Genomic DNA, 251,287 nt, shown 5'->3' on the forward strand with positions numbered 1-251,287 from the left:
CGTCATCGGGCATCAAGGCAGGATACACCCTGGAGTGCCAACCCATCACAGGGCTGTGTGTGTAGTTGTGTTTAAATAACAATATGTTTAAAGACATCTCCATTTTCTTTAGTAAATTCTGTAAAATTTCCAGTAGATTCTCACAATACTGATGGAGTTTTGAGACATCTTAGCTAATGCACTTCTTTCAGGAAATGTATGATTGCATTTAGAGGTTTTATTAGATGTGTTGTTTTATATTATCTCATGTTAACTGTCTACATCGCATTAGCAATGAAGGTTCAACTATTTATAAATTAAAATCCTGCCAAAACAGAACTATTTATTTAGGCCATGTGAGCTCGCTGTGTACATTTACATTTATGGTATTTGCCAGATGCCTTTATCCAGAACTTTAGCAGTGAATATGTCAATACTGGTTCACTAGGTCACAGACTAAGAACAACATCAGTCTAAAAACTCTCTTGGGAGGAAATACAACAAAAAGAGCACCCTGACCCGCAGTACTAGAGGATCTGAGGAAGCGTGCAGTGCAGGGTGTGATAAGAGCTTCGAGGTAAGTGGGTGCTGGTCCGGTTTTGGTTTGTAGGCAAGAATCAGTGTGTTAAATTTGATGAGCTACCAGTGGAGGGAGCACAGCACTGGGGAGGTGTGGGAGAACTTTGGCTGAGTAGTGTTATGCATGGATTTAATGACTTTTTTTCTCTCATGAATTGGAACCAAAACTGAATTTGAGACAATTAATTTCCTAATAATCTGTATGTATAAATATTGAAATTCTATACTAATATACATTTATGTGTTTATTTTCCTGGAAAAAAAAAAGACATCCGATTTCCAAGAGTAGTTCATTGAATATTAGCTTATAATTTGTATTCTTTTTGCAGTTTTCCAAATAGTACACAAATCAGTCTTGCCTTCAGTGGAATTCAGTTAACATATGATTGGATATTCACTTAAACGTGCTCAGATACGGTCAAAAGTTTCACACCTTACCCTTATAGTGACAAAATTCTTTGCAGATTTTGTCTATTTGAACTTGACATGGTACAGAAGTCAAAATAAGAAACGAATATCTTAAAATAATGTTGGGAATAAAATGGTCACAAAGAGTTGTTCTGGGTTTCGGTAAATGTATTGACATATTTCCACAATATGTATCCCAGAATCCATTAACATTCTACTACACTGATGCAGCATATGCATACAGCGGCACAATGTTATAGTACATCGTGTGGCAGCTGCCCATAAAACACATGGACATGGAGTTTCGTTCATGAATTAAAATTACACCTCACACATGCTCATTCCGCTAGTTCCTAACTTATTCATATTGTGCATTTAGCATTTAGTCAGTTCCAGCCTTCAAAGCCAATTCCCTAGGTTTTAGCTCTCTGTTATCAAAAGTGTGTTTAAGACAGCGGGCCCACAAAGGCCTCTCTCTGGCCTACATTTGCAGACAATTAACATTATTCATTCCCATTATTGTCTGTTTACATGTACAGGTGAATGATGGTGGTTTCTATTTAAGTGGTGATATTCTGACACCCTTTGATCATCATTTAAGATGGGTGGTCCCAATTCGGTGGTCCCAGTAAACCTGCTAAATCACTGATGGTAGTCATTAATATGCTGCACTGATACAAGAAAACGCTTTATTGATATGCTGTATGCACTGATTTTTAATGCTAAACCATACAAGGCAAATAAACGACACCTTATTACACCACATTATTCCTTTAATAAGTAAAATAAAGCCCACATGCGGCAATGTGAGCCTTAATGAACATGGTTGGGTCGTTCAGTAGGATCTACATTTAGGAACATACCAAATAAATGATTCACTTATAGAAATATTTTGTTAATATTTAAACAAATATGAATGCTAACTTATTAATGTTAATTATAATTTCTGGGTCAACTGCTGCTAGTTAAGGGAACTTCAGTGTAAAGTTCTAATACAGTTTAATAATATATATTATCTGACAGTTCAGTAGCTATCTATCTGTCTCTTTTGTGTTCTCTCTCTATGGTCATGAATAACGAAGGTTTTAAATGTATGCAACAAAACATAAAAAAGGGGATCTGGGTAAGTACCGTTAAGTAGAATGTAATCAAAGTTGCTTCAACATTTACAATTTTGTTTGTATAATCCTATTCTGGTTATTATTTTTCATTTTTGTCACATATCTATCACCCATTCTACTGGTCATCAGGAACATTAGCGTAAATCATCCCACAATGCTATCCATAGTCATTCCTTCTACTACAACAAGTCGTTCCTTCTAACTCAACAAGGAAGATCCATCACCTAAAACCCCAAACCATCCACCATCTTCAAAACATGCCGCAAACACAAACACAGGGCCTTGTCAATCCTCACTGCCTTTCTCTGAGTGACTACTCTGTCAAACACTCGACAGCTACCACATAAAAGCCTTTCAAGTGAAAGGATAGATTGCCCACAACATGGGCTATGATGCTTGAGGCTGAGCTATAGATCTGCAAATGTTTATGCTGTATGACATTTTGTGAGGTTTGAAGAGGCCTGAGGTCTAAAAGGTCACTGAATAAGTAAAACGTATTTGAAGATGTATGGAGCCTCAGCAAGAATTTACACCCAAAGGTTCTACAGTGCACATGGGCTGTCTGCTTGCATAAGGATAAACACTAGACATGACATATGTACAGTCTATGACAAAATATTAGCAAAATATGATTTCAAAGAAAAGGCCAAGGGATTTTTTTTTTCCCGTACTCACAGCTATGTAACATCTCTATTAGTGCTGGTGGCAATTACACATTTTCTTTATATGCTAATGAAGCTGTAGATTTAGTTGAGCTTGCAATAGTCAAACCAACCCCCAGAGACAGACAGACAGAGAGAGAGAGAGAGAGAGAGAGAGAGAGAGAGAGAGAGAGAGAGAGAGAGAGAGAGTACTCTGTATGCATTATGTCCACATTGACGTGTCAAGTGTTAGATTAACTGCCCCCTCAAGTTCCTTTTATTTCCCTGTTCCGGGGCAACGCTCATTTACATAAACAGATAATCCCTGATAAAAATTTCCATTAGACAAAGGTGAAATGGATCAATTTCCTCTGCCAAGATAAATCTTACGTTTTACACCGACAGGGTCATTACCCAGGCCACATTTCAGAAATAATGTATTTAAAAATCAGCCGATAGCAGCCATTTCCAGCTTTCCAATTACTTTTAAGAAAAGCTTATTCTGTGGACAATAAAGCACATTACGGCACAATATGATACAGTCCATAAAGATCATGGTGTTTGATGAGAGGTTAGAGAGAGCTCAGCATATTCAGCGGGGGGTGTCACAACCTCACCGTTATCACCAAAGCGTCTCCATGCAAATGTCCTTTTACACCCAGTCCAAATAGATTAACTGTCCTGTTAAAAAATAAACAGTTTTTATCCCTTTCTCTCATTTTTCCCACCTCCACTCGCCGTCCTTTTCAGGGATGATGAAAGGTTGTGGATTGACAGGGCCTGCAAGGTGATGCCACAGTGACGGAGAGAAGGAGAGAATGAAAATCTCATTAGTTCTCCCCTTCTAGCCTAGTTCACCCATTCACAGATCCCCCAGCCCTGACCTTGAGAAAGCACCACGCATCAAGGCGGACTTCTCCTTTCCCTTGTTTTCTAGCCTAAGGTAAGTCCCTTGTGCTGTCTTGGGTTTCTCTGAGAGCTGAACGTTCTTTAGAGAATTATAGTACTGGAGCCAGGTGCAAATATTGTCGAGGAGATCACTGTATTTGGACAAGAATGTCTCATAGCCAAATTGAATGGTGGAGTGTGTGGATTTAAACAGGTAACATTTATATTTTTTAATCTGTTCAGATGCTTTTAGCTCGAAAGCTGCAGTTATAACAGTGTACAGAGTAATAAAAGTGCTGGAAGGCTTACATTTCTACTAGAGGACCAGAAACAAATCCAAGAAGCAGCTGCCCATGATGTATAAAAATTAATAAGTTAATTATGTAGACATAATACTTCATTACAAAATGACAGCGGTTCATTCAGCAGTCAGCATTTCGCACCATAAAGAAAAGAAGATTTCAATATTTTAGAAGATTGTACAACTCTGTAATCACTTGTTTTATATAAGTTATAGTCTCTACCATGTGGATAAATCAGGCGCTCAAACCAAGAAGACAATATGCTTATATAGTTCTTCATTAAAATTAACAATGATTGTGTCATGAATATCACTCATTCAACTAGTTGTACCGATGGTCTTATACAGGCTGTACTTTAAAAGTCCTTGCAAAAAGTCTTGCAAAAGTCCTGTAAGTGCTGATACATCAACATGACACAAAAAAATGTAGATTTATAGGTTCAGGTTTAATGGCCGACTCTCTCCTTGTCTATCGGTCTTTTTTTTTGTCAGGTTTTTAATCCATCAGTCACTTTTGTCTTTTTATATCGTAATTAATATATTAATTTTTTGGGGGGGTGATCCCCATTCGACAATATCTTTACAATATTTATTAGTTTGAAAAACATATTTTAAGAGTGCAAAGGAAAGTGTGCAAGTATGTGAAGAGAGTAGAGGTGACAGAAGGAGCTGGTAACAGAAAGAGTTGTTATAGTACCATCTAGTGGATAACACACATTATGTACATCCTATTAACAAATAACAATAGGGCAAACAATATATATGCCTGGATAGATAGACAGAGAGACAGACAATGCTGTAAATTCTAAATTGACCTAAATACACAGTTATAATTAAAAAAAAAGCTTATTTTAACAAGCATTAACTGTCATTATTATTAAGATATTTATAGGAAAATAGTTTATAGACATTTATAACACTTGTTCATGGATGAATCGTTAAAAAGAAGGTCTTATGACACAAATTTCATGCCTGGCTTTACTTTTAAATGTAAGGAGTTATTGCTAGTGTTTGCTGTCCAGATTTACAAATAAGAATAATTATCAAATTATTATCATTATATGTCATCCAACCCTGAAGAATCGAAGACGTTTAGACCTTTCAATATAGCCCTGATTACATCTTACGCATGACTTGTAGACCCTTCATCTGCAGTAGGTTATATTTTATACTTCCATTACTACCCAGTCCTTACAAACCTCCTGTGCTTATCCAGGGGAAAAAGCAGATAATGGCTGCAGAGTGACATCTACAGGACAGATGACAGAACATGTCCTCATCCTCCTCTCTGCTTATAGTTATTTCAGTACATATTTTCCCATGAACACCACTATTTATCAGTCATATTTATAATGTGATTAAAAAATATATATATTGTGTATAATGTTTTTAAAGCTGTGTTTACATCATGCTACCGATTGCGTAATATTGTGTTTTATTTATGGGTGCCTTTCAAGACACTTATATTACAATGCAAAGAAAACATCTACTGTTCACTGAGATTTATTTGCTTCTAATTTGGAAAATAGGACCAGCTACATTTATTAGAAAACTCTGTGTCTATGTGTCTAGTGTCAAATGTGTTATTAATGTTATTACTACTAATACTCTAGTGCCAAGTATACTACTAATATTTTAATAGTAAATATACTTCTAATACTCTATTGCAAATTATGCTATTAATAGTTTAGCTCTAAATTTGCTACTAATACTCTAGTACTCTTACTACTAATACCTATGGACTTATTACACTACTAATACCTTAGTGCCACTTACACCTCTAATATTCTAGAGCTAGATATATTACTAATACTCTAGCACTTATTATACTACTAATATTCTAGTACTTATTATACTTCTAGTACTCTCGTACTCATTATATGACTAATACTTTAGTACTTACTATAATACTAATGCTCCAGCACTGATTATACTACTAAAACTTTACTGTCCATTATACCACTAATGCTCTAGAGCTAGTTATACTACTAATACTCTAGTACTCATTATATTACTAATACTTTAGTACTGTTTATACCCCTAATATTTTTGTGCCAGTTATACCACTAATATTCTAGAGCTAGTTATACAGTACTACTAATACTCTGGTGCCGATTATACTACTGACCCGTGTTAATTGAGGCAAGTTCTCGCTGCATAGTGCTAACTATTGGTCATAATCTTCCTGCTTCCTGGTTCTGAAAATTTAGTGACCATACATCTTGGTGGAAGGAAAAACAGGAATTTCGGTCTAAACAATATTATGAAGATTTTGGAAATCTGTACTGAATGTCTGTTGAATCACTGTGATCAAATAATGACCAATAAAATGCAGACTGAAGGACCTCACACACACTTCATTTTAAACTTAAATAAAACTTAGAATAATATTAGCTATAAAGTAACCATAAAGATCATTTTTACTTGCCTGAGGATTTCTCAGGGAATTAGATCATCCATTTTCAACTAGTTTCTGTGTTTTGGGATAAGATTACACATCCACTAAGAATCAAAGCAAAAAGAAAATTCATTCATTCTTTAATTCATAAAACATGTTTTATGATGGTTGTTGTTTTTAGGAATCTGCCGCTGAAGAGGAAATCCACACTGGATGGGACCCAAATTTCATCAAATCAGTTCAGATGGTATTTTACTGTCCTATTGTCACAGAGATTATAAAAAAATAAATAAATAAATAAAAATAAGCCAAAAAAACTGCCTTTGTTATTTTGCATCAAGACTATTGTTTGACCTCCTGCTGCTATGCTAGGCTAAGAAAGCAGCGTCAGAGCAGAACATATCCTCCAGCTCCTGATCTGCCCTAACGTGTCAGCCGTCCCAAAAATAAACCTGTGACCAGACTCCAGACACCAAACAAACAAAAGCATTCAGATCGAGTAAACAGCAAGCCAAGCTACTCGCGCCTTGAAGCCTCTCTCTGTCCTCCATATCGTAGCGATCAGACAGTAGGGAATGGGATCGGCCATGACACCCATCCTATTGGAGCGTCTCATGACGATGAGCCAGACTTCGGAACAAGTTGCAATGAAACCGTTGACACAACCTTTGCGCAAACTGAGGCTCGGCCACAGCAGATGTCTCATGGCGGAGATTATAAATAAAGCTGACGAGAGTTTGGGGGGATGGTGGTGGCTACTGCCAGGCTGGACAGCTTTTTTTGTGGTGTTTCTCAGCATGACTTTATGCTGCTCTCTGCTGTGTCTGGAGGTGGCCTTGCAGAGGTTGCTGTCATGACATGGAGGGATTCCTTATCATAATCAGAACCAAAGGATTTTTACAAAGTAGCTTGGACTAAAAGGGTAAATGTCGGAGGGGGGTATAATGTATCAGGATGTAGCGTTCATGAATAAAGTTTAGCTGAGAAACAAGTAGCTTTTTAATTGACAGGACTAGTTTTAACTTTTAAACAATTACGCGTAAACCATTTTATCTGGTTATCTATTTGTGATGTACCAAATACAAATATATTATCTGGAATTAATATATTCAAATAGAGATATAAATAGACACACATGGTTGTTGTTGTGTTTTTACAGGGGTACTGCTTGAGAGAAGATGTATACTTATATGAGGGTCAGGTATGAAGTTCACAGGACCAAGAAAGACCAAATTCATTCACAGTATGCACTTGTTCATCCTTAGGGTGTTTTACACACCTATAGGATCATTTCTGGACAATCGCTAGGATTTCGGATCACTAGATTACAGTACTGTAAATTAGGCCAATTAAATTATTGTGTTTACATTAAGAGAAATAGAGTCAATTCGAATTGTTAGAAAATAGTTCAGGAAGGTACAAAAACTGTATGAGTAGGATTACATCTGTAGATGTAAAACTGTGATCAGGTATAGACTTGAGTGATGTAGCTTAAGCTTAATTCACAAACCATGCTTCCTCTACCTCTAGGGTTTTCCAGTGTTTCTTTTAAACCCTCTGATTCAGGACACATCCACAATATATGGATATAAACTGATAGAGCTAGTGGTATTGTGTATACCTGCTTGCATGCATGGTGTTATGTTGTTATGATGGCGTCATGAGGTGATTAATAATAGTATACTAGATCATTATCATGTACAGTTTCCACTAGAAGGTTAGCTGTTCTCTTTGAGTTCTCAATCATGATTTGAAACTGTTAACCACACCGACATGTTTCTAGACTGATCCTCAGGCCAAAGACACTGGAAGAAAAATTGTGATAGCACTCTGTAGCTGCCATGATGGAACTGCCTGAGTTGGGCAAATTGTCTTGGCAGAGCATTTGACAGCCTGTTGAAGAGCAATGTGCTGAAAGGTGAATTAGGAGTGTTAATGAAGAACACACTCCCACTTGAGAAGGCAATTATCTTGGGTGTAAAAGCTGAGGGAAGGCTATGTGTGATTTTGCCTATGAGGTGGATCATAGGCACTTCCACCTGAGACATTTGTGGAATAAATATATCTTGGTAGAAACCTGTGTTGACTGAAGACTCTCAATTCAGAGGTTTGTAATCGCACGAGACAGGGGTGATGGGGTGATACTGTCCTGTGTGTTGCTTGTTACTAGTTATAACCACCTTTGTGGAAAAGAACATACAGGATATTTCTTTCGATGTTTATGTTTTATGCTGTGGGTACAGTGTAGTTCAGACTGAAAGTATCCCTCAATGCTTTCTAGGACAGATTTCAGGCATACACAAATATCTCCCTGTACAATTTGCACAATAGCACTCAAACCCTTCACCACAGTGAAGGATTCTACTTCTTTTACATATAATATATGTCCAAAAAAATGTTGTAAACTATGTCTTAATGAATCTCACACTGTGCATAGGGCACTGTCATGCTGGAACAGGTCTGTGCCTCTTAATGCAAAAGCATACAAAGACATTCTAGACACTTGTGTATTGTCAGATGTCCACATACTTTTGGCTATATGGTGTAACCATTAGAGTGACTGTGAATCTTTATTCTTTGGGATCTTGGGCAGGAGATGGGAATACAGGACACCAGTCCATTAGAGTCACTAAGCACACACACTCTCACCTTGCTTGGAAGGAAACTGAAAGCAAGAAGAAATCTCATGATGACACTCACTCTAGTCTTTTAAGAAGCTTACTCCAGTCATATAAGAAGCTTACTGCTTTCCCCTAAGGACTTTACTTGAGAAAATCAAATCACAAATTCATTAAATCTAGAGCATATTTGCTGATAATTGCTTGTGATACTGTTGCAGGGCCTTAACTGAAAAATTCCCTGGAATAATCAGATGCACCATTTCGGTGGGAATTGTGTAGAAAGGACCGTTAAACCTGAGCACAGGACAGGTTTTATATCTGTATTTGGTGTGCAGTTCTTGCCAGTTGGCAATATAACATCACGAAATGTATTTGATTTATGTATTGTGTTTATTTGTTCTGTCCCAGAGCGTTGAGAACATTGTTGAGCATGCGGATAGACATCCAAAAGAAGCAGAGAAAACTTGCACCACAGTAGAGTGTGAAGTCATTAAGTGGTAAGCAATTGTTTCATGTCAGTTAACAAAAGATAAATTGGTCCTGTTCTGGCCCTTTTCCTGCCGCAATTAAAAGAATAGTACAGAAAAAGGTTTTTTTTGTCTGTGAGAGCCAAATTTATGACCATCTCCCTGTGGTAGGAAGTTATGCAATACAAGTACTGTAATGTTCCACCTAAATGCAATTTTTGTATATTTTTCTTGGCTTGGTTATTTGGACATTTTAAGAACTTTCAACTACTCACATTTTACTGTTTTTGCACTATATTTGAACGTAGCTTTTTAAACAAAACCTTATTAGGCTGTAGAGTGAAATCAAAGAATGTGAAATAAAGGAACTTTCACTACAACATTAAGGTTTTTTGCTAGCTGGTCAAAGGAAAGCCACATTCATTAATGTACGGGTTGCTTGTGCAGTATACTTATCACAGTCATTTATTCATCATAAAGCAATGGCTTTATCCTGGTACGAGTTGGTTTAAATTGAATCATTTGTTTATATTTTGCTGTTTGTTAAAATATCACAGGCAGATATGATCAAGAACTGGCTAAAATAAATTGTCCCTAGTGGTGAATGCTGTGTATGCATCATGACCTATGATGAACTGGCATCCCATCCAGGATGTACTTCCACCCTTCATGCTGAGCACTTCAGGAACAGGCTGCTGATCCACAGGATGTTACTGCAGCTGAGTGAGAAACTATATAGACATGAACTAATCATTAATGGCTAAGCATTAATGCCAATTAGTCATGTTAGCTGTTTATCTGGAACTTTCACAACCTTCAATGTAATATCCCTGCTTTAGAATATGAGAGGTAATGAGCAAGAACTGAAATACAATCATAAATAGATTATAGTCAATTATAGTTTATTATAAATAAATAATTATCAATTATATTTGATTATACATGTATTATTATTATTATTTTTATTATTATTATTATTATTATTATTATTATTATTAAAATCTACAAAATACAGATTGTATTTTACAATTGTAGACCGTAGACCTACCCCGCATTTGGAGCACATATTTATCAGAGGCTACTAAATCTATCATCACAGTTTCAGTGGTATGGTCAAATGTTGGAACACTCTATTAAGAATTCAGTAATCCACATCATATGGTATCACATTTTATTGTTAGAAGAGCCATAGCAAACTATGTCTTCATGGTTTTGTGCACGGGGCATTGTCATGCTATAACATGTTTAAGCTTCTTAGATACAGTGAAGGAGAATTGCTGTTAAAGACATCTTATACAATTGTGGGCTTCCAGCATTGTGGCAACAGTTTAAGGAAGCCACACTGATCCGGCATAACATTATGAGCACTGAGAGGTTTAGTGAATAACACTGATTATCCCCTCATCATGGCCCCTGTTAGTGGGTGGGATAAATTAGGCAGCAAGTGAACATTTTGTCCTCAGTGTTGATGTGTTAGAAGCAGGAAAAATGGGCAAGTGTAAGGAATTGAGTGAGTTTGACAAGGGCCAAAATGTGACGGCTACACGACTGGATCAGAGCATCTCCAAATCTGCAGCTCTTGTGGGGTGTTCCCAGTCTGCAGTGGTCAGTATCTATCAAAAGTGGTCCAAGGAAAGAAAAGTGGTGAACGGGTGACAGGGTCATGAGTGACCAAGGCTCATTGATGCACGTGGGAAGCGAAGGCTGGCCCGTGTGATCCGATCCATCAGACCAGCTACTGTTGCTCAAACTGCTGAAGACGTTAATGCTGGTTCTGATAAAAAAGGTGTCAGAATACACAGTGCATGACAGGATCAGGGTTGTTTTGGCAGCAAAAGGACGACCAACACAATATTAAGCAGGTGGTCACCGTGTATATAGGTGTGATGGCCAGGTGTCCGCATACTTTTGCACATGTATGATGTTGAAGCCATTGGTGTTCACTATTCCAGCTCCCAGAATAGTGGAGGTAATTATAACAGCAAATGAGGGACTAGATCTGATACGAGATGTTCAGCAAGCACATATGGGTGTGATAGTCACGTGTCCACAAACATTTGGTCATAAAAAAATAATAATAATAATAACAGTTTACTTTATGCACAAAAAAAAATGAAATTATAGAGCAGTTGTGTTCATTCATTCAGTGTATTCTGTGTATAGTCACATCCAGGTCAGTGGTTTAGCCTGCTCTACTCTCCCACAGCTGAGTTAGCTCTTTAGCTAGCGACTTCACAGCTGAATTGCGGGCAATGTTCAGATTAGCTACCGGTAAGGGTAGGGGTTAGGTCGGTATTAATGAGCTACGCGCTGATATTTACACATGGACTTGCTTGGTACAAACATTTAGATAATTCAGTGGTAAGTAAACAAATGATAAAAAGCGAGCATGTTTTGTTTTCTGTCAACAAAAACCTTGCCCTCCTCAAATGCTAGCTCTCGCTAATTAGCAAGCTAGTACAGCGGTTTACTGGTTATAGTGTTGGATTAACCCTGTAAACTGAGTGTTTACCTTAGACAATAGATAAACTCGTGTTTGTGTTTATTTCCTAAAAATGTTAAGACACACTAGCGTTAGCTCACTTAGCATTACAAGACACTAGCCGTAAATGAGAAGGAGGATTTTATTGATGCCTTAGCAAACACGACATATCTGGTCTGGGTTTTAATGTTAGTTATAACCATTAACCATTCCGGGTTTGTGAGTAGTTGTTATCCTGTTAAGTCAGAGCACTATAAATAAATAAATGCTCGGTAGGGATTGTACCTAGTTATGCTAGCTCTACGTTAACTAGCTGTCTACGTCTAAATCATATGGACTGTCTAATCTAAACTTAAACATGTGTTCCAGCTCCATGTAGAGTAACCGTGTTTATACAAGATGCCTTCGGCGAAAGTGCTGAAGAATACCCAGTACATAGAGCTGGGCAGTTATCAGTACTGGCCTGTCCTTGTGCCCAGAGGAATCAGACTGTACACTTATGAGCAAGTACCAGGCTTTCTGAGGGAAAATCCATACATCACTGACGGCTACAGAGCTTACCTCACCTCTAGGCTGTGTATTAAAAGGTAAGTGATCAGATACTGCTCTATATTATGTGTCCATGTATTTATTCATTCATTTTGAGGGCCAGGGTGGTGTTAGATCATTCACGACTAAAGGGAAATGTAGTGTAGGCACTTCCCAGCTTGTTATGAGTGGAAACTTGAGAGCCTGGAAGAACACACACACAAGGAGAACATGGAATAACACTGATGATCTCCTCATCATGGCCCCTGTTAGTGGGTGGGATATATTAGGCAGCAAGTCCTCAAAGTTGATGTGTTAGAAGCAGGAAAAATGGGCAAGCGTGATTGACGACTGGATTTCCAAAACGCCGGCTCTTGTGGGGTGTTCCCGGTCTGCAGTGGTCAGTATCTATCAAAAGTGGTCCAAGGAAGGTAAAAGTGGTAAACGGGTGACAGGGTCATGGCTCATTGACGCATGTGGGAAGCGAAGGCTGGCCCGTGAGATCCGATCCATCAGACCAGCTACTGTTGCTCAAATTGCTGAAGAAGTTAATGCTGGATCTGATAGAAAGATGTCAGAAGAACTGCACAGTGAAAGGAGAACATGGACGTAACCTGAGCTCCAGAGCTGTGAGTACGGACAGTGTCGCTTCGATTTAGGCAGTACCTCAAATATGATGAATAATATTTCAAGTCACACACCCTAAAGAAATAAGTTGAACAGAGAAGGTAACACAGACATGACCCCCATCTTCTGAAATAATTTATACGTTATTTTTTTTATACAAAGTTTAAACATCAAGTAATACCTTCTAGAGAGTTTTACCACCATTATAATTTTTTGTCTACCTTCAGCACCGCTTTTTAGGACATACATATGTGTTATATTTAATAGATGACTTACAAGGAGCATCAAAAATAACACGTAGGAGAGATTATTGTGAGGGACCTCCAGCCAATCTCAGTTGTAGAAGACTGGTTTTATTGTATTCGTCAATAATCTTGATCCACATTATCAAAACCCTAGTGTCAAACAGTTGCAAAATGTATGCTGGCTGTAAAGGCAAAGTCATGGCAAAATTGCAACATGCAAACCATGTGATCATGACGGACATGTCGACCTCAAGGTCCACAGAAACATATTTGACTGCACTGTCATTTTATTGACAACTGGCAGTTGCACAGAACATAGCTGACAATATTAGTGTGGAGCTGAAAAGAATGCACTATATTGCCAAAAGTTTTGGAACACCCCTCCAAATCATTGAATTCAGGGGTTGGGCTTGACCCATTAGATCCAGTGAAAGGAAATCTTAATGCTTCAGCATACCAAGACATTTTAGACAACTTTGGGAACAGTTTAGGGATGGCCCGTTCCTGTTTCACCAGTGCACAAAGCAAGATCCATTAAGTTTGGGGTTGAGGAACTTGACTGACCTGCACAGAGTCCTGACCTCAACCTCATAGAACACCTTTGGGATGAATTTGAGCGGAGACTGCGAGCCAGGTCAAAACTGGGATGTCTGCCTTTACATGCACATGAATGTAATATGGTGTTGGCCCGCCCTTTGCAGCTAGGAGTTTAGGAGTGTGTTTATTGGCATTTTTGACCATTCCTCTAGAAGTGCATTTGTGAGGTCAGGCACTGATGTTGGACGAAAAGGCCTGACTCGCAGTCTCCGTGCTAATTCATTTTGTCCCAAAACGTTTGGCAATATAGTGTTTCTGAATAAAAGGACAAATCAGAAGTCACCTGCAATTATCACAGACACTGATGCTACAATGGGCATGGTTTCTGCACTGCATAAGTGCGGCATATTTTGACCACAGTTTCAACTTGTGGTCAAAGATGCACTCTATATGCATTCATAAACCACAGAGAAGCTGGAACAGATACAAAAGCAACTGAAGGCGGCAGAACATAAACTGATCCATTCAGCGGAGACCAGATGGAATTCAGTTTTCTACACGTTGAAGAGGTTACATGAACAAAAGGAAGCAGTTACCACAGCCCTCTGTGTGTTTGGGAAGAGTGACGTACGCTCTACAAAGAGCTGTCTGTTATTCACCTGGTCCCTGTTATGAGACCTTTTAAATGGACACCATGCACTCTATCAGCTGAAAAACATTCTTCTGTCTCAAAGGTCATTCCCTTTGTGTCACTGCTTCTTACAGCATCAGTTGTCAGTGAGCGTCAAGGTTGTACAGGATGTCCACATTAGAGTTAAGTTTTGCACCACCTCTAGAAGCATCCTAAAGATCTGTGTTAAACTCTCATTAGTGACCCCTCCAACTACCCCATATTCCTATTGCTTCAGACAGAGCTAATGGAGATGTTCAGAGTTTGACAACAAAGCCACAACATCAATCCACAAGCACTGGTACAATAATTGAAATGTTGGTCTATGGAAAGGAAACAGTAATTTCCTGCAACATGATTTTTGTATTATGTAACGTATCTGTAATATCGGTAACACAATCTGTACAATTTGCAGCCCAATTTCGCTGTTGCTAACAAAAATGTATGGTTATGGGGTGAAATTAGGGGTCTTTAAAAAGTGACTTGTGGATGATTTAGTGTCATTTCGACAGTGGACAGTGTTCTGGCTATGTCACTGAATCTTGGTGTTGGAGCGCTGCTATGACGCTCATTCAGAAAACACCAACTGGAGCATGGCAAAATATGCAAAACTACTAATAACAACTAAAATATTCACAGCATAAACTTGGTTGGTAAATTAGGTTGGTAATCATATCGAATCTGATCATTAGTGTTTAAAGGTTTTAAACCCTGCTACCAAAACTCTGTATTGGATTGGTGTGTATATATAAATAAACAGGTCGGCAAACTAGTGCTGGTGAGGTACATACACTGACCAGGCATAACATTATGACTGCCTCCCTAATATCGTGTTGGTCCGACTTTTGCTGCCAAAACAGTCCTGAACCTTCAAGGTATGGACTCCACTATATCCCTGAAGGTGTGCTGTGGTATCTGGCACCAAGATGTTAGCAGCAGGTGCTTTGAGTCCTGTACATTGAGTTGGGGCCACCATGGGATACTAGGAAAACTTAAAGGATACTTTTGACAGATACTGACCACTGCAGACCGGGAACACCCCACGAGAGCTGCAGTTTTGGAGATGCTCTGATCCAGTCATCTAGCCATCACAATTCGGCCCTTCATCAAACTCACTCAAATCCTTATTCTTGCCCATTTTTTTTGCTTCTAACACATCAAAATGTTCACTTGCTGCCTGATATATCCCACCCACTAACAGGTCCCATGATAATATAAGATATAAGATAAGATAGACTCCAAAAGGAAATTCTTGATGAGGAGATCATCAGTGTTATTCACTTTACCTGTTAGTAGTCAATGTTATGCCTGATTAGTGTAAATGGCTTGACCCTGTCCAAATTAAATGTGCAGTTTTGCAGCTTCCTCCAGCTGTACTGACAATCCTGTTCTCTTTCTAGTCTTTTCATCCTTTCCAATGAGACTGTGAACATCTGGAGTCACCTGCTGGGGTTTTTCCTGTTCTTCTCACTGGGAGTTTATGACATGGTAGCTGTGCTGCCTATGATCGGAGCCTCCAGGGAGGATTACGTCATCTACTCTATAAGCCTCTTCTGCTACCAGGTGTGATTTATTATCTTGTTTACATTCACTCTGTGATCAATACATTTAGAAGTATTTCCTAAAACAGCAAAGAGTAATTTTTCTGCAATAATGGCTATAATATAATATAATATAATATAATATAATATAATATAATATAATATAATATAATATAATATAATATAATATAATATAATATAATATAATATAATATAATATAATATAATATAATATAATATAATACGTTTAATTCAAGTATCTCAGAATTTCTACTTTCAGTATGTCAAGTATGTTATGGCCAAGTAGCACAACATTTTGTTTTCAATTTATCACCTTTTGAAGTCGGCTAATCTAATGCCTGTATTTGTTAGCGTGCCACACTTCTATTTTCAGTTGTCGAGATGCCTCCTAGTTTGGCAGTTACACTCTCAGGCATAAGGATGTAGCTTAGAGACTCTGCTAATTCCCAGAACATACACTTTGAACATCATGCCAGAATAATCAGAGGGAGAAAGAAAAAAAAAAAAAAACCCATCAGTATGCGTATGCTAGGTAGGCTTAAGATAATCGCATAATTGAATGACCTCAGAAAATGCAGAACTGTGGGCGAACCATATTGAAGTGAATATCACAATTGGGTGGGCGCTTGTTTGAAAACATGAAATTGGCCTGTTGAATATCTTTATTTTTATAAGTGGCCTGCATGGGCATAAACATGGGCTCTGGTTTGTTTAGGTGTGCATGCTGTGCTCAGTGGGATATCACCTGTTCTGCTGTCATCGCTCGGAAAAAACCAGCCGGCGCTGGATGGCACTGGACTATGCGGGGATTTCTATCGGAACGTTGGGATGCTACGTACCAGGTGTCTTCTACGCCTTCTACTGCAATAACGTACGTATCATAATGTACACTACCAGTCAAAAGTTTGGACACATCTTCTAATTCCATGGTCTTTCCTGATGTTTATTTCTTTCTACATTGTAAAACAATGCTGAAGGCGGCCGAAATACACAATAATGTCCTTTGAACAGTTGATATTGAGATATGTCTGCTACTGATGCTCTGTAAAGCCTTCATAACGGCTCTAATCTGAGGTGCTGTTAATTGGTGATTTCTGAGGCTGGTCACTCTAAATGAACTTCTCCTCTGCAGCAGAGGTCAGTTTTGGTCTTGCTTTACTGGGATGGTCTTCATGTGAGCCAGTTTCATCATGGTGCTTGATGGGTTTTGCAAATGCACTTGACAATACTGTTCTTGCAAGAACTATTCCAGAACACCTGACCTTCGTGTCTTAAAATAACAACTGACTGTTGTTTGTTGTCGTTACATATGGATTACTTAAGTCCATGTGTGTTATTTCATAGTTTTGAAATCTCCAGTATTGTTCTAGAATGTACAAAATAAATCCCTAAACAAAAAACACTGAATTAAAAGGTGTGTCCAAACTTTTGACTGGTAGTGTGTATGTAATGTATGTATGTATGTATATATAATATACTTTTTTTTTTTTGCAGCCCTGATTATCATCACTTACACTATGACTTGTCTCATTGACAGTTTATTGTTCAAGTCCCTTTGACTCTTGAGCAAGTCACTTAACCCTTTACAGGCTCAGCTATTTTTTTAAGCATTGCATGCCGCTTTACCTGCAAGTCAAAATGTAATCAGATGAATTTCTCTTCATTGTCTAACCGGCCTGCAAACAGGGTGCTACTGCGAAGTTCCTTTCAGTCATTAGCATTTAGCTGGAATCCAATTCACACAGAAGTAAACTGTCCCATGTGAGTGACATGAAAAGATGAGTGTTTACACTGTGCCTGCGGTGTGTGTGCGTATGTGTGTGTATGTGGGGTGAGATTCAGACTGGGGTAGATTAATTAGTTGGCCTGAGAAGCATCGTCCCAAAGCGGTGTGGTAGCAGATGGTCGGCCTGCTTTTGTTGTGGGCATACGGTACCTGTGCAACAGATACAGAGCAAAAGTTCACACGTTTGTGTAGAAAAACACGCGTGTGTGATGCTGTATACGGTTTTTACGTTTCGCAATGGTTTCTCACAGCTAAGTTTACAGCAGAGCAATAGTGTAAACGTAGTGGTTGTATAGATGATGTGTGTAATATCTGCTATGTTAGTCGCATTAAATTCTTCTTTCGAGTTTCTCCTATAAAGTACTACTTGACTAAACAGATTTGGCTGTGAACAGAGTATCCTTTGTCTCGAGCAAGCGACGAGCAGAGCTTTTAGAGAAACTTGGATCTTGAACATCCTGAGCAGGCTGCTCACTCTCGTCCTCCCACCCCCCAACTCCCACTTGCTCTTTGCGGTGGGCCGCGCGATTGGCCACGCCGCTCTGCACGCGCACACACACGGCACACTCCCTCCCCCCACATATTGGAAGTGCTGGCTTATTGTGCCCCAGAATGCGGCGGAAATCTGCTCCAGCCCAAAGCAGATGGCCATGTTCGAGGACCCGCTCTGTCACTCCTGTTCCCCACCATATGACATTCACACACGTGGGTGAGCCATCTCCACTCTACCCCTGCCAAGTGTTTAGCTCTGCTTTTTGGGTGACTACTCAATCAGCCAAGTCCCCCAAGAGAAAGAGAGACTGTTCTCTCTCTCCCTCTCTAGCATTTTCTCACAATCATTTTCTCTCTCCGGCAATCAAGGAAGTTTATTTAGGCTGTAGTCCTGTGCTGTACGTCCAAAAGGAAGTTTATTCAGGCCTGGATGGATGGAAACGTTCTTATTAAATTAGTTGAACTTCTAATGGAAGTAATTTAGCATTAACAGCCTAATATGCTCGTTTGCCATGGCGTAGGTGTCCGTAACGGTCAGCAGTTTGGACAGTGTTCTGTTCAACACATTTAGTGTTCACCCAGTAACATGGTCCTTGAAATGCTGTAAGACATTTGATTCTTTGCCACTGTGTGTCTATACTGTACAGTAGTCCTGTGTGTGGTCTGTTTGTCATTTGTTTATTTATTTTTCCCCATTTTCTGTTTCTCTCATGTTTTTCAGTACTGGCGGCAGGTGTATTTGGTTATGGTTCTGGCAATGACACTAGCGGAGTTTTTTGCCCAGATACACCCCCTTTACTTGACAAAGAAGTGGCAGAAGCTGCGCTCAGTCATCTTCTGCTCTGTAGTGGCCTACGGCCTCATCCCTACCATCCACTGGATCTGGCTTAGTGGAGGTTTCAGCTCAGAAATAGTGCAGGTACGTGTAAGCAGTAGCAGCAGCAGGGGTGCCAATACTTTCTGAATTTCTTTATTGACATTCTAGAATTTACTTACAAGGAATTTTTTTATCAAGAGTTTTCCTGACTACACAGCATTTCATTAATAATATATAATTCATGTTTTTGTTTTCCAGGACTTTATTCCCAGAGTGCTTGTAATGTATTTGCTTGCTGTAGTTGCCTTCATCTTTTATGTCTCTAAAGTTCCAGAGCGCTACTTTCCAGGTGAGAGACATTTATTTATTGAGAAGTTAAATAGTTTGTAAAGTTCAATAATTTGAGATGTGGTAGCTTAGTGGTTAAGGTGTTAGATTACTGATCAGAAGGTTGTGAGTTTGAATCCCAGGTCCATCAAGCTGCCACTGCTGGGCCCCTGAGCAAGGCCCCTTAACCCTGAATTGCTCAGTTGTATAAAATGAGATAAAAATGTAAGAAATGTAAATGTTACCACCCCGAATTTCATAATCTTCTTAACACATCCCAAAATTCCTTTAACCACAGCAATGTCCTCAAGATTACAACGTTTTATTTTGTTAATGAACATCATGTAGTTTTTAGCTGTTTATTTTCAGCTACTGTATAAAGTCTCCTGTGTTGGTGTTAATAAGATCAGTTGAAAAAAGTGCAAACTCCCTTGTGTCCTTCGGGTGGCAGAAAACTTCCTGACTGCTAGAGACTTGTTACGAAATATTAAATAAATTTCTGTTAGAGAAAATGCTGTGACATTCAGCAAAAAGTGCACTGTGATGATGAGTGGGATAATATTGGTCAGCTATCTACAATCTACAAATGATCTGTTTTTAAGCTTTCTATCTGAGCTTACAGAGGACACGAGGCCAAAGTTACAACACAAGCTTGAACCGAGGACAGTGATATTTGACAGACTGTGATGTTTTATTTCCTGCAGGTCAGCTGAACTACATCGGCTCCAGCCACCAGATCTGGCACGTATTGGTGGTGCTCATGTTTCACTGGTGGCATCAGTCTGCACTGTCTATCACTAACTACAGACACACACACCCCTGCCCTGTCTACCTCCAGCACGCTTAGGGCAGAACGATCAGCTCTGAGAAAGCACTAGAACTGGAATATAAAATCACAAGAGAGGGACTTTGTTTAACGCACAGCTTTTTGCCAAGTGATTGTATTTCAGGTGAGCTTAATTATCACTCCATTGCTAAAAAGCTAAATCATGACTACAGGCCATTTTGATCACTATGAGGGTATAATGGTGAATCTGGAATGGGTTACGTTTCTTTTGTAAATCTAGTAGAAGTGCCTAGGGATTACATCCGATGTGCTTCAGATTTAAAGTGCGGCACAGGACCATGCACTACTGTAGACGACGAGATAGGAAGTACTTTTACAAAAAGACAACCATGTTTCATGCCTGTGTTCATCAGTAAAGGTATATCTGGGTCATTATGAATGACCGTAGGTGATGAGCTTATGCTTTTCAACAGTACTTTTATCATAGATGATGAGTCTGTTCCTCGAACAGAGGGGAACGTACAGGAATTTCTTCGGCAGCAAACTACCCAGTGGTATTTTAAATATCACACCAAAGATATGATGGAAGACTAGAAACAATTATTGAAAAATAATAAAATCTGTTAGGATTTACATTTGGAAAAGTCGAACCTTTATCATTTACTTAATTTTATTTGTAAAACCTGACTGTGAGACTCGAGAACATTTTAATGCAATGCAAAGTGTATGTTACATGAGGTTCATTGTAGCACTAAAATGCTGTGGTACAAAAATATTTCTGTCTTTTTTTTTTAAAGAGTGACAAGCTATAATAGACACTGGGACCTCAATTTTTTTTAAAAAATAGATTTTTCTTTTGTATTAATAAGCCGTCTGCCTTTTTACTGCAGAAATGTACTATTACAGCTTTGTAAATGTACCTTTTCCCCCCAATATTTGTTGTACTTTTAAAAAACTGTTTGTTTCTGTATTATAATGTACTTTTTCAGTAGGCATTAATAATAATAATAGTGCAAAATCCGGCGTAATTTATTTTCAGTGTATTGTTGAGACTCCTGTGATAGGTTCATTCTCAGAATAATAGCACAAGATTTGCTTTTTATATTGCGATTTCCTTTCTGAGGTCTTTTACTCAACCCTGCTGTCTTCAAAAGAATAGTTTTCGGAAAATTTACATTTTGGGCGAAGAGCTTAAGAAGGAGAGAGAATGATTTAAAGAGGAACAAAGATCGGATATAAGAACGAGAAATAAGAATTCAGTATTTTATTGCATTGTTAGAGAGCAGTGTAGCAAGACGAATCAAATAAGAAAAAATAAAAAGACAGTAAATATTGCAATGCTAGTTGATCAATTGATAAAAGAAGCTAAAAAAAATGTGGCTGTAGTCAGTGATGGTTTCCCAAGTGCTAGAAAAGTCTTTGTCCCATTTTTCTGTACTGCAAAACACCCTTTTTTTTCTCTCTTCATTTCCAGTTAAATTATGTTTAGATGCTTTTGTGTTAGTTGAATTTCTGAACAAAAGAACAAAAATACATTCAAAAAGTACAAACTACATGTCTTTTCCCTTTTTGACGAGGCCTGTCTGTGATTGTAGGTCGATTCCAAAAGTATGTATGTGTGCAGGACTGACATTCTGCTTGTTATTGGGTTCAGTATAACATCAGGCTTAATGTCTCTATCGTGTAAAACTTCACAATGAAACCCATCCCAGTCCAGGATTCTTTCAATGTTTTCTTGGGAAACTCTTTTTAAACAATGGCAACCATTTAAATGCACTTAAAAATGGTGCACTATGCATAGAGAATGGTACTGAAACGAAGAATGAAGAAGGCCTACACAGAAATGATTCCGTTAACACAAAGGCACCAAAAAACGGCCGTTTGTGCATTTGAGGTACAATAAAGCAGGGTGGAGCAATACCCATATAAGGCAATATGGTGTGAAACTGACCCATCAGGTAGGAAGCAACAACCTACACGAGGACCATTGATAATTTGGTGGTCTGTGATTGAGCACGCATGTAGATTTAATTCATTGCTAAATCTGGGCTCTAATAATAATAACATAATAATAAGGATATCGTCACCTTTTTGCTAATGTTTTCTTGGAGAACATTATGCAGCATAAACAGCTTCTCAGCAATCAGGTAATGCAAAAAAAAATCTTTAGAAAAAATCAATCCATACACAGATTCAAGTCAAGTTCAGGAAAAAAAAAAAAAAAAAAAAAGTTACTCCAATGTCAAGTTAGGTGTTAATAGTTTAAAAAGCTGTAAATCTGGATTTCAACCAAAACAAAGGCCTGTGATCTGTTGGGCCACAGCCCGAGATCGCACCACACAGCTGCCATCTGTTAGGTAAATTTCAAAGAGTCTTTTTGACTTTGCATAATGTAGCAGCATTTGTGCAAGTGCACTCTGCGTGTGCCGGAAGACAAGACATTTACTGCTTTGAGGGAAACGGTGCAGCTCCAAAGGGGTCAAAATCCATTGGTGGCGGCTGCTGAGGCCTGCTATGGACCACCATTTCGGTGAAGGGCACAGCCCCAAAGTCATCCATCTTGTTCCCATCGAACGCTGCCTGCAGAGAGCCAGTCCGAGATCTGCTATTGGTTGAGCTGACATCGCTTTTGTTGTCCCCCATGCCTGGGTGCTGTCCATGCCGAACACCGTCTTGTGGATGGAAAGGCTTGGCGCCAAAGGGATCCAACATAGCATCTTCAGAAGGCAAAGATGCCCCTTTCTCTTTCACTTCTCCCATGCTGATGCTGATGTTCTCTTTGGAGGCACTAAGGAACTCATTGCTACTTTGCGAATCCCTTCTTCCCACTTTCTTGTGCCGCCGTGCACGCTCTGGGGTACGGAAGCTGGGCTTGTTGCTTTTCCGGCCACTTGTTGGGGTACTGTGGTGGCGCTTTCCATTACCACTGCTGGCCTCCTGTTTGGTGCGCCTCTGGCGGGAGGAGAGTTTCTGAAGGCTTCGCTGCTTTAGTTTCTGTTGCTGTGGGCTTTGGGCCTCCTCAGAAGGCACTGGGCCAAAAATGTCTTCCTGGCTTCTGGAGATGGGCATGGTGTGGCTGGGTTGGAAGGGCAAGAAGCCAAAAACATCTACACTTGCTGGAGAGATTGGGGGTGTCTGTCCAGTGGGAGCATCACTGCTCCTGCTCGACTTGGAAAGATTCCTGTTAAAGGGAGCTTTGGTGAACACATCAAACTCTTCTGTGGTATTTTCCTGACTTGCCTGTCTGAAAGGGGCCTTTGCGAAGACATCTATGCTCTCTGGTGGCGTTCTGGGCTGACTACCACCGATGAAGGGCACTGCGCCAAATACGTCCACTTCACTTGCACTGGTCGTGGCAACACTGGGCGAGTCCGGAGGGGTGATTAGATTGGTTCCAGGTTCGCCTCTTGCACTTTCCTTAGAAACTTTGTCTCCTGGCAGTCTCTTGGTAGTAACTTTTGCTTTCCTCTGGTCACATTCAGAGTCAGAGCTGTGCTTGTCCTCCTCTTCCTCAACTTCTTCCTCAGAGTCCATAAGCAGTGGCCTCTGGCCAAGGTTCTCAGGCTCAGTGTCTTCAGGCTCACTGTTGAGGCCTTCTTCTTCCTCCCCCTCTTCATCTTCACTGCTTTTGGGTGAGGGAGGATCTGACTCAAAGTCACTCTCTGACTCTTCCCCTGTTTTATGAGGCAGTGAGCCAGAGGAGCTGGTTTTTTTCACAGGCTTTTGTTCCCTAGTAACTGGCGGCTGGACATCATCATCTTCATGAGCAGATAGTACATCAGGGGCAACTCCAGAGGCAGAACCAGATTCTGTGTTTTGTTGCTCTGTTTGAAGACCAGGTCCTGATAGAGACAAGACAGAAAAGAAAATAGATCATATGTAAATTCTATTCAATTTCACACATGGCACACAGAAATCTGGATAGATCTGAAGAGAAATCTAGATTAATAAGAATAAGAAAGCATGAAGCAAAGCTGCCTGAGATGACCTTTGGAGGAAACCTTGTGGAACCCATCCCCTTTTGTGTTCAATATAAGCTTGGCAAAAATGAGTACTTTTCATCTTCTAAATGTGGGACATGGGCCATGTCTTTATATGAAAGCAGGTCTAAACAAAACAACAACCAAAGCAACTATTAGATATCAAGTCAACAATCTGCAAAAATGATGCTTTTTAATTCCATGTCAAAATCTCTTCATTCATATTGCATTGTTTTACACCAACTAGCCAGGGCATTAAAACCACTGACAGATGAAGTGAATAACATTGTTACAATGGCACCTGTGAACAGAGGTCAAAGTCAACACAAGCATAAGGAACTGATGCTCTGGGCTGGAATTCCTTGGGTTCTGGCATTCATGTGGAGGTCACTTTGACACACAAACATTACTGCAGACCAAATCCACTTGTACATGGCAGCAGTATTTCCCTATTGGTATACCCTAACACCTTTTCTTCTTTCTGACATTTGATAACATTAACTGTAAGTCTTGACCTGTATCTTTCTGATTTTATGCATTGTACTCCTGCCACATGATTGGATAACTACATAACTAAGCAGATGTTCCTATTAAAATGCACAGTGAATGCATATATAATGTCACAAATATTGTAAATCCTCATATACGGTGCTCACACACACAACTACTGAGCCATTTTGTACCACTTCTTTCTCATTTCTGCTCCTCAGTATAGCTGGTCAGAGCCATACCTCATGCTGTGCAGGCAGATCTGCAAATCTGTTACCGACTAAACTCTCCAAACTGGCAAGACTAGACAAAGGGTTAGCCAAACATAGTGTTATCTGTGAGTAAGTTTAGAAAGGGGGGTGAGCTAGAGGGGATAAAGTGAAAAAGTAATAGCGAGGGTAAAATTTTATTTTATTTTAAAGAACAGTTGGTGTTAAGGCATGGCAGACGTCGAATACAACATCTGCTTAACCTGCACTGCTGAGATTACAACCTTTTTATTACAGTGAAATTTCCAGAACACAGGTACCTCAAGGGCTGGGCAAGTTTAATCACATGAAATCTAAAGCTGAACATTTATTGCGCGATGTTCTTTTGCAGGGACATAAGATTACACTACGATGACCACCCGTGTATTACACGTGGCTGTTTATCCGAGGTCAGCAGATGCTCAACTGTTGTCTGTGCCCATGTTATATGAAAATAAATAATTAATAATGGAGTCAGACCTTGCTTTCATCGGACATGTGCATGTACACTGAAGTGCCTCTATATACCTGTGGATTGTAAACTGTATTTATATATTTAGACTGGCTAATGGAGATTATTTATATAACTACAAAAAAAATATTATATATATATATATATATATATATATATATATATATATATATATATATATATATATATATATATATATATATATATATATATATATATCCTGTTCATACTTGTATGATCTTATTTTCAACCCTTGGTAAGCAATAAAACATGGTGGGGCATGCACTAATTGGAAAATAATTAGTGACTTGGTCGCTGGATATGAACTCTTGCCACCCTGAAAGTTTTAAACCAATAATAGCATGTCCCAAAAATGTTTTATTCCTCTTATACCACAGCGGTTTATTTTCCACAACTGAATTTATTAACTGTGGAAACATACAGTTTAACTGATTATACTTATATTTAACATTGCTATAATGCCCACAAACATTCACACTCACTCTCCAGGATCTGCTTTCTCTCCCTCTTAGCAAAAAAAAAAGATTATGGTTAAATTACTGCTAGTGAAATTTACTGTTAAAAGGGCTGACCCAGAAGAATCCTTCCGTAAATGCTAAATAAACATTTCAGAGAAAGCTGAAATCATCATATCAGTGCTAAGGCGTTGATCTAAACCGGTTTTAAAACATCCCTGTGAATGTGCTGCTATAGAATTTACCAAAGAGACATGAACTTATTAGGACGAGCACATGAAAATAAATCTAACAATCCAGATCTGCAAATTCAACAGTGCTGTGGCATAAATGTCCAGCATTATTTATATACATATATATTATTCATGTTATATACTGTGAGAGATAAAGACAGCCATGCTCATCCTAGGACAAACATCTCGATTATGTGGTATAGAGTTCAGACCAGAAGACACCGGAATCTTTATAACAAAATCAACAAAAGTGCATATTGCTTTTGGATAGATTTTTATTCATCATTAGCAGTTTGTAAAGAAATACATCGTTATACATTATGATACATGAGCATTTACATTTCTGTCTTATAAGAACAGAACACTCTGAACATCTTATTCAACTATGCTTTATATATATATATATATATATATATATATATATATATATATATATATATATATATATATATATATATATATATATATATATATATATATATATATGAAAAGCCTATTGACCTATATTTCTGCTATAGTTTTATAAATATTTGGCCTAGGAAGCATCTCGGACTCCCAAAAGCACCACAGCACATTAACCTTAGATGGCAGAATGGGTGCGTTACATTAATTCCACCATCATGACTGTTGGTGTGCTACAACAATTTAAGGAATTATAGCCACTCTGTACCAACAAAAATCGTCTAACACTGGAAGCTGAGTGGCTACAATAAACTAAACCCTTAGGCTAATCTACACCCTTATTTTCAGAGACAACATGAGGATATATCGATCAGCGTTAACACCTAGTAATGGAGGAAGTCTACAAAACAGCCCTTTTACAATCTAAAGTTCCGTTTTAACTAACCATGGCCACGTACCTTTTTTGTTCTTATGTGCATGCATGTATCTAAGTGTAAACTATGGCTCAGAACTGATGGTTGTTTTTACCAACTTTCAAAATGGAGTTCCACTGAACCAAGAGGTCTCTGAGAATGGCTGTCTTTATCTAATACAACATCAGATAGTAGACAGGCAATTAATAAAACTAAAATGTACCTGTCATGTTCTGATGCTGGTCAGAACTGAAGTAAACAATGAGATGAATGAAGAATAATTATAAAAATAAAAAAACATAAGAAAATCAAGAACATGGACTGTCTAAATTTTCATCAACTTACCTTTGGTTAAACAAAAGACAAAGCGAAGAGGTGATGTGTGTACTAGTTTCTGCACACAGCTTATATCTAGCATGGGTTTTCAAATACAGAATCCCTGAAACGATTTAATCCAAGAGTAACCTTAATCTGTGCTCAGAAAACCAGCCACTGTAAGCTTATTAATTACTACATCTTTGTAAGTCAAAAAATTAAATAAATACGGGACGCTTACCAGCCACTTTATCAGGAACTCATTCATGCAATTATCTAATCAGCCAATCGTGAGGCAGCAGCACAATGCAGATTCAGGTCATGCGCATGTTCACATCAGATATCAGAATAGGGAAAATGTGACTGGGACCGTAGCATGATTGTGAAGGTCATCCAGCACCAACAAACTGCTTATCAGGGATTTTCTCACACAACCATCTTTAGTCACTAGTCACAGATCTACACAGATTTCAAGCCAACAAGAAGGCTATATTAACATAAATAATAACAGAGGAAAAGCATGTCGGCTGAACCTTGGGACAGACGGATTACAACAGATGATGGACCACATCTGATTCCACGCCCCTGTAGCCATATATTCCTGTACTTGGCTTACACGAACAGTGTGGTCTTCTACTACTGTATCATCATCTCCATGATCTTATGCTGCTGGTACATGATTGGCTGACAACTGCATGAATGTGCAGGTTTTCCTATTGAAGTGGTCGGTAAGTGAATGTTTGTGTGTATACACCAATTTAGCAGATTAGGTATTCCCCCTATGCAGTAATTAATAAAACACCACCTCAGTATTTGGTCACACTAGTGAGAAATTTTGTCCTTTGTTGAATGAGAAAGCAGCAATGAAATATAGTATGTGTATGATTTGTTGGGTTTTTTTTGTTATTGTAACAAAAAGTCCATACATTCTCAGACACAGCCTGGTTCTATGGCACAAAGTAACAAGTGAACAAGAAAAAGTGAATGCACACAAACATAGGCTACATTAGCAATGCATCACATTCAGAGACGGGGAGGAAAAAAAAAAAAGAAAAGAAAAGAAAAGAAAATTAAGGACTGTGCACATTTAGATCCTACACAGATCCAACAGTCCTCTGATTATGTTTCTAAACTCATCCTAACTTAATGAATCTGCCAGCGTTCCATAAATTGGCAACGCAAAGTATCTTCACAGTTAAAAAAAAAAAAAAAAAAAGAAAAAAAAAAAAAAAGGGATAAGGCTCAATGAGGGAATCAAAGCCAATTTTAACACTGGAGAGAAACTTGTGATTAACTCCATGCAAAATTGGCATGTTAAGGACAAGTAAACACAGTGGCTATGAAGATCCCTGGAAATGTTTCATTAAGTGAGATCCATGAGTGTGTACCTGAGAAATCCTGGCTTTCGCCACAATTATCAACATGAAGTTAAAAAAAAAAAAAAATGTTACTAATTGAGACACAAAATATGTAGCTTTTAATATAAGTGAAAAACAGTTTGCTCAAGAATTAAGAGGACTATTCTTTCATGCCAAACTGATGCAATTTAGTGTAAAATTGCCAAAATGAATGAATCCAACATTTTTATTAGCAGCACTTTATATTAGTGAATTCTAATGAATCTAGTCGCACTTCACCATCATATAAAGTTACTTGTGGCTGAAAAATTTATGCTTTCCCAAAACACGCTCCTTTTAACTTCTCGGTAATAAAAATGAGATTTTAAACCTACGTCCTACACACAGATTATAGGCCCATGATATTCTGCTTCAATAAAATTCGGACACTTTTGGTACACAGCTAAATTGTTTAGTGATGTTTTTTTTTTGTTAACGATAATTAAGTATTTTGTCCTATAACAGTAAAGTGCAGAAGCCTTCCCAACAAATGTTATAAAGGCAAAGGCAAGCTAAAAAAAAAAAAGCATGGAGGCAGTACACTGCCCATTGGCTTCAGTTTAAAACAAATAGAGCATGGTCCTTTTTCTGTAGAACACACACACAAAAAAAAAAAATATTGGTACTACAAACCGTGATGCTGTCTGCGCCTCAGAGTATAAAAAGAGATGTCTATAGTGTACACATTTTTGCAGTCTGCGAAGGCTATTCCTATTGCTATTTAACATTTTCCTACATATCATGCCTATCGGGGCCTGGCGTGCTTATCTTACTCATCAACCCATCTCTGTACTTTAGGGACTTCCGATCTCGCCTCACTCCAGGGTCCGGGAGTGACTTGGTGTAAATCCGGAGAGTAGGAGCAGAAAGGTGCAGTGGTAAGTTGAGGAGACGGACAGCATATAAGCAGAACGGGACAATAAGAGGGTCAGAGTCTTTATTTGGGGCATAGCCGCTAAAACTTGCCTGCGTTGGCCACAAAGGGCACAGAGCCGAACGGGTCCTCTGGCAGCAGCGTTGTGCCACCAGCCTGCAAGCTTGCCGCTTTCTCCACTTGTTTATCTGCTGGAGAGGAACAGAGAGCGTTATTTACAGCACAGGACAAACAATGAAACAAAATGATTCAAAGAACAATGAGTAACAGATGACAAATCAGGAAGACAAGGAGGAACAAAATGTGCGCTAAACCAATGCAGATATGAAAAAATAATAAACTGTAGTGAAAATACAGCCTATATAGCCTTTCACAGATCCTTTGTCTATCCTAAACAATCTTGTATATGCTTATATAGACAAGTGATTTGTGAAAGAACTATACTGAAAGTGCCACTTTTCTTGAGCAATATTGCAATTTATTCCAATGGTAAAATGCATAGCTCTTATGTACACCGAAAATAAGATTAGTTTGTAACACTTGCTTGCTCTAAGAAGGTCAAACTCTCTATCCAATAGCTCCTCTTCAGTGAGCTTAGAGAAGTTGTCCTCTCCGAACGGGTTCCAGCGAGACATGTCAGGAGGGTTACTGACAAGTTGAAGAGACGGACTGACCAACTCTGAACTAGGCACGGTCATTCTGCAATCAACAAGCAGAGAAAAATCATTTATTTACCAAAACCTTGGTACAGATAAAGGACAGTGGTGGAAGCAGGTGAAGGCTCTACCTGCTGTTGCTGAAAGGAGCATCCACAGGTGAAGGTCCAGCAGGGTTGTAGGTGTTCAGTGATGCATGAAACTCTAGTGGGGAAAAGTAGGGGACTTGCTGTGTTGGCACACACTGCTGTTGGCCAGCAAATGCCTGCTGATACTGATGGATCTGTTATTGAGGAAAAAGAGGGCCGTAATATGAGCATAATGGACTATAATGGCAGAGATGGGAATGTGGGACTCTGTTTGACCTACTGAGGACGCACAGATGCACACAAACACACTGACAAGGACAGTGTAAGATGCACTTTAAAGTGGTAATCAGTCACATTTTCTTCCAATACTCTTTTTTATTCCAAATCAGTCTTTTTCCATTACTTTTTTAAATACTCTTAAATCTTAAACAGCCCACAAATCACAAATGCATGGTGTCAAAAAGAAAAAGTAGACCAGTCACTTTTTTTTTCCCGACTCAAAGTGACCGTTCAGGACATGAAGACACTGAGAGTGTGATAGATAACCGCTTAGATTTCCCCACAGTGTAATTGCTTCATATGTTACGATTTAACACAGAGAATCGGTCGATTTCACCCCCCATTCAATCCCCTGATGGCTTTGCATGGAGCAGATTGCAGCTGAAATTAAACAGATGGTAACCATTCGGTGGAAAATGAGCTAAAAATTGTGCCGCCTTAACATTATGTATTTAGAGGAAGCCTGGTTGCGTCGCCTTCGTGTTTAGCGTAAATACGTTTCTGGAGGAATTACTGATGGATGCGACCGACTGGCATCTACTTGGACTCAGCAACCGTTTGGCACAAAGAGCTTTTGCATGGCGTACAGACGGCCAAATTAGTATTCGAGGCAGAGCGGTGCCATCCAACTGGACTTTTCTTAAGTGAATAATATCTGCATACATTCACATGTTGGTGTTTCAACTCAGTGCATGGCTCATGACGGTGCTCTACAGAGAGGTACTGAACTCCAGTCATCCACAACCATGCATTGATTTTAAACAGACGCTTTAGAAAAAAAGACTGATTATATTATTAAGAATATTAGATTAGTTTATGTTATATAGTGGCTTTTTCTTTTAAAAGGAGTGAATGAATGTCTCATGCTGCTTTGTGAATGTGTGAGTACTTACCAGAGCTGCATAATGCTGCTGCTGCTGCGGTTGATACATGGACTGCTGCATCAGCATCTGTTGGTGAAGCATATGCTGCTGTTGCTGCATGGCCTGATACTGCTAAGAGAGACGACCAAAGGAAGCACAAAGACATTTTAAATATTCCTCTTTAAGGAAAGTCTTATACAGCTATGAATTAATATTTATGCATTAGAGTATTTAGAGAAATCAGGTACTGAATTCCAATTACTTAAATCTTAAGTAATCTGAAAACTAGTTACAGCAGTCACAAAAACTTCTACTACACAAATCTCTTGACCTTAATTACCGACACTAACGTGGGAATAACAAAAGCACGTTGTTTCTATAAATAAAAAGCGGAACCTACCAGGGTTAGGCCCTGTTTAGCTAATTCTGAACACATGTCCTGGTCACAACCGGACGAGAAGAGAAAACTGCTTTTGAGCAGTCGTAAAACAGATGTGTTAGGCCATCTATCCCATTAAGAGAGTAATACACAATTAACCAGCTGACCACCTGCTGTGCTCCCCAGTACAGTCTGTCTGGTCTTCATTCAAACACACGGCCCATACTGCCATCTGTCTGTGTGTGACTGAAATAACTAAAACTAGAACTCTGCCAGAGTCAATAATCCCACACTAAATCAATTAACATGGGGGGCATTCCACGAAGCAAGCTAATAAAATGAAAACTTATCTGAAATAGCCTTGCCTAACAGTCAACTCTTAGGTACAGTCTGTTTCCACTAATTCAAGACAGAATGTACTAATCGAAGTTCAATGGGGTAATACAGAATAACCAAACCACCGGTTGTGATTCTCTTCGACTAATGAAGCAACAATTTTCACCTTTAGATGAAATGAACTGGGTAGTTGGTCAATCTGTGGCAGTATTATATTATAGGACTGTTAATGCATGCAAATAATACATATTTTATGCCTAGTAACCTCAAACATATTTGTGCAGATACAGTGTATGAAAAAAGTAGTTCTTATAACATAGTCTATCATTTAGGGTTCATGTATAACTGAAAGTTATGGAAAAAATAATAAACTTTTGTTTCTGTTATATACAATGACAAACTAAAACAAAAAATGAAATAATCAAGCATCAACGATCTCTATTGTACTTTTCCATCCATTTATGAGCTAAATATATGGTTAAAAGAATCACATTACAAAAAGATAAGTGTAATATTGCACGGAGGGAATAATTTGTGCATTGGAGACAATGTGATGCTAGAACATTTCCGGGGCCCTTCGTTCCAGTGAAGGTAAATTGCTTTGCTACAGAATACAGACATGACAAGTACTCTTGTGGCAACAGTTTGGTGAAGAACCACATATAAGTGTAATTGTTCAATGTTCACCTACTTTTTTGCCATATAGTGTATATAGAAAAATACTTGCAGAAGCATGTAACTGAAAATACAGAAGAAGAATTATGGCATGATTCAGGTTACACTGTATGGACTGTGCACTGGCACTCTCAAAAACGGACAAACGATTTAGTACCGTTGCCTTTCCCTGGCGTTTTTGTTAATTTCCTGATAAAAACATATTACTAAAGTCAAAATAATGAATACAGATCAAGTCTACTGCCTTCGTCAACTGAAATAAAGAGGATCGTACGGGATCAGAAACCATAAAATCTCTAATTTACATTCATATACTACACTTAACAGGCATTTACAAAGAAAATAGCTATATAGTGTATGACATGTATATGGTATTTTTGTCTATACACACTTGCTAAAAAGTGCTTTAAAAATGTCCGTTTATCAACAGTATCATTCTGAAAGTTATACTGTATAGACACATATGCTATATTTACAAATAATAAGAACTAGTTGGTGATTAGCACACTCTGCAGATATGGCCATGTGTGAAAAATCACAGATCATAACATATATTTTGAATAATTGCCAGAGAAATTAAGAGAGAGTTTTCCATGTATTCTGGTATACCGTATGGAACACAAGCTTATTTATAATCTTGATGTTGCTTTCCATGCTAAAAATAAGTGCACTCGTGTTGTTTAGTTGCAAGATCAGGAGCATGTCTGCTAATGATTCCAAAATGCAAACTTGTACAGAAGTTTAGAAGGTTGTTGGACTTAAGGTTGTTAAATGTAATACTCAGAACTGCAGACCGATTTAGATCAGTTATGCTGCATTTGTAGACAAGACTGTATTAGAACAGTCTGTTATACTGTATGAAATAACTGTATTAGCTAGCCCAACAAGCAAGTGAATGGTCCAGAAAAAGCTAAAAAATTGGTAGATAAATTTAAAAGTACAAAGAGCCATTTTACAAACAAGGTAAGGAAAACTGTGGGTATCGCCCTATATATCCTGATAATGTCTTTGACGTAGCATATGGTGGTTAACATTTTAGCCGTGAACTCTGGTGTCCCCTTTATGCACTTCAGTAAAATGTCATGACTGCTTTCTTTATTTTCGACATGCTATAAATAGAACACTGATGTGCTTTTAAAGTTATAATATATTAGTTACATGCTGAACTCCTCAGTATTTAAGTACTAACAGTAGTTCTTATCAATGTTCAGGTTGATCCTCAGTTGTATGTAGTTTAGTTTCTAGTCAGATTCAGGAACATAAGCAGTCGACACCTATTATACCTTCTAGCAACTACTATAAGCCTATGGTCCAGACATGTAATCGGCTTGTCTTGGGTCCCCAGGCTACTGCTTTGTCCTGCCCTGCAATACCGTGTTATACCAACAAAAACCCTTGATGATTACCTGAATGTACTGCATCTGCTGTGGACTGACTTGTTGCTGCTGGTGCAGGTTGTGTTGTTGTTGTTGTTGTTGATGATGGAATTGTTGGAGTCTGAGGTCCCCAGGCTGCAGCTGCTGTAACACTCGATTGTGCTGATTGCTGCTCTGCATCTGCACAGCTGCTTGCTGCCCGTTTCCTTGGGCTAATGCAGGCACAGACAACAACACACAAATTGTGAATCCAATGCTAAATATTGTCCTTAATTCACCTGCTGTGAAAAAATATGGAACTCTAGTATACAGTGGAACAATATGGACCGAGTACGGGTACTGGACAAAAGAATAAAGACGTACGTTTCTGGCCGTTGCTGACTGTTCCGGGTGGGGCGCTCATTTTCACAGGAGTTACAGAGTTGGGCAGTGGCAGTACATTGCTGTTGGCTGCTTTTGGCCTTTGCCTTGGAGCAATGGAGGTTTCCGTAGGGCCAACAGAATCTGTTATTCTGAAGAAAAGAATAATCATACACAAACTCAGCACAAAACAGATGATAAAACAAGCACTTCTGGCATTTAACAGAACTACAGAATCTCTGTGTTTTTGTCTTGAGTTCCAAACTATTTTGGAACAAAATGCACATAATTCATTAAGATAAAATTATAGTGTACTTTTTTGAATACCTGGCTTTTGTCTGGCTCTTCTTAGCAGCGATGTCACTGGCCGTTAGTGGCTCTGGCAGTGAGGTGGGAATGGGGGAATTCTGCACAACAGAACCCAAATATTTACCAAGTCATTACATAAAGCAATCATGAAATTCTGAATATAATGTCTGTATAGTGTAAATGACAGAACCCACAAATAGATTTGGCACTGGACACTCCCTTCCAGCTAGTCTAAAGGCAAAGTAAGAGACTTGATAGATGTCTGGTCTTTTCTCTGGATCAGGCTCCAACATGTATCCTACAATTGTCAGAAACAAAACACCACCATTTAGAAAGAGCTGACGACTGTATCTGCTCTGTTTGTTTTTACTTTTGCATTGATCTCATATTTTGAAAAATATTACATTTTACAATTTTATATATTATCTGTATCTAGCTTAAGTAAACATGAATGGAAGGATTTGTGAATGAATTTTTACCATAAAAAAACTACAATGTAAGATAACTACCAGGAGATGGCAGTGCAACAAAAGCAAATGTCTAACTGAAGGCTGATCCCCATCACTGGAACATCTGTTTTAATGCAGAACCTTCAATTTGCCAGATGTGGAATTAATGAGTTGCAGATCAGCAGATCTGCATGAACAGATATAGTTTGATGGACAGTGCAAGGAACTTACTGATTAAACAGTGCAGTTTGGAAGAAAACTTTGAGCTATCTGGAACGCTGAAGATTCCATCACATATGGCGACCTGACTCTCCCCAAATGGAAGTGTGAAGAAACACAGCTTGTACAACAAGCATCCAAGTGCCTAAGAGAGGTAGAGAAAGTGAAATGTAAACTCATTCATAATTGCACCAAAACAAACAAGGGAGCAAACATCAAACTGCACACTGATCGCCATGTAAGGAAACAAACAAGCTCCCGTCAACATTGTGGATGCACTTGTACACAATTCTTTCTATTTTTAACACAAGACAACAACTGTCAGGAAACACTAACACATTTCCTCTACTTATCTATGCCTGCTTTGACATGACTAACATAAAGCTGAGGTAGTGAAAAGGTCATTCTTGTATATTTTTCTCACTGTGCATCTGCTAAAGGTGGAAAAACAAGCTCTCTGCCTCACATCTTTCTTTTTCTAGTTGAAGCAGGAAATGCCCTTTCCTTCTATGCCTTTTCTTCTATCAACATCACAGGACAGTACCCTTTGCTTAGGTACTGCGTATATCCTCAGTTTCATGAATTAATACTTTTTATCAGGCATGGGATTAATTTTTTGGTATCAATTCCAAACACACAGCTTGAAATGGCTAATTACAGACATTCTGCAGAGGATGTTTTAGAATAAACAACATGGTCTGCAGTAAACAGCACTACAGGTGCTAAGAGAACAGTATTTTATAAACATAAACAAACTAGGGAATACACTAAGGCAAATTGTTGCACCTCACACTGGTAAACTTTAAAGACTCCTCCTATGCATTTTAGCAAAATCTATTTTTTCCCCATGACACCAGAGGTAAACATAAAATGAAGCAATCCTTTCGATCAAATCCCTCCCCCTAGTGCATACGTAATTTCTGAAGGAAACCGGTTTGACTTCTGGGTTCGTGTTGCCTGCCTAACCAAACCAGATCGTCAGCATAACAGTCAGTTTAAGCAAGCCACTTACACCAAAGACCAGGCGGGGGGAAGGGTGTGTGTGTGTGTATGTGTATATGGATGTGTGTATATGGATGTGTGTACATGTACCTACCCAGATATCAGCCTTGGTTGTGATGGCTTTCCCTTGGTACAAGTTAATCATCTCTGGGGCTCGATACGACAGGGTTGTGTACCTGCACACAAAGAGGAGGGGATCAAAGGTTCTTCTCCACCAGGACAGCTAGTCCTGATAAATTACATAACTTTCACTCTCAGGGAAATATGGTTATGAATCATTGAGACGTTAGTGATGTTTTGTTTCTGGAAATTTAGGGATTTTCGCAAGAATTGACATCATAAACTCAGGATATTTCTTAACCAGTTTAAAACCTGATTGCCTCAGCCAGGAGGTTCAGAGATGGTCACTTTCAACAAGAAGATAAACGAGACAAACATGCTTAGAAATCAACGATGAGACCCTTGAAGAAACTCAAAATCAACGTTTTTCTATTTCCATCTAAGTTAGAACACTACTGAAAACATGTGGACTGAATTGAAATGAAAGATAAGACTTAAAAACACAAAAATTCAGGTGTTCTGTATGGAGTGTAGCGTCCCAGCCATGTTAGGCATTACAGCATGAGACTTTGCGTTATCTTCTCCAGGGTAGGAGGAGCATTAATGGTAAGAGTGCTGATCATTTTCAAACCCGTGTTTTGTAGGAAATATGGCACTATTAAAAAAATGCATTTGCCTTACTACTATGTCTGGGCTCAAAATATCACATTCTGCATGCATGTGTATGTATTTATTCTTTTTTTTTTTTATGTATTTATTTTCATGACAGGTGCCAGTAATTCATAAGGCACTGTATTTGCATATGCCACAATATTATGATTATTGTGCATTACATCAGATATAAATGTAATGCATTTTGCAGAAAAAGAAACTATTTCTATTAAGGAAGCCACCCTGAGAAACAAACAACTTGAACGCTGAAAAGTATTTCAATTTGATTCAATATACAGTTGCTCCTCATGACTAAAATGACGAATCGAGAAGAAACGAAAAGAAAATTATGAATCATTACGAGTCTGATTGCTCACACGTTGCATTAATCACTTCAGCATTTTCACATGCTATCTCACGATCATGGGCTTACCTCTTAATCTCGTCCTCCACAGCAGTCACGCCATCCTTGAGTGGGTGCAACACTTTGTGGGTGGCACTTCCAAAATCACACAACACGTAGTTCCCTTGGTCATTCAAGAGGATATTTTCCACCTGCGTGAAGACAAGTGTTTAAGAAGTACTGAGAACCGCCACTACTCATGACAGACAAGAGTGCAGGACTAAAGGTGACTGGCAACTTTGGCAAGTTCCCGCAGCAGTCTGCCAGAATATGTCCTTGAGCTTGTCAGGCTGAGCTTAACACGCCTGTCATGCCTGGGTTTCCCTAAAATTTGTTGCTAATAACATTAGCAGGAGAGAATAATTGTCTTGGGAAATGAGGCCTGGTGTGAGTTAGAACTGATACCGGTCAGTGCATTCATTTTTATCTTTTTGACTTTCCTTCCCTCCCTGTTTATGTATAATTACACACAGAGCAGGGCAAGATGCCAAGAGAAGTAGTGAAACAAGGAAAAAAGAAAAGGGTGGACAAAATTAGAGAGCACAGGCTGAAGCAGAGATGCGTACGGATGGACTAAAGTCCTGACATTTTGTTAACTATACATTTCTTTTAAATATTAATGTTTCACATAATAAACTCAAAACAATCTCCATTTATTTTGACAGAAAGAGCCGAACATTTCAAACATAAAAACAGAGACATACAACTACCAGTGCGAGACAGGGGAAGAAGATCTCGCATTCCAGAGATTTCACTATACACGATTGTCAGCCATTCCAGATTCAGATAGTCTCGTATGTTGTTTTATATGAGGGGGGAAACAGGACTGCTTTTTATAGTCTAAGTGATCGCTTGTAGTAGCGTACACCAATCTTCACATGCAGATTTAAAACTTGATTTTGACAGCTAAACCCACTAATTTCTGACTTAACAACTCGTGCTGATTAGTACCTTCAGGTCCCTGTGGATGATTGCTGTTTTGCACTGGTGCAGTCTGGCCACAGCCTCACAAGTGTCACAGAAGATGGTGAGAACTTCGGCCTCCGTGAAGCCACCGTTCAGCCTCTGGTTCATCTGTTTCACTACCTGACCCGCTGGGCAGGAAGAGCAGGACTATTGTCAGTTTAGGCAGTGACGAGTATTATTTTTAAGAATTAGTTTACCTCACAGCATTGTTTAACAGACAAAAAACAGCAATTATTAGCTTAAACCAGTAAACCAGCCACTAAAGCATTATAAGAGGGCTTAAAAATCTTGAGCTTACTGTCTATCAGTTAGTTAATAAACAGATTGCTTCTAGTTTAGCATTTGCAAATGATACCGTGCAAATTTCTAACAGGAAGTGCATGAGTAAAACAATATGGAATCTGAGAAGCAGCCCATAACACACATTCTACATCTAAAATACGAGCATGAATAATACTCAGTGTACAATTTATATATGTTCATCCCTAATAGTGGGAAATGTACTTAAAATGAGTCATGAAGCAGGGTAATATACTTTATGATTGATTAGATATTTAGCAGAGGCATCCTGACCTTTACAGTACTCCATAAGGATGAGAACCTCCCACACACTGTCTCCTACTGTGTTGATGGTGGAGTCCAGGTAGCTCACTATGTTCTTATGGCCTGACAGCTCTTTCTGTTTAGACGAACAAAACAGGTGAAGTTAGAAAAAATAAATATAAAGGAAGCCCAATAAAAAACAACAGGAGTTCAGGTAGGCTGAGGTGAGCGACAGAGGAAATAAATCTTGCCCAAGCGTTTGTTTTAATGTTTAATAAAAATGATCGAATAAAAAATGAATCCAATCAGCTTCTTGTAAGTAGCACTGGAGTTCATGGTTGTTGCAGAAGGACCAATGATCATCTTAGATAAGGCTGCCATGACTATAACAATGGTCATAGATAAAGAACATCTCGTATTGCATACAGAGATGAAATAATGAAACAGCATGCTTCAGTCATTAAGTGCAGGAGATCACGGTTACATTCAAGAACCAGATTTGGTCATTCTTAAAGGCTATTCATAAAGTATGCACTGAAAAATTTCATGGTGTTGTTCAGGAGATGTGCAGCTTACCATAATCGTAACCTCTCGCTTAAAGATGTTCAGATCAGGAACATTATTCACATACATTCTCTTCAGGGCACATCGTACTCCACTGAGGGTGCGTGCCAGGAACACCATGGAGAAACCCCCTAGGGACATGGAACACACACACACACACACACACACACACACACACACACACACACACACAGAAAACAAACGCAAGTGTAAGCTATTAGAAATACTAGTCACAGCAGTACACAAAGTGTAGCCCAGATGCTGTACAGGCTGTCCTGGGAGAAGCATCTTACATACCATGCTCTAGTCAGTCATAGACAAATAAAAAGTGTCATTACTGAGGACAGATCGTTTCCACGCTTCGACGTAACGTCCACTCCATTAGCCATGCTAAAATTTCATTACCTACTCCACACTCAGGAAAAAAAAACACCTCTAATCAAGAACAAGGCACAAGAGATGTCAAGTTGACTCCGGGACACTATACGTCTAATTCCTGAGCCAGTCTTCACCAATTTCTTTAACTATAAAGCATGAATAGGGTCTCTTTTAAATACTTATTAGGAGGACAGGAGTCTATCTGAGAATTTAGTAGGACCGGTGGTCAATCCATTATGGAATAAAAGAACAAACTTATTACAGAAAAATAATCAAATGACAAAATATTGATGTGTAAAATCTGTGGGGAAGTTTTATTTCCTCATTTCACAGGTTACAAGAGTAACATTAGCTAGTGCGTGTATTGGCCACCATTATCCAAACTAGCTATCTAGCAAATAGTCTACACAATAGCTAGGTAAAGCTCCTAACACTTTAGAGATCCCATACACTTTATACCCGAAGTCATGTAATGCCTGACCATCACACGCATATGTAACAGAGTTTGGTTGCCCCTTTGCTGTTATAAAAACCTCCATTCTAACCTCCATTTAGCTACAAGAGCATTAGTGAGGTCAGGCACAGATGTTGTGTGAGAAGGCCTGGGGGTTAGTCAGAGTTTCAGGTCATCCCAAAGATATTCAGTGGGGTTGAGGTCAGGGCTCTGTGCAGGACACTTGAGCTTTTAATCTATAACCGTGGCAATGCTATGTCTTCATGGAACTTGTTTTGCTTAGGTCTCTTAGTTACAGTGAAGACAAACTGTAATGCTTTAGCATACAAGGACATCCTACCCAATTGTGTGCTTACAGTTTTGTGGCAAAAGTTTGGGGAAGAACCACATATGGGTGTAAAGGTCAGGTGTCCAGTTACCTTTTAAGAGGCAGTCAGAATGCTGACATCCATTAAAAGTTTTTCTCAGCGTATATGGCTTATTTGGGGGCGGGGGGTTCTTTATGCTTATTGACATGAAAGCAGCTCTGCTCAGTGCCTAATTTTAAGTTTATGAGCATGTTAACAACTGCAAGCATTAAGTGGGTTCAATTCACAACATAAAAAAAAAGGAAAAGCAGGACAGGGCATCCCCTGAGAAAGGAGGGAAGAAGAAAAAAAGAAAAACCAGAGCTTCTTGCCACCATCTGAAGTGTGAAGCTTTCACACAGAGAGCCCAGTGATGCCAGTAACAGGCAAACGGTGGCAAAAGGAGCCATGCCTCCACAAGGTCTGGCCCATTCGAGGAGGGATGAATGAACCGTAGCAGCATCTGACCTGCCAGCCATTTCTCATTAACGCCAAGCTGAGTCACACTGTGAGACCCACAAAGCAGAGCCTACAATGGTTTGCTTGTTGCCTAACAAACTCTCTTAGCTGACCTGAATAGGGAACGTATTTTGATTGAGAGCCAGTCAAACAGACCTGGGAAAAATGGGGACCCACAATGCTGCTTTTTCACGATATCGAATGGTGTCCGTGATCAGGTTAAAATAGGGGTCTGATATAAAGCGGACATGGGATTATGGAATTATCTACGGGGAAGGCCATCACTTTGTAGTTCAGCACAGAAGCTGTTGTAGTGGAAAACGTATGGCTAATCATAAATTTGGAGCAACCAATTAGCAACCTGCCACACTCTAGTAAATCAAAAATAAGGAAGTGATACATTTTTTAATGAGATAAACATAACAGAAACAATCAGATTTGAGCACTGCTGTGCATGCAAGGCTTGACTAAACAAAGCTAGCTTTGCTAGATGGTCTTCATGCACAAATTCAATTTGTTGTGCCTTTAAACTTGTGCCCCATTTACAGAAACTGCATATATAATTATGTTAGCCTTTTGATAATGTAGAGGCCACAGCAACACAAGCCAAACTGCTCTGCACATTTGTATCATTACCCCTCAGGAGATATACTTATCTCTGCATGCTACAGTGAGCAGCTAATCAACTCACTGAGAGAGTGCAGATACAACAGAGAGAGAGAGAGAGAGAGAGAGAGAGTGTCTAGCACCCAGGCTAGGCAGTTACTCTGCAAAGTTTTGCTCTGCAGTAAAAGGGTCTCCATCTTGCACTGCAAACAGAAATGTGTCAGAGGTGACAGAGCAGGCAGAGGAGAGCACGCTCACAGCTGCATGTTCATTATTCTCTCCAAACGCCGTGCCTTGGTTTCGGCCGTATCTGTACACACAGCACTGACCGTGTTAGTGGAGTCTATGTTGCACTCTGTTTTGGACTAATGTGTGAAAGCATCACTAGATATCACATCTTAAAATAATCCTTTAGATCGGCGTGTCATTCACTCAGGCAGACAGAAGAGTCCACTCTGAAGATTGCATTAAGTTATTACTGATCATAACTAGACTAGACAAGAAAGCAGCACTTGACGAGAAAGTGCCAGAAGAGGAAACTCTCCAAACCATATAAGGGAAATGTTTTCTAGAAAAGGAAGTCACCAACTTTAGGAATTTACAAGAGACCTGGGCATACCCATAAAAGCAATTTACAGGAATAAAAAGAGAAAAACCAGGACCTGAAATCACATGAAGTGTCTCGTGAAAGTAGATTTGCTTTGATCCAAAAGCAGGATGTTCACAGTGTTGTTGCCCAGCTAAAAGCACCAACAGCCTTGGCCTTGACCTAGATTGGAAGAAGGTTTAGTGATGTGTAACCAGGTGAGAAGCACTGTAGGTTCGTCAGTAATGCTTGCAGAAGTGAAGCTGTATCAGCTGTAACTAAGCTGTTTGTTTCTCAAGTCGGTCTCATTCTAAGTAATTATATTAACCACATCTGCATGTGCCGTGTTGTGCACCAGTGGAAATACTTATTGAATTCTTGCACAGCAAAGTAGCCCTGATAAACAAGCCATCCTTCTAATTTCACAATTTAAGCCTCGGTTCATGTTTTTCAAGAGTGGAGATATTCCATCAGTGGAAGGCTAGCCTGGCTTTATCTGTCTGGCAAACATGGATGAGGGAAGATAAGATGAATCAAAGAAATGTTTGTTTTTTTTTTTGTTTTGCTCTTCTCCAAAGTCAGACAATAGGATAGTACATTTCGTACAGGACCTCATAAAAGAAATACTAAGATACAGCGATATTTTTTGTAGATTTTAAAGCGGACACGTTTCTTGACGACATTTCATATCGTCATGTCTAAAACTTCCATCACTGTTTCCATTTAATCATTATTTAAGTAGCAGGGCATATAAAGTGTAATAAAGGACAGTGTGAGGTCAAAGAGTGCGGGAGAACAGAATAAAAGATACACAAGACAACGGAGTCAGCAAAAATGGACTATAAACTGTACACTACTAGACAGTGTAGCAGCAATTAAGAATATCAAAAACCTTGATAGACAGTGAGTGTGAGTGCTGTGTGTGGTCTTGTTTTGTTCCTACTCTGTCAAGACACATTTGTGTTTGTCTAGCTCGGCTTATCGTCAGGCTATAATAATTGCGGATCTAGACAACGTAGTGGGGAATAAAATCTCTTTTTCTACAGCATAGGTAAAAAATAAAATAAAATAAAAACTGCAGTAAGTCAACTGTTTAATTTGTCTTCACAAAAAAGGTCTTGCGAAACTGTTGCACATGCATCTGTGATTTCCAAACTTCTTTTGTTTACCTTTCACAGATTTACTCTTTGCTTTGCTTAGCGTGGTGTCCAGGATACTTCGTCAAATACATAATAACGTCAGCTGAAGTTCAATGCTTCAATTCATACATGGAGCCACAACCTTTAATTAGTGTGCAGAGTAATCTTTTCATTTTTTACTGCGACTCATTTCATCCTGTATACATTATTCAGTCACTGGATCCTGGTGCATCGTTTCCGTGTTTTGCCAATAAATGAATACCGTTCCATGAAGCTCTCTATGTGCTGTTCTTGAGCTAATCTGAAGGCCACACGAAGATTGGAGGTCTGTAGCTATTGACTCTCAACTTCTGCACTCAGCATGTGATGACCCTGCTCTTTGATTTTACGTGGCCTACCACTTTGTGGGCGAGTTGCTGTTGTTCCCAATTGCTACCACTTACAGCTGACTGTGGAATATTTAGTAGTGAGGGGAAATTTCATGAATGGACTATCGCGGTACCATGCTTGAATTCACTGAGTTCCTGAGAGCGACCCATTCTTTCACGAATATTTGAAGAAGCAGTCGGCATGCCTAGCTGCTTGATGGAAGTGATTGGAACTCCTGTATTCAATGATTTGGAGGGGTGTCCCAAAACCTTTGCCAATATAATGCATGTGCACAATCTCTGTATTGCACTGTGTACAATTTATTTGTCTTACAATACTGCAGCTTTCTGTGGTTAAATTGAGTAAGTTATAATGCTTTAATGAGCTTTTAAAGTTCTTTTCAGTGGTTAATTTTATCACAAACACAAAAGCATCACAGGCTGTGTTAAAGAAAAGTAAAACATTTTGCTTCTGTTGGTTCTGTGATCAGATCCTTGGTGCCCACATTTATCTGTCAAGCAGCTATCTGAGCTGTGGAAATGATCCAAACGCACATCCCTACACAGCTTCTACCAACAAATAAATAACATGGCATGTCTTTCTGTAGGTGACCTTCTCTTACCGGTGGTTAAGTCAACAACAATAAAAGGCTGTTGGTAGTTGTTTAGATTATTATTCATCGATTTATTTAACCCAGATTCTCAGTTCTTTATGCTCACTTACTTTGCTGTGATTTTCGAAGCACAAAAATCATGCAAAAAAATTTTCGATGCACAAAAATCATGCAAAAAAATTTCAAAATCCGACCTGAAGTCAAAATTTATCAGATGAGGTTACTGAGAAAATGTAAAATCATAACACTCTCCTAATGACCAGAGCACGATTTCAGCTCTTTTTTGCCCACACATGAAATTTTTGTTTGTGTTTAGGTTTGATTAGTTACATGCAGTGTGAAACACAAACAAATGACCCAGAAGTGGACAGAAACAACATACTTCATTTTGTCAGACAGTCAATGGACTAACAGGTGAGGAAACACTGACATATTTTCCACAGGACAATTTTACTTCCTCGGTAGATCCAGAATGACCGTAAAGTGTTTGTGAATTATGGAAACTTCTGACTGTGCTCTACTTTGTAAACTAAAGAGACCATTGAGAGACAAGAACTCAAACTTCTTGTTATAGCAGGACAATTCACTAAAACTCAGAGGCTTTATACTATGCCTGGAAAATCCCACTCCCAGCTTCCACCATTCCACAGTCCAACTCCCCTCCCACACACACACACACACACACACACACACACACACACAGCTGTCACGTGTCTGTCTATGGTCCCACAGGTGAGGAGTCTTGGGACAACAGGTGGCTTAAGAAAGCCAGGGCATTTTCAGTCCCAGTGGCGCTGCTCACCCGTGGATGGAGTCCATATGCTCCAGGGTCAAGTTCTCTGTAAATCACTGTGCTGTGAATTTTCTTCCCACTCTTCTAAAGCTCTTTCTGTAGACAAAGCACCACATGCTTCATTAACTCTCTCAGAAAAGGGGAGGGTGAGGAGTAGAGAATTGATTTGAGAGAGGGCTTACTGTCGTAGGACAATGAGGGCAAATTACTATTTGTGTGATAAAACAGTAAATAAGACAGCCACCCTAGGGACTCTGCTCCCTGCTAGTGCTCTCTGTACACAAAGACATATCAAATGACTTCATGTTTGTGTAGATTAGACTCCTTAACTTCATCACCACAGTAACAAAAACCAGGATTCCCAAAGTACAGTAAATTATAACAGCACAGAGGTCGACAAATCATACACAGATTGTGTGTACAAGCTATTAATGTTTTTAATTCATAGTTGCCCTATTGCTTTATTGAATTTCATTTTCATTCAGTATGCAGCAGTTTGTGAACTTAATTCGCTTCCCGGTTATACAACGAACCCCAGTACTGAAACTACACGGATCAGGCATAACATTATGACCACTTACAGGCGCCGTGAATAACACTGATGATCTCCTCATCATGGCACCTGTTAGTGGGTGGGATATATTAGGCAGCAAGTGAACATTTTGTCCTCAAAGTTGATGTGTTTGAAGCAGGAAAAATGGACAAGCGTAAGGATTTTTGAGCGAGTTTGACAAAGGCTTAAATTGTGATGGCTAGACGACTGGATCAGAGCATCTCCAAAACTGCAGCTCTTGTGGGGTGTTCCCGGTCTGCAGTGGTCAGTATCTATCAAAAGTGGTCCAAGGAAGGAACACTGATGAACCGGAGACAGGGTCATGGGCGGCCAAGGTTCAATGATGCATGTGGGGAGTGAAGGCTGGCCCATGTGGTTCGATCCAACTAGGTTTTTACCAGGTGAACTAGCTAGTATGCACGGTTTACGGAGTAAGCAGCTATATACATATATATAAACAAAAAAGTACAGCGTTAACCTCACGGTTAAACATATATAGAAAAAAATGATACAAACCAGAATAATATCTTTTACAGAACACCAGAACATTGGCCAACAACGTTTTACTTGGGGTGTAAACCTCATCTGCTTGAAGATCATAAACCCATTCATTTCCTTCAGTCTGTAATAAGGTACTAACTAGAGACGCACTGTACAGTATGTTTTTGCCTAGTTGCTACAGTTTCCTGGCAACTAAAACCTGGTCTGGGGAACACATTGGAGTTTTTACCTATCTGGTAGGCCAGTTAAGAATACAGTTATATTTTATCCACACTGAGAGCAGTAAAAAAATATTTCACACTCATCTCACTGTTGCCCTTGTGTGTGTGTGTGTGTGTGTCTGTATCACATCATATAGGACCTTGTGCCGAAGCATATGACGGTCTCTGAGGATAATATAGTTAAACAATAAAACTCCTCACCCGACCCACTAATGTATCCTTGAAGCCCAGCAACCCAGAAGAGTGCTGACTTTCTAGCAGCCTCATTAACAGTCAGCACAATTGTGCATAACGAGGTAGCATTAGCTTGTTAAGTGAGAGACAGATGCTGAGACTTTATAAAGAACTTGAGAGATCCTGCCCATGAGATCTGATGCTAGAGAAGCCATTCTTGCAAAACAGGGCTTACAATTATGAAGATTTTCTGTCCTAGGTCTAACAGCAAGACGAGTACATTATAATTATAATTATTATACCAACTTCATCAGTTACACTTTGCACATAAAGTACTGGAAAAATGCAGCTGCCCTCATTCCAGCAATAATGTCCTGAATCCACCTTCAGGTTTTGATTGCTGGGTGTGGGTTTTCCTGGCTTTATGGGTAATGCAGCACTGGAGCACCTGCAGGACTAAACCTGGAGTGTTTTGCCAGGCAGGTTTAAGGCTGAGCTTCACATGAGGCCTGGCAGCAGAAGAACCAGGTTTTGTAGTTGACCAAAACACCACATTCAGAATCAGACTTTCCTTTCTGAAAGATTTTACAGTATGTGATTTCTAACACTGCTTTGCCATGAAGCCTGAACCTGGCTAACTATTTCAACCCAGCAAATTAGTTCTTCTACTCCGAATAGAATCCAAAATTTTAATCGCCAACATCCATGAATGCTACAATAAAAGAAACCCCATGCCTAAGATAAAGATACACATGGATCTCACCCTCTCTCTCTCTCTCTCTCTCTCTCTGACCCATGATATCATCAGTCATACTGGATGGGCTCCTTGCACTGTGCTCCCCTCCCTGCCTCTAGGGTTTTGGTGAAACTACTCCTACAGACATTTGCAGTTGCATTACTAATGACCTCAGACTATTTAAAGATGACTAGAATTCTTCACATCACTGACAAAAAAAAATCATCTGTTGTGTGGCAAATGTTATGGTATAAATGCCTTGTTGTAGGGACATTACAGTCAGGTTTGAGCTGAGACAACTCTATACACCCATGCGGAAGCAGAAAAGCATCTCAGAAGACCTTGAGGTGGATGGGCTACAACATCAGAAAGACCGGAAGACCAAATCAAGTTTAGGAATAGGAATCTGAGGCTACAGTGGGCACAGGATCACAGAAACAGGACAGGTAAGAAAATAAGACCAGGCCAATTGCTACTACTACCAAATCCTGACTGATGCACTACATACAAAGACTGGGGTACCATCTGGATGAAGGTAGAACAATTTTACTGGACAGAGTTATCAGTATACACAGATCGGCAAAACCAAGCAAGCAAACAAAAAAAAAAAGGTCACTAGCAAGTCTCAAATCGTGCCTGTACATCCTCCACATGTTCATTTCTCTTACTCTGCATTAATCGACTTAACGATCTATCTAGGTAGCTAACTATCTAACCAGTTTGGAGCCTAGTCGAACAGAATTTAAGGAACCACAACATGGACCTGGTGTACACGGAATCTTTTCCTTGCCTAGTGGGCTAGTTAATACTAATAAATGTTATGACCACATCTCATTTGCATTTACTTCCCATTAACACTTCCCAAATATTTTGTGTTTCCGTAAACACCGGCAGCTTTCCACAGCAGCTGATTATGAGGAAACTGTGAATGTCAGCATGTTTAATGTTCTTATTTGCAGCAGGGTAAAACATACATGAAGCACAGATGTGAAATGATGAAATGATCATGCTTGGAAAATGTAGGTAAGTGTCTAGCTGTCTGTAAGTAAGGTGTCCACTCAATAACAACAAAATGGCTAACCCCTGGAGAGAACGCAGGCTGGCAGTTTCCATATCTCCATAGGAATGCCTCGCGAGACAGAAAAAAGGCCCCATCGAGCCTTCCTGAAGGATCTTCCTTAAGTGAGGTAATCGCCTTCGACATGCGGCTCTCTCTGCAGCAGATGTCAACACTACGTGCTACACAACACTGAACAGACCCTTTTTATGCAAGTTTCCCATCGCAGGTCTTCACAGCCGACCATTTAATATAGATTTAAAAAATTATTGTACAACATGAAATTTAACATCTATTCCCTGTTTTTCCCCTAATAAGAATGGGACATAAATTCTATTAATATTCTGCTATACATATATTGGTATTATTAATAATATCAGAAATCTATACATGTACACAATATTGTACAGTACAGTAAAGTCTTGGGAAGGGTATTTGTCTTCTGCATCATGTTTCCTGTATTAAAAAAAGCATATTTTATATTTTGCAGAGCAACGTACTAAGTAATAGGCCACTTTTCAAATAAAACCATAATGGAGACACGGCATGTCTGGTGAGGGAAAAGAAGCCAGGGTGATCGCCAAAAGTCTGCAGAAGGACTGTGGCAGGTTCACCAAGAAGCCTGGAAAAACTTACTACCTAATTTTCTTATAAAACTGCATGAGGGTGTACCTAAGACCACTGATCCAATTTAAAAACCAAACTATGGTCACTCCAAATATTGTCCTGGTCTTGTCGAATATTACTAACTGCTCTTTACGGTCACATTCTTATACATTTCATTTTCACTTCACATGAACATAAGCCTCATGTAGGTTACTGTATATTCCTGCATGAATTTTTTTATAGTTTTTGTGTGGAATAATAAATATATAATCTAGCTCAATATCAGTGACTACAATCTTAATGACGGACGAATTAATATCCGAATGTAAACGCAGTAGTTTAATGATGGGTAAATTAAATTTCTTAGTATGTCAAGTCAACAGAGATACAAACCCGTGCATATTTATTTACTAATTATTTCATTTATTTATGGTTTTAAGAATGATGTATGATACACAAGTTTCTAATAATACCTCATCTCACTATGTAATCTGTCATGACCTGATTTATCAGATTCACTTTATACAAGCGCCGACCTAAACATGATGATGATGAAGAAGGGGGGGAAAAAAAATCCCTGCAACTTTCGCTCATGCATCATTCCCCACCGTGTGGGTAAGCCATCCATCTTGCGCTGACAGGCGAGTTAAAGTGATCCCACCTACCACTCACAAATATCTGCTAAAGAACACTGTTTAATCTGTTTCCCATATGTGCAAAAGTTACACCACAATGATGCTCACAAATTTATCTGCCTGAATACTTGTCGATGCTAAAAATAGTCACGCTCACTTTTGGTGTACACTTGAGAGATTCTGCACGTACTGATGGCTCCCCTGACAGCACAGCGGGATGACTGTCATCCTTCTGGAAATTTACAGCCACTTTGTTGGGAGAATTTGCCTCTGATATTTCTCAGAAGATTCATGTGTACATGAGAACGTTCTTTGACGGAGCTGGTGAAAAGTGAAGTGAAGCTATTGAAGCAAAAATAAACACTTGAAGGGAGCGAGTAGCATTCGGATACAAAAGCAAACCAAATGAATGTGAAAGTACCTCCTTTTCTGCAGTGCAGATAACACACACTAGTAATGCAATGCATTAGCACTGCATTAGTTAAAAGAAGAACATAATAGAAATTTGTCCCACCGGGACAAAAATAGCAAAATAGCCTAATTACTCACATGGTCATGACTGAGGGCTGTAACATGATAACTTAATCAGGAGCGCATGACTATTATCCATAACTTCCTCAAAACCTGGCACAACATTCTCCTTCGCTAAATCTTCTTTAAAATCAAATAAGAGGGATGATAAAGTGCTTTAATCCTCCTTTAATCCTACGCCAAGCAGAGCTAAGCTGAAAAATAGCTGCAAGGCTCCTAAATATAACGTCAGATATTTATCATTTCTAATATATCTTTCGAGGCAGAAGAACTGTATTTTAAAGAAACACCTGCTCATTCATGCAATTATCAAATAAATCCATCTGTAGTGCAATAACCTCATCCAGATAAAGGCCATGTTAATCTTCACACCAGACATGAGAATAAACTGTAATGTCAGTGACTTTAATCGTAGCATGGTAGCTGGCACCAGACGGGCTGGTTTGTTTATTTCAGAAATTGCTGATCTCCTGTGAACATTTTCTAAAGTCTACACAGAATGGTGTGGAAAAAATAAAAATAAATGGTTCAGCATAAATGCCCTGTTGATGAGCAAGCTCAGAGGTGATGGTCAGACTGGTTCGAGCTGACAGGAAGTCTACAGAAACTCAGATATTCACTCTTTAAAACTGTGGTGAGAAGAAAAGCATGTCTGAACACAAAACATGTCAAAGCTTGAGGCACACTACAGCAGCAGAAGACGTCAGGTTTCACTCCTGTCAGCCAAGAACAGGAAACTGTACAGTGCACACACTGAAATTAAACAGATGAAGACTGGGACAGACCTGGCAATGTTTTTTGCAAACCACTGTTGCAAAAATCAATTATAACTCAGTTACAGGAAACAAGTAAACTGTTATTAATAACATTTAACAACACTGTCAGACATTCCCTGCTTATTTTCTCAAGATTATGAATCTTAGAGGAGATTAGGTCACTTAATTTAGATTAAAAAAAATGTTACAGTAAATATCGTGTACCACATGTTTACCAACCAACCAAAACAAACTTCAAACATGCATTAAACACTATCGCTCCAGTATCTGTTAGAGAGACAGGAACCTTGGTAACTCAGACATGGGTTTTTACATAAAACCCCCGACAATGTATCTGTTCCCCATTGCTGGGAAAATTTGTCTCTGAGGAGGTGACTGGCTAGCTGAGAGTTCATTTTCTTTCCTTTTTTTTCACAAGTTGAAACCATGTCAGTAACAGCTAGCATCAAGACCCTCCAGAGCATCTGTTTAGCATCACTGTCGAACTCGGGCATGGTAAGGTCATGTGAACAACCTGCATAACCGCACTGCAGAGGTCCGAGCTACAGACCTAATGATAAAGTTGCCTAAGCAACAGCAAAAAAAAAAAAAAAAAAAATCTCTGGACACTATAGCAGCAGTGATATGCAGATCTAAGCGCTTTCCAAAATGTCAACGTAAATAAAACCCAGCAAGAGAGTGATCACTAATGTCTGGCACTGACTTGGTGACGAAACAGTTCAATCATTAGTTCTATTCACTCTAATAACAAGAGACAGCTGTGCTGTTTGTACTACACTGATGTTTAGACCTACAGCAAGAGAAGTTAGCTGTATTTAACAAAACTGTCAGAGGGGAAAAACGATCATGATCATATGTTCTTTCTTCCCACTCTGTTCTTTCTCCTAATGTTTTGTTTACATCTAGAAAGGATATGTTGGCAAAGTTAGTCTCTTTAGAGTTTAAATGTTTAGGCTGGGTCAAAACCTAGGTTAACATTTACACACAGAATATCTCAGCATTAAGTTTACATACACACATTCATCCATCTATAAGAGGGAGCGAGAAAGAAAAAAATGACTTAACACATGCATCTTTCAAGATTTTGAGAAGTCACTGATCTTCTTTCATATACATGAACGCACAGATGCCCATGGATAGTGGGCAAAGTTTACCATCCCTCACACCCTCAGAGCATGGGCAATTATGTTCCCTTGGCTCCTAATCACTGATGGCATCGAGATTTCTGTCAGATGACTTCCTGTATAGGTTTAGCATATACCAGGCATTTGACTTGCAGCACTACTCTCCGAGATGCTGTTTTTTCAAATTTACCAACAACTTCTGCCCAATCAGATTAGATAATTAGTGGGGCAGTGGTGTCAAGTGGTTAAGGCTCTGGGTTGTTGATCGGAGGATCCGGGGTTCAAGCCCCAGCACCACCAAGCTCCACTGTTAGGCAACTGAGCAAGGCCCTTAACCCTCACTACTCCAGGGGTGCTGTATCATAGCTGCCCCTGCGCTCTGACCCCAACCTCCAAGGATAGGATATGTGAAGAAAAGAATTCCACTGTGCTGTAATAGTAAAGGCTTCATGCCCTCAGTTCTTCTTCCTAATTCAATAGTATTATGGCGTAATAATAACAACAACGTTAAAGCTACAACTGCTATTACTACTAAAAATGAAACAATAATAAATACAGCATTAACAGAAATAATTACATTTTTTCATCAAAATACTTCAGAGTGGTTTACCTTCTAGCTGCCTTCATCAGATCTATGCACTGAAGTTGACATCCTGAAACTGGCTTCCTCAGAAAAACCCTGAAATTTAGTGGCATACCATCCTCCTGTGGTTAATGTGCATTGTTCAGAAAAAGAAGCAGGCCAGGTCAGATTCTAGAAATAGAGGGAAATGAATGCTTTCTGAACTTATCCAGCGTGAGAGAATCTCAGTTAGACAAAAAGAATTAGGTCTGCTAGGTTATGTTGTCTATGCTAGGCATGATACCTTGAGAATACAAGTGCTTTGACAGGTAATCACTTAAGAAAACCTTCTGAGCTGACGCACAGGGCGAGGTACCGACAGTACCACTTGCAGGGACTTGAATGACCCATTTTCTCAACAGAGGGAGTGTATTCGTGTGTTAATCACTGCAAATCCAAGATTTTCAGTGCAAACAAGCAACAACCTTGCCTGGTGTCTCACACTGTCAATTTTCAGGAGAAACTGCAGTACTGGTCTCAATAGGGTGAAGGCAAATTTCAAAGAACAACCACAAAGAGCTTTAAATAGAAATGATGAGAAATCGTTCACAATACAGTCTCACATAGCTTGTTCATTTAAAACAGTTATATTTCCATATCTTCGGCACTAATCTGCTGAGACATTAAGCGGTCTGCACATTACAGCCTGCATACGCTTCCCCAACTTCCTTTACATCTTATCTTATTTGACAGATACCACAAACTGTGATGTTGCCTGACAACTGGCTGAACAAGAAAACGACACATAACGATTTCCATTAATTACAATATGAACTTAAGCAAATAATACAACTGTAATAAATCTTACAAGTTTCCTTAAAAGTAAATATATTTATAGCAATGGCTGATTCCGACTCACATCAACATGAGGTATCACTGTTAAAGTAATAACCTGAGGGCTATTCTTTGGGACATTTTTAAAGAAACTGGGAGGCGAGCACAGTCCCAGATCCAGTTTGGCACAATCGAAACAGCCCCAAATACTCAGGAACTGTCAGAGGAAAGATTACATCTTTTTCTTTTATTTAGATCCCCAATCAGGAAGCCAAAGGTCACCGTGGCCAAGAAAAGCTCCCTGAGATGAGCACTTGCGGAAACACATAGCAAATTTGTCCTCTTTTAGGTGATGAATAGTGTGAGAGCACAGAACCTTCTTTAGGATTACAGCAGCACTATAAAACTACAAGTACAAGTCAGATTATCCACTGAAGTGACAGACCTTTCGAATATGTGGATCCATGCCTGACCACAGAAAGTGAGTCACAAGTGCTAAAATCTCCAAGCTAAAGATCACACTGTGAGTACAGAGTCTGAGAAAAATAAATGTAATAACATTAAACTCTGGCTTATTTCAGTTATCAGTTATTATCCAAGTAGTTCCAGTGAGTAAGCTGTACTGCGTTTTAATAAGACTAAAATGCTAATGAGCATGAAAATGGCTGTGCTATCTGGGTGGCCAGGATGGCGTACCCTCTCCCCTGTTAATCACAGTGACACCAGCCCATCATGGCCGTCTGTGAGCTCACGCATGCAGTTGCTGCTTTCCTCAAAGTGTGTTATGCAGCCCTGCTATGCAGCATGAGCAGCCATGGTTGGCTAGCTTCAAACGTATTGGAGGAAGCACATGATAGCTTTCACCTTCCAGGATTGGAAGCAGTTGTATGACAGGAGGGGGGAAAAAAAAAAAAAAAGACCAATCAATCACAATGATATTTAGTGAGTGTGCATTACATTTTGGTACTTTCCTTTCTTGTAAACACAATCAAAAAAATTGATTACAGTACTTTATTGATCATTTAAAAACTGGTAATATCACTTTCTGTTCACTCACACAGGCCTACAGGCAGTAATGAGCCAGGTGTGCAAACAGAACTTGAGCCAGATGTTTCAGTCCATAAACTGCAGCACGAATGTCAGTTATCACGCTGCTGAAAACCACCACCTCACACACACACACACTGTTACTCATCGGGAAGCGTGATAAGAAAGCTGGTGTTACTATGAGCTTGTTGATGTAGACGCTCTTCTCCTTGTCTCCTTCACGCAGTCACTGAGAAGGGGAAAAACTCAAGGTCAGCTGAATAATGCTGCACTATCCTCCCTGCTGCGAAATTCACCACTGACCAAAAATGGCCCCCTGCTTTATCTCTCCTGACAGTGGAGACAAACATGTTTGTTTTAAGACACCACCAGCATTGTGCTTTTGTGCACATCCCCAAACTGCACACTCAGATAATTAGGCCTCTCCCTGCCGTTGCATAATCTCTTGGAAGAGAAAAACAGTTTAGAACTATATACAACAGCTATACAAACACATTTGGATCACAATGCCTTGTGGCAGCTTTAAGAGAAAGATTTAGTAACCAAACCACAATGAACTGAAGGAATGTCATCATTGCAAAAGCATATAATTCTGAAGATTTACTTACAGGTGGATACAAACCTAAATGTCATGATCTCTGCTTAAGCTCATAAGAGCTGGAATTACAAATGAGTCTAAAATGCTTCATTAGGCTACAAAACAAAAGCTGTGTCATGGTTTGCTCTCACACAAACACTTAACATTTAAATGCTAACCCACACGTTACAAACATCTAAAGTTGAAGTCATCCGCTCAGAGCAGAGGTGTGATCATATACCAGCAAGATTTACTCTTACACACGAGTGACAGGAAGCTGGATTTCAGTATTGTTATGAATAACTAGACAAGAAAAGAATTAGAATTAACATATCTGATTTGATCTGTAAACAGATTGTTTAACAAGTCATCCATCATGAAGACCCTCTCATGGCTTTAATCCTGACTACCAGAAACACTTCGATTATGAATATCCACTATACAACTTCCAGTGAACAAGCTGTTACTATAGAAACAATAATATAATTATAGTCGATTAAGGTCATTAAAATAAACCTGTGGTTTTAATTACTCCAAATTAGAAAATTAATCGACACCTTCTGATCGATTAGCACTAAACGTCGAATCCCATCCTGCTTTTTTCTGTGCACTTGTAATCAGATACTCTGAACTGCTTATTATATCCATGTCCGTTACCATTTCAACCTTAAAATAACAATTGAGGGCATGATGACCAAACTAGAAGCAAAAACAGTGAGGTTTGGTGGGCAAACACAAAGGAAGTGATCTCCATCACGGCACAGCGTGCTGCATTGTACCAGCATTCTTTTATAAGCTGCTAGAACAAGACAAAAGCGCACACAATCCTCCCATTCATCTCCAGTGTGGCGTGCAGATAATGTAGATTGCAGCTTTGACAGGGCAACATTACCAAGCATTCATAATTAACGGCTGCACTAACTGGAAAAGTTATCTGAACTCTGTGGGATGTACCTGGTTTAAATGGGAGATGAGGAAAATCTAAACATGTCTGATTGCATTAAAGTGAAGTGACTTATACAAAGTTTCACAACTTCTCTGACGAGTCCATGATCGGAAACAAAGATGAGGTCACTGCAGTTACACCAATATCAAAATTTACCAACTGATCAAATGCACGTTTTCTGCACCGCTTGGCATACTGCTGTGTTCAAAAATAGATGTAATTCAGAGATACACATCTCTGGACCAAATGTACATCACTAAGCTAAATCTAGTCTAAAACAAACGTCACGCTTCAGCTCCAAATCGTCCAGCAAACTTGACTTGCGTCAGTGTGATGCTGACCACTGTTTTCCAAATGACTAGTGCTCTGTACAACATAAATGCCACATCCCTGTGTACAAAATGAAGTACTTTGTATTCAACGCTGCGTGATTGACCTCTGCGTTCGCAAAGCTCTGACTGCCCGGATGTATCGGAGGTGGATAAATCACTCCCCTGTACACCAAGACAAGCTGTGTACAAGCTTTTCGTTTAAGTATCTGTGGTTGCTGGTTCTGTAGGCAGTTCATGTAGTGATAACTAGCATGTAATAAGCTGAAAGAGGATAGACAGACAAACAGACAGACAGACACACACTTTATTCATCCCAAAGGGAAATTCATAGCTTCCAGCAGTATCCACAAACCCAGGTAATAGATAAAATAGGAATATTAAAATACCCAAATTAGGGTACAAAACTAAAACAAAAATATGTCAAATAACAAAAAACACTACACCCAACTGACTCACGAAACAAATTCACATTTGATGCACAGAAATATTATAACACCTCTATACTGTACCTACAACACGCTCACCGGCTATGCTACCAGTCATCTGAACAATTTTTACAAGCTGGATACATTAGCGTGCACAAATGTCAGACTATTTGTTTAGAATCAGGAACACGCAGGTATTTGAAAACAATTGTGAAAAAATTTCAGAGTAAAGTCATCTCATAACCATCCTGTATGCAGTCACGTCAAACACTGAGTAAAAAAAGATTCTAGTTTGATATATATTTAGACATAAATATATATTTAGATTTCAAAATATATCCAACTGCCTAATATTGTGTTGGTCCCCCTTTTACTGCCAAAACAGCCCTGACCCGTCATGCACTGTGTATTCTGACACCTTTCTATCAGAACCAGCATTAACAGCAATGTGAGCAACAGTAGCTCGTCTGTTGGACCGGATCACACGGGCCAGCCTTCGTTCCCCACGTGCATCAATGAGCCTTGGTCGCCCATGACCCTGTCGCTGGTTCACCTCTGTTCCTTCCTTGTACCACTTTTGACAGATACTGACCACTGCAGACCGGGAACACCCCACAAGAGCTGCAGTTTTGGAGATGCTCTGATCCAGTCGTCTAGCCATCACAATTTGGCCCTTGTCAAACTCGCTCAAATCCTTACGCGTGTCCATTTTTCCTGCTTCTAACACATCAACTTTGAGGACAAAATGTTCACTTGCTGCCTAATATATCCAACCTACTAACAGGTGCCATGATGAGGAGATAATCAGTGTTATTCACCTCAACTCTCACTGCTTATAATGTTATGCCCGATCGGTGTATGACATGAGGATGAAAACTGAACAGCTCAGAGCCTAAACATTTGCTGTCAAGACTCTAGGAGAGAAATAGGACTACGGCGTCTTGTTGGTTTTGTTTAGTCCACTTTCTCACTATGGATTAATACATAACTTAAGATGCTGACTTTTGGCAGCTGTATGTTCACAAAATAGGCATTTTCTTGTTTTTTTAATTCATGTGAAAACATTAATTCCTGCATGGAAACGGCTTTTCCAAATCATGTAAACTGGCTAGAGAGATATACGAGTTGTGAAATCCCCACAAAATATTTAAAACACAGTAGACATTCTCTGCCATGTTAATCAGCCATGAACAAATAAATTCAGCTCTAATGGCCATTTGGCTCGGACATCCCTCGAGTACGCAAAGGAGGAAGGAATCAGAAAAAAAAAAAGGAACTTGTGAGACTCGGTCCAACGCCACAGATGTTTGTGTGGCTCAAACTCTGTGCTGGCAAAGAAATTTCACAATTCTGTGCAGTCAGCAAGTTTCACAGTGTTGGGACCCTTTAGCTGGAAAGACAAAATGACATTTTGCAGAAAAGAAAGCTCTGCTGCTTGCATTACATGAAATATAAGACAAGGGCTGGATCTAAGTGAAAGAACATCTGACTCAAAGCCTCACAGTCTCAACAAGCTATATGTAAGAGATCATAAGTCTGTGGTCAATCATTTTTATACCATAAATCAAAGACCCTCACTTATATCAACCTTGGAAAAATACAGCTGTATGAAGACACAGAGGAGAACATAATCACTTTAAGTTAGACATTAAAATGTCCATATTATCTTATTTTTTGTTACTCACAGCTGTATAAACGGCTTTAAGATGCACACTATTGAGATTATGTATAAAAAAATACACTAGTACATCAGACATATATCTACTAACATCTTGCTGATATACGGTTTCCCCCAAAGGTCATGTGACATCTTAAATATGTTAGGCTTGTACAGGCAGTGAGACACTTTGCAAGTCAATTTCAGTTCATATGTCATATCCAGAACCCCTTAAGAGCTGGGAGCACATGACTACAAGGAAAACTACTTCTGTTTTAAACCAAACAAAACAAAGCAAATAAAAAAAAAATCCCACACACAAAATGTGCAAAAGATGGATCTCATGATAAGTCATCTCTGATTTGCTTTCGGTTCAGGATTCACAGGAAAAAAAAAGAAAAACCATACCGCACTTCTTGCTGCTGAAACAGGGGAATTTGACTAGTGTATGTTGGGAGATTTGACTGCATGATTCATGACGAAGGCCAAGCAGCTGACGTGCGTAGGATTGCAACAACAGGATGGCCACATGCTAGGAAGACCGAGGTCAAGGTTCACCCTCGGGGATACTGAACTTTATCCATGGTATTTCTATATTTATAATCATTTTAGTGAGCTTGGATTGGAGATATCCTGACAATTCCAAACTTTAAACTTGGGGAAATTCGATAATACAATGCTATAAATAAAAAGAGGTCCCCTGTGGGGTCTCTTTAACATCTTAATCTGAGACATTAGCCTGAAAAAAAAATGGTGTGGTGTTCCTAGCCCTCCTGATGTAAAAGTACAGCTGTATACTTAAATCATGAAGTCCAAACATGTAATGTCTGAGCATTTTCACTTGTGCATTCCAGGATATTCATACTTATTGATATATTTTCCTGCTGGAGGCATCTCATCATGTGTAGTTTTGTGCTTAAAGCTGTTTTGTGACAAAGGTACAGCAGACCTAGACGACTATATTGGACAAAAGTCCAGCAGACCTAGACGACTATATTGGACAAAAGTCCAGCAGTACTAGGCGAGTATATTGGACAAAAGTCCAGCAGTACTAGGCGAGTATATTGGACAAAAGTCCAGCAGTACTAGGCGAGTATATTGGACAAAAGTCCAGCAGTACTAGGCGAGTATATTGGACAAAAGTCCAGCAGTACTAGGCGAGTATATTGGACAAAAGTCCAGCAGTACTAGGCGAGTATATTGGACAAAAGTCCAGCAGTACTAGGCGAGTATATTGGACAAAAGTCCAGCAGTACTAGGCGAGTATATTGGACAAACGTCCAGCAGTACTAGGCGAGTATATTGGACAAACGTCCAGCAGTACTAGGCGAGTATATTGGACAAAAGTCCAGCAGTACTAGGCGAGTATATTGGACAAAAGTCCAGCAGTACTAGGCGAGTATATTGGACAAAAGTCCAGCAGTACTAGGCGAGTATATTGGACAAAAGTCCAGCAGTACTAGGCGAGTATATTGGACAAAAGTCCAGCAGTACTAGGCGAGTATATTGGACAAAAGTCCAGCAGTACTAGATCTAATCATGTACCTTAATCATATTCCTCTGTTCTCTCCATTATCTACCCTACACAGGGTCACCAGGAACCCGGAGTCTCTCCCAGGGGATTCTAGGTACAAGGTTAGGGACACCCTGCTCAAGGTACCAACCCAATATTGGGCACAATCACACCCATTCACACACTACAGATAACTCCGAGATGCCCATCAGCTTCAAATTCATGTCTTTAAACTGGCGGAGCACCCAAAGAGAGAAAACTCCAAACTCCACACAGACCGGAGGCAGGAATCGAACATTTAACCTCCCCCCAGAGGTGCGGGGCAAATGTTCTAACCACGCATCATGTTCCTCTCTAACTTATTCCTATTCAAATAAGTAACTGCGCAAAATGTTCCCATCAAGCGGACAAGAATTTGTACCTGGATAGTTCATTTCTTCTCCAGAGAATGCATGACCCACATAAGTTTTCACTGTATTTAGTAAATGAATCGTTTAGAGCGGGTGTGGAAAACATATGTCTGGATATTCATAACAGACTAAAGTGTTAAGAAGAACACGATCAATTAAACAGACAGAGCTGTCAAGGAGGAAGGAGCTGCCAAAGAGGATTAAGATGGTAGATAAACCTAATAAAGAGAGCTGTCAGGTGGAGCACAGGGAGCAGGCCACCGGTCCACACCTCGGGCTACAGGGATGTTCGGGTTGTGAAGCAGATGGCTGAAGAGAGTTTGCATTCACAGCTGATTAAAAATTCATGCAAGCAAAAAAACCGAGGTGTTGAACAATAAAATCTGACAAGTTAGAGACTTGTCTCATTACCTTCTGCAATGAGCTCGTCCACCGTGACCTGGTATCTCCCGATAGCGAAGACTTTCCCGATGAAGTTGCTGCCGCCGCTACCGGAACCGGAGCCCGAACCACCTCCCAGTCCTCCGCTCTCCGACTTCGGCATGCGCGAAAACTTCTTCATTCTTGCTTCTATCTCGCAAATAGTCCTCCCCAAACGTAAACCAGCAGTTCGCCGCTTCTATCTACTCATCACCACCTCCTTTTTTCCTTTTCTTTCTTGTCCTTCGAGCTCCGCGAGAAGTCACTTGAACACCATGGTACACTTCCTCCAGCGGCTCAATAATCCCACCAACGGTCGGCTACGCTCCTAACGTAGCTCACGTCGTTACCGTACCGCTTGCTTACGCTAATTAGGACTCCGACAGCAGATTGTTAGCCACCCACGGATTAATATTAGTTTAGACCTCTCGGCTCAGTAACACCAAATAGACAGTTCTTCATCCCCAGAACAAATTGCGCGAACAAAAAAAATCCTCAGCTTAGTCTGAGGAGAACCCTGAAGTGGGTGTGTGGCCACTAGGCTAGGCGAGCTAATGTTAGCCAAGTGTTCTCCAGAGTGCAGAAAACGCCTCCCCACTTCCCCTTTCGGAGTTAGCTCCTTAGCGTGCTAGCCGGCGCGCTACTCCGAGAAAAATATATATATATGCCCTTTTAGAAGGACAGCTCGTCTCATAAAGTCGACATTACAGAGTCCGGACCCGCGGCTGGGGCCGAGTTTGGCGACGAACGCCGGTTATTTCGACCATAACCAGGCTTTCCGCACACGCCTCGACTAAAGAAAACTCTGGTGACTGAGTGAAAGTGGGAGGTTTTGTTGTTGCCCAGCACGCGCCAACCAAACTCCGGTGTGCGTGCGCGAGACGTGCTATTGTAATGATTGGTGTGCGAACACACGCTCCGGTTTCTGATGGGACGCCGCGGCTGACCGTCTGCCTGATCAGAGCCTCTTTTTCTCCCCCCCAGTTTGGTTGAGGAAGATTTTGGGGAACAACAACGTGAGGCAAAGCTGGCCCCCGGTTCTGTATCAGGCGGGCCGGGCGTGAGTCATCTATATCAGGGATCCTCTAACTTTTCCAGCAGTAAAATCGTCCACAAGCACCACATTACGATCTGACCACTGGGCAGATGTGATGTTAAGAACAAGAGCATAACTATGCATTTTTCATATTAATTCAAGAGCTACACTTATCTAAGCATATTTGCATCACTTCCGGGTTTTATATTAAAGTCAATGCATTAGATTAAGCTCTACTTATTTCCTATAAGCTTTCTACTATGATAATCTGATACTGGTTAACAATATGTTCATGCAAAATAAATAAAAATACCACCTGGATATACATCACAGACCCTGCTTTGAGAACCATGGCTCTGTCTGATCAACCCCACTGCACAATATCTAGCTCACAAACACGACTGTGATCCATTAAACAAAGGACGTTTTCAGTACTTGGTTCCCCTTTGGGTTTTGTTTTGTATTTTTTATTATTTTTTAGATCCATTCTGGAAACATTATATTTTTGGTTAATAAATACTGACTGCTCTTATGTAGCATTTCTGTAACCACAATTTATTATTATCTCTTTGTAAACTCAAACCAACATTCATTTACATGAAGTTCTCAAGGTTTGATAAAAAAGGTCGCTTTTTGGTTTTATTTTATTTTTTCTAATTACGAAGCAACGCCCTGAGAATGTTCCTGTAATGTTCTCTTAAAGGAAGTTCACCAAAGGTTGCTTTTAGTTGTTTTGTTGTTCAGTTTTAAGCAGAAGCTACCGTTCGGGGAATGTTCCTGTAATCGCCTCGAAAATAAGTTCTCAAAGGTTTATTTTGGGTTTGATTTTTTTTTGCACACAAGCAGAAATTTCCTGGTCCTGTCAAGATAAACATTTATATAGAAATTGCAATATATCTATAGGCCACTCTTTAGAATATTTTGCCAATCATAAGGGAACGAGTCACGTTTTGGAGAAGTTAGTGGAACGTTCTCTGAAGTACAATGACCAACGAAAAGCAAAAACCGAAAAGAAATATTTCTAGAATGTTCTGGAAAAAACAATAACAGTTAGTCGTGAAAGTTCCATCTAATATTGTTGTACTCAAGTTTTCCTTATTTGTAATATATTTAACTCCTAGTTTTGTTCATACACCTATACAAATGAGAACCATTGGTTAAAGAACCTGTATAACCAGCACAATCTCCCCCACTATATAACTACCACAAACCCTTTTCTGCATGTTCTAAGCATCTTCATTTGAAGTTCCCAAAGTGCATTAACCTGCCTGTACAACTTTGCAGTCTGTATATTGCGTATTTATTTTCTAGATCTATGCGTATATAGTACATCCGACAACCAGTGTACGTGTTTTTTCACATTGAGGCAAACAGGAAGGCAGATTTTTTTTTGTTCACTTGAACATTTAGACAAGTCAGGCCTGATTCCACATCAAGGAACACCAGCCCTTAAAGCGGAAGCAGTATTCATTCTTGCAGAATAAGGTTACCAGTTCTGGCTCATTGGTACAGAGATTGCATAATCGAGGAGGCTGGTCACGTGATTATGACAATTCTTTTCAGCAGAACTTACTCTGTAATAAATGTCCTGTGAAGGAAAACACCAGACTGCATGTTACCCCAGAGTCTGAGAACATGCTGCCCCCTGCTGGTGAATCATGACCTGTAGGCTATATAAACACAAAGCAGGTGAGGATTTTTGTACTAATAATCAACCACTATATAGCATAGTTTATAGTTTTCATATTTTTATCCATTATACTTATTGACTTGTCACTTTAATTGAATCAGCTGAAGTATGACCACATTTAAATCTAATTGCAATCCTAATAAATTAGTAATAGCTAATATGAGATGGGATATTTCCGATAATTTCAGAGAGTTTGGGCTGAATAATAGTGAATAGTGGTTTCAGTGCATTAGGCATTAAGCAGTCACATGAGCTCTGGGATGACTGATGACCTTTACCTTTTAAAGACTACACATATAGTCTAATAAGGGATATCTACAACATAAAGACCTCCCATGTTATTATTGTTATTTTAGAAAAGCACTTGGTTTTATTTTATCTTTAAAAAAACTCACCCACACATACTTAATGGATTAGAGAAATGATGTCGTGTCTCTACCTAAGATTAGGTATGTACTCATTAAGAGGATCGGAAAAATATTCCTTTAAGATGTGGCACCCTTCCATTGAATATGTATTGACCATTTTAAATAATGCCCTATTATTGATTTTTTTAAAATAACACCTTTAATTCCTATCTGAATTCATTGAGAGCATGAACACTACTCTAGGGCTTTGCTGGCAAGGGTTGGGGGTTTGTTAAATGCTATTTATATTGGAAAAATCAATAAAAAATATTAAAAGCAAAAAGCTCATGATCTAAAAGAGAGAGTGATCTAGTCATCTAAACTGTTCTAAAATAAATTTAGGTTTGCATAGTTGCAAACATCCCAGTTTAAAAAAAAAAAGAAGCAGCGTAGAATTACTAAACGCAAAAGTAAAGCAAATACACACTCGGTGGAAATGAAAGTGAATTAATCTCCTCTCCATGATGAGATTGAGAAAAAGAGAAAGATGCTTGTGCATTAGAGTGGAATTCACAGCCCTGGTAAAAAGGTTGAGTGGGCAGAGAAAAGTGGCCTCTTGACAAAATCTAGTGAGAGTAGGAGACCATTGTACTAATGTGCCAGGGTTGCCAGGTTGCTTCGCTTTTGAACTGGTTCCTCAGGTTGAAAAATTTTTCTTTGTCTTCAGCTTTGAGGTTGGCCAGATTTCATATCAATTTTAATTCAATTTGTATTGTATATAATACACTTTTGTAGCAAGTTCACAATCCTGATGACTCACAAGACTCTTCATATTTATTATTTACTGCCAGTGTGTACATGTGTACTGTACAGTAATGTAAATACTGATCTAAATAGAATTTCCCTCATGGGATTAATAAAATCTGTCTATCTATCTATCTATCTATCTATCTATCTATCTATCTATCTATCTATCTATCTATCTATCTATCTATCTATCTATCTATCTATCTATCTATCTATCTATCTATCTTCAAAGCTGATAAGAGACAAATCCCAAAAGATCACTGTCATTGAGCCACTTTGTCTGTCTATCTATCTATCTATCTATCTATCTATCTATCTATCTATCTATCTATCTATCTATCTATCTATCTATCTATCTATCTATCTTCAAAGCTGATAAGAGACAAATCCCAAAAGATCACTGTCATTGAGCCACTTTGTCTGTCTATCTATCTATCTATCTATCTATCTATCTATCTATCTATCTATCTATCTATCTATCTATCTATCTATCTATCTATCTATCTATCTATCTATCTATCTTCAAAGCTGATAAGAGACAAATCCCAAAAGATCACTGTCATTGAGCCACTTTGTCTATCTATCTATCTATCTATCTATCTATCTATCTATCTATCTATCTATCTATCTATCTATCTATCTATCTATCTATCTATCTATCTATCTATCTTCAAAGCTGATAAGAGACAAATCCCAAAAGATCACTGTCATTGAGCCACTTTGTCTGTCTATCTATCTATCTATCTATCTATCTATCTATCTATCTATCTATCTATCTATCTATCTATCTATCTATCTATCTATCTATCTATCTATCTATCTATCTATCTATCTATCTATCTATCTATCTTCGAAGCTGATAAGAGTCAAATCCCAAAAGATCACTGTCACTGCAGCCACTTATGCAACCTACAAATGTCTTCTTTCGTATGTAATCATTTCTGAATCGATTTAAAAATATTTTGCACTTTCAAATGATAAATCAACTGTGATGTAAAAATCACAGTGAAGTCAATTTCACTTGAAAGTTGTAACAACACCAAATGTGGAAACAATCTAAGGGGGTGAATACTCATGCAAGACTCTGCTTAACTATTTTTGCTGCTTTTACCTTACCTCTTAACTATGTATGTAATTAGTTACTTACTTAGGTTTTTTTTTCTAATGAGCTGGTTCTCAAAGGACACTGGCAACTTGGTGAAGTAGAATTTATAAGCCTTCTGACATTTACGATATTCACTAGAAAATATTGTCCACGTCATGGAACCAAGGTGCAACACATAGCTGCAGGTGAGTTCCTTTATTAGGATCTCAGCCAGGAGTCACAGAAGTGTCCAGACCTCACATGGTTATAAGAGATATATGGGTATGTATGGAGATATATATGGATGCCATGTCTTTGGTTTCTATTAATAATTTGCTTCTTAGATTCTTAAATAACAATCACAATGACCTTATTGAAGAAATCTCAGAGCTGAGCATGTCTTATAGTTTTTCTCAGATTAATACTTTGTCCCAGACATGTTTTGATACATTGGGGTTCAGGATGCTGTTTGTGTAGATCTATTTGAACAAACTCTGGCACATTAGTTACACAGTGTGTGTGTTCGTTCCTATACTTTTGAAAAATGTAATTATGTCTCTTATCTCAAACTATTTCACACTATGTCACTTCTGCAACTGCATTTTTCATCCGTAAAGATTTTTTAAAAAATTGTTTTATTATATTTATATAATTCATAAAAATTATTTTTAAAGAATGCACACTTAACAGCATAGCTAGCATTCCTGACAAAATAATTTCCCTTTATAAACCTCCTCCTTCCTTTGTGCTTATTCGTGTATTCGGGCCACACCACTGTTATCTTCATTCTCCTATTATTCAATTATTAAACGAGACCTACTTCCTGATGAAAGCGGTGTGAAATCCACCATCAGACTATAAAAGGGACCACAGTCATTAAATTCATTCCTCAGAAATGCACACAAAACTCCCACAGCCTAGAGCAGACAAAGAAGGGAAAAGAGAAAAAGAGCTAAGAGATGATAAATAAGTCATCCTGAATCATTTTTCATCTTTTTTATTACTAAAAAGGCACATAGTACAGGCATTACATCAAGAGCGTCATTATTTTTTTCCTCACAAATCATAGCACCATACATTTTCTTTACTGCTTGATAGGCACTGGCGTTCTGCAAAACAGACAAATTGAAATAAAAATAATGTGCTGCATTTCGACTGCAGACTGTCTCACATGAGCACCATGGGATATGTAACGAAATCATAAAAACACAACACTGGAAAACATTTGTGCAGCACGGTACATTGAATGTGCCATACGTATGAGCATAAGATAATATTAATATTAATATTAATAATAATAAATGAGACAATATGGCAATCATCTCGTGTCACTGGATACTGATGGAGCTTGTGTGTGCAGTACAGTAAAAGAAATCCACAGGCTTTAAAAAATACAGCATAGAGAGAGAGACTGTAAAACATTGTATATTAGCACAAAACACTCAGGTTACAGTGTTTAAACAAAAAGAAAACAAACAGCTTGCAAAAGTAATCGTCGATAACACGATATGTAATAATGGTGTCGTATTTGGATTCAGACTCAAAAATCGCACTTGGTAAAAATTCAACGTGGCACAATGGTGATCGAACTATAACAAAAATCAGTTACGAGAGATGACTATGTCATCGTGTAATTGCACTTTAGAAAGGTATTTACATCTTTTCCTAATTCTGGACGGCTAGGACATAGCCTGTGCTTTAATACTTTCATCCCGATTTTACTGAAATGGGTGAATAAAAAACATAAAGGCATTTAAATAAAGTGATGATGTGGCTGAGCTACCACTGATTGCTGTATCAGTAACAAGGATACAGATGTCGCAACAAAAAAAAAAAAAACCCGACAACGACTTTTTAGAAAAGTATAAATGCAAACTGAAAATCGGACTGAGATCAGAGCGAGATCATTCAATATGATGATGTAACTTCCTGAGGTAGCTCAGTTGAGAGATCCTTTACACTGCATAGCTGGCAAACAGACCTTTTCCCTTGTCCCCCCTCTCAGGGTCGTATAAAAATACTCATCTTGTACAACAACGTCTCTCTATTATTACAGACAGTAATAGAAAATAGTTGTTTTTACAGTGTCTCATTAAATACTCTAGTTTCCGTTCTTCAGACCTCAGTACCGTCATTAAGGTTGTTGTGAAGTTTGACCTCCAGGTTGACCTGCTTGACCTTGACCCCGCTGACCTTCCAGGTGTCGGCGCTCTGGCTGAGAAGGTTTACGTTGCACTTGCCGTTCTTTAGGTTCTTCTCGAGCCGCTCGACCTCCACTTTGGTGTTCAGCGGATACTCTTCCGTGTTTGGGTTCTTCATGGCCTTCCTTTTGTCCACTTTTCGGCACCTCCTGAACAGGAAACAGGAAGCCAGGACCAGCGCGATGAGCAGAAAGAGGGCCACGACACCTCCCCCGACCGAGCCGCTCGTGTGCGAGTCGAACGTGGCCGAGGGTTCGAGCTCGAGCTTCAGTGCCTTCATGTTGGTTCCGTTCTTCACTTGCTCACCCTCGTTGTCGTAGATAAGCGACTCATCCAGCACAGACTGCTCGCTAAGGTCACGTTTTAGTGCTAAGCTGACAGAACGACGCACTCTGGGGCTGGAGATTGACTCTGGACCAATGACATAGATGACCTGGAGGTACCACTGATGTCCTGCTTCCACCTGGTGAAAAGGAAATCTCTTATCAAAACATCACACACTCTCTAAACACTGGAATGTTTTTATCAATTGAAAAAAATCTACTAAATGAACCACATATTAATATTTATCACTAACATGCGATCTTCAGTGGTGTTCAACATGTCTACATGTTTCCTACATTACCCACAATGCTGTTTGACTGCACGTTGATAGTGGAGCCAGTGAGATATGTGCTGCATGTGACTACAAGTCAAACCTTTTCCATCCTTCAACTAGGACAACCCAAAGAAAACACCTCCACAACTTGAATATTACTTCTCAGGAACATGGGATGATGTCAAATCAACATTTCTATGCACAGAATCAGCAGTAAACAAAGTGGCACTGATTAATTTTGATAAATTATAACCTCTATCCGAATCAATTAACACACTGACACATTTGATTGTTCAATCCATAACACTGGCTCTAAAGTCAAGAATAATATTTCTCCTTCTGAGGTCATTCGAATGCAGCATTTATTTGTCTCATTTCTGCCTAAAGAAAACCAAGCAGCAGAGCTTTAGTCCTTCAGTCTATTCGGCGCTTTCATTCGTCAGCCATCAACACTATTGTAGATCTCCAAATGGCCAAGCTTTGAGTCTAAAGTTGGATTTCATGTTTATGTGACATTAAGCATCACTGGAAAATGGTGAAAAATGGAGCTCTTGCCACAGTTTGTTTTTTAGGAATTACACCCTTCATATAATCACTCCTGTTAATCTTCACTGTAACGATGACAGGCAACTTCCCTTTGTGACATCAGAGCAGCTAATAACCACCAATTCCCCAGGGTAATAATGAAAATACGGCAATACCCGCTAACAAATTAGCATCAGAAACACTAAGCACCTCACAAATATTTCAGGGTTCCGTGGTGCTTTAACTAGCTTCTTACTTCCACTTGACCATTGAATATAGCCAAAAATCGCAAAATATGCAAACAACTGATGGAAGGAATTTTCAGAAAGTCAAACTGTGCATTACAGCATTAAAACAAAGAGCTGAATTGCACTGAGGCACTGAATGCTCACACAATCCCAATGATGACAAACAGCAATGCTGCATCAACACCAGGACAAGACTTGATATCTGTTGATTGTAGATGATTTAGATGTGTGCTTTGGGTTTAGAAGACAAACACAATAGTTCCTTACGACCCAAACTGAGCTGTAGATCCCCATGGACATGAAGTTAAGACTTCTCTCTTTAGAGAAGCTGACAAATTGAGGCAAATGGCTGCAGGGCAAAACTCTCATACTTAGAAATATTTCCACTGACCTTATAGAGGGCATCAACCTTCATGGTGAAGCCATCCACACCAGGCATTGTGCTTATGGACTGCAGCTCGGGGACGTCTGATGCAAAGCTGGCTTCAAATGGAACATCGTGGAAGTAGCGGTCACATACATCAGGCTGCTTTCGATCCTATGAGAAAAAAAGAAACCTTCTGACTCTACTCTGATTCTGGTACTTTCCATGAAAGGGATTCAATACAGAAATATCTTCCTGTCAATTCTTTCTGCCTGTCATTAAATGAATCATTAAACCACATTGTGGCTGAAATCGTAAACCTTACTGGTCAAAATGTGTTGTTTCATTTTCTACAACTGCAGCTCTGGCAATAGTGCTGACCTGAATGCAAATCGCAGGTTGATATTCATGCAAATGTTCTAATATGTTATTCTTTCTATAGTAACAACTCATTCATAGGGGACTTGTACAGCAGACCAGCCAGATAATTAAATCTTAAAATAAACAGAATCAATTATGAGTTGCTATTTAACTGAAATATTATATAATCATGAGTATCATGAAGTTTTCTTTAAGGAGACTTTTTAGCATTTTTTAAGTAATTCAGAAAGTTTGCTGCCACAGAAAACTTTTCAGGACAGAGGAACTTTTCCTTATAGTCAAGCAAGAGGAAAAAGGTAAGCTGGTGAGGGAATGACTATATGTCTATAGCTCCTACAAGTTCTACAACATTAAATGTAACTATAAATGAATAAGAATCATGTGTTATTCTTTAATCAATTAGAATTTTAAACACTATCAGATCACTATGGTATAAGGATATCCATCTATTCATCCAGCCATCCACCCACCCACCCACCCACCCATCCAACCATCCAGCCACCTAACCATCCAAACACCCACCCACCAACTACAATGCTTATGCTGCTGGGTTGTGGAGAACCCTGGAGCCTATCTCAGAGACCTGGGAAACAAGGCAGGATACACCCTGTACAGGATGGCAGTCTATCACAGGGCACAATCACACACACACACACACACACACACTCACACACCCATTCAAACACTATGGACAGTTTATAGATTCCAATCAGCCTACAATGCATAAGGTGTGAGGCAAAATGCTAACCATCAAGCCACCATGCCCCCCTGGTATAAGGATATTTTAAATCTATTTTAAAAAATATATAATGTGTTGATATTATAAATCATGGCTCCTGAGAACTAAAATAAACATTTCCTACACTTTCTGTCTTTCCATTCACTGTTGTTTAAGTGTGCAAAAACAGGAAAGTTTAAGAAAAGGTGTAAAAAGGATGGTGTCCACGTTGGTGGTAATTAACAATGAACGCTAATATCTCTTATAGCTGCTTTAACAGAAAATACAAAAAAACGACGTAAAATAACAACAGACTACCACAAATTAGTGTTCAACTATCACTTTAAAGCAATAAAACATACCAATAATCGAAATTAAATGTAACTGTAGACATCAGCGACATCTAAGAAGTCACTATTTACGCTTCTACCTGCAAACTGAACTGTAATCTAAAATAAACTTTCTGCCAAACAGCTCATGTAACACATAACAACAGTGAGTAAAAAGAAACACCCAGACATTATTAACAGAGTGCAGAGTCATGTACGGACGTACCAGGAGCAGGAAGCGGTGTTTGAGGTGCTTGTTAGGTTGGATACACCCATATTGAGGCCCTTCGTTGTACAAAGTTCCCGTAGGGTCGAAGAAAGGAACGTAGCCATCACGTCCTGTACACAGATAAACCTTCTCCAACTGCAGCTTGTAGGCCGAGTTCAGATTCTGTTCAGGATTCCACATCACCCTGCCGTACAGAGTCTGGCCTACAGAACACAATACAATGATATGCATTTAATGTAGCTGTTACTGCAGTTATAATATATTGTTTGCTTATAATTAGTACATTGCAAATTATCTCAATGTATAATTTAAATATTGTCTGAGCATCAGTTACGTCAATCTTGATTAATCAGATATCAGCTCAGGAGACAACTTCCTCTAGTGAAAAAATCTTATTAAAGAGTGAACAAAAGGAGATTTATGTTGAATCAAATTGCCGATATACCGATGTTGCAATGTATCCAATATAATATTTATTAACTATCATATAACTATTTTTGGGATATGCTACAATACACAACCTGAAAGTACAAATTTAATTCACTGTATATGTTTTATAAGTTGCACAAGATGATCCTCTTCTCTTGATTTGCTGTCAACCTCTGTATTTAAACTAAACTTTATTACAGCGTTATTAGCAATAATAATAATAATAATAATAATAATAATAATAATAATAATAATAAACCTATTCTAGAGTTGATACTGGTAAAACAGTCATCCCTTTTTTCTTTCTTTTAAACCTATCATTCTCACATATCAAAAAGAAATAGAATAAAACAATTCTGGTCAGAAATGAATGAAAATATAATCTAGAGTGAGAAAAAAAAAAGATTCACTTTAAAAGCCTCAAGAGGATAAGAAAAGTTTACCCATTGAAAATGCTCCCTTGTAGTCCATCTCGGCCATGGACATGTCTGTGGTTGCAGGATCCATCATGAACACCTTCTCATTGTTGCACAGCTGGAACTCGGTGTTGAGAGAGTAAACCACAGGAACAGGACGATTCGTCTGCTGGAACGCGATGGGCAGCAGGAACCTGTTGCAGAAGTTGCAAAGCCATAGACATTAATGCCACCACTTAGTTATTTCAAAAGCAGTCAAAACAGGTTGAAGCAAAAGAACGCACTTCTCAGGAGCGTGGGCTGTGCAAGAGAGAGGCTTATCTCCAGGATCAATCCATGGCTGAGTGGGCTGCACCGTGCAGGGAATTAAGAAGACTGTGTATTCCCCAGAATAGTCCTTCCTGAAACACACATCATCAGTACATCATCAGCTTCAGGAAGCTGGCAAGACAAGTGTGACTTTAAAATATCTGGACGTGTGTTCGGGACCTGCTGTAGGAGCTAGTGGCTCTCCATAGCTGATAGGGCGAGTCAAAGGTCTGTGCGCTCCAAACGAGCTGCAGATCAAACTCAATGCCTCCGAGGTGATCCGGTGCCATCAGGTGAGATTTGTGTCCAGGGAGAGTGTGATGATCTGGAACAAACTGACCTACAGGACACAGATGCATTCAGTATTGTAGCTGATTCAAAAACATCAAAAGTTGAAATAAAAAGGTTTACTTGAGACTTGAAACCTCAGGGACCTCTGCTTCTTTTCACCCATTTTAACCCAGGTTAATGTCTTTTTAACCTATGTATAATTTATCCTATATACACTCAATATATTAAAATGGGTGAAAAGAAGCATACTGCTGAATTGTGAAGCTTTTTGGCACATTAAGTCATAGACATGTGTGACAAGACAGAATGTAAAGCATACAAAATATATACAAATGCATACTACACGTTCAGTAAATAAAGGTGTTAACACACCCCTGAATTTAGCATGTGTTTTAAACTCGATCACTAGCCGTCCATCTTCTTTGATGAAGATCCTGATGATCTGCAGTCTGGCTGAGAGCACGCTGTCTGTCTGAATGCCTGGAAGAAGAACATTTACATCAGTCTCTGTCAGATGATTATGGACTAATAAGTACATTGCATTATATAGAGCAGAATAACTATATCGTTATAAATTGGGCCTGGTTGAGATAAGCTCCGTCCCTGGATGAAGTCTATATTAAAGTGGACACTGGAGTGTTTATGAAAATTACACACCTGTCCTCCACAGCACTGTATCATAGAAGAAAGAGAACTCCATCTCTGTGTGGTGCTCCAGGGAGGCCCAGCCTCGAGGCGCTGTCACGTAGATGTAGGACACATAGAGAGGAACCTGCACTGTTAGAAAAGACTGTGCCGAGTCTCTCACCTGTCAAAACAAACAGAAAAGCACAAGAGACATTTATATAAAGCCAGACTGACCACAAGCAAATTCGTCTCAGTATAGTCATGTCAGGAGACCTGCTGTATGAGATTGAATGTAAATGGAGAACTCTTTCACACAGGGCCTACAAACATAACAACAGCCAACAGTGTTCAAGCATCACATACTCTCATGTGTGGTCCCTCTGTGCGAGAAAGAATTGTCTTTCTGTTTTGCATATGTTTTAACCTGAGGCAAAGATATAAATATATAAAGGTATTCTACGTAGAGGTATGTATCACATGTATTGATTTGGCATTTGGACAGCAAATTTAGACACCTCTTTCACTTGTCATTTGTTATGTGCTGAAATATATGAAGGATAATGGAGTGAAAAATCTACTGTGTATAAAAGTAAGATGTGTATGGAGTTCATAACTGAACATGTTTTTTTATGTGGCTAACCTGGAAGTCAGCAGTGACCGATCCCCCACATACGTCGATAAGTTCGGTCATATCATAGTAAGCATCGAAAGTCCAGATGCAGCTCTTCAGATTGAGATGCTTGTACAGCTGGATGGTTCTGGGTTCACGGATGTTGGGGTTAAACTGGTAGGGACGATCGTAGCCGGGACCCAAAGATATGCTATCATAGGACACATCATCCAGGAAACCAGTTTCTAGAAGGCAGAAAAGTTGAATAAGCATCTCACCAAAACATAAACGTAAGGTCAAGAGCATATGGATTATGTAATATTTAAATGTCTATGATGACAGCAAGAGTTTGATAGAATGCCTTTTGGATAGATATCGCTGCAGGAGAAGCTGCTTACCAGAGATGCCTTGCAGGTCTTTAAGGGTAACAAGGTTGGAGCAAATGTGTTGCTGGCGGTAAATGGACTCAGAGAGCAGGAAGTGCAGATTGTGTAGTGGCATAGTGGACACCAGAGGTAACATTCCATCCTGATGAGGGATCTGAACGGAGATGTGAATCCTGTAGGGCAGATCAAATTTGAGATTTATAAATGCATGCAAATGAGAAATTATACAACAGATTTCTTGAGTTTTTTGGTTGCTTTTGCATGAATTCAAAGAGATATACTCTATAAAATATTCTATTTTTTATATATATATATATATATATATATATTATATATATATATATATATATATATTATATATATGTATTACCAGTTCAGAGTAAGAGAAGAAGGAACACAGCAGCAAAAAAATATATATATATATACTTATTCTGACACTTCCCTTTAATTTGGTATCATAATTATGCTAATATCATAGCAATATCATTTTCAAGCAAAAGGCTCAAAAACAGGCCATGATTTGAAAAGGTTAATGCTTCTGAGTCATTTTTGTTAAAGTTGTCCTTTATTTACTCACCTGTTAGGATGCTCTTTGTGTTTGACATCCAGGTATTTTAGTGTGGCAATAAAGGACTGGGCTTGGAAGCCACGGGCGGTTCCGGTGGTCACCGGGGTGTGGCATATAGAGCCTTCAGTTCCAATAGTGACGATGTTGCTCCTTAGTGGTGTACCCAGATGCCCAGCCTTATCCCGGGCCTGAGCCACACAGCGCACATGGAAGCGCCGGCTAAAGTAGATACTGTCCAGGACCTGTGTGGTAAGTAATCATAAAAAACATTTTATACTTTTATACTCCACATGAAATTCAAGTAATTTAAATATTATTTGCAAACGCCAAAAAAAGAAATAGTGGAATACATCAGAAATGTCTCACAGCATAGTCAATCTGATAGAATGGCCAATCAATTTAAAACAATCATGTGCTTCTGTAGATGGAGATCACTTTAAAAAAATCAATCTGAGGACAAACCATGTGGTTGATGGTTGTATAGGGTGTGTTGTCTGTGACCGTCTCAAACGGAGACCTGGATCCACTGCTGTCTGTGGGTGCTGCCACCTCCCAGCTGAAGTGAATGGAGGTCTGGTTGATGCCGGCCTCCTCGCAGCGCTCTCTCATTACTGAGTACTTAGGATAATGGGGGTCACAAGGGGTCACGCAGACCAGAGGGTAACCTGGAGATGGAGACTTCTTACTGTTCTCCTTGGTCACCTCTTGGACATAGTCGTAGTCCGAGAGCGAGACTACCTGCATGAGATTGAGAATAAAATGATTTCAGCATCTTTTAACATATCATTTTAAATTTTGGAACATTATCTCGAATTGGTGGTATTCTACACTGGGAACTGGGAATGACACAGGGAGAGAAACAAGGAGGTACAATTCACTGAAAATGTGAAAGATCACAGACCGGAACAAGACACCGGTCCAATTTCAATACAATCAAATGCTTCTGAAACCCAAATCCAAACTTACAATTGGAGGAGCAGGAAGGATTAGACTTCCTGCAGCTTCCTGATCAAGAATAGTGACTGTTGCCATGGTAACCTCTCCAAGTACAGCTTCGACTGGGTCGTCAGGGCCGAGAACCAGCGAGAAAGATTCATGCCACTCCCTTTCCTCGTTGGACAAGATCTCAACCTTGAAGAGAATGTGGTCCACACCTAGAAAACAATCAAAGGAAGACGTTTAAAGGTCACAAGGTGCTTTGTGATTACAAACTGAAGGCACTGAAAAAATGGATTTCAATGTTAACTAACCAGGGCTAAACTTGAGAACGCGACTCTTTGGGTTATAGTCTACTCCGGACTGCGCTGATCCGTCCCTGGTGCTGCAGCGGATCTTGGAGGTGCGGTCCAAGTCTCCTTTCCTGATGACTTTAATATTCAGGACCTCAATGCCGTCTGGACCGGGAGGCTCTCGCACTTGATAAGAAGCTTGTTCAAACTCAATCGTTGGTGCTGTTATGTAACACGATAAAAATTATTCAACACCTTCTGACCGATCAGATTGGATTATTCAACAGCTCAGTGGTATCCAATAAAAAATATCACAAATTTTTATCAGACAGCATTATACCAATACAGTTACTTCATGTTGCATCATGCCGCAATAATGTGCGTGAACAGACATCATCAGTGTTTTTGTTAAACAGTTAAACCTGAAAACACCAGCTGATGCGGCTGATAGCGAATAAGCTCAATAACGAGGATCAATGAACCTGATCTGACTTGTATTAAGGTCTCATTAAAAAACACGTTAAGCTTGATCCGAAATATTTGACGCTGACGATGATAATCTCTGTCAGTTTGGAAATGATCAAATGTCTGGAGAAAAAAACAAACAAAAAAATACTAACTGCTATGGGAAACCTTACCATCCTCATCGTTAGTGATGGTCACAGTGACAATGTCATTGACCCCGATCATGGCTCCGCTCCAGTGATCCCCCTGTGGTGTGCCTAAGTGGACCTGAAACTCTTCCTCGGGTTCAAATACGGAGTCGTCGTTGATGTGTACTGTGCAATTCTTCACCTGTAAATTGAAAGGTCCAAGTTTAGTGCATTACAGGGCAAACATATCCACAACAAGCTGTATCCAGAATCATATTTCTTTTATATTAAATAATATCTATAATACGAAGTACAATACTTCTACATTAATAGTCATGCCTTTGTTTTAGGTCTGTAATTAAATCTGATTTTTCAATACAGATGCATACAATTACTTTACGAACTAAACACGGAATACAGAATCATTTTCCAAAATGTGTATCATTGAGATCACATGCATTCTTGAGTAGGTGAAAGCGGGAGAGAACAGCACCTTCTCTCCTTTGAGGAAAACCACACGAGAGACATCTGCATTCCTCCTCTCCTCAAAGTCATCCATCACCATGGCAGACATGGTGCGTGTGAAACACCGAACTGAAGATTTGTAAGACAGATCGCCCGTCCTGATGATGGGGATGTGCAGGACTCCTTCTTTCTCCTTGACCGTATATGCTACCTTCTCAAACTGCATACTGGGAACTGGAAAAAAAATCATAAGTGTAGGATTTATTACACAACTCTTCTTCCCGGAGGCCAATAAATGGAATTTGCAGCCGTTTTGTTGTGTCATTGTCAATGTCACACTCCACAGTTATGGTTAATATGAAGTTCAGACACTCAGGGCTTTAATAATTTGTAGGGTTAAAGTATTTCTGTTTTTTCCTAGCCTACTAGGGGCAATGTTTTCATAGAAAAGTTCCTAAAAAAGAAAAATGGTTTGTATTTTTCACACAAATGTTTCAAATTAAATGATGATATCAAGCCCATTTCTGCTCTCCGAGATGCCCCAAGTGCTAAAATTTTAAGGTTTTATCTTCAACCACTGACGATCTGTGTAAGGTTATCCCAGCAGAGTTAGAAATATCCCACACTAAAAGCCAACAGTGTCCTGACTCATTTTCTAACAGTCTTGAGGCGATAAAATAATTCACTTTTTTATACTGATTGAAAATGTCTGATAAGTCCACCGAAGTGTACTGGCAAACAAGTGATAAAGACAATACCATGGAACGTGCATGATTAATAATTCTACATACGATCTTGCGTGCTGTCGACAATATAAACCGAAGCCTCGTGAGGTTCTGTGAGAACAGCGCCATGAGGAGAGCTGAGGAAGACGATGAAAGACTCCTTTCCTTCGATGGTGGGGTTCTGGATGTCATCCATGATGGTCAAACTACAAGTCTGGGGGAAATAAATACATGATTTAAGTGTTCCATCAGTGCATACATTAGCAGCGTAAAAATTCTTTGCAGAATACCTCTTCAGTCTTGCCAGGCTTGAAGTCGACTTTTTTCGAGCTGGGGATGTAGTCCACTCCGGGAGTGGCAGAGTCCTGGTCAGCTGGACGGGTAGCGCACCACACTGACGCCACAGAGGAAAGATCACTGCCCTGACGCAACACCGGGATCTCGATCGTGCCTACAAGAAGTACAGCAATTTGTAAAATTATCCGCTATGTCTACTGGATATGAGGATATAAAGTGTATCGTTGAGAGAAATAAACAAGAAATGGATAGAAACTAAGGCTAAAACTACCAATTAGCAACAACTAATCTGCTAATTGGAAAAATAAATATTTCAGCCATGAATTTTTTAATTTAATTTCACTACAAAATCAAGCAAGTCAAAGCACCGTGATTAGGAGTTTTAGATGGTCAAAACCTAAAAAAAACTACAGACCTGCGTCCTCACTGAAGCTGAAAGATGCGTTGCCCAGGAACACGGTTGAGGCGTCGTTGGGGCCGTCGATGATTACTTTTGCCACCGTGATGTCCCCCATTCGGGCGTTATCAGAGGCATCCGACAACACCAGCTCAAACTCCTCAGACAGCTCGTACTCACTGTCGTCGATCAGCGTGACATCACAGGTAGACATGCTGACCCCAGGGCCCAGCACCACACGGTTCTCTGAGCTCATGCTGCGACTCTTATAGTCAGATCCTGACTCCAGAGCGTGGAGGCTGCTGCCTCGTGCTGACCTGGGAATGGTGTAGCAAAGAGCCGACACGGTGCTGCTGGTGTCACCTGACGAAAAGTGGAGGAAGGTACATGATTCAGATTATGACATGTAGAGTAATATAGTGAGAGCATATGTGTTTAAATTGATTAGCACTGTGACATAAGCGGCATATTGAAATGAGCTAAAAATCAAGCTGCTGAACATATTCACAGAACATATAGCAGATCTCATGAAACAGACATGAAAAATTTTTATTTTCCTACACTTACTATTTAATATTCTATCAATAAACCTAATAAACTAATAAACTATTTTATAAACAGACTAATAAAATATTTTAGTACAGGTCTAGCTGTCTTATCTCTGAAATACTTAAATTAGTAAAATAAAACTACTAATAAAACTAATGAAATATAGCTGTTGAATTTATTTTTAAAAAATGTGTGATGCATATTAATAATTTAAAATAAAAATGAATGAATCAACTCTTAAATAAAAAGTTACATCAAATATTCGTGTAACTGAACCTTTATGGTCCCTCTTAATTTTTAATTTTAATTAAATTTTAATTTTAATAATAAGAGCATAAACTGTTTGTCTACTAGATGCAACAACAAATCCACACACCAGTGTTCTGTAGTGTGTTCATAGATACTAATATACACAGATCAGCCATAACATTATAACCACCGGCCTAATATTGTGTTGGTCCCCCTTTGGCTGCCAAAACAGCCCTGACCCGTCGAGGCATGGACTCCACTAAATCCCTGATGGTGTACTGTGGTATCTGGCACCAAGCAGCAGATCCTTTAAATCCTCAAAGTTGCAACTTACAGGACTCAAAGGATACTTACAGGATACTTTTGATAGATACTGACCACTGCAGACCAGGAACACCCCACAAGAGCTGCAGTTTTGGAGATGCCCTGATCCAGTCGTCTAGCCATCACAATTTGGAACTCGCTCAAATCCTTACTCTTGCCCATTTTTCCTGCTTCTAACACATCAACGTTGAGGACAAAATGTTCACTTGCTGCCTAATATATCCCACCTACTAACAGGTGCCATGATGAGGAGATCATCAGTGTTATTCACTTCACCTCTCAGTGGTCATAATGTTATGGCTGATAAACTATATACTCACATCAGACCCTTGTTTGTCTGTTTTGGCATTTTAGATATTATGAGCAAAATCAAATCATAGAGTATAAGTATAATTATGCACCTTTTCTCTCAATGGGAACGAAGATGAAGCCGTTGCTCTCGTTGATGTGGTAAGATTTTTTGTCAAACTGCAGGGTGGGCTCATCCTCGGTGTCATTAATGTTCACTTTGGCCCGGGTCACCTGACCCAGCAGAGCGTACACGGGCATGCTCAGCTCCACTGTGAAGCTCTCGATGTTTTCAAACACCTCGTCATTGTTGATCACGATGGTACACACTTTGGTGTCCTCGCGCTCGTCGAACTGAACCTGAAGAATCGGGGTGAATAAAATATCTTTCCTTAGAGAGAATGTATTTCTATCTCAAAAAACAAATCTGATGCTTTACTGAGGCAAGAATCATCATCAATTAGATGATGTTATCAACTGGGGAATAAAAATGGATCATTTTTGGGTCACATCTGGGTCATTAAATGAGAATCAGATTGTCTGTGCATGAGGTTAAGGTTGTACCTGTCCTGCATGCTCCACGTAGTCATGTTTGCCAGGCTGAGAGCCAGCGGTGGACGTGGAAGTGGCGGTTCCCTGCTCGGTGCGGCACAGCACAATGGCATACTGGTTGAGATTTCCTGTCCTCTTTACCGTCACTGCCACAGTGCCGGCCTTCTCACTCACGTTATAGCTGCACATATTATTCATTGTTGATAATTATTACATAATCCCTAATAATGCCTCATTCAGCTCTAATAAGTAATTCCTTCATACTTACTTACTTGTAATGCATGTGACACTATTTTCATAATCCCATGTGGTCTATTGCACAACTTTATAACTAATAAAGACCAATTATCAATTACACAGCATTATATAAGTACACAAATTACAGTCAATTAAATAGTTTGAGAATTCTTCCTTGTTATAAGTAAGTTCCATGGCACTTTTTATTTAGAAAAATGCATTTTTGGAATGAGATATGCAAATAAAAATCAACTATTTAGTTACGGAAATGACAAAGACACGCATATCTTAGCAAAATACAAATTCCAAGTGAAATATGTGTGTCCTTGTGCTTTTTATTGGGGATGTTTTGAAGCAATTAGCGATGTTCTGTGTCTGTGTGAGTGTCTATAATTAATCTGAACGTTTGTAACATTAAGGTTTTATATTGTTCATAAGCAGTTGCTTTATAATTATTCACAGATCATTATTAACTCTAAAGTTTATCCAGGACAGCAAACGGCATTATAATGAATATGAAACATGATTATAGTTATGGAGGAATTATTTATCGCCCAAAATTTAGTGCCTATAAAACTTACAGAGTTTTATAAGGCATAATTAGAGTTTATAATAATGGAAAGTAACCATTTTAATCAGACTTATAGTTATTTATAAATATAGGCTTCACAGAAAGCAATAATAGTTTCAGATTACAGAAGAATCCATGTTTTGAGGTCTGGATTAATGTCCACCTGCTATGCTCGAAGCTGATGAGGGACCACTGAATGTGGAACACGTTGTCACTGACGATGTTGGGCTTGCTGTCTTTCACCAGGAACTTGAAGTTGTCCATGGTCTCCTGGACGCCATCATCGTTTAGAACATAGCGGATGAGTCCGAGGTTGACATCAGCTATAGGGACAAAACCCAAAACATTATATCGACTCCAGAGATATAAATTAAATTTGTTAAGCTGATAATCAGTAAAAAAAAAACCCAACAGAAATCATTTCATACGGAATAAAAAAAAAACATATTCATGGAGTCTGATACAATGGTATTGTAAGTGTGAGTGTTACCTTGTGTAAAAGAGGTAATGGGGACTCCGGGTTTCAGCTTGCTCTCCACATAACCATGTTTGGGTCCGGCTGTGATCTCATAAGTCAGCTGACCATCGTCTGTGTCTGGATCGATGGTGAGGAGCTCCTTCTTTGAGATCAGGTTTGTTGCCTAGAACCCATTTAGAACCATGTCAAAATATATAACTGATCACAGAGATCGGTATCAAAGAGCAGAACCAGAAACCGTTTGAAAGTAATGGTTATGTTCCATACAGCCAACTGGGGGCAGCAGAGTGCCATTATTTACCAAGTCTAATTATCTACAATATATCACTGAGTGCAAAAGTTTGCACCCCCATAGCTTTTGGGTGCTAATTTATGGTCAGAAACATGATTCCAAGAATTTAAAATGCAACGTGGTTGCATAATACAGTAGTATAAAATATTATTTAAAAGAATAATAGTTTAAAGAGAATAACTAACACATTTGTCAGCAAGAATGGGGGCGAATATTGAAAGTGAGAGGCTGCAAAGAGGATATGAAATAGATTCATGGCAGTTATAAAGGCAAAGAGTCGGGAAACAAGTTAGAGAATATTTAAATCACATTCAGGAGGGAAAATGTGTTGAAGGGAAAATCTTACCATACACATTTCTTTTTTCACTCGTGTTCATCTGTGATGACTAACACACCAACACTAATTTATTAAAGGGTTAGGGTCTTAAAATCTTGATATCACCCCCAAAAAATGCGCAAAATCATAGAGCTATGGAGGATTATAGCAGGACTTGTCAATTCTGCACAACTGCCTCAGTAAATCTGCAGTCTGGGGCAGCCAGACCTTAAGGTAGATTACTGCGAGGTGTCAGTGAGAGTGGCTTTAATTGTGATTTACTACAGCCCGAAAGCCATTTCAAGACCGGCGATTGTGTTCATAAAATAATATCACTAAAGGTCAGGAATGACATTTGCAGGGGCTTGCCATTTTCGAGAAAAATCCTATAATTTAGTAAGATTTTATAATGGAAAAGTCTATTGAATTTGTGTTTTAGTATTGAAAAATAATTTAGATACTAGCTCACTCAGTTCTCATTATCAGAAATCTTAAATCATCAGAAAGCATAAATTACTTTATAATATAAAATTATATTTATTGCCATAAGTTTACTGCCATAATTTACTAAAGGAAATAAATTAATCTTTTCCGTGTTAACAGAATCTAAACTTTTCATTTGACAGCAAGTCAAAGCGTGGTCAAGTGGTTTGTTCAAGTGGTCAAGAAATATTATGTTTTTTATTTTTATTTTTTATGGATTGCCTGTCTTTAGTTTCTTGAAGTTTCTTCATATCTTACCCTATTGTCCATGTACTCCAGCCACTGCAGGCCCAGGTTAGTGACGATGCGAGGCGTTCCATCATCAACAGGTAGGATGTCAATCTTAAACTTCTGAGGTGCAGCAGTAACAACCTAAAAGAGCAAAACCTCAAATTATAATTCTTAACTATTTACCCTAATTATTATCCACAATATTATTTGCATTGTTACTCTTGCTGTAAACACTGACAGTGCTAATGAGAACCTAAATACATGTTATATACTAGTGTCCTTCACATCATGAAACACACAGCCTTATTCTGAGATTAAATGCAGGGCTGCGATTTTGTCAGTCTATGAAAAAAAGGTGTTTTTATTTCACCATCAGCTTTAGTGACAACATTTCAACATGGGCCACAGCGAGAAAAGTTACTGCTGAGAGGTAGACGTGAAGCAATTATGAGAGCGTGTGAGAACAAAAGTAGAAAGCAGCATCCAGCCAATTATAAAATAACGTTCTAAATATAGAAGCATAGTTTTTCATCAAACTCATGCAGACTCAAACAAGAAAAAGCCATTCAAGGAAATATACTGAGCTTTAAAAAAGGACTCACCTCTTTTCCACCTTCTTCTATGATGAAGAACATGTTAGTGCCGTCACCGACAGTAAAAGTAAAGCGGTCTTTCAGAGAGTTGCTGCCGTCGTGATGGTAGCTGATGCGGTTCTGATAAACGTCGTCCATGGTGAAGGTGTTGGTTTGCCGGTAGTGCTGACCGTTGCTGGTGCGCTCGATGGTGCCGTGACGAGGAGCCTGAACGATGGTAAACGTGATCAGGTCCTCCTACGAGTAAAAGTAAGACAGGAGACGAAGAAGGTACAATTAGTATAATATGTTTTCTTTTTTGGCACCTTTATTAAAACATTTTAGATTTCAAGAGATTAGATAACCTAGATCATTTTGACCAGTTTGAAGAAATTGTCCCTTAAATTTGTTGGCTGAAAAAAGTAGAAGTGATTTAAAGTAGAATACAGAATGTGAAAAGACTGTGTACATTGCTGGATTTTGTCTCTTTTTGTCTGCTTTACCTCTGTGTCTGCATCAGTGGCCTTGAGCTCAAACTCAGTGATGGTTTTCCTCACTCCCTCCTGCACCCTCATCCCTGACATGGCCAACACAGGCAGTGAGTCGTCCACTGGCCGGATGGTGATGTAGAACGTCTGTGAGATCTGTAGCACACACATGAGACACATCAACACCATCTTATGTATTGATGGTTCTAATTATTTACCCATATATATTTAAAATACGTGTATAAAAATATTTTATATATAAGTCTGTATAAAGTTGCTGAACAGGAGAGACATCAAACGATCTGAAATTCAAACACAGAAACATTTTACGGCATTTGGCAGACATCCTTAACCTTTACATTTCGCTTTTTACGATTGAGCATTTGAGGGTTAAGGACCTTGCTCAAGGGCACAGGAGTAACTTGGCACTGATGGGATTTGAATTTGTGACCTTACAAGCAGTAGCCTAACATTTTAAACACTGAGCCACCACTTTCCTGAAGTGCATATGGATAATAATAGTTTCCATGCATCCAGTGTTTCCGCTAACGAGGAGGAGCTTCTTCCAGCAGTCCATTGAGACCTTCAACCAGGACAATACATTTATACAACTGAGGGTTAAGGGCCGTGCTCAGGGGCCCAGGAGCGGTGCCTTGGTGGTCCTGGGATTCAAAGTCACAGCCTTCCAATCAGTAGTCCACCACTGAGCTCCCACATCCCTAATACTTAGAACTTGAACATTCCTTCTCAGCATACACTATTTCTACTGGCCTTTTTTGCACAGTATATATTGCACTACATATACAGTGGAACCTGGGAATATGAATGCCGTCCCTTACGAAATTTTGCAAGAAATTTGCATCGGCATACAAAGCATTATCGGCATACGAACAAACTGAACTGAACTGGATGCTAAGTTGCGCATACAAAACTGTTTGCATCATTGAAAAAAGCCAAGCCAAGCGAGTTTACGAGTTCTACAGATTTTCTTTCAGTCAGAGAAAGCTGTTTTGAAAGAGTCAACCCACAACACCAACGTTACCTCCGGCATGGGTTCAAAAGTTACGTGACCTTTTGGCCGTTTTTTTGCTGACAGATTGGTGACGTGGGTGATCTGTTCTATTTTTAGCCCATGCTTGGTGGCACGACTTCCTGTGAGGACCCTTGACATGGAATGCTTGGCTTGGGTCAGTTCTATGTAAGCAGCCATACAGTTTACATACGCTTCGTATTGGTCATATTTTTGGGTGGCTGGAACGGATTATCTGCATTTACATTATTCCTTACAGAAAAATTAGTTTCACAATACAGATTTTCAACTTAAGAACTCGCCTCCAGAACGAATTAAATTCGTATGCTGAGATTCCGTTGTAATTGCACTCATCATCACATCATGTCACATCTGCACTACTCACAACTCACAGTGGCCATACTGTTCTATCACCAATCAGCATTAATATATACAGTTTCATATTTTTTCATATACTCTCTTCCCATTCCTAGCTGTATCCTGTATAGTAAATTCTATTTTTACTGTAATTTTACTTAAATTTACATTGACAGCAAAATCTCTATCAATGAATACCTCAACACTGGTTCACTAGGTCACACATTTAGGATACCATCAGCCTGAAAATTGTGTTGGGAGGAATTATGGCACATTCAAATAAATTAAAATAAACAAGGAAAAATAAGCTCTAGTGTTTCAGGAAGAGGTAGGTACTATTTCTACTCTTAATTTAATTAATTTATTTTTATTGATTATACTTTCTGACACTTCATAGTTGTGACAAATAAAATTTGAATCTTTTTCTTCGTCGTAAATTTTTTGGTGGTATAACAACTGCTTTAAAAATAGACTGATGTCTCTTTCAGCTGAAGGCACAACACAACTAAAAATACCACCAACGTCTCTTCAAAACTTTGCTTATGCTCCTAGTAAACAGTGAGACATCATGTAAGTGCTTTCATCTCAAGAGTTTCCCAGCTCCCACTAGACTTCCGATCCACCTCCTAAGGGAGAGAGTTTTATGCCTTAAATCATTCTGTGTGATAATTTCCAAATGTACACTGATATCTTTTCCAAATCAAAGGTTCATTTAAGCACTGTTGCTCAAATATGTACCGCTGTACAATCCTCATTAACAACCCCAAATGAATACTTAATCAGCAAGAAGCTCTCAGAGAGGTCATTACAGGTTTGTCATGCTTTGCTAAGCTCTCTCTGGATACATTTTGAGTCACCCTGTAATAAGTCCAGTTGGTCACATAAAGTGTGGTGATTTTATATAATGCATTTACTAAGCCTTAAAACCATCCATCCATCATCTATACCCGCTTATTCCTAATTAGGGGCCACATATAGACAGACAACCACACACTCACTCCTAGAGGCAATTTAGAATTACCAATCGACTTGATGTACATGTCTTTAGACTGTGGGAGGAAACTGGAGTACCCAGAGTAAACCCACGCAGACACAGGGAGAACATGCAAAATCTACACAGAAAGGCCCCTGCCTGTTCGAACCCAGGATCTTCTTGCTGTGAAGCAACAGCACTAACCACTAAGCCACCGTGCTGCCCAGCCTTAAAACCATGTTTCTTAAACATAGTAAAGTGTTAAATAATGAATAAGACAGTGCATAAAAACATGCTTTATATTTTAGTCCTGTCTTTTAATTTCGGAGAGAGGTTCATCATTTTAAAAACACTGGGCTTTAAATGAAATGTATGTTTTCTGATCTATAATTGGACTAAAAGTGATGCCTATGTTTTGTTGCCTGCATGCAAAAAAAAGATGTTCCATATTATTGACCACAGATCTACAAGAAATTGATTTTATTGGCTTGATTGAAGAAAATCATAAGGATAATAAATGTACTTATTATACTTACCAACTTTAAACCCTGCAGTGATAAAGGTTTATACTGAGGATTTTTATACTGTATACAAAACTAACACATGCACATAAAAGACAAAAATCGGCTGCAAATTTCCACGGCTCGGATCGGAGAAGCTGTTTACAAGACAATCCTAGCTATAGCTTGGGTTTATGGAAGGCTTATGGAGGGAAAATAACCTTTATTGAAAAGGCTATATGCACATCCTGTTTAAGAGTTTCGAAATTTTCTGTGCAAAAGCAGAAACTCAACATGACTCCTGGACTGATACCATCCTTATAGTGAAGTATGGTGGTGGTAGCATCATGTTTTGGATGTATTGTTATGCATTTCATCAGCAGGGACAGGAAATAAAATAGAAAAATAAATTGTGTGTTTTTTGCAAAAAAGGTAAATATTATAATGAATGTTTAAGTCCATAAAAATGGGAAGATTCTTACACTTTAGCACTTCTTTAGGCACGAATGCAAACTAACAGAGAGAAAACAAGCACCTGTACAAATGAACTGTGGCAGTGATGACAGAAATGGGGGGGGGGATTAGATCCTAATTGAACCCATTTCTAACTCATTGAGATTCGGCTCATTTGCGATCAAAAGCTCTAATAGGGTGTGCCGATCCTGTACTTCTGTACTACAGACAGCTCCATGCTTGAATGTGCTCTCTTTCTCTCTCTCTCTTTCTCCCCCTCTCTCTCTGTCTTTTTCTCTCTCTCTCCCCCTCTCTCTGAAGTGGCACTTCCTTTTGCAGAGGAGAGCTTTCCACTTGAGCAGTCTCAGCTGATTGCTTCTCTGGCTTTGTGTTAATCTCTTTCAGTAGTTTGTGTGTGTTTGAGCATGTCGGCCGCTCATTAGCATGTGTGTTTGTGTGTTTATGTTTGTGCCGTGTGTATGTGTGTGTGTGTGTGTGTGTACCTCATTAGCCCCATCCGATACGGTGAATGTTAAGTCGTCTGAGTGTTTCTCTTCTTCACTGGTGTGGACATACTGCACGTTGCGTGAGGCCAGGTCGGCCTGAGTGAACGTGCTGATGCGCTTGCCTGAAACATCAGAGTCAATGTTCATCTCATAATGAAGAACTACAGAACTTTAGGGAGGTTCATCTGTCATCTTACCTCAGCAAAAAAATCCGACCGGAAATTATTCGATTATCTAGCTTAGAAGTTTTGTAGAAGCATTGAATATCATGAATTCTTTCATTCAGTTATTGACATGAGATGTAAAATAACTACATTTGACTACTTAGACATCAAATGTTTTGTGTTTTACCTCAATTAACGATATATATTGCCATGAAAAATAGACTATAGAAATATTCATTGTGAATTAAAGATCTTGACTGAAATACTACCTCACATGCTTCATTCAAAGCTCAAGATTTTTTAAAATATGTAATCAAATCCAAACTATTTGTACAAATACGACAACCAGATATCTTTTTTCAAGGATAGCCTCACTGGCTCTTCATGCATTAAAGTCACCTTAATGAAGCTTAATATCATGAAAAATGAATAAATGCCATTCCATGCAAAAATGAATGACGGTCTTATGTTTGGAGGTCTTTTGATTGTGTGCAAATAAATTCTGAATGCTAACTCAACCCTAAACTGTAACACTCAGAATTGAAATAATAATCTGACACCATGTTGGTGGGAAAAAAAAATACTAACTTGTAATTTCTGTTTAAAAATTGTGTTAGATATGTTTAACTCTGGACAATCTGAATTAAGCCAAGCACCCAACTTTACACAATAACTAAACTTTTACTGAAGTTTAAAATTCTACCCTTTTTCACCTTTGGGTGAAGTGAGAGAGGAGACAGATGTACTTTTATGCAAACAAGGTTTTTTTTCCTCCCATATGATAATCTTAGTAAGACCGGGAACTCATTACCAAGCCAAGAGATTTCTAAAAGAATTTATCAAAACACTTTACATCTTTAAAACATTTTTTCCAGCTGCTAAGATAAGTTTTCACACTGGCTCACTGTGTGGGCATAAAATAATGAGTATATATTTATTATTTATATATATAAAAAAAATAAAATATATAACAGAAAGAACCAATGTTTTTGTATACTACATATATATATATATATATATATATATATATATACATAGCTCCAAGCATCAGATATATTTGAAATATTATACAGTATATGTATTTATAGTTTTTCACACTGTCTCACTGTGTGGGCATAAAATAATGAGTATATATTTATTATTTATATATATATATAAAATATAACAGAAAGAACCAATGTTTTGTATACTAGATATATATATATATATATATATATATATATCTCCAAGCATCAGATATATTTGAAATATTATACAGTATATGTATCTCACATCTCAGAAAACGCAACTATTTGAAAATGCTTGCATATTTTGAGGTTTACAGATCTCTTCAAGTATCATTTAGGAATAAGAGGATGTAATATTCCATAGTGCTTAAAGTCTGAATGCCTCATAATAAAAGCAGGCCTTCTAATTTATGGCATATCAAAACCAGCTAATAAGTATTTCTCTCAATCAAACAATCAATCAATCAATCAATCAGTAAAGACAAATACTTATTGGGTTAAAATGTAAACAATTGCAGTGACTACTGCATGGCCACCTACTGTACAATTGATGCATGTGATGGTGTGTATACCTGGGTTGGTGGAAAGTTCCAGATGGCCCAGTAGAGTCTGTTTAGTGATACGATAAACAAGTTCTCCAGGCTCACTGTCCTGGTCTGTGGAGGACAGCTGCAGAGTCGTGATCTTCTTCACAGAGTTTTCATCCAGCACCAAACCCTTATTCACAACTACAGCCGGAGGAAGTCTGTCCTCTAAGTGAAATAAAAGAATGTCAAGATTTTTATATTTTTCATTATAAAATCTAATGTTTCAGTCATCTAAAAAAAACAAAACAACTTAAAATGACTACCTACCGAGAACAGTGATGAAGAAAGACTCATCTATCACTTTGTTGCCCTCTGGATCTTCAAGGTTAAATTTAAAAGAAAAGCTGCCTCCACTCTCTCCTTTTTCATGGATATACTCCACAAAGCCTGACGTAAGAAAGACAAAATACAGTCATATGGCCTTGGAGGACTTGGTTTCCAGATGATTGTTTTGAAGTTATAATTTAGAATACGTTTCTAATAAAACATTTTCCAGCTTATAGTTTTTTTCGATAATTAGAACAATTGTAATATTTATACAAGGCTCTCCAACTCTTGGTTTCTACCATTGGTGACATTTTAGCCTTTTATATTTAAACCTCAACTATAAGAACTATATAATAATTCTGATAATATCCTATAGGTTCAAGTAGCCCATAAATAATGTTCACAAGTCCATGTAAGTGGAAATTTCAGACATAAGACATTATATGGCTTAAGTTATTAGAAGAGTTTATATAATAAATACATCCAAATTAAATGTATTTGTTCTGATGGGTTTGAACTGACCAGTCAATTTCAGCTCACAGGACATATTCCAATACTTCTGACTCTGAGGTGTTTTCTTTTGTGTGATTATCTGTTCACTAACTCAAAGCTGAGTCACTGATACACAGGTACTTATATGCAAACTTTAATATTATGAAAACCACCACTGCATTATAATATATAACCAACTTTATACGTTTTGGTTTTTAAATAAAATGATTAGAAATGAACTAAAAAACGACAACAGTACCCAGTTTTATCATTTTTAATTTAGCCTGTTCACTGCTGCCTTTCAATAAATATTAAATATTATAAGCCACTTGTTTCAGGTTTTAACCCCTCAGCAAATCCCAAGATTCATCATTGGCTTAGATTCCTGACTCTTTTTCTAGTAGATTCAATATTATTTAATATTGTCATAGTCAATAATAATAAGCCACAGTGCACTTTAGAAAAAATGGTTGGATTTCCAGCAGTGGGTTTTCCATTCGAAGACCAGTTTAGGAAACTAACGACCCTTAACTATCCACCTTTTGTAAGTGTAGCCACTAAATACTATAATACGCTTAGAGATGATTAAGTGAATATCAATTCAGTTGAAAAATTTTCATTAACTGTGGTCGGATGCTACATTTATGACATGTTCCTGTGGTTCTGACTCATATTCTGCTTGAAGAAAAGGGAGAAACCTTTGTTGATGTCGTCCTGTGTGAAGCTCCTGACCGGTCCTTTGGCAGAGATCTGGACTTTGTTTCTGCCTTTGTGAAGCTGCAGTGTGCCCACACTCAGATCTTTAGTCAGAGTGAACTTAAGCTTCAGGTTGTCTGAATCGATATCTGTGCCTTTCAGGTGCTGCTCTGTGATCTTCGATGAATAACCTGGCGGAAAAGCAATACAGACAGATTTACAAAATCGTACCATAATTCAGAAATGACCATTTTAGTCATACAGGATTTCATCAAACACAAGCTGTAGTTTGAGGAAACAATAATATCAGAATCATATTGGTTCTGGGAGGTAACTGTTGAAGAAAATGATTGGCATCCGACGAATGCAGAGAGTTGACTGATAATACAAACTGATAGGTCATGATGCATTTACTGTATTTAGGAGAATTGTAATAATTTAGGAGAAGAAGAACTGAGGGCCTTTATTATCGCCAAGCATACATTACAGCACAGTGGAATTCTTTCCTTTTAGGAGGTTAGGGTTAGAGTGGAGGGGCAGAGGCTGGAGCAGGGAGGGTTAAAGGCCTCAGTGGTAGCTTGTTGGTGCTGGGGCTTGAACCCCAAACCTCCGATCGACAATCCTGAAACTTGAACCACTATAATGTTTTGTATGATAATGTATTGTAACAGAATACTGTAGTACTGTAATTTGATTTTCAACTGTTATTGTATGTTATTTTACAGAAGAAAAGCTCTTATTACTCTCCGCACTGCTCCCTCCGATCTACAAGCACACCCACCATCTATCAGGGTAAGAGGTAGGTATACGCCAAGACTCTTTTATTTTCTGACACCAGAGGCAGAATGAACTTCTCCTTGATGTCCGTACAGCTGAGTCGCTGGCCGTCTTCAAACGATGAATGACGAGCTAACTCTTTCTGAAATTCTTATACAAGCTCTTAAACTAGTTCTAATTCTTAAACTAGCTCTCTGTTTTCCCTATTTGTTTGTTTAAAAAACCTCCCATCACAGTTTTTAGGCTGATGGTATCCTAAGTCTGTGACTTATTGAGCCTTTGATAGAGACTTCAAAACACTTTTGTACATTGCTCTGGATAATTGCGTCTATTATTTGAGTTTGAACGGCTGAATAGCAAAAAAAATACAGAAAATGATCTAAATTTTATTTTAAATAGATGTATTTTATTTGCATGTGTATTAACAAGCTGCAAATATTTATAGGACAGAATACTGGCTACTGACAATGGTCCAGATTTCCCACATCAGTGCATTCCCATTCTGTAATCAACTGAATTAATGTTGGGGGAAATTATTGAAAATGTTGATTCTCATTACAAATAATATACAGATTGCAAAGAAAAGTATAATGATCTTCTTCACATCCTAAAAAATGTGACTCCAATGGCCATCCACTCTACACTGATCAGGCGTAACATCATGACCACTGAGAGGTGCCGTGAATAACACTGATGATCTCCTCATCATGGCACCTGTTAGTGGGTGGGATATATTAGGCAGCAGGTGAACATTTTGTCCTCAAAGTTGATGTTAGAAGCAGGAAAAATGGGCAAGCGTAAGGATTTGAGCGAGTTTGATGAAGGGCCAAATTGTGATGGCTAGACGACTGGATCAGAGCATCTCCAAAACTGCAGCTCTTGTGGGGTGTTCCCGGTCTGCAGTGGTCAGTATCTATCAAAAGTATCCTTTAGGTCTTGAGAGGCTTTTAGACCTGTAAGTGCCATTTAAGTCATGTAAGTTACAGGACTTACAGGGCAAAGTATCTGCTGCTAACATCTTGGTGCCAGATACCACAGCACACCTTCAGGGATCTAGTGGAGTCCATGCCTCAATGGGTCAGGGCTGTTTTGACAGCAACATTAGGCGGGTGGTCATAATGTTATGCCTCATTGGTTTATATCTCATCAGTCAGTGCAGCATGACCTCATACTGACCTGCTGCGATCTGAAGGCCTCTGTTAATCGTGACTCTTGGTCCTTCACTCTTTTTAACATCCATGCTGAACTCCAGGCGGCCCGTCTCCGTGTGCACTCCATCCGTTACAGAGAAGTGAATCTCGTCAGTCACTGATCCATGTGAGTCTGGAGTGTACACCAGCAGCTCATCTAGAATGTCCTGGTAGGTGAATGTGGAACCCTGATGGAGCACCTTACCAGTCTCTAGTGGCTGTGAGTAGAATTGTCGCCTGCGTAGCTTACCTGTAACGACGGTAAAAGAGTGTTGAAAGAGTGTGAAATTGCCTGCAAATGAAAATAATGTATATACACAGAAGTGCTGACATAGAAGGCAAGAAAATTCTAGCAGGCGAAGAGAAATAACTGAACTGAACCATAACACCCCTAGTGTATATCGGCTGGATGAGACGTCTTTATGCTAAGAGAATAAATAATAAACAGAACATCCTGGCCTGCATTTTTTTCATCCAAGGGTTTACAAAACCATGGCTCGCAAATTCACTTTGATGGAGTGGGACAGGAAATGAAAGCAACCGCTACCAGAAGCAAATTTTGTGTCTTTCACATCCTTTCCTCTTCAGTGAATTGGCTATAATGCTGACTGAATTTTATTCTTGTTTGGTCTGACCTCCGCTTTAGATGGAAAAGTTTTCAGGCAGTTTTAGAAACAAATCAAATGTTTTTCCTGTCATTTCTCTTTACACACTCAAACGCAACGGTGTTTGAAATAAGACCACAGTCCTACACAAAAATCGCCAGACGTCAAAATTCTAAAATGCGACGACTAAACACACATTTACAGAAAATTAAACATGGAAAACTAAAAATAAATACACATTTACGGAACATTCTATCACAATATTTTCATCAGTACAGCCAAATGTAACACAATTTCCTTTATCCACATAATACAATAAAGCCAGGGTTTTCATCTCTCCTTGTAGGCCTTTGTGATTAATTAATTAATCGATTAATTGACTAATTGGTTTGTTCGTTTGTTTGTTTATTTTGAGGGGGCACAGATCCTTTCCTGCATTATTTTGGGCATAATTCCACTATATTATATCCTGCAATTTCTCAGGAATGACTCCTAATACTGACTTATGAAAAGAGGAAAAGTAATAATGGTGACCTTTCATTGCCTCACCAGTCAAATTTCACGGTCTGTTTTAAAGGCATACAGCAAAGGAAACAAAAAGATATTAACAGTATGCTTCTGCAAAGACTCTAATACAGTATCTTCCTGAAAATATGTTTTACTATATCCACTTAATAGACAGAGAGCACAAAATGAACAAACAAACCCCACAGCAGAAAAAGAGTCTATATAACCTAAAAAGATATGAGAGAAGACAGCCAAAAAAAATAAAAAGAGTAAGAAAAAAAAGAAAGAAACAGACCGTAGGAAGGCTTTTTGATGATAGTAAGCACAATCTCATTCTCTGGGGTATCTAGATCCAACACACTGAGGGAGGAATTGGTGATGACGACGCCTGTGTTCTCCTCCACATGGATGCTGTTTACAGAGATAACTGGGACTCGGTCTTCCTTAGTTTGCTGCAATTTTGGAAATGGAAATTTAATTGCAAAGCTCATTAAATGAAACTCCACTTTCCAGCTTCAAAATTTGAGAGTGTGATTTAACTAATGTGTCCAATAAACATGGATATGATGTGCACTGAACAAAACTAAATGATACCTGGATATCAATGGTAACATCAAAAGCTTCTGTCTGGCTGGAGCCATCACTGATGTAAAAGCTAAAGACGTCTTGGTGGACGTTTGCTTGGTGGACATTTTGAACATAGAAGATGTGGTCTGAGATGAGGTCCTCAATTGTGAACGGGACATCGGGGTTGATTATACGAGCTTCACCAACCGAACCAGCTGTGGACAAACAAGGCATGGACACAGTCAAAACACAAAACTGAAAACTGACCGCAGTTTATGACCTCATGAGTTTACATTGATTTAAATCAAAATCTAGCACACAATAAGGACACATAAATTGAAAAAATGCTCAACAAAAATACAACCAAAGAAATCGGACAGTTGGATACAGCAAAACAAAAAAAAAAGTCAAGGAGGGTGGCCCTGTGATGGACTGGCGACCTGTCCAGGGTGTACCCCTGCCTTTTGCCCTATGTGTGCTGGGATAGACTCCAGCAGACCCCCGTGACCCTAATTAGGAATAAGCGGGTATAGACAATGGATGGATGGATGGAAGTCAAGGAAGTAAGACAAAACAGATGTTTAACACTGTAAAACCAAGAATCACCAGACAGCACTCCTTCTCGGCACAAGATGAAAAATGAGCTTCCTTTCAAGCTCTGGGAAAAAAAAAAGAAAGCCTTCATGATACAGTAGCCTTTCATGCTTCATGATTCATACTTCCTTCAGTTCCCTTTCAGCTCGGAATAAAAATGACCACGTTCTCCTCCATTTTAGTACCATTATTTTTTGGAACATTGTGAATGAGAACACTATTCATGAACAAATTGGTGAAGCTCAGTTTTCAGACAGCGCTCAAACAAACTGCAGTGAATGTGTAATGAATGTTTTCGCTTCGATTTGCGAAGGAATTTTCACAGTTTAACAAAAGAAGCTTTACAGAAACTCAGATCCAAACTCCTAATGGGCGAGTCGAGGATAAGGGTGGTGAAAATAAAACTCAGCAAAACTGTTATGCTGAGAGAAAGCAAAAGACAAAAAGAGGAACTCAGACTCTGGGTAGTGAAGATCCTGGCTAAGGAGATGTGGTGAATTCTAACCCTGCTGTCATGGAGAGATAATCAAGGGCACTGGTTAGGGACTGGGCAAGGTGATGGGCCCAGGGCCCAGTATTCTAGTGACCCATAGAAAAAAAATCATCTGTAATAAGACTATGATGGTTAGAAATTTTGGCTTCTGAATCATTTGTAGCTTATCATTAATTTAACATTTCCCCGTTTTTTTGTGAAACTGTTTCTTTATGTGTGTGTTCTCGGTGCCTGGTGCATTATATTAGCTCTGTTTAAAGTCATATAGTGCTGAAAGGAAACATACTTGTATTTAAACCCCACCTCGTTTTATATTCTCAATAAAGCCATATTTTGGAGGACTGATTAGCCACACAAGCAGATCCTTTTGTGCAGTGTCAGGGTCAGATGCGATGATATGATTGGCTGACAGTTGGACTCGGCCTCCCTCTTGGACCTGAAAAGCCAGAAAAAATTAAAAATCAATGTCCCCTTGATTTCCAAGGCAATATAGCAGCGAGTCAAGTGGAGAGAATGCTAACCTTGATACCACTGCGTACAGTGACTACAGGTGGCTGTCTCTGCACAGAGGTGATGGTAATGGTGCACATCTGGTTGTCCAGGCGGTTGTTCTCAGCATCATAGACAACGAAGTGGAAAATATCGGTGACAGGCTGATTACCGGTATCAAATGATGTGACATACCTGTTTGCACACCAAATGAATTTATCTGTGCCAACAGCTACATGTATTCAACCAGATACTAATTATTTAATTACAGCGACATTGAATACACTGTTAATTAATGGATACAATTAAATAGTTAATCAAAATATTACATACAGAATATAAATATGCATGTCTAACTATACTAGTCAGATATTCTTACTTTCTGACCAAAGCACTAGCTAATGTTTTACGTGCAGAAGAATCTTACTGCAAGTTTATTTCAGTTGCATTAAAGCCACTAATCACTAAATGTGCCAGTATCAATAAGTGTGCATATACGTTTGGATGTCATTGGGGGAAAAAAAACCCTTCTCATAGCTTTTAGCACATCACTGGAGAAATGCTTAACACAATTTTGAGCCCATTGTGCTAATTTACTGTGTATCTCCCCACATTTACATAACAGTGCTAAATATCATGAGATGGCTTAATAATACCTTTCTATTTTCACTCACTAACTGATGTGGTCTGTGACAGCAGACATTATTTCATTAGGGTACATTTGTGTTTATGCTCAAACAAATATTCATTAAAGTAACTGAGTTACACAAATACTAATGGTTTATAAGAAATATAAGCTAAAAGGTGCCAGTGAGCATTATGTTGTGTGAACAGGTTTCACATTAAGGTGTGAAAAGCACAGAAATTGCTGTATTAATGGTAGTACCGGATCTTGTGGTGGTTGATGTCCTCCATGGTGAAGGAAGAATACTCATTGAGCTCTTCATGGTCTGAGGCGGAATTAGTCTTGGTAAGGATCCCGTACATGGGCACCGAAACAAGCTGGATACGAATCTTATCATCTGAGGAGTCATTGTCCTGAAGATGTAGTTTGGAGCATAGACAGCATTAACTCTATCCTCAGTAATATATAGGAACTGCTAAAAACTGTCAAGATTAACTATATAAAACTCTTAAAAGAAAAAATACAACGTGCATCTAATAATCAAAAGATTTTTTCCACTTTATCTCACCACATAAGCCAGATGTGAGCGTCTGATGACAGTGCTGCTCTTCTCTGCCACTTCCATCGACAGCAAGGCCTTAGGGTCACGTTTCGGACCATCTCCTCTGACCTCTAAAACGGTCACCTGCACTGTGGTTGATGCCATGGACATTCCATCCGTTACAGAGAATATCATGGTGTCCTCCTCGGTGGTGAGACCAGAATGCTCATACTGAAGGACATTCCTGGTGATGTCACTGAAGGTGAAGGTGTCACCTGGACCAAAGGTTTAGGATACACGTTCTTAAATCCTAATGAACACCATCTTTTCACAGGAACTTTAATTCATGGACTTTTTTTGCCAAGGTTTTTAAAAGAATTTACACTTTTTAGAGCAAAGACTCTTCCAAACTGGATCCTCAAAGGTTCTTTAATTCGTTTAGGGCTCTTTACTTTCTAAATGATAGAGGAATATGTTGTATTGTCCAACATAGAGCCTCTTGAGAAGGAACATTTTTTCTGGGTGAACTAGAGAAGCATGGATGGTGTTTGTGAGGACCTACCGTTAATCATTTGGGTCTGAGAGCCAAAATCCACCCTCAGCAGGGTTCCATGCACTGGACCCTCCACCAGCTCAAACTCCAGCTCATCTGGTGCAGTGTCAGCATCTGTTACTGCCAACTGCTGACCACCTACAGGACAAGGAGTACCACAACCATATTAATTTTTTTTTTTTTCTCATAGGCTACTTTTTTGTCCTGAAACTAGAGAAATGGGAAAGCCTTTGACCACTGGATTCTACACCTATGGTTCCGGTTCGACTCAGGTTGATATCTAGCATGGATAATGTTGTTGTATGTGTATTTTACCGATTGGTGCTCTGCCTCCCAGGCTAACCTCCAGCACCGGGTCCAATATTTGAAAAACTGGAGGTTGCTGATGATTGGCCAACAGCAGGATTGAAAAGTCCATCTCAGGGGTGGTATGATGGCCATCAGATACTGCAACATGTAAGCCAACCGGTTAAGAAATGACCTTACACTAACAAACACAGAGAATGAGCATTCACATATTTATCTGTGCAACGGTACCACAACAGCAACAGCGTGGACATAAATAATTAACACAAAATTGTACCAGTAGCAGCCTGTAACCTGTAATAACATCCTTAACACAGGATATGGCTTATCATAATTACTATAAAGCCGGCTAGGGCAACTAAACAGGAAGCAAGGATTAACATTTATTATAGATAATATCGAAGAGACAAAGATAACAGGAACAACAAGGTTGAGTGGATAAATGAGATAGGAGAGGAGAGAACAATCAGCTAGAGTTGACTTTAACTTTGGCCCCAATTCAATTTAAAAGCAATTCATATCACTATACATCATATGAGAGAGTAAAACGTAGCAGATGTCAGGAGAGGCAATGAAAAAGGAAGAAGCCATCAGCTAGGACGATATGACAAATGGACTGTGTAATTGAGGCTTTTTTCCCCCACATCTTTCTCACAGATAACAAAACTGTCATGTGCGCTTGCAATAAAACACTAAGAAGTCTTGTGGTCTGTGTATTAAATATATGCACAAACATATGTGTTTACAGGCAATAAAATCCATTCAGCATAAAAAGATGCTCGATGGGTAGATTTTGATTGTGCAGAATAATTCTGTGATGAGATTTTAATACTGAAAGCTTAGTACTATCATGCTGATATTGCAGTAGTGGCATAGAGTTTCACTTTGTTTAGGTGAACTGCTTTCCCCTTCTTGTTCCTGAGGGGAATATAATTCAGGCACACAGACATGCAATAAAACCTACAAGCATGGCATTTGATTAGATATTTTGACTCAATTTAAATGGAATACAGGCCTGGAAACAGAAATTGGTGAGAAAGAAACTGATTCCAGCATCCAATTAAAAAATATCTCCAACACATGAACTATAAATAATCATTCCATAAGTAACTGGAGCAACAGTTTTTAAATGTAAGCCACAATTGTTAATCCGTTTAAGATCTTATTATATGTGTAGATATTACACACTATAACAAATCATTCATTAACTTCAGTAAAAAAGGAAACATTTAATTATGTAAAAGAGGAATGTAAATCTGGACCCAGTCAGGTCTTGGGTTAAAAGGAATAAGACATGTGACACACTTTCTAAAGAAGCTTTATATTTATAGTTATATATATATTTATATATATATTTAGTACTTATTGCAGCAATGTGATGTAACTTGGCATCCAATTCTCGGTCTTGATCTTTTAATACTCACATATTTTATAACTCAAGCTTGGACACAATATAACATGCCCCCCGTTAATATCACATATTTCCCCTTTAATCAAGTTCAAATCCAAACTGGTAGACACTGAGAGCCCAGGCGCGTGTTTTAGAAATATGGCTCTAAGTCATAGCTATCATATGACAATGATGGAGGCATGGCTGTTTCCTCCTGCCAGATACCGAGAGAGGCATACAGTATGATAGAAGATGGAGGGGGAGAAAGATGATGAAGGAAAAGGGAAAATAAGTCATATCCCGCAGACTGAGCACCACATATAATGACCAAGGAAGGGAAAGCTGAAGAAAGATTAGGTTACTGTGTGTGAAGGAAGGCTTGAAGGCTGGCAGAGATGAATACAATGAGCAACAGAGAGAGAGAGAGAGAGAAAGAGAGAGCGAGAGAGAGAGAGTGATAAAGAGATGAAAAGGGGAGTTGAGAAAGCTGCTGAGGCAATATACCTGTGAAATGGAAGTTCACTGACTCTGGCAGGCCTGCAGAAATGAAACACTGTGAGTAGAGTAGATGTGGAGGAACAGAACTTTCACTGCTGGTGAGGTGCACTCAAAAGTCAATAACTGTTTAAATTGCCAATAAAGCAGTGGAGAAACAGCTTAGTTTCAAAAATAGTAATGCATTATTGGTTCAGTTTGGGCTATTTTAAACATGCATTGACTTTCAAGACTGTAGTTTATCATTTTTGGGTTAGCCCCTGGATTACAAGAGAATAGAAATTCTTCAATTCATGCATTTCATCTATTTTAAAATACCTATTTGTGCCTAAAAGTGCAATGCAGTGTAGCATTAAGCATACATTGAGAAAATATACATTAGCATTTATACTGTGAAAAATAAAGCATATTTAAAAGCATGAGGGTTATGACTTGTTCGGTGATTTCTTCAATGTCCTCCTCCTCCCTCTCCTCCTCCTACTACTACCACTGATAATAATATTGATAATAATAATAATAATAATAGTCATCATCATCATCAGCAGCAGCATCATACAATAACAATAATAGCAGTAACACTAACAGTACCGTTAAGATCACTACTATTACTATCACTTCTACTACTACAGGTACTACTCTTCCTGGTACTAGTACTACAAGTACAACTATTACTACTACAACTCCTATGAGTGTCATATGCAATAACAAACTAGTTAGAAACTATTACTAGTGAAGAATTCGGAACAGTTTTGAAGTTCTGTAATTTTTCAAGTTATACTGAAATCAATTGCACAGATTATCTATCTATCTATCTATCTATCTATCTATCTATCTATCTATCTATCTATCTATCTATCTATCTATCTATCTATCTATCTATCTATCCATCCATCCATCCGTCTGTCCGTCCACCTGTCTGTCCGCCTGCCTGTCTGTCTACGTACCTACCTACCCACAGACCCAGCCACCCACTTCTCTTTCTTTCTTTTTTTCTTTCTCTTAGTTCTCTGTAAGCACCCATCTGCATATAAAAAGGGTTTTAAATAACTAGCTCATACTGGCATGTTCTCAAGGCATGCATCACAACTCATCTCTGTTCTGGCACCAATCGCTAACAGTCATCAAACTATGACTAATGACCTACCTCTTCCTGAAGAACTTAAACTTATTAAAAGCTTCAAAAAGAAACCTTGTCTATGCATTTGTTGCTAAATTACCTCCCGAGAGTTTCAGATTCATGGTATTCTTAATCCGTGACCCAGTGAACCAGTATCTATGTATTCAGCAATAAAAACTTGAAAGCACTTTTGCCAGTGGCTCTGGATAATAATGTTTACCAGATGACATAAATGTAAATGAAAATATACACGTTATATGTTCAGTTTTATCAGAAATTCAACATCAGTGACTGGGTCAGCTGGGCATAAACAGTGCTGTTTGGGTGGATATGCCATGTCTAACCCTCATATCAAAAACTAAAACAGAATCGAAGGCTAAGTCATAAGGCTCTGATATATTTGCTTTGTTTTTCCAGTGACCTACCAGTGAAGGAGTACTGGTAAAGTTCCTGCAAATGGGTCGGAGCCTGTGGTGGCCTGTAGATGATATTTCCAGCATCTACATCGGCCTGTGTAAAAAAACGGACATGAGAGTACGCCCTGTCCCGGTGCTCCAGAGTGCCTGAAAGAAACACGAAAGCATTTTAACTCGATGCTGAATCAGCATAAAAAGGATATGCAGCTTTCAAAGTAATCTAATATTATTCAATGTCTCGCTGTGGGTATTTCGGTATCAAGGTTCTTTCTTATTTCACTATCCATATTTTCTTTATCTTACTATATATTAGCCAGTGACTACGCTGATAAGTTTTGAGCTTTCCAGGGTGAGGAATGTAATTTAGACCTAAAAACAGGTCCTGGGTGATTGAAAGTTTCAAACTGACCCGTGTTTCAACCAGTTTCTAAAGTACTTATGGGAGTTTTCCTAAAACACGATGTAAAATCAACAACTGGTAAAGATTTTAAAAGTTGTATGCCTGGCTTTGTGAACACAGTTAAAGTGAAATATTTTATTTTCTATACCGAGTTACAAGATTCCGCATCAACAGTAGACCCAGCACTGCTATCTTACTGGAAGAAAAGGACTACAAGAAGTAATGAACCTTACATTAAAAGCACACTGTGAAGATATTAATTTTCAGAATACCACTGAATTTTGTCTACTGATTGTAATTCCCGAAACTTTAACACAGCTTGCTCATACGGTGTTTGTCAGAGCTATTGGTGTGAGTCATATTAAGCTATAACAGAGGTTCAGGTTACCGTGGCCTGCAGGTAGTGGTTTGGTGATGTTGTAAATCAACTTGTTGCTTGGCGTCTCTGAGTCAGTGAAGGAGAGAGCGGAGGGTGTTATCAGGGTAACGTGATCTTCCAGTGCCTACACACACACACACACACACACACACGCAATGTCCATCAACAACAGAAAATCACCCAGATAAAACACATGATGTCTGGAGATTGCTGAGATTAAGTCAGCTTTATTACACAGCTGAACAGCAGGCAGGAGGACACACACACACACACACACAAACACACACACACACACACACACAAAACACTGCACAAATAAAACATCTGCACCATAATGAATCTTAGATTTAATTTCGCTTGATCCAGCCTGGTCCAGAAGTCTGATTCCATTACCAAAAACCATTTCAGTTACGAAATGTCTGATCTAATAATTTAATTAAATGAATATCCAACATGTATTGTTTATTTCCAGTAACAATCCAGCCATGTATTTTAAATGGTAAGACGTGTCCTTCTAACACACACTGATGTCAGCTGATACTGACTCAATTATGACTCATTTTATGTGTTGTCTCTAATCCTTTCAGTACAAATTTCAGTAAAATAATATCCAACACCTTTGACTTACGCCAGTGAAGAATGATGCCTGAAAATTTGACAAAGTTTTGCTTTTCATAAATAAATTTTCAGACACCATTTTTCACTGACATAAAAGTCACAGGACTAATATTATTTCACTGAAATTTTGAAAGGATTACGATGCAGTCAGTTCTAAAGAGTGAGCAAGATTTGTATATATTCATCCTATCTATGGTACTGATATAGATATACACTGACCAGGCATAACATTATGAGCAGTGAGAGGTGAAGTGAATAACACTAATTATCTCCTCATCATGGCACCTGTTAGTGGGTGGGATATATTAGGCAGCAAGTGAACATTTTGTCCTCAAAGTTGATGTGTTAGAAGCAGGAAAACTGGACAAGCGTAAGGATTTGCGCGAGTTTGATGAAGGGCCAAATTGTGATGGCTAGACGACTGGATCAGAGCATCTCCAAAACTGCAGCTCTTGTGGGGTGTTCCCGGTCTGCAGTGGTCAGTATCTATCAAAAGTGGGCCAAGGAAGGAACAGTGGTGAACCAGCGACAGGGTCATGGACGGACAAGGCTCATTGATGCACGTGGGGAGTGAAGGCTGGCCCGTGTGATCCGATCCAACAGACGAGCTACTGTTGCTCAAACTGCTGAAGAAGTTAATGCTGGTTCTGATAGAAAGGTGTCAGAATACACAGTGCATGACCGGATCAGGGCTGTTTTGGCAGCAAAAGGGAGACCAAGGTGGTCATAATGTTATGTCTGGTCAGTGTATGGCTCTATATAGAGATATAAGAATCTTCACCTTAATCTATTAATATCAGAAAAGTGCAAAAATCGCATTCCGCAAAGTGAAGGAAATAAAATAATAATGGTTTTATAGATGTTGCTTTATTATCACTGAGTAGTAAATGCCTATATATATTTTTTTAAATCAAACTCATATTCATTTATAACTTTTACTCCTCTCCTTTGCCTTCTTTCTTCCTCTCTTGGTTCCTCCATGTGGATAAATTGTAAATAGATTATAATTATCCGTTCATTTCTAAAGTCATTGCGGATGCAAACTTTTGCACTCAGTGTAACTATATACGAGAATGTGTGCCCTGTGATGTGTCCATTACATTGATCTGAAGATCTGCTCCAGGGGTGAGATGAGGAAGACCTGGAGTCTGAGGCATCACACCGATTGTGAAGGTCTGAGCGTCTGAGCGTGTGTCTGGAAAAGCTTCAGCAGCGACCTGCGACATCATATTTTACATAAAAAACACAGTACATGAGGTGCGGGTCGTAAACACACCGCGATCATTTGCACTTCATTAACCAAAAGCTGCTTTATTAAGCACTCTTAATAATATATCTCATGTCTTCAATGTGTAACTGCACAGAAAAGGAACTTGACTTAATGAATAAATCCCTCAAGTGCCTCATTCCGCATAATATCAGTCATTTCCACATCTCTACATTTATCTCCGTTCAGACTCAGACTCAGACGCGAGATAATTTCAGTTATAAAACGCAGCTGCCTTGTTCCGACACATCAAGTATTTACTGCAGCACTTTATAGACGAACAATTTTAAACCACAGTCTGCAACACTTTTCTTGCAAGAGCACATCCTGCAAAAAAAAAAAAGAAAGGTAAGAAGTTAAATTTAATTCTAAGGAAAGAATTTATTGTTCCAAGAACGATGAGGGTCCAGCTGATATCTCAAGAACTTCTCAAGGGTGTTTAATGCGAGGGCGGGAAATAACGTTTTAATGTCTGAGTGGATTGGATTTAGTATTAAATTGGGTCATCTGGGACAAACTAATCTTTAGGGAGGGAGTTAAAAAAAGAAAAAGAAAGGGGAAAATTAGAAAGCTGGGACAGAGTGAACTCCAAATCAGGGGAAATTACAAAAGTTAAGGTGTGAAGAGACATAATGTTCTTCTGTAAGAATCGATCACGGTTCGAAATATCCAGACACACCAGAATACAAGAAGTTCGGTCATCTTGACTTTAGGAAACAATCTACTGTCATCTGCCCTTCACACAGTTGACTGAGATATTTACTGAAATTGACATATGAAATGGATTTACACTCTGGAGTGTGAGTAAAAGATTAAAGGTAGTGCTAATTTAACAGCTAAGATTTAGTATGAGTCTTTTAATTTTAATATTTTTTAAAAGCACACACGATAGTTACTTGGATATTGTTAGTATTAGTCGGTAGGCCATATTCAATCCTGTCACTTAATCAAACGTAAATACTTTTCAGTGACATCAGCCATGCTAGGTTCTTCCTAGCAAGTATTAGTATTAGTGGAAAAAGATGCAGCTTCTTATCTAGGGGAAAGTAAATAAGATCAAATATTTCACCAAAATAAAGTCAATGTAGTTATGTGATAGAAAAATATCAAGGGGAAGGTGTACAAGACAGTGGTGAGACCGGCCATGCTGTATGGTTTGGAGACTGAGGAAGAGACAGGAGTCAGAGCTGGAGCTAGCGGAGCTGAAGATGTTGAGGTTCTCTTAGGGAGTGATGAGGTTGGACAGGATTAGGAACGAGGACATCAGAGGGACAGCTCATGTTGGACAAAGTTAGGGAGGCCAGATTAAGATGGTTTGGACATGTTCAGAGGAGGGAGAGTGAGTATATCGGTTGGACATGGAGCTGCCAGGCAGGAGGCAGAGAGGAAGGCCAAAGAGGAGGTATATGGATGTAATAAATGAGGATATGAAGCTAGTGGGTGCAAGTGTTAAAGGATGCAGAAGACAGGGATAGGTGGAGAGAGATGATTCGCTGTGGTGACCCCTGAAGGGAAAAGCCAAAAGTAGAAGAAGAAAGTCAGAGTAGTTAAAAAGGTTAATGTGACTAAATGAGTTAATAGAATCCACAAAGCTAGACATTAGCATACACAGACAGAGCGGAGGAGTGTGACACAGCACGTACTGTAGCAAGTAGCATTCAGAGCACTTCTGATCATTTCTGTGTGGAACTGCCTTAGCAAATTGAGTTCACAGATTTTGACATTTTAATCTTGATTCTATCGAGATATTAGATGCAAGGGTAAGTTTTGATTTGGCTGTCATCATGGACAAGGCTTTAAAAATTAAAAATGTACAAGGACCAGCCATTTTTATTGCACCTTGTCACTGTCAGCTGAACCTGAATGATAATTAGCAAAAAAAAAAAAAAAAAATCAGGCTAAGGGCAGAAATTCTGCTCTTGAATCTTAAAATGAGATATTTCAACCATGTGTGTGTGTGTGTGTGTGTGTGTGTGTGTGTAACCTGAAACTGGAAGCTGTCTCTCTGAGTGCCTCTCCCGTAGTGACGGTACCACACAGTGCCCTCGTTGACATCTTGCTGCGTAAAAGAAGAGGTCGGTGTCGTATCTCTGCCCTCTGGAAAAGACTGCCATGACTCCACTGGACCATCAGCTGCCATGGACACCAACACAATCTCACCTACACACACACACACATGAAAGGAATTTCTAGAGTAACTGTGTACTAATACAAGTCATTAGTTCTACTACAGTTTAAACATGAACATGAATTAAATATTCCATTTATGTTCTGGTTTATACTGCATCTGTTCTCCATTAGTACATTGTGGGAGAAATACAGGTGAGTGCAAAAGACTGCATAACCTTACTTCAAAATAAAAACAAGAAATTCACGACTAGCAAAAAATAAATACACTATATTGCCAAAAGTATTCGCTCACCCATCCAGATAATCAGAATCAGGTGTTCCAATCACTTCCATGGCCACAGGTGTATAAAATCAAGCCCCTAGGCATGCAGACTGTTTTTACAAACATTTGTGAAAGAATGGGTCGCTCTCAGGAGCTCAGTGAATTCCAGCGTGGAACTGTGATAGGATGCCACCTGTGCAACAAATCCAGTCGTGAAATTTCCTCACTCCTAAATATTCCACAGTCAACTGTCAGCTGTATTATAAGAACGTGGAAGTGTTTGGGAACGACAGCAACTCAGCCACGAAGTGGTAGGCCACGTAAACTGACGGAGCGGGGACAGCAGATGCTGAGGCGCATAGTGCGAAGAGGTCACCAACTTTCTGCAGAGTCGATCGCTACAGACCTCCAAACTTCATGTGGCCTTCAGATTAGCTCAAGAACAGTGTGCAGAGAGCTTCATGGAATGGGTTTCCATGGCCGAGCAGCTGCATCCAAGCCATACATCACCAAGTGCAATGCAAAGCGTCGGATGCAGTGGTGTAAAGCACGCCGCCACTGGACTCTAGAGCAGTGGAGACGCGTTCTCTGGAGTGACGAATCGCGCTTCTCCATCTGGCAATCTGATGGACGAGTCTGGGTTTGGCGGTTGCCAGGAGAACGGTACTTGTCTGACTGCATTGTGCCAAGTGTAAAGTTTGGTGGAGGGGGGATTATGGTGTGGGGTTGTTTTTCAGGAGCTGGGCTTGGCCCCTTAGTTCCATTGAAAGGAACTCTGAATGCTTCAGCACACCAAGACATTTTGGACAATTCCATGCTCCCAACTTTGTGGGAACAGTTTGGAGCTGGCCCCTTCCTCTTCCAACATGACTGTGCACCAGTGCACAAAGCAAGGTCCATAAAGACATGGATGACAGAGTCTGGTGTGGAGGAACTTGACTGGCCTGCACAGAGTCCTGACCTCAACCCGATAGAACACCTTTGGGATGAATTAGAGCGGAGACTGAGAGCCAGGCCTTCTCGTCCAACATCAGTGTGTGACCTCACAAATGCGCTTCTGGAAGAATGGTCAAAAATTCCCATAAACACACTCCTAAACCTTGTGGACAGCCTTCCCAGAAGAGTTGAAGCTGTTATAGCTGCAAAGGGTGGACCGACGTCATATTGAACCCTATGGATTAGGAATGGGATGTCACTTAAGTTCATATGCGAGTCAAGGCAGGTGAGCGAATACTTTTGGCAATATAGTGTAGATGAATGAATGAATACATGAATGCATGATTGAATTAATTAATGAATAAATGCAATTAATGCAAAAATGAATAAATAAATAAATAAATAAATAATGTAAAAACAAACAAACAAATAATCAAATATAATAAAAAAAAAATCCAAAAATATATGTTAAAAATATTTATACTAAAATTATCTATTTTTGTTCCCATTTGCTCAATCTAGCAGTCTTTTCAGTTATTTTATTCCCCACTGTCTCTGCATATTTATTCTCTAGTGTGAAAAATTAATCGTTTCTGTTCTAGACTTGTGATTTCCAGATTTCCACTGCTTCTTAACCTGACTGCTCACAGCAAACTGCATTTTTCATATTATTACAGAGCCAAACGTTTGCCCTCAAAGGTATTGGAACACACGCTATAAATATTAAATTCCAATAGATATAGATGAGCATTTTCCTTACTCTGTTTTACTATAATACATTGACTTGATCCAAAGAAAACTGAATCATCTAAACCTGCTCTTAGGTCCAAATGGTGAGACTTTCTATATGTGAAGCAAACACAAGGGAAGCATATAGAGTTTGCTGAAGCTCTGAAAGGGAGAAGATGTAGTTAAGGTCTGCGGCGATGTGTGGTACCGTATTGGGGCTGTCCGCTGTCAGACTGGATGGTGTAGAGGATCTCAGAGTCACTGGCTCCTTTATATTCAGCTCTGAGATGTTTCTTGGACAACTGCACCATCCCTCCTTCTCTCACCCAGGTCTTAGGAATTGAGCGCATGTGAGGAGCGAGTCCGTTCTACAGAAACAAATCACAAATTCTCTTCTCATTAATTTATCCTGTGTTTAATATCAGTCACTAGCTACTTCTACAGTAAAATACTGTCATGGGATTTTTCCACAGTTTGTCACTATAGCTTTATTTAAGTTCGCCTGTCCTGGATGAACCTCATTTTCTGATTGCTTATAGCATACGAACCATTAAACATGACATTATTGTGTGCGCGCTCACATTGTTTTATGGTCATTAAGACTAATATCACCTTTCTCTAATTTGCACTTTGAAACGTAGAAGGTTTTAAAAATAAAACCTGTCCCCCCCCCAGTCTGCTGGTCAGAAAGAAAGAAAACAACAATTAAAATCGCTGAACCATGAAATAAAGTCAATGTTACCAAATGGAACATTAATGAATTGTCCTTGTCTTTAATTTTTGTAGTACCTTCTTTTCCACATAAGGTGACTTTATACTTTGCATAAAAAGCAGGTAAAAATAAAAAAAATAAAAAAATAGATTAAGAAGAGTTAAGAAGAGAGGGATTTCAAAGTAGAATGGTTTATACCACACAAATCTGTTTTGCTGTAAACACTGTGTGTGAAAGATTAAGCTGAATAAACTAAAATCATTTTTATTAAATACATCTTTCTATCAGCTGTCATTTCCACCACATCCTGATAAGATAAGTATGACATCCCTTAGATTCCAGTCCGTGTCTGTCTTCTTAGGAGCATCGAACACCTCCTTTCAGATATCATCTGTTGCTTAGAAGATAATCAAAAGCTCAGAATGATGGAGAGATGAAAGCTCACGGGAATTCCTTGGCAGCACTTCTAAAATAACTGCGCTCAAGCAGATCTGCAGCTTTCACAGTGGCTCAGGTGGGATGAGATGCTGTGCGTTTTGGAAAAAAAAAAAATCCTTCTACCACTGTGATGATCTTTTCTTAATACTGGAATTGAGAAGGCAGTATTTTTTGTGTTTGGCATTACAATTAAAGTCAAAATGTGAGGTGAAACTGACGGTGAATAGAGGATCAGAAAAGTCTAAGGATTATTCACACTTAATGTGAATGTTTCAGTTCACACCTAGGACCGATTCTCGACTTTTGTGGAGGCGGAGCTTATAATCATGCTTGCTTTTAAATAAAAACTTTTACTGGACCATATATCAAAATGGTGGGCACTAGATTCCATTTGTTGATTTTTTTGTTTGCTTTTTCCTTTAAAAAAATTTTTTTTTTCGCAGGACAACATGTGAGATACATTTTTCACAATGATCTCACATACTTACACCACAAAGTTAAGCTAATGAGCGTTCCTTTCTTATTAAAGTCTGGATTTATACGTCAATAAAGTATTCCACATCCATAGCAACTCTTTCCCCTCAATCACAAAACCTGAAACAGGAAGTAGTATGACACATTCAACCAATCACATTAATTGGCATGCAATGCTGAGAGTGAATATCTTCCTGGTTAGCAATGCTGAGAGTGAATATCTTCCTGGTTAGCAATGCTGAGAGTGAATATCTTCCTGGTTAGCAATGCTGAGAGTGAATATCTTCCTGGTTAGCAATGCTGAGAGTGAATATCTTCCTGGTTAGCAATGCTGAGAGTGAATATCTTCCTAGATAGCAATGCTGAGAGTGAATATCTTCCTGGTTAGCAATGCTGAGAGTGAATATCTTCCTAGATAGCAATGTTGAGAGTGAATATCTTCCTGGTTAGCAATGCTGAGAGTGAATATCTTCCTAGATAGCAATGCTGAGAGTGAATATCTTCCTGGTTAGCAATGCTGAGAGTGAATATCTTCCTAGATAGCAATGCTGAGAGTGAATATCTTCCTAGATAGCAATGCTGAGAGTGAATATCTTCCTGGTTAGCAATGCTGAGAGTGAATATCTTCCTGGTTAGCAATGCTGAGAGTGAATATCTTCCTAGATAGCAATGCTGAGAGTGAATATCTTCCTGGTTAGCAATGCTGAGAGTGAATATCTTCCTAGATAGCAATGCTGAGAGTGAATATCTTCCTAGATAGCAATGCTGAGAGTGAATATCTTCCTGGTTAGCAATGCTGAGAGTGAATATCTTCCTAGATAGCAATGCTGAGAGTGAATATCTTCCTGGTTAGCAATGCTGAGAGTGAATATCTTCCTAGATAGCAATGCTGAGAGTGAATATCTTCCTAGATAGCAATGCTGAGAGTGAATATCTTCCTAGATAGCAATGTTGAGAGTGAATATCTTCCTAGATAGCAATGCTGAGAGTGAATATCTTCCTAGATAGCAATGCTGAGAGTGAATATCTTCCTAGATAGCAATGCTGAGAGTGAATATCTTCCTAGATAGCAATGCTGAGAGTGAATATCTTCCTGGTTAGCAATGTTGAGAGTGAATATCTTCCTGGTTAGCAATGCTGAGAGTGAATATCTTCCTAGATAGCAATGCTGAGAGTGAATATCTTCCTGGTTAGCAATGCTGAGAGTGAATATCTTCCTAGATAGCAATGTTGAGAGTGAATATCTTCCTGGTTAGCAATGCTGAGAGTGAATATCTTCCTAGATAGCAATGCTGAGAGTGAATATCTTCCTGGTTTGCAATGCTGAGAGTGAATATCTTCCTAGATAGCAATGCTGAGAGTGAATATCTTCCTAGATAGCAATGCTGAGAGTGAATATCTTCCTAGATAGCAATGCTGAGAGTGAATATCTTCCTGGTTAGCAATGCTGAGAGTGAATATCTTCCTAGATAGCAATGCTGAGAGTGAATATCTTCCTGGTTAGCAATGCTGAGAGTGAATATCTTCCTAGATAGCAATGCTGAGAGTGAATATCTTCCTAGATAGCAATGCTGAGAGTGAATATCTTCCTAGATAGCAATGTTGAGAGTGAATATCTTCCTAGATAGCAATGCTGAGAGTGAATATCTTCCTAGATAGCAATGCTAAGAGTGAATATCTTCCTAGATAGCAATGCTGAGAGTGAATATCTTCCTAGATAGCAATGCTGAGAGTGAATATCTTCCTGGTTAGCAATGCTGAGAGTGAATATCTTCCTAGACAGCAATGCTGAGAGTGAATATCTTCCTAGATAGCAATGCTGAGAGTGAATATCTTCCTAGATAGCAATGCTGAGAGTGAATATCTTCCTAGATAGCAATGCTGAGAGTGAATATCTTCCTGGTTAGCAATGCTGAGAGTGAATATCTTCCTAGATAGCAATGTTGAGAGTGAATATCTTCCTGGTTAGCAATGCTGAGAGTGAATATCTTCCTTGTTTAAGTTTAAAAACAGCATTTGGTACTTTCCAAAAATAAAGTGTCTGATGTGAGAGTGTAAAAAGATAGTTGCCCTATCTTCAGAAGCTTGAATCCTGATGATGCCACAGCTATCTGTGCCTGAGAGCCTATGAGGCAAGCTTGGTGGACGGGACAGACCTGTCAATCTGTGAGCTCATGTATGTGGAAGAGGGCAGATAGAGTTTTCCTTTGAATTAAGGAGAAAATAGGGGATAATATACCCTTAACTACTTGTAACATAATTAAATTTAAAGATTTTGTTGAAATTGGGAGACTTCCAAGGACACAGCTGAACAAGCCACATCAACAAATAATTCCAACTCTTTCAAGAACCTTTCCAGGACCTTCGTGGCCTTAATCTTGGATTAATCACTGCTCCCAGCCAACAAAGCACCCTGCCCTGCTTCAGAAACTCCACAAGCTTTCCATTTCTTAATTGCTTTTAATTAAAAGCTTTCTACTTTTTCTTTCTTTTTTCCCCTTCATTGTGAACAAACTGAATGAGCACCTGCTCTTGTTCCATGAGCAAAATCCTTCACATCCTGAGCTGAAGCTGCAATCAGTCACCTAACTGCTGGCCCATTGTTGTTTTATGGCTGGAGTCTCACAGCGGCTCATGATTTCATTTACCGGGTCCAGAGCTTCATTGTGTAATTTAATGCACCAGGAATAAACACCTGGGAAAGTCTTTTTTTTTTTTTAAAGAGATAATGTAGTTTTATGTAGAGGAAAGATAGTGAGAGGTAATTTGATGAATAATAAAGGGAGATCCATGAGTGAGTGTGAAGAGAAAGGCACTAAAGCCTGAAGGAACAAAAAGAAAGACAAGAGGAGACAGTGGTGCTTGGACCATGACCAAAGTGGGAAACACTCCTATCAGTCTAGACATCAGTGGGGCTGAGGGCGACACGTGTCTGGTCTTGTTCCGGAAGCTGGGAGCATCTGAACGAGTGAGAAGTGATGATAGCATTGTGTGTGTGTGTGTGTGTGTGAGTGTGTTTGGCTTGGACAAACATATGTCATCTGAGCACTACTTAATACATGACATCATCTATTATGTACCCTTCACACCTTTACAGTTAGATAAGCCTCTAAAGACACACTGACGCCACAACATAAATACTGCTGTGTGTGTTTTCTTTTTGCTAATTTTATGACGAATATATAGATTTAACATGATCAATGTACTTACCCTCATAGGGCCTTCGTAACACATTCAAAAGGCATATGATATTCAGATGCGATTTAAGTCATGTACAATGTTTAATGTACTTCCTGTGTAAGTGTCTGAGAGCTGAGTTTAGTTTTTATTAGTTAACTGTTTATATATATATATATACTTCTATATTCCCACATGACACAATTTATTTGCGTTTATTTTTCCCAAATAAGTCCATATTGTATTAACGTAATTATCTCTCTACATGTGATGCAAAAACCTTCCAGAAATCTGCCTGTGTTGTGTTCATTTAAGGCAGACTGTAGGTAAGATTTTTACGATAGAGCAGACATTGTATTACAGACTCCATCCTGAGAAATGAACAGCTTGAACGCTGTTATTTTTAGACGGTCTAAAGTAAATTTCGGCTAACAAAGAAAATCCTAGCAAGCAGAGAAACCACCAAAACCCCATTGTATATTGATCGACAAGATGGCTGAATGCTAACAGCATAAATGATAAGCACAGTGTTCTACCCTGATCCTTAACTGACCAGAGATAACAGCTTCAGCCAAATTCAATTCACAGGTTAAAGACTCTATCATGTTGATAAAGATAGAGAAAATCTCTTTCACATCCCACATCTCTACAGCTTAATGAGCTGGCGTTTCGGTTAAGCTGAGTGTATTTGTCCTTTGTCGGATTGCATTACTTTAAGAAACAGTACATTTCAGGTCTTATTGTTGCAGTGAGGAGTCAAAATCATAGGTGCAATGGTTAATCTGTGGATTCTGGCACTTCTGTAAAGTATTATACATAAGATTGCTTAGAGGAAACAAAACTGTTGCTTCATGAGTCTCTAGCATGAGTTATAGCAATGTAATAGTTACAGATTTCTAGAATTTCAGCAAATTCAATAATCAAAATAACAACTAACTGTATTTCTTTCTTTAAAAGTGAATCTAGTGGTCACAGGTGATAAGTCATAATTTTACAGCTTGATAACAACTTCCTACCCTCTGAGCAATGTTGACATGGACGAGGACATTCTGGTAGCTGTGTCCATCGTTAATCTGCAGAAGAAATCTGTCCTGCTCCCCACTGGTGCCATCGTGGCTGTACTGTATCTGCTCACGCACCAGTTCTTCCAGCTTAAAATGGGACACCTGCCCGTCTCCATGGACTCGAGTCAGACGGCCATGTTGGGGAGGCTCCAGAACCATCAGAAGAATGTCTTGAGGGTTGTCATAGTCCTCAACGTGAAGAACAGATCTAGTAAGGACAAAGGTTTCACCGGGCTCGATGTAAATGGGTTGGTTGGTTACCACTACGGGTGGCTGTGGGAGAGCAAAAAGCCATAAAATTAAAATCATTTGGGAACATTGGAAGAAATTCTATCAAGATTATTATAATACCATTAAAGGTTAAGAATATTATGTGACAAGACCTTCCAAATGAACCTCACTTGCCTCATTTGAGTTTGTCTTTAACAAGAATGATATTACCCAGTGGTGTGAAAATGACCCATTTTACCCTTTACTGCATAAATTGTATCTTAGCCAGTAAAATATCTCAAATACAGTGGAACCTTGGCATACGAATGCCCTTCCTTACAAATTTTCACCTTAAGAATTTAACTTTTGTGAGAAATTTACATCAGCATACGAAGCATTTCGGCATATGGACGAACCGGACCGAATCCTGACTAAGTTGTGCGTACGTTCAGATCTACCTGCCTACCTACCTACCTACCCACAGACCCAGCCACCCACTTCTCTTTCTTTCTTTCTTTCTTTCTTTCTTTCTTTCTTTCTTTCTTTCTTTCTTTCTTTCTTTCTGCAGCCATACAGTTCACATACACATATATATTTTTGGGTGGTTGGCATTGACGTTATTTCTTATGGAAAAATTCGTTTTGCAATACAAATTTTAACCTTAAGAACTCGCTTCTAGAACAAATTAAATTCATATGCCAAGGTTAAACTAAGCAAATTCAACCTACCTTTCTTAGGTTGTTAGAAAACAAATAGAAGAAAATTAAACCTGTTTCTAAACGTCCGCGCTGGAAATTTCACATTCTATTTGATAGCACATTCTATAAGACAATTTAAAAGAGAATAAATCAAATTCAAGCCTCTTAAAAATCTAGTAATATGTTTAATAGGATTATAAATGTTTTATAACAATCTCACAATGGGAAATATTAGATTAGCTTGATTTTCTTTATTCAAAATATCTTCACTTGCTAAGAAAACATTTATCTGTCTGTCTGTCTGTCTGTCTGTCTGTCTATCTATCTATCTATCTATCTATCTATCTATCTATCTATCTATCTATCTATCTATCTATCTATCTATCTATCTTCACACAGCATTAAAACACACTCAAGTATGAAAATAAACGCACTGGCTTTAGTTGTAGATGGTAAATAAGAGGAGGGAGGGAATGTGTGAAGGGTTTGCTAATCTCAAATGTTAGCTAGCAGGATACTAACACTGATGATCCTCTAGTTGATTGCTAATAGAAGTGTACATGGAAGCAGGTAGATTACAGGTATTAGATCTCCTTCTTGTTGTCATGTCTGTTAAATAGGAAGTTACAAATAACTTTGTCAGAAAGTTCGATCTTGTTTGATGCTAAAAGCTGTTTGGTGCTAAAAAGAAAAGAAAGAGTCTTTTGAAATGTGGTAATAAAGTTTCAATTATTAAGTGAAATAAGAACTCAAGTAGAGATCATTGTCCTTTGTTCATTCTCATTTCTTATTATTCTTATAATTACCACCCTTTAGCAGCTCTGAAGTATTTCATTTGATATGTTGAGAAGAACAATTTCAACAATTTAGTGACTCAAGTAGAGATGATTTTATGATGGTTAATTCCCATCTCTGATATTACCGCCCTTTAGCATGATGCATTAACGGATGGCAGGAGAACAAGACCTCGGAGAGATCATGGGGTTTGCTCTAAGGAGAAGCACGTTAATCTCTTTTCCTGACTGGCTTGTGCTGTGAGCCGCAAAAGACCACCCAGAAATATCCCACATTTCACAGTTAGTGACTGAAAGAAGATAAGAGGCTAATTAAAATGGCCTTAAGAGATCTGATCAAACATAAACAAAGTGAAGAAATCAGTGCGGCTTTGAAAGAGGAAGACGGAAGCTTGACTGCGAACAAACAAACAACGAGGGGTTAAAACTATAATGATGTTCTTAATCGCTAGCTGAGATCTGCTTTGAATGCTCACTGAGTTGGAATAATCTTAATAGCTCAAGCTGTGACTGAAAAACAGAACCGATTCTGCGTAACTGACTTCACAAATGAATATAAATAGCAATATAATGAGAGAATCGTCTTGACAGTCATTGAAATCGTGTGTATAAATTGTGCAGATATACAAGGTGTAACTATGCGTGGAAATTGGTTTGAATTATGCGCAAATTGTAATATTCTCTTGTCATTTATATTCATTTCATAAATGAGATGGTTCATAATGAGTCATGAAGCCAGTATGGAACATATCAACTAAATCTGCAGCAAGCAGTAAACAAGTCTACAGTTTAACACTGAGCATGTTCAGTATTTTGAGTTTAATGATATGGGAAATTATTTGAATATTAATCAAAGACAAAAAACCTTTCCTAAGTAGAACCTTCAGCAAAAAACCTTGTCGAAATTATTGGAACCCTCTATATAATATTTAGTGGACAGAATAACAGCACTGAGCCAAGACCTCTAATGTAGAAGCATGGAGACCCTTGTAAAGAGTCTTACAATCTTACAAACCTATCTATCTATCTATCTATCTATCTATCTATCTATCTATCTATCTATCTATCTATCTATCTATCTATCTATCTGTCTATCTATCTATCTGTCTATCTATCTATCTATCTATCTATCTATCTATCTATCTATCTATCTATCTATCTATCTATCTCTTTCTTTCTTTCTGTCTGTCTGTCTGTCTGTCTATCTATCTATCCTTTTTTCTTTCTTTCTTTCTTTCTTTCTTTCTTTCTTTCTTTCTTTCTTTCTTTCTGTCTGTCTATCTATCTATCTATCTATCTATCTATCTATCTATCTATCTATCTATCTATCTATCTATCTATCTATCTATCTATCTATCTATCTTTCTTTCTTTCTGCCTATCTATCTATCTATCTATCTATCTATCTATCTATCTATCTATCTATCTATCTATCTATCTGTCTGTCTGTCTGTCTGTCTGTCTGTCTGTCTGTCTGTCTTTCTATCTGTCTGTCTGTCTGTCTATCTATCTATCTATCTATCTATCTATCTATCTATCTATCTATCTATCTATCTATCTATCTATCCTTTTTTTTCTTTCCTTCTATCCTTCTATCTATCTATCTATCTATCTATCTATCTATCTATCTATCTATCTATCTATCTATCTATCTTTCTTTCTGTCTGTCTGTCTGTCTGTCTGTCTGTCTGTCTGTCTATCTATCTATCTATCCTTTTTTCTTTCTTTCTTTCTTTCTTTCTTTCTTTCTTTCTTTCTTTCTTTCTTTCTATCTATCTATCTATCTATCTATCTATCTATCTATCTATCCTTTTTTCTTTCTTTCTTTCTTTCTTTCTTTCTTTCTTTCTTTCTTTCTTTCTTTCTTTCTTTCTATCTATCTATCTATCTATCTATCTATCTATCTATCTATCTTTCTTTCTTTCTTTCTATCTATCTATCTATCTATCTATCTATCTATCTATCTATCTATCTATCTATCTATCTATCTATCTATCTATCTATCTATCTATCTGAAAACGGAAAAAGGAATGAAGCTATTGAAACATTTGACCTTGCTTGACCCTGATTGGATCAATTCATCTCCTGGTACACAACCATGATTCCATATAAATCATAAAACATGTAAGAAGAATCTCAGCTGGACAAAACCCAAAAACCACAATCCCTCCCTCACTGAGTAAAAACTGATCTCTTTGGTGTGCAATTTTTTAATAATTTAAAAAAAAAAATGATTCTGATGTTTTTGAGAGGGAAAAGAAAGTCCTTTAGAAAAATCATTATCTGTATTCTTTATTTTATTTGTCAATTTTGTCCATGTTCTTGAAGAAGCCAATACGCCCAGAGCAGACTGTATGCCACGCCATTTGCATACACACAACTGCCAAAAACTTCAGCAGAACGGGATTACATCTATTTATATGTGCATATAGATGAATATAAACAAGCAGATGATGTGTAATACTATACGCTATTTTCACATGAAAATCTCAATGTAATTTGATCCAATATATGCAAGAAAACCTAAATATATGAATTTATTTTTAATGCATTTTTCTCAGTTTTCATCTGAAAAGATAGAACAAACTAGCTGTCATGCAAATGAGCTTTTCAGTTTTAGTACAGCTTGAGTTGCCAAATGAACATTTTACAATTTGGACAAGTGTTCTCTAGGCTTTTCAAAAATCGAAACTCTCTCTCTCTCTCTCTCTCTTCTCAGAAACAGACTTGTTCACCAAATATAAGCAGTAACTCCTTCCTCAGCAAAAGATGAAATGATAAAAAAGATTCACAGTGCTCCTGGAGATGGTTCATATATTATCAATTCGGAAGGGGCAGTAATATATTTTGTGGGGTTACGGTATCTGATCCTCCAGTCCAGAGAGCTTGAGTTTCTTTATGTGTGTATGTGAGCGTGAGGTTACATGAGGTCAGACAGATGCATAGCGAGTTCTCGGGAGACTGCAGATGCAAGTGATATATTTAGGAAATGTAATCGGATGGCAGGAAGCAAGGCGTCAGAATGAGGCATAGGGAATATGGTATAATCCGAAATGAGTCAGCGAGCAACTGTAGCCAGCTCTGAGTGAAGTTTAAGAGCCATTCGATCAGTATAGGGTCCTGATCAGAGTGGGGTTAAGTTTCCATACACACTGTCAGGCACACACTCACAGAGGCAGTGTGTACTTTATTTCAGTCTGAACTCATGCAATCAAAGCACCATTACTTACCCAAGTACTTTATGTAACTGTGTGTGTGTGTGTGTGTGTGTAGGGGGGCAAGTACCTGCTGAGACACAGCCTGTAAATTAACAGTCTGTGGCTGAGAGAACAGCTGTGGATCCGCCGCTCTCAAGGTGAACTGGCCAGCCCTGAAAAAAACAGAATAAATTGTTCAACATTATAATAGAAAGAAAAAAGAATGAAAGAAAAAAAGAATGACAGATGTAAGAAAGAAAGAGAAGGAGACGAGTTTAAATGCAACCTTACTCACTAACTACTGCCTGTGATAAGTGTGTGTGCGTGTGTGCATGTGTGTTTACTGCAGTAATTAAAGCTAATGACTTCTCACACACACACACACACACACACACACACAGACACACACACTAGTCTGTGTTTCTTGTTTTATTTCGTTATCACTATTATATTAGTATATCATATCCTATTGATCAATGCATTCATGTGAAAATCAATTCTTGATTCTTTGGATTTTGACCTTCCAAGCAATTCAAAGTTATCGAAAAGGTATTTTCGCTTCTACTTTTTTATTAAGTCACACTCATGCTCTTAGGAACACTATATTATGTAAGGTATATTAAGTGGCATATTTTAGTATAATTATATTTTTATGTACATTTTCCACCCCTGCATAATAATACCACTAATCTTAGAGAGGCAATTTCACAGTGGGCTCTAGCCAAAAATCTAAATCCGTCCTCATAATGTCCTTATAAACATAAACACATAACACACACACACACACACACACACACACACATTGCTGCCAAGCTGCCACTGAACAGACCTTTAACTCTCATCCGAACAGCTTAGTTGGAAATTTCTTTGGATGAAAGCATCTGCCAAAATGACTTAAATTTAAATATGAGAGAGATCTTGTTATATAATATAACACGCATGTGTAACAAGTATGTAACATGCATGTCATAATCATTCGAATGCAATGCAGAATAAAAATATCACACATGATTTAATGAGGTTCAGAACCTGCTGGACAGACTTGCACTCACTTGGTTTGGGCTGCGGTGTGGATGAAGCGCACTGCTCTGTTTTTCACTTGTAAGAGGGTGAAGGTGTCATCCTCGTCCAGCGCTCTCTCTCGCCCGTCCTCCAGCACCATTAGCTGGCCGTTACTTGGAGGCTTTAACAGTTGCAGCAGCAAGCTCTCTGATTGGCTGTCTGAGTCTTTGACTAATAGGAGTGCAGGGTCCAGAGGGGTCACTCCACCGATAGACACCGGAAATGAGCCGTTGATATGGAGAGATGGAGGATGCGTGTTTGCTAAAAAGAAAAGATAAAGAACGAAATCAAAAATGAGACCAGAAATGTATTATATCATATACCAGAAAAACCGACTGACTAAATCAATTTTTCAGTTAATATATACACTGATCTGCCGTAACATTATGAGCACTGAAGTGAATAACACTGATTGTCTCTTCATCATGGCACCTGTTAGTGGGTGGGATATATTAGGCAGCAGGTGAACAAAGTTGATGTGTTAGAAGCAGGAAAAATGGGCAAGTGTAAAGATTTGAGCAACTTACAGGACTTCAGCACACCTTCAGGGATCTAGTGGAGACCATGCCTCGATGTGTCAGGGCAGCAAAAGTGGGACCAACACAATATTAGGAAGGTGGTCATAATGTTATGCCTGATCTGTGCTTATATATTTTTGATACACATATAGACAATAATATTGTCGACCATGTTAAAAGGTTAAAGCAGGCAAGCCCAGTCTTATCCGGAAAGGGCTGGTGTGGGTGCAGGCTTCTGTTCCAACCAAGCAGAAGCCACATCTGAGTCTACAGAAAGCTCAAGATCAACTGATTAAACAGGTGGAATCAGGTCTGGCTCCTGCTTGATTGGAATAAAAACCTGCATCTGGATTAGACAATTAACACTATAACCAAAATGATACTCTAACAGACAATAATATGTGTGGTTTGTAATAATAATAATAATAATATTTATTAAGGGTATCTTATGAAATAATTAAAATCTGAGTGTGCCAATTCAAACTACTGAGAATAGATCTTTAATATTCTTTTAATACTCAGAACTCTATACTTTCCCAGCATAAAGAAAAACACACTCAACATTATACGATATTTCAAGAGGTCACAGTGGGAAAATTCATCCCTGTACATTCGGTCATTCACCTGTGTTTACTGCTAAAGTTCACTGGAGGTAATATGGGATTGTATCTAGTTGGCTAGTTAACCTTCATGGATCCTAATGGTTTCTAAATTGTTTCTCTAATGGAAGGTAAATAAAATGCTGCCTCTTGGCTCGTCTTTTTTTCTTTTTTCTTCTTCTTCCTATGAAAGAGCGCCCTGAGTTTTAATCATATTTTAATAACAACCAGAAAATCCCTAGAAACAAGTAATCTGATGGAGTCCATTAAACTACTTTATTATGTGATATATATTTAACTGTGATGTGTCCCTAACAGAGTTTTCAGTGACGGAGTAATGCTTCCTATAGTCAGATTTAGCCAAACCTCCAAGAATAAGAGCTGAGGAAACAAAGCCTTTATTATCACAACTTATCTATTACAGCGGAATACATATCCCAGAAGTTGGGGTTAGAGCGTAGAGGCAGCTATGAAACAGCGCCCCTAGAGCAGAGACGGTAAAGGGCCTGGCTCAACTGCCCAATAGTGGAGCTTGGTGGTGCTGGGGCTTGAACCCTAATCATCCAATCAACAACCCAGAGCCTTAACCACTTGTAATTAATATACCAATATACATTTACTCCATAACAGACACGGCTAATGTTATAGTACAGTATGCAAGAACTCAGGAATAAACATTATATTCAAACTCATTAACATGAACAAGGAGTAAAATCCAGTTTTTGAGATATAGGGTATTTTCAGGGGTAATATTTGGCTGACCTTGCCTGGGTTACAGTAATATTACAAGTTTAACCACCCAGTCTAATGAAACTTTCATTCTCCAATAAGATAATTAAAGTAAAGGGCAGCATTACCTTGGCATTCTCTGGCCTTCCTGTCAGCATAGTATCCATGACCACAATCTGGAGTGCATTGTCCATTCTTGATGAACATGTTATTAGCACAAACGCGGCACTGACCCACACTCACGCACTCCACACAACCCGAAGGGCATGCTGGGAAATATTACAAAGCAAAACGTCAGGTAAGGTCATTCATGATTATAAAACATTATGAAATCCTATTGTAATATGATGTATTTTTTATGCCTAAAAGAAAAGACAGTATAATCTCGGCATATTATTTGCAGCATCTTATCAGTATAATTATTCTGTTTGGCTTGAGCTCATTAAATACAACATCAGCGGGTAAATATGTGAGTTGATTATAGCTGAATATGATTTATTAAATTGTGAATTACACACCAACACACTGTTGTGTAGCCGGATCGAGGATGTGGTGGCTGCCACAATTCAGCACGCATTGGCCGTTCAAAGAGGCATAAGGAAGTTGGCAGTGAAGACATTGTCCAGGACCTTGGCACTGTTTACAGTGATCATCACAGCCTGGGGTGGGAGAAAGACAGGGAAGCATTTACATCTTAAAGGATTATAGCAGCAATTTTTTTTTTTCAACCTAATCTAATCTACTGCATCTACAGTGTACATGTAAGGGACAGTAGACAAAAGTTGGGGAAATCAGACATCCTTATCTGTAAACATGTGTGCATGCATTCTTCAGTCAAATGTATTTGTGACCCCTGTTAGTAGATGTAGTTACATTTTCACATACACAGATCAGGCATAACTTTATGACCACCTGCCTAATATTTTTAGTGTTGGTCCCACTTTTGCTGCCAAAAACAGCCCTGACCGGTCGAGGATTGGAATCCACTAGATCCCTGAAGGTGTGCTGTGGTATCTGGCACCAAGATGATAGCAGCAGACTGGGAACACCCTACGAGAGCCACAGTTTTGGAGATGCTCTGATCCAGTCGTCTAGCCATCACAATCTAACCCTTGTCAAACTCGCTCAAATTCTTACACCTGCCCATTTTTCCTGCTTCTAACACATCAACTTTGAGAGCAAAATGTTCACTTGCTGCCTAATATATCCCACCCACTAACAGGTGCCATGATGAGGAGATCATCAGTCTTATTCAGTTCACCTCTCAGTGCTCATAATGTTATGCCTGACCGATGTATGTTAAATGTTTATTTGGGGAAATATGATTTAATAAGAGCAGTTGGAACATTATAATACTTCATTATAACATTATCATGACTTCATTTCTTTCAAAGATTTCCGAATCAACATGCCACCGTTTCCCGCTTCATATTCTGGTCCCCATTGTCCTGTCCCTCTCCAGGTCCTATCTTTGGCTTGTTACCTGACTGTGTTCACCTCCCTCGTATTAGTATAACCTGTTGTGTGCGCAAATTCTCAAGCATTATTGTTAACTTACACTGTAGATTTCAAGATGATTAAACTTAGAGACAATGCTAATTCAAAAAAAAGTCTGCTAATAAACAGTACAGTCCTTTTCAGTATGTTTCTTTCCGCTTTCTGGTTCCGACTTTTGCCTGTTTTTAACATAAATGAGAAATTGAAATAGGAATGCCTATTTAACTCTGCTTGCTTGTATTTGGACCCAGATCCGTACTCTTTGCAGATGCATTTATCCAATGTGACTTACAAATGAGGACCTGCAACCGAATCGATATATATCAAGCAGAGTACAATACAAGCGGTGCTAGCATCCAGTATTTTAATTGTGTCCTGGAGGAGCGAATTGCACAAAGTACAGGTGTCCAGAGACTTTTTTTTTTTGGAGTGGGAACAAGTAAGGGGTTAGTGAAGAGTTCACAAAAGAGTTAGGTCGTTTATAGTGATGGATTCTGCTGTCTGGATTTAGGTTGGAAGTTCATTCCACCACTGAGAGACAGTCTGTTGGGTTCTGGAAAGGGACCTCATGCATACCCAGCGGTGGTTATTAACTGATCGCAGGATGTAGGAGGGAACGTAAACCTCAAGGAGAGTTGAGGTAAAGGAGGTGCTGGACCAGACAAGGTCTTGTATGTGAGCATCAAGGTCTTGAATTAAAAAAAAAGAAAAGGCATGCTGCTGCATTATAAAGATGCAGCAAACAAAAATCATACCAAATTTAGAAAGAAATTATTTATCATTGTGATTTTGCACTTTTAGTCATCCATGCACACGTTTAAGAACAATATAAAGATCTGTTTTTAATTACTCTCTCAATTCCTTGACTTTCTTAGTGCCCTTTGCGGCATTAAGCACAATAAAAGCTTGCACACTGACATAAAAAACAGCCCAGTCTCTACTTGGCATCAAGCACTGCCATAAAAACTTGGCAGAGTGAGGTCACAGGAGCTGGCATGTACAAGCGCAGAGTCAGCTGTCTCTATTCCATAGTTACTGAAAATGAAATTAAAATGTATTCAGACAGAAATTGTGTGAAATTTATATCCATATAAAAAAGTTTATTATCTAGTCGGACACTTACTCAGGCATCTCTCGCTGTCCTGGTATGACCCTGGAGAGCAAGATGGAACACAGACTCCATTCTGCAGGACGTGACCTTCCATACACTGCAGACAATCAGTGCGGAGGGGACCCCGACATGCGTTACAGCTCCAGTCACACTCTGAGAGACACACACACACACAGAGAGACGAAACACACAGGATGAGATTGGGGAATGAAAAGGTACAGTGACAGAGGAGAAGTGGGAGACAAAGATAAAGAGACTAACATGGATGGCCCACAGTGATACTATTTGTGTGGTGAAATCCATTGGATATCTCTGTGGCTGAATTCTGACAAACAACCAAAACAAAAGTTTCTAATTCATTTCAACTTCGGGAAACCAGAAAAACGTTCCACTGAAAACATGTTTAGTAGATTTTTAAATCTTGCCTTCATAGAAAGATTACGTGTGCTTTAACAAAATCAGTCAGTCTGCATAAAAACTACAAAATTCTTGCTAGCTAAATGTGATTTAATGAGCAAGCCTGAGGTGATGGTGGTGAGGAAAAACTCCCTGAGATGATATGAGGAGGAAACCTCAAGAGGAACCAGGCTCAGAAAGGAACCTCATGCTCATTTGGGTGACACTGGACAGTAAATAATATAGATGTTGATAACCTCCTTTTTTCAACAGTTTATAGTCAGAAAAAAACCAAGGGCTCTTGAGGAACTAATAGATATAAACATGAAGAAACTTCAAGACAGACATTTGGCAATATTAACAAGTTAAGTTGCCTTTATTTGATTGTCACATATACATTACTGCACTGAGAAATTCTTTCTTCATATAGCCCATCCTTGGGGGTTGGAAACAGAGCACAGGGTCAGCCATGACACAGGGCCCCTGGAGTAGGGTGGGGTCCTTGCTCAAGGGCCCAACAGTATTAGCTTGGCAGTGCTGGGGTTTGAACCCCAAACTTCGGGGAAACAACGCAGAGCCTTAACCACTTGAGCTACCACCACTCCCTAATAACAATGGATCGCACCATGAACCCAGTCAAAAGGCCAGACTAGCAAACTCAAGAGATCTTAGCCAAAAGGCAGAGAAGCGAATGTGATGTGGCATTTTCAATCATTGCCATATATGCAACAAAATATCACTTAATTTGCTTCTTTAAGCAGCATGACTGTTTTATAACACTGTGCTTGTTAAACTGGCTCGTTATCCAGTGTCATTTTTGCTGAAAGCCTAGGCAAGATTAAAAGTGAATAAAAACCTTTCATTCAAAAATGACTATAATTTGGTAAAACATATTTACAGTTCTCTAAAAACAAAGCGTAAAAATATGTCATAGAGATAAAACCCCAATTATGGTCAAAAGTGTATTTTCAGTTTTATGTTTCCAGTTTGTTATCCATTAAATCTGAGCCAACCGCATTCATTTTTTTCTCAGAATTTCCCCTGAGACATGCTTTAGTTTGCTACTTTTGCTTATGAAAAGAGTCAACAATTCAGACACATCTAATCTCTCTTCCTGACAGCAGAAAAGGAACTCAAAGTGCCTCCATTGCTGGTGAAATTGGAACTCAGCCTTTCGTCCTTAAAGCTAAACATTTCCTCACCCTTATGCAGGGTTAAACAAATCTAAAAGCTTCCACACACATCATCCAGAATAAACGTTTCGCATCTTTTCCATCTATTTCCCGGACCTCCTTTATTTTGATATAGTATTTCGAGTATTTTATATCCTGCCTCATCATTTTCTTTTCACTTGTACATCTCTGTTTTTTCTGTAGTCTAGACTTGACCAACCAGTGTGGATTATATTCAGAGATCTCACCTGTTCAAATTAGGTTCTGTCTGATGATAGCCAAGGTAACTGCTTAGCCAACTAGTTAAGCTGCATGCTAGCTACAGTACTTAGAACGTTAGCTGTTTTCATCACTAATAGATTAGTGGTTAAGGTGTCGGACTAATGATTGGAAGGTTATGAGTTCAAATCCCAGGTCCACCAAGCTGCTACTACTGGGCCCCTGAGCAAGGCCCCTAACCCTCAGTTAAAATGAGATAAGATGTAAGTTGCTCTGGATAAGGGTATCTGCCAAATGCCATAAATTGTAATCCAATATCAGTGGAAACTGTTTTTAATTTCCAAGCAGATTCTAACTAAAAAACGATAGCGACTTCAGAGTAGAACAGGACATGTTAAAAACGCTACTGAAACACAGAGAAGGCTGTCAAGAATCCAATGTTAATCTTTTCTCTATGTTTGTTTCTGCTTCTCTCTCTCCCATCATCCCTCCCAAACATTTTTCTCTTCGTTTTACTTTTCTCTAAACCACATCCAAGTTACTTTGAACACTTCGGACAATCCGAACAGGAGAAAATCTCATTAAATCATCTCTCTCACATGAAAGGCTCGGATCAGAAAATGTTCACAAAAGACTTCCTACAAAACAGGTTGAGATATCCTGTAATGACAGAGCGGACAATCTTTTGCTCATTACATAAACAACAAAGATTTCTCAATCAAACAGCACTGTAATGGGTGGTTCAGCATTTAACAACACAGTTAGACTATCACAGGCTGTTGTAGCACAATGGGCCATTGTAGAGGAGAAGTATTTTATTAAATAATTGTGGTTGGATCATTATGTGGAATATGGATTTTGGAAGAAAATATCTAGGAAGCAAAACAATCATTATGCTCCACTGGATGACATGCTTTCTGCTACACACACGGAAATACAGTTCGAAAACTGCTTTGTCATCACTTTATTATTTATGAATACATTATTTTATAACTTGTGTGCATTCCATGCTTATTCAAAATTACTGAAAGTAGCCTTTACTTGTCACGGCACATATACATTACACAGAGCCTTATCTATCTATTTATCTTATCTATCTATCTATCTATCTATCTATCTATCTATCTATCTATCTATCTATCTATCTATCTATCTATCTATCTATCTATCTATCTATCTAGCTATCTATCTGTCTATCCGTCTGTCCGTCTATCTATCTATCTATCTATCTATCTATCTATCTATCTATCTATCTATCTATCTATCTATCTATCTATCTATCTATTTGTCCATCTGTCTGTCCGTCCGTCCGTCCGTCTATCTATCTATCTATCTATCTATCTATCTATCTATCTATCTATCTATCTATCTATCTATCTATCTATCTATCTATCTATCTATCTACACTATATTGCCAAAAGTATTTGCTCACCCATCCAAATAATCAGAATCAGGTGTTCCAATCACTTCCATGGCCACAGGTGTATAAAATCAAGCACCTAGGCATGCAGACTGTTTTTACAAACATTTGTGAAAGAATGGGTCGCTCTCAGGAGCTCAGTGAATTCCAGTGTGGAACTGTGATAGGATGCCACCTGTGCAACAAATCCAGTCGTGAAATTTCCTCGCTCCTAAATATTCCACAGTCAACTGTCAGCTGTATTATAAGAACGTGGAAGTGTTTGGGAATGACAGCAACTCAGCCACGAAGTGGTAGGCCACGTAAACTGACGGAGCGGGGTCAGCGGATGCTGAGGCGCATAGTGCGAAGAGGCGCCAACTTTCTGCAGAGTCAATCGCTACAGACCTCCAAACTTCATGTGGCCTTCAGATTAGCTCAAGAACAGTGCGCAGAGAGCTTCATGGAATGGGTTTCCATGGCCGAGCAGCTGCATCCAAGCCATACATCACCAAGTGCAATGCAAAGCGTCGGATGCAGTGGTGTAAAGCACGTCGCCACTGGACTCTAGAGCAGTGGAGACGCGTTCTCTGGAGTGACGAATCGCGCTTCTCCATCTGGCAATCTGATGGACGAGTCTGGGTTTGGCGGTTGCCAGGAGAACGGTACTTGTCTGACTGCATTGTGCCAAGTGTAAAGTTTGGTGGAGGGTGGATTATGGTGTGGGGTTGTTTTTCAGGAGCTGGTCTTGGCCCCTTAGTTCCAGTGAAAGGAACTCTGAATGCTTCAGCATACCAAGACATTTTGGACAATTCCATGCTCCCAACTTTGTGGGAACAGTTTGGAGCTGGCCCCTTCCTCTTCCAACATGACTGTGCACCAGTGACCAAAGCAAGGTCCATAAAGACATGGATGACAGAGTCTGGTGTGGATGAACTTGACTGGCCTGCACAGAGTCCTGACCTCAACCCGATAGAACACCTTTGGGATGAATTAGAGCGGAGACTGAGAGCCAGGGCTTCTCGTCCAACATCAGTGTGTGACCTCACAAATGCGCTTCTGGAAGAATGGTCAAAAATTCCCATAAACACACTCCTAAACCTTGTGGACAGCCTTCCCAGAAGAGTTGAAGCTGTTATAGCTGCAAAGGGTGGACCGACGTCATATTGAACCCTATGGATTAGGAATGGGATGTCACTTAAGTTCATATGCGACTCAAGGCAGGTGAGCGAATACTTTTGGCAATATAGTGTATCTATCTATCTATCTATCTATCTATCTATCTATCTATCTATCTATCTATCTATCTATCTATCTATCTATCCGTCCGCCCGTCTTTCCATCTATCTATCTATCTATCTATCTATCTATCTATCTATCTATCTATCTATCTATCTATCTATCTGTCTGTCCGTCCGTCTGTCCGTCTATCTATCTATCTATCTATCTATCTATCTATCTATCTATCTATCTATCTATCTATCTATCTGTCTGTCTGTCCATCCGACCGTCCGTCTTTCTATCTATCTATCTATCTATCTATCTATCTATCTATCTATCTATCTATCTATCTATCTATCTATCTATCTATCCGTCCGCCCGTCTTTCCATCTATCTATCTATCTATCTATCTATCTGTCTGTCTGTCTGTCTGTCCGTCCGTCCGTCCGTCCGCCCGTCCTTCTATCTATCTATCTGTCTGTCCGTCCGTCCGTCCGTCCGTCCATCCATCTATCTATCTATCTATCTATCTATCTATCTATCTATCTGTCTGTCTGTCTGTCTGTCTGTCTGTCTGTCCGTCCGTCCGTCCGTCCGTCCGTCCGTCCGTCTATCCGTCCGTCCGTCCGTCTATCCGTCCGTCCGTCCGTCCGTCCGTCCGTCCGTCCATCTATCTATCTATCTATCTATCTATCTATCTATCTATCTATCTATCTATCTATCTGTCTGTCTGTCTGTCTGTCCATCCGGCCGTCCGTCTTTCTATCTATCTATCTATCTATCTATCTATCTATCTATCTATCTATCTATCTATCTATCTATCTATCTATCTATCTGCTCTTATTACTTATAGTCTTATTACTTTCTACACTGAGATCATATCTAATATTCATGACTGTGAGGTGACTGTGTAATAATTTGTCTCTTCATGTCAGATTATATTATGAAGATCCTCTAACATGACCTGTGATTAAAGATAATTACTATGTCATCAGTGCCATGTCATCAGTCGGAGCTATCAGAGCTCATGCGTAAAATGGGGCTGCATAAAGAGAAATATTCTTCAATTTGAGCTTGAGGTAATAAGAATTTTTTCTCTTGTTCCTGAGCATTTTGTTTACGTTTCGTCATTGCCACCACATCCTTTGCTAATGGCTTTTACTGTAGCAGCAGCAGCAGCAATCTCTGACACTAATCAAAATATTGTGTCAGTCAGACACAAATGTAATCACCACACAATCATCTGGATAATGTCGTACTTTTCTCTTGGCCAGTATGCTAGAAAGGTGTTATGAATGCTACACAGTTTATAGACTTAGAAATTCTGAGTGGCGGTACTTGTCTACATAGGAATTGGGAATGTTCTTTAGTACTTGAAGAGTACTTGAGGAGTGGTTGAGTTCTAATTTACACGTGGAACCACGACCATGTCTTCCTGGAGATTGGTCAGTGGTACCCTACCAGGATGATTTTACGCAAATGGAAATGACCCCAAACCTCAGATCTGAAAGATTGATGGGATGATTGAAATTGCTTCATATGAGAGCATGTTGGAGAGACTGTGCGGTGAGGGAGAAATAATAATAATAATTTAAAAAAATGGAATAATTTTTGGCAGCATATGAAAATGTGGTAAATGAACTGGACTTCTCAACAATTGTTTGTTTTCCATGTGCTCTTGTTTTGTTTTTTTAAAGGTGTATAGTAGCTGGATATGTAATTGTTGTGAATGTATGTAAAAAGTGAACATTGATTAGTGGTACAGTAATCCCACAGTAAAAGGGAATTCTGCTTCCCTTTCCCCAACTGCACGCATAGCCAGCAGCCAATCACAACCGTGATTAAATGAGTGGGGCATTCTGATTGGCCAGACTTGTTCCTCCAGGCGTGCTGTATTTTGATTTTCAGCATCCCCGCTTTCCTAAACAACGCTACATGTTCTTTGTCTCTTAAGTAAATACGCTGTACAGTATTTTATATATTATTAACATTCTACTTTATTTGAACTAATGTTCATATTTTGTAATTAATAATGATATTTTTATTAATAAATTACCTTATTACAACATAAAAACAATTCACTATAAGGTTTGTTGATAGCCCGATATACCGGAAAAATCCGCAAAAAAATATTAGTTATGCTCCAAATAAAAATCTGTGATATTCCAGGACCGCAATATATGAATGAGGGGAATTACTGTATTCCATGACATGTGCACATCCAACATCCATCCATCCATTGTCTATACCCGCTTATTCCTAATTAGGGTCACGGGGGTCTTCTGGAGCCTATCCCAGCACATGTAGGGTGAAAGGCAGGGGTACACCCTGGACAGGTCGCCAGTCCATCGCAGGGCCCATCCAACATCCAAAAAATGTATTATACAGGCAGCAGTACATGATGGAAGACAGATGCCAAGTATACAGAAGGTTCTAGCTTTGTATTAGTGGTGAGATTAAATGAAATTTTTCTCTGGGTATGAGTCACAGCACTATTGATCAGAAGGACACTATTCAAATGCAAGTGCATGAAAGCTTCACACACACATCCAAGATAGCTTTATCTCTTTTATGTATTTTACATTACGACTAAACCACACAGTTGAAAATGCAAATGGATTTGAATTAACATTTTAATATGTGCTACATCATCGTGGAATTGGACATGCTCTCACCCCTGCAGGTGTGTGTGCTGGTGTTGAGGTAGTACTGCTGGGCACAGCTCTCATACTGACACTCGCCGAACAGTAGAACCTTCGCCGGGTCTCTGCAGGACGTACACACTCCTGCCATCTCACAGCTCCGACACTGGCGGTCACATGCTGTGAAATACACACACACACACACACAGAGCAGTATTATACAATAAGCTTTAATACTGGGCAACAATTAAAATATGTAATTATAAATAAATGTTTACTTACTTTGACACACTTGGTTTTCATCAGCATAGTATCCAATGGGGCATCGAGATGTGCACATACCAGACGGGGCAAGAACATCAGGGGCCGAACAGGAAGTACAAGACAGAGGTCCTTCTCCACTGCAGTCTGCACAGGATGAATGGCATTCTGGGAAATACAGACAGTATGATCAGCACTAGATTTTAAAGGTAAGGTACGATATTTCTCCGACTCTTGTTTCTGGTGATAAGTTCTGGCTGCCAGGTATAGTGTTTTCCTTATCATCCCTATCATCAGTAAGTCCCAATGTTAGCACATGCCGATACAGACTGATAGCTGTTCAGTGATGGAATGATTTCAGCAATCGTCTAGCAACTGACCTTAACTAAACACTGAGAAAATCAGATATTTAAAAAACAAAATCTGGAAATTAATGACAGATTTGTGACTAGTGTTTACAGCATGCATGAGTACAAGCAATTTCTCCAACCCTGGGGTTCATCCTAGCTCTTCCTTGTTGACAGAAATTGAGTGTTGCTGCATTAATATCCTGTCAGCTCATTTAACACCTCTGTTGCTTGTCCAGGATTCTGCCTAACTGCTCTGGATAAAAGCATCTGCCAAATAAATAACTGCAAACGTGAAAGCCAGATGCGGGCCACTCGGCTTCACTAATGAACAGGAATACCGGTGAGGAGTTCTCAACGCTGCTCTGTTCCTCGTGCAGTGTAATAGTTACGTAAGTCAGTCTGGATAATCAGTGGCATTTTCAAGGCTGAGAGACTGCTGCAGCCTGGCAACTGATAGCTTGGAGGTTTTCTTTATAGAATTTCAGTCAAATACACGCAAGAAAATGCACGCAAGGAAAATGTAGGACAAATTTATTGAAGGCTTTAGAAAACATACACCAAGCACAATGCCTTAGACTTGGCAAGGCTATATATATTCATGAGACAAGGTTGTTTCATTCAGGAATTCTTCGTATGTGCACTCTCACATTAGAGAGGAGTGCAGCTGCTTGCTGAAGACGTAGTGCCGGTTATCAGCTGAGGCGATAATGCTGTTTCAAAAAAAGCAGCAGCTATTTATTGAAAAGCTGAATCTTGATTGAGAAATAGATTGTTTCAATTACTTCTCTCAACATTTTTCAGTTTTATCTCACACTGGGTTAGGTCTAAGCTGTATTATGATGTTCCATTGCACTCCTTCAGTGTGGTACATGCTCTAATCCATCACTACTCAATTTATATTCAGTGGATCGATGTGACCACATTTCAGGATTTCTACATAGTTACAAAGTTTAGGCATCTCTGTTGCCAGTGTTTCTGTATTTGGGCCACTTTGTCAGTAGGGGTTATGTGTTTGGGCTTTTGTATGGCCAGGGTTTCTGTGTTTGTGCCTGTGAATGGCCTTTATTTCTAACTTTGGTCCTTTGTATGTTTGGAGCTCTCTGTGGCTATGCTTTCTGTTTCTTTGGGGCTCTGGGTAGCCAAGTTTATTCTATTTGGTTATCTTTCTGTTCAGCTTTTATTTTTATGGCATCTGTGTTTAGTCGCATCCTTGGCCAGCATTTGTTTGTATTTGGGCCTCTATATGGAAGAGTTTCTGTGTCTGGGCCTCTATTCAGCAGGCTTTCTCTGTATGGGCTTCTTTATAGTGAGGGCTTCAGTGTTTTGGCCTCACTATGACCAGTGTTTCTGTGTGTGCTCTTCTGTGTCCAGACTTCCTATCTTTGAGACTATGACAGTGTAATCTCAATAATTTACAGTCCTGTGCTTGCACAGTGAACAGAAGTTCTAATGTGAGTTTAAATCTCACCAGAGATACAGCAAGGTACACTTGGACCTTTGAACAGTGCTTTTCATTCTCAGTTCTGTGCTGGTTGGATTCTGCCTTACTTCGGATAAAAGCAAAACTCACTCTTGCAGGCTCCATGGTATTTGTAGTGTCCCGGTGGACAATGCTGCACACAGTGATCTCCCAGCAGCAGCATCCGAGAACCTTTACACCACAAACACACAGTCCCAGAGCCGAGCTGCAGGTCTGCTGTACACCGCTGACAGCCCTCCCGACACTCTGCAAGGGAGAAGAATGGGTACATGATTAGTACATGCTGCTTATTATTTTTTCACTTACCCATGCAAGTATCAGGTTATAGCTTTGAACTGGGGATATCTACTGAGAATCTAACCTGAATGGAAGTGTGTGTAAATAAAAAAAAATCATAGCACCATCAGTCACAGCCACAGTAAGCCATTACCATGCCCACAGAGGGTGCTCAGAGAACAAAGACAATCTTTTCATCTTTTCATACCTTCACCTTAACCCTGGTTTCTTATCTGATTAGGGGAAAGAAGGCAAGCCCTCAGCCACTGATAGCAGGAGTGTGGCTGTATTACAGTGATTCGGAATGTGTGTGTGTGTGTAAAAGAGAACAAACACATAGAAATATTAAAAGAGCTGTTCAATAAGTGTGTTTTTGTGTATGTGAGTAAGAGAGAGAGGGAGAGAGAGAGAGAGAGAGAGGGAGAGAGAGAACTGGATACTGACAGGATATAGTACAGTGCATAAATATTCGTATAAATATTTGTAGTACTACTAAAAGAATCTACATGAATACACTATGCACACAATAGACCCAAGCACATGAATGTTTTATAATTCTTTAGCATTGTTATATGATGAGAGTAAAAGGGTTGAGTGGAGGTCACTCAGAAACTGCAGGAAAGTATTTATGGCACATAAACCCTTCAGACCACATCCTTTTAAATATTAAACAGCCACCTTCTTCCTGTTGTTTACTATAATGCCAGTCTAGCAATGTCACCTTGCAACTAGATCACCTAATTAGCTTTAGAGTCACTGCCAAAACAATGCCAGACACAATATCCTCTGATCTTCTAAAAAAGACTGCTGATAATGTTTAGATTTTATGTTATTATGTTATGTGACAAAAGGTGTATAGGTATGTATATATATATATATATATACTATATTGCCAAAAGTATTTGCTCACCTGCCCTGACTCACATATGAACTTAAGTGACATCCCATTCCTAATCCATAGGGTTCAATATGACGTCGGTCCACCCTTTGCAGCTATAACAGCTTCAACTCTTCTGGGAAGGCTGTCCACAAGGTTTAGGAGTGTGTTTATGGGAATTTTTGACCATTCTTCCAGAAGCGCATTTGTGAGGTCACACACTGATGTTGGACGAGAAGCCCTGGCTCTCAGTCTCCGCTCTAATTCATCCCAAAGGTGTTCTATTGGGTTGAGGTCAGGACTCAAGTTGACTCAAGTCAAGTTCATCCACACCAGACTCTGTCATCCATGTCTTTATGGACCTTGCTTTGTGCACTGGTGCACAGTCATGTTGGAAGAGGAAGGGGCCAGCTCCAAACTGTTCCCACAAAGTTGGGAGCATGGAATTGTCCAAAATGTCTTGGTATGCTGAAGCATTCAGAGTTCCTTTCACTGGAACTAAGGGGCCAAGCCCAGCTCCTGAAAAACAACCCCACACCATAATCCCCCCTCCACCAAACTTTACACTTGGCACAATGCAGTCAGACAAGTACCGTTCTCCTGGCAACCGCCAAACCCAGACTCATCCATCAGATTGCCAGATGGAGAAGCGCGATTCGTCACTCCAGAGAATGCGTCTCCACTGCTCTAGAGTCCAGAGGCTCCGCATCCGACGCTTTGCATTGCACTTGGTGATGTATGGCTTGGATGCAGCTGCTCGGCCATGGAAACCCATTCCTTGAAGCTCTCTGCGCACTGTTCTTGAGCTAATCTGAAGACCACATGAAGTTTGGAGGTCTGTAGCGATTGACTCTGCAGAAAGTTGGCGACCTCTTCGCACTATGCGCCTCAGCATCCGCTGACCCCGCTCCGTCAGTTTACGTGGCCTACCACTTCGTGGCTGAGTTGCTGTCGTTCCCAAACACTTCCACGTTCTTATAATACAGCTGACAGTTGACTGTGGAATATTTAGGAGTGAGGAAATTTCACGACTGGATTTGTTGCACAGGTGGCATCCTATCACAGTTCCACGCTGGAATTCACTGAGCTCCTGAGAGCGACCCATTCTTTCACAAATGTTTGTAAAAACAGTCTGCATGCCTAGGTGCTTGATTTTATACACCTGTGGCCATGGAAGTGATTGGAACACCTGATTCTGATTATTTGGATGGGTGAGCGAATACTTTTGGCAATATAGTGTATATATATATATATATATATATATATACCAGGAGAGACAGAATGTCTCAATCTGAGAGAAAGGAGGCCAGAAGGTTATGAACCAGATGATTGTGGGCTTAAATCTTGGGTGTATTCTCTCTTCCTTCCATTAAAATGAATAAAATGGATTACGGATTAAAATGGATTAACAGCCGAGATCAGAACTGACAGGATGATGAAACCTTCAAAATCTCTTTTGTCCTTGTCCAGTGTCCTAAAACAGCTTTAATCCTCTTAAAGGAATACTTCAGCGCTTTTTACACTGATGTCTATCTTCTGCTCCTATAGTGTGCTTTGCACAGTAAAATTTTATGTACTGAGAAGAGAGTCAGAAACCTGTTTGCTCCACCTATAATGGACGTTTAAGGCTAGTTGTTGGGGCAGACCAAAAAATTTTCTTGTATAATTTCCACAGTTAAAGGTATTTTGTGAGAAAAGCTCAGAAATCCCCGGAATTTTGGCTTCGAGGGATGAGACCAAATTTCGGTTATCAGCAGCCTAGAGTAAACATAGAGGTGTCTCAGTTACTTATTAATCATGCATGGATGCCAGAAAGTCTTCATGAACAGGAGTTATGAGAAACCTTTTACAATATTAGTCCAATAAAACATGCACTTATGTTTCATCTAAAAAACTTTACGGTTAGTTTTACGGCACTAATTTTAGTCACGCATTTTAAATGTAAAAACAATTCAAATAAAAATTAAATCATCCTACAACTTCCTTTAGACCTCTATTAGGATTGTAATTCTTTTTTTTTTTTTGTTTCCTGTCAGGAAACCATGTTCACATATTCTGATCTGTGGTAAATGCACACAGAAACCAGAAGACACATTGCCCGAGATGGCGAGGACATGCAGAAAGCTCTGAGCTAAACGTAAAATGTCTGATCTATTATTAAAAATGTATTTATACAGCTTGTGTAAGACATTATCTTAGAATTGGAGATGAGAACATCTGATTATGAGCGAGATGAAAAGTGCCTCTCTGAAAAGTCCCACCAGGCATCCCTTAATAAATGAGCTGAGCTGAAGAGAGGTTGTGAAGCCAGAAAAAGCCCTTTTTATCTCTAACGGTGGAATAATTAAAACATGTATATATTAATCCATTTGTTTACATCCATGCAAAAGTCTTACTAGCTTAGAATGTATTAAGGAAAATGTAGCTCTTCTGAGGAACATGCTGATTATTTGCTAAATCAATGACAGCTAGCATCAGTTTCCCGGTAAAAAAGACACAATGCATTCGGATCTCATGCTAGTTAGAGGTCTCGCTGGAATTTTCCAAGATTTATCAGGAATGCAACAAACAAGACAATCCTTTGCAGAGTAGTTGATCATCTCTTTTTTGTTATTTTTTTTTTGTCTGTGTTCAGACTTGTTATCATTCCTTTTCTTTTTTCTATTTATTGTCCAATTATGATTCTCTTATTCATATCTCCATGCTTGTTGAGGCACAACCTTACACAAGACCCGAGACACAGCGACCTTTATGTGGTATCAGGAATCTTTAACCATATTGCATCAACCAAGAAAAGAGAAAAGAATGGGTTGTAAAGGAAAAGCTTTACTTCCTAATACAAAATCCTAAATACATCATCATCTCTATTATGAGCACATTATTTATGGATAAATTCGAAGGTCATGTGACAGGAACTGCATGTTTCTTTTACCTTGCTGACCTAACCAATGCAACTTTTAACTATGCGTATTATTAATATAACCTACTCACCACTACAGTAGCCCACAGCATTTAGGTACTGTCCCTCAGGGCAGCTGGTCCGGCAGTAGCCGTTATGGAGGCTGGCGTGAGGTGGGCAGACGGTGCAGTCAGCTTGAGAAGGACCAGAACACTCCTTACATGTTGGGTGGCAAGCTGAAAAAACAAGCACAACACCTTCATATATCTATTTTAACTATTATCACCATCAATTTATCTAGTTATTGAAGCAGCAGGATCCCATGCGCTCATTGACATGGCCGGGACGGTTGCTAACCCGGCCACTGAAGACTTAACTCTCAGTGCCGGACCCAAGCCTGGATAAAATGGAAAGGTTGCGTCAGGAAGGGCATCTGGCATAAAACCGTTGCCAAATCATAACATACGGACGAAATGATCCTCTGTGACGACCCCAAACAGGGAGCAGCCGAAACAACAACAACAACAACATCTAGTTTCTGCCACAAAAACAAGTCAAATTGGTGTGTCCAACACCAAGTTTAGTTCATCTTGTGACTAAACTGTATGCTAGAACTACCTTTAAAAATACACTGAATAAAATAATAATTCAATACAAATCCTACTAACATTCCATCACTCGTTCTTGAGACTGCATTAAGAATCGAGAATCTAGGATGGAGGGACGAATGCTTTCCCAACTCAAAGGCGTAAAAATAATCAGGATCGGGCCGAAGTCATGATTTGTACATAAAATGAATCAAGTTGCTTCATTACTTTAAACAATAAAATATCAACATAGTATATTAGATTAGAGATGATCAGGAACGTAATAGATAAAGGAATGAAGAGGCACAGATGTGGAAATCAAGAGGTGAAGTGGACTGAAGTGCATAAGGTTTTCCCAGAAAATAAATAAATAAATGCATAAAAAAGCCCTTCTGAGTTGTCCCAAATCCTGCATTCCAGTGTGACCTCGAGTGTGTGTCAATCATTCCTATAGTCATTAAACTTCATAGTGAACTCTCATGACCTCTGGATGGGGTGGGGTCATCCTGAAAAAGACCACTCCCTTTAGACCACTGTTCTATCATAGTATCAAAGCGATCGGTCAGAAGAACTGTGTATTGATTCGCAGTTGGGAAAAATGGACTCAGCCGTTGCCGGCGAAATGCCTCGTGGAACATAACACTGCCACGGATTTTTCTTTTAAATCACTAACGCCAAGCAAATAATTCAAAATGTGGCAGTCTGATACACAATCACCTTGGGTCGTCCAACTGAAAAGAGGTTAGCGCACTCAATTAGCCTTCCTAAATGAGCCTGATACCGAAACCATTCACTATCTAGCACTGGCTCAACATATTTAATAGTTTATCTTGAAAAGGCGGCCAACAAGGAATTATGTTGCCATTAACTTTAAGTACGTGGGATTCTTCTTGGCTTGTACTTCATCTTAAAGTGCCTGCAGCGTGGAATCCAACAGACTCTTAAACGATGTTTAAAGTGCAGAGCCAAAAAGCGATACAGGGAGCCGGATTCGCGTCAGGAATTACAGCCCATTACTGGCATGTGTTACTGAAAAGCTTTAATACACCCCCCCTGTATGTTATAATGAATCTTACTGACAAAAAAAGGCAATACTCTGCCACATATATTGCTATTAAAGCTGTCAGTGTCTTCGTAGTCATATTGATTCATGTTCATTTCTTTTCTCATAACAGAAAGTTTTCTGGGTAACTCTTAAAAAAGGTATAGGATAATTTATCTTCTAAAGCTTATTTGGAACTTGGAAGTAAGAAATGATTTTCCTAGCAAAAAAAAAAAAAAAAGTCAGAGAGAGATGACAAGGACTGTGCTTACCATGGCAGGTTCGATCCTGGACATAGAAGCCATGAGGACATTGATTGAGGCATTGTCCATTGTAGAGGACATTGGATTGAAGGCAAGAAGTACAGCTGTAGGCGTTTCCTGCTGTACAGTGTGAACATGACGCATGGCATTCTGAAAGGAAAACGAGATTCTTGTGAACAAATGCTTAAGTGTGAAGGAAACACTGCTGATTTTAGAGCAAAAGTACAAAACAGAGATTAGAACTAAACTATCACACTGGACCGAGTCGAGTGCAAAAGTTTGTATACACTTAGGACAAGATGAAGAAGACGTTTCATTTAAAGCGACACAAATTGTTACGCTTGCTTTCACAGATGTTCTTTCATTTTCACAAGCTGGTCAAATTAAATAAGAAAAAGAGAACTTTACAAAAGTACACCTGCTTTTCTGTGTGTGGTATAAAGTAAGGAATAAAACATGATGGGACTCGCTGTTACAGGAAGACAATAAATGCAGCCAGTTACTGTTGGTAATTAAGTGTGTTATTCCTACTGCAACTTTTAATTGATTAATTAATGTCAGTTTTAACAGAATGACATCTCGAGCAATCCACGCTGTTGTATATACATATACATATATATATATATATATATATATATATATATATATATATATATATATATATATATATATATATATTCTCTAGAGACTTGCATGTTCACATTACTTTCCTCAAATCAGGTCTGAAAATAGAAAGTGTCGTGACGAAATGTATTGTCTGTTCTTTCGTCTATGTGGAAGACACTCACATCTGATCACATTAAGATCTTTGATTTATTTATAAATTAATAAACTGTACAATACTGTTTTTCAGCCAAAAACTATTGAGAATGCAGACTTTTGCAGACACAAACATGCAAAAAAAAAAAGCCAGCTCTAAGCCTGGCCCATGCCCATTACTGACAATATATCACGCCATTACATAAAGGGCACTCGACAACAAGCTCTGACTCCATTTGGAAAAGTGCTTGAAGGGGAACACGATTCAGAAAAAAACAAACCCCAAAAACGGCAAACACATGCTACATCTTGTCACTGATAAACACATATCCTCTCATATGGGAGTCTCCTATTGAAAAGTCTGTTAATGTTGCTAAATACTTAAAGAAAACCTTTTGGCTTTACCAAGCGAAATGTCACATTTTCTATTCAGCCCTCACACACACACACACACAGAGTTATTCATTTTGGTGTATTATCCAACCTTTGCACAGCTCTCACTGTCAGCCAGCAGAAAGAATCTATCTATAACTGTAATTGAGTTTATGCCCTCAAGAAGAACAGCAAGCAAATTAAATACCAACCATTGTCAAACCGTGTTCTTCACACTGAGGATAGGAAGATGTAGGTAACACACTTTTCTTGCCTGATTCTGATTCATTTCTCTGCTTTGCTTCACCTATTGATCATTCTACATTTTCAGGACATTTGAACCATTGATTAAAACAAAGACGGAAAAGAAATGAAATTGATAATTCGCAGCGGCAGGAAGTGGAGATCTTTTACTCGTAACTGATTTGTAATAAATTGGAACAGAAGAAATCTGCTGGAGGACAAATAATTGAATCTCAAATGATTTCATGTGGTAATATCAGGCATGAATATTAAACTACATTTTAACCTATTGTGTGCATCATTTTGGCATTGAAAAAAAAAATATATAAATAAAAAATACATACATCATCTACGGAACTGGAAAAAGAAAGGGATTTTACTGTACACACTGGAACCTCCTCACCCTGACATCCGATCAGCCGGCACACATACACAGACAAAACAAACACTCACAAATATGTACCCCCATATATACCGCTCAGCCGGTAGCCTGGAGTACGCTCAAGATTTGTCTGAGCATGCAGGCTTAACACAAAGGATGCCATTGATGTCAAGGGGACACATCATTTGCTTAGTGAGAGCCCTGACAGTGGACACACTGATAGTAGCCCGAAGCTGAATTTCCACAACCTACAATATTGCAGTTGTTGATGTGCACCGGAGTGTGCTAAAGCCTTGTACATCACACAGACCGGTTAAGATACTAGGCAGGGAATTTATCCAGGATATCCGAGATATTATGAAAGAATTAGGAAGCTGCATGTTTGAATGGTGACATCAGGTGCCAAGTGTTTTGCTACCAGAATCCCAAACATCCTATTTCAGTCAAATCTTAGCACTGGATTTGTCATGAATTACAATAACGTTTCAGTGAGCAGTGCATTCCAGACCCTTTGTGTCTGATGGAGGTGTGTGTGTGAGAGAAAACCTTCTATGACTCTTTGGTAACTTGCACCACTCAGGTTTCTAGAACATCAGAGACTATCCTGGAAGTCTAGGCGATGCAGAAATACCCCCGGGCAAACTATTTCTCAGTGAAGAATCCTACAACCAACCTTAAGGATATCTTTTTGCTAAACAATACAATTAAAAAACTGTAGTTTTAAAGGATCAATAATGGAAAAGGTGGGTTCCATATAGTAAACAGAAGAAGCAAGGTCTTGGTTTTCTGTCCAATTTTCGGGCCTTGGGCAGGTAGATATATTGTAATACTGCACTTTGCACTAATGTTAGAAGCTGCTTCTGGCTTCAGATCATTTTAAAGATTAGAAAAACTATAACAAAAGATCTGACCCTGAAATAAGCTCTGTTCCCAGCTAGAATAAGGCTGCTTAAAAACAGTTCGTAAGGTAGGAGTAGTTTCAACAAAGATGGTAGGGAGTTTGGGTTTAGGAGGAAGGCTTGTCAACGGCAAATTGCCACGTAGATATGAAAGGAATCTACAAATTATAAACTGGGATGGAATCAGTCTACTGGAACCCCCTTTGACTCCTTTGGTCTTTCAGTGATTGCAATTCACACTGGTCCTTAGTCAGCAAAGCAGCTCTATCCTATTATTCTCCCACTTTTAGGCTCGCAGATGGAAGGAAATTTTTGTACTTTTCCTCCAAACATCCTGCTTACAGCAAGCTGTCGCCCTACAGCTCTTCACCACTAGACTTTTTGTGTCCTTTGCAATGATCTAATAGTGATGTTGAATTCCACAATCTTCAAGAAAATACAGCAATCTACCAATATAAATTCTAAAATTCTTCTATCTAGCCTTAAATTTTATGTATAACCACATAACTAAAAAGGCTCCAAGTCAAACCCTATTATGAAGCTAGAAATGTTAACCACTGAAAGACCTCTTGAGGTACTGTGCTTCAAAACGGTCCTTCATATATCTCTATATCTATATTCTCTTTATTTAAGTTTCTACCAGTGACATCCTGGAACCCATTAGAAGCCTCATTAGGAACTTAAACACAAGGAATAAGTCTGAATGACCTGTTCATAGCAAAAGATGAACTTACACATGGAAAGTGCTACTGCTATACCCTTGTATTCATCCCCCTTTTCATTGACCTTTGGTCATACCAAGCTTCTATCCACGACATCTATATCTACCCCTCTTCACCACCATTAAACCCCCCCAGCCACCAACATGACCTTCATCTGGTCTCAACTCCTAAACCGATTAACTTAATATTTATATTCGCAGTACTTCCTTGTAAGTTTTCCATTCCCATTTGAGTTTCTGCGCCATTAATTTCTCTGTACAGATATTTCTGTGAACCACCCTGAGGCAGTTTTTTCCTCTATGCAGGTTTCTAGACTACAGGGACCCATTTCTGAACCATGGTTCTCCAGCATGTGCATCCTGTCACCTTAGGTGATTAGTTACAAAGTGAAGATCGTAGGTTTCATATATCAACTGCAAACTTTTTTTCTCTCAGGAGGCCAACCACAATTAATTACATTTCAACTTCATCTAGAAACTGGAATAATAAAACAGAGCCACAATTTGGCAGTAATTCTTTTCCCAGCAGGTCTCAACCCTATGCCGGTCCAGAGAGACCGTACCTTTAATATAGCAGATTCAAAAGCCACAGAAAAGGGCTTTGACTAAACAGCAATAGTGACACACTTTCATATTAGAGCTTCTGTTGATCAATACAATTATTTAAAAGTCACTAATTTAACAAAAGCATAATAATAACAATGATCAATCTACCAAAACCTCACATGCTCCCTGTTTATTCTAACTGAGTAATCCCAGCATCCCCTGTGAGAATCATACAGGAAATGAAGGCCTTGGCTTGGTGTACTTGCCTCTGCAGATGAGATCTGAGTCGAGGTAATGCTGTGACAAACAGGACGATAAACACATGCCATTAGAAACATGTGCATTCTGAGGCTGCAGCACTTCCTCTGGCTTTACACACCGTAGACAGTCTGAGGAATCGGGACCTACACAAGCCCGACAAGATACGTGGCAACCTGCAGAGAGAGAAAGCAAGTAATAGAGAGAAAGATGGATGACCAGAAAAGAAGGAAACAAAGCAGGGGAAGTAAGAATGAGAAATGTGGTGGGAGGAAGAGAGAGAGTAATAGTGAGAAAGAAGATAGAGCAGAAAAATGGATCGGCTTCTGTAACAGACACATCTCTGCATCCTTGGCTCTTGATCTCTGGCTTAGCTCCCAGCTGGGCCACTAATATCTGTTACTTTGAATTCAGTTCATACACAACCCAGTGGCGTCATAACTTGTGTTTATGTTCGCCATCTGCACTCTGCTGTAATCTCTGCTCGAAAACTGCTCATAAAGTATCCTCAGAGTCATGACACTTTAAAAAAGAGTAGTCTGCATTGCATGCCTGGCCTTGACGATGAAGCATTTGTACTTGCAAAAAAAAAAAAAGGCAAGTTTCATAATAACTTGCAACAATGGATTACATAACATGTGCTCTGCCTGGTGACCTTGAAGGTCCACAAGGGAAATATTACTCCCTTGCGATGTATCCAAGCTCGAGTCAATACTCTGAGTGTAAAATTATTATTATTCATTGAATATCGTGTAGCCGAGGGTAGAAAATGAGCTCTTACTGTAACAGCGTCCATCTCTGTTGAACAAACCCTCTCCACACGACTCCACGCACTCGCCACGGTGCAGAAGGAGAGAGCCGGGGCATGAAGAGCACTGGGCTGCTGAGGGTCCGGAGCAGGATGCACATGAGCTGTGACACACTGAGGGACATGACAAAAATCCGTAAGAGTAGACCAAAAAGTCACACGATAATAAAATAGCCAAAAAATGCATTTTTTTAATCTGTGCTCAGTATATACCATTCTGTAATTGTGTAATAAGAAACTTTATAAATTACTTTTAGTAATTTCCAGCTCAAGGTAATCTAAAAAACAATACCCATAATGTGAAAAATGTAATAATGAAACAAAATATATCTGTGGGTGGCACTTTGAGGAAAGAAAATCTACACAGCTTGATTGCCTTTACAAGAATAACCTACACATCCACACTGATGTTACTGTGGATGCCTTTTGACTTGATACTTACATTGACAACGGCCGTGTCTGTCTTTGTAATGCTGATCCGGGCAATCGGAAACACATTTCCCATGATGCAGTGCATAGCCACTGGGGCAGCTCAAGCAGCTGGGGTTATCAGGCTTACAGGTGATGCAGGATGGGTCACATTCTACATCATAAGGCACAAATAAAGTAAGCTGATTTAAACGGAACTTGTTTATTCATATCGAGAATGGGATGGCAATGCAGAAGTAACAGAGCTAACACTTCACATTTCACAGCTTTCGAAGACAGCGTGTTTAAACAAGGTATGTTTGGCGACGTGAGCAGACAAGCGTGACATCCTTCAACACAAAACAGCAACAGCAGTTATCGAGTGAGCCGGCTGAACCTCCTCGAATTCGACAACATCCGAGCTGACGATTAGTCTTTAAGCTGACGTTCATGATTTTGTTGTCATGCCGCAGCCTGAAGCTTCTTCGCAGACCCTCCTGCATGTCTGTGCACCTACTATTTGCCACAGATGATTGAAACTAAGCCCCCTGTGGAATTCTGAGCCACTAGCAACACTAAACATATGCCTGGGTGCTTAGTGGCAGGCTACATGTTTTGTATTTTATTTTCAAAAAATCAGTGGCTTTTTTTCAGTAATAAATGTGATCTAAAAATGTTGTATACTTCGTTTTTATTATATATGGGAGGCTGTGATGGTGTTTATAAAGTTCAGATTTTAATCAGATTTATCTGAATCTTTATTTTAATTAATTATTTCCAATAACAGCAGCTCAGAGAGTATTTTCAGCTGAAATGCAAACAGCCGGTCTGTATTAATGCCTTCATTCGCATTTATCTTTTATAGTAACAGCTAATTCACAGGGGACTGTTTGGAGGATGGTTCACAAAAACAGATTGTTTCTTTAAGTGTATAATTGCTGATATGGTGAAGTTTATTTTTTTTCTGTGAGGAAATGTTTATGTAGCATTTTTGAAAGTAGTCTCCGGTGTCAGAGGTACACTCAGATGTGACTTTATTTCTTTAGACATAGGAAAGTCTTCAGTATGGAGGGTTTGGGGATTTCTCAATGACATGACAAGCTGCAGGTGTTTTGTTTTAACTTGGTTGGTGAGGGTATGAGTGTTTATAGCTGCTAGAACCGCTAATGTGAAGTAAGTTTCAGTGACATTCCACAACATTAGGCATAGCTATAAACAAATGAAAAGTACGATGTGTCTTTCATTTCATTGGGAGCCTGTGCCTATCTTAGGTGTCAACGGGCATCGAGGCAGGACACACCCTGGATGGAGTGCCAACCCATTGCAGGGCACACACACACACAACGGGCGATGTAGCGACTCCAATCAGCCTAGTAGCATGTCTTTGGACTGTGGGAGGAAACCGGAGCACCCGGAGGAAACCCACCAAGCACGGGGAGAACATGCAAACTCCTCACACACAGTGAGTGGGAGCGAGACTCGAACCCAGGACGCTGGAGGTGTGAGGTGAACGTGCTAACAGATTGTTTCCCTACAACGTGTCTTTATTTAATGAAATAAAACATTGTTAGCGTTTGCCAAATTGCTGAGAAATCAAAAAAATTGCAAACTCTGTTGATTTTTTGTTCTGTTCAGGATGCTTTAAAGAAACTGTAGATTCATAAATTTGCAATATTATGACAGAAGATTAATTCATTTCTTCAGCCAATGCTTGAAGAGACACTAAAACCTGACTATGCTCTGTTTTTTCATTTTGCTGACAGAATTAATAATACCTGTGTTGAGTCTGAAATTTGCACAATAATAAGTGAATAAGTCAGCTGTACAGTTGCTTACCATAACAGCGGCCTTGACTGATGTAGAAGCCCGGCCCACACTCTGCAACACAAAAGCCGTCCTTCAGCAGATGGGACGGGTCAGCGCATGACAGACAGTCCTGAGGACCCGCCCCTTGGCATGAGGAACAGGAGTCATGGCAACCTGCAGAGGAAAGGGTCAAATATGCCATTGAGAATCCGAGCGGCGTCTATTCAGGGATAAACTCTGTTTGATAAGCCTTGGTGAGAACTTTCAGTAGCGTGACTTAGACTACATGCCAGTGCGAATTGGAACAAAAGATGACCTTTCTGTGAAACCCAAGCTCTATAAAATGCACACAAACACACACACACACATGGCCCAATTACAGTACCTTCTTTTCACACGGACCGCATCGAACCACACAGTGAGACGTCTAGCTGATCTAATAGAGAAAGTGCTGACTAGAAGCTAAATTAGCCCAGATTTTGCCTCGATAAGGGAGATGACCTACTGAGATCTAACCTTAAATTACCTCGCTCCTAGCAGCAACTATAATCAAAAGCTTAATTGCGTTTTTCCTGATGTTGCTAGCTCTTAAATGCGTGAAAAAGAGAAATAGGATTCTCACATTTGTTATAAAAATATTAGCGAATAATTCCATCCATTTATCATACCGTTTATCCTACACAGAGTCATGAGGAGCCTGGAGTCTATATTAGGGGTCTTGAGGTACAAGGTAGGGGTCACCCTGGACACCCATCATAGGGCACCATCACACACACACACACACACACACAGACAATTTAAAGATATCAATCAATCTACAACACATGTCTTTGGAATGGGGAGGAAACCGGAGTACCTGGAGGAAACCCTTGAAATTTGGGGAGAACCTGTAAACTCCACATACACAGGATGGAGGCAGGAACTGAACCGGTAAATTGCTAATCACTAAGCCACCATGATCTCCCACATTAATTCATTAACATACAATGCTGGCAAATGGTGGTAAATGGATTAGAGGTTTAGAACAGGGTCTTTCTGTGGTTCATCAGGGTTTGAGGGGTAAAATAATTCAAAATAAATCCACATTGTATATTTATGATAGGTTTTGAGTTACCCTGCTTCTTAATTTAACAACTGTCACTTTATCTCCCACCAACTCCACACTATAAATAGTACGTGTGGGCCTATTCGAATAGGATTTTGTTTACAGTTTTCTGTTTTTTCAATCACCTTTACAAGCTACTACATGAAACTAATACATATATAGATGGCTTGTTAACACCTTGAAAAAGTTTTACAGCTACAGTTTTTTTCTCCACACTTCCTTCCTTCCTTCCTTCCTTCCTTCACTTAAAACTGAGCGCTACTATAAGATTTCTCGTTCCTACAACACTTGAGAATGCCGCGCCTGGGAATCATGTTTCATTGTGCATTGTTTACAGAGTTTCTGGCATCAGCTAGAGCTCGCAATTTGTTTTAAGTTTAAGGCCTTGTTTCACCAGCTTCACTGTGAGCCCCAGAAAAAAAGAGAAACGCAAAACTAGTACACCATAAAATATAATAGTGCTGACAGACTGGATAAATATGGTGTCACAGATGCAATTCAGAGAGAGTTATTGGCTACTAGAGATCTCTTTTACTATATATATATATTTGTGTGGTTGACCCGCCTGAGAGATTACATATAAAACACACATACGAAAATTTGGGAATCCGCAGTTTGTTCTGAAAAATGATTTTAGATTGGACAAAGCCTGGTTAGCTCTTTTTATTCATGTTTTCACAAAAAGAGTTGGTTAGGATATATAGTTGAAATTTTACTGTAAGAATTAAAATTTAGACAAATAATTAATTAATGATTAATGATTAATAATGCAAGTATAATGACAGACACATCCATTACGATCGATGAGAGCGATGAAACTCTATTACAGTCAGAGAGTAAAAGACTGTAGGAGTTAAGACATGACACAAAAGTGCATTTATCATGACTTTCTATTAGAGGAAAAATACAAAATAAAAAAAATAAAAAAATAATAATAATAAAAAGAAGAAGAAATATCCCATAATAAATAATACAATAATAATAATAATAAAAAAGGAGTAATTATAATTTTAATTAAGAAAGAAGTAGTGATTCTAATAATAATTAGGGAAAAAAATAAAATATTTTTTTTCAATAAATGTAAAATGGAATAAAAATAATTTCCAGGTGCAGTGTATATTTTTAAATTTTGGTGGATTATTGAAGGATAACAAATATAAACATATAATTAAAAAAAATAAGTTATTATAATTTTAATTAAGAAAGAAGTAGTAATTCTAATAATAATTAGGGAAAAAAATAAAATATTTTTTTTCAGTAAATGTAAAATGGAATAAAAATAATTTCCAGGTGCAGTGTATATTTTTACATTTTGGTGGATTATTGAAGCATAACAAATATAAACATATAATTTAAAAAAATAAGTTATTATAATTTTAATTAAGAAAGAATTCTAATAATAATTTGGAAAAATAATAATAATAATAATAATAATAATTTCAATAAATGTAAAATGGAATAAAAATAATTTCCAGGTGCAGTGTATATTTTTTAAATTTGCTTTAGATTTTTAAATTTTGGTGGATTATTGAAGCATAACAAATATAAACATAATTAAAATAAATAAAATAAAATAAATAAAGTGTTTAAAAAGACGTATACAATGAATATCAACGTATACTTTGAACATGTCTGGTTTAAAACGTACAGCATTTTCTACCACAAAATTCACTCGCTGCTACTGTTAACTGCTGTATCAGTGTGACTGCTGTATGAAAATGTGTGTGATGTGCCAAAAAACACTGCCAATAATGTGTGCGGTTAATGTATTTAAATGTCTTATACCGCTCCACACGGTTAGCATAAACCTGACTAATCTGTTTTGGCTTCCGAATCCTGTAAATCCTCCAGGACGAGCCTTTACATACATAATCCACTTCTGTTAGATGATTATTCAACCTCATACAAAAACTCCAACATCCTACTTTTTAGGAATATTATTCCTCATCCCTCATGTCTCTGCTTGGAGCTTCTGCATTAACGACTCACTTTCTGCCCTGAAGGTCTACACTTCCCAAATATAATTTATGTCCAGGACTCATCCCTGCTTTCTTTCCAACTTCTGAGTGACTATATTTATTGTTAAAAGTGTTATAGAAATAAAACCAAATTGAATTAAATATTACTATACTTGTTTTTCATCAGTTAATATTCAGCCGTATTAAAGCCGCTAAAATCCTCCCCCTAGGCTGGAGATTCCACAGGCATTCACTCAACTGTATATATTTTAGACAAATCCAATTTCTGGTCCGAGTTCATTACAGAGTGGAATGGACCAGCGACACCAGCTGCTGTAATTGCTTTGGATGGTCCAGTGCTCCTGTCACACACCAGTTAGCACGATCGCTATCACACGGTCCCTTCAGAATTGAAATGGCTGTGGACAGCTAGCTCGTCAGGCCTGGGATGGCTTCTATTTGAGTCCCTTGATATTCATGCGAGCTAGAGAATGATACCGTAAGAGAGAACTCAAAAAGATACCGAATCCAAGGAGCTGTGTATGGTCCACTTCTAATATTATCACAAAATATCAGCTTAATGTTTGGCAGGTTTGGTTAATATATTTTAGGGTTTAAAATTAAAAAGCATAAGCATGGAACAGTGTCTTCTAGTCCCTGCAGGACTTCAGAGAGTGTTTTGTGATCGTTGCAGCCGAAAATGATTGAATTTGCTGTGCCTTTTTTCAAAAGTCGTGATATAACTTGTTTTTATTTTTTTGGAAAATGAATTTAATTAGTGGAACTGCAAGCAGAGGATTCTTCTTTTTAACTCCTAGCAGTGAAGACACATTTATTATTTACTTTCTGTGATAGCTCTAGTCATGTTCGGTTGATTGTGCAATGTGACGATGTCACATCAAGCATCTCAGCCCAAAATCTGCAGAAAATCTGCTGCAATTTTTTGAAAAACCGCTGAGATTTGCACGAATTTCTGCAATCACAAAAATGGACTGGTCTTAGCTGGCCTTATAATAAAACTGTACATCATGTTTTGATGTTTAATTTCAATTCAATTTCAAAATTTAATATAATCAAATTTAAGTTCAATTCAATTTATGCCCAGTACATTCCAATGCAAGAGCATCAAATTCACTGAGTGAGATAATGTCCGGTCAATTCTAGACAAAATTGATGTTTCAATTTTACATGTGAGGTAAATAGAATTTCATGAACTGAATTTGACATGAATTGTTGAATTCAAACCATGCATTCAAATTTGCATTTATATTTCGGCAGATCCAGATTGACTTACATTTTTATCTCATTTTATACAGCTGGGCAACTGAGGGTTAAGGGCCTTGCTCAGAGGCCCAGCAGTGGCATCTTCTTCTGATCCTTATGAACCTTCTGATCAGTGGTTCAAAATCTTACTAAGCTAAGCTACCACAAAGCTACCACATCCCCATGTTCTAACTGTAGAACCAAATTCGGTTTCATTTCACAATCTAAACTCAACTTTAAAATTTTAATGTGCAATCTGAAGACATGTCCAGAATTCTCAGTGGTGCGAATAAGATCCCAGACATAAAAGTATAATAAAGTCATGTTTTATACAATGCTGTATATATATTTTCCTGTAAAAGGTTAAAAGAAGTGCTTCCAAAAAATATTTCAAATATCAGGGTAAAGCTTAGAGAATACAAGATGAGTATCAGTATAGTCTGATACTCGAGGTTTCAGTACTGTTTTTGGAAAAAAAAAAAGAAAAAGAAAAATTGTGCCAGCTGAAGCTGAATTGCTGAATCTGAATTCGGGAACATGAATTTGAAAATGCAACTTACTGAAACAAAACTAAATAAAAATTCATATTCTGTAATATGTGAGATTAATATCTTGTTGACATCTATAAATTGTGAAGAATTCAATGTTTTTCATTTCAGAAGCCCAGCTTTTTCATTGCCATCTACATCTAAAAGAATGTGCTGTGCATGTTGTGTCATATGTGTGGGCTTTTTCCTTTTCTTTTCTAAAGCACAGAAGATGGAAGAGCACTCACTCAGGCACTGTGTGTGGTCTTGGTATAGTCCCGTCTCGCAGGCGGCCACACACTGCCTACCGCTGAGCAGCAACGACCCACCACATGCTGTACACTCGAAGCTGTTCTCACAGGTGACACAGGATGGCTGGCAGGCTGGCAGAGGCATAAAAAGAGAGTGGGAGAGAGCAGGAGACAATAAATTAGGGCATAACACAATCGGAGACTACGCAGGAGATTAATGTGTGTGTGTTTGAGTGTGTGTCGGGGGGAAAAAAAAAGAGAAAGAATGAGTGTGAGTCACCAAAATATCCATGACAGATTGAGACAGTATTAAACCTGCTGTGACATCCTAATTAGCATTTCATTCCATTATTATTCTACACTGAAACTCGAGCCACAAGAGAAGCAGTGAAACAAAAGGACAGGACAAAAAGTGAACTGAACTGAAGTGATGACGCCAAAAGCACAAGGTCAGTCTCGGGGCACATTAGATGCCTGTCAAGTGATGTTCGATCCCACCTCTGACCTCAGAATGAAAGGGGATGTTTTTGGAAGAGAACGAACACGTTCTGGCCTGTTAGTTTTGAGTCACGCTCACATACATGCTCCTTTTACCTCAGAAGGGAAAATTATACTTCTTATCACCATTACTTTGTAGGCTCAGGGTGTGTGTTAAACGTGTGCGTTTATCTGATATATTTAAAAAACACACAACATGTGGAAAAACTGCATTAACACTTATCATGTAGGGATCGGTTTATGGATGAGAAACAACAACTATATGGCCAGCATTTATTTGATGTGTGTGTGTGTGTGTGTGTGTGAGAGAGAGAGAGAGAGAGAGAGAGAGATGAAAGGCAAAGAATGAGACAAAACATTTAGACAATCATTCTGTCTGCTCCTATGACACTGACAGGCATCATAGGAGAAAATATGGAAAAAAATATCATATACAAATAAGAGACAAACATATAAAATAATTCAGAAAGCCTAGAAAGTTATGGATAGTTCTAGAAAAGAAAAAATTCTGAAAGGGTACCTGCACAGACTCTGCCATTAGGGAAAAAACCGTGAGGACAAATGTGCACACAGTGTCCTTTCCACAGAAACGCTCCAGGGTCTTTACAGCTATTGCACTGATCCGGCGTAGTGGAGCATGTCAAACAGTCTGGATGACACTGGACCGCTGTCGACACACATGCACACACACACACACACACACACACAGACATTAACAGAACTTTTCTAGTAGTAGCAAATCAAGGCGAATAGACTCAATATGATCGTGCAGATTGTTACAGGTGTCCATGAAATCTTCAGGTATTAATGGTGCAGTCCATATATTAGTGCACATGACATAAAACTCACAGAAGTTGCTTTAATGGTTGCTAAAAATAGTGATATACTGACTACTGGCTGGAATATGCACACCTGAGATTAACAGCTGTTTGTTAATAGAGGTTTAGGTTTTTTAATATTATATGCTGAATACAAAACAAAAAACAAACTTTCTACAAAATCTGCCAGCTGATTACAGATCATCTCAAGAATAAACCACTAGACCAGAGTAGGTGCTTTGATATTTCAGCAAAAATTTGTTTTACATACACTGATCAGCCATAACATTACGACCACCTGACTAATATTGTGTTGGTCCCCCTTTGCTGCCAAAACAGCCCTGACTCGTCGAGGCATGGATTCCACTAGATCCCTGAAGGTGTGGTGTGGTATCTGGCACCAGGATGTTAGCAGCAGATCCTTTGAGTTCTGTAAGTTGTAAATAACTTATAGGACTTAAAGGATACTTTTGATAGATACTGACCACTGCAGACCGGGAACACCCCACAAGAGCTGCAGTTTTGGAGATGCTCTGATCCAGTCGTCTAGCCATCACAATTTGGCCCTTTGTCAAATTCGCTCAAATCCTTACACTTGCCCATTTTTCCTGCTTCTAACACATCGACTTTGAGAACAAAATGTTGACTTGCTGCCTAATATATCCCACCCACTAACAGGTGCCATGATGAGGAGATCATCAGTGTTATTCACGGCACCTCTCGCTGTTCATAATGTTATGGCTGATCGCCGTGTATTTCTTGTCTTATTGTGTATTCTTTTTAGTATGATGTTCTACAAATAGAAAGAAAAATAAAACTTGCAATAAACATAAATATGTGTTTACAAGTGTTTTATACTATTAATAAGCACACAAACTAAAAGCTTGTCAATGTTATGCACCACACAGTATCTGGCTAGCATGTTTATCTAAAGCTTCTGTACATTTTTCTGTAGCTCCACCTCTTTCCCTTAAATGGTGATAAAGGAAACATAGACTTTTTTTTTTCTTTCTTCACAGGTCAATTGAAGAAGTGGAAGGTGTGTCGATGATTTATTTTCAACTGGTGTATAAATCTCTGGCAATAGAGGATACCCTGCCAATTAATAATCGTATGAATTTCTTACTGCAAACACATTTGGAGATTTTCTTCTCGGCACCACTTTCTTATAAATAATAGGACTGAGTGTGTGTAGGAATGAAAGCAAGTGTAGGAATGAAAGCAAGAAGACACTTGGATGCTGAGTATAATGATCCTGCCAAGTGGAATTGTAGTGGAGGGAACCGAATATCTGGCAACGTGGGTGCATGTTCATCAGCAGCAGACGTTTACCAGCTGTTTGTAGAATAGTTATTAGGGTCTTAATAAGCTGTCTCAATGCTGTAGGTTCGGAAGTGCTGACACGATACTTTTCTGTACCGAGCTTGAATCCTACAAACTACACAGAAATTTAAAACATAGGCACATATAATGCTAATTCCCACAAACCTAATAAAAATCATTAGTGCAAATGGCTTAAAGTGAAAAATTCCCATAGAGTAGATCAACAAGACACAAAAGTTTTATGTTCTAACTTTCCCCACAAAATCCATGAGCAAGGTAAAATGTAATAGAGGTCCACACCGGTGCACAGTCACAAGCACCGAATTCATTAACCAGACTCCCAGCATGCTAGCAGGTGCTATCTATCAGACGCATGCTGCTCACTATCAAGTGTGATTAATTGGATGAATGCTGAATGCAAAGGGAGAAAAGGGCTGTTTTCTGAAGGAACTCTGTTGGGAACTAGAAATCCAATTATCTCCCCACAGTCAAGTACAAGATTCATTTGGTCTGTTGTTTTGGCTCTTGTTAGTTCTCACAGGTGCATTAACATGAAGTCACACTTCAGTGGAGATCTGAATTTTCAGATAGCTGACTCTAAATAACAAACAACAGTGTCTTTGTTAACACTTTATAAGAAGAAAGCCTTAATAATAATAATAATAATAATAATTATTATTATTATTATTATTATTATTATTATTATTATGTAATAATAATAATTATTATTATTATGTGAAGTCTATTAATTATTGAATTATTATTATTGAATATGAATTATTATTATTATTATGTGAATATTATTATTATTATGTGAAGAATATAATAATAATAATAATAATAATAATAATAATAATAATAATAATAATTATTATTATTATTATTATTATTATTATTATATTTAATATATTTAATAATGAATATTATCTAGACATTTTAGTGGTTTTCTATGCATTATTAAATACTATACTATAGATTCTTAAAATGAATTTGTTGAAGAACTAATTATTACAAATCATAGAAGTGCCATTTTTAACTTGTGATTTGTGTAATTGGATTTAAGGTTTGAATGAAGAGAGCAAAACTGGCCACGGCTATGAGAGGTGGGAAACTCTTTTTCCCCTGTCAATCACTGTGGCACCAGCCAATAGTGGGCTTCTGTGAGCTCACAGCATGTGGAAGAAGGCAGACAGTGCCTTGTAACTGCCCTGTAACACAGCAAGAATCACATGTCAACCCTAACTCTCCCTGGTTGCTAGCTGTCATATGATACATTTATGGCATTTGGTAGATGGCCTTATATAGAGCGACTTACATTTTATCTCATTTTATACAACTGAGCAATTGAGGGTCAAGGGTCCAGCAGTGGCAGCTTGGTGGACCTGGGATTTGATCTGATGGGTAAGAATGAACAGATGACCAAATTGGGGTGTAAATGGGGAAATATCCGGTCTCAACTTATCAGTAATACAGTACGTGAATATGTATAGCAGGTAAGGGAGTGTCTAGGAGCAGTGAGCTGAGCATGTGTCAAAAATGTCAAGAACAGAACAAATGGCAAGCAAGTTGGATAGAACTAGGATTTCATTTATATAAATGGTGTCCTAGGACTGTAAAGGTTTCATGAATTCCAAACTAAACAAATCCAGAACCAGAACTTTTAACTACCGACAAATACACACAGATATCTCACCTGGGTGGCATTCGGGGCAGCACTGTCCCTGCTGAGGCATGGCAAGGGTGCCGACAGGACACGTGGGACAGGAGCGCTGATAACAGGTCACATGACCATTTTGACACTGGCACTCCCGACATGGACCATCACTCACACTCTCCAGATTCTGAAATAAATATTATTCACATCAGTATGATTCCATCTTCATCTCCCGACATCATCAGTGAAAGAAACTTCACAAAATATTTCGTCACAAAAATTGTTAACATCTTGCAAATTGGGTTTCACAGTTCGACTTACAGCAAGACGTCTGAAACTCTTCACAGTGGATTTCTCACCCTGGAGAATACAACAATGGGCAGGATTTTGGTTTATTCACATTAATATACAGCATATATTTTATAGTAAAGCACAACATATTGTATTATTTTTTTTACTCCATACCTCGTTTTCCAGGTGCGTATACACACAAGAACTGACTGATGGTTTACACTCTGGGCAGCACTTCCCACTTAAATACACCAACTCTTCCCCCTGGTACACAGTAAAAATGTGTGAATGTGTTAAAAATAACCTGGCAAATGACTTTCCTTAAAGTGTTAGCAAACTTAAATCCCAGAAATGCACATGCAAATTATTTCTCAAACTTTTTATGCAGATTCCTAGTGTTGACATAGTTGACGTCATCACCGTCAGTGTCTTCTATATGACATTGCTTGATTACCTCAATGTTCATCATTTAAGAGAGATGGGATCTCATTAGAAATGGAAACTATATTATAATAGCTTTCTTGTCTCACTCTGGCTTCAACACTAGCCAACTGGGAAGCTGATAATTTGTCATTAGAAATCGTAGATAACACATTAATAAGTCATCTTGGAAAACGATATTTATGTCTATTTATTACATTTCTCCCAGTTGGGTAAGTCTCAAGGTTGTTGGTCATATCCTAATTATACATTCACACCATTAATCAGAAGAATGGAGGTTGCATACTGTCTTTGGCAGGGTACCCAATGTCCTTCCAGAACTGATTACTGACACCTTTGTCCTATCAGAGGCTACAATCCTGGACTGTTTAATCAGACCAACACTTTACTACATCACTGTAAAGTTCTAGTCAAGTTCTTATTTTTGTTTTGTCTCATTTATGTCATGTCTAGTTCTTGTGTTTATTTCTTGTCATGTCTAGCTCTGTTTGTGTCTAGTTCTTGCTGTGTTTAGTTCTTATCATGTCAGGTTCTTATGTCTAATTTTAGTTGTTTCTAGTTCTTTTTGTGTCTAGTTGTTATGTCTAGTAATAGTTGTTTCTAGTTCCTACACGTCCTATTTTATTCTATCTAAATCTAGTTGTGTTCATTCATTGTTGTGTCTAGTTCAGACTGTGTCTAGCTTGTTGTGGGTAGTTCTAGCTATGTCTAGTTCCTGTTGTGTCTAGTTTTTGTGGCTAGTTTAAGTTCTTGTCTTGTCTAATCCTGGTTGTTTCTAATTCTAGCTGTGTTTAGATTTGTGTCCAATTCTTATCAAGTCTAGTTCTAGTTGTGTATGTTTCTAGTTGTATCTATTTCTTATCATGTCTAATTCTAGCTGGGTCTAGTTTTTATTGTGTCTAGTTCTAGTTGTATCTCATTCTTATTGTGTCTAGTTCTGGTTTCTAGTTCTAGCTGTGACCAATTCTTATCAAGTCTAGTTCTAGTTGTGTATGTTTCTAGTTGAATCCATTTCTTATCATGTCTAATTCTAGCTGTGTCTAGTTTTTATTGTGTCTAGTTCTTATAGTGTCTAGTTCTTGATGTGTCTAGTTTCTGCTGTGTTTAATTCCAGTTGAATCTAGTTCATGTTCTGATTGTTTCTAGTTCCAGCTGTGTCTAGATTTGTGTCCAGTTCTTATCAAGTCTAGTTCTAGTAGTGTATGTTTCCAGTTGTAGCTCGTTCTTATCATGTCTAATTCTAGTTGTATCTAGATATTATTGTGTCTACTTACTGTTGTGTCTAATTCCAGTTGAATCTAGTTCTTGCTGTGTGTAGTTCTTATCATGTCAGGTTCTTACGTCTAATTTTAGTTGTTTCTAGCTCTTTTTGTGTCTAGATCTGGTTGTTTCTGGTTTAAGTTGTGTCTAGTATTTCTGTTCTGTTCTTATCAATTCTAGTTCCTACGTGCCTAATTTTTATTATATGTAAATAAAAGTTGTGTCTCATTCCAGCTGTGTCCATTCGTTGCTGTGTCTAGTTCTGACTGTGACTAGCTTGGTTTGGATGGGTCGTTCTAGCTGTGTCTAGTTCCTCTTGTGTCTAGTTTTTGTGACTAGTTTAAATCAAATCAAGTTCTTCTCTTGTTTAATTCTGGTTGTTTCCAACTCTAACTGTGTCTAGATTTGAGTCCAGTTCTTATCAAGTCTAGTTTTAGTTGTGTATGTTTCTAGTTGTGTCTATTTCTTGACATGTCTAATTCTAGCTGTGTCTAGTTTTTATTGTGTCTTATTCTTGTTGTGTCTAGTTCTATTTGTATCTAATTCTTATTGTTTCTAGTTCTGGTTTCTAGTTCTTGCTGTGTCTAGATTTGTGACCAAGTCTAATTCTAGTTGTGTATTTTTCTAGTTGTATCTATTTCTTATCATGTCTAATTCTAGTTGTACCTAGTTATTATTGTGTCTAGTTATTCTGTTGTGTCTAATTCCAGTTGAATCTAGCTCTTGTTGTGTCTAGTTCTGGTTTCTAGTTCTAGCTGCGTCTAGATTTGCATCCAGTTCTTATCAAGCCTAGGTCTATTGCTCTATTGTGACTATTTCGAATGGTCTTGTCGTGTGTAGTTCTAGTCATGTCAGTTTTAGTCGTGCCTAGTTTTTGCTGTGTCGCGTTCTGGTTGTCTCTTTTTTATCCTGTCTAGTTTTTTTTGTCTTGTTCAAGATATGTCTAGTTCTTGTGTGCTTGAGCTAGCCTTGACCTGCCTTCTTTTGTGCTTAACTCAGTCTATAGAATTAATTGTTTTAGTGATTACATACCACCTTACTTCTGAATTTGTCTGGTTTAGATATTTTTGTTTAATCTAACTTTCATATATGGATCTAGTTTTCGCCTCGAATTACCTGCTAGTGTGTTCCACAGATATTTGCTCTCATTCTACTACATTCTACATTCTACTAAATCACACTCACACTATCATTCACACAGGTCTTGGTCTGATCACACACATTTCTGATTTATACTACACTTCACTGCTGTATTGCAGAGTGCTTCGATGCGAGAATGCTCATATCTGCCATATAAATGCTATATAAATGCTGAGATAGATCCTGTAGTTCCTCCTCCGTAAAAATTCAGGTCAATTCCATTCTCGGACCCCATCAGAGATGTCAAAAGACACAGCAGGCACTGACCCTGTATCCTAATAGAAGTTCTGACCTCAGTCCAGTCTCTGATGTGGTCATATGTCAGTGGCCACAGCATAATAATAAGAGTGCACACACTAAAGGATGCAAGAATCCTCAAAGGTCACACTTCAAAACTTTTAACACTTTTGAAAACCTCATGTATAATTCCGAACATTACCGACAATGGTGCCACCTTGGATAACCTCTTCTACTTTAAAATTAAACCCCTTTAAGTAGCACTGCAGACATCCTTAACTAACATATTTAAAATAGACTGAAATGAAGCTATGCTGCTAAGTACAGAAAACCATGATGTTAAGTCATGACGAAATGTGAATTCAGCTAAAATATTAAAAAAGCATGATGGTTTTCTTACCCGTGGGCAGTCCAGTCTAGCACACTCAGCACGTTGGCATAGCACATGGCCACGCTGGCACGTGCAGAACTCACAGCCTGTACCGTTCCACATGTCACCATGATAACGTGTGGTACCCTCATATAGACAGCTGCCTTTGGTGGAGACGCACTCCTCACAACACTGGCCGGGCCGCCTCACCTTCATCTCACCCTGACAACACACACACATAAATAAATACATTCTGTGAACAAATAGGTATAATAGGTTTGTATCACTCTTTTTACAGACGTCCAGGACCGGCAGGACAGAAAGAGTACACCACCTCAACCCCCTATTGCCCAGCAAAATGTAACGTGACACAAGAATGTATTTCAAGCAAAATGACAAAAAAAAAATATAATTCTAGTAATCATTCAAACATCACAAGCACACAAAAACGTGGTATCAAATACAATTGCATTACAATTAGAACAAAAAATATACACTTCAAAGCTGTGTGTTATTTTACTCAGAGGCATGACTGGACTGGTGAAGGATTATTGTGCGTTGTGTATGAAAGATTTGGTGTAATGGCTTCTAAATGACCTTGTCACACTGGAGAGGGCTGCATTTTTCTGTATGACATCGTGATTGCCCGCGGTGACACACACAGGTGGTACAGCTGCTTTTCTGCCACTGTTGACCATCCTGAGGAGAGAAGATATGATTTCAGGCTTGAATCTAACAGTAATCAAAACACTTCTCCCTTCTCACAGTCCTCCTCACCTAGCAGTAATCCTAATCAACCACCTATTGCTTCCATTTTACGATTCAAGAAGTTGCTGATTATTGTCTGAATACTAAATACACAAAATGTTCTGGAACCTAAGCCCTGGAACATAAAGCCCATCCACAATTATGTGCTATGTCCAACAAGACAGACTCATGACAGCTTAAACAGCTAATGTGTTCAGGTCTGATTAAGGACGAGGCAAATCATGCAGAAAATAGTCATCAGGGATGGGGAATTAATTTACTTGAGAAATTAACCAACTTTCCATACTGTTGCTTGTTCATCAGTCGTGACTAATTTTCCTCATTAGATCATGATTGACCTGACACATTGCTGATTGTTGACCACACTCTTTGCTCGGTCCTTCGTTCTAATGTTTTTTTATTGTCTCCCAGTGACTATGTGTAGATTATAGAAACCTGATGAGTCACACAAGAAAGAGGAGTGGAAGATGTAGAAAGAGAAAACAGCTTGAAAAAGAGGCACATAATGTGCTGCTTTAAGACCTCATTTTCTTTCAAGTTGTCAAGAATATTGACCACAGGGTCTCTCTCCACTGCTCTGATCTCAAGAACATCACTATTTATCCATGTACCTTGTATTCTTTTCCAGCAGCTATGCAAGGGTTTGAAATGCACTGAGGGCAGCATTGTCCTGGCTGGATCACTAGGTTTTCGTTCTGAAAAGGACAAAAACAAATATAATTCATGTGGAGTTCGTCGTGTTTGTACTTTTTTTGGCACATACAGTGATGAAAAAATTCTGTGACTTGATATACCAAGAATTAAAACTCCTAACCCCTACAACTGCATAATTATGTATCACCATAAACTAGATTCCAATTGATAATAAATTATAAATTAATAAATTATAATAGAATGATTTGGTGGAACATCGCTTTAATGCATTGATGATTGAGGGCATTTGATTATTTACCCCAGCACTTGATAGGACTGAGGTCTGGACTTTCGTTATGCTGAAGCCTTCATTTTTCCTCCATTCAGTTTTATTCTTTTTTGTTGTATTTGGAATTATTGCATGACACATTTTCAGCCAAGCCTCAGCTTTCAGACAGATTAGCATCATAAAAGCCTCGAGAATGCATTAATATAAAGAGGAGCTTTTTTCAACTTGATTACTGCAAGAAAAAAAACAAAAAACCTGGGTTCTAAAAACCATTCACGAATATAGCTGGTATGGGGCATTTGTAATGGTCCCTGTTCCAAACATGGTTAGTTTTTTATTTCCAGATTAACTTTGCAAACCTATCCTTCCTTTAAAGTCTCTTATTCAGCCTTTTTCTGAATTGAGCAATTTAGCATTTAATGTTTTAATTGAAGACAACAGTTCTCCGCATTTGGTTCTTATGGGTCTGTGATTTCTCATATTCAAGCATTGGGTGAATGTACTAGGATGCCACAACTTGGAGAACTGTCTTCAAAGGTCTCTATTTCCTAGTAATTTTTCTCAATGTTGCATGATAATTTTAATATTTTTTTTGGAAATGGTCTTATAACCCACCTTAGAACAATAAGCAGCAACAACTGCTTCTCTGGGATACCTGCAGATGTCCTTTCTTGATGGCACGATATTAATACAAATCTGAATGCTTCAGATCAACCACTTGCCAAAACGTCTGCTATATAGTATCATTAGCATAACTGCTTAAATATGTAACTAGCCAAGAGCATTTAATGAACAGCTCCTGGCTGCAATTGTGATTTACTATATATATATATATATATATAAAGCAATGGTAAGCTTACATTTCCCGGGTTTTGCTAATTAATAATTTTTATACAGTGTATTTATGTAGCTATTTTATGTTAGATGTACTTTAGGACCTCATTAGGACCGAGCGATATTCTTTTATTTATCTTGCTATATAAAATGCATTCTCACTATACACAGATCAGGCATAACATTATGACCACCTGCCTAATATTGTGTTGGCCCCCCTTTTGCTGCCAAAACATCCCTGACCCGTCAAGGCATGGACTCCACTAGATCCCTGAAGGTGTGCTGTGGTATCTGGCACCAAGATGTTAGCAGCAGATCCTTTAAATCCTCTCAGTTGCAGTTTACAGGACTTAAAGGATACTTTTGATACATACTGACCACTGCAGACCGGGAACACCCCACAAGAGCTGCAGTTTTGGAGATGCTCTGATCCAGTCGTCTAGCCATCACAATTTGGCCCTTCATCAAACTCGCTCAAATCCTTACGCTTGCCCATTTTTCCTGCTTCTAACACATCAACTTTGAGGACAAAATGTTCACTCGCTGCCTAATATATCCCACCCACTAACAGGAGCCATGATGAGATAAGATAGAACTTTATTAATCCGGAAGGAAATTCTTGATTAGATAATCAGTGTTTTTCACTTTACCTCTCAGTGGTCATAATGTTATGCCGAATCGGTGTATATGAGTCAAGTCAATTCAAGAAGCTTTTACTTCAACCATATATATCTGATGCAGTACATATATATATATATATATATATATATATATATATATATATATATATTGAATATAAAATAACTTAAATATATCACATTTAGGACAATAATTTGAAATGTCACTGAAAGTAAAGTTCTTTGACTCTCTGTACTTACCGGCTTGCATGTAATAGGTTGACACTCTGCGACAGAGCACTGCACTTGTCTGTTTCTACACTCACACCTCATACAGGGACTGGGACTCCATTCCTCTCCATCCCTGTGCTCTTCTCCTTCCCAAGAGCAAGAAGCTGTGAAAATGATGTGCAGTAATGTTTACATACATGTGTAGCAATGTGCGTGAAAGTGAGTACTTTCATTGTCTTTTGTTGTTGTTCCATTTAAATACATTCAGCTTCAGAGAGCCCGGAGTCAGGTAAGGACACAGTAATGCTGCTCTAGAGATTAAAGTGAAAGACAAGACGTCTCCAGTTACGAGTGTGAAGCGAAAACATGTACATCAAGACAAGCTTAAAAGAGATGCTCAACTTCATATGAGAGCGCAGGATCTAAGGCTCTGAGCTACATGAATTATGAAAAAATATTGGCCCCCATAAATAAATCCAAGTTCACTCCTGTTTCTGTGCACAGAAGTCGTATTTATGGACTGCACACATAGCAACCTTGATTATTGACCATAGCTTTATTAATTGCCTCTTAAATTATTATTTTTTTTAAATGAACAGAAAGTCTCTTTAGGTCTCTTTAAACAGCATGAAGTTTGAAAGTCTCTGTAATATTTGTATAACATGTCTGAGGGTGGCCAGGATGTGAATTAACCTACTTTCTATTGAATCTAAGCTAGCTGGAGACAGTTAGCGTTATGGAACTTGGAAGTTAATGACTAGCTTTCATTTATTGTAATCTGTTAGATTAAGACTTAAGCTCATGGTGCCTTGAAATCCACATTCCAGAGACTTCAGGGGGAAAAAAATCGGTGCAATTTTGTCTGCTTGTTGTAGGTTAAGATGAGAGGATAATCTGGATGTTTCTGTGAGGAAGTTTCCTGGATGAGTGCAATGGGTTAAACTGGGATTTAGGAGGTGGGGTAGTGTCACAAACAATAAAGTGTGCAAACAATGCCAAAAGAGTAAGGTACACAGTATATGTTAAGCTCAGCATTTGACACTGTGCAACAATGTCAACAAATGTGTTCGGAAATTATAAATATGTTTCACGGTCCAAGAGACTTAATATAACTAGCTACAATCTACAATCTACTGACCGCTAGCTTGTTCATCATTTTAACTATTGCCTAGGTGTTTTGGTTTGTTTGAGTTTTTTAGTGTTTTAAATAAAAACCAAAACCTGCACTTGTCCATCTGCTTTCATGACAAAAAACCTGAAAACTGAAACAAAAATCTTTATACTAATTTCTGTCAATGACAAAGGATACAGGAAAACTTTGAAGCTAACAAAATTCTGTACTTTTGAAAGCACAAATCTGTACAATAAAATTCTTGTGCTTTTAATAATTAAGAGTATTTATTTCATATGACTGGCAGAATGTGAGGAATCAGAGCTATAACAATGCAGAAAATCTCAATATGAAAGAGGTGGAGCCTGGAGCAAAATCTGTAGTATAGTTTCCTTTTAATGTATTATCAAGCTATAGAATCAGAGCTCAATTCCACAGAGAGAAGGTGCTAGACACCTTTCCCAGACAATCAGGCCCAAATTTACACCTGAAAGAGGGATAAAACCTCCTACGTTAGTGCTACTAAAATGCCTATACTACAAGAATGCTTCATGGGAAACAGTTGCATTAGTCATTCTGAAAGGTTTTAGTAACACTTCTGCACCCCTTACCTCCATTTCGGGCACATTTTGGGCAGCACTCTCCGACAGGGACGTAAGGAGTCTGTCCTCTCCCACAGCTGAGAGGAGGACAGGCAGGAGGGACACAGGTCACTTTCCCAGAAGCACATGTACACACTGAGCACTTGGACTCGCTCCACTGGCTGCCATGCTGCACAAGAATACAGCGAGACAGAGAGAAAGGTTATGAGGTTGTGGGAGAGTTGGTGTTTGCTTTTGCTACATGTTGGCATTGTCAGTAACTTTGGCTAGCAATAGCTCCAAGTCTTCACATGGATCAATTCTTCACTTTTCTAAAGTGTTCTATGCTGTTGGAGAATTTGTACGAACATGGGGCAAGTTAATTAGCTACGGTATTATGCCCCAGTGCCAACACAGCCAGCTTCCCTAAGTAAACGGCACTCGAGCTGGAAGCGACACCATCAGAATGTTAAGCAGAACAGCAAGCAGCCTGTCAATGGAGGACCAACAAGAGGCTAGTTCTGTCAGGCAAGAGTGGGGCGCTAACAAGAAAGCAATTGTGCATTGACTGACCACTTAGCACTCTACAAGAAGTGGCAGAATCTACCAAGAGTCTAGACTGGGGCCTTTGGCATCTTTCACAGGGCCTCGTCCTCAGCAATGTCACTTACCCCATATACTGCTCCCTGATGCTGGCAAGAGCCGGCTGACTGTGGGAAACACTCCGGACAGCATCTGTTTGCGGGGATTCTCAAACTCTCACCCTGGCAAAACATCCAGTCATATCATTAGTAGGAATAGAGGCGCTAACTGCTCAGATATGACTTATTGATGGATATGTAACAGACAGCAGATGGATTGAAGGTTAAAAACGGACAGGTAGAGATAATTATAGATTTTTAATACAATAGGTTCACTGAGCACAGTGAGTTGTGTTTTATTGACAGTCTTAATAAAGGGCATTGAAACAGTAGCCAGAAGCATCGATTGTTGACTAGTTTTACTCGATTGCACAGCACAGCAAAAAGAAAAATGGAATCTAAATCTGTAGCTCTTACTTAATCAAAAGCAAAAGCAGAATGCAGTGGGCTTGAAGCACGTCTCTTTAAAAGACACTCATACATTCAGCAGTCTGGCTAATGGGGCCATCCATTTATTCATCTTACAGGCTCCTCAACCCATCTATCCATCCATTCATCCAACCATCCATCAACATACTCACTTTGCTCAATCAATCAATCAATTGACTCATCTTTTACACAATCTATTACACACTTCACTTTTATAATTGATTCGTGCAAAAAAGTCAGCCTTACCCTTTGAAAGTCACACTGAGGGTTTTGGCATTGCATCGCCTTGCACATGACAACGTCGCCGTGGCAGGTGCAGTCTTGACAAGCATCTGGTTTCCATGATGTATTGTTCTGTATTGAGTCAAAGAGAGGAAAGAATAAACAGATGTCTTCAGGTATGGTTCTGTACACATTTAAACGTGTCGCTGCCACGTGAAATTGCAGTTCATGGAACATATCCCATTAACTGCCAACCACCAATCTCTGCTAGTTATTTATAATACACTTTATATGATTTACATAAAGGTACACTGTACTGTTTACTCAAAAACATTACTGACAGTATCACTGTGCTATCATATGCACTATCCCAATTTCACAATAATTACAATACCATACCATGTGCAACATCATACTGATCATTAGTTCCCTATCACCTTTTTTGTACTTCTGTCTACATTTTGTATATATAGAATATTTCATTTATATTTATTTCCCTTGTACTCTGAAGCAGTGTCTGGACCTTCAGGACTAATAAAGGATTAATCTTATCTTGTCTTATTAGAAATAATTTAAGTCAACTTTTACAAATTAGATTTCTGTTGTGTTTTAAAGTTGACAAATGTTACAAATAAAGGTCTTGTTAGGCAGCTGATTAATTGTTATAAATATAAATAAGCGATAATAACCTATAAATTCGATTTTCTAACTTGTTCCACAACATAATCCATCCATCCATCCATCCATCCATTGTCTATACCCGCTTTGTTCCTAATTAGGGTCACGGGGGTGTGCTGGAGCCTATCCCAGCGCACATTGGGCAAAAGGCAGGAGTACACCCTGGACAGGTCGCCAGTCCATCGCAGTTCCACATATAGACAGACAACCACACACACTTCCACAACATAATATGTAACAATAAATAGTAAGAAAAGTGATGTGTTGTTCTTTACTCAATAAAATATTGTAAACATGAGATAATTGGTGCGGAATAAGAGGAATAAAACACTTCTGGATGACTTCAGGGTGGTAATATCATGACCCATGGAACTGATTATTTTTCCTGTTTCTTTCTTAAATCCCTGGCATATCATTACGGTATTCACCCTAAATCATGCTTTAATGATCATAATGAATTATTATATATCTACAATGAAAATGTATAAACATACACAGAAATGGTTTCGTCTGGAGCTACATACAGTCCAGTGAGCTCAAGGGGTTAAACTCCAAAATAAATAAATAAATAAATAAATAATAAATTGAGTAATTAATTAATCAATTAATTATTATTATAATTATTATTAATATTATTATTAATTAATTTTAAAACATGTAAAAAAAAATCTAAGGAAACAGAATACATGATATGGTGGAGGGAAATGGTTTATTTTGACACTATGTACTTTGAAATGCTTTGAAGATAATGTAGAATTTCTTCCCAGCGGGAGATCTAGCTGAGTTATTTCATTACACTGTAACTCTGTACTATCGCTGGTACAGAGTTACTGATATCAAACAGGCTGAAGATGTCCAATGCCAAACTTTGGCTCGAAAAAAAAAAGGTCATCAGATACGCATGCCTGAATCGTTATTATGGCAAAGATTAGCGAATAATGAAAACGAAGTGCTGACTGCGACCAAATTAGGAGAGTAATTTACTTATCGAACTGAAATTCTTAATAAACCCAGTGAATAAAGCAGGAGAGCATGATGCAATTTTTTTGTTACTGCGTTTGTTTTCTGTGCACGTGATACCGAACTAATAAAACTTAATTTACTGTAGTCAACTTTCAGGCTGACAGCATTTCAATATTCCATACACACCAGGTTGACATTAATCTTAAAAATAAGGTGCCAGCGACTGAATCAAGTCTATTTACAGTTTTCAGTGTATTTATATGTGAAATCTTCTGCAGAGTGTGCAAATCCTTTCTGCTTCAGGTCAGTGATAGCTATCCCGGGAAGACATTTTAACATTTTGCTCTACTTTAACGCACATTCTTGTTTCAACATCACACATGCACTTGTACTGAACACAGTTTCAAGGCAGAACATTAAAGACAAGTAATACAAAGAACTTGCTCCGGGTAAAATTGAGTGTCCTGGTTTAATCCAGGATGTATGGGACACAGTAATGAATCTCAATTGAAACAGAGACACTATCAGTGCCACAGGACCCAAACAGAACAGAAGAATGCATTTCTTTAGGGAATTCTGCACTGCAAATAAAGCTCAAAATGGCAGATGGTAAAGTGGTAGCAAGTGGCTGGCACTTAAGAGACTACTGATAGAAACTTGTTTGCTTTTCATTACAGGTATACGGTATAAGAAGAACTACAGAACAAAAGACTGGCTTTAACACTCTCCAGACCAGAGGTGTAGCTGGTGGAGAGATTTTCCATCCATACATTCTATACACCGCTTTTCCTACTATGCTAGGCCGCGAGACTCACACACACTTCAGACACTCATACACACTTCAGACAATCTATAGATGGCTACAACACATGCCTTTGGACTGTAGAGGAAACCAGAGAACCTGAAGGAAACCCAGTAGGCACAGGAAGAGCAAGCAAACTCCACAAACAGGCGGGAATCAAACCCTCACACATGCTTTTGTGTTTGATTGTGAGTATGAAAAGACTTCATGGCAGATTCAAATATTTGTTACTGGCTGGTTTACTTGGCACAAATACAGAAATGGATTAGATTTATCAAAGAGCTGTTTTGTGCAGTAATTTTCCCTATAATGATGTTCATATATGGAAGCTATTGCTATGAGTTTAAACATAAAATGAATGCAGTCCTCAGTTTGTTTAATCACATTTCTACAAGCCAGCTATCTACAAATGAACTTATGTTAATGTAACACCCTGTTAAGTATTGCATGTACATCTACTTTGCCGTAAATTTCCCCTAAACCTAGCACCATGTTTTATGTCATTTTAAGTAGCACAGTCATCAAGATATTTTATCTACACTACCAGTCAAAAGTTTGGACACATCTTCTAATTCCATGGTCTTTCCTGATGTTTATTTCTTTCTACATTGTAAAACAATGCTGAAGGCGGCCGAAATACACAATAATGTCGTTTGAACAGTTGATATTGAGATATGTCTGCTACTGATGCTCTGTAAAGCCTTCATAACGGCTCTAATCTGAGGTGCTGTTAATTGGTGATTTCTGAGGCTGGTAACTCTAAATGAACTTCTCCTCTGCAGCAGAGGTAGGTTTTGGTCTTGCTTTCCTGGGATGGTCTTCATGTGAGCCAGTTTCATCATGGTGCTTGATGGGTTTTTCAAATGCACTTGACAATACTGTTCTTGCAAGAACTATTCCAGAACACCTGACCTTCGTGTCTTAAAATAACAACTGACTGTTGTTTGTTGTCGTTACATATGGATTACTTAAGTCCATGTGTGTTATTTCATAGTTTTGAAATCTCCAGTATTGTTCTAGAATGTAGAAAATAAATCCCTAAACAAAAAACATTGAATTAAAAGGTGTGTCCAAACTTTTGACTGGTAATGTATATATTTCCTTATCATCTACTGACACAAATATTTTGTTCCAGACTTCTTTAGTCGAATAAAAATAAATGGTACCATCACTCCTCACAGCTCTTGTCATTTCCCAGGCTTTTATTTAACCAGCAATCAATAAGGGCATTTCTGCGCCGCTTACTGCTTCCGTCCCTGTCGTATCCATTGCCTCGGACAGTTGCCATGCTTGTTTCCTGACATTGATTTTCTGTTGCTTGGCAGCTTACATGAATGAGCCGTCTGCATAGAGAATAAATATTTAATGGCTTGTTTCTGTTATGACAGAGTCGGCACTTAGCTAACTGTCTTGCTGTTCTTTGTGTGTGCAAGACACTCACTGTGTCCTAATAAATGATCAAATTCAGAATGAAAAAGGAATCAAAGTCCGGCTTAACCCCTTTTACATTACCACACATCCAACTTGTTGACATAAATAATTTCTTGCTGAATTCTGAGCTTAAATAAATTAAATGTCTATTACAAATCATTTCACAAGTTGTATATACATTATAAGCTCTAAGCAATGCCTCCATAAACCAGAAAAACGTTTCCTCATACGTCTAATATTAATGCTGAGTCAGTCATTTAAGAGGGAAAAAAAAAAGCAAGGCGCTAAACATAACCGCTCATGCTGCCGGTCTACATTTAGTTGACATCTTTGACCTTACTGTGGCGCCAGAGCTCGAGTGACAAAATTAGACTTACTGTCGTGAAAAAACAGTCTAGCATTTGTCACAAGCACGCCAGGTACTTTTTAGCTCACAGTGAATGTTTTAGTGAAAAGCTGTCACCACATTCCCTATATCAATGTATAAATTAATGGTGTTTCAACAGGATTTTGTTTCAAAATCAGCTCCAAATGGATTCCACTAGGATCAAACTACTCTGGCAAGCTACCGATAAGGTAATTAAAGGTAATTAATGCCCTTTTCCTGCCAGCTGCTAGCCTCTATCTGTCTGGATAGGAAAACATTATTTCCCCAATCACCAATCGTCCTGTCAACCTGCTACACAGCAGCCATGCTACTGTTTGATTAGCTAGGAACAAAAACTGACAGGAAAATCATTATACTAGTTAGAAGAGACTTTGAACAAGGCAGTGCTTGAGATATTGTTTGACACTTTAAACTCCCGGGATGTGTCAGCAGGTCCAAACTGTCTCTATACTTCATACCTTTAGTATTAGTTGTACTGTAGTGATTGAATCATTTATAGTAGATAAGTATCATTTCTTATGTATTATCTGATTCAATATATTTGTTATTTATGAATAATAATTATAGAGCTACAATTTTTACAGCCACTACTAGAAGGCTTTTTCCCTTATTAGTACATTAGAATACGTTAGCTAGGCTCAACTTAATTGCATGTACTGCACCGGATAAATCCAGAGTCTTTGTTTTATCTGCTTTCTGTCTAACTGAAATGTTTAGGTTACTAGAGGGAAGCTATGGGCATAGACTGCTGTGTAATATATATTCAGACCATGTTCCAGTTTGGCTGCAGGGAGCACCTTTGATAAATCAATTTCAAGAGAGAAAGTGACATCTTCCCTGGGACATTAAGGTGAAAATCCAAATCTGCATCATTACCACAGCAGTTTAGTATTTCACAGTCTGAATAACTTTGCTATCCATCTCATTTATATTCGGGTTTCAACAGAAAATTCTCCATATATTATTCAACTTCAAATTAATTATAGTAAACTTCAACATAACAGTATTATCTGTTCAGTTTTTCAGCTTGTCCATAATATATTAGGCACGAGCCGGATAAATATATACACATGAGGGCAAGCGGGTCTGAATGACTCACCCTCGCTGGATGCGGCTGAGTCTGAAATACATAAATACATAAAAACACACAAACACCTCCCACCCTGCCTTAGTCATTGGCTGGTTATCATGTGTTATCCAGCTCACCGACTTTACAACTGTGTAGAAGTTCCATAACTTTGCTCACTCTCATTCACTAGCGTCACACAAAAGAGCTAATAAATTCCATACCAGCAATTACAACCTGAATCCCTGTCACAGCACTGCCTGTGTTTTTACTGGCCAATTAATCAACGCCAGATTAGAATGAAGACAGTTACGATCTCAATACTTCACAAATATACATGGACAAAGCATTAGATGTGTCAAGGGGTGCTTTATCCAAAAAACAAACTACGCTACTCATATATTATAGCATGTATTGCTACCAGCAATCTACAGACTTCTAAAAAGATTTATGGCATTTGCCCTTATCCAGAGAGACTTACAATTTATCTGAGCAATTGAGGGTTAAAGGTCTTGTTCAAGGGCAAAGCAATGGCAGCTTGGTGGACCTGGGATTCAAATTCACAACCTTCCCATCAGTAGTCCAACACCTTAACCATTAATCTACCACGTCCCATGAATTCTGAGGGTTACAGAAGCATCTGCACTTCTTAAAAGTCTCAAAGGATCCTTGACTACAACGTTTACTTAAGTTCAAGTCTATCATGACTATGACTATCACTTTCATTTACTAAAGCTAAAACGATAAGCTCCTGAATCTGAGGGAAATCCAAATGGCAGGATTACAGCTCTAGCAGACCGTCAATAAGAAACACTCAACTAAAAGCACATACAGCTAAATCCTGGAAAACACAAGACCATTTCTGAGATCAGGCTGATAAATGAATTTTAATCATTTGTGAAATATGTAGAAATTATACAAAGAATGTCGCTCCAAAAATGAATTAAATATTAATATGGGAAAAAAATAGTTAATGCATGAGATGCGTTTGCTGAGAACATAGCAGGGGTGAAAGGGAAGGCATACTGGGTTTGAGATGATCAAAATCCTGTCAAAAATGCCAGAAATAAAAAATGACTAGGAAAAGGTACACCTAAAACCATGAATCTAGAGACAAGAAACTGAGGCCAGTAATTGCTTTAGAAATACATAAAAATTTAGATGACATTGAGGTCATAAATGCCCAAACTAGGGTCAAAACAATCAGGGATGGATAAAACCAATCAATATAAAACATGAGCTAAGAAGAGCAAGAAGCTGTGACCATACACAGCAAGCCGAGGGCAAAGGAGGACAGCCAGAGATGACAGAATCAGGGCAGACGTGACATCAGCATATCCAACCGGTTTCATCTGATGACAGTGTAGCCTTTAGACCACAACAAATTTCTATTATCACATCCTTAACAGTTCTTCCTAAATGTGTCAAGGATGCGGGTGCAGAAATGCTGTACAGATATGGAGTTCAACACATTCAAATGTTTTCAGTGCTTGCATTTTAATTGGTTTATTCATATTATACATCTCCACAATGCCAGCCTAGCATGATTACATACAAAGCAAGCGGTTGCTAAAGGAAGCTTCAGAAAGCTGATAAACATTAAGGTACTAAACTGTATTATCTTTTACTTTCTAAAGCTGTACTACAAAAGGTCCAATTATGTATCTCAAATCTTTTTAAGGGTACTACTTGCACATATCGATACGAAAGAGAGATAAAGGTACCACCCCAGAGACAGTTCAGTGTATGTTGTCATTTCTAAAACTTGATTCCTAACATCTTTTTTCGGGAGGAAATGTTCTAACCTACTTCCTCTGCATAGAATTTATGTACACAAGTTTGGGGTGTTTTTAAATCTGTAATTTCACCTACTTACAAGGAGTCTTCAGTACCTTCTGTATGTTGCATCCCTCTCACTACACAGGCTGTGACTGACTGGTGCCTGATGATGTAATAGTTCAGAAACAGGAGCTTCATTTACCCTGCGGATTCGCTCAAAATCTTAAATAAAACCTGAACCTGAAGCTTGAGCTCTTTCAGAAAGGTAGTTATTAAACACCATTAACAGTTTCGTTTCAATTGTGTGCATGTACGCATGAATGTCTGATTACAGTCTTTAAAAATGAAGGCTATTTTTAAGACTAAATTTATAAGAAGTTTCAGTATCTGGCATTTTTAGAAAAGTAGTTGGTGAACTATATTATACAGCTCTGAATGTGAACTGACACCAGCAATGAGTTTCTCCTGTGTTTTGTAACAGACATCAAAAGGTCCTTTGTTTTGTCACTGTCAGATAACCCAGTGGTTTTCAAAGTGGGGTCCAGGGGGGGCTTTAAAGCCTAGCAAGGGGTTTGGAGATATTTGATACTTAATTACTGTGGTGGAGGCCACAATGCAGCATTATCAAAGTTGTACTTATTTTTTGACATCTTATCACAGTAATTGGCCTATTTACAAGAATGAATGAATGAATGAATGAATGAATGAATGAATGAATGGATGAATGAATAAATGAATGAATGGATGAGTGAATGAACAAATGAATGGATGGATGGATGGATGGATAAATGGATGGATGAATGAATGAATGAATGAATGAACGATGAATGAATGAATGAAACTCAAACTTTAAAAACATGAAAACAAGCAGGATATAATGTCAACTTAAAACTATTGTATTCTGTTTGAAAGCTCGGGAACAGAAATCTCTATGGCTCTAATAAACAGACAAAATATTAATACCTACTGAAATAATTTTCATGGAAAAATCTGTAGATTTTTTTTTACAATTAAATGGGTCTCTGAATGCAAAAGCATTGAGAACCCCTGCTGTGCAACTGCCCAATTAGTAAAACCCCCAAATCAAGCTAAAGCATCAAAAAACCCTCTTGTTCCAGGAAGAATCACTTTTGTTGTGCAGTTAGCTGTTCATGTAACAAATGACTTGCCACTCTGTTATAAGTTAGTTTACTGTGACACATAATATCATTCATAATTTTGTTGTACCTAGTGTGTGTATCAGTCCCGTCATGAGTTTTTATTGTGATTGTTGTGGCCAAAAATGCTTGAATTTGCTTCAGCTGTTTCCAACTACTTGAACTGCTGAAATTGCAAGCACAGGATTCTTCTATTAAACTAGTACCAGTGAAGACACATATATAATTACTTTCTGTCACTGCTGTACTCATGTTAGATGCACGTGAATCAAAGAGGATTTAGCTTTGAATGTACGTTGTCACACGACTCATCTTGGCCCAATTCTGCTGTAATCTTGAAAAACTGCAAGGTCTTCCAAATATTGTGGAGTCTGTTTGATTTTGTCTTCATTTCTAAGATCACAAAATCGCTAAATCCTGGAGGGATTGGTGTATCACTCCTGAGTATTAGCCCATCGTCTTTTGTTACCACTCTCTCGTGCTTGTTTCCAGTCAATTGGTGAAGACTGAGCCTGGCAGCACTTGTATCACTTTAACAGCTTTATGCTTGGATTGTAGTCTGCCTCGTTGCAACTTGCTATGGATAAAGAGTCTGCCAAATAAGTAAATGCAAATGTAAATGCAATCTGTTTTCTTGCTGAGAAGAAAACACAGTACTGCTTCAAAAGCCTAACAGACTAATTGACCACAAATTAAGACTAATGTTCCTGGCCCAATCCATAATTCCACAGAGGAATTTTTCTTCCCACCCAATCAATTGACGTTGAACAGCTGAAACAGATACAGACAAAAATTTCACGATGGCATGATTTTAATATGTTCCTGATAATACATTTGTAATGCATTCCAAAAACGATGGTAAGATGAGCTCACAGCAACATTTCTCAGCGCCATATTTCTGTCTTGAGCTTGGCATAAACTGGGGAGATTCCCTTGTAAATACCTTGGAAGACCACCAGACTGCTGAACTAACTATAGGCTAACTGTCAAATATAGAAGTAGGAATTAATCTCACGCCTTTAAATGACAGATATATCGCTACACTCCAGCACAGCCATCTACAGTCACTTAGATTCCAAACACGTCAGTGGAGAAGCAGAAAGGAAAATCATGTACACAAGAAGAATAAAAATTTATTCTGTTATTTCTTCTATTCAAGCTATGGAGCATAGCTTACCCAACATATGCAGTCGGTCCAACCCTCTCAGAACTTTGACTCATGTATAAACCATTGAAATCAAAGAATAAATCATATCTATTCAAGTGCAAATTCGTGGTAGCTTCATGAATCTGACTAAACCAAGAGCCATGATGCGGACAGCACATGATAGCACATGGTTGTGCTAACAAAAAGTAGCTTAACTTTGTGCCTGTGCATTTAGTTGAATAATTCATGCAGTAAAACTTAATAAAAGAGCAGAAAAAGTGACTTCTGTATCTTTCTTTACCTTTCATATGCATCTGGACCTCTACTCTGGTAAACTGTGAATTCTCTATGGAGACTAGATTCATGTGGGAACAAGAAAGAGATGATAAATTATTCAAAACACTTAGTGAGTGCAGGTGCTGTGAAGTTCTCGATGTGGGCAGAGCCAGCTGACTCTCCAAATCACAATGTAAATACGAATGCTGGCACTTTAAAGCGGGGGCCGTCTCAAGTGAACAGGCGGTGTAAGACAAGAATGCTCACAATAGAGGGTTTGTCAATGTGTTTAACTTCCACATGCTTTACAGTGTGTGAAACCGTGTGTGAAGGTCTGTAAGTTATTAAAATAAACCGTTACGATTATCTTTCTTATCACCAGGCATACTTTATGTACTGTAATACTGTACTCCACAATAATATCCTATTAGCTACTTAGCAAATTTGGAGTAAATCTCCACTGCCCACTTCATTTATAAATTATTCATAAGACAAGATCAGTATAAATCAAAAAGCATGAAAAGCTATTCCTCAATATATAGTAGAATCCTAAAGTAGGTTATTAGGTCAGCTCTGGGAATTACAAATACTTAGTGTGTATTAAAATGTAGTTCAAGAATACAGTCATTTACAAAGGTGCACTATTTTATCTGCCAACATAAACTTTACTCGATATAAAGAGTCTACACACACCCCTGTTACAGTTGTAGGGGTTTTAAAAATGAAACCAAGATAAATCACGTGAACATATTTTTCCATTTTTAATGTGATGGAGTTGTTGTTCGGCTGTTCCCTGATCAGGGTCCCCACAGCAGATCATTTGGTCCTTTAATGTGATGGAGTAATCAAGAAAAAAAACCTGATAGAAATGTTTGATGGGAAATAAAGTGTGCATACCACCAAAGCAGATTTTCCTTGTAGTGCAGCACTCAGATTTATAAAACTGTGCTGATCTTCATGATCTTCATCTTCAGCTGGCTAAGACAGAACTTCTTTCAGTTGCTCCATGTTTGGGGTCACTACAGCGGATCATCTGGTCCAAATATTTGATTTTTTAGCCAAATACCCTTTCTAAAGCATCCCTCCCATTTAATCCAGTTTTGGGAGACTGAGATTTAGCCCCTCAGAGGCTGGGTTAGTTCTCTGCCCGGGAATCAAACCCAGGCTGCGGCAATGAGAGTGCAGGATCCTGGCGCTGGACCATTAGGGGACTAAGAGAAACATCCAGGTATATTGCGAAAACAAATTGGTGTTTGAATCTATCCATGATTCTCTCTATCCTGCCTACTGCCTCCGGTCCCAGCGGAAGAGAAGCAGCCCAGTACCATGATGCTGCCACCACCACGCTTCACTGAGACGATGGTCTTCTTTGGGCAAACATATCTTTTAGAATTATGCCCACAAACTAATTCTCTCATTCAAAATGGTTGTGAAGACTTTCTGAAACCGGGTTTCTGTTTGTTTTTGTTGACACATCACTTTAGCTTTCATTTTTCACATCACAAAAACCTGCGATTTTAAGTCTTTTTTTTTATATTCAATGTTTATACCACCCTTTTTCACACATTCACCTTCTTCAAGCACATATTAGCTTCTGCATAGCACTAACTTATTCTAGAAGACACTAAAAACTACAAATGTATAAAAAAATTAATTATTTGCCATATTGTAATATTAGAAAAAAGTAAACTTTAGGTACAACACCTATCACTAGAATATATAGATATAAATCTGTTGCAAAAATTTCTCAAAAGGCAAATAATAAATAATTTGATATCTATCATGGTACACTGATCCGCAAAAAATTTTCATTGGAACCTAACTATTTGCATCTGCGAATTTTTCGCATACCCGCAAAATCCTGCAAAAGTGTTACGGCTAATTTCGTGGCCATTTACACATTTTCATGCTTTTTAATGCGAAATTATTAAGAAAAATTTAGTTTATTAATTTAGTAATATAAATATAAAAGTAAAATCAACAAAATATCAATATAAATAAAATATCAGTGTTATTTTAATGATATCGAATGTATATACAGTACAGCCATTACGACACTCTACAGGCTGGAAGGGTTGGAAGTAGCCAATCACAGAGCATTTACAGGTTTACCTAGCTGCTGATTGGCTGGTAGCTACGATGCTTTGTATGCGTGATGTCGCTGTTCATCTCCCCACACCTTGTACTCGTTTCCACACACACGTATATTCTGTAAGTGTGAATAAGTGATCTCAGTGATTTTTTCCTTGGTTTTCATACAGGCGATACTGTACTCTATTTTAACGTCAAACGTTTATTATTTTTTTAAGGGTAATATATTAAGCTAACTTTTAGATGAAATTAAAGTGTTTTGGGAGCCTGATTATGGTCATATTTAGGGTTTAAACTCTAAAAAATAAGCATTTACAGTATAGTATTAGCATTTTTAGTGACTCCAACGCATATCCGTGAAACCTCGTCATTCACGATGGGTCCTGGAACGTATCCTCGTGGATGTGTGAGGTATTACTATAAATCATGGTATAAAAATATAATAAACACATTTTTAAACATTATAAACAATGTGAATTTATTACATTTTTGTATAAGAATAAGCGTCAGCATATGTATATGTATAAAACATAGTGGTGTGGAAAAATGTATTTTTCTTAACACCCCAGGAAAAAGTTATAGCACCTCTCCACCGTTACAGAACACCAACAAATTGAACTTTTCTCCTAGATGTTTTTGATAAATGTTGAAATAAATCCACTAAAAAAAGTTATGTTAATGTAATGGATTGGAAAATAGGCTTTTAAAATGTGATACTTTGGTCTGTAAAGCTGCAATATAGTCGCAGCTAAATGACATAGCTAAAGGTCACACAGACCTCTATTTCATCTTTACAATGTATTGATATTTTAAATAAATGAAGATTTGTGTTCTTGGTATTTTAAATAAATGAAGGGTGTGGATTCCTATACAGTTTTAAAAAAATGACTTGATAGGATCAAGTCCGGTGATTTGTGCTGAACTGACTGTGCTGAAATAATTTTCAATCTATAGGCATAATATAGTCATATAAAAACCCACAAGATGTCAACTTCAAGCTTTATTATGCTTGGGAATAACATAAAGCTAATGCTTCTAATCTTTTAAATTCCCTTTTCAACAAAAGCCATTTCATTTCTCGAAACTGAAGTACCATGTCTGGATTTTGAGGATTTCCTTTCAGTCACTTTCATTCAAAATACAAAAGGTGCTCTTAATTAATGCAGCAAAAGTGGCCTAAATTGCATTCTTTCAGTCCAGCTGAGGCCATTACCATTGTAAAAATAATTACCGTGTATTAAAAGAAAATGAAACGCTCAGTGCTGTCTTGTTGAGGAAGTAAGCTTTTAAGCTTTTTAACATGCGCTGACCTTTTCCTACAATCAGAAACTAAGTTTCAAGCGCTCTGTCCTTTCGAGATCTCTTTTAATTTAGTGTTACAGTCAAACATTGTCTTTTGTGTGTTTGATATTGCAGCGGGATTAATGCTGTATGAACATGGACTGATGTATCAGGTATTAATAGGCCAAAAATGCTTGCCAGTGCACGTGTCAGTGTGTCGTTTGACAACTACACACATATGATATGCAATTACTGAACACTTCATAATGCACATGCTTGTAAATCAGGTCTTTCAATCAGAAGTGCATGTCACAGAAGTGATCTTGTTTCACTCGTGTAGAAATAAATGAGTCTGGCCATCTCCTGATTGTACGACTCCACTGAGTTATGGCGGCAATGGAAGTTCTTGTCCTATAAAAACTGTTACCTGTGTCATGTTTGTCTCTTCAATCTCTTTCTAGGTGTCAGTGGAATGTAAGATACCAATAAATCATCTGAATCCTGTTGAAACTCAGCTGCTACCTGTTGACATCTCGGGCTTGGAATGATAAACCGCACTGTTCTCTTGTGTCGATCTTTAACTTTTTTTTGTGAAAGTGAAATTAACCCCTGTAGTATGAGCGGTTTTACATTAAGAGGCATAAACTGGAAGCTTGTGGGACGTTTTAAAAAAGTTAAACAAAATAACAACCCCTGCTTTGAAACTGCTCGTACACCTCCCGTCATCATACTGCCCCGTCTGAGGTTTTGAAGATCAATCTCCGGGTTCATATTAGCTGTCATTAGTATATTAAAAACATGCCAGGCATGTGACTATGCGGATAGCAGCTGGACGACTAATTTGTAGCATATAATCCATGAATAATAATGCAATGACAGACACAGCCAGACAGAAATAATATAACCCAACTGACTCTAAATGGTGCTGTAATTTCCTCCCATTACAGCACATTACAGGTAACTACAGGTGCACTGTTCTGCTTGGGCCTGAGTACTCCATTAGACCATTTTGGAGATATAAGGAGAAAGAGTGTGGCTCTTATGATATAGATAGTATATTTTACTGGGCTTCTGATACATCATACTGTCCTTTTAAACAAGAGACATACTGCCATTTCATAAAGTATACATATATGAGTTTTCTTTAAACAATATATTAGTATACTGTAATCTGTATATATATATATTTGTAAGTTTAACATGTTTTCGATACTGAGCTTATTTGCTAAACATTACTAAGCTTTTAATAATCAATATTTTAAAGCTTGATAGAATGTACTAGAACTCTGATGTCCTTAAATTTGTATTTTTATAAAGTATTCTGCAATGTAGCAGAATATATTATACAAGACTTCTTTGAGTGTACGTCTTTTGAAATGCATGTACTTCATACAAGTGGCTTAAAAAGCTATTCTGATTTCCCAAAGTTTAAATTGTGTCATGATTTTTCCACATTTATTTGCTTTTACATCACAGTACAATTGATAATATGTAAAAAAACAAACAAAAAGTCTTCTTCTTCTTTCGGCTTTTCCCTTCAGGGGTCGCCACAGCGAATCATCTCGCTCCACCTATCCCTATCTTCTGCATCCTTTAACACTTGCACTTCATATCCTCATTTATTACATCCATGTACCTCCTCTTTGGCCTTCCTCTTTGCCTCCTTCCTGGCGGCTCCATGTCCAATATTCTCCTACCAACATACTCACTCTCCCTCCTCTGTACATATCCAAACCATCTTAATCTGGCCTCCCTAACTTTGTCCCCCAAACGTCCAACATGAGCCGTCCCTCTGATGTACTCAATCCAAGTACTTGTACAGTGGACAGCTAAAAAAATAATAATTGTGAAATTGTAGTTATTTTCCGTGAGAATTCCAGTGGCAAAGCTATGTACTATAAACTGTCCTTCAGCTTTAAAGCGACAGGGTTTGCACTTCAGTAAAAAATAATTATTACTGTTGGCAAATAGCTATAACAACACGTGAGGATCATCACACTATCATGTCGTTGATCATTTTTCTAGAACAGCATGCCGAGTCATGCTGCTGGAAATTCTACTGTGATAAATGATCAGGTTAAATTATTGTTTATTCTTTACATTTGGTAAGTAAAGAGTGTCTCATTGTGTTTGGTTTCATTCCTAAAGCAAAGGCATCATTTAATCACTTGTTCCAGCCATTTACAAAAAGGTCAACCTTACAAAAATCAATAGAGCCAACTCACACCAAGTTTGACATTAATATATTCTGTTATATCATCCAACAAACACCTACGTTTTTGCAGCACTTCATAAATGGCTAAAGCATGTGTTACACTGTATTTAATTCAGCTCTATCCATATTTAGTAAAGATTATTTTAGTGTTCCGGCTTTAAAGTCATCCAGCTGCCACTGGAGCCGTGCTCAAAATGTGTTGTCTATTTTAACTTTGTTGTAACCGTATATAACACAAAAATAATTCCGAGTGAAGATATTTAATATGTCTAACACACACAGAGATACACCCATGCGCAGAGACACACTCTAGAGCGCAAATATTTGCATAGTCTTGGGACAGAATAAAAAAAGAAAGAAATGTTTTAAGGAAACTGTGAGATAGACAGCGCGTTAGGTTCTTGATTATAAGTCATAAAGTGTGTATGATATCTCCCTCCCTGAATCCTTTTTTGCATTCAGATACCAAGGGGGTAAAAACTTTTGCACTCAATTGCAAATACACACAAGTTTCCTTGTGTCGAACTGCAAAATATCAAAAAGTCATTTCCAAAACTTCAGTCCAAGAGGGATAAAAGGCCCACAAATACACACACACACACACACACACACAATGAATAGCAATTGCCATTTTTTTTTGGCAGCAGTGGCTCCATTCCTCTTGTTGATGCAATGCTGAGACTGCTGGTGGCTGTGATGCAGTCTCTATGGATTGGCTTATATTTAAGCAGCACACATGATATTACTAGCGAGCTATTTGTGTCCTCATAAAGATAACAGTATCTGACTTAAATACCTCATGCTTTTCCGCTGTATAAAAACTCACAGTATCACAGACTGGTGGATTCTCAGTTTGACGAATAGCACGATATTCCAGCTTTCGGTATATAACAGTATCCCCTTACAGCTTTGCATTATTGCTTTTAAAGCACTCAATTATTCAGTAGCGGAAACTGAAGAAAGATTATTTTCAAAATCAGACTGGTTATGAGGATTAGCCATACATATGTATGCTTTTCTCTGATTTCCTTTAAGTCTCTTTAAGCTTTAAGAAGTAGCCATTTTAAAGAGTTCACTTTTTTCCTGTTTTAAGACTAAGATCAAAATGTTCGGCCTGTACCGTGTTCATCAGCTAACACCGAATCAACTGCGACTGGTTCTTGGCTGAAATTATCGAGGCCCTAAAAGCGGTTAAAATAAATACAAAGAAATCATCAGCATTTAAAGATTAAAGATAAGGATGTGGAGAGATGCAGAAAAGAACAGCTCACAGTTATAGAAATGCAGTTTAGTTTTCTTACTGTGTATCTTACTGTGATTGGCTGAAATTAGCATACAGCACTAAATAAACATGTCAAATGCATCTACTGTGATTAGACCATACAGGGTGCTTCCCTTAGACCATAAAGCATAAACCATACTCTTATTCTAACAGACAGTTACTCTGCTACATAGAGAAAACAGCTGATGGGGCACTATGTAGGACTATGAAGGGCTCTATTGTAAGATTTGGGGCAATACATTGCTGTATATCTCTGCAGTTAATGTCTGCCATAACACAAACTCACAATGACAAGCAATAAGACCCTGGAAAACAATCCTTGTGCAAATCTGTGTGTGTTTATTCATTTCTCAAATGACAAAACAGAACAAAAGAGCCCATTTCTCTCAAGACAGAATTGAAAACAAAAAAGGTTAATATGACTCCATATCGCAGGATCATTAGGCACAGAGTATACACACCTTTGATAGGACACCAGTCCATTGCAGGACGCAATGCATGCACACACACACACACACACAGACACACATGCCTAAAGGCAGTTTGGGGTGGTAGGAGATATCATCAGGGAACTGGCTGTGAGTTGCAGAGATGACACTATGGTACATCGTATTAAAAGCCATAGACACAGATTTAGATCTAGATTTTATGATGTATATGTGGTTCTTAAGATAATTCATAGATAAGCATATTTTAGGGAACATGCCGTCTCTGGATATAAATCTATGTATAACAGCATAATATAAAAGTTAAAAAAAAGTATCTATTTCAGCAACTATTTACATATCATCCGAATCCTACATCTAAATTCTCACTCTTTGGATACTTCAAATATTTATCTACAACAAAAATAATAAAAAATCATTTCTTTTCTTGCTTTAGTAAGCACAGGCTGTCTTTTCAAAGCGGAGGCTCTCGCGTTTATGTTTTACTTTATATAACTGTAACCTTAAGAAGAAAACATGGCCAGAGGGGAGGGATGTAGGAGAGAGAGAGAGAAGCCGAGGTGGAGATGTCACGGCCTAAACGTGAAGGACAGCTTTCTACCTGTTTAGCTCCAGGCTAGAACTTCACATTAAGTCAGGTGCATAGCAATGCTAAAAACGGGTCATTAGTAATGTGGAAAAAATGTAAAGATGATATAATTGGTGTAGCAGCTTACATTTTCTCATCCTGAATAATTGATCATTGAAAAATCAACAGTCAAGAACAGTTTTGTCCTTAAATACGACCACTATAGAGCAAAGTAAGCACTATATCACAAATTGTCAATAAAAGTTCAGTTTATGTAATTTGTAAGCAGTTATTTTAGGACAATATTTATTTTTAGAAATCTGGAAAGATCTGGCTAGGTTGCATATTACTTCTTTTGCCCCAAACCAATAAATTAAAAAAAAGTCATATTTCTACACACTGTGATTATCTTATGTCATGAAATATATTAAAACAAACGGGTTAAACCAAAGGGCAGCAAGGTGGCTTAGTGGTTAGCTCTGTTGCCTCGCAGCAAGAAGGTCCTGGGTTCGAACAGGCAGGGGCCTTTCTGTGTGGAGTTTGCATATTCTCCCCATGCCTACTCTGGTTTCCTCCCACAGTCCAAAAACATGAACATCAGGTTGATTGGTAATTCTAAATTGCCCATAGGAGTGAGTGTGTGTGGTTGTCTGTCTATGTGACTTGTCCAGGGTGTACCCCTGCCTTTTGCTCTATGTGCATAGGAGTGAGTGTGTGTGGTTGTCTGTCTATGTGACTTGTCCAGGGTGTACCCCTGCCTTTTGCTCTATGTGCACTGGGGACCTAATTAGGAATAAGCGGGTATAGACAATGGATGGATGGGTTAAACCAATGGAATTGCAATGTTTCAAGTTACAAATGATATACTGTGAATGTTACAATCCTTGAGGTGACTTTGCTCTCAAACAAACTCCTATAATACAGGAGACGTATGGGAAGTAATGCTACTTCATAGCAGCAACACTGACTGGCTCCCAACTATGATTTCTTTCTTTTGATATAATAAAAAGACTCAGTCATGACAGTTTGCACCATATGCTGTTCATTTAATGTGCTGCACTGTGAAACTCTACAGCAAGTGAGTGAGCGTGACATAAAAGTATATACTGAATTCATCTAATGTCGTTGTGACGTTGTGTCGCTGTGCAAATCCATAGTTTTGTAAATTTGCTCATTCAAATATGTTATTGTTTCCATGGTAACAAATAATTAAGGGGAAACTGTATGGCAGACACTCCATATAATATGAGACTAACATTAGATATGTTGTTATATACAGTTTGTTGATATTAATAAGGTAATCCTGAGGGCAGTAAATTATTTTTAGTGCTTTGTAACACTAAACTGCTTCGTCATGGGTAATGCCGTAGCTTTACGATTTCCACCATGGGACAGTGGACTTGGCTCCTGGTTTTTTAAGTAACATGACAAAATGAATATTTTTTGTCTAACTTTAGTTTAGAAATCACTTTGTAACGAATTAAAAAAAAAGTTTCACATAAAACACTTTCTGGACATGCTGTTATAGAAAAATAAACTTAGGGGGTGGTAAGACTGATTGCTGATTATTTAACACGAATGCTGATTATTTTATACTAGAACCACACAACAACTGAACAAATTGGATGATTAAAGGCATGATGAGACACCTGGACATTTGTAGCTCTTGTTTTTCAATCATAAAGCTCATCAAAGAAGGGAAGGGTCAGGAAATGCGATGCTCCAATAGAGTAGAAGGCTCTTAATATGAGGTTTTAGTTACAAATTTTGTTAAAACCCAAATCGTTTTCCTTAAAAATGCACCTAATTATTAAAACTATTAGTCCCAATATTAAAACTCTTATAAAACTCTGAATCACGGATGGCAGAAGATCAAAAGACTAGACTGTGGGCTTTTTATTTTATATCTCCCACCTTTCAATTAGATGGACCTCAAGGGGAGACTTTGAAGGGATTTCCTTTTAGATCTCACGCACATGAGCTTGCTCGCTGTTAATAGTTTTATCTTTTTAAAGACTTTGTCTCCCATAAAGGGAGTGACGAGGGTCCTCCCATCAGAGGCAGTATTCAGTAGGAATGCAATCTCCTAAAGCTCAAATCCCTCGCTTTTTAATTGCAGTGTGTTTTAAGTGCATTGAGTCATGTTAATGCAGGCGAGACTCCTGACCTTCTGCTTCACCTCCCCCCACTGCATTAAGTGCACACTAAACTGCCTATGCAAACAAAGATAGAACGAGGATGGAGAGAGAGAAAGAGAGAGAGTGAGAGAGAGAGAAAGAGAGAGAGTGAGAGAGAGGGGAAGGGGAGGACAGGTTCTGGACATTATCTGCACTTATGTGCTACCTCTCACTGCCTGATTATGTCACCCTGAGCTTACGTCCCTAACAACTCACTGTGGGAAAGACAAGCGTGTGGGCAGGGAGTTGCTCGAAGCAACAGTTCCATCATTTACTGAATTTTAAAAGCACTGGTAAGTAATTCATAGAGCCATCTGCCATTTCATATCTGTTGTGCTGTCTAAGTGTCAAAACATCCACACAGTAAATAACGTTCATTTATGAACATGTCGACATGTTTAAGTGTAGCACAATGCTGGACTCTACGGTATATATATCGAATAACTACTCTTTACAACTAGGATGAGCAGAAAAGCAGCTCAGAACGCAAAACATGACGAAACAGGAGAGGATAGACTTCATTAAAAGACACACTCAGCTTACACTTCTGTCAGAAGAAAGAACAGGAATTGTAGCCTGCAGTGGGTCTCAGGCTGACCGAAACTGGACAGTTGAGGAGTGGGAAAAGACACTGGGTGTCAGTTTGTTGCTTTTCACATTAACATTTTCAATATTAGCAACACAATGTTAGCTAATGTTTGTAGACACCTGAATACATGTCTATGAAAATATACTGCTCTCCCTAACACAAATGTATAGAATATTTTTGCGTGCTGTAACCTTACAATATCTGCACACAGGAGCAAAACAATGCCGCTGAGCACAATTTGAGGTCCATGAAGACAGGGTTTGACATGGTTGACATGGTGAAACAACTCGAGTGTCCTGCACAGAGCCCTGACCTCAACCCCACTGAACACCTTTAGGATGAAATGGAACACCGACTGCACCCCAGGCCTCCTCACCAAACATCAGTGCCTGACCTCACTAATTCTCTTGTGGCTGAATGAACACAAATCCCCACAACCACAATCTGTTGGAAAACCTTCCTAGAAGAATGCAAATGGGGATTAAATGTGGAATGGGAGGTTCAAGAAGCACACGTAGATGAAATGGTCAGGTGTCCACAAACTTTTAGATAGATAGTATGAATTTTGGCATTAGCATTGTGAGTGATAGTAAATTTAATAAACTAATAAAAAGCAAGACAAAATGTTGTTCTTAAAAATGACGTCCCAATCATTTTCAACTAAAATTTCCTTAGTCATCCAAGAAAGATACCCATAATTTATATTGTCAAACAACGCTACAAGGAGCTGTACCATTTCTTAAAGTTTAATGCTGTCACTACTCTAAAATCCTCTTTACCTGTGTATTCCTTCCAAAGAGAAAAGGATTAGTATCTTATAACATAGTTTTGCTTTACTATTAACAGGTAAAGCATCGTTTTTTAAGAATGAGTCCACACTATTACATCTTAAGGTCCAAGTTGTGACCTTGTTCAAGAGTTCAAAAGTTCAGGAGCCAGTCGAGCACGGCATCAATTATGAGCGTCAGTGAAGCGGTCACCTGGCACCATGAAGTGCCAGGCATTACTCAGGTCCCTGGGCACACACTGCAACACTCAGTGGCTTTACTCCAGAAGTCTCCAGGCTTCTTACTAAGCCTGGTCAGACAAAACAGTTGCCAGCTAGACCCTGGCATCACTTCACAGAGCTAGCAGCCAGAGCTGAGTTAGCCGTAGTTGCTAGCTGTTTTTTTTTTTTTTTTTTCCCCTTTGACTCTGGTCTACTTCAAGAAACACTTATTTACAGAGATGGTGTGTATGCGTGTAACGTGATATTAACCTCTCCACTGATGCTTTTATTTATGCCAGGGCTGCTAGCAGTGTGTATTGGCTGTTATAAACACAAGAGGTGCAGATGGCATGTTGGATTAGCGCCAGTGTTCCACTAAGATCAAACATGAATTGTCTCATCCTTTCTTGTATAAATGTAGCCACATGCTAAATGGTCTTACAAACTATGATAAACGATTTTGAATAACAATGCACCAAGACCATATCGTCCTATCCTCTCGTAATTCGCCGCACAGTGATGCGATACTGCAAATTCCTGAATAAGTCTTCAAATAAAGTCTTCTACAGTCAACAATGCATAAAGTAAACGTGTTATGTTTAGTCATTACACGGTGATATATTCTATTGAATATAATGCTTCTAAATTTCTCTGATATTTAAAATTTGTCCTGACATTTATTCTGGCTGTAACATAAATAAATGATTCTATTAAGGGTTGGTCCTAATAGGATGTTGTTTCTATAGTAACAGCTTGTTTACAGGGACTTCTTTGACCGAACCATCACGTAATCTAAGCCTAATAATGAACAGATTAAAAGAAACTTGCTATTTCACAACAAAAGCTGTAGAGTCCTTGATGTGATAAAGATTTCCTTTCACTAGATGTTTATTTAACATTTACGTAATGAGCCTTGAATCTCAAGTGTCTTTTTTTTTTTTATAATTAATGTTAAGGAGAGAGAAAAAAAGCGAGAGTATGGTGAAGGAAAACCTAAAAACGTATTGCTATGAAATAAGTGATAACAAGAACTCTCACAGAAATTAAATATCATCAAATGTAACTACAGACAGAGATTTAAAAGATGCGATGTGTATTTCATTAATAACTTCAAATTGTAATCTAAGGCAACTTGCTGTGATATAAGCAGAAAAATACATTTCAGTATATGTTGCTACATGTAAATAAATGAGTAAGTATAGGATTGTTTTCCTATAACAGCATGAACCATCATTCGTTTCCTTACTTAAGTACTTAGCACTACCCCCGAACCCAATACTGCTTAGACCCGTCTAGCTAGACATTAAATGCAATAAAAAATTGAATTTCTGACATCAAAACCAGGCCTGAATTTGGTCATAGTTCAGCAATCTTATCTATAATAACATCTCACAAAAGCAGAACACCAGCTCTTTTCCCATTTCTCGTCACCATCACTGGAAGCAGATCAGAATGAGATCTGAGCTTCATCACTGACAGTAAAGCCTACAGAACAGCATTTAATGACATGCCTTTGATGGACACTGCTATTGCAGCCCACGTTATTGGCTCATGCGTCCTTTATCACGTCGGGGCTTAACAAGAATGGCAGGAAGACAGTGCACAGGCAGAGGGGGCTGAATGGAGATGGTAGAGGGGGAGTTTTGGAACAAGGTCAACTCCCTTTGAGATCCCAACAATGGCTTCTTTCATGCCAGTCAAATACACTATAGCAGGATTTCACACACACATCATCCCCAACCATTCCTTTGTGTTAAATGTAAAGGAGGTTTACAGTACTCTTGTCTCCTGTCTGCCATCAGGCTCCTTTCTGTCTTGGGCAGTTTCCCTCAACCTGCTCTGAACAACAAGTGCTTAATCTGCAAATTGGACTAATTTGGTGGACACACTCTGGTCATGGTTGTTTAGAAGATCAGGATGAGACACTTTAGAGCTAATGGTGTGTGATTCTGTGGATACAGCAAGATTCCTAAAGGGATTGCTTGAAATTTCCTGTTCAAAGGTCCATTGTGACATGTTAATGTTTTTCACTTAACTCAAACTGTCTCTCAGAAATCCACTGTCAGCTTGACCGCCCCAATTAACCATATGTTACAAACTTGAAAGAAGAATTTAACAAAAATACAGTGATTCTATCAACCTTCATCAGTCTGCTATACTTATTACATTTTTCATTCTTCATTAACGAAGGTTTTACTTTTAGAAACAAACACTCATGTAATACTCTAATGTAATCATGCCATCATACAACATTACTGTTATATTCGTAATTAACACTTGGCACAAGCAAACTTGGATTCCCTTCTTGGAATCCTGCCTCAAAACTATTTATTTTTTTTTGTCTTAATTAGCTCAGCTCATCAGAGAAGTTCTTGTTTTTCACAGGGGGGACTTTTCTACCAGATCCTTATGTTTCTGGGAAGTGTTTTGCTCTATGTATAACTCTCATTTACAGCAAACTTCAGATCCAAAATCTGAACATGGGCATTATTACAAAGTGACAATTAACAGACCTCAATGAAGCAACAACAACAAAAATGGATCAGTAATGCAATGCATAAAATCTTGCAAATTTTTTTTTAGTTCATATAAAAAATCAGGATGGTTGAAAATGTGATCTTAGTGACTATATTTGTGGCAGGATTGCAGGATTGCAGCTGCCTGAGATGGCCTAGTTTGAGTATTTCAGCAACTTCATGCACAATACTATATCTCTAGAGTTGAGAGAAGAATGGCTAGGCTTGTTCGAGTTGACTGGAATGTTACAGTACCTCAAATAATCACTCTTTACAGCCATGCTGAGCATTTCAGAATGCACAACACATTAAACCTTGAGGTGGATGAGCGCAGGACTAAATCAGGTTCCACTCCTTTTAGCCAAGAACAAGAATCTGAGGCTCCAGTGAACAGCTGAAGATTAAAAAAAGACCATCTTCAAGCTATCCAGGTCCAAAATAAAAGATTTTTCAAAATTCTGCCAAGACAAGGCATGACTCCTCATTTGACATTATTTTTAGATAAAGATTCGCCTAATTGCCAAGAGATATTAGCTTTATGACATTAAAAATAAAATATCGCCTTTCAGTAATCATTCAGCTCATGAATCATCAACCTAATCTAATGCCAAAAACCTTGCAGTGAGAAAATGGGGCAAGGCAGTGTTATGTGTCTTTCTAAGAGTAAGGCTTATCAGAACAGGCGACATTTCTAATTTACTCTGTTGACAGTAAACAGTAAATAAACAATCAGGACAAGATCCCCTGTTGGGTACCAACATGAATTGGTTCCTCGTACTCGCACTACTCCCTAACTTAACCTAGAGAGGACAAGGGAAGGGATAGTGGGATGATGTTGTTAATGGACAAAAATAGTATCACCCCTTTGTCATCCTGGAAGGGCAAAAGGGGGAGTTTTATCATTTGAGACACAGCCTGGAGTGTCCCTTAATCTGGCTTTGTCACGGTGTGTCTCTAGGGCAGGGAGTGAAATGACTGTCTGGCTTTTAGCCCTGACATACAGCTTGAATGTGACTGGTATTTGGGATACTCGGAGACACACCAGAAGAAGAATGAAAGCTCTTTAAATGGAGCCTAATCCCTAACATTGAAAATGCATGGTGAGTTTGAGCTTCCAAACTTTGAAGCCATCATTAGGTTCAAGCCAAGTGAGTGTCTGTAAAGCTTGAGGGATTTATGGAGATAAAAACAGTCAAACCGTCACGTAGACGCTTGACTGATTTGTTTGGCATTGATCGTGAACTTAACTAAATGAAATAGTATTATTTCCATCAAATTGCGACGGTCAACAATCAAACATCAGACTAATTCGGAGAAATAATTCTCTCAGAGCAAGACACATGGACTCATTTCAAATCAGCAAATATGTCTTTGCTTTTTAAATAAGACGCAAAGGTGTAAAAACTGCCCTAGGAGTGTGACAAAATGCCCCCTGTGCTCATCACAGCTGTTATCTTCAAACACCTCTGTAGAGATTTCACACCCAAAACCTGGAAGGTCACTGACATACCCTTAGCAGTAATGCACATATGGGCTGTGTGTCATTCACACTTGCAAATGCACCTTTACCAGTAGGCACATATTTACAATTGCCATGATTGTCCCATCACACAGGTATTATATCTTTGGTTTGTGTTTACACTTAACCTTGTCACAATTAATTGCCATTAAATTCCAGTGTGAACGTTCAAGTGTGAAAAGGAGTCTAAGGGTTTTTCTCAGACCTGGCACCTAGTTGGTAGAAAGAACATGCGCTGGCTAGTCTTTGGCTGACTTGAAAAGAAAAACGACTGAAGACCTACCTCTTTACCAACTACTTAAATGAGCACTTTTGTTACAGTATTTTTATACTGTATTAACATCCACAACAAGGTATTTAGACCCTGACATAGTAATGTAGCATGAAGATAGAGACCACAAAGCACTTCTGTAACTTGCTGTGGATTGATGCATCTGTAAATGCAAGCTGTAATAAGATTTAGAACTTCATTATCTCTTTACTGTGCCACCGTACGTACACAGCCATTCTAAATCAGTAATATATTAAGATTAAATTAGATTCAGCTTTATTGTCATTGTGCAAAGTACACGTACAAACCCAATGAATGCACTTTTTGCATTTGTTTTAACATTTAAACAGTTATTTAACACTATATTTTAATAAGGTTCAGAAATAGACCAGCATATATAGTGTGAATGGGTACAATTATAGTGCTACTCTAATACATTAGAAGCCAAAAAAGGGGAGGCTTGAACTTGATATTCTCACCCACAAAAAAGATCAGTTTTGGCTGTGTGGGAGTATTTTGGTTAGTTTAAAATCAGAGAAGCAAAACTCCTGCTGATGGCAATCCTCTTTCCAATCAGTTTCTCCATGACAACCATTAAGCACAAAAAAAAATCTCATATTTCTGCACCAGAATTAAAATTTTTTAGATTTGCTTTGCAGTTGATAATACTGAACTTTGCTGCCTAAACTAGCAACATTTTCTCAAATATGGACTGCAACAACAATGTGATATGAATAGATTTCTTTTTGCTTTCTCTTCGTTTCAAACACTATAGTATAAACTATGATCCTGTCCAAATATGAATGCTGTTCGGATTGAAAAGATAATAGGTTCTGTTTATTTTTAAAGAAGAAAGATTGCCAGAAAGGTTTACTGGGCATCAGCTTAAGGCTATAAGAGTGCGTCATTACTGAGATCCTACAGGATGCAAGAAAAAATTTGGGAGTGGGAGGTTTTAACTTTCAGATATAAAGCTCACAGGAGAAAGAAAAACCACGCTCATTCATTCAATTGAAAGTGAATGATCGCTTTACCGCATTCATTGTTTTATTTAGATCATTAGTTTAGGAAAAATAGAATAAACTAGAATTTTTTCATCGTTTTTTTTTTGGCTTGTTTGTGGTACAGCCACACTAACTTAACACCGCTACATTCCAACACTGACATCAAGCTAGGATAAACAAAAAAATAAATAAATTAATAAACCCCTCTAGAAATTTGGAACAGTCTCTTCGACGTTGAGTACTGAATTAACATTTTGTTTACTTTTAAATGAGCTATGCTGTATATACAAGAATCTGATTTGCATTAATCAGCATATAGACCTACAGTATTAGCTTGTTAAATCTGACTATATAGTTAGCTGTTTTGATGAGGAAATTACAATATACATCATTCTTCACAGTTAGCTGGCTAGCTTGTTGCTAACCAAAGAAGAACGTTCAGGCGAACATAGCTCGAATGCATCATCAACCTAAATACAGACACCGATGTGAATATTCAGAGGGGATACAAGCACAGATTGGAACATTGTGTTAGCACTACTCTATATATTAATGACCTAAAAAGTTAGGACACTAAAGTTTACGGGTCTGGATGTAAATACCCACTGAACAAATGAATGCCTCATAGCAGTTTGTCAGCAGCAGCTCAGCCAGCATGCCTGGGAAATGACTACAGAGTCTGACCTAATGACAGATGGGTGCTTGCTTATGAAAAGCCCCGGACAGACTTCTGCCTCCCTTTCCTCTCTACCTTTCCCCCCCAAGCTCTTCCCCTGCAAATTACAGTTTATTCCTTGCAGTGGCGTTCCAGGTGTTTCACCTTTGTAACAATCTGTTTGTTACATCTGTAATATACCGGAACCTGAAGAGGCTAATTGTAGCATTCCTTTGATTCTGAGGTGGATGACAGAGCAGGCAGTAAGGAGACAGTACAAAAGATAAGAACAGGGAGAGCTCACAGAGTCTAAGTGCTTGCTGCCAGGCTCACACCGCCGCCTGGGAGTGAATCGTCAGCTATCGCCTGGCATCTGGCCATTAGCCAGCGCTCGACCTAAGGCTGCAGACAGACAGGCCCAAGAACAAGGGCATTATTTTCAACAGAGAGCCATCGGGGAGGCACTGAGCCACTGACACTGTGCCATAAAATGACAGACATGGCGGAAAAAAACTAGCCGCGTGTGTAGGTCCGACATAAAGCATTCCAGTCAACCTAATATCGTGTTACAGTGGGGAGGAAAAAAGAACCATTGCGGGGTAAAGCCTTAAAGGTTCAAAGGCATATCTTAATCTGGTAGCAGGATTCCCCTTGTCCAAAAAATGTATTATTAAGAGTGAAGTAAGTACAGACGGGATAAGATTTTCTGACATTTCTGGTCATTAATGTTGCTGGAGTCTAACTAATCCTCATGGGATCAGCAGTCACACATAAAAAATATCATGCATACTATGTACACTTCATTTATAAAGCAAAATGATTATGAAATGATTACCCTTATTTAAAGTGTTTGTTGTTGCGTATGTTGATCATTTGCTCATAAAATGCATGTAGGCTTTACCTGTGTAGAAAATACTTTTTTTGCTGCAGATTTTCTCTTTCAGGCAAAATCTTTCGAATTTTTTTTTGTCATCCATCACAAGTTGAACACACATTAACAGGTTTTTATTTCACATTAACAAACTTTTGTTTGTTAAGAAAGGGGCGGAGCTGGGAGAAAGGGGCGGAGCTTCCAACGAGTCTGTACTAATCATTCCTGATCGATATGTCGATCGAGAACGTTTAATGGAGGACTAAAAAGACTGGTTTTTTGGTGTATTCTTGAGTGATGACTCCTTCAAAATGTCTAAAGGTTAGCAGTTCCGGCTATACAAAACAATCCAAGTAATGATTCATTTATTATATTGCACAAATGTGATACAGATACAGAGAGTGACACTGCATTGCACGATATGTGTACTTACATAAGACGTTTTTTGTACAATCCATCTGTACTCCATCAAAATCCTCAGGAGTTTCGTTACAGTTAAGCTGTACACTTTACATTTATAACGATGCGACTTTATATAAAGTGCGATCAAACGCCAGTGCCATTTTATTCCAGTTCCAGACATTCGAAAGAAGAAAAAAAAAAAAACAGCCATTTGCAAGTCACAGCTCTGGAGCTGAAGTTTGTTATCTAGGCCAGACCTGGGCTGCTGAGATCAATGATGGATGTGTTGCTGCACCTCTTATGCTGAAGGGCAATATGTGGTTGCCACAAATGGAAGCCAGCTTCGCTGATTCAGTACTCTGATAACTTGGGATAAAGTACAGGTATACCCAAAGACACAAACGGTGTAGAGAATGTGGCAGGTGTAATTGTTTGCTATTATTACATCTCTAAGCAAGCTGGAATTAGACAGGATGCTGAAATAATCCTTGGTGAAACATTAGAGCAACTACAGGCTCTGCTCTGGAGGTTTCTTCCAAAGTTTGTTATGGATTAACAGTATGGATGTAGACTAATGACTACAACAGTGAACAGTTGCCTTAGGTGTAGTTTTATATATAACAATGTAAAACTGCCCAAGACAACAGTTAAATAACACTTCGCCTGTGACATCTTAAAAGCCTCAACGGTACACTTTCCTTTTTTAGAGATATATATAAAAATGCCTTTTTAAACTACTTGGCAATTTAAGTCGTAAGGGCCGAATTTTTAACAGACATCAGGGAGACATTGAGGACATAAAAACGACAAACATATAGGGAGAAAACAGAGTGCAATAGCAGTTGTGCATGTACGTCCGACATAAAGCATTCCACTTAACCTGTTATCATGTTACCCTGGGAAAAATATAAGAAGCTGAATGTTACTCAAAGCTGAGAGTCTACACAGTACACCCTTTACTGACAACCTAGTGAAAAGTTCGCACCTCATTATTTTTAAATCATCAGACAACATTGTCTAATATGATGAATTTCCATGACCCTCTAGACCTGATGTGGAGAAGGCATTCTTCACTCACAAACACACAAAAGCAATGTGGGAGGTTCAATATTGGCGAGGGGTCACTCACCTCCGGAATCCTCACTTAACCCTGCTTTTCCATTGTGCACTATTCACTCCCTAATGCCTGAAAGCATCTCCGTTCTCACTCCCTATGGCCGGTATCCTTGAAAGGGGGGGGAGGTTACACTTCAAAGTGCATCATGGTCGAAAGTTTCCTAATACTCTATTGTGATAAGGAAGTGTTTCATCAGATATTTCCTCGGAAAATCAATTCCATCGCAATTAAAAGACTCGAGGAACTGATGATTTACTCGCTCTGTTTCTTGCATGCAGGTGCTTTCGCTCTCCATCATGCTGAGGTGAAGTTTTCTAAAGAGACCGATTGCCGGGAGATGTTTGTGGAACATATGGTAGCTCTTCTAATCCATCAGTAATAGTTAAAAATCTATACAATAAATCTATACACAGTGTGGGGTAGTTAACTCCCTGCTGCTTACAATGAGTCAAAAAAGAGGCAAACAAGTAAACACTGGGGGGGCAACAGGCCTCTCTGAAGATTCCTAAAGCAACATTACAAAAAAAGTAAGTGCAATCCTTTTTAAACACAGTGAAGAACTCAAGCTATTTGTTTTAGCCTTTAATATGCAAACTGCTTTACTTTCTACGCAGATCAGACTAATACAATAAAGCAGTCGATTCCATTATACTTCATCGAAATGAGACTGCAGATGGCTCGATACGTTATGGTAAACTGGCTACGATGGCTTTGTTCACACATTCAAGCCACATTTTAACTTTCTGACAGTGCGGAGTTAAAATGTGGCAATGAGGAATCATGAAAAGAGAGCTGAGCTTTACCTTCTGTGTGTAAAGACAAGCCAGCCATGACTACAGGGCATAGAGACTAGACGAAAATAGGATTCACTTTGCACTTTGCTTTACTCAACTCTTACTTATTAAAACACTGAAGGTGTGTACACCATGAGCTGGAAATATGATTCGCGCAGGCTTAGACAATCTTTCATTACCTTTCACTAATACTCACATAGACAACCTTTGGGACAAATCTTCCTATGGGATTTGTTTACAATGTTTACCTAAGGCACGAAGTTATTTCTTCTCCTTCTCTGGGTCTTGTGCACCAGGGAAACCGGGACTGTTTTGTTTTTGAACATGGAGGAACATGAATAAGAACCATAAATTGAGAGGCAGAAAGAAAACTAAAGAAAAGACAGGCCTGGTCTGGATCTTAATCTTCTCCAAACAGCCACGTCATCTGACATCATCTATCTTTGTGGCATTCACAGGAGAGGCCATGCTTCAAATTTCAACTACAACTCAAAGAGATTGATAAAGGAGAACCACGCTTGGGGAAACTCCAAAATTTACCTAAGCAAAAGTTTGACTAAGCAAAAATATAAAGGGGGGGTTTTTCAACCTACCATCATAACAGGAGTTTCAGATCTATAAATCTGAATATGTTTCCAAATTAATGAGGCTATTCATAATGTACGGCCCATAAAAAGGCAGAATGTAAACACCTATATAAGATTTGATACCCCATGAAAAAAGTGTACCGAAGCACACAGCAAAAATTACAGGCTATATTTTCAAATGCTGCTTGAGGCATCCTTCTTAGACCAATTGGTCCCTCAAGAATTCTTGTTGAATAAAATAGCATTGTATGCGCTAATCTTGACAAGGCTAGACTACATTGGGTCTAGCTTTGACTTTTTCTTTGTGCTAAGGCAGGATTTTCTACTGCCCAGTACCCAGTGAATTGAACTGACGAGCAATTTAAGAAAGTATTAAATGGACACTGTATATATGAGCATGGACACTGTATACATGGGTCTACATATAACATGAATTAATCTATTCTATCCATTCTTTTTCAGGTTCCACCAGTTACCTAGTTCTTGGGGGGGTTCTTTATAAACACATTAACATTATTTTGATTTAATTTTATGCAAGCAAGCTCAAATGCAGGCTTGAGTCCCCAAAAATAGGATTAAAAATCTATTCAGCACAATGACAGAGTGTAAACATACTTGGCTAAAGGCTGTGGGTTAAACACTGGGAATGGACTACAATACAAAAGCCAGGGGGCCTCTGGGCAAACAGACCAGAAACCAGTGTAAGGAAAGACGTCTGCTTGATTTGTTTATTGGTCTATTAGCCAAACGTGGTGCCTTCTGATGCTGAGCTACTGAGTTGGTAAGTATAACAGTTACTACACTAGAATGGCGGTGCCTCGGGAAATGACAACATAGTAGGTCTAACATCCGTTAGTTCTCTTTACAGCAAGTAACCATTCAACAGGATGGACAGACGTCAGGTAAATCAGTGAGAAAATCTCTCATGCTTTCAGTGCTTGGCCAGAATGGGATCAGCGCCAATAGATCAGCATGTTAGTAACAGCTGAACTGGATTAACTATGCAGTTATTCACAACAGGACCTGGAGCTCAGTCAAACTATGAATACAGCAGACGTCTACTTGTTGGTCATACAGTTGGATTAAGAATTGTACCTTAGATACAGTATCTAAATTAAAAGACCTACAAGTCACAAGGGTACTTTCAGGGCCAGCTGAATTTATGTTGGCTTCTTCGTTTTTTTTGGCAGCCATATAAGTAATGAAATACCTCGAAATATGGGTGCTTGGAAATATATTGCACATTGAAGCAGACTTGATTTGAATACAACATGCTAGAAGGCCATCTTTTCATCCTTGCAAAAAACTACAGAATGCTCTTTGTTATCACTTTGTTCTTTCATACCGGTTAAAGAAAGGCTGAACATTAATTTGTTTTTCACAAGAATACATAAAAGCTGATTGTGTCCATCAAAAGCCCATGCCTTGCCAGAAGCTACTGAACTGCAAACTATTCATTCAATTTCCAGAAAGCCTGAGTAAAAAAAAAAACTGAGATTCCTGACAGGTTGGACGTGTTGCCCCGATTTACCACATGATCACCTATTAAAAAAATCTCATGTGTCATTTCCAGAGGTCTCTGTTTAGACAGTTCTATTCACCAAGTGCCCTAGATTTTGATTTCTTCAAGGATGACTACTTGCAATGCCAAGAATTTGTGCCTGGAGGCACAAGCGTTATATTTGGTTGCGGTGTACTGTATTGCAGAGTACATAGTATTACAGAAGGGGCAAGTACTGCTTCACTAGGAGGTATTAATAGTCTTCCTCCATGTCAGAATACCTCTACTATCGTCTACTAGACCTAGTCGTTACATTCAGCTAACTCTCTTCACTAAAGACTTCCCTTAAATATGTCCACTCATTAACAGATTTTATTAGTCCTAATGCTCCAAAGACTTGGATAAGGACTCAAAGGTGAGCTTAAGGTCTTTGGTCTTGCCTAAGTGTCCTTATTTCCACTGGTGTAGACCGGCTCCTTCTCCAGGTGTTTGGGCAGCCTTTCTCTTTGAACTGCAAAAGGGCCTCTTCCTGAATGAGTGTGAGCGTGTCTCCACCTGTCCACCTCCATCATCCTACCCCTCTGTGCCTCTTTCTTTCTCTGCAAACCCTCCCCATTCTTAGGTCAGAGCCATGCTGTAGCATACTATAGGCGCATACCACTGGTTCTCAAAGCTTTCGGTGAACAGAAACCCAAAACAGGAGAGATTCTGTTGCTGTATATTTACCTTCAATCTAATTACTAGTATTTCAAAGCATCGTAGTCTGGGATTAGTCATTACCCACTATTACAAGCTGGGGAAAAGTAGGTAGCAACATAACTGCTTTTTGGAAAACCATGTCAGAAAATAGCAGTTGTTACCAGTTGTCTGAATTTTCAGAGTCAAAAACAGGTGGTAGTGAAATTGCAAGCAAGACTTGGCAAAGTACAGACATCAGTAAAGGAGGCAACTCAACACCAATTACTTTATACTTCTATACCACTCAGTAAGCCACAAATGAAATTCTCAGACAAAAGCTTTTCAGGTTCTCAACACATTGTCTTGCAGAATTCCTCAAGGTTTCTTCATAATGTTATAAGGGACCAGGTTTTCTAAATCTATTCCACTTGAGAAAACCTGTGTTGTAGGGTTTTCACCAGGGTTATAGGCTGCTCTGTGGTACAAATCTCAGACTAGAGTTTGCAAACGGGAGAAATGTGAAGACATGCACTACTCAATTCGGATGATTCCAATGAGTTATCTTCAAGATCTTCAAGATCCAACTCTTACTAAAGAGTTTCTACTTGCAACATTTTGTGAAAAGGCAAGCCTCCTGTTGTATGGTTTTACCAGGATTAAGAAGTACAAATCTCCTCTTTAGCTTGCTGTGGAAAAAAAAATGCAAACATTTACTACAAAGAGTGGGTCTGGATTTATGGTATGATCCTGAAGATCATTTTGTCACTCATCCATAGCCATGTATAAATGGACGGGAACTCGTCACCACTAATGAGGCTCTTTAATAACGTCTTAATATTTCAAATCTATTTTTTATAGCGCTTTTAACAATGGACATTGTCTCAAAGCAGCTTTACAGAAGTATGGAAACTTGTAAAGTTTAAAGTTAAGTTACTATTCATCCCTAACACTTATCCCTAATGAGCAACCCTGAGGCGACGGTGGCAAGGAAAATCTCCCTGAGATGATATGAGGAAAAAAAACTTGAGAGGAACCAGACTCAGAGGGGAACCCATCCTCATTTGGGAGACAAATCAGGTCACCTTGATCTACAACTGCAAGATATCCAAGCTTTCAAGACATCCATGAGGCTTAAAGGTCCACCAGAGACACAGATCAAATAATTTAGTGTTCTAAAAAGAAAGCTTTTTTTTTTTTGGAAGTGGATTTATGGCATAACCATGAACACATTTTGCCTCTCACCCCTAAAAATGGGAATTGGTCACCAACTGATATATCTCAGGAGTCAGATGAGTTGTTAAATACCTTTAAGATCTTACCACATGTCTTGTCCCAGACCTCTAACTACAAGACATCAGAAGTGACCTGTGCACTGCGAGACGTCTCACAACGAGACAGTGATCCATTTATCACACACCGTAGAATCTAGCTTATTTCACTGCCCCATTAACATTCACAAAGTCTGCTGGCATTCATTATTCACGAGGCACTTCTGCTCATCAGCACTGCTATTCGGTCTCTTCTCGTTGATACGTTATCAGCCTGCAGCTGTCAGAGGCGGTGCCATGATAATGTACTTCTCCTGAATTATTAACCAGACCAAGTCCAGCTTGTGTAAATCGAGCACAATTACAGCTTGAAGCTCAGATAATTGCAAGAATAATTGCACAACAGTCTGATTAAGAAAAACTGAAATGTATACATACCGCAACCTGGACTCCTTGGTGGACACAAGCTCCTGCAGATGAGTAGAGATGAGGGGGAAAGTGAAGTGGAAAAGAACCGTGTCAGTTCAAATGACATCAAAATCTTCACATCTTAGAAAACATGCTTTCCTTAATAAAAAAAAAAACTTTGATTCAAAGGCACATGATTATAACAGGCTTATAACCTCATCACTATATGTCAGTTGCAGATATTGGATAATCATATAAGCCATACATAAGCTAATTAACAGTTATAATACAGCGGGTAAGAGTTTAAGAAGTACTTCTGAAGAAGAAACTAAACTAAAGATGAAAAATAGTTAACGGTAACTAAATAATAAAATACAAATAGTAAAAAAATACATGATGCTTAGTGCAAACGGCTGAATCTTACTTCCTGTATGATAGAATTATCCTACAGAATACATTACAATGAATGGTTTGACCGAACTTTGCCTTTATACATGTAACTCCAACCTTTTTCATATTATCCATGGGATCCTTAGCTAATATCTCTGCCAGATTGCTTTGCAAATTCGTTCTGACGTATCTATTATCTAAGCAATAATCAAGTCATTTTCCTGTTCATTGTACCTAATGTTCCGAATTGCTGTCTTGTTACAGGATGCAATCTACATCCTTTTTTGGGGAGACTGAGTATAAAATAGAGGATTGTTTTTCTTGCTCCTAAGAGTATTCTATGAAAGAGAGACACTGGGAGTATGTAGAAATCTATAAGAACTTCCGAATGTGTTACTCAGTGTGTAAATGTTTAAATATAGATGCTGAACCACAGTTCCGACCGAATCCATCATATTTATAGCAAATCTAAAGGGGCAGGGTTTTTCTACTACTTTTTCATCCTAAAGATTTTAGTAATGAATATAAATCTCGGAACCAAAAATCGAAACATAACATTCACCAAAAAGATTCCTAGTGTTAAATGAATACCTTAGTCTCTCTGGATAGAAACAGAATTAATTCAACAGCTATTGTTAATGCAACACAGATGGAATTCAATACTGTGCGAGCAAGACAAATGAAAAACAAAAAAAAAAACAGCAAGGGTGAGTCGCCATGCATGCAAGTTTGGTTATTCAAAGTCTTTGTAATATCACGTAGCATTATTTATAAGTCAGAGATTAAAGATGGTAAGATCAAAGTTTTTGCTCTGCCAAGAAATCCATCCCACAGTGTCTATAAGCTACAGTGCTCCCTTCTTAAGGGACCACTAGCCTACAAAACACCACATTTGAGATGCACACACATGCAGGGTCCACTTAAGGCTTTGAACTGTTAAAATGTTGCGTGTATAACAATAATAAATAAACAAAGACGTTTGAGGGGTGCAACTGTGCGCTGTGCACGCGCTCTCCTTTCCATTCATAACAAAGCATTTCCACACTTCTAACTCGTGCATATTTTTTCCCCCCCCCTGCAGTTATTGTTGAAAACGGCACAATAAAACGCTGCTTTTCATCAGAACTTGAGCTGTGTTTTCAGGTATTGCTGAGAGAGGAAGAGAGAGAGAGCGCGCGCGCGCGCAAAACAAATATACGAGAGATTAAAAGGATCTCTAAAGACAATGATGTTGTCTAGTCGTTCAATGTTAGAAGAACAACTTTGTACCAAGTTGCATGAAGCACAACAGCCACCTGAGACGCAATATTAACTTTGACACAAACCTTGGGATCCACGCGTGACCGCGCTGAATGTAGTGCACACGGTGAGAAAAATCCACACAAGGTCCATGATGACTTTTAGATCTTATACCAAAAAAAAAAAAAAATCAAAAGGAAACAACCACGAAATGTTGGGGTTTTTTTTAGCAAGAGGAAAAATCAGATTTTCCGTGAAACACCATGGTTTCTGAAGGTGAGCAGAAGCACCAGGGCTCGAGGCAGCTCGCTCCAATAATCCCACAAGAAGCAGAAGAGGAAGAAGCTGAAAGTCGAGCCGGTGATCCGCGCGCTTCAGTGCAGGTTACTAGTCCATGCAACTTCGGTTCCTACTTGAAATCTTAGTCCACTCGAATTTAAGGGTGCGACCCCATTGCGTGGGAAACGGCTAGTTTGTCTGGTTAATTATAGTGTGGAGAGAGAGAGAGAGAGAGAGAGAGCAGGCTCGCGCTGACGACTCTGATCTCCGAGTACTACTGGCTAGGGGAACTTGGGTATTGATGAGAGGATTGGGACGCCCCCCTCCCCCGATACCCCTCACCCCCAACTCCTTTACTTTTATGGGTGTCTTCAATTAAGTTTTCATCAAAGCTTTACACACATTCCCATGCATGTGTGTGTGTGTGTGTGTGTGCAAGGTATTTAAAATGCATGTCTTTACAGTTTATATCATGCGCGCGCGCGTAACTAGTCTGCTCTTGTTTACAAAGACCTTAGTCATCAATATATTGCTTTTAGATTTGATAGGTAATATGGTTGGGCGGGGGAAAGCTGCGTGGTGAGAATATAATAAATAATTCAGGGAGAGATTTAGACATTTTTTAGTCTTGTTTAGCTGCCGAGCCATGAGCGAAAGGTTGCCAGATCTGCGTGGAAAATCCACCCACACTCAGACTGTCTGTCTACCAAACGCAGGTGACTGTTGAATCTGCTATATAAAGTAATATCACATAATGCATTTGAAATGAAGCGGCATTCACCAAGGTCTAGCATATCATTGTGTATTTAAGGAATAAAACATGATGGGCAGATTCAGGAGTTTATTGTTATACGCACTGCACAACAAGCAGAAATGAAAAGGCAAAGTAGAATGAATTTCTTACACTACATTCCTTCAGAATGACTTAACACCATGTAGATATTGTTATACAGAGAGGATGCATTTTTGATGCATATACACTATCTTGCCAAATGTTTTGGGACACCCCTCCAAATCATTGAATACAGGTGTTCCAATCACTTCCATGGCCACAGGTGTATAAAATCAAGCAGACTGCATCTACAAACATTTGTGAAATAATGGGTCGCTCACAGGAGCTCAGCAAATTCAAGCGTGGTACCGTGATAGGTTGCCACCTGTGCAATAAGTCCATTTGTGAAATTTACTCACTACTAAATATTCCACGGTCAACTGTTAGTGATACCAATTGAACAACGGCAACCCAGCCACACGGTGGAAGGCCACGTAAAATCACAGAGCGGGGTCAGCGAATGCTGAGGCACACAGTGCACAGACGTTACCAACTTTCTACAGAGTCAATAGCTACAGACCTCCGAACTTCGTGTGGCCTTCAGTTTAGCTCAAGAACAGTGCGTAGTGAGCTTCATGGAACGGGTTTACATGGCCGAGCAGCAGCACCCAAGCCTTATATCACCAAGTGTAATGCAAAGTGTCAGATGCAGTGGTGTAAAGCACCTCACCACTGGACTCTAGAGCAGTGGAGATGTGGAGTAATCCCAAAACTTTTGGCAATAAAGTGTATTTTCCATGTTGTAGTGTGCATACATTTTCTGGGCCCCTCTGTATACTGGTTGAAAATTGCATCGTAGAGTGGAGTGTGATGGGATACAGAATGTAGAAGTACTAATGTGAGATAGTTAAGCCCATAACGGGGGAAAAAAACAATCAGACTGTATAAATATAGTGGAAATGAAGACCAGCGAAAAGGTACTTTGTGCAAAAAATGTTCAGATGGGCAATATTGCATGTTTTCAGTGAGTGACAGTCTGTGGATAAAAACCTTTCCTCAGCAGGGCATGCTGTATAAGAAAATAATCAATGGGGAAAAACAAAGTTACAGTTCCACCTGAAATTCATATAACCATAAAATATGTTCAGAAGTGATTTATTACTCTTACAACACAGCAATTTTCGAGGAATTTACTTTTTTTTTTTTAAATCATGAAATAATGAATGTCATTCAACACTAGAGAAAATAAGTTGGTTCCTGTTATCCCTTATATTATAGCAGCGATTAACTAGTCTCTGTTTTTTGTCTTTCTTAAAGGTTGTTATACAAAAAATTCAGCTTGTTATGCTACTTGTTATTAAGAAACCAGAAAGTGCAGTCCTCTGTCACCGAAGCCTTGAGCCTTGATTCATCTCTGTTACAAAGCACTGACAGTGTAGACTCCGAGAAAATGTCACCCTATTAACAAATACAGGTTTTCTCTTCAATAAATCTCTTTATGTGATGTGTTTGTGATGCAAGCCTCTGTGAATGAGTAGTTACTATAGAAAGGATAATATTTTAGAAGGAATGTATTAATAAAAGCCTGTGATTTCTGTATTGTCTGTCAGTACTGTCAGAATTGCTCCAGAAAATAAATCAGCACCTTCTGACCAATCAGAATTCAATAGCACTGTAGTGTATGAAATCATAATATACACCGATCAGGCATAACATTATGAGCAGTGAGAGGTGAAGTGAATAACACTGATGATCTCCTCGTCATGGCACCTGTTAGTGGGTGGGATATATTAGGCAGTAAGTGAACATTTTGTCCTCAAAGTTGATGTTAGAAGCAGGAAAAATGGACAAGCGTAAGGATTTGAGCGAGTTTGATGAAGGGCCAAGTTGTGATGGCTAGACGACTGGATCAGAGCATCTCCAAAACTGCAGCTCTTGTGGGGTGTTCCCGGTGTGCAGTGGTCAGTATCTATCAGAAGTGGTCCAAGGAAGGAACACTGGTGAACCGGTGACAGGGTCATGGCCGGCCAAGGCTCACTGATCCATGTAGGGAGCGAAGGCTGGTCCATGTGACCCGATCCAACAGACTGTTGCTGAAATTGCTGAAGAAGTTAATGCTGAAATTTCACTGTTGCTGAAATTGCTGAAGAAGTTAATGCTGGTTCTGATAGAAAGGTGTCAGAATACACAGTGCATGATGGGTCAGGGCTGTTTTGGCAGCAAAAGGGGGACCAACACAATATTAGGCAGGTGGTCATAATCTTATGCCTGGTCAGTGTAGCAATGAGAATGAACAAACTAAAAATACAGGAGTAATTAGGAGTTATACAAACTACTAGTAATACTAGACTAATTTCACAGGAAAACTACTGACCTGGCAACACTAACAGGGAGGCATGCACTAACTGAAACACAACATTGGTTTAGAGACTATTCAAGTTTGACAATTAATCATAAATTGCAGACTAAACAGTAGCATATGCTACGAATGTGACTTTAAAGTTAGTGATTAAAATATGATACCAGTTGAGAAGAACTTATCTTGCCTGTTTAAGCTGTTAGGAGTGTGTGTGTGTGTGTTATATTCTGTGCCTTATTCTAACTATTTTAAACTCATTATAAACTCGAGTGTAGCTTTAAATGCCGGCATCAAACGTGTTAAGCTGTGAACATTTGTGAATGTGTAGAGAAAATTTCAAATGTTTACATACACCTATTTGTAGAAAAGCTATAATTAATTTGTTACTGATCTTGATGCCAGTTATGATGCAGCAGGTGAATCATGATGGTAGAAAGACTGCCACCTGGTGTTAAAATTTGGTACTATTCACACTTTCAAACACCCCCATTCATTAATCTTCAGTAACTGCTTTACCCTGATCAGTAACTTTACCCTGACTTACGGTGGATCCAAAGCCTAGCCCAGGACGACTGGGTTCAAGGCAGGACTACATGCTGGATGGACATGAGTACAATAAAGGGTACCATGTCCACATCCATACACTCAGTCACTTACACACAAACATTCATTCACACACACACCCAACACACAGTCACATACACTCATTCATACATAGTCCCACACACACACTCATTCATTCACCCATACACACAGTCTCTCTCTCTCGCTCTCATTTACCCCCCCCCAAACAAACACACACACTCATTCATTCACCCACACACAATCTCATACAGACACAAACACAAAATCTCACACACACATGTAGCCTCACACACACACTCATTCATTAATTCACCCATACACACAGTCTCTCTCACACACTCATTCATTTACCCCCTCCACACACAAACACACACGCATTCATTTACCCCCCCCCAACACACAAACACACTCATTCACCCATACACACAGTCTCATACAGACACAAACACACAAAATCTCACACACACATGTAGTCTCACACACACACTCATTCATTAATTCACCCATACACACAGTCTCTCTCACACACTCATTCATTTACCCCCCTCCACACACAAACACACTCATTCATTTACCCCCCCCAACACACAAACACACACTCATTCATTCACCCATACACACACAATCTCATACAGACACAAACACACAAAATCTCACACACACATGTAGTCTCACACACACACTCATTCATTAATTCACCCATACACACAGTCTCTCTCACACACTCATTCATTTACCCCCTCCACACACAAACACACACTCATTCATTTACCCCCCCAACACACAAACACACACTCATTCATTCACCCATACACACACAATCTCATACAGACACAAACACACAAAATCTCACACACACACTCATTCATTCACCCATACAGTCTCATGCAGACACAAACAAACAAAATCTCACACACACATGTAGTTTCACACACACACTCATACATTAATTCACCCATACACACAGTCTCTCTCACACACCCACACACACAAACAAAGTCTCTCACACAGTCACATCAATGCAAGGCAATTTGGCATAGGCAACCAACCTACACGTTTTTGGGAAACTGGAGGAAACCAGACGACCCAGAGTAAACCTACTCAGTCATGATTAAAATGCGCACAACAACTCCACACAGACAGCATCTTCATCTCAGGAACAAACCCCTACACCCTAATCCTAAAACTTAAACACCATATGACATGAGATCACATATTTAAGAAACTTTATTACATCATAAGTCATTACACAGTGAAATACACACACAGCATTTTAATCAGGCCTCCTTCTCCTCTTGCTGTAAAAATGCTTCATATCTGATGCGTAAGCCCTCGCTCGTCTTGCTGCTTGTGATGGCTCTCTCGATTAAGGAACCTACGCAAAAAGACACGAAAACAAAATCACTCTATCAAACAGGATCACCTCTGATCTGACACACAAGATCATAAACTTCATACAAAATCTTCTGAATTAATGTAGAGTGAATAATCCTGTACATTTGAATTCAAGTTATAGAAACAGTATTTATAGAACAGTACGTTCCAGTCCACTAATTTGCCGCATCTCAAGATTATATTATATTTAGTTTAACCACACTGGAATGTTTCACTGTTTGTAAAAGAATCACTCCTCTTCTCAGTTTTCACCACACAAAATTCCAAATCTAGAAAAAGTTTGTTGCAACAGAACCATTAGTACATTAAAAGTGGTGGAAAACAAAAACGCTCTTCAGACATAAAAAAAAAGAAAGGAGGGAGTTCCACTGGAAGCATATTTATTGAGAGTTGATTGAATGAACGACTGACTGACTGATTAAACGACTGACTGACTATACTGATTGATTGATTCATCTGTAGGTACTAATTGAATGACTGACTGAGTGAGAGAGATATTGGATTACTGGACTGACCGAATAAACGATAGATTTATTGACTAACAGAAGTATAGACTGACTGAATGACTGACTCATTAATTGGTTTACTGATTGATTGACAGAGAGTAATTGGTTTATTGATTAACTGACTGCTTAAACAATTTTCTAACTGAAGGATTAATTGGTTTACTGATTGATTGACTGACTGACTAATTATTGGTTATTAATCACTGACTGATTAAATAGTAGGTTATCAATTAATTAACTGCCTGACTCATTCACTGCCTGCCTGCCTGACTCATTCACTGCCTGCCTGCCTGCCTGCCTCATTCACTGCCTGCCTGACTCATTCACTGCCTGCCTGACTCATTCACTGCCTGCCTGACTCATTCACTGCCTGATTCACTGCCTGACTGACTGATTCACTGCCTGATTCACTGCCTGACTGACTGATTCACTGCCTGATTCACTGCCTGACTGACTCATTCACTGCCTGCCTGACTGACTCATTCACTGCCTGCCTGACTGACTCATTCACTGCCTGCCTGCCTGACTGACTCATTCACTGCCTGCCTGACTGACTCATTCACTGCCTGCCTGACTGACTCATTCACTGCCTGCCTGACTGACTCATTCACTGCCTGATTCACTGCCTGACTGACTGACTCATTCACTGCCTGACTGACTGACTCATTCACTGCCTGACTGCCTGATTCACTGCCTGACTGCCTGATTCACTGCCTGACTGACTGATTCACTGCCTGACTGACTGATTCACTGCCTGACTGACTGATTCACTGCCTGACTGACTGATTCACTGCCTGACTGACTGATTCACTGCCTGACTGACTGATTCACTGCCTGACTGCCTGATTCACTGCCTGACTGCCTGACTGACTGATTCACTGCCTGACTGACTGATTCACTGCCTGACTGCCTGACTGACTGATTCACTGCCTGACTGACTGATTCACTGCCTGACTGCCTGACTGACTGATTCACTGCCTGACTGCCTGACTGACTGATTCACTGCCTGACTGACTGCCTGACTACCTGACTGACTGCCTGATTCACTGCCTGACTGCCTGATTCACTGCCTGACTGCCTGATTCACTGCCTGATTCACTGCCTGACTGCCTGATTCACTGCCTGACTGCCTGATTCACTGCCTGACTGCCTGATTCACTGCCTGACTGACTGATTCACTGCCTGCCTGACTGCCTGACTGACTGATTCACTGCCTGCCTGACTGCCTGACTGACTGATTCACTGCCTGCCTGACTGACTGATTCACTGCCTGCCTGACTGACTGACTGATTCACTGCCTGCCTGACTGACTGACTGACTGATTCACTGCCTGACTGACTGCCTGACTGCCTGATTCACTGCCTGACTGCCTGATTCACTGCCTGACTGCCTGATTCACTGCCTGACTGCCTGATTCACTGCCTGACTGCCTGATTCACTGCCTGACTGACTGATTCACTGCCTGACTGACTGATTCACTGCCTGACTGACTGATTCACTGCCTGACTGACTGCCTGACTGACTGATTCACTGCCTGCCTGACTGCCTGACTGACTGATTCACTGCCTGCCTGACTGACTGACTGACTGATTCACTGCCTGCCTGACTGACTGACTGACTGATTCACTGCCTGCCTGACTGACTGACTGACTGATTCACTGCCTGCCTGACTGACTGACTGACTGATTCACTGCCTGCCTGACTGACTGACTGACTGATTCACTGCCTGCCTGACTGACTGACTGACTGATTCACTGCCTGCCTGCCTGACTGACTGACTGATTCACTGCCTGCCTGCCTGACTGACTGCCTGCCTGCCTGCCTGACTGCCTGATTCACTGCCTGACTGCCTGATTCACTGCCTGACTGCCTGATTCACTGCCTGACTGCCTGATTCACTGCCTGACTGCCTGATTCACTGCCTGACTGCCTGATTCACTGCCTGACTGCCTGATTCACTGCCTGACTGCCTGATTCACTGCCTGACTGCCTGATTCACTGCCTGACTGCCTGATTCACTGCCTGATTCACTGCCTGATTCACTGCCTGATTCACTGCCTGATTCACTGCCTGATTCACTGCCTGATTCACTGCCTGATTCACTGCCTGATTCACTGCCTGACTCACTGCCTGACTCACTGCCTGACTCACTGCCTGACTCACTGCCTGACTCACTGCCTGATTCACTGCCTGACTCACTGCCTGACTGACTGATTCACTGCCTGACTGACTGATTCACTGCCTGACTGACTGATTCACTGCCTGACTGACTGATTCACTGCCTGACTGACTGATTCACTGCCTGACTGACTGATTCACTGCCTGACTGACTGATTCACTGCCTGACTGACTGATTCACTGCCTGACTGACTGATTCACTGCCTGACTGACTGATTCACTGCCTGACTGACTGATTCACTGCCTGACTGCCTGACTGACTGATTCACTGCCTGACTGCCTGATTCACTGCCTGACTGACTGACTGCCTGATTCACTGCCTGACTGACTGATTCACTGCCTGACTGCCTGACTGACTGATTCACTGCCTGACTGCCTGACTGACTGATTCACTGCCTGACTGCCTGACTGACTGATTCACTGCCTGACTGCCTGACTGACTGATTCACTGCCTGATTCACTGCCTGACTGACTGATTCACTGCCTGATTCACTGCCTGACTGACTGACTGACTGCCTGACTGACTGATTCACTGCCTGACTGACTGATTCACTGCCTGATTCACTGCCTGACTGACTGACTGACTGCCTGACTGACTGATTCACTGCCTGACTGACTGATTCACTGCCTGACTGCCTGACTGATTCACTGCCTGACTGCCTGACTGATTCACTGCCTGACTGCCTGACTGATTCACTGCCTGACTGCCTGACTGATTCACTGCCTGACTGACTGACTGATTCACTGCCTGACTGACTGACTGATTCACTGCCTGACTGACTGACTGACTCACTGCCTGACTCACTGCCTGATTCACTGCCTGACTGACTGCCTGATTCACTGCCTGACTGCCTGACTGCCTGATTGCCTGATTCACTGCCTGACTGCCTGACTGCCTGATTCACTGCCTGACTGCCTGACTGCCTGATTCACTGCCTGACTGCCTGACTGACTGATTCACTGCCTGACTGACTGATTCACTGCCTGACTGACTGATTCACTGCCTGACTGCCTGATTCACTGCCTGACTGCCTGATTCACTGCCTGACTGCCTGATTCACTGCCTGACTGACTGATTCACTGCCTGACTGCCTGATTCACTGCCTGACTGCCTGATTCACTGCCTGACTGCCTGATTCACTGCCTGACTGACTGATTCACTGCCTGACTGACTGATTCACTGCCTGACTGACTGATTCACTGCCTGACTGACTGATTCACTGCCTGACTCACTGATTCACTGCCTGACTGACTCACTGATTCACTGCCTGACTGACTCACTGATTCACTGCCTGACTGACTCACTGATTCACTGCCTGACTGACTCACTGATTCACTGCCTGACTGACTCACTGATTCACTGCCTGACTGACTCACTGATTCACTGCCTGACTGACTCACTGATTCACTGCCTGACTGACTCACTGATTCACTGCCTGACTGACTCACTGATTCACTGCCTGACTGACTCACTGATTCACTGCCTGACTGACTCACTGATTCACTGCCTGACTGACTCACTGATTCACTGCCTGACTGACTGACTGATTCACTGCCTGACTGACTGACTGATTCACTGCCTGACTGCCTGACTGACTGATTCACTGCCTGACTGCCTGACTGACTGATTCACTGCCTGACTGCCTGACTGACTGATTCACTGCCTGACTGCCTGACTGACTGATTCACTGCCTGACTGCCTGACTGACTGACTCACTGCCTGCCTGACTGACTGACTCACTGCCTGCCTGACTGACTGACTCACTGCCTGCCTGACTGACTGACTCACTGCCTGCCTGACTGACTGACTCACTGCCTGACTGACTCACTGCCTGACTGACTCACTGCCTGACTGACTGACTGACTCACTGCCTGACTGACTCACTGACTCACTGCCTGACTGACTGACTGACTCACTGCCTGACTGACTGACTCACTGCCTGACTGACTGACTCACTGCCTGACTGACTGACTCACTGCCTGACTGACTGACTGATTCACTGCCTGACTGATTCACTGCCTGACTGACTGATTCACTGCCTGACTGACTGATTCACTGCCTGACTGACTGATTCACTGCCTGACTGACTGATTCACTGCCTGACTGCCTGACTGACTGATTCACTGCCTGACTGCCTGACTGACTGATTCACTGCCTGACTGCCTGACTGACTGATTCACTGCCTGACTGCCTGACTGACTGATTCACTGCCTGACTGCCTGATTCACTGCCTGACTGCCTGACTGACTGACTGACTGATTCACTGCCTGACTGACTGACTGACTGATTCACTGCCTGACTGACTGATTCACTGCCTGACTGACTGACTCACTGCCTGACTGCCTGACTGACTGATTCACTGCCTGACTGACTGACTGACTGATTCACTGCCTGACTGACTGACTGACTGATTCACTGCCTGACTGACTGACTGACTGATTCACTGCCTGACTGACTGACTGACTGATTCACTGCCTGACTGACTGACTGACTGATTCACTGCCTGACTGACTGACTGACTGAATCACTGCCTGACTGACTGACTGACTGATTCACTGCCTGACTGACTGACTGACTGATTCACTGCCTCACTGCCTGACTGACTGACTGACTGATTCACTGCCTGACTGCCTGACTGACTGACTGACTGATTCACTGCCTGACTGACTGACTGACTGACTGATTCACTGCCTGACTGACTGACTGACTGATTCACTGCCTGACTGACTGATTCACTGCCTGACTGACTGATTCACTGCCTGACTGACTGATTCACTGACTGACTGACTGATTCACTGCCTGACTGACTGACTGACTGATTCACTGCCTGACTGACTGACTGACTGATTCACTGCCTGACTGACTGACTGACTGATTCACTGCCTGACTGACTGACTGACTGAATCACTGCCTGACTGACTGACTGACTGATTCACTGCCTGACTGACTGACTGACTGATTCACTGCCTCACTGCCTGACTGACTGACTGACTGATTCACTGCCTGACTGCCTGACTGACTGACTGACTGATTCACTGCCTGACTGACTGACTGACTGATTCACTGCCTGACTGACTGACTGACTGATTCACTGCCTGACTGACTGACTGACTGATTCACTGCCTGACTGACTGACTGACTGATTCACTGCCTGACTGACTGACTGACTGATTCACTGCCTGACTGACTGACTGACTGATTCACTGCCTGACTGACTGACTGACTGATTCACTGCCTGACTGACTGACTGACTGACTGATTCACTGCCTGACTGACTGACTGACTGATTCACTGCCTGACTGACTGACTGACTGATTCACTGCCTGACTGACTGACTGACTGATTCACTGCCTGACTGACTGATTCACTGCCTGACTGACTGATTCACTGCCTGACTGACTGATTCACTGCCTGACTGACTGATTCACTGCCTGACTGACTGATTCACCAGAACCATTACAACATTAAAAGTGGTGACATCAGAGTGTACACATTTCCGTCGGTCCAATGAGCAGCAAGCCGTCAGCGAATCTCTGCTTTGGCATAGCAACACAAAATGCTGTATGCATCTTGTGTCTGAAATGTCTCTTCTCTGATGTTAATAACTGTTGTGTAAATGCTTTAAAACTAAATATCAGTCACTGCTGTGATAAAGCACTTACCGAATTCTGCTGGCTTGTGCGATGCGACGTCCTGAATGATGACCCCCATGTTATCTAGAATGTGCTCCTTGGCCATGTCCAGCTGTTTGAATAATGAATAATTTCTTATTGCATGATTTATTTGAGAAAAATGAAAGTTCTATACATGTAATCTGGTTAGTTACAACATGTCCAACTTCTGCTTCAGGCACTTTTAGTTAATAACATCCAATAACACACTTTACTAGATGTTCAAAATGACTGAAAATCTTCATTATAATAGTTTTTATTTTTATGAAATGATCATACTATAAAATGGTATTATAGCTACAGATATTGTTTACTATAATTGCTATGCTACAAGGTTTAGATTAGATTTACCGTTCCGACTTGCGTGTAGACGTAGGTGTCCCTCTCCACCATGTACTCATGTCCACTCTTGAATAACTGCAGCATTTTAGGAATGTTCACCCCGACCGACCCTGAAACAACACCAACAGGCATTTAGGACAACTGCAATGAGTAATTGGCTGTTTTCTCTCTTTTTTGGGACGGGAGGAACACACTGACCTCGTTTGCTCTTTGGGAATTTCTTCCTCAGTTTGTTTTTTAAAGGCAGGAGCTTCGGGATGATGTCTGGAACAGCCAGGTAAAAGTCTGCTGTGATCTCATCCTCCAATATCTACAAGTAAAAGTACAAACTCCAGTCCAAGTCCACCACCAACAACTATTTTTATTTATAGCGTTTCATCTCATCTGTCTTTTTTGCCCTTGAATGGCTTTCCACCATTTACAATGTGCTGGATGTAAAATCCTATATCAATTCATCCTGCTGTCTCATTGCCAATGTGCGCTAAAATTCATCTGTGGGTTTACTTGAACGACTGAGTGAGTGAGTAATTGGATTACTGGAATGAATGAGTGAGTAGTTGGTTTATTGATTAGCTGACTGATTAAACAATTTCCTGACTGAATGATTAATTGGTTTATTGATTGAAAAAATGAGACTAATTAATTGTTTGGTTATTAATGACAGACTGACTGAATAAGTGATTGGTTAACTGACTAACAGAAGGCTTGACTGACTAATTAAATGATTAACTGACTGATTATTAATTAGTTAACTGACTGACTGATTCACTGACCCATTGACTGATTCACTGACCCACTGACTGATTCACTGACCCACTGACTGATTCACTGACCCACTGACTGATTCACTGACCCACTGACTGATTCACTGACCCACTGACTGATTCACTGACCCACTGACTGATTCACTGATTTTTTTGGACTCTGTTTCTGCTGAAGCAGTTAACAGATTCTTACTAAATAAAGCTGTTAAGGAAAAGTGATTGGTTTGACCTGGTTTGCTTTTAACAGCAACATGTTGTACCTTTTCAATAAGTTCGGCTCCTCCCACTATTGCTGCTCCGTGCTCGGTTGCCACTCTGGCTTCCTCTGGATTCTAAAAAAGACACAACAACAAATAGACACATGAATGAAATACACTGTAATACAATCATGACACTTAAAATCCATTCAAACACAAGTGAACAGAGATCACAGATTAGAGTGTAAAAAGTTTAGAAGCAGATTCTCACCTCTGTGAAAACGACGACTTTGTTCAGATCGCTTTTAAATGGATAGGGTAAATGGACAGTGCTAACAAAGGGTTCGACTTTTCTCTGAAAGAAGAGGAAAAGGGAAAAAAAGGGAAAAAAAAAACATGGTTATGAGATGTTATGAAAAGGTGGGAGAGTTAGTTTGGGTGTATTCATGTTGAGAGATTACATATGTGAACAAATCATAATTTTATTACCTTCAAATGAATTTTAAACATATTTTAAAAATGTAAATATTATTTTTATTCAAGATTCAAGAGGTTTGTCGTCATATGCAGCGTGAAAACACAACGGTTTGGACCATACAATGAAATTCTTACTTTGCATGTCTCCCTTTCCTTTAGAAATATGAAAAACCCAATAAAAAAAAAAAAAAGTTGGCAGATACAATGAGTTCTTGAAAAGGAAAGAACAGCTGGAAATCTACTCCTTAAAAACAGAAATGTTGCTGCATTAATAGCTGATTAGAAAAAGAAATCTAGCCAATAATGTTCATGATTACTGTCCCATTCTAGCATTTTTACTAACATTTAGTTCCAGCATTTTACCAACATTTAAACTATTGTAAAATAGTTGAAACACTTTCTTCAGCATCACCTAGCAGCATAGGAGACAGAATGATCACCATAAACTGTAAGGAACCATGTTTCAAAAAATGTTTTGTTTACCTTTTTTTCTAGCTTCATATCCAGCTTTAGTTCAATGAAAAGTGGCTGATCTTCAGGGGTAAAGTCCAGCTTCTGAAAGCTCTTCAGCATATCCACAGCTACATCTGCGTCATACACCGGTCTAGGATAGTGCCTCACGACGTACACGTCATCGATCGGCGCCCAGGCTGTCAGGCCGTACGGCTTATGACGACCCGTATCGTCGATCTTCTGTTTCTCCTTCTTCTTCTTCTCTTCTTTCTTTACTTCCTTCACTGCTCCCTTTTCAACTTTTCTCTCTTTCTTAGCTGGTCTACAGAAAGGAAAAGAAAGATGCACTATTTGCTTCATGTGTCCCATAACATGTTAAATAAATGAAAGAACAAATTCTAATAAATGTTTGCGTTGCTGCATCGATTCACATGGCCCGAGATGAGAAATCAGGAAAAAATAGTCAAGTGTGCACACTTAATTAAAAAAATTAATAAATAAATAAAAATAAAGAAGACAAAAGTTATTTCATGAGAAATAAACAATTAACATGTTAAGGTTTACAAATTCATTAGGACATAGGGAAAATTGGTATTCTTATATATTATAATTTTTTAAAAATAGTTCAAATATTGATATATTCTCTAATTCTTCTGTTTGCTCATCGTTTTTAATCTGTGAAAGACAATAAAATGCAGGATGCTCACTTGGCTGCAGCAGCAGCAGCAGCATAGGTCCTCACAGGATGCTGTCTAGCTGCATTGAGGGACGGACATAAAGACGATGAAGAGCTGGAGATGAAGATCTGTCTCTGACATCCAGCCAACACTGTGAGACAAAACATCCAGAGTTTATATGACTGACACACACACACACACACACACAGCATGTTACATAGGTACTGCTGCTAGTTCCAGTGTTAACACAGTACACAATAAACAAGTACACACATGACAACGCAGGAGACGTTACGATAAACTGCACATTCATGCTGCAATGACACATACTATATGTTAATTCAATATATTTACAATATCATAAATAAAAGGAAAAAACTATAAACCTGACCTCTCAACAAGCTCCGCGAGGAGGCTGCCATATTCACTTGTGCCGCTTTTATTACTTTCCGTCTAGGCGCACAAAAATCTGTTTAAACGTTCCGGTCCTTAAATATAACGTACTATTATAATAAAAATACGTATTCTGGGTACAGATTATTTTGCTTAATGTACCGCTGACTTAGGCTTTAATTTTTAACTTTTACCTGGAAAATAAAAACAGTGTTTAAAGTAAGTTAACAGCCTTAACGTTAATTAACAGATTGTTAAATATTTAAATATAATTCATCTTAAATCTTTAGTTGTGTATATTACTTTATATAAAGGTCGTGAGGGACATCTGACAAGATATCTGACCAGACGAAAAATATTTTATAAGAAATAAAATTAAAAAAAAAAAAAAAAAAGCATTAAGTGTTTTTTGGTATTTCGAAATCATTTCTAAATGTCATTAAAAAAAACTTATTATGTCAAAACTAATCAATTATTAACAGTATATTGTGCAAGATTTTATTTATATAGAAATTACAGCAGCGCCTGTTTACTAACTTTCCCAGTGGCTATTTCAGACATGGGAATGCAGCGAGTTATTTTTTTTTTTACTACACCCGCATTTCGGAAGATCCCGCCTTCCACGCTGCGATTGGATAGAAACGAATCCTCACGTGCCGCCTACCCAATCGAAAATGTTGCATCTTTGTTTACATGAACCAGCAGCCAATCCAAGTTCGTTACCCGAAAACGGGTAGGAGAAGAAAATGACGCGAACGGACACTTGCGGAAGCCATGATTGTTGTCCTTCCATCTGGCAGGCAGTTGGGAGATTGAACAGCGGAGAAGACGAGCTTGGGCTGCATGTCTGGGAAAATATCACCCCAACATTTGCGTTACCACCTCCCGAATGCAGGTAAACAACTTCTGCTTAAGCTCCGTGATGTTTTTATGTTTGCTTTGTGCTTTATTTTTGCAGCTGTCACGGTGTCAAAATGATCCCAAGTCCCAAGGAGAGACTTAGCAGTGCTAGCTAACGGTATAAGTGTCCAGTTAATAACCAGACAGCAGTCAGAGTCCGGGATAATGCAGTGAGGTACTGATTTATTAAAATTTATTTAAAAAAAAAAAAAAAAAAAAATTTGCAGTTTTGGTAATTAATGCTTGTTCAACATTCCCTCTGTGTAATAGTTCACCTGTCTGTTTGGGCTCTTGATCAAGTAACAACAAGGGAAAAAACTTATTTACCTAAGACTAAAACTTGAACATCTTTTTAACTTCACATGAAGCTTCTGTCTTCTTCAAGACTTGTCAATGTGATATATATATATATGTATTTAATATTGTGGAAGAATCCAGGGAGTGACTGCTATGCACTTATAATAGTAGATCAAAGTAAAAGTTAAGCATACAAAGTTTCCAGAGAATCAGGGCGTTTCAGACAAAAGCCTTTCATCAGTCATCACTACAAGCAAAATATAAATGACTGACATTCTGTACAAAAGTGCTGAAAAATCCAGCTTCAGAACACAGACAGAGCTGCTTTTACCTTCTTTGCCAGCTGGTAAATCATTTTCCAGCTTCCTTATCAGGTGCATTAGGAAAGATTAGTCTTTCTGTTTTTAGGTCTTCAAACATTCAAAACCCATGTTCACCAAGATCTACCTCCAGCATCACCAGTACCCCGTGGAGCGTCTGTGACATGCGACGTATCCAAATTCTGTACCGTCGTTCTTCCACATGAGATTCCTCAGCTATTTAATACACTTTTGTTAAAGTCATATATATATATATATATATATATATATATATATATATATATAGATAGATACACTGATCAGGCATAACATTATGAGCAGTGAGAGGTGAAGTGAATAACACTGATTATCTCCTCATCATGGCACCTGTTAGTAGGTGGGATATATTAGGCAGCAAGTCAACATTTTGTCCTCAAAGTTGATGTGTTAGAAGCAGGAAAATTGGCCAAGTGTAAGGATTTGAGCGAGTTTGATGAAGGGCCAAATTGTGAGGTCTAGATGACTGGATCAGAGCATCTCCAAAACTGCAGCTCTTGTGGGGTGTTCCCGGTCTGCAGTGGTCAGTATCTATCAAAAGTGGTCCAAGGAAAGAACAGTGGTGAACCGGCGACAGGCTCATTGATGCAAGCGGGGAGCGAAGGCTGGCCCGTGTGATCTGATCCAACAGACGAGCTACTGTCGTTCAAATTGCTGAAGAAGTTAATGCAGGTTCTGATAGAAAGGTGTCAGAATACACAGTGCATGACAGGATCAGGGCTGTTTTGGCAGCAAAAGGGGGACCAACACAATATTAGGCAGGTGGTCAATGTTATGCCTGGCTGGTGTGTATTATTTTTTTTATTTTTAAACATGTTGTACATATCTTCCAGGTTATAGGTAAAAGTGAGCAGAAAAAGTCAACTATTACACCTTTATGGCACATTTAGCTGGTGAAAATAGTCTACCACTTTGAGCAGCTTGGTATGCATTTTGACAAGGGATAACGTGAGAGATGTTCAGACATCAGACTGCTGGAATTTTCAGCAAAAAAAAAAAAATCCACTGATTACTTTGATTTACTCTCATATTCTCTCTCTCTCTCTCTCTCTCTCTCTCTCTCCCCATTACCTCAAATACTAATTGCAAATTGTATTTTCAAGATTTTATTACTCATGTACACAGTTATAAGCAATATACAACTAGCAGCGAAATGAAAGCCCGGCCCACTTCTGCTTAGACTGTGCATATAAATAAACTACGTTTAAGAAGTTAAAAATAGACTGAATTGAAGTAATAGGAAGTACAAGAATATGATGTGAAATATGTCACATGTAATAACAGTGGAACATGATGTACAAGTGTGTGAGATCTAGTATCAGTACAGGATGTGTAAACATTACAGAATGGACAGCGATGTACTAAACGTGGAGGTGAGTTACATGTAGTAACAGTAAAGGTGTAGTGTAGAAAAGGACAATGGAGTAAAGGAGTCTTTATTCAATTAGCATTTTCGTTTACGTGAACTTTTAATGTCTGCCGAAAGTCCATTTGCAGTTGTGTATTCCGTGTATTTGGAGTTATTACCCTGACATATCGCAAATAGCAACAGCAGTTACCCTGTTTGTTATTTCACTTCCTCAGCGTCTCGTATGGAGCCTGACAAAATTCATATGGAATGTAATGGCAAATCCCTCAGCATTTGCATTTCCCCTGCCCTGCACAGAAACTTGTCAATCAGAGTTGGGGACATGAGTATAGTATAGAGTGTGTTTGTATTTGAAAGTGATTGTCATATCAAAATAGCGATAGCAGGGTCGTAACTCATAAGACGTGGGAAACGCAGTTACAGATGGACTATTTGCTTTTCCATTTTGAAAATCGGCAGACGTTGTATGTTTGTGTAAACGAAAACATAAACATTATTTGCATTTTTATTTGAATGGTAACAATTTACACGCCCACACATAGAAAACCACTTTTTTCACAATTAGTTTTGAATATCGTCCGGAAAATACTTCAGTTTGAAGGCCTACATATACAAGATGCACTCAGACGTTCCCGGAGGATATGGAAAAGGGACGTCTGTTACAGGGGCTCGCAGAAATATGACGATATTCTTGTCTTAGAGTTTGAGGAACAGCCGGCAGTAACCATGTGGTGAATCTTAAAGGTTTCAAAACAGCATTTATTCGAAGCATATCTGCAATGTTAAAGGCCGACTAATTAAACATATATTTAGAGCATAAAAAACGAACAATGAAACCTTACTGGATCCTAAAATGAACTGGAGGCCAGTGAAGAAACACGCCAAGACGTGTATGTGTCTATTAAAAAATACACATATATACATGTGTGTATGTGATAAATATAGCTTTCCACACCTGGCTTGTTTTTAAGCCCGTGACCTGTTGCAGCTCCTGCGATCAGGTTCCAGCTGTCGGCCAGCATTAGTGCCCAATCGGTGTATCACACCGATCAGGTTACAGTGTGTACGGCTGATACAAGTAAGTTGGGGAAATATCCCACATGACCTAAAGCTAAGCGTGGATTTTGCTTGCCGTGATTGCACCGGTCAAAGTGCGTTAATTTTGTTCTGCTATGCAACAGCTGCAGAACAGTTGCATAGAAAGTCAGTGAGCTCATATTGCTCAGTCTGCTTTTATAAGCTCTCCTTTGCTCCCAAATGAGGCAATTTCTTTCGAAACGATTGATATATCTAGTGCTGTTTTTAGTTACATGCATTTCGAACCAGTTGACAGTTGAACAGCTGTAGTGTAGCGACAGCCTGCTATCTTGTGTGGAGAGACCCACCCGACCCTTGTCTGCTTAACTAATCGCAAATACAGAAGCGGTTATAAATCCCTCGCTGTTCTTAGCATAATTTATTACAAATATTGCATTTATGAGATTAAAACATCAGCATGCTCTTGTATACAGGGCTGAACAGATTAGACTTTTTCCCATTTCGAAACTTTACAGACATCAGAGCTCTGACTATGGCTGAGACCTGATACTGATCCGTTACTGACCTCCTTGTGGTAACCGGACGGAGGCTCTAAATGGTTTCGATGTGAAAACATCAGAGGCGTGAAGGTGAAGTGCTTTAAAGCAAGTTGCGCTATGTGTTTAAGTGGATTGTGTCACATTTAATTGGAAAGCAGTCCGGCATTTTATGCTATTATCAGATCCGATACAACTACTCGTGATCAGGATGATTTCTTAGAAAGACGTGGATTACTAACTTTCTGCCAGCAACAGGTTTATGATATGATATAATACTTGGTTTCTAAAACTGCTCATTCTTACTGTCGTATATATTCCACTTTCACAAAAAGTTTGATCTGATCTTTGAAATTCTGATCGGAATATCTGATTGTAAGCTACCCATGCAAGTTGGTTATTCATGCATGTAATGCACAGGTACTTTGAAGATCAGATTACAAAAGCTGTTGAAAGGTTAGAATAATGAACCCAGTAGAACAGAAGATGCCTTTACTTTTCATCTAGTCAGCTTGCAGCCAGAAACGTGTACGGAAGAGTTCACCCGCTTTGTGGCCCTCGTTTGAAGCATCTGCTGCTAGACGTAAAAAGGCATCGCTAATCATTCTTAGTTGCAGCCAAACTGCGTCTGATCTACTGTCTCATTGTATGCTTAAGAAGGGGAAATCGGATGTACTAATTGTGCACTCATATTTTTTTGTTGTTGTCCAGATTAACAGGTATGCCAAAGGAGAAATATGAGCCTCCAGACCCGCGCAGGCTGTACACTATCATGTCGGCAGAGGAGGCAGCCAGTGGGAAGAAGTCACACTGGGCCGAGTTAGAGATTACCGGTTAGTTCTCTAGGCTGTGACTTTTTCAATTTGGCTTATTTTTAGGCATTTGATACACTGCAGTGAGAAAGTGCTCTTTGCTTATTTATTTATTTATTTATTTATTTATTGGTTGATCACCTTTTTGACCATGTTGAAGGAGATCTAGCTAATCTCTGGTAGGATTTCAGATTTAATGGTCATTGTTTTTTGGACAGGGCGGGTGAGAAACCTGAGCAGTTCGCTATGGACACTCACCCATCTGACCGCTCTGCACATCAACAACAACAACCTCAGCCGACTCCCTCCTGAAATCGCCAAGCTCCCTCACCTGGTTTACCTGAACCTGTCCTCCAACAAACTACGCAGCCTACCAGCAGAACTCGGCAACATGGTTTCTCTCAGGTAGAAGCAAGGCATGGAGTTATTTCACCAATATGTTATGAAATGAATTAAAGTATTATTGGATTACTATAAAATGTGTTCTGGGGCAAATTTAAAGATTGAGATTTGAGTGATGGTTAATTAAAAGGATTTAATTAGTTAATTAATTTTAGTCTTTCTATGTTTATAACAGCAGCTGTCATATAGTTAGCTTGAGATTTGTTTTTATTTTGTTCTTATGAACTGAGATGGCCTGTTCAGGCTAAAAAAAATAATCTGCACCAGCAAGTTTTTTTTTTTTATTTGATCTATCCATAAAACATCAGTATAAACAGCTAATCCCTAGCGACTTATCACAATATTTAGACTGTCTGTTGGTTAATGTGTGCCAGAGATGCCTTCGTTCTGAAGGCCATGCATGAGCGTGTTATGACCCGTATGACATTTATGAAAGCAACACAAGCATACAAATTATATCCAGATTTGGAAAAGGCTTTTCAAAAGACCATCTAGAAAACAGTGGTTAAATTTAATTCCGTTCAAATTATATTTCTACACATCGTTGTCACAGATAAAGCATCTGTGAAGAATTCTGGGTTTCACAAATAAGCAAAGCAACAGACAGGAAACTCCCAAATCTGGCATAAGGAACGGCTCAGAACAGCAATGCATTCTGCTCTGGTCTTAATTAATGTCTAAAATAAACACAATCCAACAGAAACATTTGATTCCAGATGAATGCTTTTTTCTGTGTATGCTATGAAGAGCTTTTCATGACTTCCACAGGGAATTGCTTTTAAACAACAACTGTTTACGGGTTTTGCCTTATGAACTTGGACGGCTGTTTCGCTTACAAACTCTCGGTCTCAAAGGCAGGTCTCTTCCTTTGTCATCTAGAAACTCTTTATAACATTTAAGCTTATTTATCATCGCCGTCACACACTTTTCTGGTACGGTATGCAATATTCACAGGTAACCCACTGTCCCAGGATATACTCAACCTCTACCAGGAGCCTGACGGAACAAGGAAACTATTGAATTACATGCTAGACAATCTTGCAGGTGATGTCTCGGTTCATGAGTTCATGTCTTTTCAGTGGTCATTTAGTAATATTTAAACTTGTTAAATGATACATTCATTCATTGGTGTTTTTGTGTGTGTGTGTGTGTGTGTGTGTGAAATCAGTCCATCCAGAACAACTCCCTCAGAGACCTTGGATCACACTGAGGGAACGAGACCAAATGATGCCCACAGGTACAGAACGTCTTCTTACACGGTTATTCATCTGCAAAGAATTACTAACTATGTAGACTCCATTACAGTCATAAGTCTCACTATTACTGAATCTGGAATTTAATATGTTATGCTAGTTGCCATTTTAAGCACATTTGTATCTTATCCAATTTCCAATCAGCACCAGTTTAATAACAAAAGCATCACAGAACTAGACAGATGAATAAATGTAGTGTTTAAAAAGCATCGGAACGTTAATAAGCCTGTAATGGACCTTTATACTGCTCCAGACAGAACACTAGGGTATCCATTAAAGCATGTGCTTATACTTTAAATATATCAGATAAATCATGAAGTTAATGTATGTCACATGTTTTATTATAAACCTTAATTTTTAAGATTTTTTTTTAATATAATTACCTGTAGTAATTAACCTAACCTACAGTAACCTGATGTTTTCTTTTCTTTATATTTAGCTCAATATATTATAATTATATATATCTCTTATATTTAGCTTTCTCACATTTCCCTATTTATCATTTTCAGCATGTCATGCTATTTATTTATTTATGTAAGCCCTTTCAGCATAGTTAGGCTAAATTTCAATTAGCTTCCTGTTTACTGTATGCATTAATCACACAGCAGTGTAGAGCACTACAGTTGAATGCAGGTACACATAAATATCATGTCTTCCTCTAAATTCTCTTATTTTGACTAATAGAGTATTCACACACTTGGCTTTATTTTGGGATGATTGCCGCCATTACTGGAGCCCAACAAACCCAGTGTCTCATGCCTGAAGTAGCCCTATAAAGTACATTACCAACAGCGAAACACAATGGATAGACAATCTTTATTTATAGAATTCATCGCACTGCCCCGTCTAATTGACATGATAAGATGTATGTGTCGCTTATGATTTTAGCCTATTTTAGCGTATGGAGATGAATGATCATGTTCTAATTGTTCGTCATTAATGATGTCTTCATGTGACTGATTCTTTCCTTGTGTCTTGAAATAATGTGCACTTTCTTCTAATTACTTAATATAGATTTAGAATATTACCTACTGATATTCTGAATATCTGTTCTCTAGCGGTTTTCACAGTAATGTGCTACAACGTGCTTTGTGATAAATATGCAACGAGGCAGCTGTACGGCTACTGTCCTTCCTGGGCTCTCAACTGGGAGTATAGGAAGAAAGGCATCATGGAGGAGATCACCAGCTGTGATGCTGACATTATCAGTTTGCAGGTAAGCAAGCCATTAGAGCTGCAAATATCCAATAAACCAATGGTTAAAATAATCACAAAAAAAACGTGTTACTAGGATTTAGTGTACAGGAACTGCTGTAGCCACTCATATCTAAACCCAGAGTGTTTTCTCTTTCATGAGATGCTCCAGTTTTGTAAAATATAACAAGGCACTTAAGTTGCCTTTTAATGTAATGGACCATGTGGACGTATAGGCTGTTTAAACTATGGACAGATTGCCATGTATATAAATCGCCATTGAGAATAGTTATGCATTATATTCATTTCTTCATGGTGCTTTTTCAGCTCGAGTATTTTGCCCTCAGTGCTTCTTGATACTGTCTCATGCAGGAGGTGGAAACAGAGCAGTACTACACTTTTTTTCTGGAAACTCTAAAGGAGCGTGGATATGACGGGTATTTTTGTCCAAAGTCTCGTGCCAAACTCGTGTCCGAGCAGGAAAGGAAGCACGTGGACGGCTGCGCCGTGTTCTTCAAAACAGAAAAGTCAGTCCATTTATTTGCTTTTAGGCTTTTAGGGAGAAAAGTGAAATGTCACAATTGTTAAGTTATTTTTTTTTGTCACTTTTCAGATTTGCACTGGTTCAGAAACACACGGTGGAGTTTAATCAAGTGGCCATGGCCAACTCCGAAGGCTCAGAGGTTATGCTGAATCGGGTGATGACCAAAGACAACATCGGAGTAGCCGTGCTGCTTGAGGTGAAGAAGGAGCTGTTTGCCGGAGGTAAACGTAACTTATGGATTACTTGCTGTATTAAAATGTGGTTCTTTTAATTGGAGCTATAAAAGCTTTATGGAATAAAACCAGTTTGGTACACTTCATTAGGAACACTTACTTAATAGTGAAGTTATCCAATCAGCCAATCATGTGGCAGCAGTACATTGTGTAAAATCATGGAGATATAATATTAACATCAACAGTCAGAAGGGGTAAAATGTGTTCTCGGTGATTTTGTCATGGCATGATTGTTGGTGCTAGACAAACTGGTTTGAGTATTTCTTTAATGGTTCCTCTCCTGGGATTTTCAAATACAGCAGTTTTTACTCAGAAATGTACAATAAAGAAAAACATCCACAGTGTGTCAATTCTGCAGACAGAAACACCTTGTTGATGAGGACAATAGCCAGACTGGTTTGAGCTGGTTCCAGTAATTCAGATATATACCACTCTGTTCAATTGTGCTGAGCAGAAAAGCATTTTTAGAACCTTGAGCCAGACAGGCTACAACAGCAGTAAGCCATAGAAGACCAGCAGAAGTATTCCACTTCTGTCCGCCAAGAACAAAAAGCCAAGGCTGCACTGGGCACAGACTCAACAAAACTGGACAGCTGAAGACTGCAAAAAATGTAGCCTGTTCTGATGAATCTCAGTTTCTGCTAATGCTGGTGGTAGGATCGGAATTTGGGGCTAATTGCATGAATCCATGGATCCAACTTGCCTTGTGTCACAAAGCAGAAGTCTGAATTCATGAATATGTCAGTGTTCTTCAGTGTCCTTCCCAGTCACCAGATCTGAACCAATGGGAAAATCTTTGGGATGTGGTAGAACAGGATAAAAATGCACGTTTTGTGCAGTTGTGTCTGCCATACATGTTGGAGTTATCATATTCCACTAGATGGCAGTACATAACAAATTCAGAAATTCTTTGGCACGCTAATCTGAAGTCTGTGCCTTTGTATGGTTCATTACCTGATAACAGAAATTTGTTTCAGAAGTGCTTTCTTTGACCTCTGTAAAGCCTATTGTTCTGTTTCTAATTTTATGATGAATAGGAAAATGTTTATAGACTGTTACCACTATATTGCGAAAGTATATGGACATCTCAGCAGTCACACACATACACTATATTGCCAAAAGTATTCGCTCACCCATCCAAATAATCAGAATCAGGTGTTCCAATCACTTCCATGGCCACAGGTGTATAAAATCAAGCACCTAGGCATGCAGACTGTTTTTACAAACATTTGTGAAAGAATGGGTCGCTCTCAGGAGCTCAGTGAATTCCAGCGTGGAACTGTGATAGGATGCCACCTGTGCAACAAATCCAGTCGTGAAATTTCCTCGCTCCTAAATATTCCACAGTCAACTGTCAGCTGTATTATAAGAACATGGAAGTGTTTGGGAACGACAGCAACTCAGCCACGAAGTGGTAGGCCACGTAAACTGACGGAGCGGGGTCAGCGGATGCTGAGGCGCATAGTGTGAAGAGGTCGCCAACTTTCTGCAGAGTCAATCGCTACAGACCTCCAAACTTCATGTGGCCTTCAGATTAGCTCAAGAACAGTGCGCAGAGAGCTTCATGGAATGGGTTTCCATGGCCGAGCAGCTGCATCCAAGCCATACATCACCAAGTGCAATGCAAAGCGTCGGATGCAGTGGTGTAAAGCACGCCGCCACTGGACTCTAGAGCAGTGGAGACGCGTTCTCTGGAGTGACGAATCGCGCTTCTCCATCTGGCAATCTGATGGTCGAGTCTGGGTTTGGCGGTTGCCAGGTTACCAGGATACACTATATTGCCAGGAGGGTTGGCAATATAGTGTATATCCTTGTTGAACATCCCACCTTTTGCTGTAATAACAGACTCTATTATTCTTGCCACTAGATTTTGAACTGTAGCTTTGGGGATCTGTGTTCTTTCAGCCACAAGAGCTTTAAAGGCCGGGCACTGATGCTGGGTGAGAATATCAGGGGTGCAGTTGGTGTTCTTCCAAAAGATCTTCAGTGGGGTTGAGTTCAGGGCTTGGATGGATGGATGGATGGATGGATGGAAGGATAGATAGAAAATACCCAAATTAGGGTACAAAAATATAACAAACAATATATCAAATAACAAAATATAGCAGAAAAATACTAAATACAGAGATTTCAGGAATAAATATGGAGAATTAGATGAAAAACAAGATAAGTAATGTGCAAAACAAGTGTTTAAGGTTACAGACCTAGCTGATGTGCAAAAACTGTGCAGGCCACTAAATTCTTCCACACCAGACTTGGCACTCCATGTCTTAATAGATGTGACATTGTGCACAGGGACATTGTATTGCAAGAAAAGGTTTGGGCCTTTTAGTTCCACTCAAGGGAAACTTGTAGTACTATAGCATACATAGGCATCCCACACATTTATATGCTTTAGACTTTGTGGCAACATTTTGTAAGAGCCACATATGGATGTGATGGTAAGTATCACGATGAACACATTCATGCAATTATCTGAATATCAAACATGTGAATGAAGAAAAAGTGTGATCTCTGTGCCAGAATTTTTCATAAACTCTTTTGGTCTCCTTGAATTTTCACACGTAACAGTTTACACAGAATTGTGCGAATAACAAAAAACATCGACTAAGCAGCAGTTCTGTGGGTGGAGACACCTTGCTGATTAGAGAGGTCAGAGGGAAATGGCCCAATTGATTTCAAGTTGCTGGGAAGAATATAGTAACTCAGCAGAAGACGACATCAGGTTCCAATCCTGTCAGCCAAGAACAAGTATCTGAGGCTATTGTGGTTACAGACTCATGGTTACTTGTGAAAGAAATGTTTTTTTGTTTTTTTTAGATAAAATCAGTTCACATATAAGCAACATTTGAGAGATTTGCTTTGGAAATCCTCTTATCAGATATAAAGATAAAGTAACATAATCTGTACACAACCTCCCAGAGCCTTGCTGAATACAAATGAAGTACAAGTGTAAATGTAAAGGAGAAGAGGATGGTGACATTTTTTTGTGAAGGAGGCAAGGGTTCATTTTCACATTTGAAGGAATGACTGCAATCAGATTAAAAGGTGTGAAAATACAGCGTTTATCTCAGGCGCCACTGAGTCATTTAACACTTTGTGCGGCTGCCGAAGGGAGGAAGTCATTCTGCACACTACTGCACAATCTCTATAACACATGGTATCCAGCGAAGAAGGTGCTGCTTACAGCATCCTTGTCTGCTAATCATTTTTTCACTTTCACACCAGATATGCATATCATGTGGTTATGGAAAAACAAACTGTAGCCTATAGACCCACATTAAGATTCTATAACCAGTTTCTTTACTGTAACTTTGGGTTTCACAATTTTATTTTATTTTTGTGGTTGTATGAAGCAAGGTGTCAGCATCACAAATGATACTATGTGCTTATAGGGCTTTAATATTAATAATAATAATAAATAACAACAACAACAATAATAATAAGTATTATTATTATTATTATTATAATTATATATTATAATTATATTTTATAATTAACTCCTCTTATCTCCCCGAAATAAATCATCATAAAACATCAAAAAACCATCATAAAAAATTAAATACAAAAATTTGGAGGAATATGATGTCAAGATGTTCTTTCCTAGGCTTAAAAATTCATAATCAAGGCACAAGCTGAAATGCTAAATTTATGTTAAGTGAAATTACTCATAATTAATAAATTTGTGTTGTCCATGCTGTTCAGTTTACACTAATCTGCTAATTTTGTACTTTTGTAGGGTTGAAAGCACCTGCAGAGAAGCAGCTTCTATTGGTGGCTAACGCTCACATGCACTGGGACCCTGAATACTCAGACGTCAAACTCATCCAGACCGTCATGTTCCTGTCAGAGTTGAAGAGCATTGCTGAGAGGGCATTAAGCTCCACTGGGTCCACCTCAGCCAGCTCAGATTCCACCTCCTTCCCTATTGTCCTGTGTGCTGACCTCAACTCGCTTCCAGACTCGGGTATGATCACCAAGCAGTTGTTTATTCCGAAAACAAAGCACCAAAGAATGTGTCATATGTCGCCTTTTCACGCAAATAAAATGTGAAATGAACTAAATTACCCAAGCAGCATCATTACATTGATGGAGAAAGACCAGAAAGACAATGTTTAACATAACACTTATCCTATCTCACAAAAGTGAGTACACCCCTCAGATTTTTGTAAATATTTTATTATATCTTTTCATGTGACAACACTGAAGAAATGCCACTCTGCTACAATGTAAAGTAGTGAGTGTACAGCCTGCATAACAGTGTAAATTTGCTGTCCTCTCAAAATAACTCAACACACAGCCATTAATGTCTAAACCGTTTGCAACAAAAGTGAGTAGTGGAAATGTCCAAATTGGGCCCAATTAGCCATTTACCCTCCCCGGTGTCATGTGACTTGTCTCAGGTCTCAGGTGTGAATGGGGAGCAAGTGTGTTAAATTTTGTGTCATCGCTCTCACACCCTCTCATACTGGTCACTGGAAGTTCAACATGGCACCTCATGGCGAAGATCTCTCTGAGGATCTGAAAAAAAAAGAATTGTTGCTCTACATAAAGATGGCCTAGACTATAAGAAGATCCTGGAAGCCAAGACCCTGAAACTGAGCTGCAGCACGGTGGGCAAGACCATACAGCGGTTTTACAGGACAGGTTCCACTCAGAACAGGCCTTACCATGGTCCACCAAAGAAGTTGAGTGCACGTGCTCAGCGTCATATCCGGAGGTTGTCTTTGGGAAATAGACGTATGAGTGCTGCCAGCATTGCTGCAGAGGTTGAAGGGGTGGGGGGTCAGCCTGTCAGTGCTCAAACCATACGCCGCATCAAATTGGTCTGCATGGCTGTCGTCCCAGAAGGAAGCCTCTACTAAAGATGATGCACAAGAAAGCCTGCATACAGTTTGCTGAAGACAAGCAGACTAAGGACATTACTGGCACCATGTCCTGTGGTCCGATGAGACCAAGATAAACTTATTTGGTTCAGATGGTGTCAAGCGTGTGTGGCGGCAACCAGGTGAGGAGTACAAAGACAAGTGTGTCTTGCCTACAGTCAAGCATGGTGGTGGGAGTGTCATGGTCTGGGCCTGCATGAGTGCTGCCGGCACTGGGGAGCTACAGTTCATTGAGGGAACCATGAATGCCAACATGTACTGTGATATACTGAAGCAGAGCACGATCCCCTCCCTTCGGAGACTGGGCCGCAGGGCAGTATTCCAACATGATAACGACCCCGAAGACACCTCCAAGACGACCACTGCCTTGCTAAAGAAGCTGAGGGTAAAGGTGATGGACTGGCCAAGCATGTCTCCAGACCTATACCCTATTGAGCATCTGTGGGGCATCCTCAAATGGAAAGTGTGGGAGCGCAAGGTCTCTAACATCCACCAGCTCTGTGATTTCATCATGGAGGAGTGGAAGAGGACTCCAGTGGCAACCTGTGAAGCTCTGGTGAACTCCATGCCCAAGAGGGTTAAGGCAGTGCTGGAAATTAATGGTGTCCACACAAAATATTGACACTTTGGGCCCAATTTGGACATTTCCACTTAGGGGTGTACTCACTTTTGTTGTCAACGGTTCAGACATTAATGGCTGTGTGTTGAGTTATTTTGAGGGGACAGGAAATTTACACTGTTATACAGGCTGTACACTCACTACTTTACATTGTAGCAGAGTGGCATTTCTTCAGTGTTGTCACATGAAAAGATATAATAGAATATTTACAAAAATGTCAGGGGTGTACTCACTTTTGTGAGATACGGTAACTGCTATATCATTTTAAGGCATATTAATAGCTACACTTCTTATCATCTGACTAGCCATTGCAGTGCACCCTGTTTCAGTAAAGAACAAAAAAAACCCTGCTTTATAAAACTTCCTCTTCACCATATATAGTTGTTTGTGGTGTTTGAAACCTGTTAATTATTACACATGGGCTTGTGTTACTAAATATTGGGACATTTCCAAGCCTTTATTTTAGACTGTAATAGAGAAACAGAAACTGCTGTGAAACCTTTTGTATAATTGACTGCCTTAAATTGTGTTTGTTCTCTTTTTGCTCTTTATAATGAAATGATTTCAGGATCGTTTCCTCAAATTACATGTTCTCACAGATCCAAATTAATACCGCTTTTTTTTTTTATTATCGTGCAATGATTATTTTTATACTTCTTCAGGTGTAGTGGAATACCTGAGCAATGGCGGGGTTGCTGAGAATCACAAAGACTTCAAAGAGCTACGCTACAGTGAATGTCTGACCAACTTCAGCTGCAACGGCAAGAACGGCAAACCAGACGGCAGCGTCACCCACAGTTTCCAGCTTAAGAGCGCCTATGAGAACAATCTGATGCCTTACACTAATTACACCTACGACTTTAAGGTGAAGATCCATAGTATATATCAGGGCTTCCTAATTCTGGGTTTATACAGAATTTTCAAGTCAATTTGACCTCAGTGTACATAAATCATACATAAATTCAGTATTATTTCGAATAACGAAGGGTGGGCTCGGCTCCCAATGAGAGTAAAAAATAATTCATTAAATAAATAAAATAAAATAAAGGTTTGACTAACAGGGTAGGATGGTAAACTTATTGCAGCATTCCACTGTACTGAACTGATCTCACACACACACACACACACACCTCTGATCCTAATCATATGAAATTTCAAGGGGACTGAGGTGATCACGAATTTGTGTACAGTTTATGGAGAGTCGCAGAATTTTTAGGGGGTCTGAGCAGAAATGTTAAAGCCCCCTCCCAAATAATGGCCTGGCGACGCCCATGCCGCACACACTTTCCATGCGGCGTAATAATAATACATTACTCCACTGATCTCAGTAGAATTATAAGCTGCAGTTTAGCTTATTTGTTAGCGCGCCTGCCTCCCATGCTGGAGACCCAGGTTCGCGGCCCGCTCGGAGTTGTATTTATATATTATTTGAGAATTTCTTGCAGTAGTTTAAGCCACATAGCACTTTGCTTTTCGCAGTCACACTCGCATTTTCTTCTGGAAATGCAACATTCTAGTTTCAGTAGTCATGTCTCTGAAAAAGGGTAAATCAGGCATCAGTGTTGCCAAGAGGAGATCAACCATTGAGTTGAAACAGATTAATTCGTTTTACATTATTGCCTATGGGGAAACATAATTTGGGTTCTCGACCAAATTGGTAGTCGACCAGACTTTTGGAACGAATTAAGGTTGAACACCGAGGCACCACTGTATTTACATTGCTGACATTTGGCAGACTCCCTTATCCAGAGCGACTTACAATTTATCTCATTTTTTTAAACAGCTGAGCAATTGAGGGTTAAGTTAGTCCAACACCTTAACCACTAAGCTACCACATCCCCCAATTTCACTCCTTGAGCGTGACTCTTGCTCTCCAGAACCTAGAATCTGGAACGTCTGTTTCCACAGAACACAGTCTGCATTGGTTTGCACTGCTGTTTGTAATTTTGAAATTATTCCAAATTGCTATTAACTGTCATCAGATTGTACAGTGTTTTTTTGTTTTGTTTTTTCTTCTCACCTGTTCAGCCACAGCCACATTTGGTAACATCTGCTAGGGGTTTTATCTCAAGTCAACAAATACTGAACTTCTATCTGAAAAAATTTCTTATTGTAGAGTTCTTCTATTTTACACACTATCAATACACGAGTGGTATAATCAATGAAGATGTGTTTAAATTAATTTGTGTTTGAAACAAGTCTAGTTTTTAAAACATACTTTCTATAACTTTCGTTCTAGGGCGTGATCGATTACATTTTCTTCTCCAAGACCCACATGAATGTGCTGGGCCTGCTGGGTCCTCTCGAAACCCAGTGGTTGGTGGATAATTGCATCATCGGATGTCCCCACCCACACATCCCCTCCGATCACTTCTCCCTCCTGGCTCAGTTGGAGTACCACCCTCACCTGTCCCTCAACGGCCTGCACCTTCCCATCCACAGGTAGTGGTGGAAGAAGTAAAGCCTCCACTAACGGACACATCCCAAAGTTTCTACAAACGTCACCTAGGAGTGAAAAATTCCCCCAGTCACTCCTTTTTTTTAACCATTGCACAGAATTGTATTAGTACATTTTCCAGCATTATGAGAAAAAAAAAAGCTTAATACCAAATTAGGGTTGGGGTTTTACATTTGATACCAACGACTGAATCCAAAAGAAGCTCTCATGTCCATGTCGATGACTGAATGTCAGTTCTGGGATGATATGCCTACATGTCTGCAGCATTAGTGTGTGTATGTCACAGATCTGTAAAGACTGAGAGGCCTTTTCATGTAGCATAACATTCTCATCCCACTAACTGAGTGTTAAAGGTGTTTTCTACTTTTGTCAGTAGTCATGTTTTATATGTCCCCTTGTGTTTTATCCATTGGAACTTCTAACAGAAGAAATGCCACATTTGTAAATGTATGAATTTATGCAAAACAATCAAAGAGGAAAACGGCATTATTGTATGTTAGAATATCGTAGCATCTGGTACTTTACAAGCAAAAATTCGCCGTCTATCTTTGTCTTCGATTATGGTAGATACATGCCTACATGGGATGAAGCAAGAAGTAAGACGAAGAGCAAGAAAGAGAGATTTAAATTCCATATATTTTCAATGACAGAAATTATGCAAGATGACCTTTTGTGATGTCCTAAATGGGCACCATTAAAGAGGATCCCAGCCCTACTGATTTTAACCTAGTTACTTGTGTGTGTTTGTCTGTGTGTTGTTTTTAATTTTTTTTAATGGTCTCTTAGTAACACTCATATTATCCCATCTACTGTTCCTGCAAAATACTGAGAATGTCTTATATACATATAATTCCAGGAAGTAGAACTAAAATGGGGAAAAACGCTTTCTATATGACCAATAGTTGTTTCTCTTAATGCAGTATGGCCATCATTTTTATGATCTGCTGCTAATCTGGGGCCATTTGTGTAGTCTGTTACCGGTTCACTGTGAGTTTGTTTGGCTATGCACTGTAAGTGAAGAAGTAAGGCAATAAAGAAGCACTTTTTGTGTACAAATGGATAAAATATATAAAAACCAAATCTATTAGTAAGGTGTTGAACAGCTTTGTAGATTCTACGAACCTCTGCTACTGGGGGACGTGGTAGCTTAGTGGTTCAGGCGTTGGCCTATTGATAGGAAGGTCTTCAGTTCAAATCCCAGGCCCACCAAGCTGCCACTGCTGGGCCCCTGTGCAAGGCCCTTAACCCTCAGTTGTATAAAATGACAAAAATCTAAGTCGCTCTGGATAAGGGCGTCTGCCAAATGCCAGAAATGTATATGTAAATGCTACTGTAGTGGAGAGAAGAACGCTATTCTCACTACAGATGTTCCCTCTGTAATGGTTGTACAGGGGTTTAATGTGTTGTAAGATGCTTTTCTGCTCACCACAGTTGTAAGAAATAGCTACTTTAGTTGCTGTAGCATTCCTGCTCCTGTTTTGCCTTTTTTTCCACACCATTCTGTGTAACTGCAAAAATGCCAGATCAGCAATTTCTGAAACACTCAAAATCTATTGGTCAACATTACAAATCAATTCATAATTGCAGTGTGAATATGATCTAGTCTGATATATCACACCTCAGCTTCAGTTCATCTAATACTGAGTGTTGCTGCAATTAGTACCTCTGCACTGTTCCCTGATCCTGCCATTAGTACAGCCTCCATGTTTTAGATATCTTTGCTATATGGTTGCTGCTACATTCCAGTGAGAGGCTTATGTGCACATGTCGGCTTCTCATTTAGTGCCTATGTAAAATAAAATATACAGCTCAATTCCATTTATATTTCTGTATAGCGTTTCCATATACAATGGAAATTGTAGCAAAGCAGCTTTACATGAATATAAAAATTTAGAATAAAAAAGACAAACATTAACATTTTATTTTATATTTATTCCTATTGAGCAAGCCAGGGGCAACGGTGGAGGAAAAACTCCCTGAGATGATATGAGGAAGAAACCTTGAGAGAAACCTCAAATTGAAACCCATTCTCATCTGGGTATTCCTGCTTTGTGTACACTCACTGGCCGTTTTATTAGGTAAGCCTTATGTAATACCTTATATATATGTTGTGTATCAGGCATGACATTATGAGCACTGAGAGGTGACGTGAATAACACTGATGATCTCCTCATCATGGCACCTGTTAGTGGGTGGGATATATTAGGCAGTAAGTGAACATTTAGTCCTCAAAGTGGATGTGTTAGAAGCAGGAAAAATGAGCAAGTGTAAGGATTTGAGCGAGTTTGATGAAGGGCCAAATTGTGATGGCTAGACGATTGGATCAGAGCATCTCCAAAACTGCAGCTCTTGTGGGTTGTTCCCGGTCTGCAGTGGTCAGTATCTATCAAAAGTGGTCCAAGTAAGGAACAGAGGTGAACCAGCGACAGGGTCATGTGTGGGCAAGGCTCATTGATGCACGTGGGGAGGGAAGGCTGGCCCGTGTGATCCGATCCAACAGACGAAATTGCTGAAGACGTTTATGCAGGTTCTGATAGAAAGGTGTCAGAATACACAGTGCATGACGGGTCAGGGCTGTTTTGGCAGCAAAAGGAGGACCAACACAATATTAGGGAGGTGGTCATAATGTTATACCTGGTTGGTGTGTGTATATATATATACACTATATTGCCAAAAGTATTCGCTCACCTGCCTTGACTCGCATATGAACTTAAGTGACATCCCATTCCTAATCCATAGGGTTCAATATGACGTCGGTCCACCCTTTGCAGCTATAACAGCTTCAACTCTTCTGGGAAGGCTGTCCACAAGGTTTAGGAGTGTGTTTATGGGAATTTTTGACCATTCTTCCAGAAGCGCATTTGTGAGGTCACACACTGATGTTGGACGAGAAGGCCTGGCTCTCAGTCTCCGCTCTAATTCATCCCAAAGGTGTTCTATCAGGTTGAGGTCAGGACTCTGTGCAGGCCAGTCAAGTTCCTCCACACCAGACTCTGTCATCCATGTCTTTATGGACCTTGCTTTGTGCACTGGTGCACAGTCATGTTGGAAGAGGAAGGGGCCAGCTCCAAACTGTTCCCACAAAGTTGGGAGCATGGAATTGTCCAAAATGTCTTGGTATGCTGAAGCATTCAGAGTTCCTTTCACTGGAACTAAGGGGCCAAGCCCAGCTCCTGAAAAACAACCCCACACCATAATCCCCCCTCCACCAAACTTTACACTTGGCACAATGCAGTCAGACAAGTACCGTTCTCCTGGCAACCGCCAAACCCAGACTCGTCCATCAGATTGCCAGATGGAGAAGCGCGATTCGTCACTCCAGAGAACGCGTCTCCACTGCTCTAGAGTCCAGTGGCGACGTGCTTTACACCACTGCATCCGACGCTTTGCATTGCACTTGGTGATGTATGGCTTGGATGCAGCTGCTCGGCCATGGAAACCCATTCCATGAAGTTCTCTGCGCACTGTTCTTGAGCTAATCTGAAGGCCACATGAAGTTTGGAGGTCTGTAGCGATTGACTCTGCAGAAAGTTGGCGACCTCTTCGCACTATGCGCCTCAGCATCCGCTGACCCCGCTCCGTCAGTTTACGTGGCCTACCACTTCGTGGCTGAGTTGCTGTCGTTCCCAAACACTTCCACGTTCTTATAATACAGCTGACAGTTGACTGTGGAATATTTAGGAGCGAGGAAATTCCACGACTGGATTTGTTGCACAGGTGGCATCCTATCACAGTTCCACGCTGGAATTCACTGAGCTCCTGAGAGCGACCCATTCTTTCACAAATGTTTGTAAAAACAGTCTGCATGCCTAGGTGCTTGATTTTATACACCTGTGGCCATGGAAGTGATTGGAACACCTGATTCTGATTATTTGGATGGGTGAGCGAATACTTTTGGCAATATAGTGTATATATATATATATATATATATATATATATATATATATATATATATATATGGAAAATGATCATCATTTTAATAATAGAAAGACAAATTTGTATCAAATCTTTAAGATAATTTACTATTTCATAACAAACCAGATGTTTTTTAAGCCTTTTTGAACAAAGGGCTCATCTGAAATAGTCTCAAAACAATTAAACTATGTACCATTAAAAAAAAGTGTGTAAGATAGTGTAGATGCCTACTGAATCTTTAATGTGGTATATTGTGCATTTTTAAATGCACTTAAAACAAAGAGATTCAATAGACCAATAAGAGACAATAAGAGATACAATAAAGATGCTGTAGCTATTGTTAATGAAACCATTAGCATAAGAGCAAGTCTATGAACACTCTATTGCTCCACATCATATATCTTTTATCTATATATTTTATATTGCGAAAAGTTTTGGGATGTCTGCCTTACACATGCACATGCACGTAATATGGAGTTGGCCCGCCCTATGCAGCTTTAACAGCTTCAACTCTTCTAGGAAGGCTTTCCACAAGGTGTGGGAGTGTGTTTATGGGAATTGTTGACCATTTTTCTAGAAGCGCATTTATGAGGTCAGGCACTGATGTTGGACGAGAAGGCAGTCTCCACTCTAATTCATCCCAAAGGTGTTCTATCAGGTTGAGGTCAAGACTCAGTGAAGTTCCTCCACACCAAACTCGCTCATCCATGTCTTTATGGACCTTGCTTTGTGCACTGGTGCCCAGTCATGTTGGAACAGGAAGGGGTCATCCCCAAACTGTTCCCACAAAGTTGGGAGCATGAAATTGTCCAAAATGTCTTGGTATAAAGCTGAAACATTAAGAGTTCCTTTCACTGGAACTAAAGGGCTGAGCTCAACCCCTGAAAAACAACACCCGAATTCAATGATTTGGAGGGGTGTCCCAAAACTTTTGGCAATATAGTGTATCTGTACTGAATTTAGTTCAATATAAATAGATATCTATATGTCCATGTTTGTTTTAAGGTATAGATTGTACTGAAGATAGGATGCACATCATTTCTGTGAATATACTTATAAATTACATGGCAGGTACAATTTAATAAGTATTCACATGAACAAAGACCGGATATGTTTGTGTGTGTGTGTGTGTGTGTGTGTTTAAGCACATATTCTGTAGTCAGTCCTCATGCTTTTAATGGCTTTTATTAAGTATTACAACAATTCAAACCCATTTTCAACAGTATCACAGTTGCATTTTAAAAGCATTTCATCAGCATATACTTAGCTCTATCACATCACATTTTGAGCTTGGTTTAATTTTGAGCAAAGAGAAAATCTCTTCTTCAGGCTGCAGAGGTGCCACTTCTCATTTCTTATGGGCATTCCTGTTGTTTCAAAGGAAAAGCTCACATTAGCTAATGTCACATATGTAAGAGACAAATCTCTTGAACACAACAGTTGTTACATGATTACGCTACAAAAACACACAACTTGCATCCTGAAGTGTTCTATTCCTCTTATACCACAGCATCTTGCCGAAGTCGGGTTGTTCATTGTAAATTTTAATATTGAGTAGTGTGCATAATACAAATCAGTTTCTTTTATTATTACTTTTGTTATAATAGCTATAAATGCTCTGCAAGTTGAAGAAATACAGCATCTCAGGTCAGTGAGAAACTGCAAAGCCGTCCATCCTGAAGACTTTTCTGAGGCAGAAAATTGAAAAGGACGGCTAACACCTGGCACTGGAGAGTCTATAAAACACTTCTAGAAATGCTAAATGCTGGAGTAAAAGAAAATGCTGCATGCTACAAACATGCGACATGTTTTAAACTTATTTATTATTAGAATGAGCACATTCATATAAACCTGTGATGTGCCTTAGAGCTTGAAATATTTTCACAGCAGCTGATTACAGAATATTGACCAACTCGCAACCAATCAGAGATAAAACAAGATTTTATATAATATAAGATAATCAGTTGTAATGAAGCAACATGGACCCCTTAACTCTCCATTTAATGAAACTAGACTGAGCTTACACAGTGTTTGCTCTATGAATTACACCGGCAAAACTGTAAACAGTACCTGTGAATGGCATTGCTGATGACTTTTTGGATCCAGTCTGCTTCAGGTTCCACACACACTACTCTTTTGTCCTTCAAGGTGACTCTGGAAAATGAACAAAAGCTATGAGCGTTCACATACAATTTGATTAAATGAGAACATAGACTCGTGATGCACTTTGGAAGTTTTGGACCTCTAGCTACTTAATTAGTAGAAGCATACTTAAGCTAGCTCTAAATAGTATAGTGGCACTGGATTTGCAATAAGGATGTTGTAGTAGTAGACTCTGTCCGAAACCACATGTACAATGATGACACTAGTATATAACATGGGAAGTAGCCAGTGCTTTCAAAGCATACCCCATAGAGATACCCCTGACTCACATGATTTCAGTGCTGGAGCAGTGTGGCCCGGCAGGCACAATCTCCATTTTTAGAAATAGCCGGGTGCTGATGCGATTTTCTATTGTCTTCATACAGCGGCACATTTCATCAAATCCAGTCATAGGAATGGCTGTGAAAACAAAAAGTAACCAGGCATAAGTGTCGGGCAAAGAGCTACTTTTTAGAAGTAGCACATTAAATATCTAACTGGGAAACATTTGGCTCAATTAGCAATCGCTTCATGACTAATAACACAAAAGTCTGTCTAAATAACATTAGCTATTCATATTTTGCATGATTGTTGTCACACAATTACTGAGAATGTATTAAAAAGGATGAGAAAGAAATGCTAAATAGCCTCTTACCGAACACGGTGCCAATGCAGTAGAGGGCAGTTACTGCCAGAAGCAGTGAGCAGTGGGCTCTGAGTGGCATGATGGCTCAGGTGGCAGTGGTGGAGTGGATTCAGCTGGCTACATTGCTCGGTTTATAAGGATGCTCAGAAAAGGAAGTCGTGGAAATTCTTGCTTCTAATTTTAGAGGAAACACCAAATAGAGAATCTCTGACTGGAAAAAGGGGGGTGGGATTATGCAACCCAAAGCAACTGACAGGGGCAGGTATATACCGTATATCTGTTTTTTTCATGATGTGGCAATAATTTTGCTGAGTACACTGTTGTGTTAGCACAGTCCTATCATTGCGGAATTGCAATGCCTAGGCCAAAGGTTTCAGTTCAGTTCTCAGCTGCATCAAACCTCATTCTGCTGCTGCCACATGATTGGCTGATCAGATAACTGCAGGTGTACAGGTGTATCCTAGTAATCTAGATAATGCGAATTAAACTGTCAGAGATAACACATATGTGATGCTTTAGCTTCAAATTTTGATAACGGAGTAGTTCTGGAAATTTCATTTTAAAAACCCTGTTGTCTCATATCATCCCTGCCTCAATATAAATCAATGGCTCTGTGCACATCTACAAGTTTCCGTATGTAGACAAAACTCACCACAAATTTGTGGTTGTGTAGGCTGTAGATATGAACATTCAGAGGACACCTGCTTTTGTTTGGTTTCAGTTTTCATGTCTAGGCTGACATCCGGTTGCAGTGTTTGCACTTTTTCCCCTGTACCCAGAAACATGCTATGAGAAAATTGTTTCAAGAATCGGAGAATAAATAAGGTAATTATAACTACGGATTAGTAATTATTATTCGACGCTAAACATTTTACTGAGGTGGGATTTTCGATTGTTTTGAAGAACTCCTTTTCCCTTTTGAGCCCATAAGAATAAGGAAGAGAAAGATGCCAACTATGCTGATCATTTGTTTATTTTTATCCTGATAAACCACTGAACCCAAGGAACCTAAATTGGGTGTGGGGGGTAAAAAGGACAAGTAATGACTGAGAATCTGTCACAGATTCAACAAAAATATTAATACCGTGTTCGTCAGTAGAGACGTTTTGAGCTGACTCACTTTTGACTTTTATTAACCTTGCATTATTCAGTTATTTATCATACAGCATGTGATTCAGTTTAATAGTAATTTACAGGAAATGTACCCTAAAGTCAGACCGATTGGAAGGCTTAGGAGTTATAGAGTCAAGGCAACTTTTCCTTTTTTACTTTGGTGCTTTGCGGAAATTAATAAACAAATAAAGGAAACCAAAGACATAATAAATTCCAATTAAAATTTTTGTCACATGCATAATCGTACACAGTATGAGATGCAGTAAAATGCTTACATGACTGTTTTGACTCTTGAAAAGGAATAAGGACAGAAAAAGAAAAAAGGATAAAATATAAAATACAAAATATAAAATATAAAAAAAACTACAATTTTTACAGTAGGTAAAAATAAAATATAAATAAAATAAAATATAAATAAAATAAGGTAAGGTATAATATGTATATAGAATGTAGAATATGTATATAGAATATACATATATCTCTTGAAAAGGAAAAAGGAATAAGGACAGAAAAAGAAAAAAGGATAAAATATAAAATACAAAATATAAAATATAAAAAAACTACAATTTTTACAGTAGGTAAAAATAAAATATAAATAAAATAAAAATAAAATATAAATAAAATAAGGTAAGGTATAATATGTATATAGAATGTAGAATATGTATATAGAATATACATATATTTTATATACATATACATATACACACACATATTATACCTTACCTTATTTTATTCATATTTTATTTTTATTTTATTTACATATTATTTGATTATAATAAAGATAGGTCATTTAAAAAAAGAAGTGCAAAGACACTGTGACCTGAATGATCTCTAGTGAGCTATGAGACCTGAGGTTTGAATTCTTCAAGTAGATCTGTGATGCACACTCCACACTATATGACCAAAAGTATACAGACACCTAACTATCCCATTATACCAGAGAGCTGGGCACTGATATGGCATTTAGACCATTTGGGTGCCAGGTTCCAGTTCAGGGGTGTGAAATATCACGTGCATTATTTCAAACTGCATTATAGGTCGATGAATTACAACATTATCCGTTATCTTTTTTTTGTGTTGCCTTTCCCCAAATAGGAGAAAGAGTATACCACACAGCTACGGGTGGCATTGTCAGGATTTGAACTCACGGGACTTTTCTGCTGTTCCACTAAGCAGCCCTGGAGCTTTATGTTGTAATATCTTGCTATATTACGTATCTGGTATTCTTAGTCCATGGTCTACTGAGCCAGAATTAAGTTATATTTATTAATAGACACTTCTGTAAGTCTATGTAGATGAGAGCATTTACCAAACTCGATAAAGCTACATGTATTATTAAGTCCTAAGTAAAGGTTGGCAGATGCACCAATGCAAATATGCTGTAAACGCACATTTAGCACGTTCTGCTTATTTGTGTCGCCTGCCCGTTTGCAACATGACAAAACATGGAAAGGGGAAATCTTGTTTCTCTTTACTTAGAAATGGAAAACTTTGTGTCTGTTAAGGTTTACTGTTATCCTATATATACAGCAGAGTTAAAATAGAACATGTCGTTTAAGAGGTGCATGGTGGTACAGCAGGGAAGCATTGCAGCTCTGATTATAGTGTCTGTGTCGGTTTGCTCCAGGTTCTCCATCTATCTTCAAAAAAAAATAAAATAAATGCCAGTGGTAAACCGGATATGTTAAACTGCCCTGAGGTGTGACTGGATGGTGCCTTGTGGTAGGCTGGAATCCCATCCAGGGTGTATTGTGAGACAGTGTTGCTGGGATAGACTCCAGATCCACCACGACTCAAGTACATTGCTGTCATTTAGCACACACCTTTATCCAGCACGACTTACATTTTTATCTCATTTTATACAACTGAGTAATTTTTCAGGGGCCCAGCAATGGCAGCTTGGTAGACCTGGGATTCAGACTCACAACCTTCCAACCAGTAGTCCAACACCTTGACCACTGAGCTACCACTTCCCATGACCCTGATCAAGATAAAACTTAATATAAGTAATATAAATAAATTTTAATATAAATTAGCATGTCCACAGTTAATTTATATAATGGATATTTAGAGCTAAATATGTTAACTACTGAAAATCTTTTGCATGCATAATTCTTTTTATGCTAGTAAACTAAGGCACTCAAGTTATTATTTATTAATTATTATTTTTCCTTTTTTTATTACATTAAATTGCAACTGCCTTAGCTATTAATAACATCAAACATAAATTTATCTTTATTTATGTTATCTCAGTAGCCTTAACTCATTATATGTAATAATAATAATATAATATGATATGATATGATATGATATGATATAATATAATATAATATAATATAATATAATATAATATAATATAATATAATATAATATAATATAATATAATATAATATAAGATTAGATTATAAGTTTATTATCATTTAACTTGAGTACTACAACTCAAATGAATTACTAAGAAATGAATTTTCTTTACTGAAAAAAGAAAGCAAAACAACGAAAGCAATGACATGGTGTTGGAAACATATTTAAGAAAAGGATTGTTAGATGTATTGACAGGGGAAACTGTAGGTGGACTGCACTGTGTGAAGAGAGACTGAGGCCTAACCATTGCGGGGGAGCAAATTATAGGATCGCGAACATCACAGTCTGAGTAATAATCCCCTTGATGTAAAGGGCATGATGAGGTTTATTGTCTTAATATGAATGTGCGTTGCAATTTGTTAGAAATATTCCATGTTTGAGATTGTTTTCACAAACGTGTGTTCCATTATTTATGAATGGCAATAATGACAGTGAGCCTTATTTATCAGACTGGATAAAGTGTTTGTGTCCTACTCCTGCTTCTCGTAACTTTCTTGCGATACCCTGCTGTTTTTTCCAAAATTGCATCAATAAGGGCACATTTCCATGTCAGAAAAATCCTGGCCGCGAGTCTATATTTCATTTTCATGTTAAGTCATTTCATTTTCAACTCACATAATTCACATGTACAGTAATTCATGTAAGTTGGCTCCAGATTTTGGCCTTTTCAGATGTTGTTATGTAAATACAATATAAATATTTTCTTGCCTTGGATGTTTAGAATAACCTAAACCTCTTTTTTGCCTTTTACTTGTCATTTTAGTGCTATAAACATTGCCGTTTATGGATTTTCATGAGCGTCACCATATGCAAGTCAGCTGTACCATGCATGTGCCTGAGTTTGTGAGTAACTGATATTCATTAATACACACATGAGTAAGAAGACCACCAGCTGAAATCTGGTAGAAATTTTTATTTCTATAAATTTTATTTATTTTTATTTTTTATTTACCTAAACTATTACACACAACTTTACTAAAATATCGACAAATGAGGCCCAATGTGATTGACATAGATTTTATATACTGCTCAAAAAAATTAAAGGACCACTTTTTAATCAGAATATAGCATCAAGTCAATTAAACTCCTGGGATTTTGATCTGGTCAGTTAAGTAGCAGAGGAGGTTGTTAATCAGTTTCAGCTGCTTTGGTGTTAATGAAATGAACAACAGTTGCACTAGATGGGCAACAATGAGATGACCCCCAAAACAAGAATGGTTTTACACGAGGGGGCCACAGACATTTTTTTGCCTACTCATCTTTTCTTATGCTCCTTTGTGCAAGGAGGAACAGGTTGAGCACTGTCAGAGCTCTACTAAATGACCTCCAGTGGGCCACTGGTGTGAATGTCTCTGACCAAACAATCAGGCCAGATGTCCTCTAGTGGGCCCTGTGCTCATTGCCCGGCACTGTGGCGCTCGATTGGCATTTGCCATTGAACACCAGAATTGGCAGGTCCGCCACTGGCCTGCTGTGCTTTTAACCGATGAGAGCAGGTTCATCCTGAGCACATGTGACAGACGTGAAAGGGTCTGGAGAAGCCCTGGAGAACATTATGCTGCCTGTAACATCGTTCAGCATGACCAGTTTGGTGGTGGGTCAGTGATGGTCTGGGGAGGCATATCCATGAAGGGATGCACAGACCTAATGAAAGTCGATTCACATTGAGCAGAAATGATGGCCTCCAACGATGTTGGAGATGTCAAGGAGAGCGCTATGCATCAGCCACTGTTGTCACCAGATGAGCCTTTGGTGGTGGTGGAGTTACAGTCTGGGCAGACTCAATACAGAACTGCCCTACATCTTGTGAATGGTACAGTGACAAGCCAATACTACCTGAATAACATCATTAATCCAGTCATTGTGCCCCTGCATGAACAACACAGGCCTAATTTCATCTTCCTGGATGACAATGCTCCAGCTCATCGAGGTCGCATCATTAGGGAACGGCTGCTGGAGGCTGGGGTACCTTAAATGGAGTGGCCTACACTTTCTCCAGACCTGAATCCCATAGAAAACCTATGGGATCAGCTGAGTCGCCGTGTAGAGGCTCGTAACCCTGCACCCCAGAACCTCAATGTCCTGAGGGCCACCCTTCAAGAAGAGTCTAATGCCATGCCTCAGCAGACAATAAGTCGACTCGTGAACAGCATGAGACGTCGTTGTCAAGCTGTAATTGATGGTCAAGGGCACATGACAAATTGTTGAAACATTGACATTTTTTGTTGTGGTATACCCACCACTGTTGGCTTTTGTTTTAATAAATTGTTTGAGATGAGGAAATCACCATTGCATGCTTCTACTTAAATGCCCTACTTTCATGATATAATATCACTGTAACGTGAACTTTTTACATTTTCCATAAATTTCACCCAAAAGCCAAATATCCTTAACTTTTTGTGAGTAGTGTATATGTTTGGATCCATCCATATATAGATATGTGTTTTCAAAGTGTTCCTTTAACTTTTTTGAGCAGTGTATTTTTATTTCAAGTGTTTATTCATTTATTGATTTGTGAACTACTGGGGTTAATTAATAAGATAAATGTTTATCTTCAGTATATTTATTGACATATACTGTATATATAAATATAATGGTGAAGTCCGAATCAGGTTCGTTATCTGTGGGGAGTTTGATCTTTACTTAAGATACTATTTAAATGATCCTAGTGTGGCGATGCTTTTGGGAAACTCAGCTCAGTTCCGTTATTTGATCTTTTAGGAAGGACATTTTTAACGCACTGAAACCCCCCATACCAAAAATGTTAAAACTAAACATGATCAATTTCTGCACATTAACAACATAAAACATTATGTCAAGACTTGAGTAAATACATAATATACATATATTGATATTTATAGAATTTTTAATATCATTTTAATGACAATTTATGATAATACTATTATGTTGGGTTTCCTCTGAGGGGTTTTTTTTGGGGGGAGGGGGGTGACCACGGGTAAATTTTTTTTTTTCCTGAAACAGTGGTTCCAGAAAGGGAACTAATAAACTCAAACCACAATTAGTGCTCTTAAATTCCAGTAGGTGTCTTTTTAATACTTCAAGTTGAAATCTATGCATATGACTGGTGTAGGATACGCTATTATTAATGATAAAAACTTTTTAACAATTGCCATGTAATTAACACGTTATGTAGATACGTTTACATTAGCAGCATTTCGAAGAAGTGTTTTTGAAGCCAATATTATATAGCGAAACTGGTTTACTAGATCATGGACATAGAATACAATCAGTCTAAAACTCTGACTTTTAACAGGAAAACCTACCATATAGATGCACTTTGTAGATAATCTGTTAACAACTATAGCCTGTTTCTTATGCTCACTGTTTCATTTCCCATTAACAATTTTTAAAGTTGTGGAGGTACTGTCAGTGCTTTATCATCATTCCGGGAACCTGTGTATTGTGTATAATATAGAAGTGACCTAATCAGTCTGATGGGCAGTAATGGGTAGAGTTGCATCCTCACAACTCCAGGGTCTCTGTTTGAATCATGAGCCCAGATTACTATCTGTGTGGAGTATCACTTGCTTTTCGCGTTGTCTGGTTTCCTCCTACAACACAAAAATCTAGATAAATGGCTTAACTGTGCTAATTTTCCCAGAGGTGTGAATATTTCCAGGATAAAATGTTTAGAAAGGATTTCCATGAATTTTCTGGTTATTGTAAACTAGAGCTTTTTTATACACAGACATTCAGAGAGCAAGTCATAACAGTTGCATTCTCATAAAAAGTTGCATTCTCTAACTACTTTACACCAGGTGGCCCAAAAGTCTCCATGGATTTAGCCAAATGTCACTTTATCTACAAAACCTCCTCTAGATGATGTTTACTATTACTTTGTAAATATCCACAGTCATCTCTCACAACCTCCCACTTACCAGGTTGGCAACAGTGTTGTGTGTGATAGTGTGAGCTTTTCATGTTTCCTATTCCAACTCAACTTTATGACAGCTTCTGGATCCAGCCATCAGAATTATCTAATTATATTGCTCTTTTGTCAAATACATTCTTTAAAATGTTCATGGATGGCTTGGTTTAGTCCCCGCTGGAACACCAGCGGGCATTGGTTTATACCCTGTACCATGTGTCTTGGTTTATGTTTTGTGTTCTCACGTGTTTGCTTCGCTCAATTCTTACCCCTTTCCCCATCTCTGCACACCTGTCCCTCTTTTTCCACTAAGCATCTACCCAATTTATACACACACACACACACTACTCACAAAAAGTTAAGGATATTTGGCTTTCGGGTGAAATTTCAGGATGCACCTAAAATGCACTATAACCTTTACAGGTGAACTTAATTTGACCTTCTCTACACTTTTGAATGCACATGTCCAACTGTTCAGTGTTTCAGTACTTTTTGCATAACTTGCTGTTCTCTAACAAGGTGCTTAATGGCAAAATTCACAACTGGTGTTTGATCCATGAATCGACCAATAAATTTTCTGGTTCAATTAGAATTGGTATTTAAACAGTCCTCTTCATCATGCTGTTCACATTTTGACATCATGAGACCAAGACCACACCTAACAACTGACCAACAGTACCTCGCCATTGCGAGGCTTCAAACAGGATGTTCTCAGAGGGAAGTTTCCACTGGGCTTAGAGTGTCACAGAGTGTCATCAGCAGGTTGCGACAGAGATACAGAGAGACTGGAAGAGTCACAGAAAGGCATAGAAGTGGACGTCCTTTGGCCACATCCCACGTTGATGACCGCTTCATTGTGAACAGTGCCCTGAGGTACTGGATGATGAATGCCACTCAACTCCAGACACATTTAAGGGAGGTGAGAGGCAACCAAGTGTCACATCAGACCATTCAAAACCGTTACATCAGCGTGGTCTGCGTGCTAGACGACCTGCAAGGGTACCTGCCCACACCACCAGGCACAGGCATTGGGCCAGGGAGCATTTACGCTGGACGAGGGACCAGTGGGCCTCAGTGCTGTTCTCTGATGAAAGTCGATTCACGTTGCGCAGAAATGATGGCCACCAGCGCTGTTGGAGACTTCAACGAGAGCGCTATGCATCAGCCTCTGTTGGGTTGGTGTTACAGTCTGGGCAGGTGTGTCTACTCAATACAGAACTGCCCTACATCTTGTGAATGGTACAGTGACAAGCCAATACTACCTGAATAACATCATTAATCCAGTCATTGTGCCCCTGCATGAACATCATCAACAACGGCTGCATCAACAACGGCTGCTGGAGGCTGGGGTACCTCAAATGGAGTGGCCTGCACTTTCTCCAGACCTGAATCCCATAGAAAACCTATGGGATCAGCTGAGTCGCCGTGTAGAGGCTCGTAACCCTGCATATATATATATATACACTCTGTGACACTCTAAGCCCAGTGGAAACTTCCCTCTGAGAACATCCTGTTTGAAGCCTCACAATGGCGAGGTACTGTTGATCAGTTGTTAGGTGTCGTCTTGGTCTCATGATGTCAAAATGTGAACAGCATGATGAAGAG

The 251,287-nt window shown here is 39.0% G+C and overlaps 6 protein-coding genes and 1 long non-coding RNA gene across 12 annotated transcripts; 3 read left to right on the plus strand and 4 right to left on the minus strand.

Moving 5' to 3' along the window:
• Window positions 1–3,641: 3,641 nt before the first annotated feature.
• On the plus strand, window positions 3,642–9,602 carry LOC131343620 (uncharacterized). The gene is made up of 3 exons (XR_009203156.1): window positions 3,642–3,830; window positions 6,497–6,562; window positions 9,345–9,602. It is a non-coding gene; the product is annotated as an uncharacterized LOC131343620 (long non-coding RNA).
• Window positions 9,603–11,571: 1,969 nt separating this feature from the next.
• Window positions 11,572–20,635, plus strand: paqr3a (progestin and adipoQ receptor family member IIIa). The gene is made up of 7 exons (XM_058374527.1): window positions 11,572–11,764; window positions 12,255–12,472; window positions 15,893–16,055; window positions 16,770–16,925; window positions 19,054–19,251; window positions 19,408–19,498; window positions 20,181–20,635. Exons 2-7 carry the CDS (start codon window positions 12,285–12,287, stop codon window positions 20,321–20,323), a joined length of 939 nt encoding a protein of 312 aa, XP_058230510.1. The 5' UTR covers window positions 11,572–11,764; window positions 12,255–12,284; the 3' UTR covers window positions 20,324–20,635.
• Window positions 20,636–20,942: 307 nt separating this feature from the next.
• Window positions 20,943–61,959, minus strand: bmp2k (BMP2 inducible kinase). 4 transcript variants are annotated; one of them, XM_058374526.1, is made up of 16 exons: window positions 61,114–61,959; window positions 39,754–39,872; window positions 39,208–39,313; window positions 38,620–38,762; window positions 37,699–37,820; window positions 36,649–36,730; window positions 35,565–35,697; window positions 35,079–35,182; window positions 34,903–34,982; window positions 34,579–34,727; window positions 34,246–34,427; window positions 31,480–31,578; window positions 30,350–30,501; window positions 30,107–30,261; window positions 29,655–29,750; window positions 20,943–24,105 (listed from the first exon to the last, which is right to left on the minus strand). In XM_058374526.1, exons 1-16 carry the CDS (start codon window positions 61,262–61,264, stop codon window positions 22,706–22,708), a joined length of 3,273 nt encoding a protein of 1,090 aa, XP_058230509.1. In that variant the 5' UTR covers window positions 61,265–61,959; the 3' UTR covers window positions 20,943–22,705. The 4 variants fall into 4 exon arrangements, with proteins under 4 accessions (XP_058230509.1, XP_058230508.1, XP_058230507.1 ...); XM_058374525.1 differs by having other exon boundaries at window positions 29,655–29,753; XM_058374524.1 differs by having other exon boundaries at window positions 31,480–31,581.
• Window positions 61,960–67,075: 5,116 nt separating this feature from the next.
• fras1 (Fraser extracellular matrix complex subunit 1) lies at window positions 67,076–204,219 on the minus strand. 2 transcript variants are annotated; one of them, XM_058374625.1, is made up of 74 exons: window positions 203,757–204,219; window positions 202,072–202,103; window positions 167,151–167,258; window positions 166,506–166,598; window positions 165,865–166,024; window positions 164,173–164,306; window positions 162,150–162,233; window positions 161,368–161,469; window positions 160,801–160,992; window positions 157,497–157,586; window positions 157,353–157,391; window positions 157,071–157,218; window positions 153,757–153,903; window positions 152,736–152,870; window positions 147,665–147,808; window positions 145,863–146,003; window positions 145,394–145,534; window positions 144,621–144,788; window positions 140,442–140,582; window positions 138,633–138,776; window positions 134,579–134,734; window positions 132,680–132,826; window positions 132,431–132,577; window positions 125,361–125,501; window positions 123,259–123,399; window positions 122,869–123,009; window positions 120,885–121,155; window positions 119,921–120,005; window positions 114,887–115,207; window positions 109,278–109,437; window positions 106,997–107,172; window positions 104,846–104,962; window positions 103,137–103,251; window positions 102,358–102,495; window positions 100,825–100,857; window positions 98,940–99,071; window positions 98,634–98,762; window positions 98,099–98,346; window positions 97,792–97,943; window positions 96,938–97,100; window positions 96,720–96,852; window positions 95,357–95,544; window positions 95,058–95,214; window positions 93,637–93,900; window positions 91,686–91,874; window positions 90,496–90,615; window positions 90,214–90,393; window positions 88,468–88,592; window positions 84,667–84,807; window positions 84,194–84,421; window positions 83,619–83,732; window positions 82,282–82,432; window positions 81,955–82,114; window positions 80,996–81,164; window positions 80,545–80,791; window positions 79,040–79,384; window positions 78,618–78,778; window positions 78,394–78,541; window positions 77,631–77,836; window positions 77,183–77,339; window positions 76,566–76,766; window positions 76,282–76,469; window positions 75,778–76,053; window positions 75,325–75,557; window positions 74,760–74,920; window positions 74,392–74,606; window positions 73,782–73,932; window positions 73,497–73,604; window positions 73,014–73,173; window positions 72,809–72,925; window positions 72,552–72,718; window positions 71,677–71,882; window positions 70,050–70,196; window positions 67,076–68,750 (listed from the first exon to the last, which is right to left on the minus strand). In XM_058374625.1, exons 1-74 carry the CDS (start codon window positions 203,821–203,823, stop codon window positions 68,202–68,204), a joined length of 11,985 nt encoding a protein of 3,994 aa, XP_058230608.1. In that variant the 5' UTR covers window positions 203,824–204,219; the 3' UTR covers window positions 67,076–68,201. The 2 variants fall into 2 exon arrangements, with proteins under 2 accessions (XP_058230608.1, XP_058230609.1); XM_058374626.1 differs by lacking the exon at window positions 100,825–100,857.
• A 4,662-nt stretch (window positions 204,220–208,881) lies between these two features.
• Window positions 208,882–218,838, minus strand: mrpl1 (mitochondrial ribosomal protein L1). The gene is made up of 9 exons (XM_058374630.1): window positions 218,718–218,838; window positions 218,357–218,477; window positions 217,680–217,971; window positions 216,991–217,074; window positions 216,783–216,854; window positions 215,957–216,068; window positions 215,768–215,868; window positions 215,408–215,489; window positions 208,882–209,040 (listed from the first exon to the last, which is right to left on the minus strand). The coding sequence occupies exons 1-9, from the start codon at window positions 218,746–218,748 to the stop codon at window positions 208,943–208,945; spliced, it is 993 nt and encodes a 330-aa protein (XP_058230613.1). The 5' UTR covers window positions 218,749–218,838; the 3' UTR covers window positions 208,882–208,942.
• Window positions 218,839–219,463: 625 nt separating this feature from the next.
• Window positions 219,464–236,341, plus strand: cnot6l (CCR4-NOT transcription complex, subunit 6-like). 2 transcript variants are annotated; one of them, XM_058374628.1, is made up of 12 exons: window positions 219,464–219,614; window positions 223,927–224,048; window positions 224,246–224,432; window positions 225,198–225,283; window positions 225,384–225,473; window positions 225,598–225,666; window positions 226,741–226,898; window positions 227,249–227,403; window positions 227,490–227,641; window positions 231,393–231,620; window positions 233,821–234,023; window positions 235,398–236,341. In XM_058374628.1, exons 1-12 carry the CDS (start codon window positions 219,466–219,468, stop codon window positions 235,602–235,604), a joined length of 1,806 nt encoding a protein of 601 aa, XP_058230611.1. In that variant the 5' UTR covers window positions 219,464–219,465; the 3' UTR covers window positions 235,605–236,341. The 2 variants fall into 2 exon arrangements, with proteins under 2 accessions (XP_058230611.1, XP_058230612.1); XM_058374629.1 differs by lacking the exon at window positions 219,464–219,614 and adding an exon at window positions 219,641–219,794.
• A 4,356-nt stretch (window positions 236,342–240,697) lies between these two features.
• Window positions 240,698–242,503, minus strand: LOC131343530 (interleukin-8). The gene is made up of 4 exons (XM_058375282.1): window positions 242,329–242,503; window positions 241,964–242,093; window positions 241,602–241,685; window positions 240,698–240,898 (listed from the first exon to the last, which is right to left on the minus strand). The coding sequence occupies exons 1-4, from the start codon at window positions 242,396–242,398 to the stop codon at window positions 240,880–240,882; spliced, it is 303 nt and encodes a 100-aa protein (XP_058231265.1). The 5' UTR covers window positions 242,399–242,503; the 3' UTR covers window positions 240,698–240,879.
• Window positions 242,504–251,287: the final 8,784 nt, after the last annotated feature.

Source organism: Hemibagrus wyckioides, linkage group LG22 (genome assembly GCF_019097595.1).
Source record: "Hemibagrus wyckioides isolate EC202008001 linkage group LG22, SWU_Hwy_1.0, whole genome shotgun sequence".
Taxonomy (NCBI): domain Eukaryota; kingdom Metazoa; phylum Chordata; class Actinopteri; order Siluriformes; family Bagridae; genus Hemibagrus; species Hemibagrus wyckioides.

Bases quoted from the DNA above. Each gene is read 5' to 3' on its own strand.
- paqr3a (XM_058374527.1), top strand. From the start codon at position 12,285: ATGCCTTCGGCGAAAGTGCTGAAGAATACCCAGTACATAGAGCTGGGC. The intron at 16,926-19,053 runs GTACGTATCATA...CATGTTTTTCAG, and splicing joins ACGCCTTCTACTGCAATAAC to TACTGGCGGCAGGTGTATTT. The intron at 19,499-20,180 runs GTGAGAGACATT...TATTTCCTGCAG, and splicing joins TCCAGAGCGCTACTTTCCAG to GTCAGCTGAACTACATCGGC.
- bmp2k (XM_058374523.1), bottom strand. From the start codon at position 61,264: ATGAAGAAGTTTTCGCGCATGCCGAAGTCGGAGAGCGGAGGACTGGGA. The intron at 34,728-34,902 runs GTATTCAAAAAA...TCTTTTCTTCAG, and splicing joins AAGAGCCAGACAAAAGCCAG to AATAACAGATTCTGTTGGCC. The intron at 34,428-34,578 runs GTACGTCTTTAT...TGCCTGCATTAG, and splicing joins AGTCAGCAACGGCCAGAAAC to CCCAAGGAAACGGGCAGCAA.
- fras1 (XM_058374625.1), bottom strand. From the start codon at position 203,823: ATGGACCTTGTGTGGATTTTTCTCACCGTGTGCACTACATTCAGCGCG. The intron at 97,101-97,791 runs GTACTACCATTA...GTGTGCAAACAG, and splicing joins ATCAACCACCACAAGATCCG to GTATGTCACATCATTTGATA. The intron at 82,433-83,618 runs GTAAGATATGAA...AATGGGTTCTAG, and splicing joins TGGAGTACATGGACAATAGG to GCAACAAACCTGATCTCAAA.
- mrpl1 (XM_058374630.1), bottom strand. From the start codon at position 218,748: ATGGCAGCCTCCTCGCGGAGCTTGTTGAGAG. The intron at 215,490-215,767 runs GTAAATCTAATC...TTATTCAAACAG, and splicing joins TCTACACGCAAGTCGGAACG to CTGGACATGGCCAAGGAGCA. The intron at 209,041-215,407 runs GTAAGTGCTTTA...CTTTTTGCGTAG, and splicing joins GCACAAGCCAGCAGAATTCG to GTTCCTTAATCGAGAGAGCC.
- cnot6l (XM_058374628.1), top strand. From the start codon at position 219,466: ATGACGCGAACGGACACTTGCGGAAGCCATGATTGTTGTCCTTCCATC. The intron at 224,433-225,197 runs GTAGAAGCAAGG...TGACTTCCACAG, and splicing joins GGCAACATGGTTTCTCTCAG to GGAATTGCTTTTAAACAACA. The intron at 231,621-233,820 runs GTATGATCACCA...ATACTTCTTCAG, and splicing joins CAACTCGCTTCCAGACTCGG to GTGTAGTGGAATACCTGAGC.
- LOC131343530 (XM_058375282.1), bottom strand. From the start codon at position 242,398: ATGCCACTCAGAGCCCACTGCTCACTGCTTCTGGCAGTAACTGCCCTC. The intron at 242,094-242,328 runs GTAAGAGGCTAT...TTGTTTTCACAG, and splicing joins CTGCATTGGCACCGTGTTCG to CCATTCCTATGACTGGATTT. The intron at 241,686-241,963 runs GTGAGTCAGGGG...TTCATTTTCCAG, and splicing joins TGCTCCAGCACTGAAATCAT to AGTCACCTTGAAGGACAAAA.